The 272,063-nt window shown below is 52.3% G+C and overlaps 5 protein-coding genes and 1 long non-coding RNA gene across 42 annotated transcripts; 3 read left to right on the top strand and 3 right to left on the bottom strand.

The window, feature by feature from the left end:
* Positions 1-11,795: 11,795 nt before the first annotated feature.
* On the top strand, positions 11,796-12,258 carry H3-4 (H3.4 histone, cluster member). The gene is given in 2 exon segments (XM_060636525.3): positions 11,796-11,964; positions 11,967-12,258. Coding segments are annotated over 2 exon segments (396 nt in total). The 5' UTR covers positions 11,796-11,825; the 3' UTR covers positions 12,224-12,258.
* Positions 12,259-24,635: 12,377 nt separating this feature from the next.
* TRIM17 (tripartite motif containing 17) lies at positions 24,636-31,600 on the top strand. Of its 2 annotated transcripts, XM_060636523.3 has the most exons (7): positions 24,636-24,750; positions 26,854-27,287; positions 27,990-28,085; positions 28,468-28,698; positions 30,418-30,440; positions 30,531-30,631; positions 30,876-31,600. In XM_060636523.3, exons 2-7 carry the CDS (start codon positions 26,859-26,861, stop codon positions 31,421-31,423), a joined length of 1,428 nt encoding a protein of 475 aa, XP_060492506.2. In that variant the 5' UTR covers positions 24,636-24,750; positions 26,854-26,858; the 3' UTR covers positions 31,424-31,600. The 2 variants fall into 2 exon arrangements, with proteins under 2 accessions (XP_060492506.2, XP_060492507.2); XM_060636524.3 differs by lacking the exon at positions 27,990-28,085.
* On the bottom strand, positions 31,589-32,713 carry LOC132681753 (uncharacterized). Its single transcript, XR_009611230.3, has 3 exons — positions 32,626-32,713; positions 32,064-32,409; positions 31,589-31,923 (listed from the first exon to the last, which is right to left on the bottom strand). It is a non-coding gene; the product is annotated as an uncharacterized LOC132681753 (long non-coding RNA).
* TRIM11 (tripartite motif containing 11) lies at positions 32,443-40,748 on the top strand. The gene is made up of 6 exons (XM_060636521.3): positions 32,443-33,006; positions 35,679-35,774; positions 35,993-36,223; positions 38,597-38,619; positions 38,708-38,808; positions 39,329-40,748. Exons 1-6 carry the CDS (start codon positions 32,599-32,601, stop codon positions 39,874-39,876), a joined length of 1,407 nt encoding a protein of 468 aa, XP_060492504.1. The 5' UTR covers positions 32,443-32,598; the 3' UTR covers positions 39,877-40,748.
* A 21,076-nt stretch (positions 40,749-61,824) lies between these two features.
* OBSCN (obscurin, cytoskeletal calmodulin and titin-interacting RhoGEF) lies at positions 61,825-226,821 on the bottom strand. 36 transcript variants are annotated; one of them, XM_081790259.1, is made up of 120 exons: positions 226,649-226,820; positions 222,613-223,621; positions 221,192-221,461; positions 220,180-220,440; positions 219,120-219,428; positions 218,731-218,997; positions 217,658-217,933; positions 216,956-217,231; positions 216,054-216,329; positions 198,540-198,815; positions 195,565-195,840; positions 191,508-191,783; positions 175,149-175,424; positions 171,102-171,377; positions 168,404-168,679; positions 164,736-165,011; positions 162,611-162,886; positions 158,524-158,799; positions 154,272-154,547; positions 151,100-151,384; positions 150,638-150,904; positions 150,245-150,514; positions 149,191-149,457; positions 148,671-148,937; positions 148,391-148,503; positions 148,139-148,292; positions 147,797-147,958; positions 147,605-147,709; positions 146,644-146,910; positions 146,277-146,546; positions 145,882-146,148; positions 145,253-145,519; positions 144,883-145,149; positions 142,453-142,725; positions 141,588-141,854; positions 141,178-141,444; positions 140,024-140,296; positions 139,444-139,710; positions 138,431-138,697; positions 138,080-138,343; positions 137,497-137,760; positions 134,861-135,124; positions 134,256-134,519; positions 131,068-131,331; positions 130,270-130,533; positions 128,846-129,109; positions 128,244-128,507; positions 127,438-127,701; positions 126,836-127,099; positions 126,030-126,293; positions 125,228-125,491; positions 124,626-124,889; positions 123,824-124,087; positions 123,222-123,485; positions 122,416-122,679; positions 121,814-122,077; positions 121,220-121,498; positions 120,147-120,413; positions 119,770-120,042; positions 119,047-119,319; positions 118,602-118,798; positions 118,073-118,148; positions 115,453-115,725; positions 114,252-114,518; positions 112,128-112,400; positions 111,526-111,801; positions 110,965-111,252; positions 110,490-110,849; positions 109,039-109,412; positions 107,157-108,021; positions 105,764-106,042; positions 97,892-97,970; positions 97,553-97,677; positions 97,222-97,419; positions 96,762-96,794; positions 96,450-96,548; positions 95,888-96,106; positions 95,493-95,565; positions 95,215-95,282; positions 94,398-94,517; positions 94,126-94,265; positions 93,574-93,774; positions 93,382-93,464; positions 93,031-93,204; positions 92,267-92,423; positions 91,901-92,017; positions 91,641-91,805; positions 91,127-91,285; positions 90,839-91,016; positions 90,298-90,411; positions 85,315-85,482; positions 85,001-85,103; positions 84,710-84,839; positions 83,374-83,482; positions 75,595-75,879; positions 74,580-74,676; positions 74,218-74,339; positions 73,556-73,668; positions 73,240-73,408; positions 73,009-73,090; positions 72,070-72,270; positions 71,512-71,572; positions 71,047-71,124; positions 70,570-70,742; positions 70,398-70,424; positions 69,673-69,825; positions 69,530-69,575; positions 69,318-69,395; positions 66,907-68,932; positions 66,335-66,412; positions 65,907-66,017; positions 65,591-65,758; positions 64,550-64,672; positions 64,203-64,373; positions 63,684-63,768; positions 63,223-63,462; positions 62,772-62,995; positions 62,574-62,649; positions 62,279-62,428; positions 61,825-62,134 (listed from the first exon to the last, which is right to left on the bottom strand). In XM_081790259.1, the coding sequence occupies exons 2-120, from the start codon at positions 223,589-223,591 to the stop codon at positions 61,957-61,959; spliced, it is 27,951 nt and encodes a 9,316-aa protein (XP_081646385.1). In that variant the 5' UTR covers positions 223,592-223,621; positions 226,649-226,820; the 3' UTR covers positions 61,825-61,956. The 36 variants fall into 36 exon arrangements, with proteins under 36 accessions (XP_081646385.1, XP_081646390.1, XP_081646393.1 ...); XM_081790264.1 differs by having other exon boundaries at positions 121,232-121,498; XM_081790267.1 differs by having other exon boundaries at positions 129,038-129,109.
* Positions 226,822-258,404: 31,583 nt separating this feature from the next.
* On the bottom strand, positions 258,405-266,155 carry IBA57 (iron-sulfur cluster assembly factor IBA57). The gene is made up of 4 exons (XM_060636520.3): positions 266,102-266,155; positions 265,618-265,992; positions 259,698-260,047; positions 258,405-259,550 (listed from the first exon to the last, which is right to left on the bottom strand). Exons 2-4 carry the CDS (start codon positions 265,956-265,958, stop codon positions 259,159-259,161), a joined length of 1,083 nt encoding a protein of 360 aa, XP_060492503.1. The 5' UTR covers positions 265,959-265,992; positions 266,102-266,155; the 3' UTR covers positions 258,405-259,158.
* Positions 266,156-272,063: the final 5,908 nt, after the last annotated feature.

The following is a 272,063-nucleotide window of genomic DNA, read 5'->3' as shown; positions in this document are numbered from 1 at the left end:
ATAATAATAACAAGATCAGAAAAGATCTTGGCTTATTTACTAGTAGGAGTGAAAGACAAAAGAGAGCATTGATTCTAGGTTTTATAATCCAGGATTCTTAAGAGACACAGAAGCTATAGGATATATACAGACAGATATATTTTAAGGAATTGGCTCACATAATTGTGATAGTGGTGACTCTGAAATCCATGGGGCAGGCTGGGGACCCAGGAAAGAGTTGACAATATAGGTCTGTCTAAAGGAAATCTGAGGTCACTAAGGTGAGTCCAAATCCAGTATGCCTGGTGCCTTTGTTTTATTTGTTTTGAGAGAGAAAGAGAGCAGGAGAGGGGCAGGGAGAGGGGGAGAGAGAGAGAATCCCAAGGAGGCCCCGCACCATCATCACAGAGCCTGAAGCAGGGCTTGAACCCACAAACTGGGAGATCATGAGCTGAGCTGAAATCTAGAGTTGGATGCTTAACCGACTGAGCCACCCAGGAGCCCCATGACTGGTGCCCTTTTGAAAAGAGATTAAGACACACACACACACACACACACACACACACACACACACACGCAAGGAGGGATGACCTTGTGAGGACACAGGGAGAAACGCCAGGGAGAGAGTCCTGGGGAGGGACCAGCCCCACCCCCCCCTGGATCCCAGACTCCCTGCCTCCAGGCCTCGGAGACAATACATGTGTGTTGTTCATGCTGCCCAGGCTGGGGTATCTGTTATGTCAGCCTTAGCAAATCAATACACAGGGACTCTGGCTCAATGCTCAGCTCATGCTCATGGTTTTATAAGACTGCTTTGCTACTGCACACAGTCACGTGGTCGACACCAAATGAACAACGCTTTTTCAAAATTTTAAAGAGAAAGGAAAAGAGTTTTATTTGAGCCCAAATTGGGACAGCTGCCTAGATACACAATCTTCACAAGGAAGAGAGTGGTCCATGGAAGGGACATTTGGTACAGGGTTATATATGCTTTTTTACATGAAGAGTCATAAGTCATCATGGTGAAGAACACTCCAGAAAGTCACAGATTTTATCTTATTTTTTTAGTATGTGCAAGGCTGTGTGACTTTAACCTTTTTTAAAAAGTGTTTATTTCTTTTTGAGAGAGAGAGACAGAGAGACAGAGCATGAATGGGGAGGAGCAGAGAGAGAGAGAGAGAGAGAGAGAGGGAGACACAGAATCCAAAGTAGTTGTCAGCATAGAGCCGGCCTCAGGACTTGAACCCAGGAGCCATGAGATCATGACCTCAGCCGAGGTCAGACACTTAACCAACTAAGCCACCCAGGTGCTCCTGTATGACTTTAATTTTAAAAACCAGGGAGGTTTTTGTTTTTCTTATCTTTGTGTTTGGAATGTTCCTTTTTGTTATGTTGTGTTTTGTTTTGTTTTGTTTTTTAACAAAGCAGACATACAGAAATAGACCCCACGCTTTGAGGTTTTGCTGAATCATTATGGCTATGGTAAATGTTAAAGTATAGCTTCCCTGGGACCCCAGGATTGGGGCCCACAAACATTAAAAGTTGAAACAGTTCTTCATCCATGCTTATAAGCTCTGTGTAGGATACTGTTGAGAAGTTTTATTACTGCTTAACATCTGGAAGACAGGATCTTCCTGTCTCATCAGGATGATGAGTGTGATTAATTATATCCCTGAAATATCATACAAAATTCTTTCAGTCAACTGGGATGGCATAGGAACTCAGGAAAATATTTATTCATGAAATTATACAATATTTTGGATTTTATTTTTCAAAAGAATCTGAGCAAGAGAAGGAAAGACGTATAAAGTCAAAATTGGTCTTCAGCTGGTAATTGTTGAAATCTAGTCCACCTATTTTGTCTACCTTTGTATGTGTTTGAAATTTTCCAGTTTTATAAAGAAAAAAAACCAGTTATTTAACACATTATAGTTGACCCTTAAACAACACAGGTTTATGGGGTGCCTGGGTGGCTCAGTTGGTTAAGGCATCCGACTTTGGCTCAGGTCATGATCTCGCAGTCCGTGAGTTGGAGCCCTGCGTCAGGCTCTGTGCTGACAGCTCAGAAGCTGGAACCTGCTTCAGATTCTGTGTCTCCCTCTCTCTCTGCCCCTCTCTGCTCATGCTCTGTCTCTCTCTCAAAAATAAACAAATAATAAAAAATAAATAAATAAAAATAAATTAAAAACAACACAGGTTTAAACTGTGCAGGTCCACTGATACACAGATTTGTTTTTTAATATAAACACAATACAATACTATAAATGTTTTTTCTCTTCCTTATGATTTTATTAACAACATTTTCTCTAGCTTTATTGTACGAATACTGTATATAATACATATAACATAGAAAATGCATGTTAATTGACTGTTAATGTTTTTGGTAAGGATTCCCATCAACAGCAGGCTGTTTAGTAGTTAGGTTTTGGGGGAGTCAAAAGTTATACATCAATTTTCAACTGCTTAGGGGATCAGCACCCTAAACCCTGCCTTGTTCAAGGGCCAAGTGTATTTTTGTTTTTCTTGAGTCTGAACCACAGACTTTTTTTTTTTACATTTTTTTCCATATATGAAATTTATTGTCAAATTGGTTTCCATACAACACCTAGTGCTCATCCCAAAAGGTGTCCTCCTCAATACCCATCACCCACCCTCCCCTCCCTCCCACCCCCCATCAACCCTCAGTTTGTTCTCAGTTTTTAAGAGTCTCTTATGCTTTTGGCTCTCTCCCACTCTAACCTCTTTTTTTTTTTTTTTCCTTCCCCTCCCCCATGGGTTTCTGTTAAGTTTCTCAGGATCCACATAAGAGTGAAAACATATGGTATCTGTCTTTCTCTGTATGGCTTATTTCACTTAGCATCACACTCTCCAGTTCCATACACGTTGCTACAAAGGGCCATATTTCATTCTTTCTCATTGCCATTGAACCACAGACTTTTTAAGGTCACCTTATTTATCATGACCCTGATCATAAGGTCATAATGAAAACCATGGCCACACATGTGTTAAGCATACATCCTGGGAGGATGTAATTTTATTACTGCCCTCATTTCTTTCCAGTGAGAGTAGACATATTCTGCTGTGAATACATTTTGTACCCATGTGTAACCCTAATGTCTGTTTGCTCCAATTTCCCATGCATGCCCCCAGATTGTCCTATTCGTTCACTCAAGAAAAATATTCCCAACCTGCAAAAACTCAGACCTAACATTGCCTTCTTTTCCACGTTAGGGCTCTCTGGCACACCTGAGTTTCATCAGGCCGTTTTTCTGAAAAACAAAAGAAGTAAAAGGCGGCTTCCAGCTTTGTTATATCCCCTTTGATTGAGCCATCTGTGAAGGTCCATGTGGAGATGTGAACCCTGCTTACACGTTATGAGTCCACCAAGGGAAGAATGAACTTTATTTTTACTACATAACCTCCCTGATTTGAATAATAGACGACTAAGTAGGTCCCAAGGGAAAATCTGTTTATAGGTGTCTACAGTAGGCCGACTGCAGCCCCCACCCCCGCCCCCACCTCCACCCCCACCCTCACCCGCCCCTGCAGGACCTGTCACAGGGCTAAAGGGACTTTGCAGCTGTCATTAAGGCTACAGATTGAAGATAAGGGGATCATCCTGGATGTCCCCCATATAATCACAGGCGCCTTAAAGGCAGAGAGGAAGAAAGACGCCGCACGGAAGTTGGACAGATTGGAAACAGGAGGGGGATGTGACCCGCCCCCGCTGGGGGCACCTGGGTCGCCAGAGCAGGACTGTGGGCAGGGTGTGGGCAAAAGGAGCCCACACGCAGTCAGCTAGGAAAGGAAGCCTGGGGGCGATAATCCAGAGCCCCCAGGGAGGAAAGCAAGGTTGCGGACACCTTGATGTGAGCCCGTGAGCCTCCACAGAGGACCCGGTTGAGCCTCGACCTCCACTGGCAGAACCGCAAAAGAATAACTAGGCTTTGTTTTAAGCTGCTATTTTGGGAGGTAATTTGATAAGGCAGCAATAGGAAACCAATACGAAATATTTTTATTTTTATTTATTTTTTATAAAGTATATTTTCAAAGTAGCTGGGAAGGTTTGGGTAACAGAGAGGGTCTTGGAATTTACCGCAGAAAAAAAGCAGCCCCCTTGCAGCTAGTGAGCCTGGGGATCTGGGCGTTTCCATCCTTCTAACACCAGCCACATCTCGCCGTCACTCCCTCCCAGGAGCAGAAACGCGTTTCCAGTGCAGACAGCGCTGGTCCTACAGAAGGTGGATGGCACCCCGGTACTATTTATATGGATTATATGCAAATGAGGGATTGGGCAAACGCAACATGTGATTGGATCAAAGAACATTTTTAAATAGCCAGAGGCAGTGCGGCTGTCTGATTGGATGAAATTGCTGGGGATGTCAGCCAGTCAGAACACAGATATCCCCAGAAGCCTTCCAAATACCGCTCCGGCCAGGCATTCCCAGGATGGGTTACTGGCATGAGTTGGAGACTTTCCCACCTGGGGAAATCTGTAAACATAACCCGTGATGTTGATGGTAAATTCATGATTCCTCATTGTCCTAAAACACGTAGCTCTCAAAGCCCAGCAAGACGTATAGGTGAAATCTATCATTCCTCGAGTATCAAAGAAGTCAGGGACTATCTTTATTCTGGAATATTAGAAAATGTAGAGAAAGAGGGTTTGGGAGTGTTTTTGTGGATTTTGTTTGTTTGAGTTTTTAATGCCTGGAAATCCTAGAGCAGTACAGAGTGTGGTCCTGAACCAGCATTGGGTCATTTGAGAACTTGTTAGGAATGCAAACTGGGGTTCAGCCCAGACCCACTGAGTCACAAAGGGGATGAGGCCCAGTCATCTGCTTTGGAAACCTTTTCAGGTGTTCAGATGGATGTGAACCTTTGAGAGCCAGTGCCCCCACAGAAACAACTAAAACACAATTGAAAGGGCTCACTGGGAGATTCAGCGACACACACAAAATTATCTTTCCTGTCTCCAAATGAGTCAGTAAAAAATCGAATGGGGAAAACTTTGCTCATTGTGGTAAATAAACAAGGGTAATCTTGGAAAAAGTAGAATTTATTTTCATGAAAGTATAAACCTCATTGGGAGGTGGATAGAGGTTTAAATAAAACAGGGAGATCCCACTTCCTTGGCTACTAAATTTGAAAAAAAAATCTATTTTCCCTTAAATTGATCTATAAATTCAGGATTTTATTTGTTATTTGAAAAAAAAATTGTAAAGATCTTGTACAAGGAAATAGAAAACAAGCAGGAAAAAACCCTTAAAAGTATAAGAATTTTCTTTCTTCCTTTTAAAAATGTTTTAATATTTATTTATTGTTGAGAGACACATAGAGTGTGAGTGGGGAGGGGCATAGACAGAGGGAGACACAAAATCTAAAGCAGGCTCCAGGCTGTCAGCACAGAGCCTGATGGACGCGGGGCTAGGACTCACAAACTCCAAGATCATGACCTTAGCCAGAATCATACACTTACCCAACTGAGCCACCAGGGGCCTTCAGAAATTCTACCTTAAAATATTAGGTACAACACTAAAACAACGACAATGACAAATTTGAATTTCTTGGAGGAATCATAGAATCGTTCAGTATTGGAGAGAACGTAAGTCACCTCAGTTAGGTCTGAAGAGAAAAGAGATGCATGTAGGAGATGCTTAATGCATCTCTAAACTTTTATCATTTTTTGAAATTAATAATCTGTGAGTTAGGATCAGTGGAGGTCCAGCATCATGTTGCTGGTGAATTACTTTAGTGTGGCTGCCATTAGGGCTGGAAAAAAATCAGAGAAGACCACTGTTGCCATCAGTATTTACCTTTATCCTGGAATGTCCACTGTCACTCAGTATTTGGCAAAGAAGAAACTTTTAAAAGGTACCGGATATGCAGAAATGACAGAGTGCAGCTACACAAATACAAAACAAAACAAAAAACAAAAACACAAAAACATAAACCCTGTGCCCATTCAGTAATCGATTATAAACAAGGAACAGGGAATGTAATAAGACATCCATTCAGTAGAGCACAATAAATATATACATAAATATTAATATATTGTTGAAAAATTTTACAGCTATAAATATCCTTGATGAAGTGTTTGCACATTGGGATGAAGAAAAGTGTGCAAGTTTGTAGATGGTTAAACATGATTCTAGGAAGCAGAAAGTGGGGCACCTGGCTGGGTGGGCTGGTGGAGTGTGCAACTCTTGATCTCCGGGCTGTGGGTTCAAGTCCAACGTTGGATGTAGAAATTACATAAAAATAAAATCTTGGAGCGCCTGGGTGTCTCAGTCAGGTGAATGTCTGGCTCTTGACTTTGGCTCAGATCATTATCCCAGGGTTGTGGGATCAAGCCCCACATTGGGCTCCATGCTCAGCGTGGAGCCTGCTTCTGATTTTCTCTCTCCTTCTGCCCTTCTCCCCTGCTCTCTCTCTCTAAATTAAAGAGGTAAAAATAAAATAAAATGTTTTAAAATATTCCCAGCTTCACCAAACTGCCAGAGGGGTTCATGAGGCCAAAAAAAGAAAAACAAAATTAAATTCTTGCTATCTCTTCACAGTAAGCAGAAAAAGAAAACCTCCCGAAGAGGCCAAAGTTACAAAGCACGATTAGGAAATGTATTTAACCACATGGCAGAATTCTTTCTTACTGTGGAGTCCACAGGGAATCACTGCAGTGGAGACAACCCCACACCGAGCCTCTTATGAAATGGGCTAAACGGGGAGAAGACCCTGTCCTGAGGATCCCATTAAGGCTGGAGAAGAACCAGGTGCATTGCATGGTTTCGGAGCACTTTGGTGCCATGTGCATCCTTTGAATGCTGCGAGGTGGCTGATGGTGTGAGTGACTGGGGCGCGCCCCATGCCCCTGGCACTGCGTGGGGTTCTGGGCGACTCAAACTGAATGCTGTCTGTGCTTCAGGCCCAGAAAATGGGAAGGCAGGACCTGGACATGGTCAATGGAAGTTTCCTATAAAGGGGGCCAGAGAAATGGGGTACTAGCTGGGGTATCAGCAGGGTCCCCCCAACAACTGGGAACCCTAGCGTCCGCTGTAGCTGTCAGCTCTGGAAGGGCTTTCGCACACTGTTTACAGGACCACCTGCCCCTGCAAGAACCCCACTCTGCCTTTAGACTGAGCTCCTGAAAGTCCAGATGGTTCCCAGCTTGCTGTCACGAGAGCGAGGGAGAATAGGGAGTTTTTAACGCTGGAGAACGGCATCGTGTGCGTGTGTGTGTGTGTGTGTGTGTGTGAAAGAGAGAGAGAGAGAGAGATATGACGCACACGGTCAACCCCCTGTGACCTAAAATCCCCAAGGATCTACAACAAAGCACTACACACAACCCCATATTTCCTTAGTTGTGTGTGCAAATTCCATGAGTGATGAGAGCAAGGGAAGAACATTCCAGGTTAGGGAAGGAGCTGGGTACCTCCAGCACTGGATGGTAGTCGGTGCTTGGTTGCCAAGCTCAATGGTCAAGAATGAATTCTTGAGACGTTTTACGGTGCAAAAAGATGCTGATATCATAGCACAGGTACCAGACACATTGGGCAGAAAGAGTTGCCCTGGGATTGTGAGGAGTTACTGATAATATATATTTAAGTTTGTGGAGGGAGGCTGAGTAGAGATAATGCAAGTTTCTAAGGAATTGCTGTACGCTAAGACTGACGTTTCCCGAACCTTGGAGGTCTGGCTGTTGTCAGGATAAGGTTGGTTTTAGTCTCCACTAAAACATCAGCATGAAGGCAGCCATGAGTTACTTGAGGAAGGTCATGCTCCGCATGCCTCAGGGATTAATGAGTGGGCTGCAAGTTGTAAGGACACTTAACGTTAGCTACATCTCTCTTCCCTTTGTTCTCCCCATCAAAGTGATCAGCACCAAATGTATGCACAGACCTGATCTATAACAAAGTGTATGTGTCCTGGACAAGCCAGTATTTGGGAGGAAATGCTTGCATCTGAAGCGCTCTTCAGAGAGACCAAATCTCTCAGGAAATTTTTTTAGGGGATGTGTTTCCCTGGGCCTCAGTGCCTCTGAGGGAGTAGGAACCACATGGAAGTCAGTTGCTGAAATCATGAAAACTTGTCAACTGAACCAACTGCGAAGAGGTTTTTGTTTTGTTTTGTTTTTTTAAATTTGTTTAATGTTTATTTATTTTTAAGAGAGAGAGAGAGACAGAGCATTGAGAGGGGGAGGGACAAAGAAGGAGACACAGAATTCGAAGCAGGCTCCTGGCTCCCGGCTCCAAGCTGTCAGCACAGAGCCCCAAGTGGGGCCCAAACCCACGAACCGTGAGATCATGCCCTGAGCTGAAGTCGGACGCTTAATCGACTGAGCCACCCAGGTGCCCCTAAAAAAGAGGTTTAACATGTGATAAAGGAAACTCTCAACTTTTCTTTTTTTTTTATTTTTTAATGTTTATTTATTTTTGAGAGAGGGAGAGAGAGCACGGGCAGGCGATGGGCAGAGAGAGAGGGAGATAGAGAGAGTCCCAAGCAGGCTTTGCACTGTCAGAGGAGAGCCCGACACAGAACATGACCCCATGAACCGTGAGATCATGACCTGAGCCAAAATCAAGAGTCAGACACTTAACTGACTGAGCCACCCAGGCGCCCCAATTCTTGACTTTTCTGGTTTGTGGGCTCTGCCTTCAGGCTCCCAGGGAAGCTATACTTTAGCCTTTACCAAGGTCAGAAAGACTTGGCAAGGGGTGCCTGGGTGCCTCAGTTGGTTGTGTCCAGCCCTTGATTTCCACTCACATCATGATCTCACGGTTCATGAGTTCAAGCCCTGTGTCAGGCTCTGTGTTGACAGCATAGAGCCTGCTTGGGATTCTCTCTTCTTCTCTCTCTGCCTCTCCCTTGCTCTCTCTCTCTCTTTCAAAAATAAATAAATAAGCATTAAAAAAAACTCAGCAGAACCTCAAAGCATGGGCTGTATTTCTGTATATCTGCTCCATTAAATATATATATATATATATATACATATATATATATATATATATATATATATATATATATATATAACGAAAAAGGAACATTCCAAACATAAAGAAAAACAGAAACCTTCCCTGGTTCCCATAAGATTAAAGGCATACAGCCTTGCACATACTACAAACATAAGATAAAGTCTATAACCTTCTGGAATGTTCTTCATCGTGATGACCTGTAACTCTTTATGTAAAAAATAAAGAATAATAATGATGATGATGATACTAATGTAACCCTGCACCAAATGTTCCTTCCTTGGAACACGCTTTTCTTTGTGAAGATGGTGTATCCAGGCAGCTCATATAAAACTCTCCACTCTTCAAAATTTAAATAGGTGGGGAAAATTTTTTTTAAAGGTTTGCTCAATTTGCGTTGACACATGTAATGCAGATTATGGTTTCAAATCCCACTGCAGGTGGGGAGGGTGCACAATAGGCAGCCCCCAATTCCATGTTTTGTGTGTGTATTTGTTCAGACACATGGAACCAGGTAACATTCTGCCTCATGTCCGGGGAATGGACTCAAGTCCCCTGGGAATCTAGAAACATAAATCTAAAAACAGAACTGGGGCGACAGGGTGACTCAGTTGGTTGGGTGTCCTATTCTTGATTTTGACTCTAGTCATGATCGTGCGGTTTGTGGGTGCAAGCCCCATGTTGGCCTCTATGCTGATAGCTCAGAGCCTGGAGCCTGCTTCAGATTCTGTGTCTGCCTCTCCCCCACTCACACTCATTCTCTTTCTCAAAAATAAATAAACATTAAAAAAAAAAAGTAAAAATAAAACTAAAGTACTTGTGGTCAGAAGAGAAGGCCTTAGACATGCACCCAAACAGTCTCAAAGTGCCGCCTGGGTTTCCATCCTCAGCCACGTAGCCCGGGTTGATCCCCAAAGGGCTCCTTCCTGGGTGCTCCTGTGCAAGTCACAGCTGGTGCCAGAAATCCAGCATCCACCCACCATTGTCCCCTTTAGCCCTTGGGACACCCAGAGCTCTGGACTCTGTCTGCCCTGAAATAGGGACAGCTCTGGGAGATTAACCAACAAGTCCCTGTCAGACTGCGTCAGATCCACACCATACACACCAGGACACCTTAGGTGGGTCCCTTAGTCCCTCTTCCTGGTGCTCAGCCAACCCAACCTGACTCAGGGATGGCAGTGGGGATTCTGTGTGACAATCATTACCAAATAAAAAAACACACAGATTTAGTAAGGAGAGATTTTATCTGAAAGGGTTATTACAAGGCAGGAGAAAGGACTATTAGGACAGGAAAATTCTTTTTTCTTTTTTTTCAACTTTATTTATTTTGAGAGAGAGAGAGATGCATGGGAGGAGCAGAGAGTGAGGGAGAGAGAGAGGAAAATTCTTGCCTCTACTCATCTTAGGACTTGGCAGGGACTCTGTAACCAAAGACAGATTAAAGGAAAGCTTTTAGGTTTTATTGTGACACAGGACCCTTCAAAAGGGAATGAAGACTTACAGAAGGGGCAAAGCCTAAATGCTTTTACACTGGGTTGAACAGAGGCAACTGTGGGAAAGTAACTTAAATGCAAGGGGTGGGGGCGCCTGAGTGGTTCCAGTGGTTGAGTGTCCCACTCTTGATTTCGGCTCAGGTCTTGCTCTCAGTTTGTGGGTTCGAGCCCCGAGTGGGGCTGTGTGGTGATTGTGTGGAGCCTGCTTGGGATCCTCTCTCTCCCTCTGACCTTCCCCCTGCTCATGCTCTCCCTCTCAAACTGTAAAACAAAGAAAAAAAAAAAAAAAAAAAGACGTGGGCAGACCGAAGGAAGATCAGAATTACCTCAGCAAGGCCTGTGAGTGCGGGGTCCGGTGGGTGATGATACAAACGCTTCTTTCCTCCAGGTACAGGTCAGTCTTCACACACAGGAGAATTACCTCCTATTTTCAGGAAAGAAAACGGAGATATCCGAGCTCTCCTCTTACGTCTGCCGTTTTTCAAGTGCCTTTAGCTCAGAATAATCCTTGCAGGGAAGTTGCATTTGAGGATGGCACATCGGGGTGCCCAAGTGTCACTGGGGTGGGGCAATGAGGGATCTCCTTCCATAGGATGAAAGGAACACGACAGGGAAGCTGACGGGACAGTGGGTCAGGGAACGTTTGCCCTGGGCCGACGGGTTCCAGGAGGGGCCAGGGATCAGGACACGGAGCAGCACGGACGCTTCACCACATCCGGACAAATGGGCACCTTGTTTGGATCCGCCTATGGAGACAGGCAGTTCAGCCAACTGTCCCTGGGGGAAGGACGGGGATGTGGACAAGTTGTGTCCCATGGTGTCACGGGTCAGCAAAGGGGCACCCCTGATTCTCGTCAGAGTCAGGCAGACACGAGGGGTGGGGGAACCCCTTTAACTGCTGGCAGGGAAAACTATGTGGTCACCCCGGAAAAGCTGAACTCAGAATGCAGGCTTCTAGAAGGGTCTTCGGGCCCTGGAGCGTTCGGGAGCCAAGAGGAGTGTTGAGGGGGAAAGGAGAGAGCTGTGTGGGAGAGGCAACGCCCACAACGACGCCCTTGGCGAGATGACCTGACCTTGACCCTTACTCTGACCCTAGCCCCTGGCCTGCAAGTGCATGAACAAACACTCCGTGGAACCAGGAGATCTCCTCGCTACTAACAGTCTTGCCGCAGAGGTGCAGAGATAAAGGGGCAGGCGGCCAAGTGGAGCGTCCCGCGGGCCAATCAGAGTACAGCTTACCATCACGCCACCAGCGGTCGGCCAATGGGACGGCCGAGGCCTCTATAAAAGCTGACACTGCCTTGGTTTTTGTTTTGTTTTTGTTTTTGTTTTTTATCGATTTCCATCGGGACAAATGGCTTCGGTTTTTTCTGTAACATTGCAAGCCATGGCTCTCAGGAAGCAGACAGCGCGCAAGTCCACGGGCGGCGAGGCCCCGCGCAAGCACCTGGCCACCAAAGTGGCCCGCAAGAGCTCGCCTGCGACCGGCGGCATCAAGAAGCCGCACCGCTACCGGCCTGGCACAGTGTCCGCCACTACCAGAAGTCCACCGAGCTGCTGATCCGCAAGCTGCCGTTCCAGCGGCTGGTGTGCGAGATCGCGCAGGACTTCAAGACCGATCTGCGCTTCCAGAGTTCGGCCGTCATGGCGTTGCAGGAGGCGTGCGAGGCCTACATGGTGGGGTTCTTCGAGAACACCAACCTATGCGCCATCCACGCCAAGCGCGTTACCATCATGCCCAAAGACCTACAGTTGGCACGCCGCATTCGCGGGGAGCGCGCTTAAGCGCCACGCGCATGTGTGGGCCGCCAAGCCCTGAGTCGTCACTCCCCCTAAAGGCTCTTTTCAGAGCCACCACCAGTCCACAAAGGGTGCTGTGCCAATCTGGGGTTCTTTCTGGCTGGTTCCAGCTTCCTTAGCTTCCAGTTAGCTGGTTGTGTTCCCTAGGGTTCATGCGGGGGTTTAACCAAATGAAAACCCTAACAACCGGGGTGGTTACCCATAAGTCCAACAGTGGAGTGGAGAGGAGCCCACCAGAGTAGGGCTACCTAGAGAATGCGGTTGGAGGGCTTTTTCCCACTGGGTGCCAGCATGTTTGGTTTTATTTTAATGTTTTTTATTTAAAATTTTTTTAACATTTATTATTGAGACAGGATGAGCAGGGGAGGGGCTTCAAGTCTTTAATCTGTCAGCACAGAGCCTGATGCGGGGTTCGAACTCAAACGCAAGATCATGACCTGAGAGGAAGTCAGTTGCTTAACTGAATGGGCCACCCAGGTTCCCCTAATGTTTATTTTTGACCCAGAGTGTGAGTGGGGGAGGGGGAGGGTAGCAAAAAGGGGGGGCAGAAGATCCAAAGCGGGCTCTGCGCTGACAGCAGAGAGCTCGGTGTGGGGCTCGAACTCCCCAACCGAGAGATCATGACCTGACCTGAAGTTGGCTGCTCAACCGACTGAGCCATCCAGGCACCGCACAAGCATGTTCATAATTAAAATTTCAGGTTGATAGAACTCTAGGGGCTCCTGGGTGGGGCTCCTGGGTGGGTCAGGCAGTTAAATGTCCAACTGGGCTCAGGTCATGATCTCACAGTTGGTGAGTTCGAGCCCCGCATTGAGTTCTGTGCTGACAGCTCAGAGCCTGGAGACTGCTTCAGATTCTGTGTCTCTGTCTGCCCCGTGCCTACTCATGTACCGTCTCTTTCAAAACCAAACTTTAAAATAAATTTTGTTTTTAAAGTTGGTAAAACCCAGTCGCTGGCCAGTGCTGGTGACCTGCAGATGGCCAGCCTACACTTCCAAGGTCCTCCTAGCTGAGTGAAGGCTCAGACGGAGAAACACTTGGTGTGAACGTGTTTGCGTGACAGCCCAATGCTGTCTGTGTGCAAGGGTGCATTTTCCAACCTCAGACCCAGTTTGTTATCCGTTAGACTTAATTCAAAAGCTTCAATGAAAGTAGCACACGCAGAAGTGTGTTTTGAATGTTGAGAAGAATCCTGAAGTTTTAGGATGTACACAAGCTTACAGTGTTCAGGGAAGCCCATGTTCTGGCTTGAAAATCAGTGCTAACCTTCAATGCTAGGCTCCTTCTAAGTAAATCCAAGTCTGGCCACTGTGTCTTTACTGTGCTCACAAGTCCCTTTTCTTGGCAAGGGTTTTTCCAATGCGGGAGAGCTAACCCTCCATGCCCTTCCCCACATTACCATATGACCTGGGGCTGGGCAACTAGCTACATCTGGGGAAACCCAGATGATGGGAAACCATGCAGATGATGTGTCCTTGGCAGGATAGGCTACATATCATGATGGAAGACCATGGAGTGGGGGAACGGGGCGGGTCCACGTCATTCTGTTCTGTTCCAGAACAGACTCTGACAGAGCATGTTCTGCCCGAGGACCAGAGGTGAGGAGCAAAGAAAAACAAAGAAGTGATGATAAAGGAAGAAAGTAACTGACATCCCTCACAGTCATATAAATGGATAGTGAAGGAAGCCTTTCCCACACACTTATCTGAACCTGTGGTTGTGTCCCTGCAGCAGGGGTGGGAGGGGTGGGGGGGTGCGAGTTGGGGGGAGTGGCGGCGGTTCCTCATTGAGCAAACCCTCTGCACAAAACCACCCTCAGGAGATCTGATCTGGGCAGAGCCACTGCCAAGGGAGGCACAGCCTCCTTGCTCTCCAGAGAACGTTCTGGCACCCTCGCAGCATGGCAGGGTACGAGAGAGAGGACCATGGGAAAAGTGGGAAAGGGAGACAGCACAGGGGCAGGATGTGCCAGGAGTTGCCTCACTTGTGGTGTAGCTGGGATCCCTCAGCAAACACATATATATGCACATCGCGGGAGTGCTGTCATCTGAAGTGCACAATTGCATGAATATTTGTTTCAAATTTTTTAATGTTTATTTATTTTTGAGAGAGAGTGAGACACAGAATCCAAGCAGGCTCCAGGCTCCAAGCTGTCAGCACAGAGCCCCATGTGGGCCTCAAACTCACGAACTGTGAGATCATGACTTGGGCCAATGTCAGGCGCTTAACTGAGAGACACCCAGGTGCCTCATGAATATTTTTTTAATGTTTATTTACTTTTGAGAGACAGAGTATAAGCAGGGGAGGGGTAGAGAGAGGGAGACACAGAATCTGAAGCAGGCTCCAGGCTTTGAGCTGTCAGCACAGAGTCCGATGCAGGGCTTGAACTCAGGAACCGTGAGATCATGACCTGAGCCAAAGTCGGACGCTCAAGCGACTGAGCCACCCAGGTGCCCCACTTTTTTATAATGGTTTATACAGATTAAATATTTTATTTTTTTAATGTTTATTGAGAGAGAGAGAGAAAAAACACAATTGGGGGGGGCAGAGAGAGAGGACAGAGGATCTGAAGCAGGCTCTGTGCTGACAGCAGAGATCCTGATGCAGGGCTCAAACTCATGAACCATGAGATCGTGACCTAAGCCAAAGTCAGATGCTTAACAGACTGAGCCATCCATGCACCCCTCAGGGACAGAAGTTGTAAAACTAAATGAAGGAAGGTAGGCCTGGACAGGATCGCTGGCTGGGGGTCAGAGTGGGACTACCCAGACAGACACCTGTGAGACAAGAACACACACACGTGCTCGAATTGATGAGAAAAAGCTAGGCTCTGATAAATCGAGATGGTTCATGGTGGGGAAGGGGCAGGACGGGGCACATGGTGGTTCAGACATATCCCGTGGGCCAGCGATGTTCCTTTTCTCATTCGTCATACCTCATGCATACTGTATTCCGGTGTGTGCATTTACTGCTTAGTAAAATGAATCTTTCTCCTTATGCTCCTTACGGGCTGTGAATATATGCCCTAATATGGTGGAGGGGGGGGGGGAGCAGGAGGGATCCTCAGTGCCTGAAATATTGCCAGCACACACACACACACACAAAAAGTGCCACACTGAAAGAAGAGGATGGGCCACGTGGATTCCAGCAATCCGTGGAGGACACAAGAGTGCTGGTTCAGGACCCCCATGACAGGCCGTCATGGAAAGGAGGGCACAGCAGGTGCATTCAAGGACAGCCCTGTGGGGCTGGCACTCCAGAAGGACATGGGACATAAATAGCTGGGGTTGCACTGGGCCTGGGGCAGAGTGGGGAGCAGGCTGGGCTTCCCGACTAGGGAGTCAGGAGGAATCAGGGGCCCCCCACCCCTGACTCTTCTTAAAGGACAATGTTGGGGAATGACATCAAAAGACACAACCACCGTGGCACCTGATTAAGCATCTGACTCTTGATTTTGGCTCTGGTCATGATCTCACCGTTCGGGAGTCCGAGCCCCATATCCGGCTCTACACTGGCGTCGTGGAGCCTGCTTGGGATTCTCTGTCTCCCTTTCTCTCTCTGCCCCTCATGCACACACACTCTCTCTCTCAAAAGAAATGAACATAAAAAAAAAAAAAAAAAAAAACACATGACCACTGATTGACCCGAGAGCTGGCCCCAGGCATTCAGAGGCCCCTCACTTCCACCCCTTGTCTTAGGAATGTGGCTCCCATTTGCCTTTCCCACTCCCAGAGGCTGCTCCGAGATAGAGCCTTGAGATGCTGATGTGGTGTTGAAAACAGCTATGTGATATACGTGGCTGAGTCCAGTTAAGGCCCCTTTATAAGTGTTTCAGATCTGGTGGGCCTGTGTGGGGATCTATTTGTCTTGCTGGCCCCCAAGACAAGCCTTGGGTGTAAGTTCCCTTTGCTTACCACAGCTGCCTCCTGCCATCCTCTCTCTTGGATGTCCCCCTGCCTTCCGAGTCCAGGGACCCATTCCAGATTGCACCTGGGGAGCTCCCCAGGGGGTTACAAACCAGCAGATGGCTCCTGGTCATCTGCCAGCCCTACTGCCTGAGATCTCCAGACATCCCACTGAGCCTGTCCTGCGGTTTTTGAAGGACATAATACCTTCATTTGAGTCCCTGACTCAGGTGTGCATATCCACCCTGAGTTGGGCCACAAGCCCTGGGCATAAGAATGTCTGTTCCCAGACCAGAGGGTTCCCAGAAAATCACATCAGAAAGTCCCACTAAGGGGATGCCCAAGTGTGTCCACTCCCTGTTATGGGGCGAATTGGGTGTACCCCCAAACTCTGCAAAATTCCTGTGCTGCAGTCCAACTCCCAGGACCTCAGGATGAGACTGTGTTTGGAAATGGGGCCTTTATTCCAACGTTTTTGGGTTTTTTTTGTTTTTTTTTTTAATTTATTTTTGGGACAGAGAGAGACAGAGCATGAACGGGGGAGGGGCAGAGAGAGAGGGAGACACAGAATCGGAAACAGGCTCCAGGCTCCGAGCCATCAGCCCAGAGCCTGACGCGGGGCTCGAACTCACAGACCGCGAGATCGTGACCTGGCTGAAGTCGGACGCTTAACCGACTGTGCCACCCAGGCACCCCGGAAATGGGGCCTTTAAAGTGGTGTTAAGATAAAATGAGGTCACTATGGTAGGTCCTAACCCCTAGGACCAGTGTCCTTATAATAGGATAGGACACAGACACACACAGACGGGCGACCGTATGAGGACACGGGAAGAGGAGGGCTGTGATACTGTGATTGATAATGAGACATATTTGGTCTCCCTCTGCATGCCTGGCATAGAGCTCCCAAAACCTTTGGAATTTTCTGTAATGAGAATGATGGATGTCATGATGTCCATAACAGGCTCCTGTATCTGTGTTGTTGCAGTGACTTTGGAAAGCCCCCAGGGATGGTGGCTAGTGACTGGGGGACCCAACCATGGGACCAAAGGGTTAGAGGCTTCAGTGCCGCCTCTTGACCTCTGGGGAGGGGAGAAGGAGTCAATCACCAATGGGCAATGGGTTAATCAATCATGCCTGTACAATGAAGCCCCCATGAAAACCTAGGAGGATAAGGTTCAGAGGGCTTTTGGGTTGGGGAACAAGAATGCATCCACATACTGGGAGGGTCGTGCTCTCTCCACTCCATGGGGACAGCAGCTCCTGCAGGCGGGATCCATCCAGATCACGCTGCTGATTCATATGCTTTAATTTCTTCTGTAATAAGCCACGAATCTATCAAGTGAAACATTTCCCTTAGTCTCTGAGCCCCTCCAGAACATCAAACCCGAGGAGGGCCCGTGGGAACCTCTGATCTGTCGCCTGTGGGTCAGAGCACAGGTGACATCTGGACTTGGGATTGGCGTCTGAAGTGGGGGTGGTCTTGTGGGGCTCAGCCTGTGGGGTCTGATGCTGACTCCATGTGGACAGGGCCAGAGCAGAGTCCACATAGATAGTGTCCTAACTGAGTTGTGCTGTAGGACCCCCGCCCCCATCTGCTGTCGCAGACTTGCTGGGTGTAGGGAAAGAACCCCTCCCTCCCCCCTACATATATGTGGTGATTAGAAGTGTCAGAGGAGGGGTACCTGGGTGGCTCAGTCAGTTGAGCATCTGATTTCAGCTCAGGTCACGATCTCCTGGTTTGTGAGTTCAAGCCCCGCGTCGGGCTCTGTGCTGACAGCTCAGAGACTGGAGCCTGCTTCGGATTCTGTGTCTCCCTCTTTCTGCCCCTACCCTGCTCACACTCTGTCTTTGTCTCTATCTCTGTCTCTTTCTCTCTCAAAAATAAATAAAAACTAAAAAAAATTTTTTTTAAAGGAAGTACAAGAAACACACAGAAGTGCATTTTTTCACAGCAGGCTCATCTACACACCAGGGAGAGACACCTGGGGACAAACCAGCCCCGCCACCACCTGGGTCTCAGACTTCCTGCCTCCAGGCCTGGGAGACAATGTATGTGTGACAATACACATCCAGGCTGTGGTATTTGTTATGCAGCCCAAGCTGACTGATATGCTATCATCACAATTAAAATCAGCACTCAAATTAGTTGTTTTTCTCCCTCCCACTAGACAGAGGTTTCTAGATTTGGGGGCAAGAGAGACTTGCCTTATTCTTGTTCTGGTGGGTGAAGCTGAGACTCTGGGGCTGTTGGTCATGCCATTTAGTGTCATGTGAAGCTGGCCCAGGAAGCTGGGACCTGGATTCTAGGCTTTGTCCACTGCCCTCCTGCTTCTCCCTGTTTGATGGACCCCACCAGGAACTCCCTCTGACGGTCCCCTGACCCGTCCCCAAGAAGAAAGACAGGTGCTACCCAGGGGGCAGAGGGTGCACAGTGGACAGAAGGGCACATACAGAAGATGGTTACCCAGGAAAGGATAACATCAGACCCCAAAACAGGAAAGCCCCCGTGGTCTCAGCTGCCTGGATTGGGATATGGGAAGGAGCTGAGACATGGTCCTGGGGAGGCTGTCACCACCTGCTAAGGCAGCAGAGGCCCAAACAGACACTGCCAGCCATCACTGCAGAGCCCTGGGCCTCGGGTCCCAATGGCTCAGATTCATCGGGGGTCTCATTAAGCCAGAGGAGCAACCTTCCCGCATTTTCTAGAGTCACTGGCTTTGAGAGCTGGTGACCCCCGTCACGTGGTAGAGGCTGTGAACTGGCCTCCTGACTGAGGATGTGTTGCCGTATGACCACCGAGAGGCTGAGGGAAATGGGGCTATGCTACCCCAAAATACACCACCTCGGCATCCTGATGATTTTAGCTGAAGGCAATTGAGAAACAGCAAACACAGGAGGAGCTCTCTGCCCTCCCACCTATTCCACTTAAAAGCAAAGCAAAAATCCCCATTTGGTCAGGAAATTTCCATTGGCAAAGGTGCCCCCTCTCCTGTACCAGAAAGAGGGTGAGCTCCTATCACCAGAGATGGGACAGAGATGAGTCTGTGTAAACAACGCTTACCTATCATTGGTTCCTCCCTCAAGTTTCCCAGACACCCTCCTACAATTCACCTCCAGAAGCCCCAATCCCCTTTCCTTTGTCTAGTTACTTCTCCACAACCTGTCACCCATAAGCCAATTTGTGTTTTTGCTTCCTTTCTGTGAAGGCCCATACACATAACATTGCAAACATAAGATAAAATCTGTATGCCTTCTCTTCTATTAATCTGGCTGTTGTCACCTTAATTCACAGACCCCAGGTACAGAAGATAAGAGGGTAGGAGAAAAGATCTCCCTCCTCCCCTACAAGGTCCCTGGTGCCCATATAGTGAGTGTGAGAAACAACCCTTGTTGTGGTGAGCCTCCAGGATGCAGAACTGTGTGCCTCTGCCACAGAATCCTCACAGATACAGCTGGTTCTGTGGTAACTGCAGATAAAAACAATCATGTTAGCAAGAAATTTGGAAACCAGGGTCTGCAAGAAATGGTGACAGCAATGCAGGTAGGGGGCTACAATCTGGTAGGCAGGGGACAGGGGGAACGGGGTGGGGTAGGGTGAGCCACAAAATTGAGACCTGCAGATATTTGAGGGACTACACGAGGTAGAAGAAGACAAGGATGACTCTGTGTGGTTTCCAAAGGAAAAGCCAGAACCCCGCCTTGAAGCTACAGGGTTGCCGGCACTTGACCTAAGGCCGCTCCCCCCAGATTCCTGGTACAGGACAGAAAAGCATGTCACTCTCCAGGAGCCAGATGCCCATTGTGAGGGTTCCTGCAGGAAGGGTCCTGCTGTGTCAAGAGGGGGAGGGGAAGGGGAATGGCCCTCCAGCTTCCCCATCTACATCCCACATCACAGCTCTGAGGGCGTTCAGCTCATGCTTCAGTGCTGACCAAACCAGCCAGGCCCCCTTGAGTTATCTTCTCCACGAGTCACCTGTGGGACCTCACCCGTGGACTTCTGTGCCCATCCCAGCAGAGCCCAGCTATAGTAAGAATCCTGCTGAGTCTGCCTGGTGATAGATCTCACCCTGCCCCGACGCTTGATGTCTGAGTAAGTTCCTCACCCCCCATCTTTTTTTTTTTTAGGTTTTAAAATTTATTTTGAGAGGGAAAGAAAGCACAAGTGGGGGAGAAGCAGAGAGAGAGGAAGAGAATCCCGAGCAGGCTCTGGGCTCTCAGCACAGAGACTGATGAGGGGATCAAACCCACGAACCACGAGATCGTGACCTGAGCTGAAGTCAGATGCTTAACTGAGCCACCCAGGCACCCCCCTCACCCCCCACTTCTGACATTTTTGTATATCCTTGACCTGCCTGAGTAAGAATATTGAAAACCCAATGCCACCCACTAAAGGTTTGTGTCTCTCCAAAATTCATATGTTGAAACGTAACTGCCAGTGTTGTGGGTTTTGGAAGCAGGGTCTTTGGGAGCTGATGAGGTCCTGAGGGTGGAGCCCCCACTGGTGACATTTGTGCCTTATAAAAGAGACTCCAGACAGCAGCACCATTGCCCCATCCACCAGTGAAGACACAATGAGAACACACTTCCCACAAACCAGGAATTAGGCTTTCACCAGATACTGAATCTAGCAGCACCTTGATCTCAGATTTTCCAGCCTTCAAAATTATGCAAAATATGTTATTTATAAGCCACCCTGTCTATAGTAGCCTGTTAGGGCTGAGCCCCTCTCTCACTCACTGGTAGAAACCTCCAGCTGTCTCTGCTGCATTCAGAGTTCAGCTCAGTTGAAGTGAAAAGAACATCTTTCCATTCTTGCTGAATAAAATGCCTTTACCACCTTTACCTAGTAACCAGCTCTGTGTATCTCAGATCAAATATGTCAGGGAATCAAAATATGTCACCCCTGAACATTCCACTTTGGCATAAGGGTTATTTTGAGCACAGGATGGGCTTTCTGCTCTTTTTCTATCTGCCTAAAAGCAGGGCATAAATCCCCTTTGTGAAGGAAACGGAGAATGACCTTATTACCAGAGATGGAGGCAGCACGGAGATGAATCTGCATAAGAAAAACCTTACTATAACCCTTTTTAGTTGGTTTCCCCCACATATATTTACCTTCTCACGATTTAACATCCAAAGAAGCCCAAACTCCCTTTTGTCAGTTCTGCACAATATATCACCCTTTGTTAAAATTGCATACAGACCCCCAAGTCTGTTGCTCTGGGTTTTTCAATTCTTTTCTATGAAGCCCCATGCACATAAAAAAATAACATTAAATCAAATTCATAGGCTTTTCTTCTGTTATTCTGTCTTTGTCAGTTTAATTTGCAGACCTCGGAGTAAGAATCTAAGAGGGTAGAAAGATTTCCTTTCCCTACACCTCAGAAGCCCTAAAGACTAAACACTACAAATGCACAAAAATCATCATTTGAAACTTTATATTTCCTTTCATACTTTAATTTTGTGTTTCTGTTCCTCTGACTAAAAGTGGCAAATGTGGATAGAAACCAAACATCAAAATCTTTAGGTAAATCAGATCATGCTCTAAACCAACCTGGTTCACAACTGTGGCAGCATGTTAATGCTGGGGAAATATAATGAAATGCATTGAAATTTGCTCCCAACCCAGTGAAACAAAGAGAGAAACAAACAAAGAAAGAAAACAATTTTGTTGTCGAATGAACATTCAATCAGACCACCCACCACGTGTTCCCAGTCCCTTCTTCAGACATTGAAAGGATGCATTTCAAAAGCACCAGGAAAAGGAAGTCTCTTATTTTCAACAGAGAGAACCAAACCTCTTGTTTTTTATTGTATTTTTTCTGACAGTGAGAGGCTTTCTGACAGCTTTAAAAATAGTGGTGCAGGGGCGCCTGGGTGGCTCAGTCGGTTAAGCATCCGACTTTGGCTTAGGTCATGATCGCATGGTTCATGAGTTTGAGACCCCCGTCAAGCTCTGTGCTGACAGCTCAGAGCCTGGAGCCCACTTCGGATTCTGTGTCTCCCTCTCTCCCTGCCCCTTTCCTGCTCGTGCTCTGTCTCCCCAAAATAAATAAATGTTAAAAAAAATAGTGGTGCCAGATCCCTCCACAGAGATTCCGAGCTGCTCCTGCACAGAGTTGTGTAAAGCTCCCCGGGGGAGGGGCCCCTGGGTAGCTCAGTCGGTTAAGTATCTGATTTCAACTCAGGTCATGAACTCACAGTTCCTGAGTTCGAGCCCCATCTCAGGCTCAGTGCTGACAGCTCAGAGTCTGGAGCCCACTTCAGATCCTCTGCCTCCCTCTCTCTCTCTCTGTCTCTCCCCCACTTGTGCTCGCTCTCTCTCTCTCTCAAAAATATAAACATTAAAAAAAATTAGGGGCGCCTGGGTGGCTCAGTTGGTTAACCATCCGACTTCTGCTCAGGTCATGATCTCACGGTTCGTGAGTTAAAGCGCCGCGTCGCGCTCCGTGCTGACAGCTTGGACCCTGGAGTTTGCTTAGGATTCTGTATCTCCCTCTCTCTCTGCCCCTCCCCAACTAGTGCTCTCTCTCCCTCTCTCTCTCTCTCTCTCAAAAAAAAAAAAATAAATAAATAAATCAACATTAAAAAATTTTTTTTGAATTAAAGCTCCCTGAAGAAGACCTAGGGAGTCCCCACTGTGTAGCCCTCTTACAAAGCTCAGCTCTAAAGCAAACCTTCCTTGGCAAGGAGTTCCCAGGAATGACAGTCAATGGTGGTTATGTAAGAAACCCAGTTTTGGAGATGTGTGGGAAGTGTGGGGGCCACTCCGGACCCCAGAACTGCCACATTATTTTAAGACAAAGTCACTTAAGATTCAACAGATGCAAAAGAAAGCTGCCTTGGGGCTTCTCTTGTTTGACTAAAAGCAGCAAGTTCTGGAAACGAGGTTGCTGGAAACCTCTCCATCCCCAAGGAGACGGAAAGACCACTGGCAGCTGTGGAGACAAAGCTTATCTCCTGTTCTCCCCCAAAACCCACTTGCCTTTCCTAACGGAACCTGTTTTCCCCACAAAGGCTACCTGTCCCCCTCCCAAGGTGCGCATGAAACTCACACCCCTTCTAACCTTTTCTGGTTCCCCAAGGATACACAGTAAGGTAGTTTTTTGTCCTGTCATTCTGTCTGTCCTCCTCCAGGTATTGTCTGGAGCAGGCAAAAGATGAATCCAGTGCTGTCTGGGGTTTGCTTAAACAACACAACGTTCGGGGCGCCTGGGTGGTTCAGTCAGTTAAACGTCTGACTTGGGCTCAGGTCATGATTGCACAGCTAGTGGGTTTGAGCCCCGCATTGGGCTCTGGTGCTGACAGCTCAGAGCCTGGAGCCTGCTTCAGCTTCTGTGTCTCCCTCTCTTTCTGACCCTCCCCTGCCTGTGCTCTGTCTCCCCGCAGACAAAACAACAGGCCAGATACATCAAACGTGGTAAAAGGCTCATCTGGGCACTTTATGCACGGGATTCGTTGCTCTCCTGTGGGTCTTCCTGACACCTTTTTATTCAAGGTTTGAACATTCCATGATTCTGTTCCCTGAAGGGAAAGACACCCTCCGCCCAGAACGCCCCAGCTGATGGAAAGGGCAGCAGAGGGGTCGTGGCTCTGGGAGGGGGGATTAGAATCAGCATCAGGCTGTCCGCCTGGAGCCTCTTGCACCGCCCAGGCCCAGGCGCACATAAAAAGGGTGAGCGCCCAGCCTGTCCTGGTCCTGTGCGTCTACAGCCACATGCCTGTTTTCCCCGCCCTCCTGCCCTGGCCCAGCCTCAATTTCCTCATCTGTCGGGTCCCCCAGACCCTAGGACTTGGGGGTGCTCAGCCACCAGCGAGCTCTAGGTCCGGGTTGGGGGCAGCTACCCGCCGAAGCAACCTCCGGGCGAGGGCCGGACCCCAAGGGGTCGACCGTTCCCAGTGCCCGTCCGATATGATCCTCCTTTCCTAACCGGGGATCTGGACGACGCCCCCTCCCCTGGACCCGGCTCTGAGCACTAGCGAAGTCACCACCGGAGAGGTGGGGCTGTTGTGAGAGGGTCGCCCGCCCTGCTGCCTCCTCCAGCGACCCCACTTCATCCCCACCCGCACCCAGCGATCCCTTCACCTCCCGCACCTCCCCCCCTCCACGCCGCAGGGAGCCCAGACTTGCTCTGTCTTCTGCTCTCATCTCTTCCCCATTGTGGATCCACCCCTTGCCCCTTCCCCACCTCCCCCCTGCCTGCAACCCTCTTTTCCCACACCTCTCAGAAAGATTACCCCCCACTGGCCTTTGCCCCTGCAATCTCTATCATCCCTCTTCCCTCCCCCCGGCTGGGTTGCCAAAACCGCCGCCGTCCCACCCCTGACCCACTCTGCGCTGGCCCCCGCCTCATCCCCAGGCTCCTGACAACCCGCCCCACAAAGCCTCCCGCCCCCATCCCCTGCCCCCACCTGATAACTAGCGCCCCCCCCCACGCCGCCCCTGCCCCCGCCCCTGCTGACGCCACAAAGCCCAGCACCCCCGGGGGCCCCCACGCCCCCTGTGACCACCGCCCCATGGTCTTCACTGAGCAAACGCAGGCTTTCCAGGGCGCTATTTGCGCGCGTGGCTGAGGACGACCGCGGCCTGTGGCCCCCTTCCCGGTGGTGAGTACCGGTCCCTCCAGGGAGGGGGCAGGCAGCACGTCACCCCTTGTGCGCTGAGGCTCTGGTGGGGACTTCGTGCGCTGCCCCTGTAGCAGACACAGCTTCCAGGATGGTTACAGCCTGGGACCAGACGGGTAAACTGGTTTTGTCCCTTTACAGAAAAGCATTCTCGGATGGAGGGTGGCCTGTCCATCCTCACTGACCTGGGGTCCTTGGGCGTGTCGCCTCCATCCTGAGCCAGACCCCCAGCCCACCAGCTTGCCCCGCTGGCCCGCGTTTCTGTTGGGTGGGCAGCAATGCCCCTTAGGGTGGAGAGAGCAGAGGGACACCCTGACCTCACAGTGTCTGCAGAGACAGCTCCAGATAAATTGAACCAGGGTCTGGGACGTGGGAGGCCTGAGGCATCCAGCCCTGCTCACTGCAGATGACTGCAGAGAAAGGAGCTGGGATAGTAAAGTCCAGAAATGATGTTCCAATCCCCTAACAGGGCTCGAATAACACCCTGTGACCTGCAGAGGGGGCTTTGGACCTCCCTGGCATAGGGTCAGGGGTACAGCCACACCCAGTGTGACCATGTGTGTGCATGTGTGTATGTGTGTGGTCTCATGTGTGCATGCATGTATGCATGTACATGTGTGCGTGTGACTGTGTGTGCATGTATGTGTGTGCTTGTGAGACTATGTGTGCGAGTGTGTATGTGTGTGCTCTCATGTGTGTGCATATATATCTGTGCGTGTGCTCTCATGTGTGTGTGCATGTGTGTGCGTGTATGTGCTCTCATATGTACGTACATGTGTGCATGTGTGTGGCCGTATGTGGGTGTGCTGTTGTGTGTGCGTGCATATTTGCATGTATGTGTGCATGTATGTGTGTGCATGAGTGACCGTGTGTGTGCGCATATACGTGTGTGCGTGCATGTGTATTTGTGTGCATGTGTGCACTGTGTGTGCATATGTATGCTCTCGTGTGTGTGCACGTATGTCTTGCGTGTGTGACCATGTGTGTGCGTGTGCATGTGTGTGCGTGTGTGACCGTGTGTATGTGTGTGTTCTCATGTGTGTGCATGTGTGTATTTGTGTGTGTGCTTGTGAGACTGTATGTGTGCATGTGTGTGCATGTGTGTGTATGTCTTTGTGTGTGCATGTGTGCATCTGCGCACATGTACATGTATTTGTGTGTGTGCATGCATGTGCGCACATGTGTGCATACATGTGTATTTGTGCGCGTTTGTGTGTGCATGTGTGCTGTGTGTTCTGTGCATGCGCGCACACATGTGTGCATATATGTTCTCTGCACATGCGTGCTCTCGTGTATGTGTGCATATGTGCGCATGTGCATGTGTGCTCTCATGTATGTGCATGTGTGTGCATGTTTGCATTGCGTGTGTATGTGCATGTCTGCTTGTGCGCGCATGTGCATGTGTGTATGTGTGTGCACGTGTGTATGTTTCTGCGTTCATTTGTGCACGTATGTGTGCAAGCATGCGTGTGTATTTTTGTGCGTATGTGTATACATGTGTGCGTGTGTGTATGTTCTGTGCATGTGTATGTGTGCATATGTGCGCGTGTGCGCATGGGTGCGCTCTTGTGTGTGTGCATATGTGCACATGTGTGTGTGTTTGCTCTCGTGTGTGTGCTCTTGTGTGTGTGCATGTCTGTGCATGCACTCACGCACACCAGGTGTCTTTTCTGCACTGCACCATGTGGCAGAACACCAGAGCTGACACGTAGTCAGGACAGTAAAAACAGACTTTGTTCAAGATTACTGTAATAGGGGATGAGAGATCCCAGCAAAGAACTGGCTCAACTCAGTATAGGGTGGACCAGTGGGGATTTATGGCGGTTCAGGGGAAGTGGGCGTTAGTGATGAAAAATCTCTGAGAGGGAGATTCTTGCCAAACTGGCCAAACAGGATTCTTGCTGTAGACAGGTCAGTGGGAGGTGAGGAGCCAGATCAGACATCATGTGGGGGGTGGGGGGTTGGGGGGACGCTCTAACGCAACCTAGCAAGATTCTCCCTACAGTGGGTGGGGCCGGCCACAGACAAGGGTTTGGGGTGGAGAGGATCAAGGAGCATGTGAGGGACACTCCACTCCCTGCCCAGGAAGCATGGATGCCTTGGAACTTGCCAGAAAGCTGCAGGAGGAGGCCACGTGCTCCATCTGCCTTGACTACTTCACGGACCCGGTGATGACCTCCTGCGGCCACAACTTCTGCCGCGAGTGCATCCGGCTGACCTGGGAGAAGGCCAAAGGCAGGAAAGGGGGGAGGAAGCGTAAGGGCTCCTTCCCATGCCCCGAGTGCCGGGAGCTGTCCCCGCAAAGGAACTTGCGGCCCAACCGCCTGCTGACCAAAGTGGCTGAGATGGCGCGGCAGCACCCGGGCTTCCAGAGCAGGGACCTGTGTGCAGAGCACCAGGAGTTGCTGAAGCTCTTCTGTGAGGACGACCAGATCCCCATCTGTGTCGTCTGCAAGGAGGCCCGGGAACACAGGACCCACAGGGTGGTCCCGGTCGAGGAGGCCGTGCAAGAGTACAAGGTGGGTCACAGGGACGTCCTGGTGCACATGTAGTAGGCAGGACAAGAGCCCCCATAATGCACGGCCCAAATGTCCACAAAGCTGGTGGCCTGGAGTCCACACTGTTGGAGGCCCTGCCCCAGGTCCGTGCAGTTAGGGCTCCAGCACCATGGGCTGAGAGCCCTCATCCTGGTTCCCTGTCCTCACTGGACGGGGAGCTCTGTGGGGTCTGTTATATGATCACACTAATCCCATTCCTGGGGGCGCCACCCTCGTGACCTGATTGCCCCCCAGGAGCCCCACCTCCTCACTCCACGCTGGGGGTTCGTATTCAGCATGTGGGCTTGGAGACATGTGCCAAGCACAGCAGAAAGCAAATATAGGGAAACTCACGGAAGAGAAGGGTTGTTAGTGCACATGCATCGGGGCACCAGCTCGCCACCTTCCTGTAGGGCCATAAAACTTCCTGGGATGAGACCCCTGGCCCTCCTCTTTCTCTGGCCTTTACTCAGTTAAGGGGAGCCCCGAGAAGGTCTATTTCTGCAGTGCTGATCCTTGATTGGCTCCAGCTCATAATAACCCTCCTGCCCAAGGCGCATGTCTCGGGTGCCATGTGTTCTTCCCCAGGACCCCCTCACGTCCTTCTCTGGGGTGGGGGCACTGGGCAGATGCAAGGGCGTAAGGGCCTCTGACCCCACACTCTGCGGTCCATGTGTCTCACAGCTGAAGCTGCAGGCCGACATGGGGCACCTTCGGGAGGAGATGATGAAGACTGGGAGGCTGCAGGCCAGGGAGAGACAGACCTTGGCTGAGTGGCAGGCAGGTGCCCGGGGACCGGGTGCACACACAGGAGCCCAGTGGGTTCGGACAGGCCACACAAGAGCTGTGTGGATGCGAACACATACCCGGAGCTCAGGATTCCTGCTAGAATCAGGATCCAGAACACACGCCCAGCCCAGGCCGGCCGCCTTGGAGATGCAGGGACGCTTGGGTGCCGCTGCTTGGGGCTCAGCAGGTGACCCCACAGAGGGGCTCCCTCCCCTGCTAGGCTAGCTTCTTCTCTGTGGGTCACCAGGACCCTGGGGGGTTACAGCGTCCTAGGAGCTGCCCTCCCATCTGGCTGGCGGGGAAAGGGAGTGGACCCGGGTCCGGGGTCCTTCACACCCGCAATCCTCCCCTCCCCCACCGTCGGCTCCTGCAGGAGAAGGTGAAGGAGCAGAGGCAGCGCATCCTGGTGGAGTTTGAGAAGATGGGCCTCTTCCTCCTGGAGGAGGAACAGCGCCTGCTCCAGGCCCTGAAGACTGAGGACGAAGAGGTGGGAGCCAGGCTGCGGGAGAGCTCTGCCACCCTGGAGCGGCAGGGCCACTCCCTGGAGATGCTGCTGCTCCAGCTGGAGGACAAGAACCAGCACAGCCCACTGCAGATGTTGCAGGTGAGGGGGCGCCCTGCTCTCTGGGGGGAGGAGAGTCCTCAGTACACCTGCTCCCTAGGGGTGTGGCGAGTCCTCAGTGCACCTGCTCCCTGGGGGGTGGGGGAGAGTCCTCAGTACACCTGCTCACCTGGGGGAGGGGAGACCTCAGGACCCCTGCTCACCTGGGGAGAAGGGGAGACCTCAGCAACCCTGCTCACCTGGGGGAGTGGAGACTTCAGCACCCCTGCTCCCTGGGGGAGGGGAGTCCCCAGTACACCTGATCCTGGGGGAGGGGAGACCTCAGCACCACTGCTCATATTGGGGGGTGGGGAGACCTCAGTACAGCTGCTTATCTGGGGGGGAGGGGAGACCTAGCACCGCTGCTCACCTGGGGGAGGGGAGACCTTAGTACACCTGCTCACCTGGGGGGGGGAGGGAAGACCTCAGTACACCTGCTCACCTGGGGGGGTAGGTGAGACCTCAGCACCCCTGCTCACCTATCTGGGTGGGGGGGACTCATGCCCAGGTGGGGGGGGACTCATGCCCAGGTGTGGTCAGGTGGTGACTGCAGTAACTAGTACACACAGGGGAAGGCTCTGTCTCAGCTCAGGCTGCCTCACAAAGACCACAGGAGGTGGCTCACACAGTGGACTGTCTCCTGGTCCTGGAGGCAGGAAGTCTGGGATCCAGGCGCAGGCAGGCCTGGTTACTCCCCAGGCCTCTCTCCCCAGTGTTAGGGAATTAGGGTCCAACCCTAGTGACTTCACTTTACCGTAAATCGGCTCTTTAAAGACCCAATCACCAATATGGTCCCCCTCTGAGGTCCTGCGGGCTGGGGCTCCAGTGTGTGAATCTGAAGCCCAGTCAGCCCATAACAGGCTCTTGTCCTGCAGATGTGTGTCCCCTCCCTTCCTAGCCCAGGGAGGTGGCCTGGGGGCGGCTGTCATTAGTGAGGTGATGTGGGGCACAGACACACCAGCCTAGATAGACACCCACGACTTCACAGGCAGGAGGGAGTCATGTGATTGCACCCCAGGATGGCAGTCACGAGAGGCCACAGCTGGCCTTCCAAGGACAGACCGGCCCACCGAGGCCCTGAAAGCAGGGGGTTATGTTGGCCAACAAGTGGGTGATTCACCAACTATGTGGAGGGACGGAATCCACAGCGACAGATAAGATTGCACACACTCCTGTGTGCATGTTTCCACAAGAGAAGCAAATGCCACATGCAGGGAATCCATGCGTCCGTCCCGTTTGCCCGGCTCAGGCCCAGGTTTTTGTCTGTTGTCCTGACCTCTGTGGGTTTTGTCCCCAGGTAGGGGCCTGTTCTAGATGACAGGTTATATGGTAACTCAGGCTACGTAGCTCAGAGGAACGTTTTGTCTTCTATAAAAAGCAACCTATCTACAAACTAACATGTGGACCTTTTTGTCACTCACAGTGATGCTGAACTACAAAAGGCACATTGATGGTCACCTGCCCTGTGCCCCCAATTCCACCCATGGGTTCACTGGCACAGCTTCCATGTCCCCAGGCATTATGTGGGGAGAACAGGAGGCCTGGCTGGGCCAGCGCGTAGGATTCCTGTGTGCAGCCAAGACCGGGTTACACTCTGGAAAGTGGGCACAGGGCTGTGGGAAAACATCTTAGCCTTTCTAGCACTACAGACCAGAAACGCAGGCACAACGCCCCAGATTCCTCACGAGGCTTTGCCAATCTCCCTCCTTCTGTGTCTTGCAGGACATGAAGGAGCTCCTGAGCAGGTACGTGGCCAGCTGCAGGGGAGGCACTGATGGGCGCAGGGAGGGCTCCGCGTGGGGTCAGAGGGGACAATGACCCTGTGTCCACTGGAGGAGGAACAGCCTGAGTGTACAGTACCCAGAGGCCACCCCAACTGTGCTGAGGACAGTCTGCAGGGTCCCTGGGCAGATAGAGGTGCTGAAGAGTTTCCAAGGTAAGCAGGGGCCCAGCCGGGGGGACTGTCCTTTATGGGACATTCACACTCTGTACCCTTTCTGTTCCTATGGGGACACACGGTGAGGTGCCCAAATGGCCCCCCAGCTCCCAGCTCCTTAGCACCACCAATATGGACAGTTGGGGGAGGGACCCCAGTGGCCCAGGTGTACAGCTGGACTCAGCCCTGGGGCCTGGTCAGGGAGAGCAGGGATGATTCGCTGCCCCCTTCCCTCCATCTGCAGAGGATGTGGTGCCGGACCCCGCCACCGCCTACCCCTACCTCCTCTTGTACGAGAGCCGCCAGAGGCGCTACCTGAGCACGCCACTAGAGGGCGCGCTCCACAGCAAGGACCGGTTCCTGGCCTACCCCTGCGCCGTGGGCCGGGAGACCTTCTCCTCCGGCAGGCACTATTGGGAGGTGGGCATGAACCTCACCGGTGACGCTCTCTGGGCCCTGGGCGTGTGCAGGGACAATGTGAGCTGGAGGGACAGGGTCCCCAAGTGCCCCGAAAATGGGTTCTGGGTGGTGCAGCTGTGCAAAGGGAAGAAGTACACACCCAGCACATCTGCCCCAACCCCTGTCACGCTGGCCGAGCCCCCCAGCCACATGGGGGTCTTCCTGGACTTCGAGGCGGGGGAGGTGTCCTTCTACAACCTGAAGGACGGGTCCCACCTGCACACCTACGCCCAGCTGCAATTCTCCGGCCCCCTGAAGCCCTTCTTCTGCCTGGGGGCCCCCAAATCAGGCCAGATGGTCATCTCTACAGTGACGCTGTGGGTGAAGGGATAGGGGCACAGGCCGGGGGAAGGGGGGCGCGGGCGTCCCTGGTTTCTCCAGAAGGTGAGGTGGCTCCACTCAGCGCAGGCCACCTGCCAGACATATCTAAGGTGGTGGAGCGCTTGTGAGCCACTGGCTGGCTGCTCTCAAAGCTGAAGTGTAATCGCGATTAAAGCCTTTAAATATCAAGAGACTGTATTCACACATGCGTCATAAAGGCTTTGAAAACCGCTGGGTTTCACAGTGGGCCGATTCTAAGTGGGGACCTCCCGTGCCCGACGCAGCATGGGGTGCTGGTGTTTAGCCCCCACTTCGACACACGCCCACGCAGGGATGCTGCCTGCGCATGGGCTGCTTGTGACTCGCAGAGCAGGGCCCACCTTGTCTTCCAAAACTTCCACGTTTGCACGCACCTTTCGCGGGTGTCATGGGGAAGGGGGGACCATGGGAAGATGACACTTTTCAAACTGCATCGCTGAAACCCTCAGAGCAGTCCAGCCTTGAGGGTGCACCTGCAGGGATCACGGGTCACGGGGGGGAGGGGGGTGGTTGTGGGAGGAGAGTCCTTTCTGGCCCCGCCCCCGCAGTTTCAGGCGCATTAACCGCCCTACGCCAGGCCGGGCACCCAGAATCCCAGTCGGTGTATGTCTACCTTAAGGCCAGAGTGCCTACAGACCGAGCCCCTTCCTGCACTGATCCTGATCGTGCCCGGCGCAGGGGCGCACGGGAGACGGCTTGGGGCTCGCCGCCGCGGCCTCAGGCTCCCCTTGTTCTCGAAGTCGCTGTGCTGTGCGGGGAACCCAGCGAACGTGCGAGGCGCCCGCCGGCCCGGGTCCTGCAACGGGTCCTTCCCGGGACGCCAGGGAGAGGTGACCCACAGCCTGGAGCGCACGCGCGCGCGCGCAGACAGCGGAGGCTACGCCACGAGGTCAGCGGGCATGCAGCCTCCAATTCGGTTGGGCCCGCGGGCCGCGTGGCCGGCCTCAGCCAATCGGGAGCTAAAGCGGGTTGTTCCAAAAAAAAAAAAAAAAAAAAAAAACAGCTGCTTCCTGCTTCCGCCCTGGCGCCTCTTCCTCCGCGCGTCCCTGGAGCCCCCGCGTCTCCGAGTGCTCCCCGGAGTCTCGGTGACAGAGGCCACACCGCCCGAGCCGGCGAAGAGCGCCGCCCATCTCCGCCCGACCGGCGCCATGGCCGCCCCCGACCTGTCCACCAACCTCCAGGAGGAAGCCACCTGCGCCATCTGCCTTGACTACTTCACCGACCCCGTGATGACCGACTGTGGCCACAACTTCTGCCGCGAGTGCATCCGGCGCTGCTGGGGCCAGCCCGAAGGCCCGTACGCCTGCCCCGAGTGCCGCGAGCTGTCCCCGCAGAGGAACCTGCGGCCCAACCGCCCGCTCGCCAAGATGGCCGAGATGGCGCGGCGCCTGCACCCGCCGTCGCCCGTCCCGCAGGGCGTGTGCGCCGCGCACCGCGAGCCTCTGGCTGCCTTCTGCGGCGACGAGCTGCGCCTGCTGTGCGCCGCCTGTGAGCGCTCGGGGGAGCACTGGACGCACCGCGTGCGCCCGCTGCAGGACGCGGCCGACGACCTCAAGGTGCGCGGCGGGGCCCGGCTGGAGTCGGGGCCCGGGGGTGGGGGCTCGGCCCGGGCGGGATCCCGGGGGTGGTGTGCTCCTGGCTCGGGTGCAGGGAGTGCACGCAGCCGGCTTCACACAGCACCCTCTGGTTGTCGGGGTTACCCTGGCCCGGGTTCTAAGGAGCACGGGATGTGAGTGCAGCAAGCCCACACCAGCATCCTCCTGGCTGAGGGTGCACCCTGGCCGGGTTGTAGGGGTGCGCGTGCAACAATGGAGACTGATACCCTCTTGGGGGGGGGGGGGGGGAGTCTAAGGGTGTGTGTGCAGCCAGTCCCAGACCGGTACCATCCTGGCTGGGGTCTAGGGGAAACAGGGTCTGAGTGCAGCAAGCCTGCACCAGCATCTTTCTGGCCAGTGAGTAGGGGACACAGGGTACCTGTACAGCCGGTCTAGGCTGGCACCTTCCTGGCCGAGGTCTAAGGACGAGGCACAGGGTGTGTGTGCAGCCTGTCCCAGACCTACTGGCTAGGAAACCATTCACCAGTGGGGCACCAGCCTGAAAATCAGGAATGGAGCCCAGAGAAGGAGAAAGCAGGAAGAGAACCTTAGGTTCTCTGCGTAGACAGAAGTGGGCTCAGCCCTCAGAGGGCCATGGGCGAGGCAGGGCTGTGGGGTGGAGATGAGATTTGAGGAATCACTGGGTTGGGATGGGTGGGGACACAGCCATTTCCCTGGGAGGCAGGTGCCAGGGTCCCCGCAGCCCTCAAGCTTTCCGAGTGGGATGCTTGGAGCCACTTGTGCCACCTGACATGGCAAGATCCACCCCGCTTTGTTCTGGAAACGCATTTCCTCAAAATCCAGGCCAGCCCTCGCCCGACTGCTGAGAGCTCGGGGCAGACACCCATGTGCGGTCCTCACTGGGCCTCAGAAGTGTTTGCTCCTGGACCCCAGGTATTGACTACACGACTGACACCTTGCCAACGTTTGGATTGGTGTGCGTTGTGCTTCATGGCCCAGAGCGTCTGCTGGCTTGCTCCAAGGACGTGGTATAGCCACGTGAACCAGTACTTGGCCAGTTTGTCACTGTTCTAGAACGAACAGGACAAACTTGGATCCTGATCTGCATCTGTGGGCTCGTCCTGACGGAGACCCCTGAAGTCTTGCCTTCCACTTTGAGGCACAACACGTGGATGCCCCACCCCTTTTGTCGGTCCAGCAAATGTGCTCTCCTGTCACTGAGCAGAAAGTGACCATGCCGCTCTCCAGAGGCCCCTCTCGGTTAGCCTGATAAAGCCTCTTGGGGCAGCACTTAAACCCCTTCCTATCGTAGGGGAGGGCAAAGCTTTATGTCCAACTTGTTAGGTTCAGTGACTGAGGCTTGCAAATTAAGCTAACAAAGGCAGAATAACAAGTGAAAAAAAACATAATTTTATTAGCCTTTAAAGAAAAATTTTTTTTAGGGGCGCCTGGGTGGCTCAGTCGGTTAAGCGTCCAACTTCAGCTCAGGTCATGATCTCACAGTTCGTGAGTTCAAGCCCCATGTCGGGCTCTGTGCTGACTGCTCAGAGCCTGGAGCCTGCTTCGGATTCTGTGTCTCCCTCTTTCTCTGACTCTCCCCTGCTCATGCTCTGTCTCTCTCTGTCTCAAAAATAAAATAAACATTAAAAAAAATTTTTTTAATTTTTTTTAATGTTTTATTTATTTTTGAGAAAGAGACAGAGGGTGAGCAGGGGAGGGGCAGAGAGAGAGGGAGACACAGATTCCAAAGCAGGCTCCAGGCTCTGAGCTGTCAGCACGGAGCCCAATGCAGGGCTCAAACTCGTGAACCTTGAGATCATGACCTGAGCTGAAGTGTGACGCTTAACCGACTGAACCACCCAGGGGCCCCATGATTTTATCAGTCTTTTAAATGTTCTATGGCACAAGAGCTTCACAGAGGCAAAATGAAAAACCCTTTTAGATATGGGATTATGTTCTATTTTGACAAAGGGTGATGATAAACTGGGGAGAAGTGGCTAGGCAAAAGAAAGGGAATTAGGGCTTGTAGGGTCAGTAAGTTGTGGGAAAGGAACTAGGGAATATATGGGGGGAACAAGTGATAGGTCAGGGTTATCTGAGTCATAAAGTCCCTTCAAGCACAGTCCTGTCTGACAGACATTGTGATGACTGCCGTCCCCTTCTGGGTACAGACAGGGAGGGCACCCTTGTGGGAAATTTCTGCTCTGCCTTGAGGCAGAAAGGAGGGCAGAGGGCTCTTCCTACATCTCCAGAGAGTCCTTGTGCCAGAGTGGCTCCCTCTGGGCTGGCACCTTCTGACCTCCTTCCCTGTACTAGCAGGTAGCTACCCTTCATGCTAGGGGTGTGCAGCACACCATCTTTACCTGCCCCCAAAGGGCTGTGCCTGGCATTTGCACACCCTGGGGTGCTGGGTCCCACAAAGCACCACCTCCCCGGGCCTCAGTCCATCTAGAAGTTGGAGGGAGAGCGCAGTCAGTTGGAGAGGTGTGGGGCCTGCAGGGAGCCCAGAGCAGGCCTGGAGAAGGAAAGGGGACGAGTCAGGGGAGGGTGCTGGGGGGGAGGGGACTCGTAGGTTAATTTGAGGCTGTCCCATGTGTCATGCCTGGCCGGGTTGACTGGAGCGGGGATGGGGCCCACCCAGCCAGGGTCACACTGGCCTTACCTTCCCGTAGGGTAAGCTGGAGAAGTCCCTAGAGCATCTGCGGAAGCAAATGGAGGACGCGCTGCTGTTCCAGGCCCAGGCCGAGGAGACCTGTGCCTTGTGGCAGGCAGGTGGCGCGGTGCCCCGAGGTGCCCAAGGTCGGGGGGGGCGGGGGTGGGTGGGGGCAGCAGGCAAGCGGGCCCCTGCCTCGTGCTGTGTATGAGGAAGACTCCCTGCGTGTAACCCGCCCAGGAGGGTGAGGCTGGGGACTGGACAGGACGTGGGGGCCCCAGGTGGGGGATGGATGGGGTCCCTGGGCCCTCAGCTGCCCTGTTCACCCTGCAGAAGATGGTGGAGAGCCAGCGGCAGAACGTGCTGGCAGAGTTCGAGAGGCTGCGCCGGCTGCTGGCAGAGGAGGAGCAGCGGCTGCTGCAGAGGCTGGAGGAGGAGGAGCTGGAGGTCCTGCCCCCGCTGCGGGAGAGCGCTGCCCGCCTGGGTCAGCAGAGCGCGCAGCTGGCCGAGCTCATCGCGGAGCTGGAGGGGCGCTGCCAGCTGCCTGCACTGGGGCTGCTGCAGGTGAGGCACGCTGCGCCCCAGGTGTGTGCGTGCCGGCTCTGAGAAGGGATGGGCAGCGCTGTGCCCTGGGGGTGCCTGCGTGGGGGCTCTGGGCAGGGATGGGCTCACGGGGCAGAGGGAGGAAAGCAGAGAAAGCCACAGCCGGATGGGGCAGTCTGCACGCTCAGCTCACCCAGGTGTCACCCACCTGTGAGAGGTGGGGCGGGGGGGGGTGGGGGGGGGAGGGGGTAGCTGGGACCGGGGATCCACATGTGGCTGCGGGTCCTGCGGAGTGGGTGCAGATCTGGAACTCCTCCCGGAACTGCTCCAGTGCCTGTCCTGTAGCCCTATTGGACCGTGTGACAGGTGGCATCTGGGATCTGTGGGTCACCAGGCTAGCTCCAGAGGTTCTGGTCCCCTGGACTGCGAAGGGCCGGCGGGAGTCCTGTAGGATTCCTGCACCAGCCCTGTGGGGGCCCTGAGACTCTGCCTGGCTCTTGGCAGAGGGTGGGAGTGAGGATGCTGTGTGTGTAGCCCTGGGCGTCTCCCACGGGTGGTGGCCCTCCTGCGTCTCACTGACAAGGCAGAGGCTCCTGGCTGCCCTCCTGGGGTCTGAACTTGGTCCTTCCGCCCTGCTGAGACACCAGGCAGTTTCAAGCCTGGGAAAGAGGAAGAACCCAAGACCAAGTATCTCGCGGGGATTCAGGCAGAAGTAGGCTGTGGTCAGTGAGGCAGAGTCTGAGCCACCAGCCAAGGAGGTCAGGGGAAGTGAACCAGGCTGGAGAAGGCAGGGACACCCCAAGTTCTGGAAAGAGGAGGGGTCAGCCCCAGACGTGAGATGATAACCCCAGGTCTGTATGAAACGTGATTTGGGACAATGTGAGATGTCCCAGTGGGTTCACTGGAGGCTCCAGTGGCGCGGGCACTGGGTTCACTGGAGGCTGTGGGTGGGTGGGTGGTCTTGACTGGCCTGCTGCACTCCTGAAAGTGGCCACCTGCCCCCCAGTGCCCCCTGCCTGTTCCCCCACCTGCCCTCCACTGCCTCCCCCAACCTGCTCACATCTCCTGGCCTGGATCTTTAGCTGGCTGGCTAGCTAGAGGGAGGACCCCTGTCCCTTCTATCACCCCCCAGCCCCAGAGCCCCCCTTGCCTGTGCTAGGGGTGGGGTGGGGTCTGCCATGTGGAGGGGCAGGAGAGCAGACCCCAGCAGTACCCTGTGTACTGGTGTGAGGGAGCGAGGTCATGTGCACCTGCACCCTCGGACCTCAGTGTTAGGCGGAGGACTGCTGCATGGGTTCTGGCACCTGGGTGGGTGGGGATGTGCACCCTCATGGACAAGGAAGTGAGGGTTTGGGTGACTTCCAGGAACCCACACCTATGAGTCCCAGCTGTGTGACAGAGTCTGGGGGTCCCAGCTTCCCCCACCAGGCTCACCCTGTAGCCATCCTGGGTCCGCTCAGAGCCTTTTCCTAAAGGGATATATGTATCTCCAAGGAGCCATGTGGTCTGCATGGAGGCCAGCCCCTTTCCTGGAGCTCAGGGCCCTCCACATGACCCTCAGGGTAGGTAGGGCCTTGCTCTCGCCTCAGGCCTTGTGACAACCAGAACTGCCCCCGTCATTCCCCAGTGCCCCCTGGGTGGGCTGCCCACCCAGCAAAACTACCAAGGACAGGCTGTTTCTGCTTTGCATGCTACCCACACCAGGTTCCTTGTCTCCTCCCTGTATCCTCACATGGTTGTCCCCTGTCTGTGCCCCAGTCCCCTCTTCTGATAAAGACCCCAGTCATGTGGGATCAGGGTCCACCCTAGTGACCTCCTTTTACTCAAACCACCTCTGTAAAGTCCCCATCTCCAAATCCAGTCCCGTTCTGAGGCCCTGGGGGTTAGGCCTCCAACATTTGGATTCAAGGGACACAGTCAATCCCTCATGCTGAGTACAATGCTTGTGTGTGTCATTATGGAAGAGAGGAATGTCCAAGTGGAGAGGCCTCACCTGGAAGGTGGGTGTGAGTCTGGGACCTGTGGGAGGGCAGGCAGCAGACAGCCAGGTACCCTTGAGCCCTGGAGGCCAGGACCCCGCCCACGTGTCCCGCCACCCAGGGGTGCTGGGGGCTCTGGGTGGGCAGGCAAGTAGCCAGTGCCCTGCATCCTCTAAGCACATGGGGGGTGTGAGGCCAGGTCTGCAGGGTGGCTGAGCCCAGGGTCTTTCCAGGGTCCCCATGTCCAAGCTGCACTTGGGACAGCCCACCGCTGGTTCCTGATCACTGGTGTATGAGTGTGTGAGTGAGTGTGAGACGGGGGGCAGAGCTGGGTCTTGGGGGACACTGGTGGCCGGGGCGTGGGGGGGCCCAGGGTCAGGGGACAGGCGCTGACTGGCGTGTGTCTCTCCCACAGGACATCAGGGACACCTTGCGCAGGTAGGAGCCCCGGCCTCTCCCCGGGGAAGGTGGGCGGGGTGCAGGGCAGGGCTGCCATGGGGGGTGACACATGCTCTGCCCCCTCCAGGGTCCAGGACGTGAAGCTGCAGCCGCCTGAGGTGGTGCCCATGGAGATGAGGACGGTGTGCAGGGTCCCGGGGCTGGTGGAGGCCCTGCGGAAGTTCCGAGGTGGGTACCCTTGTGGCCCAGAGGACGCACTGGTCCTGAGCTCCTGCAGGCATGCAGGGTGGGTCTGTTCCTGTGGTGGACCAGTTCACAGAGACCTGGAGGGTTCAGGCACCAGACAGCAGCTAAGGGAGGGCCAGTCTGGCTGCTGGCCTGGGCATGTAGGAAGAGCAGAGGTCAGACCACCGCTGGGGTGGACAGGTCCACCCGCACGGACCCCAGCTGTGGGGAGTCCAGGATGCGAGTAGGCTGGACACTCCTCCCTTGCCCCAGGAACTGGAGGAGTGGCTGCAGGAAACCCTTGGGGTTTCACAGGTCCTCTGAAGGAGGGCGCATCGCGAGGGAGCCTGGACCTCCTTCTGGAACATTCCGAATTGCAATGGCAGGTGGTTAGGTGATAGCTTTCAGGGAGAGAGGCAACATGGGGCGTGGCCAGTGCACAGCCAGCTCCCACAGAGGTCCACAGGGGCACACAGGCAGGGCTGCCCACTTGCTCCCCCAGTGACCTCCACTCCATCTGCAGGGGATGTGACCCTGGATCCTGACACCGCCAACCCCGAGCTGGTCCTGTCAGAGGACAGGAGGAGCGTGCGGCGGGGGGACCTGCGGCAGGCGCTGCCCGACAGTCCTGAGCGCTTCGACCCCGGGCCCTGTGTGCTGGGCCGGGAGGCCCTCACATCGGGTCGTCATTACTGGGAGGTGGAGGTGGGGGAGCGGGCCAGCTGGGCGCTGGGCGTCTGCAGGGAGACAGCCAACCGCAAGGAGAAGGGCGAGCTGTTTGCCGGCAATGGCTTCTGGATCCTGGTGTTCCTGGGCAGCTACTACAACTCGTCTGAGCACGCCTTCGCCCCACTGCGCAACCCGCCACGGCGCGTGGGCATCTTTCTGGACTACGAGGCTGGGCACCTGTCCTTCTACAGCGCCACTGATGGCTCCCTCTTGTATGCCTTCCCTGAGACCCCCTTCTCGGGGACCCTGCGGGCCCTTTTCTCACCTCTGTCCAGCAGCCCCACGCCCATGACCATCTGCAGGCTGAAAGGTGGGCCCGGGGACGTGCTGGCTCCCCAGTGACGGGGGAGCCCCGTGGCTCCTCACCCTGGCTCCGGGGATCAGGGACTTCTGGCTACACAGGACCCTGGGTGGGTAGTGCTGTCCTCTGAGCCAGGGAGGTACACACGGTGCCGTGCACAGATGTGCGCACAGCGGAACTGAAGTGTGCTCGCTCCTGCAAGCGTGCGCTGGCATGTGCGGGGCCAGCTGCAATCTTTCCTGGGGCCACGGCACTGAGACATCTCCAGTCACCAGCTCTGGTTTCGGAGCCCTACAGAGGTCTGGGGAGAGGCACCACGGCCTGTGGGACATTCTCCGGCTGAAGCCTGAGCCCCCGACGGCCCCGGGGCTGCCGGCAGGAGGCCACTCCAAGCCTGCCACCCTGTGTCCAGGTCCCGTCCACTACAAGGCAGGGCAGAATGGGCTTCGGAACAGCCAGGTACCGGGTGGTATGCGGAGGTGGCCAGAGGAAGCTGGGAGCGCAGGTCAGGGGGCCAAGTGACCACGCCACTCCCCCAAATGCAGACCACTTGGGTCTTCTGGAAAATGCCCTTCCCTGGCTCCCGGTCAGGTGCAGCAGAGGTTAGGGCCCCTGAGGTGAGCAGGCACAGGAGCCTACAGTCTCCCCTGGGCTGAGAACCACCAGCTAGACAGTCACCCTCTCGCTGATCCCAGAACTCTGTGTACCTGGTCCCTAGGCATCCCTGCCCTGCCTGGGGAAGGCTAGGCTCAGAGAGCCCCCTCCCTTTCCTCCTAACAGTCTGGGATTTGTCTTTGCTTTGTTCAGACTCTTGGTCACCCTGCTTAAAGGTGTGCTGCAAATTCTTTGTACCCTAGATTTTATTTATTGTAAGGACCGATGTCACAGCAAATAAATTAACTGTTGTCTGTAATCTGCTGTCTGCAGTTGTGGAGGTGAGGAAATGCACCAGTGAGGGGGATGGCCCCGGGAGGGTGACACATAGGCAGGACCCCCAAGGGCGAAGTCAGGGGCACAAGTCACCCCCATGGGCACAGCAGACTCTCAACCGCGTTCTCCTGTGCGTTCATCTCATGCACCTGCCTCAGGAACATTTTTCTTGTTTTTCCAGATACCCAGAAAGTGCACAGTAGCTAAGTGCTCCATTTATTTGGTTATGCATTCTCCCATTTTTTGACTTTTTGCTATTGTTACTTTTCTATTTATGTTTATTTTGAGAGAGAGTGTGCGTGCACAAGTGCGGGAAGGGCAGAGCGAGAGAATCCCAAGGAGGCCCATGCTGTGAGCACAGAGCCTTATATGGGCTCGATCCCACAAACCACGAGATCATGACCTGAGCCACCATTAAGAGTCGTGTGCTTAGCGGCCTAAGCCCCCCCAGGTGCTCCTTGGCTATTGTTATAAATGTATACCACTTTGAACATCCTGGACAGTTCCCTCACGTTACATACCAATGGGCGAGTATTTTCTCAGTATAGCGGGGGTCTGGCAGTGTTTCCTACCTCTTCCCAAGTGACTTCCTGCTGCGTCACTCCTGCTTGAGGATCAGGGAATACTGGGTGCTCCCACATGCAGCAAGATTGGCCCTACGGTTTGGGACTTGGCACAGTGGCCATCGGGAATGCAGCCGGCAGCATGACAGCCTCATGGGCAGGAGAGTGGACAAGCACCAAGCCACACCCAGGACACCAGGACAGATGCTCTGGCCACGGCTTTAGGAGGGCACTGGGTGCTGGTGTAAGGGTGGAGACCTCATTTATCCTCTGCTCCTCTGACGGCTTCACTGAGAACCCTGTAGTAAAAGATTAACAAGAGAAAAACAGGTTTTCAACACAGAGACTGATAGGAGATATCTATGGAAAATGAGTAACTCAGACCAGCAGCTTAGGTAGTTTAGGGGCGGCTGGTGGCTCAGTCGATTAAGCGTCCCACCTCACCTCAGGTCATGGTCTCTCAATCCATGAGTCCGAGCCCCTCATCGGGTTCTGTGCTGACAGCTCAGAGCCTGGACCCTGCTTCAGATTCTGTGTCTCCCTCTCTCTCTGTCCCTCCCCTGCTCACACTCTTGAGTCTCTCTACCTCTAAAAAATAATAAACATTTAAAAAAAACACAGTTTGAAAGTATGACTTCGTGCAGACGTCACAGGACACAGGAAGCGGCATCAAGCTTCAAGGTGCCACGGGAAGGTAAACTGAAAAGGCTAGTTAGTGGGATCATGTGGATAGCCCTCCCGCCTTGCCACATTCAGGCTTAGAGCTCTCTCCTGTGACCAGTAGTCCTTCCTGGCATGGAGGACAAATGGACACCTACATTTGAGTCCCACTTTTAGGGACATGAGGGGTACAGAGCTCATCTGCCTCCATCTCAAAATAATCCTAATGCCAAAGTGTGATATTTTCAGGTGGCGTATTCTGGTACCCTTCACCAGGCGAAACAACAGCAAGCTTCAGTGATGCCCATTCACAAGCACACACCCTAAATTCACCACCTTTCCACCTGGTCTCCCTGCTTGACTCCAGTGGCCTGAGGGTGCCATCCACTGTTCTAGATGGTGGACAGACCACAGCAACATGCCAGCTCCTGCCTGTGGGGCTGATGCCCTTGTGCGGGCGGGGGGGGGGGGGGGGGGGTGGTTGATGACCAGTGCATGATGTCCTACACTGGCAGCAGCGGGTGTGAGCCCCTCCTCTGGTTTTCTCAGCCCCCTCATCCCCTCAGAGTGATGAGTGCTCTGGAGGCGGATAACAAGGCTGGGAGCAGAGAACCAGGATGCGCACCCCGTGTGCTCAGCCAATCCAGAGGCTTCCACAATAACCCAGCACAGAGCCTACCACTTCCTAAAGTTCCCAGACGCCTTGCTCCCTGGTGGCTCAGCCGTCCAACGGGGAGACAGCAGAGAAAGCAGGTAGAGAAGAGAAACAGGCATTGTGGGTTGTAATTCGTGGAATGAAGAAAATATTCAGGAAGGGAGCGCCTGGTCTAATCTCAGGGCATGGCTCCGTGGAGGTAAAAAGAACATTAAGAACTAAAACCATCCCTGCTGGTGCTGGCTGCTGGTCACTCCCTGCAAGCCCTTCCCCTCCTGCACCTCTCCTGGTCAGGAAAGCCTCCACAAGACTGTCTTAACAGACAAGCGTCTTGTTCCCTGCACCTGCGGGACACATTCCTGCATCTAGTGCAGCGGCCGGTAGTGAGGTCAGCACCATCCTCCCTCACACCCGCACAATCTCCTGGAGCGCTGCCTGCATTCCAAAAGCTTTGCTGAGGACTCATTGTACCCCAACTTCACCTGCTGCAAACGTACAACTAACTGGGTGATTTCCGTAAACTTGGGCAGAGTTGCGCAACCATCCGTGCGCACCGCGTCCCACCTCCCTGGCGCGCTGGAATCCCTCCTGGGGTGGAGCCCCCCACCCCCAGCGTCCCTGGCCTGGGCCGCACCTGCTGCGTCTACGCGCCCTGGAGTCCACACGACCCGCGGTGCGTTCGAGGGCTGCCGCGAGTCTCCGCACGTGCTGCGCGCGGGCGCGGAGACCCTGAGGGACCCGTGGAGGACAGCTCGGTCCCACCTGCGCTGCGCTCGACAGCCCCGCCCAGCACCCCCACAGACTGGGCACTTCCCGGAACCTGGCAGGCTCTACGATTTCCTCCCTCGCCCAGATCCCTGTGTCCTAACCCCGCCCCCGCGGTCCTCTGAGATCCCCGTGTGCTCTGTGGCTCCAGACCCCGCCTCGCAGCCCGCGCATCCCCCGCCCTCCATGCCTCCCACGTACCCCACAGCCTCCCTGCTCCCCGCGTCCCAGTCCCCCACGTCCCCTGAGTGAGCGCGCCCGCCTGGCCCCTCTGCTTGGACCCCTGCACTGACCCCTCCCCTCCTGATTACCCCAGGCCCGAGGCCTAATTTTCACGCCAAAGAATGCAGCTGTCCCAAGCGCACACTGGAGGGATTTTTACTAAATCCGCCCATCTTGCCTTCCTGGGTAAATCCCATTGGCTCGTGTTCCTCTTCTTGGACTCCGTGAGCTCGTACTGTGTCAGGGGGCTTGCATTCATACCTGGGGACCGGGGTCTCCGTTCCCCCGCCACTGTTTTCTGAGAACTAGCTGGCACAGGACTGTGCTGTGACCTCATCCGATTCCAGGGATTCTGGGGAGTCTCTGTTCTTTCGCTACCATCTCAGTTTCTTTGCTGTGGCAGGTCTGTTCAGATTTTACATTTCTTTCTTTCTTTTTCTTTCTTTTTTTTCTTTCTTTTTCTTTTCAATGTTTATTTTTGGAGAGAGAGAGAGAGAGAGAGACAGAGCGTGAGCAGGGGAGAGGCAGAGAGAGAGGAAGACAGAATCTGAAGCGGGCTCCACGCTCTGAGCCATCAGCACAGAGTCCGACGTGGGGCTTCAACCCACAAACCGTGAGGTCATGACATGAGCCAAAGTCGGACGCTTAACCCACTGAGCCACCCAGGCGTCCCTGCTCCTCTCTATCTGCTTCTTAAAATTGATTTCAGCGTCTGTTCTGACGCTGGCATTTGCAGCTATAAATTTCCCTTCATGCCCCACTTTAGCTGTGCCCTATAACTACTGTCTCCATTCCCATCTGGCCCAAAACGCTTTCTAATTATGTTCATGATTTCTTTCTTGACACATGGATTATTCCCAAATATATTGTCTAGTTTGCAAATGCGTGTGGCATTCCCGAGTTTCCTTGCATGGCTGACGTCTGATAGATTTTGCATGCCATTAGCTGTGAACAGTCTGGGGCAGGGCGTCCCCTGGAAAATGTTCCAGGCACACCTGTGTTGTCCTGCTCATTCTGCTGCCAGTCAGTGTTATATTGTGTGCACACAGGAGTTTAATTTATGGGGTGACCTGCTGAGCACTGGGAAGAATCCATTACTGATATGTCTCAAGAGAAAGGGGCATGCCAAGCCACCCAGGGCCACTTCAGGGAAACAGCAGTTTTGGTAGGAGGCAGAAGAAAGTAGTGAAGGGAGAGGCCCAGGTTTGTTCCCCTGGTTTCCACAGGAAAGAGAAGGCAGGATGGGGTAAACAGCTTAGCTTGGCTGGTTTAAATAATTCTAGTGGGCTGTGGGGCAGAGGGGCTAGCTGTCCCATACCTGGTCCTGCATTGACTCAGGGCAGGGAGAATATTGGCTTGGTGGCTGAGAATCCAAGTTGGCTGGTGGTGTGGGATCTGCTCTGGATACCTTGCTTACAAAAGAAGAGCATTTACTATCTCTAAGAATTTTTCAGCCTGGGAAGGGGTGGTCTTTCCCCCTCACCCCCGTCAGAGAGGACATAAACACCAGAGCATGAAAAATACAGAAAATAAGAAAATATATGGGGCACCTAGGTGGCTCAGTCTGTTAAGCATCTGGCTTTGGCTCAGGTCATGATCTCACGGTTGGTGGGTTTGAGCCCCGCATCAGGCTCTGTGCTTACAGCTCAGAGCCTGGAGCCTGCTTCAGATTCTGTGTCTCCCTCTCTCTGCCCCTCCCCTGCTTGCTCTCTCTCTCTCTCTCTCAAAATAAATAAACTTTATGTATAGATATATATTTAATACAACTGGCACTATAGACAAATAGACAAATCTAGAATCTGAGAAGACACAGCATACTTATGGATGTCAGATTTGCCAGGTTGCTTGATGGTGTTTGGTAATTCCATATTCTTGCTGTTTGTTTTCTATTTATCCTGTCCATTACTGAGAGGAAGCTATTGAAATTTCCAGCTGTTATTGTTCAAGTGTCTGTTTCTCCCTTTAATTCTGGCACTTTTTGCTTTATGATTTTTCAGACTCTTTTGTCAGGTGCATACATGTTTATAATTGTCATATCTTTGTAATATTAATTTTTTTATTATAAAACATCCTTTTTTTCTAGTAACCTTTTTTTGTTTTATAGATTATTTTCGATTATTTTATTATAACCACTTTAGCTTTTATTAACCATAAGACAGTTTGCAAGTTCAGCCTTTTTGATTTCAATCTATTTGTGTCTTAAAGTGTGTCTCTTATAAACACCATTTCTATTTGTTTGTTTATCTATTTTGCTTTTTTGATCAGGGACAATCTCTGCCTCTTAACTGGAGTATTTCATGAACTTTCACTTCAAATTATTTCAGATTGCTTTATGCAGGTCTATCAATTTGCTATTTATTCTCTATCTCATGTTTTCTGTGTTACCCTGTGCTCCTTTACCAATTTCTTTTATATTAAAGAAGTGTTTTCCAGTGGTCATTTTTATTTCTATTGGTGGTTCTTACTGATTGCTTGTGACATGGAAATATGCATCTTAATTTATCACAATTTACATCAGATCAATACTTACTTAATCCCAGTAAAAAACAGAAGATTTTATTCATTATAACTCTATTTACTCTCCCCTTCTGTGTGTGTATGTGTGTAGATAAATATAAATAGGTAGGTTGATAGATGACAGATAGATGATGTCTATATGTTTTAACCCAATGATACAATGTTTTCATTATTGCTTTATATAATGTTAGGTATTTTATTTCATTTTATTTTTTAAAGTTTATTTATTTATTTTGTTTAGAGAGAGAGCAAGGGAGGGGCAGAGAGGGAGAGAGAGGATCCCAAGCAGACCTTGCACTGTCAGCACAGAGCCCAATGAAGGGCTTGAACTCATGAACCATGAGATCATGACCTGAGTCAAGATCAAGAGTTCGATGCTTAACCAACAGAGCCCCTAATCTTAGGTATTTTAAAGAAATTAAGAGAAGTAGAGAGAAACATATTCATAGAGAGTTTTACATTAACCTACATGTTTCTCATATTTAGTACTTTTTTTTTCTTCCTCTGGGTTAGCATAACTGTTGTCAGTGCCTCTTCAGTGTAGCTCCATTCCTCACTTCATTCTGTGTGATTTTCTTGTTATATATGTTAGATCTTTATGTATTATCCTCCCAGATGTACAATTTTATAAATATTGTTGCATGCAGTTGTTTTTTTAATCAGTTAAAAACAAATTTTATTGATATTGTCTTTCATATCCTCCCATGTAACTGTCTTTACTGTGCTTTTTATTTCTTCAGGTCAATTTGAATTTTCTTTGGGGTCAATTTCTTTCTGTCTGAACAATGTTCTTTGGTATTTCTTGCAAGGGAAGTCAGCTATCAACAAATTCTCTCTGTTTTTGTATATCTGGGAATATCATTCTTTCCTTTTCCTTTGTGGAGGACAGTATCCATCTGTTTCCTGGATATGATTTCTCTGTTTTGATCATTTTCATCTATATGGATCATTGTCATCATCCTTACAATTATTTTTATTTCTGTATTGAAATGCCTACTGATTTATTTTTTTAGTTTTTATTTAAATTCCAGTTAGTTAACATATAGTGTAGTATTAGTTTCAGGTGTAGAATCTCATGATTCATCACTTCTGTACATCAGCCTGTTGCTCATCACAACAGGTGTACTCCTTAATCCCCATCACCTATTTCCCCCATCCCCCCCTACCTCCCCTCTCGGAACCATCAATGTGTTCTCTAGAGTAAAGGGTCCATTTCTTGGTCTCTCTCTCTCTTTCTCTCTCTCTCTCTCTGCTTATTTCTTTTATATCTTAAATTCCACATATGAATGAAATCATGCCTACTAATCTTTTAAAAATAAGGCTAAAAGCATCTAACAAAATTTACCATCTTCACCATTTTAAGTGCACAATACAATAGGATTAATATATTGGAATTCTATACCCAATTGTTGAACAACAATTTCCCTCTTCCCCCTGTCTCTTCTGCTGCTGGCAAGTACCACTCATGTTCTTGTGTCTAAGAGTTTGACTAGTTTAGATACCTCACAGAAGTGGATTCATGCAGGATTTTTTTGTGTGTGTGCCTGGTTTATTTCACTTAGGATAATGTCCTCAATGTTAATCCATGTTGCAGCAGATGTCAGGATTTCCTTCTTTTTAGTGGTCAAATAATATTCCATTATATGTATAGACCACATTTGCTTTGTCCATTCACATGTCCATTGCCAGTAAGGTTTTTTCCACCTCTTGGCTATTGTGAATATGTTACAGTGAACATAGTTATACAAATATCCCTCTGAGATCCTGTTTTCAAACCTTTGGGGTACATACCCAGAAGCGGAATTGCTAAATCATATGGTAATTTTATTTTTATTTTTTTAATGCTTATTTATCTTTTTTTCTTTTTTTTCTTCTGTTTTCAATATATGAAGTTTACTGTCAAATTGGTTTCCATACAACACCCAGTGCTCATCCCAAAAGGTGCCCTCCTCAATACACATCACCAACCTTCCCCTCCCTTCCACCCTCCATCAACCCTCAGTTTGTTCTCAGTTTTTAAGAGTCTCTTATGCTTTGGCTCTCTCCCACTCTAACCTCCTTTTTTTTTCCTTCCCCTCCCCCGTGGGTTTCTGTTAAGTTTCTCAGGATCCACGTAAGAGTGAAAACATATGGTATATGTCTTTCTCTGTATGGCTTATTTCACTTAGCATAACACTCTCCAGTTCCATCCATGTTGCTACAAAGGGCCATATTTTATTCTTTCTCATTGCCACGTTGGTATGGACATTTTAACAATATCAAGTCTTCCAATCCATGAACATAGGATGCTTTCCATTTTTGTTTGGATTTTCTTTAATTACTTTTGGCAACATTTTGCAGTTTTTAGTATACAAGTCTTTTGCCAATTTGGATAAGTTTATTCCTAAATATTTTGTTCTTTTTGATGCTATTTTAAATTTTCATATTTTTGACCCATAACTTGCACTCTGGGTATAAATCCAATTTAGTTATGATGTGTTTAGTTCATGTGTTGCTGAATTCAGTTTCCTCATATGTTGTTGAGGATTTCTGCATCAATATTCATGAAGGATATTGGCCTGAAGTTTTCCTTTCTTGTCATGTCTTTGCCTGGCTTTGGTAATGGGGTCTAACTGGCCTCATAAAATGAGTTTGGGGTGTTCTTTATTTTTTAAAAATATTTTTAACATTTATTTACTGCTGAGAAAGAGAGAGAGAGAGAGAGAGAGAGAGCGAGCGCATGAGCAGGGGAGGGGAAGAGAGGGAGAGAAACAACAAAATCTGAAGCAGTATCCAGGCTCTGAGCTGACAGCACAGAGCCTGACACAGGGCTCTAACCCACGAAGTGCGAGATCATGACCTGAACCGGAGTCAAACACTTAACCCACTGAGCCACCCAGTAACCCCTTGGAGTATTCTTTAAAGTTTGATGAAATTCTCCATTGAAGCCATCTGGTCGTAGGTTTTTCTTTATTAGGAAGATTTTGATTCCTGGTTAAATCTCTTTATGAGTTATAGGTCTGCTCAGGATTTTTATTTCTTTGTGATTCAGTCTTGCTACATTGTATGGTTCTAGGAATTTATCCATTTCTTCTCAATTACCCAATTTATTGGCATTCATTGTTCACAATAGGGTCTTGATCCTCCTAATTCATCTGGCATCAATTGTAATGTTTTCCTTTCATTTCTCAGTTTCGTTATTTGATTCTTCTTTTTTCTCAATTATTCTAGCTAAAAGTTTGTCAGTTTTGTTGATCTTTTCAAAAAACTAACTCTTAGTTTCAATGATTTTTCTATAGTTTTCTATTCTGTTTTATTAATTTTTCCTCTAATATTACCTCCCTTCTGTCACCTTTGGGTTTAGTTTGTTCTTTTTCTAGTTCCTTGAGTTGTAAAGTTAGGTTATTGATTTGAGACCCTTTTTTTTTAATGTAGGCATTTACCACTATAAACCTCCTCTAGCACTGCTTTTGCTGCATTCCATATGTTTTGGCATGTTATGTTTTCATTTGTCTCAATATATTTTCTAATTTTCCTTGTGATTTCTTCTCTGGCCCACTGGTTGTTCAAGACCATTTGTTTAATTTCCACCTGTATATGTCCCCCCCCCCCATTTTCGTTTTGGTATTGATCTCTAGTTTCATTCTATTGTGGTCAGAAAAGACACTTTGTTTGACTCAGGTTTTTTATTTTTATTATTTTTTTAAAAATAATTGATTGTCAAGTTAGCTAACATTCAGTGTATACAGTGTAGTCTTGGCTTCAGGAGTAGATTCCCGTGATTCATCACTTACAAACAATACCAAGTGCTCATCCCAGCAAGTGTTCTCCTCAATGCCCAACATCCATTTTCCCCACCCCCAACCCTAACCCCAGCCACACATGAGTAAAATCATATGATATCTCTCTTCTTCTGACTGACTTATTTCACTTAGCATAATATCCTCCAGTTCCATCCACATTGTTGCAAAATGACAATATTTCATTCTTTTTCATCACCAGTCACTGTCTTTTTAAGTTTGTTAAGACTTGTGTTGTGGCCTAGCATGTGATCCATCCTGGAGGATGTTCTATGTTCACTTGAGAAGAGTTCATATTCTGCTCCTTTGAGGTGGAGTGTTTTGTATATTTCTGTTGGTTCCAATTCATCAGTAGTGTTGTTCAAGTGCTCTGTTTCCTTACAGACGTTTTGTCTGTTGTTCAACCATTGCTGAAAGTGAGGCACTGAAATTTCCTACCATAGTTATATTACTGTCTATTTCTTTCCTTCAGGTCTGTCACCTCTGACCTCATGTATTTGGGTGCTCTGCTGTGGAGATGGGGAACAGAGCCACTCCAGGCTAACATGCCCCAGATGCCCCATCCCCATCCTTGCCAAGGTTCAGGATATTCTGTTAAATAAATATTTTCAATTTGGTGCATGCTTTTTGTCAATTTTCAGTTTTTATATAGTTGCTTTGACAACTTTGTCCACTTTTAATGTTACTTTTTGGGGAGAGAATTTGCTGAGTTCCTCAGTCATCCATTTTTTAAGTGGCTGGGCAGGTTCTCCACTGTTCCCTTATTCATACAGGGATGAATGAGGCACTGGGAGATGGATTTCATGGACCTTGGAAGAAATATGTGCCCTGAAGTTTAGCTGTGTCCCCCTCAAACATACACCCCTCCCAGGATCCAGTCAGGCATTGGGACAATGGGTCACAGACCAACTAACTTATCTTGGGGCCATCAGCTCCATGGCCTTGCCTCAATGGCCACTTTACTCCCTCCAGTCAGGTCCCCAGCACCCAGAGGACCCTAAGTGTACACTTCCAGACACTTGCTACCCAACTCCAAGCTTCTTGTGATGGTACAAAATTAACAAACATTGGAGACAGTTACTTCCTCATCTTTTCCTATCCCATTTGGCATAAATTGAATTTTACTCAAATTTTATTTCTAGATGGTTCTGTATGATTCTCTAAGCTAATTAAAAATATTTTGGCATAAGCATCCTAGATTAAGAATTGTCTGTATAAGAAGTAGTTATGGGGAGCCTGGGTGGCTCACTTGGTTAAACATCCAACTCTAGGTTTTGACTCAGGTCATGGTATTATACTTCATGGGATTGACCCCTGCATTGGGCTCTGTGCTAACAATTCAGAGACTGCTTGGTATTCTCTCTCCCCCACTCCTGTACCCTCTCTCTCTCTCTCTCTCTCTCTCTCTCAAAATAAATAAATAAATAAATTTTAAAGAAGAAGTAGTTATAACAAAAGTACTCTGATACTATCAGGTTTGTAAATTCTAAATTAATATTATTTGAGATTCATCCATTATGCAACTATAAAGACATACCCAATAGCTGAAGATTTACAGTAATGACACTATTTATCTCTTGTATAGATTATTTCATTTTTAAAAATGTTATCATTAGGGATGCCTTGTTGGCTCAGTTGGAGGAACATGTGACTCTTGATCTCAGGATTGTGAGTTCAAGCCCCGCATTGGGAGTAGAGATTACTTAAATAAATAAATAAATAAATAAATACTTTAATTTTTTAAAAAAAATAAATAAAATGCTATCCTATCATTAATAAGCTCGCCCAGTAAACTCCTTTAAAATCTTTGGTTTTCATTCTAAATTGTGCTTGTCCAAAGATAACATTCATTTACTCATCCAACCAGCAAATATTTATTGGGCACCTCTTTTAGTCTGCTTTCACCCCCATAACAAAATACTGTAAGCTGGAGGGGATTAAACAACAGATATTTATCTTCTCATATTTCTACTGACTGAAAAGTCCAAGATCGAGGTGCCAGCTGATTTTATTCCTGGTAAGAACCTCTTCCTGGCTTGCAGATAGCCACTTTCTTGCTGTTCCCTCACATGGTGGGAAGAGAGAGCTCTGGTCTCTTCCTTTTTTTATAAGGACACTAATCCCATGATGGCTGCTCTACCCTCATGACCTCATCTAAACCTAAGTACCTTTCAGTGGTCCCACTCCTAACACCATCACATTGGGAGTTAGGGCTTCAACATAAAAATTTTTGTAGGAACCCAGGGATGCCTGGGGGGCTCAGTCGGTTAAGCGTCCAAATTTGGATCAGGTTGTGAACTCTTGGTTCATGGGTTCGAGCCCTGTGTTGGGCTCTGTGCTTAACAGCTCAGAGCCTGGAGACTGCTTCAGATTCTGTGTCACCATTTCTCTCTGTCCCTCCCCCACTCATACTCTGTTTGTATCTCTCAAATATAAATAAACATGTTTTTAAACTAAAAAATAAAATTTTTTGTAGGAAGACAAACATTCATCCCATAATAGTTCCTGTATCTGCTGGGCATTACTTATGGTGCTGGCGACATACCAGTGAACTCAGATCCTCTGTCTTCATAGAGCTGGAATGTGCCTCCTAGAGAAATGTTTAATAAAACATTGCGTGAGGTGGGAAGGACAGGCATATTTACACCAGAGAACACATTAGAGTTTTATACTTGTAAGGTGATCATTAGGTCACATCTTCATAACAAGTGATTTAAACAGAATCTGGCATATGTTTCATAGCAAACCGAAAAGCCAACTGGGAGGGCATGGAAGAATAAATCCCATGGTAGTATAACAATAACCAGAATAACATAACTATTCTAGAATAACACAGAACAACCCAGAATGTTTGTTCCACATGTGTGTGGTTGAGTGTCTGCTGGGTTCTGAGATGCCAGAATGGACATGGCCCTAGCACAAGAGGGAGACCAGCCAGATGGACATGGAAGAGGAAGTGGAGCTATGAACAGAGAAAAGATTCCAAGAAAGTGGCATGGCTATTTGAGTGTGCCTTACAGAGAACCTACTGGAGCATGAGGAGGGGTTGGGGAGGGGACATAGGAGTTTGCAGGTGAAGATAAGTAAGGATTGACCTTATTCTATAAGCATTGGGAAGCCACTTGGGGGGACAGGATGAAATTTGTGTTTTCAAAAGTCATGGTGGTATGGACAGCAGGTTAGGAAGCTAATTGGATGCAGAGGCAGTGGATAGGATACTGTTGTCATAGAAATGAGAGATGTTGGCTTGAATTGGAGTGATGGTCATGCATGTGGGGTAGGGGAGGGAAGATCTGACAGACTCAGGACATGAGGGACAAGGTGGAGGGGATGATTGGGTATGGGAGTGCTATTTGCAGAGAAATTTTGGTACCTGTTTCCAGATTGAACATCTGAGAAATGATAGAGCCCTGGATGAGGTTTGGGTCAGGTCGGGTGTATCAGGTAGAGACTGCATTGTGAGTTTTGTTTGATGCTGAGTGTGTGGGGGTCTTTGAGGTCTCCAGGCAGAAGGGTTGAGCTGGTAGTTAGCCAGGAGTTTCGAGTTCAGGAATAATCACAGCAGATGCTGTTGGGGTGTGCACCAAGACCACCAGTGATTCACTACAAGTACTCTCAGAACTCAGCAGAGTTATGGTTTATTATGGGAAAAGGTCACAGGTGAAGAAAATCACCTCAAGAAAAGAGACACATGGGGCAGGGATACACCAAGGATACACCAAGAGCAAGCTTCCAATTGTCCTGTCTCAGTGGAGTTGTGGATAGCACTTAACTGATCCAGAAACCATATATGGCAACATGGTGGCAGAGGAGTTAATGGAGCTTTGCTGCTCACAGAGACTTGGCTTATGGTCTGCAGTGCTGACCTCAGTACTTTAGTCTCTCCAGGGGTCAAAGTGATGCTGCATAGGTCTTGATATCTTCATATGGTTTTGGGTTACTATCTAATTCCTTTCATTTCAACATCAAGGACTCCCATACTCGTGTGTGTGTGTGTGTGTGTGTGTGTGTGTGTGTAGAGCAGTGGTAATAAACTCTCTAACCTTTATACCTGAAAGTCATTAACACTGTATGTTAGTTATACTTTAAGAAAAATGTGTTTAAAAATAAACTCTCTCACCTTTTGTTTATAAGGAAAGGTCTTATTTAGAATTCCTTGTATGTGATTAGTTGTTTCTCTTGCTGCTTTTTTTTGTCTTTCTCTTTCAACAGTTTGATTATACTATGCTTCAGTTCTTAGTTTACCTTGTAGGAGTTCATTGATTTTTAGTTTTTTTTAATATTAAATATAATTTATTGTCAAATTGGTTTCCATACAACACCCAATGCTCATCCCAACAGGTGCCCTCTTCAGTGCACATTACCCACTTTCCCCTCCCCCTCCTCCTCCATCAACCCTTAGTTTGTTCTCAGTATTTTAGAGTCTCTTATGGTTTGTCTGCTTCCTTCTCTGTAACTTCCCTCCCATCCCCTATGGTCTTCTGTTAAGTTTCTCAGGATCACATATGAGTGAAAACATATTGTACCTGTCTTTCTCTGCCTGACTTATTTCACTTAACGTAATACCCTCCAGTTCCACCCATGTTGCTACAAATGGCCAGATTTCATTCTTTCTCATTGCCAAGTAGTATCCCATTGTATATATAAACCACATCTTTTTTATCCATTTGTCAGTTGATGGACATTTAGGCTTTTTCCATAATTTGGCTATTGTTGAAAGTGCTGCTATAAACATTGGGAGTACAAGTGCCCCTATGCATCAGCACACCTGTATCCCTTGGGTAAATTCCTAGCAGTGCTATTGCTGGGTCATAGGGTAGATCTATTTTTAATTTTTTGAGGAACTGCCACTCTCTTTTCCAGAGTGGCTGCACCAGTTCGCATTCCCACAGACAGTGCAAAAACGTTCCCATTTCTCCACATCTTCTCCAGCATCTATAGTCTCCTGATTTGTTCATTTTAGCCACTCTGGCGTGAGATGGTATCTCAGTGTGGTTTTGATTTGTATTTCTCTGATAATAGATTTTTTTTTTAGATTCTTGGAGTTTAGGATTTCTGTATTTCATTAATTAGAATGTTTTTAGCCATTGTTTCTTCAAATAATCTCTCTGACCTTTCTCTGTCTCTCTCTCACTTCTCCCTCTGGGATTCCCATAATGCCTGTGTTGAGACCTTTGATGTTGTGCCACAATCCCTTAGGCTCTATTCACTTTTCTTCATTTTGTTTCTTTCTGATACTCAGGCTACATAATTTCAAATGCACGGTCTCTTTATTCTGCCTGCACAAATCTGCTGTTTAACTTCTCTTTTGGGGGACAGCTGGCTGGTTCAGTCTGCGGAGCTGCAATTTTTGATCTTTGGCTGTGAGTTCGAGCCCCACGTTGGGTGTAGAGATTGCTTAAACATACAATCTAAAAATATATATAAACAATAAAATAAATTATCTTTTTCAATATATTTCCTGTATTTTCAGCTCAGAAGTTCTTATCAGTTTTTTTATGTATTTTCTATCGCTTTGTGGATATTCTCATTATGCTCATATATTTTTTTCCTGAATTCTTTTAGTTCTTTGCATTTGTTTTCCTCTAGCTCTTTGGTTATACTGAAAGCAATTGTCTTCAAGTTTTTATCTAGTAAATTCAATGCCTGTGTTTCTTCAGGGACAGTTTCTGGAAATTTACTTTGTACCACTGGATGACCCATTTTTTCCCCTCTTCTTTATATGCCTTGTGATATTTGTTTTTTTAGAAAAGCAGACATTTGACAAAAGAAGTCACTTCCTCATGTCTTTTCTTGTTGGCTCTTGGCTGGTACAGTTCTCTACTGTTTAGTTGAACATGTTCCAAGCCTAGAGATCTTCTCAAGGTGTTTTGGGGACTTTTCTGATACATATTGCCTGGAACTCACTGACTTTTTAAATTCTCATGTACACATGGCTGCTTTTGAATGTCTTAATTTCTCAAAGAGAAATCTAGCTTCTCCTTAGGAGATAGATATATATAACTCAGCCATCAAAAAGAATGGAATCTTACCATTTGCGAAGATGTGGATGGAGCTAGAATGTGTCATGCTAAGCAAAAGAAGTCAGCCAGAGAAAGACAAATATATGATTTCACTCATGTGGAGTTTAAGAAACACAATAGATGAACATTTGGAAAGAGGAGGAAGAGGAGAGATGAAAACATACAACAGGAGACTCTTAATGACAGAGAACAAACTGAGGGTTGATGGAGGGAGGTGGGTGGGGGATGGGCTAGATGGGTGATGGGTATTAAGGAGGACACTTGTTGAGATGACCACTGGGTACTGTACGTAAATGATGAATTACTGAATTCTACTCCTGAAACCAATATTGCACTGTATGTTAACTATAATTTAAATTTAAAAAATGGAGCTTCCTAATGTGTCATTTGACTAATGTCACTCTCTTACACTGATTAATTTTGAATCGTAAACCAACTTAGTATTCCTAAGGTAAGTCTTACATTATCATCATGGTTATCCTTATATATTGTGGGATTCTATTTGCTCATATTTAGTTAGGTGGTTTTTTTAAACTTTTTTTTGAAAGTTTATTTATTTTGAGCAAGAGAGAGTAAACAGGGGAGGGGCAGAAAGAAAAGGAGAGAGAGAATCCCAAACATGCTCTTTGCTATCAGCACAGACCCCAATGCAAGGCTTGAACTCATGAACCATGAGATCATGACCTTAGCTGAAACCGAGTTGGATGCTTAACTGACTGAGCCACCCAGGTGCCTAGTTAGGTGGTTTTTTTCTGTTCTTTTTAAAATGGAAGTATAATTGACATATAGTGTTATGTTAGTTTCAAGTGTACAATATAGTGATTTGACAAATCTATACATTACTCAGTGCTCATCACAATAAGTATAGTTGCCATCTGTCACCAAACAATGTTATTAAAATCTTACTGTTCTACTTTTCATCTCCACGACTTCTTTATTTTGTAACTGCAAATTTGTACTTTATCTATTTCACCCATTCCCGCCCCCCCCCACCTCCCTTCTGGCAACCACCAGTTTGTTCTCTGTATTTAAGAATCTGTTATTTTGTCTGTCTCTTTTCTCTTTGTTTTGTTCATTTGCTTTGTTTCTTAAGTTCCAGATATGAGTGAAATCTTATTTGTCTTTCTCTGACTTATTGCACTTAGCATAATACCCACTAGGCCCTTCCATGTTGTCACAAGTGAATGGGAAGCTCTCCTTGTTTTCTAAGGCTGAGTGACATCTCATTGTATGCATGGACCCCATCTTCTTTACCCGTTAATCAGTGGTTGAACACCTGGGTTAAAGAAAGTGAGATACTCCAAAATGGTAACTAAAGAACCCTCACTTCTGAAGACAATAGAGTATGTGAGCTTCTTACTATTCCCTTCACTAGATACAAATAAGAGCTCAGAAATTACATATAAAACAAACATAAGAAGACCCTTATGCTAGTCAACTCAGGCTGTATAATAAACACTAGGAGGTTTAAATAACAGACATTTACTTTTCCCCACTCCTAGAGGCTGGAAGTCTGAGATCCAGGTATGGTCACGGATAGTTCCTCCCGAGGCCCCTCTCTCATTGGTGTGTCCTCACATGGTCATCCATCTGTGCCAGTCTGTGTCCTGATCTCCTCTTCTTATAATGGCACCAGTCCTGTGGGGTTAGGGCCCACACTAGTGACCTCATTGTACCTTAATTAACCCTTTAAACACCCTATTTCCAAATATTGCCACAAATATAGTCACCTCAGAGGTCCGGGTGGTTAGGAATTGAACACATAATTTGAGGGGGTGGGGCACAAGCCTACAACAACCTTGAAAGGTAGAGACACAAGGTGGACCGTAGGGAACTTGTGATCCTAGGAGCAACACCATGGTGATTTTCCTGCATTTTCTTTTTCCCTCATGTGTCCCAGACTTGGAGAACAAGAAGCCAGCAACTCAGAAACACAAATGAGCACTGACAAAAAAATGTCCCCCAAAAGCCTATTCCTTCTAGCCATAGGACCAGGACAGGAACAGCCTAGCAGGACAGAAAACTTGAATATCCCAGACTTTGGCCCCAGCCAGGCTGTAATGAGCCTTCTCAAACCCACCCCTGCTGGGAGAGTTCCATAAAAGACCAAGTGGGGAGCTGGACTTTCAGCCTTGCTGTGCAATACCTGGGAGTCAGAGGAGACCAGAGGGTAGCTGCAATGCCTACCTCTGTTCAACAGTAACTAGAGCCCCCACCCTGCCAGCAATGTCAGTGGTACCCCTTCCCCCTCTGCCAGGCAGTAATGAGGTAACATCAAACCTTCCCCTGCTGGAGTAGTGTTGGAGACAGCCAGTCAGGGCTGCTTTCCATCACCAACAACCAATTCTCTTATTCTCTGGACATCAGCTAGGCAGCCAACAATTCAATTTGGTTTTGACACTGCATACCTAGAATTAACATCGGATTCCACAGGTTAAAGGTCCAGACCCCACAAGTCGTTCCCACTTACAATGCAACGTGCAAGTCCTAGGTCACCTGTACTTCTGACCAACCAACAATAAATTGGAGACTCCCACAAGCTCCTCCCCAGGTTTGATGATTTGCTAGAGTGGCTCACAGAATTCATGAAACACTTAGGTTTACCAGTTTACTACAAAGGATACAACTCAGGAACATCCAGGTGGAAGAGAGGCACAGGGAAAGGTACAGGAACAGGATGGTGCTTTAATACCCTCTCTGGGGCATCACCCTTTCCGGCAAGTTGACGTGTTCATCAACCGAGAAGCTCTTGGAATCTCGTTGTTCAAGTGATTTTATAGAGCTCAAACTCCAGCCCCCTCCCCTCCCCAGAGATCAGGGATAGAGATGGAAGTTCCAATCCTCTAGGCACTTGGCCCTTCTGGTCATCCCGAGGCCACCCATGGTTCCCATCGTAAGTCACTTCATTAGCATAAACTAAGGTGTGCTCTAAAGGAACTCTTCAGGAGTAACAAAAAAAACATTTGCACCACTCAGGAAATTCCAAGGAGCCTGGAATTTTAGGAACTCTGTCAGGAATGTAGGACAAAGACCACATATACTTCTTCTTATATTACAGGCAGCTAAAACAGAAGCCTTAAATAAGAACCAGAGTCTCATAACATGTTATGAAAGTGTCCACATATCAGTAAAAAGTCATAACTTGTCATAACTAAGAACCAAAAACTAAGAAGATCCCAAAATGAGTGGAAAGCAAAAAAAAAAAAAGACAAGGAATAGACGCCAATATTGACATGACAATATTGTTGGAATTATCTGATAAATGTTTTAAAGCTATTATGATAAAAATACTTCAACAAAAATTACAAACACACGTGAAACAAGTAATAAGTCAAATGTTTCAGCAAAAAAATCAAGAGTCTTAGGAAAGAAGTAGAGACATAAAGAATAACCAAATGGAAATTTTGGAACTGAACAATACAATAACCAAAATATAATATAATATATCTGGGGGCGCCTGGGTGGCACAGTCAATTAAGCGTCAGACTTTGGCTCAGGTCAAGAGCTCAGGGTTCGTGAGTTCCAGCCTCGCATCAGGCTCTGTGCTGACAGCTGGGAGCCTAAAACCTGCTTCAGATTCTGTCTCTCTCTCTCTCTTTCTCTTTTTCTGCCCCTCCCTGCTCATTCTCTCTCTCTCTCTCTCTCTCTCTCTCTCTCTCTCTCAAAAGTAAACACTAAAAAGACTGTGGTTTGCCTCTCTTCCCCCCCCCATGTCTATTTGTTTTAAAATAAATAAATAAATAAATAAATAAATCGTTCTAGGGGTGCCTGGTGGTTCAGTCGGTTAGCCATCTGACTCTTGATCTTGATCTGGTCTGGCTCTCAGGGTCATGAGTTCGGGTCCCTCACATTGGGCTCCATGCTGGGCATAAAGAGTACTAACAAAAGAAATAAAAATAAAAATTACTGTCTTAAAAAATTAAAACTTGCTCTTTGAAAGGCCTTGTTAAAAGAATGGGGAAAAAAGCTGCAAAGTGGAAGAAAATATTTGTAAGCCACATATCTCGCAAAGGATTAATATTCAGAATACACACATAATCTTCAAAATTCAGGAGCACCTGGGTGGCTCAGTCAGTTGAGCATCTGACTCTTGATTTCTGCTCAAGTCATGATCCCAGGGTCATGGTATCAAGCCTTGTGTCAGGCTTCTTGCTGAGCATGGAGCCTGTTTGATTGTCTCTCTCCCTTCTTCTGCCCCACTCTGTCCCTCTCTCAAAATAATAGACTTTAAAAAATCATTTTTTTTTCAAAAATTTTTTAACGTTTTTTTATTTATTTTTGAGACAGAGAGAGACAGAGCATGAGCAGGGGAGGAGCAGAGAGGGAGGAAGACACAGAATCGGAAGCAGGCTCCGGGCTCCGAGCCGTCAGCACAGAGCCAGACGTGGGGCTCGAACTCACGGAGTGTGAGATCATGACCTGAGCCGAAGCCAGACATTCAACAGACTGAGCCACCCAGGTGCCCCTAAAAAATCATTTTAAAAAGTTACCACATCATAAAGTACAACACAACTGTCAAAAACAAGTTGTGTTAGATTTGATCTCTAGAAACAGCTTACCAACGAAATGTCATAACAGATAAATGCAGGGACTTTGGGGCTGAGTGAGTTCATTCAACAGGGTTCAGTCTGGGAAAAGGGTCATGGATCATGCCACATGACATTAGAAAGGGCAAGTCCAAAACAAGGCTGTGAGGATGCACTAGCCACTGTGCACTAAGCACAGGGGCAGAGTAACAAGGTAGAACTCTCAAGGACACCTGGGTTTGCTGGGAAGTTAGGCCAGCCACCAGCAAGGACCAAGGGAAGCTGAGCCACTGGAGGAGACATTGCCTCTCTGCAGCCCCAGTGAGTATCTCTCAACATATGCTAGTCGGAGCTGGGCTGACCCTGCAAAATTAGATCTAAACAGGCTTAGACAAGGATATATCATCCCAGAACATCACACAGAGGAGGTTACCAAAGAAATGCAGTCTCAGAAGACAGGTTGCTCAAAGTCTCACCTGGGTCCCCATGTGCAGAACCAAGCCAGCTGGGGCTGGATGAGCATGTGATGGAGAGGAAGGCGTGGGCTCAGATGTAGGTCATGAGGACTGAGACTAGAGGTGTGTTCACTGTGTGTCTGAACAAGAGTGGTCAGGGCTACAGGACTGTGGAGGGACTCTCAGTAGAAGGCTCAGAGTCCCTGGGCACAGTGGACCTGTCCCAGAAGGGAGTGCTGGAGGGAGGCCATTCCTAACTGAAACTAGAATTAGAACTGGTAGAGATCAAACAAGGCAGCAAGTGCTTGTGGCACATCAGAACCACACATTCTTTCCAAATGAGATTTCCCCGTGAGAGTGGCCAGAACATCTAGCAGGAGCAGGAGGCAGGGGGTTGGGGGGACTCTGGTTCAGGATCCTTCTTCAGCCTCTACGGCCCTCCTGTATAAGAATCCACCTCTGCCTCCCTCTGGCGGGGAGGGACTGCTGGTCACCCACCAGGCTCCTTTCTGCCTCCGACTGAGATAGAGCTGCTGTGGCCAATTCTGGAGGCCACACCAGGCCAGGGAGGTGACAATGGGGGCCAAGCTGATGATTTTCTATCCATGCACTTTGGAGCATCCAGGAGCCCAGGAGAGGTGCCTTGGGGGCCAGCTGGTGGGGCGAGGCTGGGGACCAACTGTCCCAGTTTCCCCAGGACTGTAAGCTGGATGAGCTGGTCACCTCCATTGAGGGTGCCCTGGCTGCCCCACTCCATGAACCAGGATGCCTGACTTCCACCCACTCCACAGGGAAGGGCAGTTCTGCTGTCTGGCCCCCAACCTCCAAGTGAGGTGGCGGAACCCTCTCCTCCTTCTCCAAACAAGCAAACCCACAAAGAAAGATAACACTTCATCCGGTTCTGCTTTTTTATTGGCCTGTCTGTTCATATACAGCGAGTCCTAGAGCGGAAACTGAGGGGCGCAGCCCAGAACGGCGACCTCCCACCCCCCATCACACACACCCCCTCTCTGCCAGGCCGAGTGCTTAGTGCACCTGGGCCAAGTTGTGCTTCTTGTACAGCAGCGCCCTCTTCTTCTCTCGCTGGCGCACGAAGGCTCGAAGTCGCGCGGTGGAGAAGGAGACAGCCGCGGGCTGGGAGCCCGCAGGGCCCTCCTCGGTTAGCCATGGACACTGTAGGCAGCTGGTCGCGCACGGCCGGCCCCTGGAGAGAGGGAAACGGTACCAGCTGAGCTCTGGGAGCGGAGGCCGAGCGGAGAAGGGACGTAGGGCGTGGGCCAGGCGGGGTGGGAGGGCTGGGCGCGGGGCGGAGCGCAGGGTGATGCGACGGGCAGGACCGCCACCTTACCAAGGGTGCGCACACAACGTGCTCCGGAGAAAAGCCACCGCGCCGCCGGACAGCCCCGCGTAGCAGCAACCCAGACGGATGAGCCCCTTGCGCAAGGCTTTCTGCAGGTCGCGTGTCCCTTCACCGTTCACCGGGTACTCCGCGCTCAGCCTGCGCGCGTGGGGGATCAGGAGACTCAGGTAACCATCGGGTGTGTGTGGGGGGGGGACAGCGGGGGGTCTGGGAGAACCCTCCGTGGATGCCCAGTCTCTCCGCACCCCCCCCCCCCCCCCGCCCCTGCGCTTGGAGAACTCACATGATGAAGGCTGTCACGCCTATAGCCCAGATGTCGGTCTGTGGGACGGCACCCTGGCCCTCCAGGAGCTCGGGAGCTGGGAGTGAGTACAGGTCAGGGCACAGGTGAGAGGCTGGGGAGGGACGCAGACCTGGGGGCGGGGTTTCCTCCTGGCCCACCCTTCCCCCCAGGTCAGGTTGGCTTCCGCTCCCCGCGCACCCATGGTCTCCACGTAGTCCTTGAACCTCTCGGAGGGCAGGACCTTCTCCTGGGCGAGGCTCTGGGCGTTGCCCAGGTCGACGACCTTGAGTAAGTTGTATTCGGTGACGATCATGTTCTCGGACCTGAGGTCCAGATGCAGAATGCGCTGGGCGTGCAGGTACTGGGCGGCGCTAAGCATCTGCCATAGGTAATCCTTCACCTCCGACTCTGAGTAGGAGACCCTGGGGGCGCGTGAGAAGAGGGGCTCGGCTCTGTCCACGGCAGAAGGGGCGCGGAGACACGAGCCCTGCCCGTGGGCTTGGGAGGGGCACCCCCGCTCTGCTAAAGTTCCGGGACGTGGGCTGGTCGGTGGAGGCGGAGCCCGGAGGTTGTACGCACCGCGCGCCCCTCCGCGCTCCGACGCTCGTTACATTCCCGCCCCGGGACCAGCAGGCAGGCCACCCCTCACCTCTCCGCCAGGCAGGGGAGCAGCTCGGGTCCCGAGCAAAGTTCCAAGATGAGGACCAGGTGCCGGGGGCTGAGGTAGGCGGCCTGCAGCTGGGCCAGGTGCGGGTGGCGCAGGCTCTTGAGAGCCTCGTATTCGCGCAGTACGGCAGTCCTGTCCTCGGGGCGATAGGGAACGATCTTCGCGGCCAGCGCGCGTCCGCTGGCCTTCTCCCGGCACTGCCGCACCACGCTGAAGCGGCCCCTGGGCGAGGGGGCACCGGCCAGGCTTGTGAGGACACCCCCCACGCACCCTCCTTCCCAGTATCAGTAAAGCAAGCCCAGCGGGAGGTGACCAGAGCCTTCCGGGAAGGGGGAGGACGGCACAGAGGCTCTGAACCAAACTTGGGTGGAGGCGCCAAGTGGGGAGGGAGGCTGGGCCAGCGGGGTGGTGGGCTGTGGCGGGGAGGTCCGCCTTCCCTTTACCTTCGGATCTGTGTCTGGAAGGCGAACGTCTGCGTGCTGGGGAGGGGCTGGGCTGGCCTCGAGGCGCTGCTCTCCTCCTCAGAGGCTACGGGAGAAGGAGTCAGTGATGGAGGCACCCCTCCAGCCCCAGCTCCCCCCACCTCGTCTCCTCTCCCCCTTCCCAGGCACCCTGACAGGGGCCCTTCTGTGAATCCCCACACTTTGACCTCATTCCTTGGGCCATGGAGATGCAGGGACCTACAGGTTAAACCAAACTTTCCCAGTGGCAGTCCCCGGGGGCTCAGTCCCTTAAGCGTCTGACTCTTGATTTCTGCTTTTGTCATGATCTCATGGTTGGTGAGTTCAAATCCGCAGCTCAGAGCCTGCTTAGGATTCTCTCTCCCTTTCTCTGCCCCTCCCCTGCTCATGCTCTTTCTCTCTCAAAAATAAATAAAACAAAAATAAATTTAAAAAGCATCCCAGAGAGTACGTGTGACTGGAGTGGCAGCGCATGGCCACCGCCCCACCCAGCAGGCTCACCCAGGTGGCTGGGCCCTCCCAGGAGGACTGGCTCTGAGGGGCTGCTGTAAGGACCCATGCCCGCCTTGCTGACGCAGGCCGTTCGGAAGATGTATGTGCCACCCCTCGAAAGCTTGCTGGCACCGTAGCAGCAGTCGAAGATGTCGGAAGCCAGGGTGTTCCAGCTGCCACCTGGGCCACACAGGAGGGGCATGGGTGAGCACTAGCCCAAGGCCCCCCTCCCCAGGGCCAGGGGGTGGACAGACCCCTCCCAGAGGGAGCACGGAGTTGGCTGGGCGCTGCCTGAGGCCACCCAGCCAGGCAGGCTTCCCCGATGGGCACCCGGGGGCCACCGGGACGGCTCGCACCTTCCAAGCTGCACTGCACAATGTAGGTCACGGGGCCGTATGACTCCACGGGTTTCCAGACCAGCAGCACCCCATCGGCATATACCTCCCCGATGTCTGGGCGGGGGGAAGACGAGGGGCGCTCTGCGGGGCCACAGTCAGCAGTCAGGGTGGGGGGGCCTTTCCAGGGCTTCCGATGCAGCTCAGAGCCCCTGCCCGCCCCGCCTTGCCCTCCTACACTTGCAGCCAGGACCCTGAGCCCACCATCCCCTAGTCCCATTCGTTCGGGGTCCCCTTCCAGCACTGACCAGTAAGTAGAAGGGCCCAGGGCCTCCTGTGGTGGGGGCCTTGGTAGGTGTGTACCCTGCCAGGCTCCCTTCCCACCATGTACTCAGGAAGCCCGTAGAGTGGCCCTCAAGGACAGCCCTCTGCCAGTGCCAGGCCCCCTACAGGGAGGCCTGTCCTGGCTGCTCAGGTTCACCTGACAAACATCTGCTGGTTGGCCATTGCTGAGAATCAAGCCAGGGCCCGAGAGCTGCACCCACAGCCCCTGTTTGGCGTCCCCTGCACTGTTTTTGAGATCATAGTTTGACCATAATAGAAATACAAAATGGGAAGCAGCCTGGTCCTCCATTGGCTAGAAGAACTGGGAGGGGGGGTATCATGTGAAATGCAGGGAGAGGAGCCCCCCCCCCCCAACGCCCAGAAGGGCAGAGGAGAGGGCTGGGCCAGGTGGGCCACCCTGCCTCCTGCCTTCTGCATCCCATCCTGGGGGTTCCAGCCTGCAGAGCGGACTCCTACCCTCTGTGGCCCCTCCAGGCCTGGCAGTGTGCTGGGGTGTGCACAACTGGCTGGTGAGCGTCACATTCTGTAGGCCTCCAGCAGAGGGGCCCGGCATAAACCCACCTTCAAAGTGATAAGGGGTCTCCAGGCACCCCAGAAGAGTCTCATCCCCTCCCCCGCCTCCGTGGGCCTGGAGGAAACCTCCAGAAGGAGGCAGTGGCATGTGGGGTGGCCCCTCTCCCTGTCCCCCCCCCAGAGGGCCTGGCACGGTGCACCCACCTGCCTTCCGGAGGACGGCCGTGGTGGCCGCAGTCCCCAGTGTGTTGCGAACGCTGCACGTGTATACTCCCAGGTCATCAGCATTCACCACCAGGATGGTCAGGAGCTGGAAGTTCTTGAGCGTGGAGGAGATAAGGAGGCGGCTGCTACTCTCCAGGGGAGTCCCATCTGCATCAGGACAGAGCACACCTGGGGAGCAGCTCGAATATGCACCCTGCCTGGAGACCCATGCCCTCCTGGGGCCTCAGGTTCCCTCTGTACAGTGAGAGCAGTGCCCTCCTCCTTCCTGCACCCCAGCCCCAGGACACCTCCTTACCTTTGCTCCAGGTGGCCTGTGCAGCTGGCTGTGCTGACACTTGGCAGGCAAGAGTCACTGACTGGCCCAAGACCACCGTTTCATCTGAGAGCTCCCTTAGAAAGGATGGCGCTGGGGAGCAGGAAGGGAGGCAGGGGAGCCTTCAGAGATGATCCCCAACCTGAGAACCTGGACCCCTGAGGCAGGGATGCTGGGGAAGCCCACCCTCACTCAGCTCATCTTCAACACTAGCACCTGCCCCAGAAAGTCCCCCAGAACTGCCCTAATAATGGGACCAGAGCACCCCCCCTCACCCATCTGGGCTCCAGCCCCCGTGGATGTAAGCTTGTCCCCCGCACTGGTCTGGGCACTGAGGAGGGGCTCCCATCCCCCACAGCTGGGTCCCCTCAGCTGCAGTGTGGCTCGGCCCCCCAGGGCAGCACACCCACCTCGGTCCTTGCTTTTCAGGCCCAGCCGAAAGGAAGCCAGGCCTGCCTTCTTCCTGGGGGGGCTCTCTTTCTCCAGACCTGCAGGGAGGAGGCCTCCAGAAGTCACACCTAAGGGACCCAGCTGCCACCCACAGTGGACTCCCACACGGGGCACAAGAGCCCAGATCCCACAGACTTTTGTTGCAAATGAGCTAAATTTGCTGCAGAGACCACCCCCTTCTGACCCCTGTCAGGATCAGCCTGTCCTGGGCAAGGGCACCAGGGACAGGTAAGACTTGGGGGCCACAGGTGCCTGGGGAGGCCAGGACTGGTTTGATTCTCTTTGTACCAGTGTCTCCAAGCCTCCTCATGTCCCAACACAGGGACCTCAGATGCACACGGGGGTTGCGGGTTGAGGCCACACAGGAGACCTCAGAAACAGAGGCCCCCATGTGGGGCAGGGGAGAGGACCCTGGAGCAGAGTGGCTTCTGTGTCACCCAGCTCTTCCCAGCCGCGGAGGCGAGGTGCCCCAAAGTGCAAACAAGACACCTACTACCTGCAGGGAGGGGGTGGAGTGGGGTGGGGAAGTCACCTTCTGGCCTGCCCTTCAGGAGGCGGGAGATGTGGGCCACCGAGGCCCTCACCCTCCTGCGCAGTCCCAGCTCCAGGGGCTCCTCCAGCGTGTGTCTCCTGGGGAGGTAGAAGAGGCCACCGGAGGGGGGTGACCATTTCCGCTTCCTACTGCCAGTGGCCTCCCCGAGCAGGGTCTCCATGTCCTCTGGCTCCTCTGTGATCTGCAGGCTGGCTGGTGGACTCAGTGCGCCTGGCCAGGGCCACGCGGCCTCTGGGAACTCAGCCAGCTCCTCCTCTGCCTCGGATTCCGGGGAGGAAGGTGACTCTGGTTCCACAGGCTTGGGGACCTTCCTGAAGATCATGAACTCGAAAGGGAGGTACTTGATGTCATACAGGTCAGACAGGTTGAGGTAGGCAGGCTCCACCTCTGAGATGTCCAGGGACACGGTGTCCGCTGCTTCTGAGTCCCCAGACAGGTCTCGGATCTGCACCAGGGACACCTGGGAGCCCCTGCCGAAGTCTTCCCACGAGCTCAGCTCTGGGGAGGCCCTTGGGGGTGCCCCGCTGCCCTCGGGAAGGGGCGCTGCGCTGGCCTGGGGGGGTGGGCTCTGAGCCCCAGTGTCATCATGCTCCTCTGAGGACTGAGAGGTAGCCCAGGCCATCCTGGCCCACAGGGGACCCTGCCCCAACATGCCTCCTGCATCCCCACCAAAGGCAAAGGTGCCATAACCCGCCACTCCTGCGTAGCCACCATGTTGCCCCAGGGAGAACTTCCGCATGGTGGCCTGCTCCTGAGGGCGTTGTGGGCTGGGCTCCGGTTCTGATGCATCCTCCAGCTCCAGGGTGGCATCCTGGGAGGGACCAGGCCCCGTGCCCACCTGGGAAGCCAGCCCTGAGGAGCTAGGGGGACTCAGCCTCCCAGGGAGACAAGTGTCCTTTGGACCCTCCATAGAGCCTGGCTGGCAGCTTTCTTGGGCTGGGGAGAGGGGAGCCTGGGTCTCCCCTGAGAGGAAGGGGCTGGAGGATGCCCAGAGGGGCCCCGTGCACTGCTCTGAAGGGAAGGAGCCAGAAAGTTGTGGTGTAACAGCCTTAAGGGGGTGACAGCCTTGCAGGGGAGCGGGACCCCACTGGGGATGGAAGGAAGGGGCGGGCTGTTCCCTACAGCTGTCCTGGGATGACCCCTCTTGCTGAGCAGCCCCTGGGAGGCCCCCGATGGATGGCAATAGTCTTGGTCCCTGCTGGGATCCCTCTGGACGCTGCATCTCCTGGGCACATGTGACCCCTCCTGGCAGGCTCTCCCCTGAGGCTATCTGGAGGCCTGAGAGGCCTGGGGCAGGGCACTGCCCCCGGCCACAGGCCTCAGTGGAGGAGCTGGCGGAGTGTGGCTGGTCGAGCTCCAGGGATCGGCTGCGGCTGGGTGCCACTCGGGCGCTGGAGCCAGGCAGCCGCAGGGCGGTCTCGAAGGAGGGCGCTTTGGCCATCAGAGCGGCCTGCTCCTCCCGGGCGGCCTCTTCCTCCAGCGCGCGATGCTCCAGCAGCGGCTCCCGCAGGCCGGGCAGGGCCTTTGCGAAGTAGCCGCCCTTGAGCAGGTGCCTCCGCCGGGCGGGGTGCCGCCTGCCGCCCATGACGGGGCCTCCGCGCTCCGGGGCCTCGCCTGCCTGCTGGTAGAAGAGGCTGCGGATGACACTCTGGCGGGGAACGCAGCCCGGGGTAGCAGGCACCTCTGCACCTGGGGGCGACGCCGGCCGAGGCGCGGCGGCGGCTGACGCGCAAGCCTCGGCCTCCTCCGGCAGGCTAGCGGATGGCCGCAAGAAGCCCCGCGGGTGCAGCAGCGGGGAGTGGGTCACCGGAGAGGGCGGCAGCGATTTGGCCCGGGCGAAGGGTGCCAGCTCGTTGTCGGAGGACGAGGACGAGCTGCTGGAGGCGGCGCTGGCGCCTTCGTGCAGGTGCCGGGCCACCCCGAGGGACGGGCTGTCGGGCGGGCCCTGGAGCAGCTCGGGAATGGAGCGCATCACCAGGATGGACTTGTAGCTCATCAGGGAGCGCTGGGGGTTGCGGGGGACAGGGGCGCGTCAGCCGCGTGTCCGCCCGCTTTGCGGCTCCTAGTGGTCCCTGAAGGGGCACCCAGGAACTGGAGCGCGTTACAAGCTCCACTCTTCATCCCCTAGGGCTGTGTCATTCTGTTCCTGCCCAGGCTGGGGCATTGCGCGTGGCACGCACCTCCTCCCAGACCCGCCCCGGGGGCTCAGAGAGCGCATGCCCCAGCCTGGCTTCTCTTTCTCCCAGGCCCTGGGGGAAGCACAGCCAGTCCTGAGGGCCTGGTTTCCTTGCGGGCCTCCAGCCCCCACCTCGCAGCTCTGCCCCCTCTTCAGCATCTTTTGGGGGGTCTAACCCTAACCCTCACCCCCTCCGCGAGGCTGCACTGCTCACCTGCCAGCGGCTGCGGGCTAGCAGGAACTTGAGTTGCTTGGTGTTGATGAAGTGGGCCTCCTCCGCGGGCACGGACTTCTGAGAGGGCCCAGGTGACAGGGACGGTGAGGGCAGACCCTGGTGCACCCTGTGGTCCACGTAGACCTCCGCCTCCCCAGCCCCATGGCCTGTTTCCCTCCCTGTGCAGGCCTGCTTGGGCTCAGCCTGCTCACCTGGAACCAAGGGTGGGCCAGGCACTTGGCTGCGCTGGGTCGGGCCCTGCGAGGAGAAGAAGACCAGGGGTCAGGCCAGGTGGTCAGCTGCCCCAGGGGCAGGCCTGTGAGAACCCGGGGCGGGGAAAGGGTGGCACACTCACTCTGGGGCCCTCTGCAGGGCAGCCTTGATAAATTCCTGGGCATCCTCGCTGAGGTGGGCAGCCATGGGGCTGCTCCAAGACACCCGCCCCTCCAGCACATTCAGGAGGGTGGCTCGGTCACTCTCACCGGCAAATGGTGACGAGCAGGTCAGGCTGAAAGCAGAGACATGACTTTGCCTTCAGAAGTGACCTGGATTTCTGGATGCATAGGGGGCAGGTGGCCAGAGCAAACAGTGCTGGGTCTTTTACAAGGCCCCCAGTGGCCACAGAGCCACTCCCATCCAGCCCTGAGAGTCCCAGAAATGGCCAATATTTGCCCAGAGATCCATGCTCAGCCTGGGACAGGGATCAAGGGTCAGCCTGGAGTATGTACCCAGCCTTAGCTTGAGGTGGGATCCAGACTCAATCTACATGAGCAGCCTCCTCGAGGGCAGCTGTAACTGTAATGAGGGGGCTCTGGGCAGACCCTTTAGGGAAACAGCTCAGTGCTTTGCCTGGTGACCCGGCCAAGCTCCTCTGGGCCACAGTGTGTAAGAAAAGAGCGCAGCAGAAACTACTTATCAGAGTTGGCTGACCGCTGGTTCCCATAATAGCTGCCCTGTGGGTCTTGGGTCTTTGATCTGGGAAGCAGCCAGTAGTGCACGTGGCTTGTCATGGGTCCGATGGGGAAGGGATCGGCGCTTGGTTTCAGAGGGGGTGGTTGACAGAGGCAGGTGTCTGCTTACCTGAGATAGGAGATGACCCCCATGGCCCTGCAGGAGCAAAAGCACAGTCTTGAGTCATCCCATGCCTGGGCTTCGGGCAAAGGGTATGCTCAGAGTTGGGGGGTGTGGGAGGAGGGGCAGCGACTGTGTGTGGGGCAGGGGCTGCTGGCATCCCCAGTGGCCATTCACTTACCAGATGTCCGAGGCCTCGCTCACGGGAGTCTGCTCAATGATCTCAGGGGATACAAACTCTGGGGAGCCATACTTGCTATATTGTGGCTCTGCTGGGGTGATTTTTTGGGCAAAGCCGAAGTCGCAGATTTTAATGTCCTCCCGAGCAGGATGCACCATCAGGATATTTGGGGGCTGTGAGACACAGTCAGGGAGAGGGGAGGCCATGCCCTAAGGAGGGGGCTCCCAGGGCCGCAGGGAACACACAGGGGTCTGTGAAGGGCTGTCCCAAGGCAACGGTGATGCCGGTGGGACAGTGGGCAGTCTTGGGGTAGGTTTTAGTGCTATTTGGGGACAGCTTCCAGTTCATCCAAGCTGTACCCCACCTGATATCACTCTGCATCCCCAGAGAGTCTGGAAGTGCTAGACTTGCATCTACCCACCCCCTATGTTCAGGGTCCCTCCCTGGTCCCTGCGGGGCCCCAAGAAGGTCAAGCACCTTTATGTCCAAATGGAGAATGCTCTGGCCGTGCAGATAATGCAGCCCTTCTGCCAGCTGCTGGATGTACACCTTGACCTGGAATCGAGGCCAGGGCTCAGAGGAGGGCCATCCTTCACCTACTGCTCCACTCGCCCCCAGATCTGAGCTGGGCACGGATCCTGCGGGGCAGGTGGTGTGCAAAGCCTCCCAGAGCCCAAGGCCAGAGGATTCCTCCAGCCCGGAAAGCAGATGGGCCTGACCAAAGCCGGAAGCACCTGGTGTCTCAGGAGGGAGGGCCCCACCAGCCAGGTGGTGACTGGGAGAGGAAAGCAGTGGCCCCCCGGGGAAGGGGGGTGCATGGAAGGGCTTAGAGAGCCCTACTGAGGAACTACCACACCCCATGAGGCCCTGGGGAACCCCAGAAGGTTTCCAAGCTGGGGCGTGCTGGGTGTGGCCAGGGAAAACAGGAGACCGTGCAGTTACCTCAGCCTCAGTCACCACACTCTTCTTGAACAGTCGGTCCAGCAGCTCCTCTGAGGAACACCTGGGGCTTAGGTCAAGGAAAGCTCTGGAGTCTGGAACCCACCTGGCCCCACACACACCTCCTATCTTGGGGTGGGGGTGGGGGCCAAGCTGGGGAGGTTGGTGCTCAGACTGTGGAGGGTGGGAGGGACAGGGACCCCAAGGAGGGGGGCCAAGGTCAGCGGACAGCAGCAGAGTGGGAGGGGTGAGTAGGGCATGTGCATCCCTCCCTGGAGCTCGGGTGGGCTGCCTGAGGACCCTCAGCATTAGTGCTTAGCGTGGCCCATAAGTCTGACCTCCCTGCTGGGCAAGGCCCCGTGGAGCGTGGGATGGCCCAGTGAGGGCTTGTCTTGGACCCTGTGACACAGCTCTGCCAAAATTCCTGAGCCAGGGGACCACGAGCTACAAGGCCAGGGCTGTGTCCAGGAATAGCAGAACAGGCCCTGCTGGGGCCCTCGGACCTATGCCTGCCAAGGGTCTGCGTGCACGCCCCTTTCCTCTGGCCTGGCTGTGGGATACAGCTCCAGGACAAGGATCAGGGTCTTCCGGGTCTCAAACTGGTCAAGCAGCCCTGTGACCAGCGGGTGGCTGAGCGTGGCCAGGATGTCCCTCTCGCGGTACGCCTGGGTGCGCGTCCTGCTCCGCAGGGGGATGAACTTGGCCGCGCAGAACATCTGGTTTCCCTTGTGCTGCACCCTCTTCACGAAGCCGAACACGCCCCTGGGAGGAGGGGAGCCACGCTGGGGGCGCGCGCCGGTTCCCCAGGACAGGGTTGGAGGAGCGGTGGAGCTCCGGAGAGCAGTGCTCACGAGGGTCCTCCAGGGAAGGAGGTTTCTGGGGGACTGGGTTCTGGGTGGGGGTGCCCGTGCCATTGGGTCAGCGGGAGGGGTGGAGCTCCTGAGAGGCGGAATTTCCGGAGAACAGGGGGGCGGGAAAGGAGGGTGCTTCGTGGAAGGCGGGGTCCCGAGGCGCAGGGGTTCCAGGGGATACTGGGGGCTCCCTGGAGAAAGCTTGTGCTCCGTGGGGGCGGGGTCCCGGGAAGCTGGGGCTCCCGGGGGGCTGGGGGCGGGGACTTGAAGGAAGGGGCTCTGGGAGGTGGAGGTTGAGGGGCGGAGTTCAGGGGACGCAAGGGTCCCCGGGAACCAAGGATTCTAGGGGTGCTGGGGGCTCCCGGGGAGAAGGCAGGTGCTCCGTGGAGGGCGGGGTTCCTGGGGCGCAGGGGTTCCCGGGTCGCAGGGTTTCCAGGATCCTGGGGGTTCCGGGGGCGGAGACTGGGAGGAAAGAGCTCTGGAAGGCGGGGGCTGAGGGATGGAATTCCAGGGATTCAGGGGTCCCCGGGGGCGCAGGGGTTCCAGGAAGTGCTGGGGGCTCTCAGGGCGGAGAGTGGGGGGAAGGGGCTCTGGGACGCGGGGGTGTCGAGGAGCGGCCCTCTCCTGGGGCTGCGTTTGTGGACAATACCTTCCAATTTCCTCCTTGACCTCATAGAAAGAGTGCAGCTTCCTTCGATAGCTTTGCTTCTCAGTGTCAGACTCGCTGTCTCCTGTAGTCGAAGAGCGGGAGTCGTAGGTGTAACTATGTCCACTTACCCCCAACTGGAGCGTCTCTGTGCTGGACGGACTATGCTGGAGCCTGAGGGAGGCCGCAGACCACCCCCGTCCCATGCCCTCGAGGAGGGTTCCCCGGACTCACCCCCGTGGACCACCAGCTCCGCTTTACACAGCACCTGGCCACCAGCGTTTTGGGCCAGGCAGGTGTAGACGCCTGCGTCCTGCTGGGTCACGTCCCTTAGCACCAGGGAGTAGGTAGTCCCTTCCCGCTGCTGGCTGAGCCGGGCACCGTCCACCACCTGGGCATCATCCTGGGGGCATAGGCGGGCGGGGCAGCTGTCAGCCCAACCCGGGGTATGGACTCTATCCCTCCCCCGCCCTACTGCAAGTGCTTTGCTGGCGGGTGGGAATGCTACACACTCGCCAGTCCCGGCCCCCAGCCCGGTGCCTGTCCCTACCCGGTACCAGGTCACTGTGGGCTGCGGGTTGCCCTCGATGACCGCTTGGAACTGCGCGGTGCTGCCCCTCTGTGCCTGCACGTCTTCGATGGTGACCTGCATGGATGGGGGCCCTGGGGTGCAGGAGGGAGCCCATGGAGAGAGGTCCAGGCTGTGTCATCAGCCCACATTGAGTCTTGGAGCTGGGCCTTGCAGTCAGAGACTGCCCCCCTACAGTGGGCCAGCATTGACTACCCACCCACGCCTGTCCTGATACCCCCAAGCCTTGTGATACGCCCTGGGGCAAGAGCCCACCTGCCTCCCTAATGGGGGCGCCCCCCTCCTGACTCTGCCCAGGCCCCTGATGGTCAGGAAGTGCCTCCTTCCCACGAGCCTCTGTCTCTCCTAGCTGTCCAAGGGCAGGGCGTGCAGAGCATGTTGACGCCTGCTGGAGAAGGTGGCTCCCAGCAAACAGTTCACTACCTTCAGCCCCTCAACCCTCCCAGGTGACAGCCCTCACCTCTCCCTGGGGGGACACGGGCAGAGAGCTCCCCACCCCCGCCCCGCCCCAGCAAGGCTGGGACAGGCCAGGTGGCTCTGCAGGTTCCTCTGCATGAGTGTCCCTCCCCTGGTCCAGGGCACTGGGGGCACACACAGACATGACCCACTAAGCCCCCGCCTACTTGTGGCACCCGTGTCGCTGGCCTGGTACACGTATGTCCGATGCGTGGTCTCCATGAACACCTGGCTGTGGATGTCCCATAGGTCCACTGCTCCTGCTCCCGGCCAGGCTGTACCCTCCATCCTGTGGTCATGGAGCTGGATGAGTGTCTGCTCTTCTCCTACACCCCTGGAGTGTGGGCGGCTCTGCCTCCCCCCCACCGCACTACAGCAGACTTTTAGAGATGGGATGCACAAAGAGGGGACCCAGCCCCGGGTGAGGTGAGGGCTCCACCCCTCACCCTGAGAGCAGTCTCTCCTCTGTGCCCTGACCCTGGGATGTCCCCTCATGAACTGCCCCCACCCAGCACGCCAAGCAGGTTACCGGATGGGCACTGTGCGTCCCTGGGCCTCAGCATGGGCCCCCAAGTCCTGCTCCTGGCCCTCCTGGGGGAGAGGCTCTGGCACCTTCTGAGGCTCAGCTGGTAGGAGACAGGGGCTTAGTGAGAGGGAGCTTGGGATGGAGCTGGGACTGCCCCTCACTATGTGTCCCCATGTCATCCTGCAGGCCCAGAGGGTGGGAACACAAGGCGGAGGAGGGACTGTGGGAGCGCAGGGCCCCTGTGGGTAAGAACAGACAGAGACTACCCTCCTCCAAACCCAGGGGTCCTGACCTCCCTGCAGAGCCCAGAAGCCAATGCACCCTCCTGTCCTAGCTTCTGGCCTGGGCCATCAGCCACACGACAGGGTCCCAGCTACCCAGACAAGGGCCATTCTGACAGCCAGGTGCAGCAGCTTCTGGGGGGGAGGGGCCCCAAGGCAACATCCCTGGGGGGGGGTCTCATCAGGCCAGGGTGGTGGTGAGGGGGTCTACCTCTCCTCTCCTTCCTCCTCCCTCTCCCTCCTCCTCCTTTCTTCCTCCTTCTCCTCTCTCTCCTCCTCCCTCCCCTCCTCTCTCTTCCTCCCTCCTCCTCCCCCTTCCTCCCTCCTCCATCTCCTCCTCTCTCTTCTCTCTTCTTCCTCCTCTCTCTTCTTCTTCCCCCTCCCTCCTCCTCCTCCTCTCCATCTCCTCCCTCACCTCCTCCTCCCTCCTTTTTCTTCTCCTCCCTCCTCCCACTCCTCCTCTTCCCCCTCTCCTCCCCCCCCTCCTTCTCACCTACCCAGAAGCACAGGGCACTCAGGCTCTGTGCCCAGGGCTAACCACCAAAGCCTCTGGCTTCCAGGACAGATGTACTCAGGGTGGGAAGAACCTCCCAGCACCCACCCCCTGCCTATAGCTTCACAGTTGGGGAGCCTGAGGCTGAGCTAAAGTGGGCCTTGTCCAGGTCCCCCAGTGCATGGGGCCATTGGGATGTCAGGGTCCCCAGGGCTCTTCCCATTCACCTGAATAGGATGGATACCTGGGGTGGCCAAGGTTGAATCCAGCACAGGGGGGACCCTGAGAGCAGGTGGCACTTTGTGGTCAGCCTGAGGCCACTGGGCCTCACCAGACGCATCTGCAACCTCCGTGCCTAGGAGTTTGGGGCCAGCCTCCTGGAGTTTGGGTGGCCCCCCAGGGCCAGGGATGGGGCCAGCGTGGTCCCCTGTGGAGGGTCCTGGAGCCTCGGGGCACACCAGTGTCCTTGGAACAGACGTGATCTCCTTGTCTGCTGGCTCCAGGGCAACTGGGGGAGGGGCGGCAGCATCTGTGGGAGAGGCGGGTCAGCGTGTAGGGGTGAGGCATGGCCTAGGCCCAAGAAGAGGGCTCCAGAAACCTTGTCCCAGTCCTCAGAGGCTGCCCCAGTGAGCTGACTCCAAGCTGCCCTTCCCACCAATCTGACCCACCACACACTCAAGGCAGTGAGCCCAGGACTTTTGAAAACGGGGGCTCCTCTGGGCACAGGTGGGTCTGGACACCTGGCCTCTGTCTTGGTCCTGCCCCTCAGTCTCAGTTCATCCCATACCTTCACCCTGGGACTGGCCTCCACACCATGGTCCACTCCAGACCCCAGGGTACTGGGCCACCCAGGCCCAAGGGAACCCAGCCCCACACTCTAGGGAAGCCTGGGAACAGCCTGATGCTGTCAGGGGCCAAGGGGTCCTTCCTGCCCTCCCAGGCCAGCCATGCATGGCAGCGGCCTCCCCTCCACTTGCAGCCTAGCCCCACTGAGGCCACTGTACCCTTGTTGGCTCCCTGCCTCTAGCTCCTGGTACATTTTCCTCCCCCACCTGGGGGCCATTCTTCCTATGGTCACACCACAGCCTCACACATGCCCAGGGATGCCTACCACTCCATTCCCAGCAGGTCCCCCCGCCTGGAGCTCTCCCCTCACCCCAGACTTTTTCTCTTGTTCATCTTCTGTATCCTCAGACCCTCCAAGCTGGAGAAGCGACTGTCAGTCTGCTGTCTGTGTGCCCTCAACGGCACTGGGACACGCGTCTCATCCTTCCCCAGTCCAAGGAGGTCAACAGACCCCGAACACATCACAGCCTCTGTGCCCATCTCACCAACAACTCCCCAGGCACAGATGGTAGGGAGGGCTGCTCAGCCTCCAGAGGGCTGGGAATGACCACTAGTCTTGTCACAAGGTAGCACCTGTCACCAGCCACACAGCCTGTGTGAGCAAGCTACACCGGCAAGCTGTCACGCCTCCACCCAGGGAGCCTAGGATGGGCCTGAACCCACAGGCTGGTGTCAGGTGCCCACCAAGGGCTGCTACTGGTGGTCCCCAAGGCCAGGCATAGAAGGCCCTCCCCAACAAGTCGCCGGAGCCACCAGGCAGAGAAGCAAGAAAGCAGAGAAGACACAGTGCAGGGAACCAGTTTATTATCATCATCGGGGCCATCTGATGGGCCACTTCCCATGCACAGACCCTGGTCCACCCTGCAGAAAGGCTCAGGAGGGCCTGCAAGGCTGTGCCCCGCACAGGCCTCCCAGAGGCCAAGACAAATGTTCATGGTGAAGATGCGGCTGGGGAGCCCCCACCTGAGAGGAAGACCAGGACCCTAGCCTGGAGCAGACAGGACAAACCTGACATCCCGGCCTTGTGAACATGGCCAGACAGATACAGTGTCCCTGACTTATGTCTAGAGCCCTGAGCCCAGAGCTGCAGTCCATGAGTCTCTCCAGCCTGTACTCTTCAGAGGCTTCTGTACTTTCTGAGACTCCAGATCTGTATGCAGTGTCCTCAGCCAGACCAGGCCTTGTGAGGTAGCAAGTGCCTGGGGTAGAAGGGGCAGGCAGGCTCCAGCCCTGAGTTCTTGGAGAGTGGAGGGGAGGATCAGAGCACACATATCCATGGGGCACTGGCTTCCTCCACACAGCCACACTGGCTGCATCAGGGTGCCTGACAGCCAAGCCCCTGACACTTATGGCCTCAACCCTGGGAGGGGCTGGGGGCCTTGTCCCCATCTGGGTGGATGTGCAGAGTGACCGTCTCACCCACTGTCCCAAAGCTGACTGTCTGGGTGGAAACCTCTGTTTTGAAACTGCTCTGGCCACTGTCTGCAGACCGCTGGACCTGGGTGCAGAAGGATGGCTTCCAGGAGGTAGCACCCCCAGCCCGCAACTCCTGCACACAGAAGGAGACTCCACTGGGGCCAAGGACTTGAGGCCCTGACGGAGACACTTCCCGGTGACTGAAAAAGCTGGATGGGCCTCGTGGGCCCAGGGGACGCCCCACATTGAGCAGGACAGGCCGCCCCACAGTGGGCTCACTGATCTCTCTCTGAAGCACAGAGACCTCGCAGGGTGGGTCATCAGAAGTGCTGGGCACTGGGCCATGACAGCCGAAGGTCTCCCCCTCCCGGGGCACGTAATCCTCCAGGTCAGCCAGCGTCAGCACTCGGCCGTCGTGTGTGAGGACCTTGGGGTCACGGCTCCAAAGGCTGTTGGTGCCCTGAGGCTCCTCTATCAGGAGGGCACCTCCTTCCTCCATCTCCTCCAGGGGAGCCTCTTCTTCAGCTGCTTGGGGAGGGAAAGGTTCAGGGGTCTCCTCTGGCCCAGCGTCCATGCAGAAGGTGAGAGGCTCTCCAGCACTGACTATGGTTCTGCCCTGGGCCTGGGGCTCCTGAGCCAGTAACTTGTTGTTGGAATTGTTTGCATTGGGGTCTCCTGTGGGTGTCCCACCTGACATCGTGAAGAGGAGCCCTGTGGAGCTATCGGGTGCCTCTCTGGCAGGAGATGCACCCCTGGAGCCCGTCTTCTTCACCTGGACTTCAATAGTCTCCTCGACCTCTACCCACTTGGGTTGGGGCCTCGTGCCCTGGGGCAGGGCCGGCGTGTGGGACTCAGGCTCCGTCACGTACAGCGTGGGCACAGTGGGCCTCCAGCCTGGTTCCACCTCAGGCTTTCGAGGCTGGCTGGCCCCCAGTGAGTAGAGCACCTCGGGGGCCAACTGGCCTGGCCTGGGTGGGCTGGCAGTGCGGCGAGAAGGCGAGCGGGAAGGGGACTTGTTGGGGGACCGGCGCCGGCCACGGGGGCTCTTCACCACGGTGGTGATGGTCTCCTCTCTGCGGGGAGAGGGCCAAGAGGAAATGTGCACAGAGACCTGCAGCCTTGCTCAGTGCCCGCACCATCAGCACATGCAGGGGCCACATGAGTGATAGGGTTAGTGTCCTCACAAGCAAGTGGTGACACTGCACAAACTCCTACACATGTGCTTGAGCCCAACCTCTGGAACCTACAGAGAACCAAGGAAACAAAGCACAAAGCCCCATCTGGCTAACCTCAAACTCTAGTGTGCATATCTCAAAACAAGAGTTGAGGCATCAGGGGAGGGCCATGCCACATTACAAGGTGCCTCAAAACCCCGGACTGAGACTGGTTTACAATGTCTCTGTGTGCTAGTCTCTCCTCCATTTATGACCATCTCACTTCAGAGATCCCAGTGCTTTTTGTGCAGTTAATGGGAAGGTATGCAGGGACATAGCCATATGGCCTTCCTTGTCCATCCCACCAGTGCCTTATGCTTTATATCATGTGGGTTACCCCAGTGAGCCCTCAGAGAGCAGGAGCCATCCATAAGATGTAAATAATAGAGATGCTCCTTTCATGGATGAAATGTAGAGTTAATCTGTATAAAGCTCAGACACAGTCGCATAGCTCCAGGGATGGGGTACTTACTACTACCCCATGTATTGTGGGGCAGCAACGTGCCTTGGGGGAGGAGGGAGGAGGAGGAGGGAGGAAGTCGAGGAAGGGTTAACCCAGGATCTGACCAAATGTCTGATGATAAGATTCTCCATAACTTGGACAACTTCAGGCCCCTTGAGGAGGTCATAGGTCCATGGGGACCAACCAGCGTTTCCCAGCCATCTGGTCTTAGACCAGTTTTTCTTGCCTCCTGGCTTTTGCAAGCTTTTCCACAATCTCCACCTGCACACACCCTCTAGTGGAAGTCCTCCCCGATCATCCAGGTCAAAACCAATTCTGTCTTCTGTGGTTTCACTCAGCTCCAAACCTCTTGTGTAATTTAAGTAGCAACAACTCCAGCCTTGAAGGCACCAAAGAAAGGGATGGCGGGCGTGGCACCGGGGAAATGGTTATCCATTGGCTTCCAATCATGAGACACCCTGAGCAAGCCTCTTCCCTGAACGTGAGTTTCCCCATCTCCCTAATGCTAGGGTTGGGCTTGGAGACATGTAAGGGACCTAGAGCTGTGCTGCCCACTAGGGTTACACTATTTTAATTAAATGCAAGTTAATGAGAATAACTAAAATCTAGCATTCAGTTCTTCAGTTACACTTGACACATTTGAAATACTTGGCAGCCACATATGGCTAGTGGATGCTCTTGTAGTGTGCAACATAGAGAATACTTCCAACATCACAGAAAGCTCTGTTGGACAGAAATGTCCTAGATTCTAGGGTTTTGAGTAGAATTCTGCCTCTGGCCCACTGTGGGAAACAGCTCTCAGTCCCGGCTCCAAACTAACTGGTGTGATTCTGGGTCCAAGCTGGGTGTGCTGCTGTGAAGTATACAGAGTAAGTCTACCCAGCGGAAACAATGGAGCCATGGAGGCCCTGTAAGAGAGAGCTGTGACGTGTGAATGTAGTCAAGACCCCAGGGGAATGTGGGTCCCCTCTGGAGCTTCTGCAAAGTGCTGGCAGTCTGCGTGGTGAGCAAAAGCCATATGGTAGTCAGACAAGCAGGTGGCCGGGCCACACAGGCAAGGTCCAGGTGGGTTAGTGGGCATGCAGGGGGCACTGCAGTCAGAAGGAAAGTTAGGAACACGCCTGCACTTACATGATGATGGTTTTCTTGGGGACTTTAGTCTCCTGCTCAGTGACTACAAAGAAAACAGTCGGAATAGCCAGGGTTACAGATCAGGCAGCGCTCTGGAGCTGAGCTGTTTGAATGGCATGGCTGTGTAGTAACCTGCTCGGCTTAGGAGCACTGGATCCAAGCCCTGCCTGGCCTATCTGTCTCAGCTTGAAGCCTCAGTTGTCATCTTTGAAATGGAGATGACAGAGCCTTATTTGAGTATCTGGGGGATAAGGAAGTAGAACATCAAATGTGTCTAACATGAGGAAATGAGGGTCTTTCAGGGACCGTAGGAAGAGTAGGGGCCCCACCTAGGCAGTCCACACAGAAATTCCAGCTCTTTCTTCAGCTCATGTGCCCAGGGAGCCCTGTGAGTTTGTCAAACCTAAGGTCCCACTGCTCAGACAAAAACTGAAGGCTAGGAGTGGGGAAAGGAATGGCTCATGGGAATCAAACTGCGACTGGGATGGCTGGTGCCTGTTTTATAAAAATTCCTAAAGAACAAAGGCATCTCTCCAGGGAGGTGGCACATATGAGCTTTGTAGCGTGAGGCCATGAAAATCCCATCAGGAGCAACCAGAAATGCCTGGACAGGGTCCTGAGCTCCAAGTGAGTAAAGAAACTTAGGTCTCCTCATAGAAGCTACCTACAAATTCAACTGCCTTGATTACCCTACCTTTCTACCCCTCTGGAGCCAGCAGATGGAGGATCAGAGTCCCAGAGACAGGATAGGACTCATCTGGGACCAAGCAGCACCTATTCCAACCTGTCTCAAGGTCTCTTCCTCTGCAACTTCTGTGAAGGGCCAGGTTTGCCACAGAGATGCCCCCTCCCAACCACACCCTGCTGGACAGCAGGCAGTCAGCTGCTACCAGTACCCTTAGGTCTCAACAGTCCCTTTTGCCATTCTAGGGACAAAGCTGAGTGGGATGCTCAAAAAAGTCAAGTGGCATGGCCTGGGGCACACAGCACCCTGGCTTCGTGTGTGGGATTTCAGGCTTTGCTACAGTGCCATATAGAAAAAGGATTTTCCTTTTAGATGACCAAGAGTATTTTAAACTTGTCTCCGATTGGATGCACATGAATTAAATGTACCAGTTGTATCCGTATGGCCCTTGGGAGCCTCATTTATTTGTGTATATGTGTGCACACAAGCATGTGCATGCACACATGCATGTATGTATGTACATGTGCGTGTTTGTGCTAGCTGCCTCCTGGAGAGGGAAGCCCCCTGGGAGAGAGAATGGGATGCACCAACATGCCCTGTGTGTGAGGATTAAGTTGGGGCCAGAGAGAGCCAGCCTGTTTGCCACCTGAAGACTGGACCCTGTGTGCAGAACTCCTCTCCTCGCCCCACCCCCCATGACTGGGGTCCCCTCCTGCTGCTCTATGGGGTGGTAGTCAGGACATGTTTTGGCTGCCTGGTGCTTTTGTTCCTGAACTGGCCAGCCACCTGATGGGCCCTAAGCTCCAGTGAGTACTGGCAGCTATTGGAGAGGTGCAGCCGTGCGAAGCAAGGCTCCTGGCCCAGTGCGGTTCCACAAGCGAGGGGGCAGCACCCACCCCACAAGGCTGGCCAGGGCCGTGCTGGCCATAGAGCCACCAGGTTAAAGATGAAGCAGCAGGATAGGGTTAGGAAGCAGTAGGCACTGGGCTTCAATCCTGGGTCTGTGAGAACCCGCCTTCTTGGATGTGAGGCACCAGGAGGCTGCCCCTCTTCCAGAATCCACAGCCGTCGGACGTTGACAGAAAGTGACCCATCATGACAATGAAGTGAATGCCTCTGTAGGACATGCTTGTTGCCAGCCTGAGAGGGAGCACTGAAGTCCCTATGCAGCACCTCCCCTACATAAGATGCTACACTGCAGGAAGTGCAGGTGCCTGCAGACATCACAGGATCCTCTTGGGGGCAGGAACAAGGACCCCTGCCCTCTCTGTGATGTCTGTGGAGGGTCTCAAAGGCTGTGAGGCCAAAGTTCAGGTGCCAAGTAGGCTGACTGTAGGAGGGTCTAGATAGACAGAGGCGCCCAGGCATGGGGCCCCAGGAAGGACTGGATCCAGTAGCCCAAGGCATCACAGAAGCCAACATTCAGAAGCTGGGAGGACATGTATTCCAGCCCTTCCTACTGTGGGAGCTGAAGCCCCACCAGGTATTAGTCAAGCCTCTGCTTGTATGCCTCCAGGAACAGAAGACTTACCACCTTATAGGTGGGGATACTTGCACTGGGAGAAGCTGTCCCTGGGGCTGCACCCTGCCCCATCAGGCTGCTCTCTGGGACTGAGCAGGCCCAGAACAGATTCCAGTTGCCACCCTCCCCATCCCAGCCATTCTTGGGCTGGGCCCAGCTGGGATCTTGGACCCAGGCATGAGTGGAGGCGTGAGGTGCCCTGCCACCCACCCTTCACCTCCCACCCCAAAGCACATCTCCCCCTAGTGAGACACATCTCAGGACCCCAGGGGCCACCCCCGGCCAGGTTAGGGAGGCAGAGCCACGACATTCTGTTTTTCCCATGAACAACCCAACCCCAACACCACTCCCTCTCCTGGGAGCCAAGCTGAGACCCGGCAGCCCTGTGCTCTGCACACGGCAAAGCTGTCCTACCTAATGTTGCTGCCACCTATCACGAGGCCTGGCTGGCTACTGTCCAGCAGCCTGCCTGGCCCAGATAGGACCTTTCTACGCACTCATTACTGCCCCAGAGATGGTGAGGAAGATGCCACCCCCAGGGCAGCCCTTCAGCCTTGCTGAAGCTCTGGGCTCATGGCTCACCTCATGCTGCCCCAGTAGGGCGCTGGGACCCAGCCCTAGCTCCACGGCCTCTGCATCCCCTCCTCTCCCAGCCAGACCCCTCCTTGGCCCTCACTGTCCCTCCTCCAAGAAGCACACCTTGATTGGAAAAGCTGGTGGGAAAAGCCCAGCCCCACAGCACTCACCTTCCACAGCTGCAAGCTGCTCTCTGCGAAGTTGTTCCCGGGCTCGCACAGCTGGGCTCTGCATGCACAGCTCTGCCCCGCCCCTCGCAGAGCCCAGCCGGTTCACCAACTGCAGGGCAGATGGCAGGAGCCTGCTTAGAGCCTGTGGCTCCCTGGGGACCATGCAGGTTGTTTGTAGTGGGGGCCCTCCCTGGCTGTGTCCCAGAGGCATAGAGCCTATCACCAAAGAAAGGGTTCCCACACAGACCCAGCATTGCCCAGGGTTTCCTAGGCACTGGGGACACTGTCTACACACTTCAGTGTGGTGGCCATATGGGCCCAAGCACTTGCATGGAACTGAATCTTTACCTACAGGTAACTTATTGATTTCAATTCAAATTGCATGTGGCCAGGGGCGCCTGGGTGGCTCAGTCGGTTGGGCGGCCGACTTCAGCTCGGGTCATGATCTCGCGATCTGTGAGTTCGAGCCCCGCGTCGGGCTCTGTGCTGACAGCTCAGAGCCTGGAGCCTGTTTCGGATTCTGTGTCTCCCTCTCTCTGACCCTCCCCCGTTCATGCTCTGTCTCTCTCTGTCTCAAAAATAAATAAACGTTAAAAAAAAAATTAAAAAAAAAAAAATTGCATGTGGCCAGTAGTGACTGAATCAGACAGTATGGGTCCAGAGCTGGCTCAGGTCTGTGTGTTCCCACAGGAACCCCCATAGGGGCCAGGCCCCACCTAGGCTACCAACAGCAGCCACACAGAGGGGGCTGGTAGCCAGGAAGAGCCACAGCCTGCACACACCATCCACAGACCACCCCCGGCCCTGCAGGTGGGCAAGTGGCTTTGGGAGAAAAGAGGATGCCACCCAGGGTTCCCATCTGGGTCCCTGTCCCCTGTCATGGACACTGGATGGTGGGCCAGAGATCCCCTCCTTCACTGGGGATACTGGGTGATCGTGGGCCAGGGATCGCTCCATCATCAGGGGCACTGGGTAATGGGGGGCTAGGGTTCTGTCCTCATTATGGTTCAGGGACACTGGGTGATGGTTGGTTGGGGTCCCTCCCTCATCAGGGACACTGGGTGATGGGGGACCAGGATCCCTCCCTCATCAGGGGCACTGGGTGATGGGGGACTAGGATTCTGCCCTCATCATGGTTTAGGGACACTGGGTGATGGTGGGTCGGGGTCCCTCCCTCATCAGGGACACTGGGTGATAGGGGGTTGTGGTCCCTCCCTCATCATGGTTCAGGGACACTGGGTGATGGGGAGCCGGGGTCCCTCCCTCATCAGGGACACTGGGTGATGGGAGGCCCCAAGCTAGTCCCCTCAGCTGCCCTTATGTCTGCCCATGTCACCTCGCACTCATAGTGGCCCAGGTCCTCCTTGTTGGCCGCCAAGATCTCCAACACCAGCAGGCCACTGCGGGGCTCGTTCAGGGTTCGGTATTTGCCGCTGGGTGTCAGCAGGGCCCCATCCTTGTACCACCTATGGCCAACCCTACAATGTGAGGCAGAGCCACCCCAGCCTCCCCAACTTGACACCCTCCTCTCGCCCCCGCCCTGCAGTCTGGGCTTGCACATGGAGCCCACCCACACTTTGCCAGCGTCCAGCAGACCCTGTCCCAGCCCCCACGCTGCCTGGCCTACCTGATCTGGGGGTGTGGGGCACCTTCGATGGTACAGGTGACCTGAACGTCCTCTCCCTCCACAAAGGGCACTGCCCGGACCTTTTTCACAAACCGTGGGGGTACTGTGGGGCCACCGAGTGGTGGAAGGGGAAGAGATATAGAGAGAGACACCATGATGGAGAGGGACCCTACTCCACCAGTGAGTTCCCCAGATGTGGTCGGAATCCACATGGCCACCATCAGCCCCACCCGCAGGCCTGTGCCCCCCATTGAGTCCCCAAGGTAGAGCAGGGTCCAGATGCCCCACACCCCAGCCTCCCTCCCAAGGCTCACCTTGCACCAGTATCTTGCCTAGGGTGCTGGCATTGCCAGCAGCACTGGCCGCGAAGCACATGTACTGGCCGGAGTCCACGCCAGTCAGGTTGTCCAGAATGAGGGCACATGAGCCATCGGGGTCCTCGATGAGGATGTGGTGAGGGTCCACTTCCACTGGCTTCCCGTCTGGAAAGGAAGGCAGGGCTGTCACGGAGGGGACCCTGCTGGGGACAGGAGGCTGGCCTGCCTGGGGGGTTGCAGTCATGGGGCAGCGATGGAGGAGCACTTCTGGAGCATGGACCCCTGGTGGGGAGCCTGGCTGGCCAAGCTGATCCAGAGTGCCATTTCCTTCCCCAGACCTCCATGTCCCCTGTGCAGCCTTGCAAAGTAGGCTCTTAGCTGGAGGTAGGGGCTGGGCAGAGGGGCCTGGCCCCAACAGATGATGTCCTATTCTGGCACGCAGACCTTCACTCATCTGCCCATTGATTCCGTTACTCCCCGGGACCCCACCCAACAGACACGCTCAGACACTGCCCATGTCCCTCATCACTACCCAACTGAACGTCTCCAGCCATCATGCGATTCTCCCCTGCGTGGAGGCCAGGAGAGGTGCATCTTTCCCCGCAAGGAACTGTGTCCTCCACAAATACCTAAAACTTCACAGGGGACCTTGTATGTGCCGAATGAAGCTGTTTAAATAGTTCATAAGCAGCATCGTGACCCCTAACTCAGAGGAACCCGTGCCAACTGTTTTTAAGCCACAAGTGACCCAGTCACTTTGGGGAAGAGGACACAGGCAGGCCTGCTAGCAGCCCCATAGAAGTCCAGCGTCTCCTAGAACCTGAGGTTTCTCCCCTGAGGGGGCAACCTACTTCCTGCAGCTAACATCTGGCCCCCAAACGTGGGGACTGGTATATGTGGCTCCAGCCAGAAGGCCTTGTTTTCTATCTGTATCTGGCTGGCCTCGTGGTTTCCAAGCAGGGAAACACCCCAGACCCTTCATGCTTCAGTGACAAGAAGGGACACGGTCAGGGACGAGGTGTTCCAGAAGCGAGAGGAGGAGGGAGATAAACAGAAGGCCCCGCTGGGCCAGGTAACAGGACCCATGACAGGTCTGTGGAGTCAGTGGCAGACAGCACGAGGTCCACTGGGCAGGAAACCACCCCCTGCCCCTTCCCTGCCCCCCCCCCCCCCGCCGCCGTGGCCTGTGGAGGAAGAGCCGTGGGGCCAGAGGCTGCAGTCTGGGCACCGAGAAGCAGGGTCAAAAGCAGATCTCTGGGTGGTGCTTTGGCTGACACGCTCCCTCCTGACGCCTGACGTTGACTGGCTTCCTAACAAACACGAGAGCCCATGCTGGGTGCAGTCACCAAGTCTGGATGGGCAGAAGGCAGGAGGGCCAGCACCTGGGCTGGGAGGCCAGGCACCGGAAGTTTGTGAAGGACTCCTTCGGATGACAGCAGAGGAGCCATGTCCCCACAGGGAGCCTTTGATGCCCGTCCTGTGGGCTGGTGGAACCTGCATGGCATCCATAATGTTGTGACAGGCTGGAGGAGGCGGAGGTGAGTGGAGGGCTATAGGAGCATTCTGACAGGTGGCCCTGAGAAAGGCTGGGGGATGTGACTGCTGCTCTGGGCCAGAAGGAGCCCCATCAGCAAGGTCACCACCTTGCAGGGGGTCCCCAGCCAACCAAGGGGCACAGAGCCTCGGGCGGTGATGTGACGTGGCTGCTAAGTCAACATCCCCGAAGCCAAAACAGTATTCGCAGAGACGCTGCTCCAGACGGAGTTTTGGGTGAGCCCCAAACGCGGGACATTACTGAGCTGCGGAAGTGTGTTGTGTCTTCCTGCTCCTCCACCCTGACCTGACAGGTGAGCCTTGGTCCCCTGTGCCCAGAGACCCCAGGCAGGGAGAGGTAGGATTTTCACAGCACCTGCATCCACTCACGGGACTTGAATGTCACCTTGAGGCCAAGTCAGAGTTCTGTGGCTGCAACTTCTACCTCTGGACCCAATGTTTGCGGTATGCAGTTCCCGGGCCAGAGGGAATGTGGGGAGGGGACATTCCAGTGTGTACTCGCCAGGCGCAGAGGTGGCAGCAGCCACCAGAGGGAGCAGGTGGCTGGTCAAAGGCAACTGCTCCTATGGCTCCAGTAGGTGTAGACAGGCCGGCTGTAAGGGGATCCCCCGTGCAGAGCAATGGATCCTGCTCTTCCACCCTCAGGCACTCAGGCACCAGGACCTCTCCGCATTCTTGAGGCGAGGTCTCTGATTCGTGTCCAGGGCCCTCCATTCTGGACATGTGGCCCCTGTGGGTGGGTCAGCACTTGCCCCTCTCTGCCTGCTCCTAACATGGGAAGCGTCCACCCATGACATTCTGCCGTTCTGCTGGCTGGCAAGTCAGAAGTCTCCCCACGCTGAGTTCCTCCATTGCAATAACCAACCTTTACCTCTTCGACGCCTACAAAGGGGACCCCCACCTACAGACTCATGTACTGGGACAGAACCTCTTAGGGGACCTTCCCTCCAATTCCCCCTCCCCCGCCCCATCATCCAGCTCAGGGGAGACCCAGGCTATGCAGTGAGCGCAGCAGCGGTCCAGGCCACATGGTGGGGAGCCGGGTCCCAGTTCCATGGGCAGAGCTCAGAGCCAACTGTGTGGCTCCACTGGCGATGCTCTTCCCAGTGAAGGCTGCTATGTGCCCACCAGCCTTGAGCTGTTGCAAAAGACACAGCCTGAGAGGCTACAGACCAGTCAGTTGAAGACCCCTCCTTGGGGCGGTGAACGAGGTAAAGTTCTTGCATGGGACACCGCTCAGATGCCAGGCTGGGGGCGGACTCCCCATCCTGGCAAATCAGTGTCTCCGTCAGCTACCGGTGGGGTTTCCTGCCATGACGCTGCTTTGGGTCACAGAAGCTCTGTCCCTACCACATGACTGTGTGCGCTGCGTGTATTGTGACAGCATGTGTCAACACAGGCTGACCATCTGGCTGCCCCCACCTCCTCCATCCACCCCTTGGGGAGGCAGTCTGGTCATTGGACACAGCTATCCCCAGCCAAGTTATCCCCTCCAGAGCACTCACTGTCCACTCCTGGGTGGCACGTCCCCCTTTCCCCTTGGATGTGGGCCCCGGCCAGCACACCCTCTTGGAGGCAGCCTGGCCAAAACAGGTGGCCCCAGGGGTTCGTTCTTGCTTCCAGGAAACTGTATGAACCACTCTGTCCCTCCCAGGATGGAGGGTATGAACCCGTCCTCACAGGTCAAAGGTCTGGCCATGAGGGGACAGCGGGATGGACAGGTACCCTCCCAGGTTCTGTGCAGGGGAGGCAGCTGGGGATGAACCTCCTCAGACCCCAGGACGAGGTGGCTGTGGGGCCTCCCTCCAGAAGACGACCCTGGGGCCGCTCTCCCAAACTGCTGACGGGAACCAGTCCCTGTGTCCCCCAGCTTCAGCCTGTGGCTCTGACTGCAGGACACGGGGAAGGCCCCTCTTGTGTCCCAGCAACACCACCAGTATTCGCTCTAGCCCCATCCTCAGCCATGAAGGACAAACCAGTGCCCCTGGCTGCTCAACCCGAGGGCCTGCCCCTGGGACAGCTCCCCAAAACTGGGACTGGACTTGGTTATTCAGACTGAACTGAGGACTTGGAGACCTGCCTGCCAGCCCAAGTGACCCACAGTGAGAGTGTCTCAGTTTACCTGGGGGCCTTGGACCATGTCAGATGGCTGTACTACACTGTGGTTTAGGGCTGGGGCTTAAGGTCACATGTCATTAGCTTGACCTCTGCAGGGGCCGTGACAGGACACCTGTGCCTGCATGAGTGACCCCGAACAGAGGCCCTGGACACAAGGCCACAAGCCACAAGGCTCAGAGGGATGTCCCCAAAGGGCCAGACTGAGTGCTGCCACGCATGCATGTGGGAGCAACATGCAATCTGCATGACCACTGGGTGGGGGGACCCTGGAACCCTTCCCCATGTTGCTTTTCCCTTTCCTGCAATAAAGCACACCCTGAGCGGAATGTTCTGCTGAGTTCTGTGAGTCCTTCAGGTGATTCATTGAATCCAAAGCTGGTCGTGACCCCCCCAAAGTGAATTCGATGCCAGAAGTGGGGCTGGTCCCGGGGACCCCCAGAATACAGCCGGTGTCAGAAGTGGGGATGGTCATGGGGACCCCCAATGTGCAGCTGATGCCAGAAGTGGGGGTGGTCCCTGGGGACCCCCAGAATACAGCCAGTGTCAGAAGTGGGGGTGGTCATGGGGACCCCCAAAGTGAAGCTGATGCCAGAAGTGGGGGTGGTCCCCGGGGACCCCCAAGCTGCAGCTGATGCCAGAGTGGGGGTGGTTCCAGAGACCCCAGACTACAGCTTGTGCCAGAAGTGGGAGTGGTCATGGGACCCCCAAGCTGCATCTGGTGTCAGAAGTGGGGGTGGTCCCATGGACCCCCAGAATACAGCCAGTGTCAGAAGTGGAGGTGCTCCCAGAGACCCCCAAAGTGCAGCTGATGCCAGAAGTGGGGTTATTCCTGGGGACCCTGACCACAGAGCCAGCCTCAGTGCCCTCTCCCTGCTCCTGGCCTCCTGGTTGCCCACCCAGAGCTCCTGAATGTTCACCAGGGAGGCCTGCCAGCTGCCCCCTCTGCCTTATTTCTCTAGCTGGCCGTGTTGCCTTCATGCCACATGTTTGTCTCCTGGTTTGCCATCTGTCTCCTCCCCTAGACGACCAGCACCCCTTGGCAGGGCCTGGCGCCTGGGACAGGGTGTGAGCCCTCGGAGAGCTAAGGAGTGAGTTTGGGGTGGGTAGGATCACTGTGTCGGGATCATGGGTGCACGCCCTCTGCCTCTGTCCCACCTCGTCCACCCACGCACCCACCCAGGCTGGCGGTGATTGTGCCCAGCCCCCCAGCAGGCTGCCCCTCATTCCCCAGCCCCTGCCCGGGATGGATTCCCTCCCAGCGCCTCTTCCTGGTGCAGGATCAACATCCCTTGGGCCCCAGGGGCCTACCTTTGTACCAGCTGACGATGGGCTTGGGTGTGCCTGTCACACGGCAGGCCAGCTTGACAGTCTCACCCAGCTCGGCTGTGCAGTCTGCCAGTTCCTCTTCGAAATCTGGGGGTTCTAGGTGCACGAGTGCACACACACACACACACACACAACACACACAGGCTTTGAGCTCTTGGTGGGTGGGATAGCCCCCCCCCCAAGTCCTTGGTGCGTCCCTGGCACAGCCAGAAGCCTCAAGGTCAAAGAGTGAGATTGTTATGGACACCACCCCCTGCGACCTTCCATCCAGGACCTGGGTCTGATGGGAGGCAGGGTGAGTGAGGCAAGCTGGGTGGGTAACAAAGAACCGTGGAGAAAGGGGATCCTCTCTCCTGTCCTAGGTGGGGAAGCCCACCTGGGGTTACCAGGTCCTTCACGTCCCTAACAGTCTGGGTGCCTGTCTTGTGCTGGGGTGGGGGGCTGTGTGAACCCCGAGGCTTCCTGTACTCAGGTCAGGCTCAGGCTCCCAATCTGGCAGCACTGCCATGGCCAGGACACTCACGCCACACGGGCAGGGCCAGGCGCTGCTGGATGCCGCAGATCTCCTTCACCCAGGAATTCTTGGTGATGACCGTCCGCGCCTGCAGCAGATACTTGCGCACAGAGTCCTCTCGCTCGTGCCAAACCTCGAAGGCGCGGTCGTCACCCTCCACCTGGTCATTCAGGTCGATGCTGCTCAGCTGTGGGGGGAGGCAGGATGCAGGCTGATCGTCTGGAAGCAGGACTCCACACCCCCTGCCCAGCCGGCACCCCCCTCTGCCCCACTCGGGCTCCATGGGCACCCGCAAACCTTCATCATGTTCCGGAAGACATAGCTGAAGGTGTCGGTGCGGGAATCCCGTCTCGGCTTGCAGACCACCAGGTGGTGGCGGAACAGGAAGACATGCCGATGGTGGCCCTTCCAGGGCATCCGTGCGCCCGGTGCCCCCTCCCACACGATGAAGTGGCCCTGGGGAGCATTCAGCTCTCAGCTCGGTACGTGGCGCCCACGTGGCCCCGCCCAGGCCCTCCACCATGCCCAGCACCCAGCACCCCGCACCCACATAGCTCCGTCAGGCCCTCCACCGTGTCCTCTACCCCGCACCCATGTGGCCCCGTCAAGCCCTCCACCCTGCCCTGCACCCGGCGCCCACATGGCCCTGTCAGGCCCTCCACCATGCCCCACACCCCGCACCCGATGGCTCTGCCCAGGCCCTCCACAGCACCCCACACCCCGTACCCACATGGCCCCACACCAGGCCCTCCACCATGCCCCATTCCCCCCACCCACGTGGCCCCACCAGGCCCTCCACCGCGCCCAGCACCTGGCGGATGGGCTCGCCCAGGGCCTGCAGGGTGCCCGGGTAGTTCTCCATGAGCGACACGTGCAGTTGGTTCTCAGCGCGCTGCGGCAGGGCCGACACCACGGCATACGCCTGCTCCAACAGCGCGCAGTTCTGCCTGTTTCTCGCCTTGTTGCGGATCAGCTCCTGGGGGAGAAGGCGTCAGGCCCGAGCCCCACCGCCTGCCCGTCTGCCCGACCGCCCACCAAGGCCAGGGAGGGTGGCCACGCGGCGGCCTGTACCTTGAGCAGGGCCTGGTACTGCTGGACCCGCTCCACAGGCTGTTCTAGGAAGTGCTGCAGGGGCGGCAGTGGTGGCTGCGAGGGGTCTAAGGCTGACAGCACGTCTTCCGTGTATTTCTGTGGGAACCGCAGCACGGGGTTGGGGACACACATGTGCACCCCCGATGGCCAGTGTTACCAGGGCGGAAAGCTGAAGGGCTGGGGCGTGGGGTACATGCACATGCTCATACACATGCACTGCTCCTCCCTCCGGTGGGCCTCACACCCTCCTCCTGCCCCCTGCGGTGTCACCCTCTGAAGCTGAGCCCAGAGCTTCAGGGACCCTGCTTTTCTCAGAAAACTATGAGGCACGGGCTGGGGGGGCACCTTGTAGAACTCCTGCACTGCTGTGCTGACCACCGCAGACTCGGCTTGTACGCGGCCTACCAGGAACTCCAGGTACTTCTCAAAGGCCGCCTGGTTCTTGATGAAGCACATGGCCACATCGTCATCCGTGTCACACTGCTGCAGCTCCCTCTGGAAGCTGCAGAACAGGGGACAGTGGTCAGGGGGATGGCGAGCCCTCAGGCTGGGGGAGAAACAGGCTGCTGCCCAGGTCTGGGCTGGGGAGGCTGCAGGTGCGGTGTGTGAGGGCATCCACATCTGCACACATGACGTGTGTGTGTCGTGTACACATGCATGCCCACACGTGTCAGAGTGTGCGTCTGAATGCAGGTATGCACGCCTGTATCTGTGTACACAGAAGTGCATGTCATGGGACGTGCCTCTCATGTGTTTGGAGAAGTTTCTGGAGCGTTCTCACATATGGGTGCTGGCAGCAGGCAAGGATACTACAGGCGCTTCTGTGGGCGAGCCAGGTACACATGCCTGTGTTCCTAGGGACATCTGTGCCTGTAAACAGGGGTGTGGTGCGCCAGTGGGTAAACCCAGTCAGTGAAGTTCTCTCAGGCATGCGTGAGCATGTGTGCATGTGTGCAGGTGCATCACTGATATGCATGCATTCGTCTTTGTGCACTTGTGACTGTCACGTGTGCTTGTACCTTTGTGCATGCATGGCTGGCCCATGTGCACGTGTCTGTGTGCACACCTGGGGGCTCCGGAGCAGCCGTGGGGCCTGCCTACCCACCCACCTGCTGTGGAAATGGCTGATGTCCTGCACGTTTCGAAAGATGACAGCCTTCTGGGAGGCCACAGCCGCAGGTACATGGGGGCAGTGGTCCAGGTGCTGCATGTGGTGGCTTTGCAGGAACTGCAGCTTGCCCACAAAGGCCTGCTCAGAGCTCAGCAGCTCCTGGATGATGGAGCTGGGAGGGGATGGGGTGAGGAGAGACCCAGGAGCTCCTGAGGGGGGCAGGCAGCTTCCTCCTCCCATGCAGCCCACCGCCATCCACCTTCAGAACAAGCCCGGCAATGTGGGCAGCACCCCCAAGGCTACCTGGAGGCCACAAAGCCGCTCCTGCCCCTGCCTGCCGGACCCTCACCTTAGCCTTGTCTTGTATTCATCCTCAGACACGGCCTCCCCCGGGAACTCGGGGGCCTCGGTGGGCCCCCACTCGGGTGACAGCTGGTGAGAAAATGGGGGACGGTGGCAGGTGGTCCAGTCTCTGGCCCAGCCCTGCCCTGTGGGAGGACCCAGGGGTCCATCCCAGGACCCCACCCCAGCCATCCGGTACCTTGAGCCGCCTGTCCAGGTAGGCAGGGGACACCCAGCCCTGCCGTGAGGGGCTGGACTTGGTGGGCTTGGTGCGCACAAGCCAGCGCAGCGGGTGGGCGGAGTCCAGCACTTCCACATACTGGCCCTCCCGCAGTGAGATGGCATCCTGCTCGGCCCCCAGGGGCAGGTAGTCAGCCGTGACCACATAGATGTCGAAGATCTGGGGGGGATGATGCCGAGTCAGACCAGAGGGATGCCAGCCTGACCTACCAAGGCCCCCACAGCCCCCACAAAGACCCCAGAGCAGGGAAAACCCAGACTGGAGCCAGCCGGGCCTCCTGAGGCTGTGGAGTGCCTGGCATCACGTTGGGGGAGAAGCCATCCTGAGGTTCCAGAAGTTCCAGGACAAGCTCAACCCAACTCTGCTGATGGAAATCCCATCAGGGTGGCAGTGAGGCCACCCCAGAGGGCCCAGGGGTCCAGGCCATCCCAGGTGGCAGTATTATGCTCCCACTCCTCCCCCCACCGGTGCCCTGCCCGCTGCCTGCCCCCCACTGCCCCATCAGAGCACCTCGCCACGGGAGTCCCCATCCTCCGACTCCGAGGATGACTCCTGGACGCTGGAGGAGGGGCGGGAACGGCCATGCCAGGGGGATGCAGACGGTGTCTTAGATTCCTCATCGCTGTCACCTCCAGGCACCTGCAGCTTGGCTGGGGGCATAGGGCATGTGATGCCCAGGAAGGGCCTGGCCCATATCCCCTCCCCGTGGGTCCCCAGGGTGCATGGACAAGGGAATTCAGTCACTGCCCCTACCCTTGCCCCACAGCCAGCGGCGCCCTCACCCTGCGTGATCTTGGCCGACACTATCTCTGTGATCTGGGAGGTGAGCTTCTGCAGGAACTCCTCTGTGCCCACCTCGGCCAAGGACAAGTGGCTATGGGCCTCCACCGCCATCGGCTCTCCTGGGGACCAGAAGCTGGCTCAGCTAGCTGCAGGCCCTGCAGACCTGTGCTCTCCAGGCCTGGACCTGGGCTCAAGTGTCAGCAGTGCAGAGGAATGCACAGACTTGTGGCCATCACTGCTGGAAGCTTTGCAGGGTCGGGTCAAGAGTGAATGAGGGCTGCCTGGAGGAGTGGGGGTCAGCCGAGAAGTGATCCCAAAGGTGGGCAACCAGCACACAGAGCACATGGCCTTCCCTTCTCTACTTCTGTGCAGACTCCCTGCTTTCCATTAAAAAGTTACAAATACCCCAAGGTGCCAGAAGGCCCTGTGCAGGTGGCCAGGAAATGAACCGAAGGACCCTGCTGGGGACCGGGGAGAATCCAGGACCGATCAGGTCTGGATACTGGCATGCCCAGCACCTGCCTCCTGCACTGCCTTCACCTAGCCATCACTGCCACCTGTGTCCAGGCCAGGCATCCACACAGCCCGCTGGGCGTGAGCTGTGAGCCAAGGGTCAGATCTGCAAGGGTCAGAAATGGCCTTGACACCAACTAGCATTCAGAATCTGGCCCAGGAGAGGGCAGGAAGCCCTGGCCCAGAGAGGACAAGCAGGTATTTCTGGAGCAGCTGTGGGCCTGGAGCAGCCTCCTCCATGCCTCACCCCTGCACTGGGTGCATTGACCCCCACCCTGCTCCCTGCTCCCAATCAGCCCATACCTTTCCTCTGCCCAGCAAGATCAGTGAAACCTGCAGGTTCTGACATCTGCGTGGAGACGGCTTGGGTCCTAAAGGGGAGGGGCATCCTGAGGGAATGCTTCAGCCGAAGCCCTGGTGTTACAGTGGGGACACTGAGGCACAGAGAGGGACAGGGCCTGGCCCAAGCCACAGAGTCCTTGAGGGGCAAGGCTGGGCTGCAGTCTGGATGGGGTTCCCTCCCAAGGGCAGCAACGCCCCACTCCCAGGCCTGCTGCTGCTGACCTGCTTCCCCTACTCACCCCTGCAGGAAGGTGGAGATGAGGGCCTCCTTCACCCCAGCATGCTCCTCTGCTGCCCCTGCCTCCTTGGGCACTGTCAGGAGAACAGGGTGAGCCTCAGGATGACGCCCCATAGCCCTGAGCCAATTCTGGCGGGGACCCGACCCAGGGTGTCTACCCCCCAGCAGGAACCTTGACCCTCGCCCTTGGGAGCCCCAAGGTGGAGTGGGGCCCAGGAGAATAACACTCAGGGGGGCAGGGGGTTTCTAGGAGGGTCTCATCCAGCTATGCAGAGCCTACAAGACAGGGGTGGGAGCTGGCCCATGGGGCTCTGTGTTCAGGGGGCCAACAGGAGAGGGCTCTGGGTCGGGGGCTCAGTGAAGGTCAGCTGCCCGCAGTCACCCACGCCCACTCACGGCCAGAGATGTGCAGGCTAGCGGAGCAGAGGGCCTGGCCAGCACTGTTGCTGGCGATGCAGGTGTATGTGCCCTGGTGCTGTCTGCCCACATCCAGCAGGACCAGACTGTGCTGCTGTGCAGAGCTGGCCACCGTGTAGCCTGGCGTGTCACGGCCAATCCACAGCACGCCTCGCTCAGCCTCCTCCCGCAGCCAGTGCACAGCTGGGGCCGGGCACCCTGTGGGCAGGAGGTAACAGTGAGGGAGACTTGGGGAGATGGGAAGACTGAAGGGCCTTGGGGGGAGTCCTAGGTAGGAAGAGGGTAGGGCCCTCTCTGATCCTGGGGGAGGAGTCCCAGGTGGGAAGAGGGAGGGGCCCCGCTCAGCCTGGGGGAGGAAGGAGTCCCAGGTGGGAAGAGGGAAGGGCCCCGCTCTGAACCTGGGGGAGGAGTCCTAGGTGGGGAGAGGGCAAGCCCCGCTCTGATCCTGAGGGAAGAGTCCTAGGTAGGAAGGGGGCGGGGCCCGCTCTGATCCTGGGTTTGGCTGTCCTTGTCAAGGGGCAGGACAGTAGGAGGGCCCCACCTTCCACCTTCACTGAAAAGGTGATGCTGGAGCCTTTCTTCACTTTCTTGGAGGTGAATCTTTCCAGGAATCGGGGCGGCACCAGCTGCTGGTACACATCTGGAGAAACAGCAAGCATTGGTGATGAATGCATGTCGAACCCCTGCTCCCCATCCTCGGGGCACCAAGGTCCCCCTCCCAGGTCTCAGCCCCATCCCATCTGGAGGTTGGGTCTCCACAGCCTACAGTGCACCCTCCTCCACCTGCGACGCTGTGTCCCTCACTCACTTTGCTGAGCCACCCACCCACCTCTGCCCACCCGAGTCGGCTCACCTGATTCTGGCTTCTCTTCGGGATCTTTGGGGCCTGAAAGAGGCAAGAAATGGAAGTCAGGCCTGTAGCACCAGGGGGCCTCCCTCCTCTGGGCCTGTGCACCTGCTGGGGGTAGGAGTCTGTAGGGGTGTCCCACCCACTCTCATACACACACCCCTCCACGGCCCCAAGAGTGTGGGTGTCGATCTGGAGCCAGCACGTGGGGTGGCACCCAAGGGCGAGTGAAGCCTGGGCAGAGCTGGGTCCCTCGGCCACTCCCTCTGGCGTGACCTGGGAGCACCTTGCGATGCTCAGAACTTGGGACAAAGGAGCTCATACCCATCCTCCAAAAGTGACTCCTGACCTCCTCCTCCGCAGTCTCCTGGTGCTCCCACACTTGTGGGTCTGTTTCACTGCCTGCCTGCCCCCACCCAGGCCACTTGCACTGCCCAGGTGGGGACACCCAGTCCCCCGCACCCACCTCGGACCAGCAGCCGGGCTGATGAGTAGGCGGCACCCACGGCGTTGCTAATGTAAGCTGAGTACTGGCCGGCATCCTCCTTGGTGACAGATACAACCTCCAGGGTGTGAATCGTCTTCCTGTCAGCCATGCGGATGTGTGCAGAAGCCGTCAGGGGCTGCCCGTCTTTGAACCAGTACAGCCGTGGTGCTGGGTAGCCTGGGACCACAGGGGACTGGTCAGCACACAGCCCCCTGCCAGCACGCCCTGCCCTCAGAACCCCCTGGCCCCCATGCCCACCCAGCCTCCACTGTCCAGATGGCGCTCCGGGCCATCTGTCTCTCTTCCTCACCTTTCACTTTGAGCTGGAACTTGGCCAGGCGCGTGCCAGGGGCCACCTGGAGGTCCTTCATCTCCTCCACCACCTGGGGCAGCTGCCCCTCCTCTGAGGTAGACTCCGTGCCCTCTTGCTCCCGGCTGGTGGGAGAACAGAGAAGGGGCATGAGGTGGACCAGCAAGGGGTCAGGCCTGGATGGCTCCTGCAGACCCCTGCTTGCTGGCAGAACACTGCCAGGGCCTGGCTGAGAGCTCCAGGACTCAGGTTCCGTCTGCCTAGGCCAGCACTGCCGCCCCACCCTGGGCCTGCACCACCAGCCTGCTGGGTGCTGCCTGCGTCCACATGGACCTCTACCTGGACAGGTAGCCTTGGGCGCTGAAGTAGGAGGAGGTCTCCGTGGCATCGGCCGCAGTTTCATAGTCCGTGCTGGTCACTGGTAGAGGAACAGTGGCTGGAGTGAGCTCTGTGCCCCACCTGCCCAGGCATGGCCCCCCACCAGAGGCTAGCCACCTGGCTCTCAGTGCGAGTCCATCCCTAGGAGCCACTGACACTCCTGGGGGAGAGGCCATGGGGCACATGGTAGACGGTGTCCCTTCCACACCCCAGGCTGTCTCCATGTTTCCAGGCCTGTATCTAACTGCAAGTCCCAACAAATTGTCAATACTGGGTGACGCTGGGCCTTGTGACTGGCAGAGAGCGGCCAAGGCTATATCCTCCAGTCTTCCCCGCTAGGGAACAAGGAGTGACATATACAGCCAGCCGTGAAGGAGTAACAGGGTCTGGACTCACCCTCTGCTATAGGCAGGATGTTCGTGTCCCCTTGACCTCAAATGTGGAAACCTGCAGTGTGCTGGTGTCAAGAGCAGGTGCTCTGGGAGGTAGTCAGGGAGTCAGGAGCTCCTGACAGCGGAGCCCCCACCATGGCAATGGCATTAGTGCCCTGACAGGAAGCAACCCCATGCGAGGAAGAGCTTGACTGCAGCCACGAGCAGTACACTTCTGTTGTTTCTACCACCTGCTCTGTGGTCCCTGCTGCAGTAGCCCCAACAGCCTCCCCTTCCCCCATACAGAATATGTGGGACAATGGCTGTGATAGTGTGATTTATAAGAAATACGGACTCGGCCCTTGTCACTGTTCCTGGCTTAGAGGTCCTAAAGCCCTTGGGTTTCCCAACTGAAGACAGCAATGAAGGTGTCACGGTGTTCATAACAAGCCCAAGTTCATGTTGTTGTGGTGACTTTAGAAAGCCCCTAGGGATGGCGGCTGGTGGCCTGTGGACCCCACCATGGGACCAGAGAGTTGGAGGCTTCAGTCCTGCCCCTGACCTCTGGGAAGGGGAGATGGAATCAATCACCAATGGACAATGGGTTAATCGATCATGTCTATGCAATGAAGCCCCCATGAAAACTCAGAGGGACAGTCTCAGCGTTGGGGGGGGATTGAAGGCTGGGGAGCACGTAGAGACGTGGGGAGAATGACGTGCCTGGAGAGGCATGGAAGCTTCCCATCCCTTCCCCAGCATCTTGATCTGGGCGTCTCTTCTAACGGGCTATCCCTGAGTTATATCCTTTTGTAATAAACCACTAATCTAGCAAGTCAAACATTTCCCTGAGCTCTCTGAGTCCCTCCAGCACATTCATCAGACCCGAGGAGGGGCTGTGGGAACCTGTGATCTGTTGCCTGTGGGTCAGAGCACAGGTGATGTCTGGACTTGGGGTTGGCGTCTGAAGTGGGGGTGGTCTTGTGGGGCTGAGCCTGTGGGGTCTGATGCCATCTCCACATAGATGGGGCCAGAGCTGAGTGAATTGTAGGACCCCCAGCTGGTGTCAGAGAATTTCCTGTTGATCCCTTACAGATAGGAAATAATGGTGAGCCCTGTGATCACCCCAGCTTCCTGCCTTCAGTGCCCAGGTCTAGGAGGGGAAACTGAGGTTGGCAGAGCCAGGTAGACCCTGAGTTGAGGAGACAGAGCTGGCATCCTGGAAGATGAAGGCTGCTGGAGTCCACAGGACAGAAGCCAGAGAAGAGAGAGCTGCACACAGAGTGGGGACCCTCTCACTGGAGGGTCAGCAAAGCACTGACTGGCATGTGCACATGGGGTAAGAGACCTCTGAAGGGGCCATGGACACAGTGCGGAGGATACTGTGTTTCTAGTCAGACTGGAAACTTTCACAATCTGTGGATCAGGTGCTCAGGAAGTCTTTCCTTTCAGTAGAGGGAGGGAATAAGCCCAGGTTCCTGGGCCCCACCTCCGAGGAGGATCTCAAGAAGGTCTGCAGACACACTGATCCTAAAACTCATGTAGAAATGCAAAGGACCCAGAGGCTCAAAACAGTCTTGAATGAGAGCAAAGTTGGAGGACCCACATGTCTAGATGTCAAAACTTACAATGAAGCTACAGCCATCAAGACAGCATGCTGGTGGCATGATGGTCAGATCATGGATAAATGAGACAGAATGAAGAGCCCAGAAATAAACCCACTTGTTTCATGGAAATGAGATTTTGACAAGAGTTCCAGGACCATCTTATGGAGGAAAATAGTCTTTTCCACAAACAGTGCTGGAACATTGGATTTCCACAAGACAAGGATGAATTTGGGCCCTTAGCCTCTCACCATATACAAAAAGCAAACCTAAATGTCAGAGCTAAACCTGTAAAACTCTTAGAGGAAAGCATGGTTGTAAATGTTTATAGCAAAAACTAGGTGATGGTCTTGTAGATGTCACAACAAAAGTACAAGCAAGCAAAGGAAAAGTAGTGGACTTCATCAAATTGAAAATTTTGTGTATCAAGAAAGTGGAAAGAAAACCCTCAGAATGGGGAAAAATGTTCAAAAATCATATATTTGATAATGGCCTAGTACGCAGAATATATAAAGAACTCCTACAACTCAAAATCAAAACCCAATCTGAAAATGGGGAAAAGACCTGAGTAGACATTTCCCCCAAAAAACATACACAAATATCCAATAAAAGATACATGAAAAGATACTCAACATCATTAGTCACCAGGGAAATGCAGGTCAAAACCACACTGCTTAGGGCAGCAATTACTAAAAACCCCTGGGTGGCTCAGTCTGAGCCACTCAGTTGAGTGTCCAACTTTGCCGCAGGTCATGATCTTAAGGTTTGTGGGTTTGAGTCCCACATCAGGCTCTGTGCTGACAGTACAGGATCCTCTGTCTCCCTCCCTCTGCCCATCCCCTGCTCGCGCGCTCTCTCTCTCATAAATAAATAAACATTAAATTTTTTTAATAAATAAAAAGGTGAATAATAACAAGTACTGATGAGGATGTAGGGAATTCGAACCTGCATCCATTGCTGGTGGGAATTGACAATGGCACAGCCCCTGTAGAGCATGGCCATTCCTCCAAGAGTTAGCCACAGAATTGCCATATGACCACGTGATTCCACTCCTAGGTATGTGTCCAAGAGAACTGAACACGTATGTCACAAAACACAATTACTTGTACACAGATGTGTGCAACAGCATTACTTATAAGACCCAAGACAAGTGATTGATAAACACCACCTGATGAATGGATAAGCAGTCCACATACAAGGGAGTATTGTTCAACCTGAAAAACAGATGAGGTACTGATGTATTTTACAACACACATAGATCTCTGGGACATGTTCAGTGACAGGAACCAGACACAAAAGGCCACGTATCATATGATTCCATTTATATGAAATGTCCAGAACAGGCAAACCCACAGAGACAGAAAGTAGCTTAGTGGTCTCCAGGGGCCAGGGAAGGCAGAGTGGGGATTGACAGTGAATGGACACAGGGTTTCTTTCTGGGATGACAGAAATGCTCTGGTGTGGGAAATAAGCGTAAGAATTCCCTTAGCTTGGGGGCACCTGGGTGACTCAGTTAGGCGTCAACTTCAGCTCAGGTCATGATCTCGCAGTTCTAGAGTTTAAGCCCCACCTTGGGTTCTGTACTGACAGCTCAGAGCCTGGAGCCTGCTTCAGATTCTCTCTCCCTCTCTCTCTGTCTCTCAATCTCTCTCTGCCCCTCCCCCACTTGCACTCTGTCTCTCAAAAATAAGTAAATGTTAAAAAAATAAAAATAATAATTCCCTGAGCTTGCACTAATGAGTTAACAAGGCTTAGGATGGAAAGCCGCCTCAACAGGATGAAAGTGTCCGAGACCAGTTAGAGGCGGAAAGCCACTACAGGGTAGAAGCACCCGACGTTAGCTAGAGAAAAGGTGCTTTGTTAGCCTTGAGGCACCCTGCTCCAGCAACCTTACACTTTGGAGATAGGAGCTGCTTGGCTGTATCACCCACAGAGAAACACTGTCCATCTGGTGTATCATTGTGCTTTAATCTCAACTTTTTTTTTCAATATATGAAATTTATTGTCAAATTGGTTTCCATACAACACCCAGTGCTCATCCCAAAAGGTGCCCTCCTCAATACCCATCACCCACCCTCCCCTCCCTCCCACCCCCCATCAATCCTCAGTTTGTTCTCAGTTTTTAAGAGTCTCTTATGCTTTGGCTCTCTCTCCCACTCTAACCTCTTTTTTTTTTTTTCCTTCCCCTCCTCCATGGGTTTCTGTTAAGTTTCTCAGGATCCACATAAGAGTGAAAACATATGGTATCTGTCTTTCTCTGTATGGCTTATTTCACTTAGCATCACACTCTCCAGTTCCATCCACGTTGCTACAAAGGGCCATATTTCGTTCTTTCTCATTGCCATGTAGTACTCCATTGTGTATATAAACCACAATTTCTTTATCCATTCATCAGTTGGTGGACATTTAGGCTCTTTCCATAATTTGGCTATTGTTGAGAGTGCTGCTATAAACATTGGGGTACAAGTGCCCCTATGCATCATTACTCCTGTATCCCTTGGTTAAATTCCTAGCAGTGCTATTGCTGGGTCATAGGGTAGGTCTATTTTTAATTTTCTGAGGAACCTCCACATGAAAAGATGCTCAACGTCGCTCCTTATCAGGGAAATACAAATCAAAACCACACTCAGATTTAATCTCAACTTCTAATGCCACTTGCCCCCCGAACCCTTTGCTTGTTACACACACAACTATTGGTCCCTAGCTTATTGGTTTCTTCAGCAAGTTCACCACATATGTAAAACCTTGAGAGTTCAATCAATACAGAGACGAAACCCCTGTTTGGGGCTCTTGTCTCCTCCCGGACATTAGCCTCTCTCATATGCAATTCTGCATCTGCTCTCTTGCTGGACACGAGAGAACTTCAGATTCAAAGTCTGCAACACTCTGGCACTGGATGGTCATGCTGGTCGCACAACATTATGAATATACTACAATCCACTGAATTGCACATTTTTAAACAACAACTTCGATGGTGTGTAAATATCTAAACATTTTAAATCCCAAGAGAAAAGGCAAATTTTTGCACAGAGAAACAAAGGTAAGAATGGCATCCTATTTCTCAGGTGGAAACAATGCAAGTTAGTAAACAGTGGAACAGCACCTTTAAGGAATGAAAAAGAGAAAAAAAAAAAAACGTCCTAACAAAAATATCTTCCAGAACCAAAACAGAAATAGACGTTTCTTTCAGGCATACAAAAGCTGAGAGAACTCTAGCATACCCAGACTACAAAAAAGATGCAGAAAGATGTCCCTCAGGCAGAAAGAAAGTGAGAGCAGATGGAAATCCAGATCTACACAGCAGAATGAAATATCTCCTACTGGGTAAACACACAATCTGGTCTCATTCGAGGTAACTGACTTACTGTTGTGTGCAGTTGTGCTGATGATACTGACTCCACATTTGGCCCTACATCTTGTTAGTGTTGCTTGATGACCTCTCCTGGGCCCCTGTGTTCCCAGCCCCTTGGAAACTCATATACAGGTCTTAGAAGTGCCCGCCAAAGCTGGGATGGGGGAGGTTTGCTTTGGCCTCCCGTGAATCTGTTAGAGATAACCTAGTTTTTCTCAGACCTTATATACCCTTCAGTCTCCAGCAACCGAGGTTGCTTGTGTCATAACTACAGAAGGTGACACTGACACATCCCTTTTCCTTGCCAAGCAGTGTTCCCTACAATGGCTGTATCACCATGTAACCATCGCCCACTGAAGGACAGCTGGGTTGTGACCAGTTACCGGCTGTTGAGAATAAGGTTGCTAAGAGCCTTTGGGTACAAGTTTTATTATGAATTTGGGATTTCATTTCTCTGGGATAAACACCAAAAACAGCAACTGTTGCATTACATGTTAGCTATGCGGTTGGTTTTGTAACTGACTGCCACCCTCTTTTCCAGATGGAGTGTACCATGTTACATTCCTGCCAGCAATGCATAATCAATCCTGTTTCTCTGCCTCCTCGCCAGCACTGGGTGTTATCTCTATTTTTTATTTTAGCCATCCTGCTAAGTGTAGAGTGATGTCTCGCTGGGGTTTTGATCAGCATTTCCCTGGTGGCTAATGATGGTGAATATCTTCCATGTTATTTGCCTTCAGGATGTCCTCTGGTGTGAAACATCTGGACATGTCTTTTGCTCCTGTTCTAACTGGATTTTTAATTTCTTTTTTTTTATTGTTTACTGTTGACCATTCTTTATATACACAGTAAAACTGTGGATTGTGAACAACTTGTTCTGCGAGCATTCCACAAGATGAGCAAACATTTCTAATAAATTTTAACTTGATAAACTGAGCAATGTGTTACAATATGAGTAGTATGTGACACTGAATGTCACATGATTACAACTGAGTCAATGGTTCTTCTCTCTCTCTCTCTTTCTCTCTTTCTCTTTCACTGCAGGATTGTGGGTGATTGTCTTCTATGCTCAGATGCTCATGCTCAGTCTCAGGCCATGGCATTTCACAGAAATCAGTGGTTTTTCAAAACATTGGAAGGTGCCCACAACTGGCACTTGTGCTTTTTTTTTTTTTTTTTTTTTTTTGGTCACTTCCAATCACCTATGGATGGCCCTTTGCTTTTCCATACAAGAGTGAGCTTAGGTAGGAATGCTTAGCTTCATTCTAGGTCAGGCTGCCTGCAGATATAGATCATTTCCTCTGCCGCCTTGACAGTTACATTCAATATGTGACAAGAGTTTATTAATACTGTAGTGAGGTCAACATCCATGTGAGTGTATAAAATGGCCCCCATGCAGAAGGTTCCATGGAACCAATAGATAGCAGTGATTCCATTAGTGATAGTGAAGGTTGCCCTACACAATAATCCTCCTCTCCCTTGTCTCCCTTACACCAGCCACAAACGTTTTCAGGGTAAGTACATGTTAATTTTTCTTTATATTTTGTATTTTCTTGATTATTTTGCATTATATTACAGTATTGTAATCATTTTTATATGAGTATTTGGGGGCTGTGGAGCAAATCATCTGAGTTTCTATTATTTCTTATGGGGAAATTTGCTTTGATATACGAGCACTTTGGATTACAAACATGCTTCCGGAATGAATTATGCTCACAAACCAAAGTTTTCCTGCACATATATTTCATGCTTTCCTTATTTTTATTGGTTTCAGAGGTAGAATTTATTGTATATATTTTTAGATAAAGTCCTTTACTAGATATGTGGTTTGCAGATACCTTCTCCCATCCTGTACTCTGACAACCCTCTGCACGGGGTCTTTCTCAGAGCAAACATTCATAACTTTTACCAATTTTCCCTTTTATGGGTGTGCTTAGTATCAAATCTAAGAAGTGTTCTCCTGGATCCTAAATATTTTTCCCTATTTTTTTTTCCTGAAACCTTCATAGTTTTGTATTTAACATTTACATATATAGTCCATTTTGAGCTAATTTTTGTATAAAGCCAAGGTCTAATTCTTTGCCTATAAATGTCCCAATGACTCCAGCACTACTTGAGATTCTGTCCTTGAATCTGAAATTCTATCCTGCCTCCACTTAATTGCCCTTGCACTTCTGTCAACAATCAAATGGATGTACTTGTCCTGAGGCCCACCAGGAGTCTCGGCATTAGAATACAACATGCCTCCTGGTCCCTTATCACTCGGGAAACTTCCAGGGATTTAAGAACTGTGTGCTAGGAACCCGGAACAAGACCAAGTACATATTTCTTGTTGTGCCATAGGTAACCGCCCAAGTGTGCCAGACACCTCCAAACTGTCCCAGGCCCCTCCCCAGCCTAGGCACCTCCCAAGGAGATAAGGTCTCTGCCCCCACCCCAGCCACAAGATATGAGGCTCCACATCCTGTCCGACCCGAAACCAGTGCTCTCTGGGGGCTGCCACACTCACGGTCCACACGGAGCTCTGCCTTGGTGGACGACACACCCATGCTGTTCTCAGCCATGCAGCGGTAGACACCCATGTCTGCAGGTACCACTGCAGTGATGATGAGCTGGTGGCCGCCCTGTTGGTCCTCACTGATCATGTAGTGGTCATCCTCCTCCAGCATCCTGCCATCCTTGAACCAGCACACGGTGGGCACCGGCTGGCCTGTCACCACACAGTCGAAGCTCACGGGGTACCCGTCCTGCACCTCCTGATTCTGCAGCTCAGTCAGGAACACTGGGGCTGGGAGGGTCAGGCAGGGTATGCAGTGAGCTGGCCCCAGGGTCTCCACCAGTCAGCCCAGCTGCCAGCGGCTCAACGTGCATCCAGTTCACGGCACCCATTCACGTGGGAGTGCTTGCAGACCCCGGGGCTAAACACAATTCTGCATCTGCCAGCTTCACCCCTGTTCTCTAGGAGGATCCTCTCCTTGCCAGCCTGCATCTCAAGCCACTGAGAAGCCAGAGGGATAGTGGGCAGGAAACAGGTAGGAGGAGCAGGTAAGGAGAGACATAAGTCGTGTGGGCTGCAAGCGTGAGAATGGCCCATAATTGCACAGGGGAGGTTTCCAGACATGAGGCCATGGGGGTTATATACCTTCTTTACTCCTAGGGAAACACAAGGGAATGGTGGAGTAGCTTTAAAAGTAATTTTAGTTGCTGGAGCAGAAGATGGGGGCCGTGGAATGCCACCTTTTATACTGGTTTTACCCCAAACCCTCACGGAGCAAACACAAACTCTGGAAAGTCCATATTCCTATACCCACTTCATAGACAACACTGAGGCTCAGAGTGGCTAGCATGTAACAGACAGAGCTGGACTTAAACCGAGCTCTAACCCCAAATTCAGGGCTCCTCCAGCTCGGGGCAGCTGCATCCGCAGTGGCCCCAAGCTGGAGCCCAGCCAGCTCCCTGAGTCTTCAGCTGACCCAGGTCACACTGGCCCTGCCCCTCCCCCTCCCGGCCCTGCTCCACCCTCCCTTCCAGGCCCCTCTCCACCCTCCCTTCCAGGCCCCGCCCCACCTTCCTTTCCACGCCCCGCCCCATCCCATTCTAGGCTCCACCCTTTACCGCCCCAGCCCTCCTCATCCCAGGCCCCTCCCCCTTCCAGACCCCGCCCCCTCTTTCCCTGCCCCGCCCTCCCTTTCCAGCCCCGCTCCTCCTCTTCCAGGCCCCGCCCTCTCCCTTCCTGTCCTCCCCGTCCAAGCCCTGACCCCGCCTCTCCCCCTTGTCGCCCCTCCCCCTTCCTGGTCCCGCCCCTCCCCTTCCCGACCTTCCCCTCCAGACCCTGCCCCCACCCCTCCTCCCTTGTCGCCCCTCCCCCTTCCGGCCCAGCCACAGACAGCGCGCAGACTCACCGGCGTCTGTGGTCAGCGGCCGGGGCACCACCTCCTGAGCTGCTGCGGGGGCAGGAGCCACCTTGCTGATGCGCATCTCCACCCCCCGGGGCCCCTGCTCTGACAGGCTGATGTCCACGCCGATGCCCATGGTGCCAAACATCTCCCGGAAGCAGGTGGCCGCACGGTGGGCCTCGGCAAGCGCCTCGAAGCGAATGTAGACAAAGTGCTCTTCTTCGCGGTACGTCCGCCAGTCCCCCGGCTCCTCCGGCTCCGCCGGGCCCTCGTCTGCGCTCAGGAAGATCTCTTCGTCCGATACTTCGGCCGGGCCCTTGGTGCGGAACAGGCGGTGCAGCCGCCGGGCTGCTCGGCGGAAGGCGTCATCCAGCTCGCCCCCAGAGGAGCTCTCCGCCTCGCTCTCCGTCCCGCTGACTACCACACAGGCGCTGTGGGCCACGTGGCCGAACTTGCTGCTCACCTGGCAGGTGTAGCGGCCAGCGTCTGCACGGCCCAGGCCCGTCACCAGCAGACAGCAAGTGCCGTCCCCAAGCTGGTCGATGTGGTGGTGCCGGCCGTCAGTCAGCTCCACGCCGTCCTTCAGCCAGCGAGCACGCACATCCGCCTTGCTGGACACCACACACTCCAGACGCAGGACATCCCCCACCTGTGCCTCAGTGTCCCCAAACGTGCGGGAGAACACGGGTCCTTCCTGCTGCTTCATCTCTTTGCGAACCTTGTAGCCTTTGAAGGCAGCCTGGATCTTCACCGCTGCCTTGTCCATGGACAGGTCACCCAGGTCTTCAGCCCTCAGGTTTCCCAGGGGTGGGTGAGCTGCAGGTAGCTGTTCCTGATGCTTCGGTGTCTTCCCAACTGCAGGGATCCCAAGCTGTGTGCACAGGTAAGGCGGGGAAACTGAGGCCCATGACGGAGAAAGGACAGTGCAGGGACATACAGGAAGCTGGAAGCAAAGCTCATGTTTCACTTCACCATGCTGCTCTGCCTTCTGCCTGCCTGAAATTGCATAACTTTCACAGAGGCTGGATGCCTTATGACTCCTATTGCCACCGAGAGGCAAGCCCACCCTCCCTGAAATCATTTCTAATGGTTACCTGGACAGGGACTGACAGGTTGTGAGGAACACCACAGACAGACCAGTTTAGCTCTTAACAGCCAGGTGGATGGTGGGTGGGAGGATGCATGGGTGGTGGGAGATGGGTGGGTGGATGGTGGATGGATGGGTGGGTGGGTGGGGGATGGTGGATGGATGGGTGGGTAAGTGGTGGATGGATGGATGGATGGATGGTGAATGGTGGATGGGTGGGTGGGTGAATGGTGGATGGGTGGGTGGATGGGTGGATGGGGGATGGGTGGGTGGGGGATAGTGGATGAAGGGATGGGTGGGTGGGGCATGTTGGATGGAGGGATGGGTGGGTGGGTGAATGGTGGATGGATGGATGGATGGATGGATGGATAGTGGATGGATGGATGAGTGGGTGGGGATGGTGGATGGAGGGATGGGTGGTGGATGGGTGAATGGTGGATGGATGGATGGATGGGTGGATGGATGGTGAATGATGGATGGGTGGGTGGATGGATGGATGGGTGGGTGGGGGGATGGTGGATGGATGGATGGATGGGTAGGTGGTGGATGGGTGGGTGAATGGTGGAAGGATGGATGGATGGTGAATGGTGGATCGATGGATGCATAGATGGGTGGGTTGGTAGTGGATGGATGGATGCATGGACAGAGAATGGATGGCAGATGAGTGGTGAGTGGATAGGTGGTTGTATAAATGGATGTTAGATGGACAGATGTATGGATAATGGAGAAATGGGTGGGCATATGGCTGATGAAGATCTGAGACATCCAGGCCTCTCTTCAAAGGCCACACTGGACACTCACCTTGCTGGCCAGTGGTGAGGTGCTGGGCTTCCCAGCCTTCTTGAGGTAGGTAACCAGGGAGGGAGTGCCTGCCCGGGACTCATCGTCAGAGCTGGTATGCGAGAGGTCGGCTTCGCCAGTGCGTGCCAGCTCGTCTGCTGTGGAGTAGTCCTCAGAGAGGTCTGGGGCCGCTTCTTCTACCTCCTGCCGCGGGCGTGGTGAACGACCATCCTCCTCGGGCAGCTCACTGATGGAGTCCAGCGTGGGTTCACGGCTCATGCGACGCTTCCGGGCCAGGGCCTCCCACAGCAGGTGCAGGTCACCCTCCTGGGCTGCCTCGGGGGGCAGGCTGGGCTGTGCAGGGGTCTCGTCGTCAGATCCCGTGGTCAGCACCACTAAGAAGGACAGGAGACTGGTCAGCAGAGTCGGGACAGACCCTCGACCCCAGGCTGGCCATGGCGGCTGTGTGGTTCCCCTCAGTAGGCCTCTGGCACCTCCCTGGGCCACCAGGGTTTTCTGGAGGTCCAGTCTTTATGAAGTTTCAGAGGCTCTGAACTGCCCTCTCAGCCTCAGCTTCCCCTGCTGAAGCCAGACTTCACCCTACCTTGGGCACCTGCACAGGAGGAGTGAGCCCAGGGGAGCACGGGGCCAGGATCAGTGCGGATGCAGTGGGACAAATAGTGTGAGGGGGTTCAGAGCACAGGGGAAGGTGGTCAGAGTGGGGAGGCTCATAGCGGGGGGTTCAGAGCACAGGGGAGAGGTGGTCAGAGTGGGGAGGCTCATAGTGGGGGGTTCAGAGCACAGGGGAAGGTGGTCAGAGTGGGGAGGCTCATAGTGGGGGCTTCAGAGCACAGGGGAGAGGTGGTCAGAGTGGGGAGGCTTATAGTGGGGGTTTCAGAGCACAGGGGAGAGGTGGTCAGAGTGGGGAGGCTTATAGTGGGGGTTTCAGAGCACAGGGGAGAGGTGGTCAGAGTGGGGAGGCTCATAGTGGGGGGCTCAGAGCATAGGGGAGAGGCCATCAGAGTAGGGAGGCTCATAGTGGGGGTTCAGAGCACCAGGTGAAGGTGGTCAGAGTGGGGAGGCTCATAGTGGGGGGGGTCAGAGCACAGGGGAATGTGGTCAGAGTGGGGACGCTCGTAGTGGGAGGTCTCAGAGCACAAGAGGTCCCTGTGCATGAGGAGGAGGCTCAGAAGGCAGGGTCCGAGAGCTTAGGGGACCAGCAGTGGGTACCAAGGGATGTGTTGGCCAGGACGTGCTCAGGGAGCAGTGTGGCTTGAGGTACCAGCTCTATGATTTGTGACAAGAGACTCAGCCACACGGGTCTGTGCATCTCCCCACCAGACCTCAGTCTTCTTTGGTGTGAGAGGGGCTCCCCAAGAGGATCAAGGAGCTAATGAAGAGGAGGGGCTGGCTTACCCCCACCCGCCCCACCCTACCCCCACCCCCACCTTAGCTGGGTCCCAAGGACACACCCTGGAAGGAGGCAGCTGCAGAGGAGGCCGGGTCTCTGGTGAGGCCACAGTGGTACTCCCCCTGGTCCTCCGCTGAGAAGCCCCGGATCACCAGCATCCGCCGCTGACCCTGGCAGAGAACCTGGAAGCGCCCGCTGGGTTGGATGACCTCCGCCCCCTTCAGCCACACCACCTCGCCTGCCTCAGCCACCTCGCACTCCAGACACACGTCCTCGCCGGCAGCCACCTGCCGGCTCTCGGGAGGGGGAGGTGTGGGAGCTGGGTGCGCAGGAACCGGGGCCACAGGCACGGGGACTGAAGACACGGGGGTGGGGACCGCAGGCACGGGGGCGCTGGCCGCAGGCACCGGCTCCAGGGGCTCTGCCGGAAACAAAGCCACTTCAGAAAGGACGCGCTGGGGCTCTCCATCTTGGGGAGGTCTGGAGCGCTCCAGGCGGGACTACCACCACCCACCTTAGGAAGGCCAGCCACTCACCGAGCTTCACTGTCTGCGGCAGGTGCACGGGCTCCCCAGCCCCCGCTGGGCCCACTGCTGCCACGCGGAAGCGGTAGGTCTCCCCGGGGGCCAGGCCGTCCACCACGCACTCAGGCCCAGGCACCAGCTCATGGCACAGCCGCCACTCGCCTGTGGCCGCCGCCTTCATCTCCACCCTATAGCCGCAGAGACCGCCGCCACCGTCGCTTGCAGGCGCCACCCAGGACAGCGTTACTGAACGGCCGCTGCGCGCCACCACCTCTGCGTCCTCTGGAGGGTCTGGGAGGCCTGCGGGGACGGAGCTGGTCAGTGGAGGCGCCCCGTCCGCGCCCGCGGGTGCCCAGCCCTGCCTGCCTGGTTTCTGATCCTGGGGTGAGAAGTGGGCACTGGCCCACGAGCCCCTGTACTTGGTGGCCCCGACCATCTGAGAGCACAAAGGTCGTGCGCTTCAGAGCCAGGAAGACAGTGTACCCTGAGCCTACCTGGATGGAAGCCTCTGGGGCTGGAACAGCAGAACCCTGGTCGCAACCTGCCTGCCCGCAGGCGGCCCAAACCACCCACCTAGTACGGTGAGCCGCGCGGAGGCCACAGCGTCGCGGGCGGCGAAGGTGACCTCGCCAGCGTGCTGTGGCTGGGCACTGCGCAGCTGCAGGGTGTGGTGGCTGCCGTCGGCGGTGACCGTCCAGTTGCAGTCGTCCGGCTGCACGGCGGCCCCGTTGATGTACCACGTCGCCTCGCCCACCGGCACCGCCTCACTGAGCGTGCAGCTGAAGCGGACCTGCCCACCGGCTCGCACGGCCGCGTCCTGCGGGGACTCCAGTACCTCCAGGCGCCAGCCTGCGGGGTCCGGGGTATGCGGTGAGCGCGCCGGCCTGGAGGCAGGGCTGGGAAACCTCCCGGCCACCAGGTCCCGCCAGCGCCGCCCCCCTGCTCCTGGCAGAGAAGGAAGTCCAGCATCTGGCAGGAGGGGTCTCAAAAGACCGACGCCCCCTCCTCCACCGCCAACGTCCTCAGCCCCCAGTCCTGTACCTCCACAGCGAGGATGCGGTGGGAGGGGTCTCAAGAGACCCCACACACCCGCTGAGCGGCAGCCGGTGGGAGGGGTCTCCAGATACACGCCCCCCCCCCCCCGCGAGGCCTCAGCCCCGCCCCGCACCCCTAACCTCTGACTGTGAGGAACGCGGACGTCACCACGTCCCCTGCCAGGAAGGTCACCCGGCAGCTGTCCTGCGGCCGCAGGTTTTTGAGCAGCAGCAAGTGCCGCAGGCCGTTCTCGAAGTAGACCACCTCCGCGTTCTCGGAGGTTCGCACAGGCTCGTCGTCCAGCAACCAGGTGTGGGCGGCCACCTCGGGGCGGGACAGCTGGCACTCGAACAGCGCCTCGCCGCCTTCGAGTGCGTCCACGTTCTCCAGGCCGCGCACCACTGTGTTCTTGGCTGCGGGGAAGGCGGCGGCTCAGGGTGCGCTGGGGCCCTCTGCCCCAGGGCCCCCTGCAGAGTTACGTGGAAGAGCCCACCCCCATTAGAAGGGCTTAAGGGCTGACCAGCATGTGGCCCAGTGGAGGGCAGTGCACGGTGTCCACATGGGGCCACCACGGGGGCCTCTTGAGGCCCTGCCCACTCCCATACCATCACCACGCTGGTAGCCTGCCTTGGCTGGTGGTCAGGGAGGGGATGCTTCTCCATACCAGACAGGTGAGAAGCCTCACAGGTATTCCCAAAGCTGCCCAGCCCACAGCCAGGCTCAAACCCTGCCCCCAGCAAGAGTTATATGCCCCTGCCCAGGTTGCAGTGTGGGACTCTGAAAATGGCCCCCTTTCTTCCCAATCCTCAGCCAGCACTATCAGACATGCTGGGCTGCTCCCCTCACTCACAGGGACCAGAGAGACCCCTGCCCTACTTCCCCACCCTCTCCAGCTCTCTCGTTCGCACAGTACACCAGACTTAATAGGTGGATGTGTGTTTGATGTGTTAAGCCATGAGCTCAGGACTGGGCTTGCCTGGCCCCAACAGCAGCCCAGGCTTACCACCTGCCACGGCCCATTCCCATGACACACCGCCTGTACAGTGATGCCAGTGGGAAGTCTGAGCAACTTCCTGGAGGAGGAAGAATCTCAGGCTGGGCATGACTGAGCTGGGCAGGGCACATGTGAGGCAGGAAAGGAGAACCAGGTGACCCAGGGCTGGTCTGGATGCTGGGAAGGGTGTGACCTTGACCCACATGACTTCAGGAAGCCGCTATAGAGCCTGACCTGGGCAATGGGGGATGGGGCAACCACAGCCCCAACTGCTCTCTGGGATACATACCCAACTAGAACCTATTCACAGCCCTAGTGCTCAATCCCAGCTTATCCACAGAGTACACATGCCCTGCAGGTAGGGGCATCTGCTCTGGACACGAAGCCCCAGGGAGTGAATGGGGTAGGGCATCTCAGAGCAGACACCCCCACAGGACCCACCCATGTCCCTCTTCTGGCCACCGTCCCACTCCCGGGCTCCTCATACCACAGACCAGACTTCCCCACATCCCAGCTCCTTTCCTGCCCACATCAGAATCAACAGCACCAATGGGGGTTAGACATCCCAGATGTCAAAGCAGCAGTGAGCCCCTGCCCTTTCTGCCTCTCTGGGCTCCACTGTACCCTACCCATCCCAGATGGTCTCATGCCTCAGCTGCACCCCCCGCCTCCCTCAGGTCTGGGCTCAAAGGGCAGCCCCTCCCCATAGCTGCTGTCACGTCTAACTTCAGCTCCCAGAGGGACAGCTCCCTGGAGGGAGGGATTGCTGTCTATTCCGAGCTGTGCCTCCCGGGACCAGAAAAAGGTGTTTTAAAAACATCACTGTTTACAGAACCAGGACCTGCTTGTCCTGGCTTGGATGGCCCTCTCACTACCGCCTCCAGGTCACTCCTCACTGGGCAGTGTTCCGATCTTCCCAACCAGGAACTGGCAGCGGCCAAATGATGTCCCTCCCCTGGGGGCTGCAGTCAACTGCCCCCCCCACCCCTGGTCCCCCACAGGGGGACCTTGCTGTGTCCCCCTGGGACACAAGGGTATCCTTGCTGTGTGCAGACAGGGACACAGGGCTCCAGTGCCCCACCTAAGATCAGGGACTCAGGGCATGCAGCCCAGTACCTCCCTCCTGTCCCATCAGGCAGCTCCAGGAAGAGCAGAGGCCTGCCTGTTGGGGCCCTGTCTTTCCAGCACGGCCACATAATGCTGACTGTCACACCCGCCTCTGCACCAGGAAGGATGGCCCCAACCACGCTGGAGCCGTGCAAGGCCTCACCTTGCACCTGCAGCAGGGCCACCACACGGGTGCCCGCAGCCTCACAAGAATAGATGCCACTGTCGCAGGGCAAGGCCGGCCTGAACGACAGCCTGGCCACGGTCCAGTCCTGCTCTATGATGACACGGCGCCCGTCAGCGCACACCTCCTGCTCGTCCATCTTCCACGTGGCCTGCACAGGCCTCGAGTACTGGCAGAGGAGCTCGGCTGGGCCACCCTCCTCCACGGCCAGGTCCTGCATGGCACTGACCACCTCCACCGTGGGATCTGTCGGCCGACACCCCAGTCATGTGTCAGCTGGTGCAGCGTGGCTGCACCCCACCCGCCCTCTGCTCTCAGCAGCTCAGCAGCAAGCAAGCGGTGGGGGTGGGGGGCTGCGGCAGGAGGAGAACCCATCGCGGCAACCCAGGGCCCTCCTCATGGGGGAAGCTGTGCCCTCCCTGGGGTAGATGGCACTGGAGGCTTGGCCTCTGTCAGGGCTGGGCCCTTCCTGAACCCTCTGCCTCCCTCCCCAGCCCTGGCCCAGGGCATGCTTTGCCTCAGCAGGGGCACAACACCCCTGCTCAGGGTCTATGAACTCTGCTGGGCCCATGGCACCCCCAGGGGCCTCGCCAACCTCGGGGTCCCTGTCCCGTCTCAGCCTGCTGAAATCCTACTCAACAACTGATCTGCCCCTTGGACATGGGCGAATGTCTGCACTTATTCCACAGAAGCACTGAGTGAAGCCTTGTTGGCCAGCCATCCTGGAGGACCGGACACCCCACGGTCATCCTCCCCAAAGATGGATCTTTGGGATGGTCACAGGACCCCAACTGAGCCCACAGCAAGGGAAGCATTGGTGAGCAGGGACAGAGCAGGCCAGGACCAGGACCAGGAAGGGGGCTCTCACTCCCCAGCTGCCCTCTGGGAGAGCACCTGAGGGATAGACAGCCACAGAATGGTGACCAGGCAGGAAGCCAGGCCTGGTGCCCCACAGGGAGATGGGCATGGGGTTGGCTTCACCTCTCCCCAGCCTGGCCTCCTCCTCCACAAATCGGTACAGCAGACCTCCCACCATGCCTGCCCATGGCACACGCAGAGCGATGCCCAGCTCGAGTCCTGGGGCCAGCCCTGGACCCGGCACCCTGGAAGCCCGCAGCAAGCGTTCAGGGTCAGCAGATACAGAAGCGTCAGCTCAGGGCAGGGTCCCATTGGCCAATACCTTTGACCAACAACTTGGCCGTGGAAACCAGGGGCCCTGCACGGTAGGTGATGGTGCCTGAGTCAGCAACCCCCAGGCCCGAGAGTGTGAGGGAGTGGAAGGTCCCGTCACGCACGGAGATAGCACTCTGGGGACCATCCTGCAGCAGGGTGCCATCCAGCCACCAGCGGGCCTCCGGCCCCCCCGCACAGGACACCTCACAGGAGAATGTGGCCGCCTCCCCCGCAAAGACGTCCACGTTCTGCAAGCCACGTACCAGGCGTGGTACTGCCTCTGTGCAAGAGGGCAAAAGGAGGGGGTCTGGGCACCCTGGGTCTGTGGAGCCAACCTGGGGTCTGCAGAGGCTGCCTTGGGGCTGAGACAAGAGGTCCACCCAGGCCAGCTGACCCACCTTGCTTGCAGAATGAGACACAGAAACCACCCACAGCAAGCCCATGGGAGGGCAGCTTAGCCCCCCTGTACCCAACACCCCCATTGGGACATGTCCTATTTCACCACAGGAGACTGGTCACCTGCATCCACGCCCTTTTCAGGAGGCAGAGCAGACAAGCCCTAAGGCTTCAATCCTTGGGGGGTGGGTGTGGGGTGGGAAGAAGTCATGGGGCCCCCTGCTCTCATAAAGTGCGGGATCTCCCTTGGGAAGTAAGACCGCCATCCCTGGGCGTTTGGAAGTAGATGTTTCTCCTGTCCCCAGAGGTCCATTTACCCAGACGTGCCCCGAGGTCCTTCCAGCCCTCAGATTCTCGGGCCCTAATGTTGCATGGCAACTGCCCCTTGCCCTGTCACACAGTGGGGCTTGAACCCAGGGGCTTCCCAGATGCAGACGATGCCTGCTGTGTACCCCTGTACCCACCATGGCTGGGCCCTCCTGCAGAAGACCCCCCATACCCTTCCCGGGGTACACCATTGATATTCCAGCCCCCACCTTCCCTCCTATCCTTTCCCAAAAGTGCACACCTGACCATGTCCCCACCCTACTGCATCATCTCCCCATTCTCGTCTCCAACAGAGCTCCCAAGCTTGTCCATTTACCACCTACCAGGACACCCATTTGTACCCCACCCCCATGCTCATGGCCCTCCCATAAGACCATGGCCAGGTATCTTTACATCAGTCAGCACACTTCAACTGGGGACACCAGGCCAAGAGGGGCCAAGGCACAGCCCTCAGTGGGACCTGTAAGGCTCAATCCACTCCCACGCTGCCCCCTCACAGACACCCACTCTTAAGAACACACAGGCCCTTCCTGGACCCACCTGGATCACAACACCCAGGATACTTCCCCTCTCCCATCACTCAGCTGGAGGGCACTGCACTCTGGTGCCTTTCTCAGCCCCCCAGTTCACAGAGCTGACTGCGTCTGTCCACTCTCTCAAGATCTGGGCTGGTGGGGCACCTGAGACTCAGGACACACTCCATCTCTATGTCTAACTCTACCAGCAGACTGGGGACTCCCTGATGGCACAGCTTCAGGCCCTCTCCAGGTAGAGGCATGTGGGGTAGATTGATGCCAGGTGGATGGATGGATGTCCATGGATGGATGGTGGGTAAACAGATGGATGGTAAGTGAACAGATGGATGATAGGTGGTAGATGGATGAGTGGATGGATAATGGATGAACAGATGGACAGTAAATGAACAGACGTATGGTGGACAGATAGATGAGCAGTACATAGATGGATGAATGAAGGATGGTTGGATGAATGGTGGATGCATAAATGTTGGGTGGGTAGATGAGCAGATAAACGGATGATAAATGGACAAAAAGACAGGTGGTGAATGTGTAATGGATGAATGTGTAGATGAATGATAGATGGTGGATGGATGGATCATGGATGAATAGATGGTAGATGGATAGATGAGCAAATATATAAGTGGGTGGTGATTGGACAGATGGATGGGTGGTGGATGGAAGAGTAGATGGACAACAGATGGATAGATGGATGGTAAATGGAAGGATGGATGGATGGATGGATGGATGGATAGTAGGTGGGTGAATGGTAGATGAATGGATAAGCATATAGGTAAACAGATGATACATGGACAAAAACATGGGTGGTGAACGTGTAGTGGATGGACATGTAGATGAATGATGGATGATGGATGCATGGGGCCAGCTTGACAACCAGGAGTAAGACAGCACAGGAGAAGCTCTCAGGGTCAGGCACTCAGAGATGACCAGCTCTGGGGACAAGGTATAACCCAAGTTGAAGGTCTTTAGGTCCTCCCTACATGCCTGGGACCTTGTATGCTGTTGTATAAAACCACATGTGTCACTTGGAAACCTGTGGATGTGCAGGCATGTATCAATGTAGACATGATTATCTACATGGCACACACAGGCGTGTGCCACAAGAGTAGACATTCACAGGGGAGAAATCCCAAAGGCCCAGGCCCACATCTCCCTCCTGTGGACAGCACTAATCCAATACTGGGATCCCACACACATTATCCTTCTGGTGTGTGACTTTAGCCATCAAGGGGTGGATGGTCACCATCCCAAGGTAAGATCACCTCTGGAAGGCATGGGCTTCTGGCCACACCACTGCCAACAGCTCCCCAACTAAGGAAATACAGACATCCGCAAGCAAGGGGCTGGTTAGGAGAGGGGGCTGCCCACCTGTGACCTTCAGCTGGGCTTCTGAGCTACATGAGCCCATTTGGAAGCTGATGGTTCCCGCATCTTCCAGGGTCACCTGAAGGAGAGAGGGGGTCTGTTCCATCTCTGCAGGCCTCCAGCCAGGTCCGAATGGAGTGGGAACCTCCCCTCCACTCCCCAGGGAGCACCATGGCTGGCCCCCAAACAGGTCCGAATGGAGTGGGAGCCTTCCCCCCCACTCCCCAGAAAGCACCATGGCTGGCCCCCAACCAGGTTTGAATGGATGGGAACCTCCCCCTGGCCATTACCCAGAGAGCACCCCAGCTGGCTCCCAGCCAGGTCTTAATGGAGTGGGAGCCTTCCTCCCCACTCCCCAGGGAGCACTGTGGCTGGCTCCCAGCCAGGTCTTAATGGAGTAGGAGCCTCCCCCACCCAGTCCCCAGGGAGCACCCCGGCTGGCCCCCAGCCATGTCTGAATGGAGTGGTAATCTATCCCCCCCCCCCACTCCCCAGGGAGCACCATGAATGGGGCAGGACCCAGAGAAGCCACCTTGTGCAGGGTGAGCAGATGCAGTGTGCCATGCTCCACGGTGATGTCATTCATCTCATTGGCCTGCAGGGGCACCCCTCCCAGGGCCCAGCGGGCCTCCTGGCTGCAGGCCCTGGATAGCTGGCACCGGAAGTGGGCGTCCTGGCCCTCACTGAGCTGTACATCCTGCAGGGGCTCCAGGATGCTCACATCAGGGACTGCACAGCGGACACACAGTGTGGGCCTCAGCATCCGGGATGCCACTGCCGACTGTCAGGGGTGCCTCCCAGCACCCCATCCCACTTCCTGAACATAAGCATGTGGGGCACCCCTCCATCACACCTCCACTGTCCCCAAGTCACCCTTCACAGGGCCGCTTCCCCACCCATCCCTCAGACCCGGGGGCAGGGACCCTGGCATTTGTCTCTGGCATACAGAGGGCTTGAGCTTGTGTGGCACCCGTTACCTCGGACAGTGAGCTGGGCAGAGGATGTGTGGGCGCCCACGTGGAAGGAGACGGTGCCCGCATCCTCAGGGGTCACACCCTTCAGCCGCAGCGTGTGGGTGCGGCCACCCCGCACAGCCAGCTCTGTCACCTCGTTGTTCTGCAGTGGCAGGCCCTGGAGGTGCCACTCCACAGCCGTGGCCCCAGCCCGTGACACCTCACAACTGAACTCCACCTCCCCGTCGACCTGCACCTCGGCATCCTCCAGCCCCCGCACAATGGTCACCTCAGGCTCTGGGGGGTGTAGGCGATGGGGTCCCTTTACCAGCCACACCAGTGCACCAGGCCCACCTCCCACTCCCCTCCTCCAGCAAGTCTTCTTGAACATCCTCCCACTCTCCCCCTGCCACAGCCTTTATTTGCCATGCACCACCTTTGTCTCCATGACACTTAAGTCTGGGCACTCAGAAGAAGCAGAGGGGTTGTGGGGTGGGGGGCTGCCTCTGTCCACCCCCACCCTGTGGCCAACCCCAGCAGGGAGGCAAGCCCTTCAGGAAGTCCCAGGACATGCTGTCCCTCTGCATGCTGGGGCCACCCACACCAGAGTGAGCAGAAAGGAGAAGAGCCTGTAACTGCAAAGGCCTCAGAGCCACGTCCAGAGGGGTGCTTGGCCCTAGTGGGTGCCAGGCCAGGTGTTCCCCCAGGGCAGCTACTGGGGCAGTGGGTGTGGCATGGATGGCTCACCTTTGACCATGACAGAAGCCATGGTTTTCTGACCACCGGCCATGCAGACGTACTCGCCCGTGTCCTTGGCCTCCAGCCCATGGATCAGCAGCTCGCACATGGTCCCCACACGCCGTATCTCATACTTGGGACTCACATGCAGCTCCACACCCTCCTTGAGCCACTGCACTGGGACTCTAGGCTCTGCCTCACTCAGCTGGCAGCGTAGCCGGGCCACACTGCCGGCCTCCTGCTCCATGCTCTGCAGCTCCATCTGGAATGTGGGCCTAGGGGCTGGGGGGCCAGGGAGGGGTGCTTAGGGCTGATGAGCACAGTGCCCACTGCTCCCAGGGTGGGGGTGAGACCCCAGGGAGGGCAGGAGCCGCTGGGCAGCTCACCTCGGACAGAGAGGCTGGCTGTGCTCTGTGCGTGGCCCGTGTCACAGGTGTAGTGGCCAGCATCCTCCTGCTCAGTGCGGTGCACCCACAGCTCGGCAGCCCTTCCCTCCTGCACCATCTGGTACTTGGCACAAGGGAAGAGCTGCAGGGAGTCCTTGCGCCACTCCACGCTAGCACCCTCTTGGCTCAGCTCACAGTGCAGGTGGGCAGTGGCACCTTCATCCACCTCCTGGGCCTGCAGCTCCCGGAGAAAGCGCACCGGTGCAGCTACAGGGAAGCAGGGCAGCGTGAGGGCAGGTGCAGTGAGGACAGGTGCAGGCGCAGCTATGGGAGTGCAGGGAGACCACAGGGGTGCAGCTATGGGAGTGCAGGGAGACCACAGGAGTGCAGCAATGGGAGTGCAGGGAGACACCACAGGGGTGCAGCTATGGAAGTGCAGGGAGACACCACAGGGGTGCAGTTATGGGAGTGCAGGGAGAGACCATGGGAGTGCAGTTATGGGAGTGCAGGGAGAGACACGGGGTGCAGTTATGGGAGGGCAGAGAGACCACGGGTACACCTATGAGGTGCAGGGGGACCAAGGGTGCAGCTATAGGAGTGCAGGGGGACCAAGGGTGCAGCTATGCGGTGCAGGGAGACCACGGGTACAGCTATGGGGTGCAGGGGGATCATGAGGGTGCAGCTATGGGAGTGCAGGGAGACCACAGAAACAACTATGGGGTGCAGGGGGACCATGAGGGTGCAGCTATGGGAGTGCAGGTAGAGACCACGGGGGTGCAGCTATGGGAGTGCAGGGAGACAACAGGGGCACAGCTGTGGGGATTAGGGAGAAAGTGAGGGCAAGACCCAGGGTTCCCACAAGGGTGCATGGGGGAATCACAGGGGTGTGGCTGCAGGGGGTAGGGGTAACCTCAGGGGCTCAGCTACCAAGGTAGGAATCATGGGGGCTAAGGCTCCCACCAGGCCTGATATGTCTACAGAAGCTCCTATCCCCCAAGGGACTCCCAGGGAGGCGCTGCATCCCAGAGGCCCAACCCAAAGCACAAGGGACTTGCCCCTGGGACAGGTGTTGCCTTGGGGCCCACCTGTAACGGTGAGGGCAGCACTGGTGGCTTGGGGTCCACAGGCACAAGTGTACTCGCCCGCGTCCTCTCTGCGCAGGTCCCACAGCACGAGCTCCGCAGTGTAGCCCCGCTGCCGAGGCTCCCAGCGCCCATCAGCCTGCAGCTCCAGGCCACCCTTGCTCCAGACCACAGCAGCATTGGGCTGGGAAAGCTCACACCTCAGTGTGGCCGAGGCACCCTCCTCAGCCTGCACGCTCCTGAGTGGCTCTCTGAATACCACCTGTGGGGCTGCAGGGAAGCGGTGCAGAGGGGAGACACAGTCAGCCCAAAGGGGAGCACCCACACCCAGCTAGGCCCAATGAGGGCAGGAAAGCTGGACAGGTTGGGGTAAGGTGGGAGGGGGACACCAGGTGGAGATTCTACCCCACCAGCAGGATGACCACGTGAGGCCACGAGGATGGGGGTCAGTGAGCAGACTAAAACGACTGGCCAAGTGAGTGGATACGGCACAGAGCAGGTAAGAGCCCATGACACAGTGGTGATGCACAGACATATACAAGGACAGGCATGCGTGCAGTCCACCTGGCCACACACAGTCTTTACCCCTGACGGTCACCGTGGCTGACGTTCTCTCCTGCCCGCACACACACGAGTACTCCCCGGCATCTGCCACAGCCAGGTCACGGATCTCCAGCTCACACACTGTCCCATCCTGTCTCAGGCTCACTCTGTCTCCGGCTCTGAGGGTCTCAGACCCCTTCTTCCACTCCACGGGGACCGCCTTGCTAAGCTCACAGCGCAGTGTGGCAGTAGCCCCTTCTGTGGCCTCTTCCTTCCTCAGGCTCTTTGTGAACTTGGCGGGCAGGGCTGGGGAGAGCCAAGGATCAGGAGGACTCCAGGCTGTCTCAAGGACTCTATGTCCAAGACGAGACACCCACAAGCACCACACAAACTGCCCAGGGCTACAGCAAGAATGAGTGAATGGAGCACAGAGTGGGTGAGGAAACAGTCCAGGAAAGGCAAACACAAGCCTGGACACAGACACCAGAACAAATACTTGACAAGGAGATGGAGGCTGGGAGTTCCCAGGTGGACACAGCTGGAGAGACACAGATGCTCAAAGGGTCTGACAGGGAGAAGGTGGTGATAATGGACAACATGCAGACACCAAGACATTGGCCCACGTGGCCACACATGATCTTTACCCTTGACAGTCAGCATGGCCGATGTCCTCTCCTTCCCGCACACACACGAGTACTCCCCGGCATCCTCCATGGCCACACCACAGATCTCCAGCTCACACATGTGTCCGTCCTGCCTCAGGCTGATTCTGTCCCCAGCTCTGAGGGTCTTGGACCCCTTTCTCCACTCCACAGGGGATGCCTTGCTTAACTCACAGTGTAGCTTTGCCGTGGCCCCTTCCGTGGCCTCTTCCTTTCTCAGGCTCTTTGTGAACTTGGCGGGCATGGCTGGGGATGGTCAGAAAGACACAGACACAATCACAGTCTCTGAACACATGGATAAGACAAGACACTAACAGCACAGAAAAGACAGAAACCAAACTAGACATGCGCCATGTGCTTGCTGGGTGTGCCAAGCACACACTGTGGGTTGTGGCTTCCCTCAGACCGGCTTATGTACAGCGTGGCCGTGGCCTCTTTGATGGTTCATCAAGCCTCATACTTTGTGTGACTCTGGCTAGCATGGCTGGAGAGTCGGACACAGAATGGAGAATTGTTGAGGGCAGGACACAGTAGCACAGAGGACAAGACAGACTCCCACAGGACAACAGAACTACCAGGGACTGAGAGGTCAAAAGTGGCTTGGATGCTGGCTTCTCTTGGTTCATACAACCACCCAGGGAAGGGGAGACATTTCACGAAGTACCAGTGGAGGGTGACATCAGAGAATGTGAGAGAGAAAGAACGTGAACATGGAATGAGTGCACACGGACATCACGAGTCACTTGGACACTAGATCACAGCTCTGCTTGGCCACACACAGTCTTTACCCCTGACGGTCACCGTGGCTGACGTTCTCTCCTGCCCGCACACACACGAGTACTCCCCGGCATCTGCCACGGCCAGGTCGCGGATCTCCAGCTCACACACCGTCCCATCCTGTCTCAGGCTCACTCTGTCCCCGGCTCTGAGGGTCTCAGACCCCTTCTTCCACTCCACGGGGACCGCCCTGCTCAGCTCACAGCGCAGCGTGGCCGTCGCCCCTTCCATGGCCTCTTCCTTCCTCAGGCTCTTTGTGAACTTGGCGGGCAGGGCTGGGGAGAGCCAAGGATCAGGAGGACTCCAGGCTGTCTCGAGGACTCTATGTCCAGGACGAGACACCCACAAGCACCACACAAACTGCCCAGGGCTACAGCAAGAATGAGTGAATGGAGCACAGAGTGGGTGAGGAAACAGTCCAGGAAAGGCAAACACAAGCCTGGACACAGACACCAGAACAAATACTTGACAAGGAGATGGAGGCTGGGAGTTCCCAGGTGGACACAGCTGGAGACACACATATGTCCACGGAGTCTGACAGGGAGATGGTGATGACATAGCAACAATATGCAACACCAAGACATTGGCCCACGTGGCCACACATGATCTTTACCCTTGACAGTCAGCGTGGCTGATGTCATCTCCTGCCCGCACACACATGAGTACTCCCCGGCATCCACCACAGCCAGGCCACGGATCTCCAGCTCACACACGTTTCCTTCCTGCCTCAGGCTGATTCTGTCCCCAGCTCTGAGGGTGTCAGAGCCCTTCCTCCACTCCACAGGGGATGCCTTGCTTAACTCACAGTGTAGCTTTGCCGTGGCCCCTTCCGTGGCCTCTTCCTTTCTCAGGCTCTTTGTGAACTTGGCAGGCACAGCTGGGGATGGTCAGAAAGACACAGACACAATCACAGTCTCTGAACACATGGATGAGAAAAGACACTAACAGCACAGAAAAGACACAAACCAAACTGGACATGGGCCATGTGCTGGATGTGCAGAGCACACACTGTGGGTTGTGGCTTCCCTCAGACCGGCTTATATACAGCGTGGCTGTGGCCTCTTTGATGGTTCATCAAGCCTCATACTTTGTATGACTCTGGCTAGCATGGCTGGAGAGTCGGACACAGAATGGAGAATTGTTGAGGGCAGGACACAGTAGCACAGAGGACAAGACAGACTCCCACAGGACAACAGAACTACCAGGGACTGAGAGGTCAAAAGTGGCTTGGATGCTGGCTTCTCTTGGTTCATACAATCACCCAGGGAAGGGGAGACATTTCACGAAGTACCAGTGGAGGGTGACATCAGAGAATGTGGGAGACAAAGAACGTGAACATGGAATGAGTGCACATGGACATCACGAGTCACTTGGACACTAGATCACAGCTCTGCTTGGCCACACACAGTCTTTACCCCTGACGGTCACCGTGGCTGACGTTCTCTCCTGCCCGCACACACATGAGTACTCCCCGGCATCTGCCACGGCCAGGTCGCGGATCTCCAGCTCACACACCATCCCATCCTGTCTCAGGCTCACTCTGTCCCCGGCTCTGAGGGTCTCAGACCCCTTCTTCCACTCCACGGGGACCGCCTTGCTCAGCTCACAGCGCAGCGTGGCCGTGGCCCCTTCCATGGCCTCTTCCTTCCTCAGGCTCTTTGTGAACTTGGCGGGCAGGGCTGGGGAGAGCCAAGGATCAGGAGGACTCCAGGCTGTCTCGAGGACTCTATGTCCAGGACGAGACACCCACAAGCACCACACAAACTGCCCAGAGCCACAGCAAGAATGAGTGAATGGAGCACAGAGTGGGCGAGGAAACAGTCCAGGAAAGGCAAACACAAGCCTGGACACAGACACCAGAACAAATACTTGACAAGGAGATGGAGGCTGGGAGTTCCCAGGTGGACACAGCTGGAGAGACACAGATGCTCAAAGAGTCTGACAGGGAGAAGGTGGTGATAATGGACAACATGCAGACACCAAGACATTGGCCACGTGGGCCACACATGATCTTTACCCTTGACAGTCAGCATGGCCGATGTCCTCTCCTTCCCGCACACACACGAGTACTCCCCGGAATCCTCCGTGGCCAGACCACTGATCTCCAGCTCACACACAGTCCTATCCTGCCTCAGGCTGATTCTGTCCCCAGCTCTGAGGGTCTTGGACCCCTTTCTCCACTCCACAGGGGCCACCTTGCTCAGCTTGCAGCACAGCTTGGCTGTGGCCCCTTCTGTGGCCTCTTCCTTTCTCAGGCTCTTTGTGAACTTGGCAGGCATGGCTGGGGATGGTCAGAAAGACACAGACACAATCACAGTCTCTGACCACTTAGACGAGACAGGACATGAACAGCACAGAGAACATACAAACAAAACTCGATGTGGGCCACATGCTGGGTGTGCTTGTGGGTTGTAGCTTGTGGGTTGTGGCTTCCCTCAGACTGGCTTATGTAAAGTGTTGCCATGGCCTCTTTGGTGGCTCCTCTAGCCTCATACTTTGTATGATTCTGTCTAGCCCAGCTGGGGAGTCAGACACAAAATGGAGCATTGTTGAGGGCAGGACACGATACCACAGAGGACAACACAGACTCCCACAGGACAACAGGATGAGATGTGACCAAGGGGTATATGTGGCTGGGATTCTGGCTTCTCATGGTTCACACAACAACCCAGGAAGGGGAGATACACCACGGAGTAATGAGTATAGGGTGACCCCAGAAATTGTGAAAAAGAATGTGAACAGGGAATGAGAGCACATGGACATCGCAAAGTAAGCTGGACACTGGATCACAGTTCCGCTTGGCCACACACGGTCTTTACCCTGGATGGTCAAAGTGGCTGATGTCCTTTCCTGCCCACACACACACGAGTACTCCCCGGCATCCTCCACAGCCAGGTCATAGATCTCCAGCTCACATGCTGTCCCATCCTGCCTCAGGCTGACTCTGGCCCCAGCTCTGAGGGTCTCAGAGCCCTTCATCCACTCCACGGGGACCGCCTTGCTCAGCTCACAACGCAGCATGGCTGTGGCCCCTTCTGTGGCCTCTTCATTCCTCAGGCTCTTTGTGAACTTGGCAGGCATGGCTGGGGATGGTCAGAAAGACACAGACACAATCACAGTCTCTGAACACATGGATAAGACAAGACACTAACAGCACAGAAAAGACAGAAACCAAACTAGACATGCGCCATGTGCTTGCTGGGTGTGCCAAGCACACACTGTGGGTTGTGGCTTCCCTCAGACTGGCTTATGTACAGCGTGGCCGTGGCCTCTTTGATGGTTCATCAAGCCTCATACTTTGTGTGACTCTGGCTAGCATGGCTGGAGAGTCGGACACAGAATGGAGAATTGTTGAGGGCAGGACACAGTAGCACAGAGGACAAGACAGACTCCCACAGGACAACAGAACTACCAGGGACTGAGAGGTCAAAAGTGGCTTGGATGCTGGCTTCTCTTGGTTCATACAATCACCCAGGGAAGGGGAGACATTTCACGAAGTACCAGTGGAGGGTGACATCAGAGAATGTGGGAGACAAAGAACGTGAACATGGAATGAGTGCACACGGACATCACGAGTCACTTGGACACTAGATCACAGCTCTGCTTGGCCACACACAGTCTTTACCCCTGACGGTCACCGTGGCTGACGTTCTCTCCTGCCCGCACACACACGAGTACTCCCCGGCATCTGCCACGGCCAGGTCACGGATCTCCAGCTCACACACCGTCCCATCCTGTCTCAGGCTCACTCTGTCCCCGGCTCTGAGGGTCTCAGACCCCTTCTTCCACTCCACGGGGACCGCCCTGCTCAGCTCACAGCGCAGCGTGGCCGTCGCCCCTTCTGTGGCCTCTTCCTTCCTCAGGCTCTTTGTGAACTTGGCGGGCAGGGCTGGGGAGAGCCAAGGATCAGGAGGACTCCAGGCTGTCTCAAGGACTCTATGTCCAAGACGAGACACCCACAAGCACCACACAAACTGCCCAGGGCTACAGCAAGAATGAGTGAATGGAGCACAGAGTGGGTGAGGAAACAGTCCAGGAAAGGCAAACACAAGCCTGGACACAGACACCAGAACAAATACTTGACAAGGAGATGGAGGCTGGGAGTTCCCAGGTGGACACAGCTGGAGAGACACAGATGCTCAAAGGGTCTGACAGGGAGAAGGTGGTGATAATGGACAACATGCAGACACCAAGACATTGGCCCACGTGGCCACACATGATCTTTACCCTTGACAGTCAGCATGGCCGATGTCCTCTCCTTCCCGCACACACACGAGTACTCCCCGGCATCCTCCATGGCCACACCACAGATCTCCAGCTCACACATGTGTCCGTCCTGCCTCAGGCTGATTCTGTCCCCAGCTCTGAGGGTCTTGGACCCCTTTCTCCACTCCACAGGGGATGCCTTGCTTAACTCACAGTGTAGCTTTGCCGTGGCCCCTTCCGTGGCCTCTTCCTTTCTCAGGCTCTTTGTGAACTTGGCGGGCATGGCTGGGGATGGTCAGAAAGACACAGACACAATCACAGTCTCTGAACACATGGATAAGACAAGACACTAACAGCACAGAAAAGACAGAAACCAAACTAGACATGCGCCATGTGCTTGCTGGGTGTGCCAAGCACACACTGTGGGTTGTGGCTTCCCTCAGACCGGCTTATGTACAGCGTGGCCGTGGCCTCTTTGATGGTTCATCAAGCCTCATACTTTGTGTGACTCTGGCTAGCATGGCTGGAGAGTCGGACACAGAATGGAGAATTGTTGAGGGCAGGACACAGTAGCACAGAGGACAAGACAGACTCCCACAGGACAACAGAACTACCAGGGACTGAGAGGTCAAAAGTGGCTTGGATGCTGGCTTCTCTTGGTTCATACAACCACCCAGGGAAGGGGAGACATTTCACGAAGTACCAGTGGAGGGTGACATCAGAGAATGTGGGAGACAAAGAACGTGAACATGGAATGAGTGCACACGGACATCACGAGTCACTTGGACACTAGATCACAGCTCTGCTTGGCCACACACAGTCTTTACCCCTGACGGTCACCGTGGCTGACGTTCTCTCCTGCCCGCACACACACGAGTACTCCCCGGCATCTGCCACGGCCAGGTCGCGGATCTCCAGCTCACACACCGTCCCATCCTGTCTCAGGCTCACTCTGTCCCCGGCTCTGAGGGTCTCAGACCCCTTCTTCCACTCCACGGGGACCGCCCTGCTCAGCTCACAGCGCAGCGTGGCCGTCGCCCCTTCCATGGCCTCTTCCTTCCTCAGGCTCTTTGTGAACTTGGCGGGCAGGGCTGGGGAGAGCCAAGGATCAGGAGGACTCCAGGCTGTCTCGAGGACTCTATGTCCAGGACGAGACACCCACAAGCACCACACAAACTGCCCAGGGCTACAGCAAGAATGAGTGAATGGAGCACAGAGTGGGTGAGGAAACAGTCCAGGAAAGGCAAACACAAGCCTGGACACAGACACCAGAACAAATACTTGACAAGGAGATGGAGGCTGGGAGTTCCCAGGTGGACACAGCTGGAGACACACATATGTCCACGGAGTCTGACAGGGAGATGGTGATGACATAGCAACAATATGCAACACCAAGACATTGGCCCACGTGGCCACACATGATCTTTACCCTTGACAGTCAGCGTGGCTGATGTCATCTCCTGCCCGCACACACATGAGTACTCCCCGGCATCCACCACAGCCAGGCCACGGATCTCCAGCTCACACACGTTTCCTTCCTGCCTCAGGCTGACTCTGTCCCCAGCTCTGAGGGTCTCAGACCCCTTCCTCCACTCCACGGGGGCCACCTTGCTTAACTCACAGCACAGCTTTGCTGTGGCCCCTTCCGTGGCCTCTTCCTTCTTCAGGCTCTTTGTGAACTTGACAGGCAGGCCTGGGGATGGTCAGAAAGACACAGACATGATCACTGTCTGAGCACTTAGACAAGACACGACATGAACAGAGAAGGTAACACACAAATCCAACTGGGCATGGGCTAAATGCTAGGTGTACTAAATGTGCTGTGTGTTGTGGTTTCCCTCAGCCCAGCCTGTGCACAATGTGGCTGTGGCCTCTTCTGTGGCTCCTCAGGCCTCATATTTTTTATGACTCTGGCCAGCATGGTTGGGAAACAGCCAAGAAGCAGGGAGCTCAGTAGGCTCTCTGGGCACTTGTGTCCAAGATGGTACCCACACAAGGATCCCACAACTGCAGAGGGCCATGGGGCTTATGAGATACACATGCACCAACAGGAGGGGGCAAATGGCCTTGCAGAAACAAGGGGCACAAGGACTGACACCAACAGCAGGACATGTGCTGGATAACAATAAGGATCCAGGAGACCCTGAAACCACAGTTGAATAGAGACAAATGCCCACGAGTCCTACACAGAAGATGGTGATATGGTGACAATGTGCCCACATCGAGCCACTGGTCCACATGGTCACAAATGGTTTTTACCCCTGACAGTCAGAGTGGCTGAAATTCTTTCCTGTCCGCACACACACAAGTACTCCCCGGTGTCTGCTAAGGCCAGGTCACAGATCTCCAGCTCACACACCATCCCATCCTGTCTCAGGCTCACTCTGTCCCTCGCTCTGAGGGTCTTGGGCCCCTTCCTCCACTCCACGGGGACCGCCTTACTCAGCTCACAGTGCATAATGGCTGTAGCCCCTTAGGTGGCCTCTTCCTTCCTCAGGGTCTTTGTGAACTTGGCGGGCAGGGCTGGGGAGAGCCAAGGAGGACTCCAGGCTCTCTTGGGGACTCTATGTCCAGGACAAGACACCCACAAGCACCACACAAACTGCCCAGGGACACAACACGAATGAGTGAATGGAGCACAGAGTGGGTGAGGAAACAGTCCAGGAGAGGCAAACACAAGCCTGGACACAGATACCAGAACAAATACTTGACAAGGAGATGGAGGCTTGGAGTTCCCAGGGGGACACAGCTGGAGACACACAGATGCCCACAGTCTGACAGGGAGAAGGTGGTGATAATGGACAACATGCAGACACCAAGACACTGGCCCACGTGGCCACACATGATCTTTACCCCTGACAGTCAGCATGGCCGATGTCCTCTCCTGCCCGCACACACATGAGTACTCCCCAGCATCCTCCATGGCCAGACCACGGATCTCCAGCTCACACATGTTTCCGTCCTGCCTCAGGCTGACTCTGTCCCCAGCTCTGAGGGTCGCGGACCCCTTCCTCCACTCCACAGCGGATGCCTTGCTTAATTCACAGTGTAGCTTTGCTGTGGCCCCTTCTGTGACCTCTTCCTTTCTCAGGCTCTTTGTGAACTTGGCGGGCACAGCTGGGGATGGTCAGAAAGACACAGACACAGTCACGATCTCTGAGCACATGGACGAGACAGGACACAAGCAACACAGAAAAGACAAAGAAATGGACACAGGCCATGTGCTAAGTGTGTTGAGCACACACTGTGGGTTGTGGTTTCCCTCAGGCTGTCCTGTGCACAGTATGGCCATGGCCTCTTTGGTTGCTCCTCAAGCTTCATAATGTGTATGATTCTGGCTAGCACAGCTGGCGAGTCAGACACAGGACAGAGGATTGGTGAGGGCCGGACACAATAGCACAGAGGACAAGACAGAGTCCCATGGGACAACAGGACCAGCAGTGACCAAGGAGTGGGTAAGTGACTGGGATGCTGTCTTCCGGTGGTTCACACAAAAGCCCAGGAAGGGGAGAGATTCGATGGAGTAACAAGGGAGGTGACACCAGAGAATGTGAGAGAGAAAGAACGTGAAAACAGAATGAGTGCAGATGGATGTCATGAAGTCAACTGGACACCAGATCACAGCTCTGCTTGGCTGCATGTGGTCTTTACCCCTGATGGTCAGCATGGCCGACGTCCTCTCCTGCCCACACATGCATGAGTACTCTCCAGCATCTGCCATGGCCAGGCCACAGATCTTCAGCTCACACATGGTCCCATCCTGCCTCAGGCTCACTCTGTCTCCAGCTCTGAGGGTCTTGGACCCCTTCCTCCACTGCACAGGGGCTGCCTTGCTCAGCTCACAGTTCAGTGTGGCTGTGTCCCCTTCCATGGCTTCCTGGGTCTTCAGATTTTGGATGAACTGAGCAGGCAGTGCTGTGGAGGGTCAGATGGATAGAAGTCATCAATCCCTCTGGAGGATTTGGGGCATGACGTGAACATTCAGGATCAACAAAGCAGAAGTATGGAGGAGGACAGGCAGATCAGCTCATGTTCGACTGCAATGGCCTCTGGCATCTTGCCCTGAGGGGCATTTTACCCAGGGACTGCCTCTTTCCAGGTGTCATATCTTCTCAATATCCTCATACCCCGACCTTTCGTACTAGCCCAGCTCTGGCCTCACCTGCACTGAGCTTGAAGCCAGGCTCCTCCCACTCACACATGACATTATGGCTCTTTCATGGAAGAATGCCCATGAGGCACCTCGTGGCCATGACATTCACTGCTCCACTGCTGCTTCTCACCCCATGTTTCCCAGCCAAAGCAGGGCATCCATCTCTTGCTGCCCACACCTGGGCTCATTGCACACTATCCCCACCCACACTAGGCCCTCTCTGCTCCACCTCACATGTTCTTGTCCAGACTCCACCAGACACTCACTCTCCTGCTCAGATTTCCAAGACTATGATGGATGCAGCCATGGCCTTTTAACCACCCCCCTGGGCCCTTGTCACCTGAATTCCAACTGTAGGCACAATTAGGTCCAAAAGTTACAGGTGACCAGTGTCCACCCTAGTCACACCATGTTGTGGGGTGACCTCCATACCCCAAATTCATGTCAAGGCCCCAGGGGGCCTCAGAACAGGGCTGGAGATGGAGTCTTTAAAGAGGTGGTTAAGGTAAAAGGGGGTCACTAGGGTGGGCCCTGATCTTATATGACTGGATCCCTATCAGAAGAGGACATTGGGACACACACACACACACACACACACACACAGAGGGACAGCTACGTGAAGACACAGGACATGAGAAGGCAGTCATCTGCAAGCCAATGAGAGGACTCTGGAGGAACCAGCCCTGTCCTGACTGGATCCCAGACTCCAGCCTCCAGGACTGGGAGACTACACGTTTTCAATGTCAAGGCCACTTCTCTATATCTCAGTCATGCCTGTTTTGATAGCAGGAGCAGTTCCTGCCATAACAAAGACCTCAAGTTCTAGAACCAGCTTTGGAACTGATGTTGAGTGAAGGCTGGGTTTTGACAGACAGCTGAATAGATCTAGATTGCCTGGAGTAGATCATGGGAGCAGGGGTCAGTATAGGCATTACGGCACTTCTGGTGAGGCCCAAATCAGCAATGAGAAACAGCTGACTGGACACTTGCAGGAAAAGTAGTATCTGTAGGAAGTAGCAAGGAACCTGGATGAATTCTGCCCAGTCTCTGGGTGGATGAATTCTGCCCAGAATCTGTGGAAGGTGGGCCTTGTGAGCAGTGAACTTGCACTGGTTAGCTGAGAGATCTCCAAGAAGAGAGTTGAGGGAGCAGCCTGATTTCTTCTCACTCCTTGTGGTGAAACACAGGTAAGAGCAGGGCAGAAGCCGGGAACAGAGATGGGGTTGCCCAGGCAGGGTGTGCGGAAGGCTGGTCTGATGAGCCACACTCCTGAGAGCTGCATGGGAGACCAACAAAGTTTTGGAGAGCATGCAGAAATGCTACAGCCACGCCTGAATCAGAGAGGCGAAGGCTGAAATGGAGGAAACCATCAGACTTCCAGGGGTCCTATGGGATGCACCCATGGAGCTGCCCAGCTGTGGACACGTATCACTCGTCAAGAAGAGCAAAGGAGGAAAGCAAGTGAAATTCAGAGGCTGCAGGGCTGCCACAGCATGGAATCCACAGGCCAGGCCACATCTACCCATGGCCCACGGCACCACTTGTGGGCCCAGAGGACAGAGCATTGAGCCAGAGGCTCCTTGTCCAGCCTTAAAATCCAGGAGTCTTTCCTGCCCAGTGTCGTGCCTCCAGGGACCAGGGACCTCTTCCCTCATTTCCGTTTCTCCCCTTCAGAACAGGAATGCGTATCTGGTACATGTTCTGCGGCTGCGTTTGGGAGGTGTGCAGTCTGACCTCGCAGGTTCACAGCTGAGAGGAAGCCACCTTGAGTGTCACCCAAACCTGGTGCACATGCTTCCATCACACTCTGGATTCTGTGGTGACACTGGACTCAGGTAAGGCTTTGGAGCCTTGGGGACAGGGTGTGCATATGCTGCACGTGGGAAGGACATGCATTTCCAGGGATGTAAGAGGGCAGAGTGTCACGCACAGACTTGTCCCACCAGCAAATTGTATCCTGGAGTTGTGCCCCTGAGACCTCAGAATATGAGCACATATGGAAATATGATTACCTTTCAGAGGGGTAATTAGGGTAAAGAAAGTCACTGGGCGGGTCATTATCTAATCATGCTGGCATCCTAACAAGAGGGGATCAGGACACAAATAAAGGGACAGCCACGTGAGGACATGGGAGGAGACAATGTGTACACTCTAAGGACGGATGCTGCTGGGTCCCAACACCTGGATTCAGACTTCCAGCCACTACGAGTGTGGGACCCGTGACAGTGTTTGTCCTGCAGCCCAAGCCAAGTGGGACAGAGCCCTTCAGAGGGCAATCAAACCCTGTCACCAGACAAAGGAGGGCCTGGCCTGTCTGGCCACCTTATCCCTGAACACCCCAATGCTGCCCTCAGTCCTCCTTCACACATCCGTCATGTGTGTGACATGCTCCCAGCCCCACAGCTGGGCCCAGGATGCGTGCCCATCCACAGCCCAATCACAGGCCAGGAGCCCCGGGCCATTCTGCTGGACTGTGATGCCCATCTGTACATGTTTGCCTGGGGGTCCCTGTACCATCCACCCCGGGGCCTGGACAGGACTGACCAGTGTGTTCTTAGTGTGAGACTGTGGGATGCTCCACATGGCTATTGTGTGGTCCTGGAGAGACAGCAACATTGAGAGACACAGGGGAGCAAAGACCAAGAGGCAGGGGGAAGTCACTCAGATGGCCACACACAGTCTTTACCTCTGACGGTCAGTGTGGCTGATGTCCTCTCCTGCTCACACACACATGAGTACTCCCCAGCATCATCCATGGTCAGGCCACGGATCTCCAGCTCACACATGGTCCCGTCCTGCCTCAAGCTGATTCTGTCCCCAGCTCTGAGGGTCTTGGGCCCCTTCCTCCACTCCACAGGGGCCTCCTTGCTCAGCTCACAGTGCAGAGTGGCCGTGGCCCCTTCTGTGGCCTCTTCCTTCCTCAGGCTCTTTGTGAACTTGGCGGGCAGGGCTGGGGAGAGCCAAGGATCAGGAGGACTCCAGACTGTCTCAGGGACTCTATGTCCAGGACAAGACACCCACAAGCACCACACAAACTGCCCAGGACCACAGCATGAATGAGTGAACGGAGCACAGGGTGGATAGGAGGCAAATGACCCAGGAAAGACAGACACAAGCCCAGACACAAACATCAGGACAAATACTGGATGGGGAGATGAAGGCTAGAGTCCCCAGGAGGACACAGCTGGAGAGGCACAGATGCCCACGGAGTCTGACAGGGAGAAGATGGTGACATAGTCACAGTGTGCAGACACCAAGCCACAGGGCCACATGACTACATGCAATCTTTACCTCTGACAGTCAGTGTGGCCAATGTCCTCTCCTGCCCACACACACACGAGTACTCCCCAGCATCCTCCATGGTCAGGCCACGGATCTCCAGCTCACACACGGTCTTGTCCTGCCTCAGGCTGACTCTGTCCCCAGCTCTGAGGGTCTCAGACCCCTTCTTCCACTCCACGGGGGCCACCTTGCTTAACTCACAGCGCAGCTTTGCTGTGGCCCCTTCTGTGGCCTCTTCCTTCCTCAGGCTCTTTGTGAACTTGGCGGGCAGGGCTGGGGAGGAACAAGGTGACACAGAGAGCATCAGACCAAGTAACTTAAGAAGTCAGGATGTGGACACTCAACAATGAAATGCACCCTGGATCAAATAGGAAATCAAAGAATGGACACATGGACACATGGGTGGATCACAGTGTGTGGGGGCTGGGCAGCAGGGAGACAGAGGAGCTGGCATCCACAGTGGACCTCAGGACATGGACACATGCATGGGAATGGTCATAGTGCCCACAGAACAGATAGACATAGTGGCCAACGGGGACATCTGCCAGCATCTTCCATGGTCAATCCTGTCTCAGACTGTACCTGATGCTAGATTCAAGGTCCCAGGTCCCTCATCCACCTCGCATACCCCAGGCTGCCCTGCTTGGACCACATCATGGCCGCAGCCTCTGACAGCTGCTCCCAGACTAGAGGGCACCCATGCTCCATGAGGTCACCCAGTGCTCCTATGGCAAAGATGCTATGTTCGTCCACACAGTTCAAGCACCATAGGGGCCCGGGTGCTCCTAGGATACCCTCGGGATGTGGGGAGTGGCCTCATCCTACCTTGTCTCATCTGTTTCCCTGCAGGAAGTGACCAGGCCCCCATAAGGGCCCCTGAGAACCCTGGTCCCATCAGGGAGCCACCAGCCACACCATGGCAGGGCCTGTACTGAGCCCCTATTCCCAAGGGTCTCGGGCCCCTCGCACCACTGCACAAGTTCCTCCCAGAGCCTGCTCAGGCCCCAGGACCTTGGTGTAGGGGTTTTCAGGCCTGAGAGGAGCAGACAGACGCACAGAGAGCAAATGAGAAATGGCCACAGATATCAACCTGGCAACACAGCTGCCTTTTGGAGGCAGGGCCTCAGGGACAGCAGGCAGGATGACCCATGGCAGGCAGCTCCACTGCATAGGGACTCCCACCTGCCCCTCACAGGGCCTGTCATCCCTAACCCCTGGACCAGCCCTCCTGTCCTGCCCTGCATCCTGAATCCCACCATGTCTGAGATGCCCCACTCCCAAAAGACCTCCTGCCAATGCTGTGAGCATACCTACCCACCTGTCAGCATCAGACCTGGACCCCACCTCCACATGGATGTCCCCCTGCCTCCCTGGGCATGGCACACATGACCTTCCCCTCTATCACCCACCACATTCCATCCATACCCACTGTCACCTCCACACCTGCCTCACCTCACCTCCATACCTGCCTCACCTGTCCACACCCACCTCACCTTCCTGACCACCTAACTTCACATCACCTTACCTCATCCATGTCACCTCATCTCCACACCCACCTTACCTCACCTCCATATCCACTTCACCTCTCCACACCCACCTCACCTTCCTCACCCACCTCATCTCACTTTCCACACTCACCCACCTCACCCCCATATCCACCTCACCTGACCTCATCCACCTCAATTCACCTTCCTCACCCACCTCACCCCCACACCTGCCTCACCTCATGTCCACACCTACCTCACCTTCTTGATCTACCTTACCTCACATCACCTCACCTCATCCATCTCACCCCACCTCCACACCACCTCACTTCTACAATCACCTCACCTCACCTCATTTTTCTCATTCACCTCACCTCAACACCCTTCACCTTCACACCCATCCATCCACCTTACCTCAACACCCATCTAATCTCACTTCCACACCTATCACCTCACTTCACTTTATCTCTGTATCTACACCCAGACTTCATGTCACCTCAACTCAACTCACCCCCACACACACAGACCTCCCCTCAACTCACGCTACACACCCAATCTAGCCTCACTTCACTTCACACACTTTCTACATAAACTCACCTCACTCACCCTCCACACCCACCTCACATGATTCACCTCATAGTCTACATCTACCTCACCACATCTTACCTCCAAACCCAACTCATCTCACCTCACCCCACCTCACTCTGCACACCTTGACCTTGCCTCCATCCACCCTCCACATCCACACTTCACCCCCCCCACACAGCTCTTCCATGTCCCTGCATGTGTTTCCTGGCTCCCTCCTCAGTCAGCCTCTCAGTATCGCTGCGTTGAGTGCCAAGCTTCGATCTAGTTCCTAGCTCCTCCGTGGCACGTTCCCTCCAGAGAGCTCATGAAGTCTGTAATCCTCAGTTGTAGTGTAGGATGCCCCCCATTTCTCCCTGAGATGTAACCCCCTGAGGGCAGAAAGAACCTTATTCTCTGCAGTTTATTTAGGATGAGCCTCACACAAGCAGATGCTAGAGACTCATGCTGCAGGATGCAGGAGACAGAGGCAGAGAGGCAGAAGGACCCTATGGCAACCAGGGCAGAACAAAAGGACATGACACAGCTTTTTGAGACATGGAGACACTGCTCCACATGACCACACAAAGTCCTCACCCCTGACAGTCAGTGTGGCCGACGTCCTCTCCTGCCCGCACACACATGAGTATTCCCCAGCGTCCACCACAGCCAGGTCACAGATCTCCAGCTCACACATGGTCCCATCCTGTCTCAGGCTGACTCTGCCCCCAGCTCTAAGGGTCTCAGACCCTTTCCTCCACTCCACAGGGGCCTCCTTGCTCAGCTCACAGTGCAGAGAGGCTGTGGCCCCTTCCGTGGCATCCTTGCTTCTCAGTCTCCCTATGAACTCAGCAGGCAGGGCTGGGAAGAGTCAGACATAGAAGATCAGACTCTCTGGAGATTTTGGGGGGTGGTGGTACATGACGGGACAGATGACAAGACAGACTTCTACAGAACAACAGGACCAGCAGTGAGCAAGGAGTGGTAAGTAGCTGGGATATTGGCTTCTCACAGTTCATACAACAGCCCAGGAAGGGGAGAGATTCCACAGAGTAATGGGTGGAGGGTGACACCAGAGAATGTGGGAGAGAAAGAACATGAACATGGAATGAGAGCAGATGGACATCACAAAGTCAACTGGACACCAAATCACGACTGCTTGGCCACACGTGGTCTTTACCCCTGACAGTCATCATGGCTGAAGTCCTCTCCTGCCCACACACACACGAGTACTCCCCAGCATCTGCCACGGCCAGGCCACGGATCTCCAGCTCACACATGGTCCCGTCCTGCCTCAGGCTGACTCTGTCCCCGGCTCTCAGGGTCTCAGACCCCTTCCTCCACTCCACGGGAGCCTCCTTGCTCAGCTCACAGCGCAGCGTGGCTGTGGCCCCTTCTGAAGCCTCCTTGCTTCTCAGTCTCCCTATGAACTCAGCAGGCAGGGCTACAACAGGGCCCAACAGGGAATGTCACCTTTGACCTCCCACAGGGATGAAAGGAGCATGTGGGCAAGGCAGGCACGGATGCTTACCCTTCACTGTGAGCATGGCCAAGGTCATCTGGTCCCCGAAGTGGCAGGAGTACTGCCCGGTGTCCTGGGGCCGCAGGTCCCGGACCACCAGCTCCAGTACTGCGCCCTCCTGACGCAGGCTGTACTTGCCTCCGGGCCGCAGAACCTCATCTCCACGGCGCCACTCCACAGGCGCAGCCATGGATGACAGCACACAGCGCAGTGTGGCAGCTCCACCCTCCGGCACCTCCAGGTCCTTCAGCCCCTCACGGAACCGCACCGGCCGTGCTGCAAGCAGGCACAGGCTTGGCTCGACCCCTCCATCCTGCACCCCAGCTGAGGGCCCCTGGGGTTGGGGACAGCTGAGGACACAGCAGCCAGAGGGCTCAGGCAGGCCCACCTCACCCTTTCTACACTGGGGGTTACAGGCAGCGAACTCCAAAACTCTGTCCTCCGGCGGGGGGGGGGGGGGAGGCGGGGGCAAACAGTTGGGAAGAGAACTGTGTCCCCCACCCCGATTCATATGCTGGAGCCCCAACCCCCAGAACCTCAGGATGTGACTGTGTTTGGAGATGGAGTCTTTACAGAGGTGATTTCGGTAACCTGAGGTCATTGGGATGGGCCGAATCCCACGTATCTGAGCTATCACATAGGAGCTGAGGACACAGACAGAGAACAAAGCCAGGACATAGGCAGGGGGCGGTGTGTGCAAGCCAAGGAGAGAGGCCTCAGTGGGGAAACAGCCCCGCCCACACCTGCATCTCAGACTTTCCCCTCCAGGACTGGGACACAGTAAATGCCCATGGTTTAGCTGGTCTGTGGATCCATGGTATTTGTCATGTGGCCTATGCTGAGACACTTGGAGATGAACCAAGCCAGGAGGAGGGGACACAGAGATGTCAGAAAACAAGACATAGGAATGAAGCAAGTCAGACACTGCTGGTCAGGAGACACAGGTGGAAGATGGTCAACTCTACCAAAGCAGCAGACACCTGGACATGCACAGAGAGTAGGACATGAGCCCAGGAACTCACCGTGGACCCTGACAATGGAGCTGCTCCAGGAGCCCCCGGCCTCACACTTGTAGCGCCCACCGTCCTGCACAGTGGTGCCCTTGATGACCAGCTGGGCCCGGTGGCCCTCCTGGCTCAGCTGGCACCGGGCTGATGGCCGCAGGGTCTTTCCATCCTTGGTCCAGCACACGGGGCTGTCTGGGGCGGTAGTCTCACAGACTAAGGTCAGATCCTCCCCCTCTGTGACCGTGGCATCCGTGAGCTCCCGGGAGAAGACACTTGGCTTTTCTGGAGGTGCAGAGGAAAACTCAGGACGTGTGGGCCCCTGCCCCATGAGGCTGGGGTCACAAACGGGCTGCCGGGGATACAGAGCAGGCCTGGCATGGCCCAGCCCACACTTTGGAGACTGAGGGATCAGCTCTGCATACCACATGCCGCAATCACCTTCAAAGAGCCCCACCTCCCCAGGATCTGTGGGCCGGGCACCTTGTCTGTGAGCCCCAGGACCATGCTCTGCACACAGCCAAGATCTGCCTTCTACAAGGCTGCACCCTCAGCCTTATGGACCAGGCCCCATGCCGGCACTGGGCACACAGCCCACCTGTGACCCGAAGGGTGGCTGAGGTCCGCTGGTCCCCTGCCTCAAAGTGGATGGTGCCTGAGTCCTTGAGCGCCAGCTGCCGCAGGGTCAGCACGTGGTAGCCACCTGGCTGAACCTCAATCTCATTGAGCTCATTCGGGTGCAGGGGCGTCTTGTCCAGGAACCAGTGGACAGGCTCGTAGTCGGCAGGGGAGATGCGACAAGAGAAGGTGGCCGAGGAGCCCTCACGCACCTCCATGTCCTCCAGATCCTCCGTGATGAGCACTTTCCGGCCTGCAGGGCACAGACCAGCAAGTCACGGTCCCTTGCAGCCAGCTGCCAAGGGAAAGGGGCACTCCCCAAGACTGGGGGTGGGCTCACAGCTGGACTGAGTAAGGCTCAGAATGATGAAACCCAGAGCACAGCAAATGTATCAGAGCTCAACTGTTCACACGTGCGAGTTTTGGCTCCACTGATGAACCCCAAGCCCACTTCTGGGGTCCTTCTCAGAGCACATGGGGTGGGTCAGAGCGAGCCCCCCTCTCCCCAAACTCTTCTCCACACCTACCTACGTCCATCCCCAAGGTCACAGAATGCAATTAAATCATGGATTAAAAGAAGAAATAGGAGGGCCCCTGGGTGACTCAGTCAGTTAAGCATCCAACCTTGGCTCAGGACATGATCTCACAGCTCCTGGGTTCAAACCCCATGTCTGTGCTGACAGCTCAGAGCCTGTAGCCTGTTTCGGATTCTGTGTCTCCCTCTCTCTCTGCCCCTACCCCATTCATGCTCGCTCGCTCTCTCTCAAAAATGAATAAACATTAAAAAATATTTTTAAAAAAACAAGAAGTAGGACTGTGAAAACAGTTGTGGCTGTTGCCACACTTTTACTCCTCACACCTGGAGGCATCCCCAGGCCATACTCCCTGCAGAGCCCCGATGTGGGGGCCAGGCACATTCCAGCACACAGGTTCCGAGCAAACAACTGCGTGAATTCATGAGGACACGTGCTCATTCACACTGTGTCCCTTTAGTAGGACCTCAGAGACAATACCACCCAGGGCCAAGCTCCCAGGGATGGGGAAACTGAGGCTGGTCCCTGACAGCCTCCAAGCCCACTTTGAACAAAGCTTACTCCCAACCACACCCCCGGCCAGCATGGCACCGGGCCCCACCTAGCACCAGGAGCCGGGCCTGGGAACAGGCCTGGCTGATGTCACAGGTGTAGGTGTCGCTGTCCGCCTTCTCCAAGGCGCTGATGGTGAGCCTCAGGGTCAGGCCCTCCTGGCTGGGTGCGTGCTTCCCAGAGGCATGCAGCTCTGTGAGGCCCTTGCGCCAGATCACCACAGCTGCGGGACGCTCTGTCTTGCACGTGAACACGGCTGTGCCCTTCTCTTCCACGTGCAGGTCGGTCAGCTCCTCCGTAAACCAGTTGGCCTTTTCTGGGAGGCAGTGGGAAGAAGTGGAGGTTGAGGGCTGTGCAGACCCCATGCCAGCCCCTCTGGACAGGGAACAGCCCCCACCATGGGCAGGGAGGGAGGGACAGAGGCCAGGGGACCCATCCCAGGGTCTCCTGTGGGGTCACCTTCCACACGGAGACTTGCTGTGCTCTTGGAAGCTTCTGTCTCACACGTGTATTCTCCTGAATCCTTGAGCGACACCGCACGGACCACCAGAGTGGCCCAAGTGCCTTCCGTGACCAGGTCATACTTCTGACTCTTGCGAATGGCCTTCCTGTCCTTTAGCCAGCGCACCGGGGTCCCGGCCCGAGACAGCTCACAGCTCATCACCACATCCTCACCTGGAGCAGCCTGCTGGTCTTCTAGAGGCTTCGTGATACCTGCCGGCCTCTCTGAAGAGAGCAGAGAGCAGAACAGCCCCCGTGAGGCATGGCCACACCCCAGCCGTGCTTAGGGTGAGGGCAGGGCAAGCACTACAGAGGTGGAGACCACAGGACCTTCTGGGTCCTCAGGGTCTGGAGTGCAAGAGGCCCCACAGTCACAAGGCAGGGGCCTGGGAGGGGAGATATGAGACCACAGACCCTCACACCTTGGTATCACTCAGAGCCCCAAGACTCAAAGCGTGGCCACCACCATTGCCAGCTGTGAATTGAATATCACCCACCTGCACCAGTATTTATACCAGGTACACAAGCTTAGGAATGCCAATGGCGATTTCACTAGCTCAGTGAGCAGTGAGCCCTAGGGGCCACCATGCTGTCAGACCCCCAACCCTGCTCCTGCCCACAGACTGGAGGCTCTCACCCCACAGAGTGAGCTCTCTGAGATGACCAGACACCCCTTGCACCCCAGCAGGTGCTTCTGGGCCTCCAACAGGGGAGCTCCCTGGGGACTGGGGGACTGTCCCCAGAAGCACCATTTCTGGCCCAAGGCCCCACTCCACCCTCAACCCAGTGGAGACAGGCCCCCATCCCTGCACACGGTGCCCACCTCTGATGATGAGGGAGGCCTTGGAGGTGAGGTCCCGCACGGAGAACACCACCTCCCCAGCGTCTCCAGGAACCACATCTTGAACAACCAGGGTGTATTTGCGGCCCTGGCGTGTGGCCCGGAAGCGGCCAGAGCCACCCACTGTCTTCCCGCCAACTGTCCATATGGCCACATCGCTGGGGTTCTCATGGGACAGGACACACTCGAAGGTGCAGCTCTGGCCCTCCGGCACCTCCACCGACTTCAGCCTCTTGGTGATGCCCACGTGCAGGTCTGTGGGCCACGGAAGATGGTGGTCATGCCGGCCAGGCCCTCGGACACCAGCCTCTTAACACTGGCACTGTCAAGCCCGTTGCTGCCTCAGGTCAGACCCCACAAGGGGCAAGACCTCACTCCCTCCCTCCCCAGTCCCACTCCCCGCTAAGCAAATGTCTCCAGCTGGCCGAACCCTGTTGTATGGATCACAGAGAGCTGTGAGTGTAAACCAGCGTGGCCACCCTCCTATCTGCTACAGAACACTCACTGTGCGGAGAACATTCACTGTCCATGGTGGTGGCCAGCTCAAAGCTCCAGGAGGTGAAGGACAGGCCCGAATGAAGGAGTCATCCAGCTCCAGAACAAACTCACCATGCTTCCCTGCCCCATTCCCTGTCTCACCTCAAACCCTGGCCAGACCACCAGGGACACATCCCAGGGTGACTGCGGAGCGAGCCTGCCATGCACATGCAGGAGAGAGAATCGGACCAGAGAAGCTGGGCCAGGACAGCAGTGCACACAGGAGGCCAGGCCTAGGCTGACAGTGACTTCTGAAGGGACCGTGTGTTCCAAGCCAGGGGGAAGGGGGGGCAATGCTGCCCTGCTGGCTGTGTAACCCATGGTGCAGCTCAACCTTTCTGAGGCAACTTGATAAACCAGAAACGTGGCCTGCCAACAACCACCTTCACCAGGCTATTCGTGTGGCCTGGAAGTCCTTCCAGAGCATCCTATGCCTGACATCTGGGCCTCTGCCATTAGCCACCCCCAAAATGCGACCTTGACTGTGCTCCCTCTGTGGTTCCCACACCTGCCCACACACATCCCCTGATGCAGATTGAATGTCACTAGCCTGCACTGAATCCCTGGCATCTTGGGACTCTATCACTCATGGCCAGCCCAGTGTCCCCGAGAGCTCTTCTTCTCAACGTCCCTGCCCCACTGTCTGCAACCTAGGCCTCTTAGGGACCATCAAGCCTGGTCTTCTAGGAGCCTGCCCCTGACCTCCTGGGCTCTAGAAAGCAGCTCCTGGCACGGTTGAGCGGGTGGGCACCACAGTGGCAGGCCCCGCCTGCCCCCTGGACCCGGACCCGCCTCCTGGACCCAGACCCACCCCTGGGCCCGGCCCCGCCCCTGGACGCGACCCCGCCTACCCCCTGGACCCAGACCCACCAGTGGACAGGGCTCTGCCCCTGGACCCAGACCCGCTCCTGGACCCGGACCCGCCCCTAGAAACAGTTCCGCCCCTGGACTCAGATACACCCCTAGACCTAGCCCTGTCTGCCCCCTGGACCCAGACACGCCCCTGGACGCAGACCCGCCCTCTGGACCCGGCTCCGCCCCTGGACCCGGCCCTGTTCCTGCAACCAGCCTGCCCCTGAGATGGCCCCACCCCTAGAGACGGCCTCGCCCATGGACCCAGCTTTCCTGGAGCCTACTCCATGCCTTGGACCCGGCCTCACCTCATGGACTCTGGCCCTACCTTGGACCCGGACCCGCCCCTAGAGACGGCCTCGCCCCTGGCGACAACTCCGCCCCATGAACCCGTACGCGTCCCTGGACCCGGCTCCATTCCTTGAACCCAGACTGTCCCCTGGACCCGGCCCCGCCCCATGGACCCGGCCCTGATCCTGGTGCCTACTCCATCCCTTGGACCCGCCTCCGCCCCATGGACCCGGACTCGCCCTGCACCCGCCCTCACCCCATGGACCGGCCCTGCCTCCTGGAGCCCGCTCCATCCCTTGGACCTGGCTCCGCCCCAAGGACCTGGCCCCGCCCCTTAGACCCAGCCCCGCCCCTGCACCCGCCCCCGCCCCATAGCCCGGACCTGTCTCCTGGACCCGGACCCGCCCCCTGGACCCGGACCCGCCCCATGGACCCGGACCCGCCCCATGGACCCGGACCCGCCCCTAAACCCGCTCCCGCCCCGTGGACCCCGCCCTGCCTCCTGGTGCCCCCTCCATCCCTTGGACCGCCTCCCCACCAAGGACCCGGACCCGCCCCCTGGACCCAGCCTCACCCCTGCACCCGCCCCGCCCCATGACCCGGCCCTGCCTCCTGGACCCGGACCGCCCCATGGACCCGGACCCGCCCCTTGGACTCGGACCCGCCCCTGCATCCGCCCCGGCCTCCAGGACCGGGACCCTCCCCTTGGACCCAGCCCGCATAGCCACGCACCGTGCACGCTGACTCTGGAGCTGGTCTCCTCCGAGCCCACACTGCAAGTGTAGAGGCCGGTGTCTTCCCAGCTCAGGTCGTGCACCACGAGCCCGCGCGTGCCCGCGGTGTGCAGGAAGTCGTACTTGTCACTAGGGACCAGCTCCACCCCGTCCTTGCGCCACACCACGCGGGCCTGGGGGTCTGAGATCTCGCACTGCAGGGCCAGCGTGCCCCGCTCCTCCGCGGACACATCGTCCAGCGCTTTCAGGAACACCACCGGCTTTGCTGCGGGGAGGTCGTGGGCAGGTGAGCGAGCGCCACCTTCGGCCTGCAAGGACCCCGGCGCCCCGCGCTGGGAGGACCCCAAGGACCCACAGCGACGCCTCACCTTTGACCTCCAGGCGGGCAGTGACCGACACCTTGGGGGAGCAGGCGCGCACAAGGCCGGCGTCGGCCCGCCGAACCCGCTTCAGCACCAGCGTGTGGCGACGGCCTTCGTGGGAGATCTCGTGGAAGCTGTCGTTGTACAGAGGTGTGCCGTTGAGCGACCACTCGACCTCCTCGTCCTCATGGGACAGCTCACACGAGAAGCAGGCGCGGCCCTCCTCCGTGGCTTCTGCGTCCTGCATCGGCTGCGTCACTGTAACCTCGCGCGCTGCCAGAGCACAGAGCCACTCAGCACCGCCGCAGGAGACCCTTCCCCCGGGGGAGAGGGGTTCCTCGCCTCCTCTCCCAGACCCTCCCCCCTAGGGACGCTCCTCCCCTTCCCCGGCGAGGACCCTCCCCCCCCCAACCCTACCCCCTGAGGATGCTCCCCCCCCACCCTCCCCCTCCGGAGCCCCCGCCCCACGGCAAGGACCCTCCCCACATCCCTGACCCTCCTCCTTGGGGACCCTCCCCCCCAGACCCTCCCCTCCGGGGACCCTCTCCCCGCCCCTCCCCCCTCTACCCCGGGAACACATCCCCCAGGCGGAGACCCTCGCCCTGGCACGGGGCGACCCCGTGCGCCCTGGCTACCTTCCACCGTGACCTCAGCGCTGCTCTGGGCGCTGCCGGCCTGGCACCGGTAGACGCCGGCGTCCGCCGGCGTGAGCCGGAGGACGCGCAGCTCCGCCATGTGGCCCTCCAGCCTCATCTTGAACTTGTCGGAGGGCGCCAGGGGCGTGTCCTCCTTGTACCACTGCACGGCCTTGGGGGCCGGCTTGAAGTCGCAGGACAGGACCACCGACTGCAGCTCGCGCCCCGCCTTGGGCTCCAGGGGCCGTGTGAGCACCATGGGGATGTCTGCCGCGGGAGGGGAGAGGGCAGCGCTGCGTCAGCGGAGGGACTGCGGGGTCCCAGAACCCACCCTGTGCCAGGTCTGCCACCAGACCTGCCAGGTCTGTGCCCCTTCGCCCCAGCGGCGCGCTCACCAGAGACCACCAGGCGTGCGGTGGAGCGCGACTTGCCAATGGTGAAGTGCACCGGCCCAGTCATGGTGGAGCAGGTTCGTCGCAGCGTCAGCCGGTGCACCGTTCCCTCCTGCTCCATGCCAACGGTGGGCCCGGCCTGGAGCACTGTCTTTCCCAGGAACCACTTGGGCGGCCGCACCGAGGGGATGGAGGTCTCGCATTCGAACCAGGCAGGTGCGGGCTCCATCACAGTCACGTCCTGCAGGCCTCGAACGATGGTGATGGATTGCTCTGTGGGTGAGGGACTGGTCACTGGGGCGGTCCCACAGGGAGGACCGCCAGCAGCCACAGGCACAGTGGGGAGGTGCCAGGGCGGCCCCGCCCGCACCTTCCACAAAGAACTGGGCACTGGTCTTCACGTTGCCAGCGTCGCACGTGTAGGTGTCCTCATCCTCCGGCTGCACGTCGTTGATGATCAGCTTGCGGTAGAGGCCGTCGCTGACCATCTCGTACTTGGGTCCTGACTGCAGCTCCACGCTGCCCTTGAACCACTGCACCTGGGCGCTGGCCCTGGACATCTGGCACTCCAGCACACCGCGGTGCCTCTCCATGGCTATCTTGTCCCGAAGTGGGCGCAGGATGGTCACCGGCAGCTCTGAGGTGTGACCAGCGGTGAGGGGACAGGATAAGGGATGCTCAGTGCCCCAAAAACCCCACCTGAATCCCCACCCATCCACCCATCCGGGTCTGGGTGCTCTGCCTGTGCAGCCTCCAGAGGGCTGGAGCCCCTCTGCCAGGGCCAGCAGGTGGCGAGGCCAGGTGTCACCCTCGGCTTCTCTGGGACCCACTGCACAGAGCTGACCAGGGGAAGGGTGGGCGCACCACTCCCCCCCCACACACACCACTGCACCGTGCGCCCTTGACAAGCTCATCCAGAGCACCCTGGCCTCACCCCTGCCCTGCCTCTTCACATCCACACCCCTCACCCTGCACAATCCTGCATCAAGCAATTCCAAATCTCATATACCTTCCCCCCAACTTGTGGCAGACCCTCCCTCCTCTATGCCCTGACTGTGGCTAGGGCCACCTGTTAAGGCCTCATGCTCACCACATGCCGGGACCCCACAGCGCTTTCTCTCCATTGCTAAGTCCCAGGAGGAAGGATTTACTGTGACCTCCTGAGCTGCCTCTCCAAGACCCCTGTCTTCCTGGTGAGGAGGCAATACCTCCTTTTCCTCCTTCTGGGTCATTGGTGTCCTGGGACTGCTGCCCTGTCAGTCCCTGTAAGGCTGCAAAACTGTGCATTCACAAACACTGTCCAGCAAAAACCCTCCCCTGGGCTCCCTCACCTTTGACTCGGAGCTCAGCTCGAGATTCTGCATTTTCGGCTACAAATTTGATCTCTCCTGCATCTTCTGCCAGGACCCTCCGGTAGATGAGGGTGTATGTCCTCCCTGGAAACACAGGCCACTCAGTACTGGGAATAGGCCCTGGGGGCAGGATGGAGGACAAGCCCTCCTGACACCTGCCCAACAGCTCACCTTCCTGGCGGATGCGCACATTGTCACTGGGCCGAAGCTTACTGCCCTCCCAGAACCACTGGGCTGGCACCTCATCGTGAGAGATCTTGCAAGAGAAGGTGGCGCCCTCCTTTTCCATCACCTCCACATCCTCCAGGGGCCTCACGATCTGGATGTTACGACCTGGGGCGGCAAGAAGGCCGTGCCACTTGTGGATGCCCAGAGCTCCCCCTTACCCCTCCCACCCAGATTGCTGAGGGGTGCAGGGCAGGGGCAGAGCCAGAGGGCTAAGCACTTTGCTGGGGGGATGCAGGGTGGCCAGGAGGCTCTTGCCCAGCAGACCCTGACCTTTAATCTGCCTACCTTGCACCTTCAGGGAGGCTGAGCTCTGAGCATCACGAGCATCGCACACGTACACGCCCTGGTCACCAAGCTCACAGCGGAAAATGATGAGACTCCGACAGGCGCCCTGGGCCACCATGCCCACTGTCTTGCCCACCCTAAGCTCCACGCCATCCTGAGGAGGAACGAGGTCGGGTCAGGCACTGGAGGTGGCCAACAGAGCAGTCCCACCCCTGCCAGCCCACAGTGACAGGCGGGAGCAGCCCAAGCCACCTTCAGCCAGCGCACGTCCACGTTGGGGCGAGACAGCTCACACTCCAAGGTCACCCTGTCCTTCTCTGTGGCCACCACATCCTGCAGAGGGCGGCTGAACCTCACAGGCAGCTCTGGGTTGGCAGGAAGGGGGAGGTGAGAAGCGACGCCTGAGATGTGTGGTCTCACACAGCCAGTTCTGGGAATGACACTCCCCACCCTGCCCTTGCCTGGCTCCCCGGACCTCATTGGGGACAGAGGCAGGTGCACTCAGGAGTGGGCCCCCCCTGTGCCCACGCACCAGTGACCGTGAGCCGTGCAGATGTGTGCACCCCCTCGGCTTTGAAGGCGATGAGGCCACTATCCTGCGGCCGCAGCCCCGACAGGATGAGGGTGTGGATGGGGCCTTGCACGGCCAGCTGGCACGTGGACCCTGGCTGCAGCCGCACACTGTCTCGCGTCCAGCTGCCCTCCACGTTGTCGTGTGACAGCTCCACATCCATGGTGGCTGTGCCCTGCTCCCACACCTCCACCGCCTGCAGGCCCCGCACAAGCCGGACCTGGCGCACTGCGGGACAAACACGGGGGTGCATGAGGCACCGCCGTGAGACCCAGGCCCTTCAGCCAGCCCCACTCACCTCCCCAGGAGCCTCAGAGCCAGCCAGGCATCCTGGAGGGAAAGGTCCAGCCCTTCCCTTCCTTCTCTCCCATCCTCCCTGCCTCCCGCCACCCCCCAGGGCCTGTCCCTCCAGGGGGACACCCCCTTCCGTCCTCCTTCCTTGACGCCCGACCCCCACGCCCAGCCTGCTGCTGCCACTCACTTTCCACGGTGAGCTTGGCCTGCGTCTTGTCGTCTGGAGTCTCACAGCCATAAAAGCCGCGGTCGGCAAAACCCACGCAGTGAAGAACCAAGCGGTGCCTGGTGCTCTCAGCGTGAATCTCCACGTTCTTGCCTGGCACCAGGGCCACTGCATTCCGTGTCCACTTGACCTCGGGCCATGGCCGTGTCAGCTCTACCTCCATGGCCACTGAGCTCTGCTCCTCCACCGTCTGTGGCTCCAGCTTCTTTCTGAACAGCACTGGAGCCTCTGGGGTCATGAGAAAGGGAGGTCACCGCAGCCACTGCCACTACCAGGAAAGCCAGGGCACAGAGGGGCCTGACCTCCACAGTCAGCACAGCTGCCCCCACCGTGACCTCATGTTCTCACTCCACACTAGGCCCAGCTGCACACCTGTACAGATACAACTGTAGAGAAGGGAACAGAGGCCCCAGGAGCTGCTTCTTCCTCAGCCTGTCTCTCACTTCCCACCCTCCTACTCACGACAAGCCCACCACGACCAGCAGCAATGGGGCATGGTTGGGGGGGGGCAGGTAACACAGACGCTGAGCCCCCAGCCAGTCTGCCCCAAGGAGACCCTGGACACTCTACGTGAAGGAGTGAAAGGAGCTAGTCAGGTGCACCTCCCAGTCCCAGGCTCTGGATGACCTTTCCAGGTGTCCATGTTACTAACTCACTCAGAACCAGCAGCAGGTCCCCAGGTGAGGTCCCAGCAACCCCCCCACCCCCAACCCTGCTTGCACTGGCTAACTCCACTCCCTCCCACCTTGCCGACCATGGGGCTCAGCTTGGGATGCCTCCTCCAGGCAGTCTCCCTTGACGGCCTAAACCTCTGCCCACCCACAACCAGATGCACCTTACAGGGGTTTACTTTGTCCCCTTCAGAGTAGGTATCTGGCCCCTGGGTCCCACCTGAGTCTCCTTTCCTTAGCCAACAAAGCCCAGTGTCCCTCGAGGTCACCCGAACCAGCTGGACACAGGTTGGCATCAGAAAGCGGCCTTCGAACCAGTCTCCCTGGGAGGCCCTCCCACGTACCTCGCACCCGGAGGGCAGCAGCGGAGGAGACCCCCTCGGCCTCTGCGGTGATCTGGCCTGGGTCGTCCAGGGTCAGGCCCAAGATGGTCAGGCTGTGGCTCGCGCCACTCTGTGAGATGAGGAACTTCTCACTGGGCTGCAGCAACGCGCCGTCCCGGAACCACCTGACTGCTGCATCACTGGGGGAAACCACGCACTGGAAGGTGGCCTCCTGGCCCTCTTCTGCCACCACGGTGCTTAACCCAGACATGAACTTGACCATGCGGGGGGCTGCAGACAGGGGTTTTGCTTGAGAGGTGAGTAGGAGAGGCAGAGACCCCCCTGCCCCATGCAGACGCAGAGAGTACACACCTCCTCCAGGAAGGCCCCCAGATGCGTCTTGCCCCTGCCTACCGCTGACGGAGAGCTGCGCGCTGGTGCAGTCATCCCGGGTCTCACATGCATACTGCCCTGCATCCTCCAGCCGCAGGCCGGACACGGTGAGCGAGCGCCGGGGCCCTGTGGCTTCCATCTGGAAGCGCTTGCCAGCCCGGAGCTGTGTGCTCCCGCAGCGCCACACCACCTCGGCCTGCGGCAGGCTCAGCTCGCAGGCCAGCGTCACCGTGCCACCTAGCTCCCCGCTCACAGGCTCCAGGGGCCGGCAGAACTTAGCGGCCACCTCTGCGGGATGGAAGGGGGGTGTCAGCCACGGGGCTTGGGCCAGGGGACAAACTCTGTGCCAACCAGTCATGCGCCCAGAGTGCCACTCCGGCTCCACGCCGGGATGCTGCCTACGCAACCTCATGGGAGACCCTCCAGCCCCACGGGCGCCCCAGTGCACACGGGGCTCCCAGAGGACACCCCAGCCCCTCTGACCTTCCACCTGCACTGGGAAGTCCTGCCCATCTGCGCCCACGCGGCAGCTGTACACTGCGGTGTCCAGGGTTTGCGCGCCGCGGATCGTCAGGGTGTGGGTGTCCCCCAGGCTGGCCGTTTCGTGCCGCTTGCTGCGGCGGATCTCCACACCGTCCTTGAGCCACGTCACTGCGGCCACGGAGGGCGTAGCCAGCATGGCGGTCAGGACAATGTCCTCGTGCTCCCTGACCACCAGAGGCTCTCTGCGGCCAGGTCTCTCCACCATGGGGGTCGCAGGCTCCAGCTCTGTGGGGAGATCAACGAGCATGAGAACAGGGCCCTTTCATTCCTGGCCTCGCCCATCCCACCTAGGGGCTGAACCGGGGGACGAGATCTGAAATGGGACACACACACCCCACCCAAACTTCCACTGCTGTGCCGCTGCCTGGCCCGTCCAGTCCTCTGCTGAGACTCTGCTGAACAAGTCTGACAGTTAATCCAGCAAGGCTCCATGCCACCTAACGGTCACTATCCAGGCTCCCAGGGGTGCGACAGGGTGGCCAGGAAGAGACACCTGGGGTCACGGGCCCGGGAGCCAAGAGCTGAGAGCCCAGCATCCCTGCCCAGCAGGGAAGAGGGGGCCTCATGAGCAGACACTGTAGACCGTGGGCAGCAGGCAGGTCAGAGAGACCACAGCCTGGGGCCTGGGCCCACATTACTGAAAGACATTGGAGCAGGGCCAGGAGAGGAGGCAGCAGAAGACAGCTTGGCCCAGACCAAGATGGGCATCAGAGCAGGGCAAGCCCGCAGGGCTGACTGAACATCAGCTGGACACTCGGGATCCCAAGGCAAGAGACAGGGAGCCAAGCCCTGCTGAGGGCAAACCCCTCAAGTAAGTCTCCCAGAACAGGGCTGAGCTCCAAAACTGTGCATAGTGCGTTTGCAATGGGAAACGTGTCTGCTTACCAACCCTAGACAGAATGGCTACGGCCACAGACCACAGGCCTTGGTGGTCAGGTTGTGTGGGGGTAAGGTGGGGATGTGGCAGAGAGGGGCAGAAACTGGGGGACGCAAATGTCGGGAATGTCCCAGAACAGGGGCTACAGGGAGTGTCTCCAATCCAAGGACCTGGGCAGTGGACAGAGCCCTGGGCCGGGCCCGTCAGCAGAGACCCCAACACAGGTACAACACACAGCCCTGTCTGAGAAGGGCTCATTTCCTGATTTGTCAGGAGTTTATACCCTCTTCCCAATGCTGGCCCCCACCTGTAATGTTTAGGCGGAAGGACACCTTCTCTCCCCCAGCCTCACAGCTGTACTCCCCAGTGTCCGCCTTCCCCGCCTGCTGCACCACCAGCCTCCTGCTGCAGCCTGTGGCCTCCATGCACACTTTGGAGCTTGCATTCAGCTTCTTCCCATCCTTGTACCACGTCACCTCTGTCTTGTCCTGAGCCACCTCGCAGCTCAGCGTGATGCTGGCCCCCGCCTCAGCCTGCACCTCACTGCATGCCAGCTGCTCCTTGGCAAACATGGCCAAGGGCTCTGGGGACAGAGAGGGACACACAGGAACAAACACACCATCTAAGTTAGGAAGGCAGCACTGGGAAAGAAGAGGTAAACGGGATGGCTGGAATAGTCTCCAGGCTCTGCACGTGCATGGCTTGCAGGGTCTTTCCCATGTGGGCACGGAGTCCCCGCAGCTCCCTGCTGCAACCTACTCCGTGTCAGCATCTACTGGCAATGCAGGGAGAGTGGAACTGTACCTCCTATCAGTGCATGATTCTGTTGATACACTGCTGATTTCAGTTCACTGATATTCTGTCTAAATATAGGCCTGGAAAGCCATGACACACTGGCCTGCGCTCTTTCTCCTGTCCCATCGTGTTGTACTACAGAAGCTACGCTACCATGTAAGATGGGATAAGAGTGTATCTCCTTTTCTCTACAAGAATGTCTGTGAACAGGATATAATTTCCAGAATGCCTGGAAGGATTTACCAGGCAAGTCACCAGGCTTCCATTCTGTTCCATGAAGACACTTTGGTTCCTGCTTCTGTTGTTCCAATGACGCTGTGGGCATTGTCCACTTCTTACGTCCGTTGAGATTTGCTTTTCTACAACCACTAGGACCATACATCACCACTGTTCTGATGTTCTGGCATTAAAGAGTGCCAGATTCTCTCAAGTGACTTGTCAGAAAGACACACAACAGGTTTTGTGGTGTCCATACACACCCACAAACCATGATGTACTGATACAACTGCAAACTGCTATGGGGGCCCCCAGGAGTCAGGCGGGGCTGCTCTGAAGTTCAATTTGCCCACAAGAAGGAAAATAAAGATAGGTCACAGACTTGTCTGGAACCAGTCAGGAGGCATCAGTGTCCCTGAGCACCATCTGGAAACACAGTGGGATGGATACTGCCTTATCAGTCAGGGGCTGCTACCACTGAGTGTGCTCATGTCCCACAAGCCACTTACTCCTCTCCCTCCCTCAACCTTTACCTCATCCAGGGGGAATTCTGACATAGGATATCCTAACTGAAGACAAAAAGAAACAAGATTTGCTTTGAAAACAGCTCCAAACCACACACGTGCTCATCACAGGTGTTCAGCTACTACCACTTCGCCGCTTGTTATTTATTTTGCCGAGATGCTACAATAAACATCTATCTGTGTTTTGCACTCAGGGAGCTTCCACACCCGTGAGCATGGCCCAGAATACCTACAACCTCAATAATGCAAGTTCAACCTCGAGATGATTCCAGCTATGATCAGGAGGCTGAAGCGTCCTCTTATCCTGGCTTACTGAAACCCAAACATCTCTTGATAGTGAGAACCTTTAAATGAGGCTATGGAAGCCACTAGAGCATCTGCAGGTGAGGATGTCTGGTCAATCTCAGCCCAGTGCAGCACATAGAGCCTGAATCCCGGACGCCAAAGGAGCCACAGTACGTTCTGAAGGGGTGCTGGGGACAGTGGCTGAGCATGGCCATGTGGACACACCATGGGGTACCCAAGAGGAGCTCTCTCTTGTCTGGACACTCTTCCCTTCCCACATCCGTGGGTTCAGCCACCAGAGTGAAATGGGAGGCAGAAGGCTGGGATCTGGGAGGAGCATCAGGGTCTGTCTGGGCTGCGCACTAGTGCCATCATCGCTGGCAATCAAGGATAAAGTATTAGCCCCAGAACTGACCTGTGACGTCCAGGTGGAAGGACACCTTTTCTCCCCCGGCCTCACAGCTGTACTCCCCGGCGTCTGCCTTCCCTGCCTGCTGCATCACCAGCTTCCTGCTGCAGCCCTTGGCTTCCACACGCATTCTGGAGCTGGCACTCAGCTTCTTCCCGTCCTTGTACCACGTCACCTCCGTCTGGGCCTGGGCCACCTCGCAGCTCAGTGTGGCACTGGCCCCCGCCTTGGCCTGCACCTCACTGAGTGCTGGCTGCTCCTTGGCAAACATGACCGAGGGCTCTGGGGACAGGGAGGGACACACAGCATCAAACACACCATATCCATTAGGGTCGCAGCACTGGGAGAGCAGGCCTGGATGAGGGTGCAGGGCCACGGAAACTCCTCCAGGCTCTGTGCTGGCTGCACAAGTACCCAAAGTTCACTATAGGCTCTACCACTGTTCCACGTGGGGATGCTGGAAAAGACTTCGCTGTGCACACATACCTCTGGGAGAGGTGCAGGGGTGTTGCAATGCACACGCACCCCAGCCTTCCCAGGTGATGCAGTCTTTCCTCACAGTTGTGTAGGGAGCTGCTGCCGCTCCTTGCTCTCACCTACACTGTGATGTCCACTGCTGGCACCTGCGGGGAGGGACATGTCCCTCCTGTGGTCTTTCCATGTAAGTCCCTGATGACTCACACAGTGGAGCACCGTTCAGGTTTCTCTGACTCTTCTCTTCTGCAGTGTGGTATCATTGCAATGCCCTGTCTGGTTATCAGTTATTGCTAATTATGGCCTGTCCTTTACATATTCGTTTTTAGGAGCTCTTGCACTTGCATTAGAGCTTTGATAATCATGGTTTTGTGAATAATTTATCCATCATCGTCACTTGCCTTTTCATCCCTTTGTGTCCTCTGATGATGTAAAGTTCTCAGTTGTGATTTAGGCAGGTATGTCAATGTGTCCTTTGTGGTTGGTGTGTTCATATTCTGTTTCAGAAATCTTTCATTACCCTGAGGCCATTAAATGTTGTGTGTTCTCTGCTAAGAGCGTGTTTTGTCTTTCACACTGGAATCCTAGCTTGGCTGGAGTTGGTGCCTATGCGTGATGTGGGGGAGCCCCCCATTTTTATTATAGATAAATAGATCATTTGAGAGAGACATAGAAGATAGAGAGATAGATAGATAGATAGATAGATAATACAGGTAGATGATGGATAGATATAGATAGATGATACATATATATGTAGATACACACATAGGTAGGTAGGTAGATAGGTAGGTAGGTAGGTAGGTAGATAGATGATCCAGATAGATGATGGAAAGATGGAGTAATGGATGATACAGATAGATGAAAGATAGATAGATAGATAGATAGATAGATAGATAGATAGATAGATACAGATAGATGATATAGTAGATGATAGATAGATAGATAGATAGATAGATAGATAGATAGATTGATAGATGATCCAGATAGATGACAGAAAGATGGAGAGAGAGAGAGAGAGAGAGAGAGAGAGAGAGAGAGAGAGAGAGAAAGAGAGAGATCCACATAGATGATGGAAAGATGGAGAGATGTAAGACACAGATAGATGATATACAGATAGATAGATTATATAGATAGATAGATAGATAGATAGATAGATAGATAGATAGATATACAAAGTTACATAGTCTGAGCACCATTTATGAAAAGACAATCTATCTCTATACCATGTGCCAGAATTACAGAATAAAAATAATTGAAAAGGGGGGGTGCCTGGGTGGTTTAGTCAGTTAAGTGTCCAACTCTTGGTTTCAGCTCAGGTCATGATGTCACAGCTTATGGGTGTGAGCCCCATACTGGGCTCTGCAGTAGCAGCACAGAGACCATGCATTCTGTCACTGCTCCACCTGGGCTCTCTCTCTGCCCCTCCCCTGCTCTAGCTCCCTCTCTATCTCTCTCTGAAAATAAATAAATAAACATTAAAAAATCTCCTTTTAAAAACTGGAAAAGGATGGGGTGGGTGAAGCTGGTCACAGCATGGTCTATTTGAACCTTACCACTTGTCCCTTTGTGTTATGCACCTATCCCCAAGTTGCAACCTGATGTCTTCCTACTACAGCTTTATTAGTTATATTACTTCATTTTATATTTCTCCTGATTCACTGTACAGTGTTGCACACAGTTGTACCAGTGGAGCCATGTACGAGCTCCAGTTAGAAGGAGACACCCTGTGAATGTGATGTGCTGTAGTTTTCTGTATCCTGCGTCAAATTAAGGAACAATCCTCTTATAGTTAATCAAGGACTTGACTACCTTGAATGTATGCTACATTTTATGAAATTCTTCTTCTGCATATAATGTAAAAATTTTATCAAGCAGTCATGTGAGAATAAAACAAAACAAAAAATGTGTTTTCCCTTTTAAGTTCTAAATATGACAGATTATACTGATATTCTAATGTTCTGGTGTTGGCCAATCCTGTGTTCTTAGGAGATGAGCTCAGACAGTGTGTCTGCACTTTGAGTATTGCACTGTTACTTGGACAATATTTTGTGTAAAATTTGGTATTGACATGCATCCGAGACTGGCCTCCAATTGCAATTCTTCACACTTGTCCAATTTGGGTATCAATGCGGCGTAAAATGGGTTAAGAGTGTACATCCCTTTTCTGTCCTCTTAAAGAATCCTCCATGATCATGGGACAATTTCTTTCCAGAATTTGTAATTTGTAATCTATAATTCATAAATTGTAACTTACCAGCAGAACCACTGAATTTAATCTTGTCTAATGAGAAGGCTTTTTGGGATGGTTCCATTTTTTAAAAAAGTTATAAGATTGTTTACATTGTTTATATCTTCTTGTGGATGTTTTGATACAGTTTTCGAGGAATTGGACAATTTGCCAAAACTTTTCAATTCTACTTGAGTAAAAGAATATCACGTCCTACTGAAATGACAGGGTCAAAAGTGTTCCTAGTAAGTTTCTTACTATCTATACACATCTACAAATCATGTAATGATACACTACTGAAGAGTCACACATTGCTATTAGGAGTCAATGTGGGGTCACAGACCACCTATTTGAGCTTAACCTCTCTTAACTTAAAGTAAGTTTGCAGATATCTCTGTGCACCAGCCAGGGATGGGCATACGCGTGCACGCCCCCCCCCCCCCCCACACACACACCACTAGCAAATGCTATGAAATAAATACATAAATACTGCTTCACCAGTCAGTGGCTGCTACTATAGTAACTTATCTGTCCCAAAGTGTGCTGATTTCAGAGAAGCTACTCATTCTTCCCACCTTCAAAATCTATGAATCAAACTCCAACCACAATACTGACACAGAACATTCTCACAGAGACAAAAGGAAACTGAAATTTTCTTTCAAAAGAATGTTCCAGGGGCTCCTGGGTGACTCAGTTGGTTAAGCATCTCAGTCTTAAGTTCAGCTCAGGTCATGATCTCACAGTTCCTGAGATTAAGCCCTGCTTCAGGTAATGTCAACACAGAGCCTGATTGGGATTCTCTCTCTCCCTCTCTCTGTGCCCCTCCCTTGCTCATGCGTTCTCTCTCTCTCTCTCTCTCTTCCTCTCTCTCTCTCTCTCTCTCTGAAAATAAATAAACATTTAAAAATTATCAATAAGTAAGTAAATAATGTCCCACATGCCAGGTACACATCCAAGTCGCATATCTCCCAGCCCTCTGCTCCTGGTTTACTATGTGCGGACATTGCGACAGAACAGGGATCGAGATTTGGGTACACATAGGTGCACAGGTAACTTCCATGTCCACATGTGAGGCAGGAGGAGTGTCCCAAAATGACTGAAATTTTGGTAATGCCAAGTTCAGTCTCAAGACAACTCTAAGACGACTGGGTTGGGTATCTGAAATGCGCCTGTATCAGGTTCAAAGATTTTCAGCCCTCATGTGGTGCTGGGTGAGGTCATCTGGGAGCTTCTAGAAGTAATTTGCATGCCCTGGGGTGAGAGACATTGGCTTTACTTTAGGCAGTGAAGCCAGATGGAGCGAGAGTACTGGACACAGGAACTCCAGGAGCATTACTCCATGGAAACATCATGCAGGGTGCACAACAGGGGTGGTGTGCTGTACACAGATCTTCCCATCCACTCTCCCAGGGCTTGGCCACAGGCATGAAGATGAGATATGGGAGATGTGAGGACAGGAGATCTACTGGAGAGACCACAGGTTCTTCATAGCTGTCAGTCAACACATCATGCTGAAACAGGGCTAACGTGGCACGCCACCACCACCCAAGTACTGACCTGTGACATCCAGGCAGAAGGACACCTTCTGGCCCCCGGCCTCACAGCTGTACTCCCCGGCGTCTGCCTTCCCCGCCTGCTGCACCACCAGCCTCCTGCTGCAGCCCTTGGTCTCCATGCGCACTCTGGAGCTCGCACTCAGTTTCTTCCCATCCTTGTACCATGTCACCTCCGTCTGGGCCTGGGCCACCTCACAGCTCAGCGTGGCGCTGGCCCCTGCCTTGGCCTGCACCTCACTGCGTGCCGGCTGCTCCTTGGCAAACACAGCTGCAGGCTCTGGAGAGAGGGAGGGATGCATGAGGTCAAAGATACAATCCATGTGAAGAATGCAGGTCTGGGAAAGAAGGTCTAAACAGGGAGGCAGGGGGACTGGAACTCTCTCCAATCCCTGCATCAGATGTGGGCCAAGAAGCCTCAGCACCTTTTCAGCAACAACTAACACAACTTATTTACACACTCTACCACTTTCCTGGTTGTTCCAGTTGGGGACCATATATTCTATCCCTGCTCCACCCTGTCTGTCCTAAGTGGGGACCATACATTCTATCCCTGCTCTCCTGGGCTGTTCCAGGTGGGGAGCATACATACATTCTATCCTTGCTCTCCTGGACTGCTCCAGGTAGGACCATACATTCTATCCCTGCTCCTCCTGGGCTGTTCCAGGTGGGACCATACATTCTATCACTGTTCCATGTGGGCTTTTCCAAGTGGGACCATACATTCTATCACTGTTCCACCTCGTCTGTTCCAGGTGGGGACCATACATTCTACCCCTGCTCCACCTGGGATATTCCAGGTGGGACCATACATTTTATCCCTGCTCCTCCTGGGCTGTTCCAGGTGGGACCATACATTCTATCCCTGCTCCTCCTGGGCTGTTCCAGGTGGGACCATACAGTCTATCACTGCCCCACCTAGGATGTTCTAGGTCTGGACCATATGTTCTATCACCACTCTACTTGGGCTGCTCTAGGCTGGGACTCTTGAGAGACCTCTGTGCACATGCAACCTGTGGAGTCATGATGACTTCCCACCTTAACCTTACGAGATGATGCGGAGTCTTTCCACACATTCATGCTGGGAGCATCTCACCTTTAGTGCAGGGAGTTCCTGCAGGTTCAGGGCTTCATGCTCTGGCCTACTCTGCACTGACTAGTGCTGGCAATCTGGGGGGAGTGTAGATTGCCCTCTGTGGCTGTGTTTTGCATGGTCCTGAGGACTCAAACAGTGGAGCATTCTTTCCGGTCATTACTGTTTGTGTTTCTGAATCGTCACTGTCATGTTTTCTGTCCAATGGTCAAGACCACTCTCTGTCTCTTTCACATTCATTTTAGGAACTCTATTTAACATGACAGAGATTCTCTCTTCCATATGTGTGGGGTTTGCCTTTTCACTCTTGGGGTGTGTTCTAATGAATCAAAGATTGCAGGTTTAATGTGGTCAAACATGTCATTCTTGTCCCACGGTGGCTAGTGCATTTGTGTTATATCAGAAACCCCCGCTTACCCTTCAATCCATATCATCATCTAAGAGTGTCATGGTGCCACCTGTCACCCTGGTGTCTCCAACCCACATGGAGTTGGATGGGTATGCAGTGTGAATTACCAGACTTTTTTTTGCATATGGTTAAATGACAAAAAAAAAATTTCTATGAAATTAGTGTATATTGAATTTCTATGAAATTAGTGTATATAGTGTATATCTAGTGTATATATACAGAAGTGTTTTCTTTATGTCAACATTTGTACGTGGTTATCTTTCTAATACTCACAAAGCCTAACAATTTTTATTTGTAATTTCAGACGTGGTGATCATGATCATGTCTTCTGTGAATTCTACTTTGTTTACCAAGGTTTATGCATTTTATTTCATTTTCCTCCCTTCCATGCTGTGCAATGTTGGATAGAAGTGCTAACAGTGCACCCCTTCCCTTGTTCTCTATCTCATAGGTAAAACCTTCAAGGTTTCCCATGAAGTATGATGTTACCTCGTGTTTCCTGTAGTACTATTTATCAATTTATCAAGGTAAGGAAGAATTGGTTTATTGATAGTTGGTCAAGAATTTTATGGCATGAATTGAGGATAAATTTTATCAAATATTTGCTCAGGGTTTATGTTAAACTTTATCAAATTTTTCTTCTGCATTTATTGAGATAACCATATCCTTTTTCTCCTTCACGCAGTTAGTTCACATTATGCAGTTGATGCTAGTTCAAACAACATGGGTTTGAACTGCAGGGGTCCATTTAAACATTGATTTTTAAAATGAATACAGTACAGTACTATAAATGTATTTTCTCTTTCTTGTTCTTTTCTTAATATCATTTCTTTCCTCTATCTTACATTATTGTAAGAATACAGAGTATAATACATATAACATGCAAAATCAACTATTTAAGTTATCGGCAAGACTCTCAGTCAACAGTGCGCTATTAACAGTTAAGTTCTGGGGGAGTCAAAAGTTATAAGTGGATTTTTTACTGCATTGGGCACTACCACCCCTAATCCCTACATCACTGAGATCAACTGTGGTGATTTTCTACTGTTTTGAATATTAAACCAACTTTGCATTCCTGGACTATGACTTCATCAAAGCATATTTTTTGACATCTTGCTTAGATGACTTTGCCAATGTTTTGTTGAAGATATTGGATATTGATATCCATAAGAGATTGGCCTATAATTTTAATCCTTCCTTCTTTCCTTGTCAGATTTTGGTGTTGATGTTATGTTAGCTCCATGAATCAAAAAAGAATGTACATCTTTATTTTATTCTCTAGGATAATCTCCATGAATACTTTCCATAATATTTGGTATAATTTTTCAGCAGAGCTACTAGGCTTAGATCATTCTCTATGAAAAAAAGTTTTATTACTGTTTCCATTTATTTAAATTTATGGGACTACCTGAGTTATATATTTCTTCTTGTGTCACTTTTTCAGATGGTTTTCTAAGAATTTGGTCAATTTATCAAAACTTTCAAATTGATACCATAAAATAATATGCCATATGCTCTCAAAAAAACACTTTGGAAAAATGTAGGATTTCTGGTATCTGTACACACCCAAAAATATTATATACTGATATACCATCACAACTATTATGGGCTGGCAGCTAGGATTAATGTGGTGCTATGGCCCACCCTCCTCTGATGTTAAGACAAATTTAACAAAAGCAAAATAAATTTAGTCCTTAGACTTCCCCATGAAGCAGCCAGGAGGCACAAACACACAATACCCACTAGGAAATCCTATGACACACTGCTATACCAGCCAGTGATTGCCACCACAAGGATTCATCTATAGCAGAGCATGGTGATACTTACTTCTTCCCATTTCTAAATCTATAAATCAGACTCCAAGAGGAATTATGACACAGAATGGCCTTACTGAAGACACAAGGAAACAAGATGTGCTTTAGAAAAAGAACTCCAGAACTTACATGTACATGTCTCAGGTACAAATCTATCAACCCTCTAGTTCTGTTTACTTTGCACAGGCACTACAAGAAAACAGCAGTCTAGATTTTGCTACATACAGGTGCACAGATAACATATATTCATGTGCAAAATAACACATTAAAACAAACAAAACATTAATAATCCAAAGTTTAGTTAAGATCATTCCAAGTATGATTATATCATCAAAATTTCCCCTACTCTGGTTTAAAGGAACTGAAATGTCTCTCACTAGTAAGAACTCCTTACAGCACTGAAGGGGGCATCTAGGGAGCCCAGGAAAGCACAGTCACATAACCAAGGTGTGAGATGCCTAGTCTACTTCAGAACCCAAACATGAAGAACAGCCATAGTCCTGGGCACTGAGGAACTCCAGGAGGGCCCTGTGCAGGTGCTCAGATGCATGACTGAGAGAACTGCTCAAAGACACAAAAATGGCCCCTCTCACTCCCTGAGCACCCTTCTCATTAAACTTCTGTCAGTCTAACCTTGGCTATGAAAATAGGAGGCAACAGGATGGCAGAGGGGAAAAGATGAAGAGTAAGGGAAGGAACATCAGAGCCTGTGGGATCTGTAATGCAATTCCTCCATTATGTCCAATCAAGACTGTTAGTATCAAAAGGAACTGACCTGTGACATCCAGGTGGAAGGACACCTTCTGGCCCCCGGCCTCACAGCTGTACTCCCCAGCATCCACCTTTCCCGCCTGTTGCACCACCAGCCTCCTGCTACAGCCCTTGGCCTCCATGTGCACTTTGGAGCTCGCACTCAGCTTCTTCCCGTCCTTGTACCATGTCACCTCTGTCTTGTCCTGGGCCACCTCGCAGCTCAGTGTGGCGCTGGCCCCTGCCTTGGCCTGTACCTCACTGCGTGCAGGCTGCTCCTTGGCAAACACCACTGTAGGTTCTGAGGACAGGGAGGGATACACAGGGTTAAAGATACTGTGCAAATCAGGAAGGCAGCACTGAGAAAAGACTGAATGGAGAGGCAGGAGAATTGAAAGTCTCTAGGCTCCACATAATAGTGAAACCATATGGTATCTGTCTTTCTCTGTATGGCTTATTTCACTTAGCATAACACTCTCCAGTTCCATCCATGTTGCTACAAAGGGCCATATTTCATTCTTTCTCATTGCCATGTAGTACTCCATTGTGTATATAAACCACAATTTTTAGCTCTGCACCAACTGTGTGACTTGGAGAAGCCCCACTGCCTTCCTAAGGACAAGTAACACTATTTATCTGTACATTCTACCCCACTTCTCCATGTGGGCTGTTCCAGGTGGGGACTACATTCTACCACCACTCTGCTTGAGGTATTGTGGTGGGGGGCGGGAATTCTGTAAGAGACTCTTGTGCACGTGGGATCTGTGGGGTCATTATGCCTGCACACCTCAACATTTATAGATGATGCAAAGTCTTTACCACATGACTGCCTAAGAACATTCTCCCTGCAGTGCAGGAATGTTCCTACAGCCAGAATACTTGGTACAATTTGATAGTAGAGCCACTAGGGTTATCCAGTATTGTGTGACAAGATTGTTTATTATGGTTCCAATAATTTATAAGGTTATAGGACTACTCAAATTGTCTATGTGTTCTTCCATGAGTTTTGATATAGCTCTCTTGATCAATTGGTCAAAACTTTCCAAATTTACTTGCATAATGTTATATCATATTCTCAGATAATCACATCACAAATATACACATAGGGTTTTAAACATTTGTAAACACTCACAAACCATTAAACCCCAATGTAATACCAACATGTTATGTGCTGGCATCCAGGAGCCACATGTAACTGTACATATGAATTATATGAAAGGAAAATAAAGTCAGTTCTCAGACATCTCTATTGATTAGCCAGGGAAGCACAGATGCACACTAATCATTAGGAAATGCTGTGAAATAAATGCTAAATTACTTTCAGTGGCTGCTCCTGTGACCTCATTCTTAGCGGGGCATGCTGGTAGACAATATGCTACTCAGCATTCCATTGGCAAATGTATAGGTCTAACTACAAACAGAATTCAGAGGCAAAACACCAACTTATGACAAAGTGAAAATAAGATATGCTTTGATAGGAAATTGCAAGCATCACAGGTGTTTGTTGGGGCACATACACACCAGTCCTCTTCTCTCTGTGTAATCAACACAGACATGGCAACAAAATATGGATCTAGATTTGGCTACGTATGGGTGCAGAGAGAACTCCTACACCTCTGTGAAAGGAGGGAAGTATCCCAGAACACCTAAGACTTTGAAAACCCAAGGCACAGTCTCAAGATAATTCCAAGTATGACTGTGTGGCCTACATTTCCCCGTCCCCTGACTCAGTGAAGCCAATATGTCTTGCTAGCAGGAACCCTTAGGTGTGTTTGGTGAAGATACAATGACCTCTCAGAATGACTCCAGGGGAGAGACATCTGGTTTACTTCAGCCCCAAGCATCAGGGAGATCCAGAGTCCTGGACTCCAACGTCCACCAATGGGTTCTGAGCAGGTACTGGGAACATGTGACCAGCACTATTACGTGGAAACACAACCTCTGGTGTATGAGAATGACCTGTCTCCCTCCTGTGCACTCCTTCCAGCCATGTTCCCATGGCCCCACCTGGGATATGGAAATGGAGGTGGTGAATGGGTGATGTCAAGGGGAAAAGTCTAACTGAAAGAGCACGAGAGTCTGTCTTGGGGATAAATCTGTTCCACCTTCACCTCACGAAAAGGCTAATTTTGCATTCTCTAAGAACTGACCTGTGACATCCAGGCAGAAGGACACCTTCTGGCCCCCGGCCTCACAGCTGTACTCCCCAGCATCCACCTTCCCCGCCTGCTGCACCACCAGCTTCCTGCTGCAGCCCTTGGCCTCCATGTGCACTTTGGACCTCGCACTCAGCTTCTTCCCGTCCTTGTACCATGTCACCTCTGTCTTGTCTTGGGCCACCTCGCAGCTCAGTGTGGCGCTGGCCCCTGCCTTGGCCTGCACCTCACTGCGTGCAGGCTGCTCCTTGGCAAACACCACTGTAGGTTCTGAAGACAGGGAGGGATGCTTGGAGTCAAAGATACCATCCATGTGAAGAATGCAGGTCTGGAAAAGAAGGTCTAAACAGGGAGGCAGGGGGACTGGAACTCTCTCCAATCCCTGGATCAGGTGTGTGGCCAAGAAGCCCCACCACCTTCTCAGCAACAACTAACAAAATTTATTTACACACTCTACCGCTTTCCTAGTTGTTCCAATTGGGGACAATACATTCTATCACTGATCTGCCTGGGCTGTCCCCAGTGGAAACCAAAAATTCTATCACTGCTCATCAGCGATGTTCTGGGTGAGGACCATACATTCTATCACTGTTCCCTGTGAGCTCTTCCAGGTAGAGACCATACATTCTATCACTGTTCCACCTGTGCCTTCCTGTGGCTGTCTCGTTCATTGACTTGATGACTCACAAAGCACAGTAAATTTTCTGAAGTTTTTGGACCTTAATATTTGCTCTTCTGTGGTGCCATTGCTCAAGTGTTTTGCCCTATTTTCAACAGCACTGTCTCTTACTCATATATTCACTTGGGAGCTCTTTATTTAAGTAAATGTCAGAGTGTTTGTGGTTATGTGTGTTTATATACCCTCCCCATCTTGTGATTTGCCTTTCCATACCTTCATGTTTCTAGTGACAAAATGTTAAGAGCTTTCTTATGGACAGATATATTATTTTGTCCTTTTTATTTTGTGCACTTTGTTCTTTTTAGGGACAACTTCATGCTGAAGTCATTAATGACCCACATTGTTTGATAAGAGCTTGAACCACATTTCTCACTGAGGTCTCTAACCCACATTGAGCTGAGATTTTGCATAGGAAGAAATGGACATCCATCTTCAATTCCGTTTTCCATATGGTTAATAGTCTTAGTACCATTTGTGAAAGACTGACCCTCCACTACAGTTACACTTAGCACCACGGTGAAAACCAAACTAAAAAACAAAAAGCAGAAGGGACTCAAGTTTTATACAGACCTGTTTCTGGATTCACTTTTCTGTTCTCTTGGGCTGTTTCTCAGTCCCTACATAAAGACCCAATTGTCTGAATTGCTGTAGTTTTATCAAAAGTCTTGATATCAAGTAAATTAAATATCATTATTTTGGAGGATTTTTTTGTTTTTTGTTTTGTTTTGTTTTGTATTTTTCAAAGTGGCCTTCCTCTCTCTGGCTTTGCAATATACTTGTCAATACTCTTACTCACAGAAGAACTATTATTTGGGTGTTGAAGAGGATTGAACACTTCGGGTGTTCCATCAATTTCCATCCATGATTTAGATCTTATTCTGTCTCTCAATAAAGTTGAATAGTTTTTGCCCACAAAGCACCTCAAGGTCCTTTCTTAGACTTGGAATTGGTAACAGGATTTTTCTGATGCTATGTTAACCCCTTTAAAATGTCACTTTCCAGCTTCTGGTGTCTGGTGTATAGATACAGAGTGTTTCCTGTAGTGATTTTTGTATGTCCTAATCTTACTCTCTTTCCCATCCAAAATGTAACTGTTTGGGATTTTCCACATTGATAACCATATCTTCTGTTAGTTTCAGTTTTCACTTTTCCAGCTTTCATGTCTTTAATTTTATTTTCCTCCATGGTGTGCTGTGAATATTGCATAAAAGTAAGGACACTCAGTTTCCCTGTCTTGGTCCCATCTCAAAGGCAAAGTTTTCAAGTTTTCATGTGAAATTTGATGTCAGGTATTCAATACCACCAATTATTACATTAAAGACAAAATGTTCTAGTTAAAGTTTGTGAAGAATTTTTTGGTAGTAATTGATGCCACATATTATGGAATATTCTCTCTGGATTTCTGATGTTATATTTTATCTAGTGCTTTTATTTATCATTTATTGGGGAAATAACATTGCTTTTACTTTTATTTTGTTAATATCAAGCCATTGTTGATTTTTCTGTTAGTTTTTTTATTAATTATTTTTTTAAATTTACATCCAAGTTAGTTAACATATAGTGCAATAATGATTTCAGGAATGGAATCCAGTGATTCATCCCCTATATATAACCCTCAGTGCTTATCCAAACAAGTGTCCTCCTTAAAGCCCTTGCCTTTAGCTCATTCCCCCACCTAACACCCTTCTAGCAACCCTCAGTTTGTTCTCTGTATTTAAGAGTCTCTTATGGTTTGCCTCCCTCCTTGTTTTTACATTGTTTTTGTTTCCCTTCCCTTATGTTCATCAGTTTTGTATCTTAAATTCCACATATGAGTGAGTCACGATATTTGTCTTTCTCTAATTTCGCTTAGCATAATACTCTCTAGTTCCATCCACATTGTTGCAAATGGCAAGATTTCATTCTTAATGATTGCTACTTGTTGATTTTCTAATGTTTCTGGTGTTGAACCAGACTTGCATTCCTGGAATATGACTGTTGTCCTAGTGTGTTCTCTTGATAAATTGCAGAATTCAGTTGGATAATATTTCCTGGAAGGTACTGCCTTGACATCAACAAGAGGTGGCCTGTGAAAATTCTTCATATTTATCTTGTCACATTTTGATATTGATATGCTATATATGTAAAATAAATTGATGTGTGTGTCTCTTTTCAAAACTCTATAAGAATCCTATAAACATAAACATGAGATAATTTCTTTCCAGAAAATTTTATAGAATTTAAGAGGCACTGGTCTTAGACATTATTCTCTAAGATTACTTATGATCCTCCATTTATCTTAAGTCTTAGGACTGTGCAACTTGTCCAATTTTTCTTGTGTAAGTTTCAATATAATTCCCTAGGAAATGATTGATTTGTAAGTGTCTGCTCTCTTTGTAAACTGCACAGACATTGCAATACAATACAGATCTAGATTTGGCTACATATAGGTGCAGAGAAAACTTCTACATCCCTGTGAAAACAGGGAAGTGTGTCCCAAAACGCCAAAAACTGTGACTCAAAGCACAGTCCTGGGAAAACTCCAAATATGACGGTGGCCCCAATTTTCCCTTCCCCTGGTTCAATGAAATCAAACATTTCCACCATCAAGAACACTCATGTGATTTGGAGGAAGATATTTGTGACCTTCAGAACGACTCTCCTGGAAAGACATCTGGTCTACATCAGCTCCATGCATCAGGGAGATCCAGATTCCTGAACTCCAATGTCCACCAGTAGGTTCTGAGCAGGTGCTGGGAACATGTGACCAGCACTATTACGTGGAAGCACAACCCATGGTGTATGAGAATGACCTGTCTCCTTCCTGTGCATTCCCTCCAGCCATCCTCCCATGGTCCCACCTGGGATGTGGAAATGGAGGTGGTGAATGGGTGATGTCAATGGAAAAGTCTAACTGAAAGAGCACGAGAGTCTGTCTTGGGAATAAATCTGTTCCAAGCTCACCTCATAAAAGAGGCTAATTTTGTACTCTGAAAGAACTGACCTGTGACGTCCAGATGGAAGGACACCTTCTGGCCCCCGGCCTCACAGCTGTACTCCCCGGCGTCGGCCTTCCCTGCCTGCTGCACCACCAGCCGCCTGCTGCAGCCCTTGGCCTCCACGTGCACTTTGGAGCTCGCACTCAGCTTTTTCCCGTCCTTGTACCATGTCACCTCCGTCTGGGCCTGGGCCACCTCACAGCTCAGTGTGGCACTGGCCCCCGCCTTGGCCTGCACCTCACTGCATGCTGGCTGCTCCTTGACAAATACAGCTGAAGGCTCTGGGGACAGGGAGAGATGCATGGAGTCGAAGATACCATCCGTGTGAAGAATGCAAGTCTTGGAAAAAAGGTATAAACAAGGAGGCAGGGGGACTGCAACTCTCTCCAATCTCTGTGCCAAGTGGGTGGACAAGAAGCCCCACAACCTTCTCGGTAACAACTAACACAATTTATTTACAGACTGCCATTTTCCTGGCTGTTCTGGGGTGGGGGGGACCATACATTCTATCACTGATCTGCCTGCCTTCCTGTGGCTGTGTCCTCACAAAGTACAACACCCTTTCTGAAGTTTTTGGTAGTTATAATTTTCTCTACTGTGGTGTCATTGCTCAAGAGATGTGCCCCACTTACAAGAGCACTTTCTCTTACTCGTATTTATTTAAGAGCTCTTTATATAAGTAAATGTCAGACTGTTGTGGTTATGTGTGTTTATATACCCTCCCCATCTAGTGACTGGCATTTCTACCCCTTCATTGGGGGCCCTACATAGACACCCAATTTTTTGCATTGCTGTACTTTTATCAGAAGTCTTGATATCAGGTAAAGTTAATGCCATTGCATTGGGGATTTCTTTTGGTTTTTGTTCAGTTTCGTTTTGCTTTGTTTTTGTCAAAAGTAGATTTCCTCTCTCTGGCTTTACAACTCACTTGTCAATACTCTCACTCACATAAGAGCTATTATTTGGGATTTAATGAGGACTGACTACCTCTGGATCTTTCATCAATTTCCATCCATGATTTAGATCTCTTTCTGTCTCTCAATAAAGTTGAATACTTTTTTCCCACAAAGCATCTGAAGATCCTTTCTTATACCTGGAATTGGTAATAGGATTTTTCTCATGCTGTTATAACCCCTTCAAAATGTCACTTTCCAGCTTCTGCTGTCTGATGTCTAGATACAGAATGCTTCCTATATATTGATTTTTGTATGTCCTATTCTCTCCTCACTCTCTTTGCCATCCAAAAAGTAACTTTGGGATTTTCCACATTGATAATCATATCTTTTGTTAGTTTCAGTTTTCATTTTTCCAACTTTCACCTTCACTTTTATTTTCCTCCAGGATGTGCTGTGAACGTTGCATAAAAGTGAGGACATTCAGCTTCCCTGTCTTGGTCCCATCTCAAAGGCAAAGCTTTCAAAGTTTCACGTGAAGTGTGATGTCAGCTAGCCTTTTCAATACCACCAGTTATTACATTAAGGACAAAACCTTCTATTTAAAGCTTATGAGGAATTTTGTGGCAGGAATTGATGCCAAATATTATGGAATATTCTGCCTATGTTTCTGATGCTTTATTTTATCCAGAACTTTTACTCTTCATTTATTGGGGAAATTACATCATTGTTTCTTTGATTTTGTTAATATCAAGCTTTGTGTTGATTTTCTAATGTTTCTGGTGTTGAACCAGCCTTGCATTCCCAGAATATGACTATTGTCCTAGTGTATTGTCCCCTTGATAAAATGCAGAATTCAGTTGGATAATATTTTATGGAAGATATTACTTTCACATCAATGAGGGGTGGCCTGTGAAAATTCTTCATATTTACCTTGTCACATTTTGGTATTGATATGCTACCTATGTAAAAGGAATTGATGACTGCATCTCTTTCAACACTCTATAAGAATCCAATGAACATGGAGTAATTTCTCTTCAGAATATTTGGTAGAATTTGACAGTAGAGTCACTGGGCTTAGACATTATTCTGTGAGAAAATTATTTATGATCATCATTTATCTTAAGTGCTAGGATTGTACAAGTTGTACAATTTTTCTTGTATGAGTTTCAATATAATTCCCTAAGAATTGATTGATTTTTAATTGTCTGCTGTCTTTGTAAACTGCACAGACATTGCAGTACAATACAGATCTAGATTTGGCTACATATGGGTGCAGAGAAAACTTCTATATCCCTGTGAAAACAGGAAAGTTTGCCCCAAAATGCCAAAAACTGTGACTCAAAGCACAGTCCTGAGAACTCTCCAAGTATGACTCTGTGGCCCCAATTTCCCTTTCCCCTATACAGTGAAATGAAACATCTCCACCACCAGGAACCCTCATATGGGTTGGGAGGAAGAAATTTGCGACCTCCCAGAATAACCCCAGGGGAGAGACATCTGGTCTACATCAGTCCCAGGCATCAGGGAGATCCAGAGTCCTGGACTCCAATGTCCACCAATGGGTTCTGAGCAGGTGCTGGGAACAATGTGGGAACACAACCTCTGGTGTATGAGAATGACCTATCTCCCTCCTGTGCACTTCTTCCAGCCATGCTCCCATGGTCCCACCTGGGATATGGAAATGGAGGTGGTGAATGGGTGATGTCAAGGGAAAAAGTCTAACTGAAAGACCACGAGAGTCTGTCTTGGGGATAAACCTGTTCCACCTTCACCTCACGAAAAGACTAATTTTGCACTAAGAACTGACCTGTGACATCTAGGCGGAAGGACACCTTCTGGCCCCCGGCCTCACAGCTGTACTCCCCAGAATCCGCCTTCCCTGCCTGCTGCACCACCAGCCGCCTGCTGCAGCCCTTGGCCTCCACACGCATTCTGGAGCTCGCACTCAGCTTCTTCCCGTCCTTGTACCACGTCACCTCTGTCTGGGCCTGGGCCACCTCGCAGCTCAGTGTGGCACTGGCCCCTGCCTTGGCCTGCACCTCACTGTGTGCTGGCTGCTCCTTGGCAAACATGACTGCAGGCTCTGGGGACAGGGAGGAATGCATGGTGTCAAAGATACCATCCATGTGAAGAATGCAGGTCTGGAAAAGAAGGTCTAAACAGGGATGCATGGGGAATGGAACTCACTCTGATCTCTGCATCAGGTGTGTGGCCAAGAAGCCCCACCACCCTCTCAGCAAAAACTAACACAAATATTTACTCTACCACTTTTCTGGCTGTTCAGGTGGGAGTATACTTTCTATCACTGCTCCATCTGTGTCTTCCTGTGGCCGTCTTTTGCATCGACTTGATGACTCGCAAAGTACAGCACCCTTTCTGAAGTTTTTGGTAGTTATAATTTGATCTTCTGTGGTGTCATTGCTCAAGTGTTTTGCCCCATTTACAGCACTGTCTCTTACTCATATTCATTGGGAGCTCTTTGTTTAAGTAAATGTCAGTGTTTGTGGTTATGTGTATTTATATACCCTCCCCATCTTGTGACTGGCATTTCCACCCCTTCATACTGTTTTGTGAAAAGAAAAAATGTTAGCAAGAGTTTTGTTATAGGCAGATATATTACTTTCTCCTTTGTGTTTTGTGCATTTCGTTCTGTCTCAGGAAGCTTTATGCTTCCTGACCTTATGCTGAGGTCATGAATGACTGACATTGTTGGTAAGAGCTTGAACCACATTTCTCACCGAGGTCTCTAACTCACATGCAGCTGAGTTTCTTGCATGGCAAGAAATAGACATCCAACTTCATTTCAGTTTTCCATATGTTTAATGGTCTTAGCACCATTTGTGAAAGACCAACCCTTTACTACAGTCACACTGAGAGCTCTAGAGTGATTTAAAAAAGAGAGAGAGAGAAGAGACTTGGGTTTTATACAAAGCTGTTTCTGGACTCACTTCCTGTTTCCCTGAGAAGTTTCTCAGTCTCTATTTAAAGCCCCAATTGTTTGAATTGCTGTCATTTTATCAAAAGCCAAGTAAAGTCAACATCATTGCTTTGGGGATTTCTTTTGGTTTTGGTTTTGCTGGTTTTTGTCAAAAGTGGATTTCCTCTCTCTGGTTTTACAACTCACTTGTCAATACTCTCACTCACATAAGAGCTATTATTTGGGTTTTGATGAGGACTGACTGCCTCTGGGTCTTTCATCAATTTCCATCCATGATTTAGATCTTTTTCTGTCTCTCAATAAAGTTGAATACTTTTTTCCCACAAAGCATCTGAAAATCCTTTCTTAGACCTGAAATTGATAACAGGATTTTTCTGATGCTGTTGTAACCCCTTTAAAATGTCACCTTCCAGCTTTTGGTGTCTGGTGTATAGATAGATAAATGTTTCCTATATATTGATTTTTGTATGTCCTAATCTCTCTTCATGCTCTTTGGTGTCCAAAAAGTAATGGTTTTTAAGACTCTTGAAAACTGAGAATAGGGGCGCCTGGGTGGCTCAGTCGGTTAAGCGTCTGACTTCAGCTCAGGTCATGATCTCGCGGTCTGTGAGTTCAAGCCCCGCGTCGGGCTCTGTGCTGACCGCTCAGAGCCTGGAGCCTGTTTCGGATTCTGTGTCTCCCTCTCTCTCTGACCCTTCCCCATTCATGCTCTGTCTCTCTCTGTCTCAAAAATAAATAAACGTTAAAAAAATTTAAAAAAAACTGAGAATAAACAGGGTTGATGGGGGGTGGGAAGGAGGGGAAAGTGGGTGGGTGATGGGCATTGAGGAGGGCACCTTTTGGGGTGAGCACTGGGTGTTGTATGGAAACCAATTTGACAATAAATATCATATTTTAAAAAAAGTAAAACACTACATATGAAATTTCCAGAATAGGCAAAAAAAATAAAAATAAAAAATAAATAAAATAAAATTTATTACAAATGCAATTAGTTAAAATCTCATAGAAAGTGCAAATTACAATTAAAATTTTAATGTGACTAAAACTTTTGAACAATATAAATACCTTGAAAAGTAGACACAATAACTATAATTACAATGTTTACTAAATTTTTTACTTTATTATTATTATTATTGTGGAGAGAGAGAGAGGGCATGAGTGGGTGAAGGGCAAAGAGAGAGGGGGACAGAGAATCTGAAGCAGGCTCTATGCTGATAGCAGCAAGCCCGATGTGGTACTCAAACTCCCAAACCATGAGATCATGGCCTAAGCTGAAGTTGGACACTCAACAGACTGAGTCACCCAGGTGCCCCTAAATTTGTTACTTTATACCCAAACTACTCAAACTTAGTGATGCTCTGATTTCTTTTTTATTTTGATATATATTCTTAAATACCCTTGTAGGGTTACAATAATACTTGTTTTAATTTAACTTAAAAAATAGTAACTGTTTGGGATTTTCCACATTGATAATCATATCTTCTGTTAGTTTCAGTTTTCATTTTTCCAACTTTCATATCTTTACTTTTATTTTCCTCCATGGTGTGCTGTGAACGTTGCATAAAAGTGAGGACATTCAGCTTCCCTGTCTTGGTCCCATCTCAAAGGCAAAGCTTTCAAAGTTTCACGTGAAGTGTGATGTCAGCTAGACTTTTCAATACCACCAGTTACTACATTAAGGACAAAACCTTCTATTTAAAGCTTATGAGGAATTTTGTGGCAGGAATTGATGCCAAATATTATGGAATATTCTGCCTGTATTTCTGATGCTTTATTTTATCCAGAACTTTTACTCTTCATTTATTGGGGAAATCACATCATTGTTTCTTTGATTTTGTTAATATCAAGCTTTGTGTTGATTTTCTAATGTTTCTGGTGTTGAACCAGCCTTGCATTCCCAGAATATGACTATTGTCCTAGTGTATTGTCCCCTTGATAAAATGCAGAATTCAGTTGGATAATATTTTGTGGAAGATATTACTTTCACATCAACAAGAGGTGGCCTGTGAAAATTCTTCATATTTACCTTGTCACATTTTGGTATTGATATGCTACCTATGTAAAAGGAGTTGATGACTACATCTCTTTTCAACACTCTAAGAATCCTATGAATATGGAGTAATTTCTCTCCAGAATATTTGGTAGAATTTGACAGTAGAGCCACTGGTCTTAGACATTATTCTGTGAGAAAATTATATGATCGTCCATTTATTTTAAGTGCTAGGATTGTACAAGTTGTCCATTTTTTCTTGTGCCAGTTTCAATATAATTCCTTAGGAACTGATTGATTTGTAATTGCTCTCTTTGAAAGGTTCACGGCCATTGCAATAAAATACAGATACAGATTTGGCTACATATGGGTGCAGAGAGAACTCATAGATCCCTGTGAAAACAGGGAAGTCTCCCAAAACACCTATAGCTGTGGACACTCAAAGCACAGTCCTGGGAAAACTCCAAGGATGATTGTGTGCCCCAAATTTACCATTACCCTGGTTCAGTGAAATCAAACATCTGCACCACCAGAAACTCTCATGTGTGTTGGAGGACGACATTTGTGATGTTCAGAACAACTCCAGTGGAGATATATCTGGTCTACCTCAACCCCATGCATCAGGGAGATTCAGATTTCTGGATACCAAGGTCCACCAGTGGGTTCTGAGCAGGTGCTGAGAACATGTGACCAACACTATTACGTGGAAACACAACCATGGTGTATGAGAATGACCTGTCTCCTTCCTGTGCACTCCCTCCAGCCATTCTCCCATGGTCCCACCTGAGATGTGGAAATGGAGGTGGTGAATGGGTGATGTCAATGGAAAAGTCTAACTGAAAGAGCACAAGAGTCTGTCTTGGGTATAAATCTGTTCCAAGCTCACCTCATAAAAGAGGCTAATTTTGTACTCTGAAAGAACTGACCTGTGACGTCCAGATGGAAGGACACCTTCTGGCCCCCGGCCTCACAGCTGTACTCCCCGGCGTCGGCCTTCCCTGCCTGCTGCACCACCAGCCGCCTGCTGCAGCCCTTGGCCTCCACACGCATTCTGGAGCTCGCACTCAGCTTCTTCCCGTCCTTGTACCATGTCACCTCTGTCTGGGCCTGGGCCACCTCGCAGCTTAGCATGGCGCTGGCCCCTGCCTTGGCCTGCACCTCACTGTGTGCCGGCTGCTCCTTGGCAAACACAGCTGCAGGCTCTGGAGAGAGGGAAGGATGCATGGGGTCAAAGATACAATCCATGTGAAGAATGCAGGTCTGGGAAAGAAGGTCTAAACAGAGAGGCAGGGGGACTGGAACTCTCTCCAATCCCTGCATCAGGTGTGGGCCAAGAAGCCTCAGCACCTTTTCAGCAACAACTAACACAATTTATTTACATACTCTATCACTTTCCTGGTTGTCCCAGTTGGGGACCATATATTCTATCCCTGCTCCACCCTGTCTGTCCTAAGTGGGGACCATACATTCTATCCCTGCTCTACTGGGCTGTTCCAGGTGGGGAGCATACATTCTATCCTTGCTCTCCTGGACTACTCCAGGTAGGACCATACATTCTATCACTGCTCCAACTGGGTAGTTCCAGGTGGGAACCATACATTCTATCCCTGCTCCTCCTGGGCTGTTCCAGGTGGGACCATACATTTTATCCCTGCTCCTCCTGGGCTGTCCCAGGTGGGACCATACATTCTATCCCTGTTCCACCTCGTCTGTTCCAGGTGGGACCATACATTCTCTCTGTGCCCCTCCTGGGCTGCTCAAGGTGGGACTGTACATTCTATCCCTGCTTCTCCTGGGCTGTTCCAGGTGGTAACCATACATTCTATCCCTGCTCCTCCTGGGCTGTTCCAGGTGGGACCATAAAGTCTATCCATGCCCCTCCTGGGATGCTCCAGGTGGGACCATACATTCTATCATACATCCTGTCACTTCTCCACATGGCCTTCCCAGGTGAGGACTGTGGGAAATCTACCCATGCACATGGACTCTGTGGGGCCATAATAGATGTGTCCCTCAACCTTCCTAGAAGACATCAGCTTTTTCCTTATGGTTTGAAGGGAATGCTTTCACCTGTCATCTTCAAAGTTGCTGAGACTCAGTGCTCCTTCCTTAGTATTGTTGACTACTGGCTCTCTGGTGGGAGTCCTTGTACTTCCTCATGATTGTCTTTGCCATTGTCTGAAGACCAGTGAGGCTGAGTACCTTCCCCAAGATTACTGGTCTGACCATTACTATTTGCTCCTGTGTGGTGACTCTGTTCAAGTCATTGCTCATATACCAACAGTATATTCTTCTATCGTTGTAAAGCACTCCTTACATATTTAAATGTTAGAGAATGACAACTATGTATTTTATAGGTGTTTTCCGAATGCTGTGACTACTTTTCACTCTCTCATGGAGTCTTCTGATGAGTGAAATTTTTAGTTTTAATGTAGCCAAATATGTCTATTTTGTCCCATTGCATTTGGGGCATCTGTGTTCTGTTGAAGAAACTTTCCTTACCTAAATCTTTAAACAAGGGTGTTGTCCTCTATGGGTTTTATGGTTTTAGCTTTTATACTGAGGTCTCTAACCCACCAGTAGTTGACTTTTGTGTGTTGTGTAAATTCCCAGAATTTAATTTTTTCCATGCATTAAATGATTCAAATGCCGCTTATGAAAACAACAAACTTCTCTACTTCTTTTTATTTCTTTTTTTCTTTTCATTTTTTTCTCTTTTTTTTTTTTTTTTTTTTTTCAACGTTTATTTTTTTATTTTTGGGACAGAGAGAGACAGAGCATGAACGGGGGAGGGACAGAGAGAGAGGGAGACACAGAATCGGAAACAGGCTCCAGGCTCCGAGCCATCAGCCCAGAGCCCGACGCGGGGCTCGAACTCACGGACCGTGAGATCGTGACCTGGCTGAAGTCGGACGCTTAACCGACTGCGCCACCCAGGCGCCCCTTTTTCTCTTTTTTTAATATGAAATTTATTGTCAAATTGGTTTCCATACAACACCCAGTGCCCATCCCAACAGGTGCCCTCCTCAATACCCATCACCCACCCTCTCCTCCCTCCCACCCCACATCAACCCTCAGTTTATTCTCAGTTTTTAAGAGTCTTTTATGGTTTGGCTCCCTCCCTCTCTAACTTTTTTTTTCCTTCCCCTCCCCCACGGTTCTGTTAAGTTTCTCAGGATCCACATAAGAGTGAAAACATATGGTATCTGTCTTTCTCTGTATGACTTATTTCACTTAGCGTAACACTCTCCAGTTTGATCCACGTTGCTACAAAAGGCCATATTTCATTCTTTCTCATTGCCACGTAGTATTCCATTGTGTATATAAACCACAATTTCTTTATCCATTCATCAGTTGATGGACATTTAGGCTCTTTCCATAATTTGGCTATTGTTGAAAGTGCTGCTATAAACATTGGGGTACAAGTGCCCCTATGCATCAGCACTCCTGTATCCTTTGGGTAAATTCCTAGCAGTGCTATTTCTGGGTCATAGGGTAGCTATACATCGCAGTAGAACCAAAACTGGGGTGACACGAGTCCATTTATGCAAGAATATGTTTGTGTTTTATTATTTTGTTCCTTGATCTGGTAACTATTCCTGCACTGAGATCCCGTTGTCTTATATACTATCGCTTTATGATAATTCTCGACATCTGGTATAGCAAATGCTCACACTTGGATTCTCTTCAAGAGAAAAGTGTATCAGCTATACTTTGCCTTTGGAATCCACTTATTATTTTTCAACCCTCCCCTCAATTTTTGTTTAGATTTTGATTAATGAAAATATTTGATTTTTCCCGGATTTCTACCCATCTATTTATATCTCTTGGCTGTCTCAAAAATGTTTAATAATTTCCCCTCACAGAGCCTCCTAGAACCTTTTATCAGAGTTGGAATTAGAAACACAACATTTTTGATGCTATTATAACTGTAAGGTTTCAATTTCAAAGTGTTTCTTGCTAGCACATATAGAAATGTTTTTTTACATGGTAATCTGCATAATGTTTTTTTACATGGTAATCTTCCTCAAGAATCTTATTTGGCCTAGTAATTTATATTTAGGATTTTTTGAATTGGAAATCACATCATCAGTGTACATTCTATCACTGTATCTTCCATCTTTATGGAATCTATTTTATTTTCCTCCTTACACTGCTCAGTGATTACAGTGGCCTGCTTGTATGGTCCCCAAATCAAAGCTTTCAGTGTCTCCTATAAACTCCTCATGTGTTCTGTAACTTCACTTTCTGAAGCAAGAAAGAGAACTGTCATACAGCGTGTTAAGAATTTTATGGCATGACTGATGCTGAGTTTTATCAAACACATTTTCTGAATTTATGACATAAAAATTTAACCAAACACTTTTATTCTGTGTTGAGATAATCACACCGTTTTTCACTTAGTTTCTTAATGTCAGGCTTTACATTGATCTAACGTTCAACCAAATTTGCAATCCTGGACAATGACTTCCATCACCGTGTGGTACTCTCTTGCTATATTGTTGAATTAATTTTGCTAATATTTCATTTATGATTTTGGTTTTTGATATCCCCAATAGGTTGGTCTGTAATTTAATTCTTCCTACTTTTCTTGTAAGATTTTGGTACCACTGTTACATTTGCTATTGTGAGAAGTAAGGGAGATGATTCGTTTTCATCATGATGATTCAAATAAAAGCTGTGCTGTCCATTTGACAGTAGGTTTACAATCTAGAGAAAATATGTTCGACCCCCTCCCAACAATGGAGTCCCAAACTTTACTTCCTGGTTCTTCTTCCTGTCTCTGTTTCAGGGACTTATTTTCATGGGATTTGCAATGAGCTTGCACCAAAGGACAAAGAGAGAAGGTGAACAAATGTGAGAGGTCCCAGGATTCACCTCAACCTGCAGGGTCCAAGTCCTCCTGTGGGTGAGGACTAAACTGGCTCATCCCAGTTAGGGTGGCCTTTCCATGGGAGGGCTCCTGGCCTCTGTGGTATCTGTGGAGCTAAAGACTTTTTATCTTTGGAGAAAGAAGTGATGCTGGGGAAAGGGTAAAAGGCAGCACCGCGGTGACCCATAACTCTGTACATGTGATGAGGGAGTATAAAGCAGGCTAATGGCAAAGTATAAGCTAGCACCCACCCACCCCCAGGTGGAATGTGTGGTATTGCTCGGACACTCTTGGCTGCCCAAGAACAAAGGAAAGGGGTTTAAGTGCTGGCCCCCATGATGTGGGGAAACTACAGCAAATGAAAAATGAAATTCCCTTCCTGCCTAAAGCCTGTTGACAAGTCCTTGACACAGGCAAAGTGACCTCCCTCTAGGAGCTCAGCTGCCTCAATGATGACACTTTGTTGGGGGCAAAAGAGAATCTTGGCTGAACATTATCCCCAACCTCAAGGATCCTGTAAGTCTATTTCCTTTATCTCAAATGCCCCAAGATACATGCTGGCAATCATGCTCCAAGCTTATGGCCCCCAATGGACATCTGAAGGGTCTCATGCTGAGGTTTTACTAAATGGTAATAAATGGCATTTTCCTAACAACAGCTACCCTTTCAAGGTCCTGGAAACCTTGCCTCCAAAATTCCTTAGAGACTTACTCTATCCCTGACACCTTCCCAGCCTGAGGGTATAGAATGAGTTACCCCATCATGACCCCGGTGCAGTTCTTCCTGCCCATGGGTCCTGTCCCCGTACTGTAATAAAATCAACTTTTTGCACCAAAGACGTATTCAAGAATTCTTTCTTGGTCTTCAGCTCCTGACCCCATGAACCCTTACCATCATCCCAAAACCTCATCACCCAGACCAAGGTAGGAAAATTTGACTACAAGTACTGCCTTGGGACAGGAAATCCTTAGAAGCTGAGTGTGTATGACTGAGACGTACCCTAGATATGAAGACAATGCAGAGTCTAGATCTGCAGTCCCATTCTCCTATGAAGGAAATGGCTGGAGACAGACAAAGTGGGTTCTGGAGAGTGCAGGAAACCTCCATTAATGGGGGGATCAAGCACCCCAGGGAAGCTCAGGAGCAGGAACCAGCCTTTTCAAGGATGGGGAACAAAAATTCTAGGCCTAGGGGTAAGGAAAGAGACCCAGAAATAGGTGGGGTCTCTTCAGCTTCCCCCAGATAGTCACTGGGGCGAATGTTATAGTACTGGGAGGGTGCTCCTTATACAGGGAACAAGGACAAACATAAAATGATCAAATTCTGCTGCTTTGTTTGGACAAGAGACACAGTTAAAGGGCCCTCTGTTTTTTGGCCTCAGTTTGTCTCAGAGAAAGACTGGGTCTGCCAGGCTCTAGTCCTTTATGTGAATGACAAAGTTCCAGTACACTGTAGGTGAGGGAATATGCTCTCTGCTGTCTACCAAGAACTCTTCTATGTTTCCTCTTAACACAAAAAAGGAAAGTACTAGGAATCTCTAAAGGAGAAGCCTTGGGACGCCCTCTCTTGTACTCCTCCTCCTTATAATCCCCAGGTCAACCCACGGGAGCGGGTAAGAGGGAACAAAACAGAGAATTTGGGTGGACAGGAGGAACCTTATGCCTTACTGGTTTGTATCGAAACCTCAGGAGGGAACCGAAAAAATGTAAAAAGCACATAGAGAACTTCCTTCTTCCCTCTGGGAGCTCTTCATTCCCCCAAAAAAGACTTCCTTAAAACAACTGGGTGAAATAGTTTGCAGGAAGCAGTTTCCTATTCCAATAGAAGGGAAAAAAAAGTCTCCAGCCAGTGATCGCAGATCTTATCAAGGATAGATTGCTGGAGCCCTAAGTTATTTCCATTAAGGAAGGTCCTTTTAAAGGGGACAAGGAGAGATTGGTTTTGTCAATGCCCACCACCACCAGTACTGAGGTGAGGAATTTCAAGAAGGAAATGAAACCACTGTTGGAAGATCCACTAGGTTTGGCAGATCAGGTTGATTAGTTTTGCAGACCTAATATTTATTCCTGGGCTAGGCTGATGTCTATCATGAATATCCTATTTACCGGAGAGCAAAGAGAAATGATCAGGAGAGGTCGATCAGTTTGGGGGACGTAATATTTATTCCTGGGCTGAGCTGATGTCTATCATGAATATCCTATTTACCAGAGAGCAAAGAGGAATGATCAGAAGAGCTGCAATGTCTGTTTGGTGGAGAGAGCACCCACCTGGCCAGGAGTTCAGCCAGCGGAACAGAAGTTTCCTAACCTAGATCCTGGTTGGGACAATGATGATCTTGGGCACAGAGTTAGGAGGAAGCAGAAATTAAGAAAACCAATCATCAGAGGGATCAGGGGATCAGCTCCAAGATCTCAGAGTATCATCAAGGAATTTTAAATATATATATATATATGTTTTATTTATTTTTGAGAGAAAGAAAGACAGAGTGCAAGCTGGGAGGGTCAGAGAGAGAGGGAGACACAGAATCCGAAGCAGGCTCCAGGCTCTGAGCTGTCAGCACAGAGCCCAATGCAGAGCTCAAACCCAGAAACCATGAGATTGTGACCTGAGCTGAAGTCAGACGCTTAACCAACTGAGCCACACAGGTGCCCCTTAAGGCTTTTGAGATACAGAAAGAGAAGGAGGAAACCCCAACTGCTTGCTTACAGAGGCTTAAGGATCAAATGAGGAAATATTGATCCTGGGTCCTCCTTGATCTGGAGGACCCAGTGGGGCAGGGTCTCCTGAAGGTTAATTTTGTCTCCAGAAGTTGGCCTGATATTGCCAGAAAGTTATAGAAGGTGGATAGAGGAATTGCGCAGGGAGGCACAAAAGGTATTTGTAAAGAGGGATGAAAAGAAGCAACAACAGAAAGCAAAAATTATGGTGAGTACTGTGGAGAAGATGATTGAAAGGGAAGGAGGAAATAGAGATTCCCCCAGGGGGGAAATGAGGGATCATAGGGAACAAAGTAAAACGAGAGGAATGCGAGAAGGAGAAGAAAGGAAATGTTATAAATGCAGACCGCCTGGCCACTTTAAAAGGGAGTGTCCTCTATGGAAGAAGGAAGAGGAACTGACCCCCTTATGGCTCTGGAAGAAGAAGATAAAGGGGGTCAGGGGTTCCCCTTTGCTAGACTCCAGCAGCAGTCCTTGATACATTCAAAGGTGGGACCCAAGGGAGAAGATACAACCTTCTTGTTTGACACCGAAGCTGCCCATTCCTCCCTAACATTTAAGCCACAGGGGACAAAATTCTCACCAGAAAAACTTTTGGTTTCAGGAATAAAAGGAGAAAAATTTCAGGTTTGTATATATGAAACCATGACTGTAAGAACTGAGACTGAGGAAACAGAGGTGTCTTTCCTGTCCATTCCTGAAGCAGGAGTCGACCCCCTAGGCAGAGACCTCACTATAGAGCTGGGTTTGGATATAGGGATAGAGAGGAGCCAAATTAAAGTTCTCATAGCTTACCTCATAGAGGAAGAAGAAAGTAAGATACATCCAGAGATATGGGTCAAAGAGAGAAACAGAAGAGGGCTTCAAATTCTCCCAGTGAAGATTTGCTTAAAACAACCAGGTGAAACAGTGTGCAGGAAGCAGTCTCTTATTCCAATAGAAGGAACAAAAAGACTCCAGCCAGTGACCACGGGTCTTATCAAGGATGGGTTGCTAGAACCCTGTATTTACCCATACAATACTCTGGAACTCCCAGTATGAAATCCAGATGGGTCCTACCAGTTGGTGCAAGACCTGGGAGCAGTAAACCAGATAGTTTGAACCCAATACCCTACAGTCCCTAATCCCTATACCCCCCTCAGTAAAATTCCTTATGGGCATAAATGGTTTAGCGTAGTAGATTTGAAGGATGACTTTTGGGCATGTCCACTAGACCCAGAGAGCAGAGATCTCTTTGCCTTTGAATGGGAGAATCCTGTAAGCAGGAGAAAGCAACAATACCACTGGACAGTATTGCCACAGGGCTTTACTGAGGCCTCCAATTTGTTTAGTCAAATGTGGAATCTATAATAAAAATGTCCCCCCACCTCCGCCAGACACTCAACTCTTTCAATATGTAGATGAATTCCTGATTTCAAGGGAAAGTGAGCTGAAGTTTCCAAGGCCACAATAGGTTTGCTTAACTTCCTAGCAGGGTTGTCTGCCTATGAGCTTCCTGATAGGCTACTTTATTTAGGGAGGGCATTGGACTTGGACTTACCCACCCTGGAAACTAAAGGTCAGTTCCTCAGAGATATGTACTGGCCACATCCTCTGTTCTATCTTCCCTTAGGGTAAAAGGGCTCTCACACAGACCCTGACACTTGAATTCATGGCCCATCACTTTCAACTGGGGGATCAGGCATTAATCAAATGTTGGAAAGAGGAAAATACTCCAACCTAGCTGGCAAGGCCCCTATGAAGTTCTTGTAACCACTGAAACTGTTGTATTGACTGCGGAAAGGGGATGGACTCATTACACTCAGGTCAAGGGGCCAGTAACGCGGACTCTAGACAGTAAGGTGAAGGGACGATGGGAGGTATATAAGACAACCAAGGACCCCTTAAAATTACCCTTAAGAAAGGAAGTTCAGAGTGTACAATAAAGGTTAGAATCTGGCCTTGCAACTGGGGAATACTATGGCTTGGGTAGGCAACCACCAGAGGATGAGAAAATTCCAAAAAGGAAGTGCCTCAAGCCTATCCCATTAGCTTAGTAATTAATGTAACTAGAACTGAATCCCCTCAAACTTTGAAATTTGATGCCTGCCTCAACCTATCATGTGGGAATTTAGAAAAACAGAGGTGGCTATCACAGGCAGATAAATATCTTTGTATTGATACCTTTGATCTTTACAGTCATCTGGACCTCAAACCTTGTTTGGGAGTTGGGACTTGGCATCGTAGACTACTCAGATTCAGGAATGGACGGCCAAACCCATGGACACTTTAACAGTTAAAATACATCCATCTAAGGGTGTCCCACTGAAAAATTGCCAGAACTTAAAGTGTGACCCCATGCTTCTAACCATTAACAGCCCCCTCACTGCAGATCAGGACCCAAGGGCAGCACCTGGAACATATGGATTAGGAGTAGATGTTACAAGAATTTAAGAACTTAAGGGACTACTGTCCCTTAAGCCAGTTGATAACCTCATCTGTAGTATGCCTCAACCAACCACAGATCCAAGGGGGTATTTAATTTCTCCCACTAATGATCCAAAGAAGATAAGCAAAGTTGAAATCAAAGACCTGACACAAACCCTTAAGATCTAGACCGGATACGGAGATGTTAATGCGTGGGTGTAATGTGTTTACTTCTCTGTGCAGATGTTTAACAAAAGCAATTGTTATGTTTGTGGTGCAGAAAGGCCACAGGGGCAAATTGTTCCATTTCCCTCTGGATGGGATACAGACCCTGCAGGAATGAGTTGCATGATGGCTCTCCATCAGTCACGGATGTTTGGGGAAATGAGACCTGCAAGATCCTGTCATTGCTCTTTCATGCACTACAAATGTCAGACCCAAGGGCCATCCCCTCTTCCTTCATAGGGACAAGGAATCACTCCTCCTGTCTCTCAAGAGTAGGGAAACAATTCAACAAACCTGTGGGATATTGGCTGACCCATGTGCACATCCTAAATGCCACTGGTGAACAGAGCCACAACTATTCTAACTTGAACATCCCATGAGCAGATGTTTGGTGGTACTTTGGGAAGAGGAGCCTACTTAACCGGTTTCTGCCCAATTGGAGTGGAACTTGTGCATTAGTCCAAATGGCCATTTCATTCACTTTGGCATTCCATCAAACCGATAAAGACAGTGACATTCACCACAGAAACCAGAGGGCTTTACAGTGATATTTTTATTCCAATGTGTACATTGGTGCAATAGGAGTCCTATAGGGGTGTCTCCAATGAACTTAAGGACAGGAATCAGATAGCTGCTGGATTTCAGTCCTCACTTTTCTGGTGGTTTACCATTGATAAGAATGTGGACTGGATTAATCACATCTGCTAAAATCAGCAAAGGTCTATCAATTTCACTAGGGCTGCACTCCAAGGAGTAGCCAGTAAGTTAGATGCTACCACTCGAATGGCATGGGAGAATAGGATAGCCTTAGACATGATGCTAGCAGAGAAAGAGGGAGTCTTTCTTTTGTGTTATGTTAGGAGACCAGTGCTGTACCTTTCTCCCCAACATTGCTGCAGACGGCACCATCACCAAAGCTTTGCAGGGACTACCAACTCTAGCCAATGAACTAGCATAAAACTCAGGGAGTAGTGACTTGTTTAGTGACTGGTTAGAAGTATGCTTTAGTAAATGGAAAGGAATGGTTGCTTTGATTCTAAACTCTTTGGACAATGAGTCCAAAGACTCATTGTTATTAATGAACAAATGTTTGTGCTTATGCCCAAAATGACCTATTATTATTGAAAGATAAACCTTACTACGAGGAGGAGAGCCAACACCTACTAAACATGTTTGAGTGAGAGCTCAAAAATGAAGGAAATATAAATGAAAATGGAATCAACTTAGAAAAGAAGAGGTGGGATTGTGAGAAGTAAGGGAGATGATTCATTTTTGAATACCAAATAAAAGCCATTGTGTCTAGTTAACAATAGATTTACAACTTATTGGAAATATGTATGTACCCCACACACACAGTGGAGTCCCAAACCCTTAGACTCTTCACTTCCTGGCTCTTCTTCCCCTCTCCGTTTGGTAGACTTTGCAATGAACACGCGCCAAAGAACAAAGGGAGGAGGGGCTGAAAGTCTCTGCGTCACCTTAGGGAATGTACAGTTGTTCCAATGAGACTACTTTTTGCCTTCCATGGGCACAAGCAATGTCTGGGTAAGACTATAATCTCCGCAGTGCTCAGCCAATGAGGAACCACGGGAGGGACTTGCGTGCTAAGAGGTAAATTGCTGTAACTGCCCTGAGTGTGCCTATCCATCAGACACTGCTCTTGCAAGAACATCGCTCAAAGCCTTGTTTCACTGTGCTCCAAGTCTCTGTGTCCCTCCTTTGATTGAGTTGGTGGGCTTATTTCTCACACTACCTAAAATGAGTTATGAAATATATCTTGTTTTTATATTCCCCAGAACAATTATTTCCTCAAGCATAGAATAACCATTTTAAAGAATATTGAACATAGTTTACCAGAGAACTACTTGACTTCAAAGATTTTGTATTATTGGTTCCACTTATTTAAAAGTCATGAAACTATTTGAGATTTCTGTATCTTTTTGTGTCCATTCTCACAATTTATTAGGAATTAGCCAAATTGTCACAACTTTTCAAATTTATTACCATAAAATATTTTGTCATATTGTCTTAAAATAAGATTTCACAGACACCTAAATGGGATTTGGGGTGCCTACCCCCACCCATGGATCATTATATGCTGATAAAATTCCAAACTGTTATGTTCTGGCAACTAGGAGTCAGAGTAGGATGGGAGCCCACCCCTATTTGGTATCAAGATTCTCTCTTTTTTTAATGTTTATTTATTTTTGAGAGAGAGACAGAGACAGAGAGAGACAGAGTATGAACAGGGGAGGGGCAGATTGAGAGGGAGACACAGAATCTGGGCCAGCCTCAGGCTCCGAGCTATCAGCGCAGAGCCCGACAATGGGCTGGAACTCAGGAACTGCGAGATCATGACCTGAGCCAAAGTTGGACGCTTAACCCACTGAGCCATCCAAGCGCCCCAAGGTTCTCTTAACAAAGGAAAAAAATTTTGATTTTTTCCACTTTATGTACCAGTCCAGCAGATGCAGATACACACAAAACATTAGGAAAATGTTACAAAATAAATGCTGCTTTCCTGGTCAGGCTGCTACTGTGGGAACACCTCAGTGACAAAGCACACTGAGTGCCAGGAGTTACCTGCTCCTTCCCATTTCTAAGTTTACAAATGCAACCAGAAGGGTAAATCTGACACTGAGAGTGTATCTCCAACCTGGAGAGAAGGGCAAAGTGAGGTTTTCTTGAAAACAATAATCCTAAATGTCACAGGTGAGTATCTACAAATCATCCATTCTTCCTTCCCTTTGCACAGCAGACATTGTCACAAAACATGCACCTACATTTTGTCACACACAGGTAACAGCGAGCTTCTCTATCAGTGAAAAAGAAAGAAGAGTGTCCCAGACACTTCAAGTGTGATAATCTAAGGTTCACTCTTGATATCTCAATTCCAAGTATGATTGTGTGGCCAGAATCTCCCCTAATCTAGGCCCAAGTGAATTGAAACACCTCTCATTGACAAAAACTGGTCAGAGCTACTGATGGGTGGCATGGGTAGTTGTCAAAACATATAATGGAGAAAATGTGCCATATCCAAGGGTGAGAGATACCTGGTTGACCTCAAGCCCAAGCACAAGATGGAACTAGAATCCTGGACACCAAGGAACACCAGAAAGAGCAGGGCAGGTGCTAGGAATGTGACTGAGCATTGTTGCACCAAATTGCCATTCCAGATTACAGAAACAGCCCCTTTCCTTTCCATGCATACCCTTCCCATGAGGCCTCCCTTGACCCAAAACTGATGTGAAAAAAGGAGATGAAAACAGCATATGGACAAATGGTAGACATGAAGAGATTAGGTCTAAAGGAAAACGACACAAAAGTCCATCCGGGTGTAATCCTGGATGGTCCCATCATCACCTTCCATCAAGGCTAGAGTATTACCCCCAAGTACTGACCTGTAACGTCCAGGCAGAAGGACACCTTCTCTCCCCTGGCCTCGCAGCTGTACTCCCCAGCATCTGCTCTCCCTGCTTGCTGCACCACCAGCTTCCTGCTGCAACCCTTGGCCTCCACACGCACTCTGGAGCTTGCACTCAGCTTCTTCCCATCCTTGTACCACATCACCTCCGTCTTGTCCTGGGCCACCTCGCAGCTCAATGTGGCACTGGCCCCTGCCTTGGCCTGAACCTCACTGCATGCCGGCTGCTCCTTGGCAAACACAGCTGCAAGCTCTGGGGACAGAGTCACCTTGTAAGTCAGGAAGGCAGCTCTGGTAAGAGGAGCCCGAATGGTGAGCTAGGGGGTCAGAAACTTTTCCAGGTTCTGCACCAGCTGTAAGGCCTGGAGAAGCCCCCTGCCTTTCCTAGAAATGGGTAACCACTATCTATACATTCTATCACTGTTTCATGTTGCTGCTGCAGGTGTGGACACTGGAGACATCCCTCTGCACAAGCTCCTCTAGGAGAGGATCTGTGGGGTCGTGATACATGCACACCCCAGCCTTCTCAGATGATGCAGAGTCTTTCCACAGGACTGTCAGGAAGGGAGTTCCCACTCTTGCCTCCCCTGTGTTGTCAACTGTTGGCAACTTGGTGGGACTGAAGTTGTCCTCCCTGTGGTCCCATTACTGATAAAGCGATGCACATTTTCTGATGTTTTTGGCCATTAGCGTTTCCTCTTTATGATGTCACTGTTCAAGATTTGCCCCATTTTCAATACCACTGTATGTTTCTCTTATATTCATTTTCAGGAGCTCTTTGTTAATTAAAATTTTTTAATATGTATTTATTTTTGAGAGAAAGAGACGGAGTGTGAGCAGGGGAGGAGCAGAGAGGGAGACACAGAATCCGAAGCAGGCTCTAGGCCCCGAGTTGTCAGCACAGAGCTTGATGTGGGGCTCGAACTCATAGAACCGTGAGATCATGACCTGAGCCAAAGTCAGACTGTCAACTGACTGAGCCACCCAGGCACCCCAAGCTCTTTGTTACTTTAAATGCTAAAGGGTTTGGTCATTAAATGTCTTATTAAAATTCTCTCCATCTGTGTGTCTTGCATTTTCCCTTCTTCATGGTGTCTTCTGATCAAAGTTCTTAATACAGACAAACATATCAACTTGTCCTTTGTGATTAACCCATTTATTAAGTCTTTTGTTACATTTATGTCACTAAATAGTCTGCATTACCTGCTAAGAGCTAATTGTTTTACCTTTTACACTCAGGTCTCTACCCACCTGGAGTTGATGTGTGTGTGTGTGTGTGTGTGTGTGTGTGTGTGTGTGTGGTCTGTTCTGTATATTGCTTTTTTTTTAAGTTTTAATTTTTCCAAGTCTCTTATTAAAGTCTAATCATTAATCTTTTGGATTTTCTGAAATTGATATTATCTGTAAATTCCACGTTTGTCCCCATATTTTATACCTTTGTCTTATTTTCCTCCTTATTGTACTGCCCATTGTTGGACAGAAAGCCTCCTTACCTTGTTTCCAATCACAAAGTCAGGTCTCTTTCATTTTAAGGGTGATTCTAGCTGGTATTTCCTGTAGTACTGTTTTCCAAATTAAGGAAGAAACCCTTTATCTATAGTCAGTAAATAATTTTATATTACGAGATTATGTTAAATTTTATCAAACATTTTTATTCAGCATTTATCGAGATAACCACAACATTTTTCTCTTTCAATCTGTTAATATCATGCACTGTTTTGCTTTTTTAATGTTTCTAATGTTAAAGCAACCAGACATTCTTGGACTACGACTTCAATCATAGCGTATTGCCTGCTTCATGTGTCGGATTACTTGGTTGACTAATATCTTGTTTAAGATTTTAGCTTCGATATTCATAAGATACTGACCTGTAATTTTTTAATGTTTATTTATTTTGAGAGAGAGAGACAGAGTATGCACAGGGGAGGGGCAGAGAGAGGGAGACACAGAATCTGAAGCAGGCTCCAGGCTCTGAGCTGTCAGCACAGAGCACAATGCTGGGCTCAAACCCACAAACCGTAAGATCATGACCTGAGCTGAAGTCGGACATTTAACCGACTGAGCCACCCAGGTCTCCCTTTAATTTTTTAAATGTTTATTTATTTTTGAGAGAGAGAGAGAGAGAGAGAGAGAGAGAGAGAGAGAGAAGATGGGCAGACAGGGAGACACAGAATCCCAAGCATTGGCCTGTAATTTCAACTCTACATGTTTTCCTTGTAAGATTTCAACATCAATATTATGTATCTACATCTACATAAGATGAGTTGGAGAGTGTATACCCTTTTTCTGTTGTCTAGAAGAATCTCCATGAAAATGTAATAATGTCTTTCCAGAAATATTTGGTATAACTAATCAGTAGATCCACTGAACATAGACTCTTTCTATGAAATATTTTTTTTTTATATTTCTGGATCCATTTCTTTAAAAGTTATAGGACTGTTTCAGTTTTCTATTTCTCCTCATGTCATTTTTGATATAGTTTTCTATCAAATTTTAAAACTTTTAAAATGTTTAGTATGAAGTAAGTTTTCAAGTCCTCTTCAAATAACGTTTCACAAAGATAACTAGCATGTTTCTCTGTATCTATATACACACACAAACCACTGAATACAAATACAATACCACACTGTTTTGTGGTGGCACCTAGAAGTCAAATGTCAGACCTTTACTGAACATTAAGACTCTCCTAACAAAAACAAAACAAAAGACCCTCTTAACAAAATAAAATGAATACATTTCTCAACCTTCTCTACGAACCAGCCAAGAAAGCACAAATACACACTAATCACTACATAATGCAACAAAATAAATACTGGTCCACCAGTCAGTCTGCCATTACAGTAACTTGTCTTTAACAAGATGTGCTGATACAGCTTAAGCTATTTATTCCTATTTCCAAATTTATACATCAGACTCCAAGAGGAATTCTGACAAAGAATGTTTTAACTGAACACAAAAGATATGCTTTAAAAGGAATATCCTGTACATCAGAGGTACATATCACAAGCACATATCTACCGATCTCTGCTTTTGTATACTTTGCACAGACATTGCAACATAGAATGGATCTAGATGCTACAGCACACAGGTGCAGAAAGAGCTTTTCTACACATGTGCAAGGAAGGAAGAGATTCACAGAACGTCTAAACTTTGATAATCCACAGTCAGTCGGAGGTATTTACAAGTATGGATGGGTAGTTGAAATATCCTCCTATCCTTGGTCAGTGAGATCCAAACATCTGGCTTGTGATAACCTGCCTGTGATTCTGAGTGAACAAACCTGATAGCTGGCAGAACATCCAATAGGAGGAAATTTACAAGAGGCACTTGGTCTAATTCAGACCCAAATGCTAAGTAGATTCAGAGCTCCAGGACACAAAGAAATTGGGTAGGTTCTAGGAATATATAACTAAGCATCGGTGTTCTAAACACCACTGAAGATGGACACAAGTGGTCCCCTTCATTCTTACACACCTGTCCAACCCAGCCACCCTTGACCCTACCATGGGAGGAAAAACAGGAAGGTAGGAGGATGTGAGATGGAAGAGCACTGATGGTGAGAACTCTAGGGATGATCTGCGCTCAAAGTCAGTCCCATTCTCTCAAACAAGGCTAATTCACTACCCTAAAGATTACTGACCTGTGACATCCAGGTGGAAGGACACCTTCTGGCCCCCGGCCTCACAGCTGTACTCCCCGGCATCCGCCTTCCCTGCCTGCTGCACCACCAGCCGCCTGCTGCAGCCCTTGGCCTCCATGCACACTTTGGAGCTGGCACTCAGCTTCTTCCCGTCCTTGTACCACGTCACCTCTGTCTTGTCCTGGGCCACCTCGCAGCTCAGTGTGGCACTGGTCCCCGCCTTGGCCTGCACCTCACTGCATGCTGGCTGCTCCTTGGCAAACACAGCTGAGGGCTCTGGGGACAGGGAAGGACACACAAAGTCAAAAAGTAATTCAAGATGTAGCACGGGGGAAAGAAGAACTAAATGGGGAGGTGGTAGAATCTTATCCAGGCTCTGCACCAGCTGTGTGGCCTGGAGAAGCCTCACCACCTTCTCAGCAACAACTAACACAATTTATTTATACATTCCACCACTGCTCCACGTGGGCTGTTCCAGGTGGGGACCATACATTCCATCACTGCTCCTCCTGGGCTGTTCCAGGTGGGGACCATATATTCTATCCCTGTTCCATGCGAGGACTCTGAGAGACTTTCCTATGCACACACTTTTCTGGGTGAGGAGATGTTGGGTCATGATGTGTGCACACTTCAACTTTCCCAGATGATACAGAGTCTTGCACATGAATGTGCAAAGAGCATGTCACCCACAGTGCAAGACAGTCCCTGAACCTCCACACTGTCACCTACTCTGTGTTGTCAACTCTTGGCAACTGTGGGCAGTGGAGCTCTACCTCCCAGGGCTGTCTCTTACCTGGTCCTGATGATTCACAAAGTGAATTACCTTTTCCAGTGTTTTTGCTTATTAGTGTTTGCTCTTTTGCTAAAGGCTTTTGCCCAATTTTCAATAGCATTGTCTGTCCTCTCTATGCTTGCTTTTAGGATCTTTTTATATATATGAAGGCATATCTTTGGTGATTATGTGTGCTGTAAATATCCTCCACATCTGTGTGGCTTGTCTTTGCTGTCTTCTGATGATTCGACATTTTTAGGTTAATGTCCTCATATATTTCATATTTGTTTCATTGTGGTTAGTGCACTTGTGTTCTGTTCTAAGCAATCATTCCTAAGCTTGAAGCAATTAAAAACATCTACATTACCACCTGAGAGTATATGGTTTCACTTCTGCTCTGAGGAGAACACCAGGGGTTGACTGTGAGTGGTATGAGTTACTAGTCCAATCCTTTTTCCATATGGTTAAATGGTCCTAGCACCATTTGTTTAAAACAATGCTGTCTCTACTTCGTACACAGTTCCACATTAAACACACACACACAGAGGGGGAGGGGATGGAGTCATCAGTTCCTGCATGGGTCTGTCTCAGAGATCACTATTCTGGTTCTTTGGTCAGTGTATCTTTCCTGGCATCAAGACACCATTCTCAATCACTCCATCTGTAATATTTCTGATACCTGGTCCAGCAAATGCTCACCCTTTGCTCTACTTCAAGAGGTATATTGTCTGTGTGTGGCCTTGATGATCTGTTTGTCAATTTTCAAAGTCCCCACCACTACCACCACCAAAAATGACCATTTGGTTGGATGTTTATTAGTATCAGGTATGCCTGTTTCTTCCATGGTTTTCTATCCATTTATTTCCATCTCTTGACTGTCTCTCAATAACATGTAATAATTTACCCTCACAGAGCCACCCAGCATCTCTTTATCAAACTAGGAATTAGAAACATGATAGTCTTGATGCTCTTATAACTCTTAAATTTTCGTTTTCAAAGTGTCTCTTGGCAGCACAGATACAAGAGTTTTCTCAATATTGACTTTTTACACAGTAATCTTTGTCAACTTTCTAGGTCAAATAATTTATCTTTTGGATATATCATATTATCCATAAATTCTATTTTTGTTTTTTTCAAACTTCCTTTGACTTTATTTGCCCCCTATGCTGCATAGCATTGGATAAAAGTGATAGCGGTTAGCTTCCTTGGGTAGTTCCCTGTCTCACAGATCACTCTGTGTGATTAGCTGGTTTTTCTGCAGCATCATTTATAAGCTGAAAAAAGAACCATTCTATTTATAATTGGCTAAGAATTCTATGTCATGAATTGATGTGAACTTTATCAAACACTTCTTCTGGATTTATGATGTTAAATTTTATCAACTACTATATTCTGCATTTATGGAGTAATCACTTCATTCTTTTTCATTCAGTCTGTTAATGCCATGCATTATACTGATCTGCTAATATTTCCAGTTTAAAAAGCCTTGAACTCCTAGACTATGACCTTCATCATGGTGTATTATCTTTTAAATACTTTGCTAATTTATTTTCCTAATGCTTTGTTTAAGATTTTGACCTTGAAAATCCATAACAGACTGACCTGTAATTTGAATTTTTCATCCTTTGCTTTTCAGAGTTTGGTTATCAACATTATACTGTCTCTGTGAAGTAAATCATAAATAGCTTCCTCTTCTCTTTTCTAGAAAAATCTCCAGGAATAGGCACTAACTTCTTTCCAGAACATTTCACATAATCTACCAGTGAGAAAGTGCACATGGTGTGAGATTATTTACTACATCTCTATTTGTTTAAAACATTCTAGGACTATTTGAGGTGTTGAAATCTTCTTGTGTCACTTTTATCTGGTTTTCTAAGAATTTGGTCAATTTGTCAAACCTTTTCATATGTATTACCCTAAAATAATTTGTAATATCATCTGAAAATAACACTAAAAAAAGACACATGGTAGATTTTTTTGTATCTGCATACACCAACAAATAATTTTCTGCAGATACAATACCAAACAGTCAGGTGGTGGCACCTAGAAGCCAACGTAGGACTGCAGCCCATTTTTATTTGCCATTAAGACTCATAAGGAGTGGTGCCTGGGTGGCTCAGTTGGTTAAGCATCTGACTTTGGCTCAGGTCATGATCCCATGGTTCATGAGTTTGAGCCCCGTGTTGGGCTCTGTGCTGACAGCTCAGAGCTGGAGCCTGCTTCAGATTCTGTGTCTCCCTCTCTCTCTCTCTGCCCCTTCCCTGCTCTCTCTCTCTCTCTCTCTCTCTCTCTCAAAAAAAAAAAAAATAAAAACATTTTTAAAAATTTTTAAAAGACTCATAAGGAAAGGAAAATACATTTAGTTCTGACCCTTTTCTGTGAACCAGCCAGAAATGGACAGACACACAAGTCTCTAGAAAATGGTATGCAATGCTGCTTTACCAGACAGCAGCTGTTAAAGACCTCGTCTTTAACAAAGTGTTCTTGTGTAAGATAAGCCACTTATTTTTTTCCATTTCTAAATTGATGAATCATACCCCAAGGGGAATTCTGACACAGAATGTTCTAAGAGAGGGGAAGCAAGATTTGCTTCAAAAAGAGAATCCAGACTTCACATGTGTCTATCACATATCTGTCAGCCCTCTGCTCTCAGTTTGCTTTGTGCAGACATTGCACAGAACAGGGATCTAGACTTTGCTAGATCCGTGTCCATGTGCAAGGTAACTTCCGTGTCCATGTGCAAGGAGGAAAGGGTGTCCCAGAATGCCTATAACTTTGATAGTCCATAGTTCTGTCTGAGATACATCCAATTATGATTGGCTGGAATAAATTACTCCTTATCCTGGTTTAATGAAATTCAAACATCTCTCCCTAGGGTGAAACAACATGTTGCTAGATGAGGGCACCTGGGAGCTGCCAGGACATTAAGCAGAGGGAAATGCATATATCATGGGTGAGAAATGCCTGGTCTACTTCAGACTCCAAGTGCAGGGAACAGCCAGATGTCCAGGTACCAAAGAACACCCAGGAATTTCTGAGCAGATACAGGGAACTTACAACTGCCATTACTGTGTGGAAACAGCACTTGGGTTTCTGGGAGCACAATCTCCCTTCTGTTCATACCCTTCCCACCCAACCTCCCTTGGCCCAACCATGGGTAAGGGCATTGGGAGAATGGGCCATGTGAACACATGAGGTCTGGTGGGAAGAGCACCATGGTTGGCTGGGGATGTAAGCCAATCCCATCACCTCCACACAGGCTATGACAGTCCCATAAGAACTGACCTGTGACATCCAGGTGGAAAGACACCTTCTGGCCCCCGGCCTCACAGCTGTACTCCCCAGCATCCACCTTCCCTGCCTGCTGCACCACCAGCTTCCTGCTGCAGCCCTTGGCCTCCATGTGCACTCTGGAGCTGGCACTCAGTTTCTTCCCATCCTTGTACCATGTCACCTCCGTCTTGTCCTGAGCCACCTCACAGCTCAGCGTGGCACTGGCCCCTGCCTTGGCCTGCACCTCACTGCATGCTGGCTGCCCCTTAGCAAACATGGCCGAGCGCTCTGGGGAAAAAGAGGCATGCACAGGTTCAGAGACACAGAGCTGTCACCAGCCTAGGTCACAGGAATGAAAGCCTCAGGGTTCAGTAAATTTTCTACTTGGAGCAAATGCCATCACATGCCCAGAAGAGTGCTGGAGTGTGTTTGTAAACATATGCCTCCTGTCCTAGAGCCCAAGTGTACATTTGGATGTGTCCTGACTCAAGAGCAATTTCTAAGGCTGGTGCAAGGTGGCAGAGGCTGTTCCATCACCTGTCTCTGCTAGTTCATGGTCCTTCCCATGTGACAGCCAGCCCTTGTGGGCAGGTGGGGTTGTTCACTCCTGTATCCCCAGCACATGGTGTGTCCACCACAGACTACCTTACCACAGTGTAACTCCCATGTTAATGCACTAATTCGTTTGCACAACCCAGTGGAGTTTGGTGTGACTGTCCCCACAGAACCAAAACAAAAACAAACAGAAAACATCTATCTCCCCACTCACTACTGACCATGCCCAAAAGTAACCATTATCTTGACCTCCGCCACCATCAATTACTTTTGCCTGGACTTTGATTTCACATGAATGCATGATCCATTGGGTGTTCTTTGGGTCTGTCTTCCTCCCCTTGACAGAATGTGAGATCTACCCATGCTGCTGCATGCATGGATAGTTTTCTATTGTATGAACACCTCATCTTGTGTTTGCTTTACCTCTTGTGATTCATCTGGGCTATTTCCCATTTGGGGATATGATGAGTAAAGCTGCCTTGAACAGTCTTGTATGTCTCTTTGGGGACAAATATAACTGCTAGTACATACATATGGCTAAATTTGGCTTTAATAGATACTTCCAAAGAGTGTTCAATAATGATTGTGACAACTTACTCTACCACTGACAGTGTGTGATAATTCAGATTCTCCACATCCTTACCAACACTTGAGATCATCGTTTTTTAAAAAATTGTGTATATCCCATTAAACTCAAGTATGTACATGCAGGAAGGATCTTAGGGATTCCATGCTCTGAGCCCACCAGAGACAGACTACCCTGAACAAAACTACAAGGTGGTCCCAAGTCAACATGGTCCTGGAATGAGCCAAAGTTTGATTGTCCTCTCCCTGCCTATCACAGGAAAGAGCAACCCTCTTTCTGGAATAAGATAGCATCATCCATATAACAAGTTTTCTCATGCAATATCTGACAGTCAATCGAAGCATTGCTGATGTGCCACAGACAGGAGTAAATAGAAAACTAAACAAGAAAAAAGTACAATATCAGACGATTGATTATTATGTTTTTTCAGACTGGGATACAGCCATGATTAATACAGTTTTAAAATGAAATTTAAAAAAAAATAGGTCAAACATGAAAAATTTACTACAGAGTCTGGAATCTATAAGAAATCAAAAAATGGAAGTTATATCACTTGAAAATAGTAAACACACTATAAGTGAGTTGGACAGCACATTAGATATAGCAGAATACAATATTAGAAAATTGGAAGGCAGGTAAACAACATACCCAGAATAAAGCAGAGAGAGAAAAATAATTCGGAGGCAGAGAGAAAGATGCAACAAGATATGTGGGGAAACATAAAAACGTCAAATAAAATATAACAAGAGTTCTGACAAAGGAGAGAGATAGGACAGAACAGAGAAAGGCCAAGGATAGCCTATGGTTGATGAGGACATAAACCCAAACACTCAAGGTGATCTACAGCCCCAACCGGTATGAATACAAAGAAAACCACATCCAGGTTCATCAAAGTAAAACTTCTGAAGGCCAAAAACAATATCTTAAAAGCAACAGGAGAAAAGAAAAGAAAACCCTTGAGAGAATATAACAGATCTGACAGTTGATGTTCTAAGAGAAAATATGGAACCCAGAAGACAATGGAATGATATCTTTAAAATGTGAAAATATATAAAATTGACTCTTAACAACACAAGGGTTAAGGGTGCCAACCCACCATGCAGTAAAAAAAAAATCATGTATAACTTTTACTTCCCTAAAATGTAACTACTAGTAGCCTACTGTTGACTGGAAGCCTCACAGATGATATAGTCAATTAACACACACTTTGTATGATATGTGTATTATAGACTATACTCTAACAATGAAATAAGCTACAGAGAAAAAAATGTTATTAAGAAGAGAAAACACATTTACATACTGTACTGTATTTATAGAAAAAATCCGCATATAAGTGGACCTGTGGAGTGTAAACCCATGCTGATCAAGAGTCCACTGTATTTACATATGTAACTTGATACCCAGAGAAAATAGGCCTCAGAATTGAAGACAAAATAAATACTTTTTCAAATAAGCAAAAAAAGAAATTAAAGTACCAGAATACCTACCAAAATAAATATGCATGATGAAGTTTTTCAGGCAGAAAAAGTAAATAAATAATCTCAGAATATTGGGCCCAAACCCTGGCTCTTAGGTTTTCTGGCTGTGTGAATATCAGCAAGTTATAGAATTTTCTTAGCTCATATTACAATGAGAATATTCAGAATTCCTCCTCTGAGGTTGTTGTAATGTTTGCACAAGTGAAAAGACAAGAAGCATTCGTAAAATGCTGCCATGGGTATATAATTAATAACTGCTAGCTATATGAAAGCATGATGACAAAATAGACCATTAGATGTCACCTGTGCACACCCCCAATCCTTAACAACTAGCTTAAGGAGCATAAGACAGACGTCAAGGAACTCACCAATGACATCCAGGCGGAAGGAGACCTTCTCCCCCGCAGCCTCACAGCTGTACTCCCCCGCGTCCGCCTTTGCCGTCTGCTGCACCACCAGCCTCCTGCTGCAGCCCTTGGCCTCCACACGCACTCTGGAGCTTGCACTCAGCTTCTTCCCGTCCTTGTACCACGTCACCTCCGTCTTGTCCTGGGCCACCTCACAGCTCAGTGTGGCACTGGCCCCCGCCTTGGTCTGTACCTCACTGTGTGTTGTCTGTCCCTTGGCAAACACCAATACAGGTTCTGGGGATAGGAATGGACAATTAAATGTCTAGAACTGAATAAGGGCCCACCTTCTGGGTCTCAAAACCAGGATTCCTTGGGCACAAGCCTGCCTTGCTCCTGGATCCCTCCACACAGAGAATTCCATACTCAGGAGATGCATAAAGCAAAGAACAGGTTGTTTCTCAGAATCTGAAGGCTCCAGGTCAAATAATTTCCAGGTCAGTATGTGTCATGTTACAGGATTAGGCATTTACCATTTGTGATACCATAATTATCCTAACAAATGGAGGCATATCTTGTCACTTGTACATCAAAGCACAGGTATTTTCAGGGAGAATTTCTTGTGCACTGTCACCAAGAGTGGGTGATGCCCAAGGCACAAGAACACACACACAATGACTTCTAATGCAATCTGTAACTTCTAGCAAGCCAATCACCATTCCTGTAATCAAACCCCTGTCCTTGGGACTGGATGTGGTTTTTATTAACTTACTTCTTTTGCTTCACATCACATTACTTCTAGGACCCACTTATTCACTCTAGACTAAATTTTCTTCCTTTTGACGTATATCCATCAGCATTTTTTTTCCAGCAAGGTTTTGTGATGGTAAATTCTCTCCATTTGCTTCCTGAAAACATTTCTATTTCATTCTGAATTTTGAATGATAGTTTGGCTGGATACAGAATTCCAGTTGACAGTATCTTCCCCAGTACATCGAAGGTGATGCCTTCTTTGTGCTCTTCATTGCTGTTGACAAATCTGCAGGAAGGATAACTGCCCTCCCATTAATCTTTATTTTTCTGTGGTTCACTGTGATGTGTCTATCTGTGGACTTATGTTCCCTACATTCCTCATGATCACTTGTAAATCCTGAAGCTTAGGATTCACATCTTCAACCAGTGCTAAAAATTACCTACGTGATTTCTTTCATTATTTCTTCTTCCTCATTCTCTCCAGTCTCTCCTAGAAGTCCTTTTAGACACATGTGTGGCCTTCTACTTCTCTTCCCCACATCTGTCATTATCTCATTTTTTTAAATCTCTGCTTCATTCTGAGTAACTTCCCCAGATCTATCTTCCAATTCAGTGATTTTTCTTCAGCTATGTCTAATTTGCTACTTATCGCTCCACTAAATTGTTTATCATAAATGTGTTTCCCATTCAAGAAGCTTCCCAAATGTGCTTCTCATTCATTTGGTTCTTTTTTGAATCTGCCTATTCTTTTTCTTACTATTTTACTTTTTTCTTACATTTTCAAGTCTCCCATATAACTCATTTTAAGTATGCTTATTTCAAATACTCTTTCAGATAGTTGTTCTATTATCTGAGGTCCCCAGGTGGTCTAATCCTGATATTTACTGTGACTTCCAACTCTCTTCTATGTAGGATTATTCCTCCGGTGCTTAGATGAATTTTATTGTGAGTGCATCTAGCATGGTTTCCTTAGCCAGTGGTATTAAGTGTGGCCTGGGTGGTGAGGTAACCCACCCACCTGGGCCAAGGCAGAAAGACAAGTGCCCTATAATCTCCCTGAGCTCAAGGCATATTGCTTTATTGGGCCATCTTTTCTTTAATGATGTGGTTTTACAACGTTTCCATCCTTGTATGCTGGTCTCTGTTCCACTTCCTTTTTGCTCCCACAGTCTATTTGCAAGCTGGTGGTGTAAGTCAGATGCAGATCCCTGGGACCCAAAGTCCCCCAATTGTGCACCAACTCATCACCCATTGCTTTAGTTTCTTACTGCCTCTTCCTTTCTAGCACCTGGAAATGTCCCTTTTTCGTCTTGCCAGTCCAGATATTAACTTAACTTGACTTTATTACATTCTGTCCCACATTTTAAGATGTCTATGATGGGAGAGTTTTCACATTACAGAAGTCCACAGTACTGCTGGAACCCCAAATCCAGATGGGGTGTTTATAAGCCTACCTTTCCACATGAGATTATTCAATTTCATGCACTAGGGACTTTCTGCTTCAGGAATGCCTCTCTATTTTCTCAACAGAAGTCAGTGGAACTCTTGGTTTTTGGCCTGCACATCAAAGCATTGGTATTTTCAGGGAGAATTCTTTACATGCTATCACCAAGAATGGGCACTATCCTTGAGTTACAAGATTTTTAATTGGATTTCTAATATTTTTTAAAATTCAAATAGCCAAAGTAAAAATGGTCCTATTTTTATGCCTTAAATATATTTTTCATGGAGAAAAAGATAAGGCATCCAGGTGGCTGAATTTCACCTACCTGTCCTCAGTGACCTGATACCACCTAGGACAGGTGTCTGGATGGAAGGCAGTGATGATGATCCAAAAATCTATGCAGTGACTGGCAGGGGCTGTGGTCAGCCTCAATGTTCTTTGGTTCTCCTCCCACCCAAGCCCCTCCCTACATGGTCTCATGTCCCCCAGTGTCCCAGGGGGAGGTCCCATCATCATCCACTCCTTCCACGCCACTTCTTCCCCCAGTCCCTCCTACCACAAACATGCCAACAAATCCTGAATCTCCAACCCCAGACCAGTGTCAACTGAGTACCATGCCCAGATAGCTGACCACCCCTGGACATCCCAGGCTAGCATGTCACCTGCTTCTTCCAGCAAATATGCTCCTGTCTACCTGCCATGTCTCATATGGTGACCCCTAGATCTATGTATTCACACATGGGTTTAAGATTCATCTATGTCTCCTGCTTCTCAGCCCACACCCACATGAGCACGAATTCACGCACTCATCATCCCTCTCTGTCCCCTCAACCACAGCCTCTGTTTGACTTGGACATCTCCAGAAGCAAAACGTCTGCAGTAAGATGTCCTTGGGGACCAGATGGGTTAAGTGGAGTCTGCATGCTTCTTGTGGATGCCATGCCTACCTGAGCTTCTGCCACATCTGCCCTCCCAGCCAACAGCTTTGTTTTTGGAATCATGGTCTCTCTATCATTTCTCCACCCGTGAGGCTATCACCAGATGAGTCCTCACAAACACTACCATGTGAAAGCAGAGAACACCTAACCACACAGCCAACTGTCACCTTTATCCATAACCAGCTGAACACACAACTTTCATACTGTACAGTGAGGCACCTCCTATTCATTTTGTGGCCCCAGACTCAGCTGCATCCCCAAGGTGGAGTTGCACCAGGTCTCCGTTATTTCTGACATTCACTTCATAGGAGTCCTCACAGACTAATCTTAAAGAAAACTGTATCTCTTTGATATGCATGTCATGAAATCATTCCTGATCACACTGTGTGTGTGTGTGTGTCTATGTGTATATATGTGGGGGTATGCAGGTACGGTTGTATGTGCACATATATGTGTGTGCATGTCTTTGTACATGTGTTTAAACGTGTGTATGTTGTTGTATGTGTTTAAATGTGCATGTATGAAGACGCCTGGGTGGCTCAGTTGGTTAAGCATCTGACCTCAGCTCAGGTCATGATCTCATGGTTTGTGGGTTCAAGTCCCACATCAGGCTCTGTGCTGACAGCTCAGAGCCTGGGGCCTGCTTTTGGACTCTGTGTCTCCCTCTCTCTCTGCACTTTCCCCACTTTGTCTCTCTCTCAAAAATAAACAAACTTTAAAAATATGCATGTATGTATGTGTATATGTGTCATGTATGTATGTTTGTGTGTATATATGTTTGTGAGTGTGTATGTGCATTGAAATGTATGTGAATACATATATGTCTATTCATGTGTGTATGTGTGTTGTGAGCATGTATATGTGTTTATGTACATGGGTATATGTATGTCTATGCATGTGTGTATGGATGAGCATGTATGTGTTTAAATGTGCATGCATGTGTATGTGTGTGTGTTTGAGATGGCCTGCCACTATCTGTGCCCAGGAAGAAGCACATGTGGGAGCCCTCCATGATTACTCTGACCCCACCACACCATGAGGCCCCCAGCTACAGTGTTTTGCCTTCAAAATTCACCTGAATGAGTTATAAATATCCCTGAAAGGGTGCTTAGGATTTGTCCCACACTAGAAATGCCAAAGTTTGGGTCCATCTACATAGTTACAGAAAATTAAAACCCATATTTTTACAAAAACACCTGCACTTGGTTCCAGTTCTGGGCATAAACACTCCACCGTGTTTCAGTCACCAAATGCAGCCACAGGGCCATGGAGCAGCCATCTGAAGATTCTCAAAGTAAGCAGCAGCAGGCAGATTGGGGAGAAAAACCAGAATTCAAAGTCCACCAAACCAGAAGTGAGTCTACCTTTCCCCCCTTGCCTGCACTCAAGGCAGCTCAACATCCAGAAGCAGGTCCCCATCCTTCTCCCAAAACTTAGGGAAGAGAACCCCGAGTGCTGAGAGAGAATGGAAGATACCCCATTTTTTCTCCATGCTCTCATGCCCCAGCCCATGAAGATTAGAGACCCCTAGAACACTGAGGGTATAGAATATAGTATTCCTATGCAAATGAAGGAGGACACTGATCTTTCTCTTTTCTATCATTCTGCCACTGGACACCGGTGCAGATGGGACCATTAAAAGCAAGTATCACAATAACATGCCTAGAGCTCCAGCTTCCCAACTAAAGAACTGAAAAAGAAGACAGAAGATCTGGAACAGGTGGTTGTCCAGAAATGCCAGGGATCACCACTGAGTCACATTTGAGTGAATATGACCCCAAAAACCAAACCAAAAATTTTGAACTCTGAACTGGGCAGAGGCCACTGTCCAGAGCCACACCTACCACTAAGTGGGCACATTCAGGACAGATTCAAATGGCACTGCAAAGTCTCTGTAAAGAAAACAATCTACGGGGAGTTGGCAGGAACCGATAGCCTGAACTCAACAAGGCCTATTTCCAGCTTTACTAAGATCAACATACCTCATTAAATGTAATACTCAGGGTTTCAAAACATACCATTCAGTATATACGGGATGCCATCCAAAACAGCCCCCTGAAAAACCAGGAAGCTCTCAGTTCACATGCATAGGAGAGGACTATTAACAGATACCAATGTCAAAATGACACAGATGCTGGAAATATCTGACAAAGATTTTCAAGCAACTATTACAAAAATGGTCCAACAAATGAAAGCAAATACTCTTGAAAGAAATGGAAAGACAGAAACTCTCAACAAAGAAAAACAAGATATAAAAACCCAAATGGACCTTTTACAAGTGGGGAAATAAAATAATTGAAATAACTCACTGAATGGGCTCAGTAGCAGAATGCAGACAACAGAAGACTTACTGAACTTGAAGATAAATCAATGGAAATTATTCCATCTAAACAAGAGCAAGAAAGGGAGTTTTTAGATAGAGCTTCAGGGACCTATGGGATGAAACCAAAAGGACTGAAATTCATCTCATCAGTCCTGGAAAGAGAGGAGTAAAGGTCAGAAAAATATTTTCAAGAAACAGTAGTTCAAACCTTTTCAAATTTGGTAAAAGACATTAACCAGATTATGAGAGCCCAGTAAATCTCAAACAGAATAAATCCAAAGAAATCCACACCTAGACACACCATTTCAGAGCCACTGAAAATTAAAAGACAAACACTCTTGAAAGCAGGCAGAGAATACAAACCCATGATTTGTAGGGGAACAGCTTGAGTGACCATGAATTTTTCTCATCGAAAATTAGTGCTGAAAGAAAGAACCATCAGCCCAGAATTCTGTATCTAGCAAAAATATCCTTCAGGAATGAGGATAAAATAAAGACATTCTGTATGAAAGGAAGTTAAGAAAACTCACTGTCAGCCAATCGCCTCTACAAGAATTACTAAGGGAAATGACATTGTAGGAAGATTCAGAGCATCAGGAATTAAGGAAGACCAACACACATGGTAAATATTTGGGTGTTATGGACTATGAACTGTCTTCCCTCCCATGATCCATTTGTTGAAGTCCTAACCCCCAATTTTGGCATTAGGACACTTAAGGAGTTAATTATGGTTAAAAGAGTTCATAAGGGTGAGACCCTAATCCAATAGGACTGGCACCTTTATAAGAGAGAGATACCAGAGATCTCTCTTGCTCTCCATAAACCCACAGAAACCAGGCCAGAAAAGGAGGCCTCACCAGTACATGGCCAAGCTGGCACCTTGATCTTGGGCTTCTAGCTTCCAGAACTATGAGAAAATAAATTTATGTTGTATACACCACACAATCTGTGGTGTGTGTGTGCATGTGTGTGTGCATGTGTGTGTGTGTGTGTGTGTGTGTGTGTGTGTGTGTGTGTTTTTAAGTAGGCTTCAAGCCCAGCACAGAGCCCAATGCAGGACTTGAACTCATGACCCTGATATCAAGAACCAGACCCTTAAGCGACTGAACCACCCAGGCTTTCCCTGTGGCCTTTTGTTATGGAAGCCTGAATTGACTAATACACTGGTGAAACAAAATAGACTATTCTTCTTCCATTGAAATCTTTGGAATATATTTGATCATTGAAATCAAGAATTACCACATTGTCTGATGAGGTTTTTAATGGTAGACATAGTGCATAAAACAACTAATAACATAATGGTGGGAGAGTAAAAGGACCTACAAATTGATAAAAGTTCTACATCCCAATTGAAGTAGTAAAATAATGATTCTAAGGAGTTGAATATGTTTAACACAATCCCTAGGGTGACCACACAAAAATATACATAGAACCACAACAGACAAATTAAAATGGAATACTAAAAACATGCCAAATGACCCAAAAATGCAGGAAATGTGAAAAAAAGGGAAAAGACAAAAAATAGAAGCAAATAATAAAATAGTAGACCTAAACATACCAATTATTTCATTAAATGGATATAGTGTAAACACACTGATTATAAGATAGAAATTGTCAGAATTGATTTTTTAAAATGTACCAACTTTATGTTAGCTACAAAAAACCCACTTCAAATATGTGTAGGTAAAAATAAAAGAATTTTAAAAATATACACAGTGCAAGCAGTAATCAAAACAAAACTGGAATATTTATATTAATATCATATTAAAATTAATTTATATTAATATTATTATATTAAAATTAAAATAAAGTAAACCTTTGAGCCAAGAAAATTACCAGAGATATTATAAAGATAAAAGAGTTACATTTACAAAGAATGCATAACAATACTAAATGAGTAAGCCCCTGACAACAGAGCTTCAACACATGCAAAGTAAAAACTGACAGAACTGAAAGTAAAATAGAAAGTCCACATGTATAGCTGAAGTTTTCAACACTCTTCACACAACAATTGATTGAACTAGTAGACAGAAGATCATCAGGGGTATAGAAGAATCAAACCATCAACCAGCATGACCTAACTCATATTTGTAAGGCATTCCACCCAACAGCAACAGAATATACCTTCCCTTCAACTATACGTGGAACATTTACCAACATAGGCCATAGTAGTTCAGAAAAGAAATTTCTAAAACATTTTTTAAATTGAAGTAATACAAAGTATGTATGTATGTATGTATGTATGTATGTATGACCAAAATGGAATTAGACTGGAAGTCAATAACAGAAAGATAAGAGGATGCTTCTGAAAAATATAGAAGTCAAAGAAGTCTCAAAGGAAATTAGTAAATATTTTAAAGTGAACAACAATGAAAATCAACATATCAAAATTTTTAGGATAAATTTAAAGCAATGCTTAGTGAAACTTTAACACTATTAAATATTTTTAATAGAAAAGAAAAAATTCAATCATTAATCTATACTTCCACCTTAAGAAATTAGAAGCAAATAAACCAAGAGCAAGCAGAAAGAAAAGTAATAAAGATAAGAACAGAAATCAGTTAGATTGAAAAAATAGAGAAATCAATGAAAACCATATCTGGTTCTTTGAAAAGATCAGTAAAATTGATAAATCTCTAACAAGACTAGTAAAGAAAAAAGAGAAAAGACCTAAACTAACAATGTCAGGAATGGAACAGAACATCTCCCAGACCCTGCTGGCATTAAAAGTATAATAAGAAAACATTATGAGCAATTCTATGCACATAAATTAAACAAATTTGATGAGACAAAACAATTCCTCAAAAACCACAAACTACTAAAACTTGCCCAAGAGGAAATAGGTAACTTGAACAGTTTCATCACTATAAATAAAATGTTTTCAAAGTTTAAATCTTCTAAAGAAACAAATTTCTAGGTTAGGAAGACTTCACTGACTTTATCAGGGAAATAACTAAAACAAAAATAAAGAAGGAAGAGAAGGGGCACCTGGGTGGCTCAGTTGGTTAAGCATCTGACTTCGGCTCAGGTCATGATCTCGCGGTTCGTGGGTTCAAGCCCCGTGTCAGGCTCTGTGCTGACAGTTCGGAGCCTGCTTCGTATTCTGTGTCTCCCTCTCTCTCTGTCCCTCCCCCACTTGCCCTTTCTCTCTCTCTCTCTTTCTCTCTCTTTCTCTCTCAAAATAAAAAAAAATAAAAATTAAAAAAAAGAAGGAAGAGAAATCACATTGATTCTACACAATCTCTCACAGAAAACAGATGAGAAGAGAACTCTTTCCAACCTATTTTGTGAGGCCAGCATTACTCTGGTGACAAAACCAGACAAAGACAGTATAAGAATACTACAAGCCAGAATTCCTTAAGAAAATAAATATAAGAATACTCAACCAAACAGCATCACATTGAATCAGAAACAGGTAAAAAGAATAACAAACCACAATCAAGTAGTCTTAATCCCAGGATTACAATGCTGGTTAAATATTTTAAAATCACTCAAAGAGATGTCAGCAAAAATGGCAAAATAACTTTTTAAAAATTGCATAAACCTTGCAAAATTGTTGCAGTCAACTTTTTTAGTGTTCTGGAAATTAACGGAAGGCTTGCAGCAATCTAGGAGGCATGTACTCAAGGAAAACAGCTGAATCTCAGTAAGAACATCAAGATTTGTGGTGTTTTAACATACCCAATCCTCATACTCTCCTCCCTAACTCTGAGGTAGCCTGGAAAACCAACAGTCCACAATCACAGGGAACACTGGCACTTGGAACCCACATGAGGGAGTAGAATGAGACAAGAGCTCTTTCACAGCCCATTCCCAGGGAATTATCATTATTTGACCTATTGGTGGTTCACTGGCAAACTCCACTCACAAGCCTGTCTGTCTGTCTGTCTGTCTGTCTGTCTATCTGTCTGTCTTCATTCCTTCTTTCCTTATTATTCAAACCTAAACAGAAGGCCATCCCATGCAAACAGCCTTTTCCCCATTGGCATTTGTTAAAAACAATCACATGCACTACTGATCGTGGCTGCTTGAAGTGGGGTCACAGTCAGGCAGAGAAGAGGCTAACTAATCAGCTTACAAGGAAAAGCTGAAGAATGAGATGTCTATAGAGGGCTTTGGAAAGCTCTGGCACATCCCTGGGCATCTAGAAGTCCACATATATATGTATACTCAGGAAACACTTGAATAGGCCCTAAAGTCACACATCAGGCTAACCTTGAGGCTGTAAAGCATAAAGTAAGGACAAGTGTAAATTCAGAAACTGCCTTGCTGAGTGGCATATGCATGTAACAACACAATGGCCCTTGGCAAGAACTGGGAGACCTCTTGGTTACTAGCATCTAAGGAAATCACTACAAAACCATTAGCTGACCAATAAACTAACCAATCAGAGACTTCAGTGGTTCACACAGCACAAAAATGCATACTTCACAGAAGTCGTTCAGAAAAGTCACTGGACACACAAACAACAGCAACAATAACAAAAAGCAACAACAACAACCTGGGGGAGGGGTTGGAGAATCTGAACTCAAGTTCCCATGTTAAATTATTTAACATTCCACTTATCAACAAAGAATGACATGGCATGCAAAGAAGCATGGCCTGTTACAGGAAAGGAAACAGTCAACAGGAACTGTCCCTGAGAACACCCAGATACTATCTCACCAGTCAAAGTCATTATGTCATCCAGTTAAAATATGTTCAGAGAACCGAAGGAAATCATTTCTCATAGAATAAAGTAATGTTTGAGGAAAATGTCTCACCAAGTAGAGAATATCAATAACAAGATAGATCTCTAAAACTAAATAGAAATTCTATATTTGAAAAGTATAACTGAAATGGAAAGTCACTAGAGGGGTTCAGCATCTGCTTTGAGCACACAGAAGGAAGAATTAGCACATTTGAACATAGGTCTCTTGAAATTATCCAGTCTGAGGAGCAGAAAGAAATAAGAATGAAGAAAAATGAACAGAGCCTTAGATGCCCATTGGGCAATATATGCACATGGGGGATATTTATAGGGAGAGGGCAAGAGGAAGAGGCACTGAGAATGTTTAAGAAAAAAATGATCAAAAATCTCTAAAATTAACATCCAAGAAGTTCAACAAACTCCAAGCAAGACAAACTAATGGAGAGCCACACAGAGAGAGATTATATCAAAATTGTCAAAAGCCAAAAACAAAAAGAATCTTGAAAGCAGAAAGAGAAAAGCCAGTTGTCACAAGTACTCCTACTAAGAGTGACAGCGTATTTCCCTTCAGAAACCATAGAGGTCAGAAGGTAATGGGTGATGTGTTTAAACTTCTCAGTGAAAAAAAAAAAAAAACAAACTATCAACCAAGAACTTAATATCTGACAAAACTATCCCTAAGAGTGAAGGAGAAATTAATACATTCCCAGTCAAACAAACACAGGATTTTGTTGCATTATAACTACCCTCAAGAAATGGTAAATAGGCATTTCAGGTTTAGATGAAAAAACACTGACAGTAACTTAAAATCATATGTAAAAATAAAGGACAAGAGTAAATATATTTACCAGTAAAGGACACTGGTAAATATAAAAGCCAGTATTTTTAGTTTTTAACTATTCTTTTTTCCCAGATGACTTAAAATGCAAATGCATGAGCAATAATTATAAAACCATAAAGTTAACTGACTAAATTTGGTATATGAAGACATAATTTATGATGATAACAACATAAAGCTGTCCTTTGTGTGTGCACACAGAGCTGTAAAGAAGCAATTTCTTATTTAAACTAAGATGGTATAATTTTAAACTTGATTATTATAAAGTTAAGATGTTAACTGTCAAAACCACTAAGAGTAGACAGTAGACACTAAGAAAAAACTAGACAGGTAGGTAGGTAGGTACGAAGGTATATAGACAGACAAAAGAGTAAATATTGTACATAAACATATATAATATATATAAAGTCATGTTAAATTAAATATAATAAATATATATACTTAGTTCTGAGTACAGAAAAAGAAGTGAGAAGGAAATGAAAATAGAAAAAAATAAGTTAAATGTAAAAAACAGTAATAGAGAAAATGAGGAACAAAAAAGATATGACATATTAAAAGAGAAAAATACAGGGTGCTTGGGTGGCTCAGTCGGTTGAGCGTCCAGCTTTGGCTCAGGTCATGATCTCATGGCACATGAGTTAAAGCCCTGCATCAAGCTCTGTGCTGACAGCTCAGAGCCTGGAGTCTGCTTCAAATTCTGTGTCCCCCTCTCTCTCTGCCCCTCCCCTGTTCACACTCTGTCTCTCCCTCTCTCTCAAAAATAAAGAAACATTTTTTAAAAAATTTAAAGAGAGAAAAATAGTAGAAGTCCTTCTTTGTAAATATTAATTTAACTGTTAATAGTAATTCTCCAACTAAAAGGTGGAGATTGGCAAAACAGATTAAAAAAAATATATGCTGTCTACAAGAGACTCACTTTAGATCCAAAGACATAAATAGGGTTTTTTGAAACAAATAATTTTAAAGTGAAGATATGCTCCTTACAAAGAGCAACCAGACAAGATGGTTTTTATGTTGTCAGGTTGAACAGACTTTAAGGCAAACCATTACAAAACACTATATATTGATTGAATAATGTATTGATTAAGGACATCATAAGTTGATAAAAGGGTCAACTCATCAAGAAGATCTGATAACTATGAACATAAGCACAACTCACAGGAGAGACCAAACCACACGAAGTGAAAACCAACTGATTAAAGAGAGAAACAGACAGTCGTACAATAATAGTTGGATAATTCAATGCCCCACTTTCAGTAATGGACATACAGCCAGACAGGAGCTCACTAAATAAACAGCAGTGCACACCAGCAGACCCAGCTGAGTCTACAGAACTCTTCAGCCAACCACAACAGGAAACACACTTCACTAAAGCACAGAGCATGGGAGAGGCCAGGAAACAAGTCTCAATAAATGTAAAAAGATTGAAATAATACAAACAGTCTTTTCCAACCACAGTGGAGTGAAGCTAGAAATCAATAATAGAAGGAAAACTGGAAAATTCACAAGCCTGTCAAAATGAAACAATGCACTCTTAAAAAATTATAAGGAAAATTAGAAAACATTTTGAGATAGATGGAAATGAAAACACAACACCTCAGGACTACTAAGGTGCACTGAAAGCGCTGATAGTTGTATATTATAGGTCTATGTCAAAACAGACGAGCACAAATCAATAACTTAACTTCGCACTTTAAGAAACTATGGAGCACCTGAGTGGATCAGTTGGTTGAGTGTCTGACTCTTGATTTCGGCTTCAGTCATGATCCCAGGAACATGGGATTGAGCCCCACGTCCAGCTCCACACTGAGTGTGGAACCTGCTTAAGATTCTCTTTCTTTCCCTCTGCCCATCCCCCCTCACATGCACACACATTCTCTCTCTAAAAAACCATAAAACTATAAACAAAACTATAAACTATAAAACTATAAAGCTTAAAACTATAAAACTATAACAAACCTATAAAGAGTAAGCAAAACCCCAAGTTAGAAGAAGGAGGGAAATAAAGACTGGAGTGGAGCCAAATGAAATAGAGAATAAAAAAGCAATAGAAAGAACAAAGGACATTTTTAAAAATCCACAAAATTGACAAACCTTTAGCTAGACTGACCCAGAAAGTTTGAAGTCTCAAATTATTAAAACAGAAATAAATGTGGGGACATCAGTACAGATCTTAGAGAAATTAAAAGCATGGTAAGAGAATACCATGAACAATTGTATGCCAACAAATTGGACAACCCAGACAAAATGGACAAACTCACAGAAATACACAAATTATCAAAACTGACCCCAGAAGAAATAGAAAATCTGAACAGACCTACAAAAAGTAAAGAGGTTCAATTAATAATCAACAACAAAATGAAAGGCATCTAGACTTTAAATAAAGAAGTAAAACTATCTGTACATGCAGGTGACACCTTTTTGTATCTAAAAAAATATCCTTAGGGGCGCCTGGGTAGCGCAGTCAGTTGAGCGTCTGACTCCGGTTCAGGTCATGATCTCATGGTCCATGAGTTCAAGCCCTGTGTCGGGCTCTGTGCTGACAGCTCAGAGCCTGGAGCCTGCTTCATATTCTGTGTCTCCTTCTCTCTCTTCCCCTTCCCTGCTCATGCTCTGTCTCTCTCTGTCTCTCAAAAATGAATAAACATTAAAAAATGTTTTTAAATATCCTTAGGAATCCATGAAAGAATTAATAGGTGAGTAAACCAGTTCAGCAAGGTTGTAGGACTCAAGGCCAATATTCAAAAGTTAGTTCTGTTTCTGTGTATTAGCAACAAACCATCTGAAAGTGAAATTAAGAAAACAATTCCATTTAAAGAAGCATCAAGAAAAATGAATGCATGGCAACAAACTCCACAAGTCTTTTACACTGAAGACTGTAAAATTTTGGGAAAAAAATTAAAAAGCTTGATAAATAGACAGGTAGCCTGTATTTACGGATCAGAAGATTAATGTTGTTAAAACAGCAATACTCAAATTGATCTACACATTCAGTACTATAATAATCAAAATACCAGCTGCCATTTTTGCAAAATTTGAAAGCTGATCTTAAAATTCAAGTGGAAATGCAGGGACCTCAAATACTCAAAAAAATCTTAAAAAGAAAAATGAACAAAGTTTGAGGACTCACACTTGCCAATTTCAAAACCCACCACAAAGCTACAGTGATCTAAACTGTGGTACTGACATAGAACAGACAGTTCTATGTATCAATAGAACAGAATTGAGAATCCAGAAGTAAATCCCAACATTGACGGTCAGATGATTTTTTTAGTGTTTATTTTTGTGATAAAGAGGGAAAGAGAGAGCACGCATGCACACGTAGTGGAGGAAAGGCAGAGAGAGGGAGACAGAGGATCTAAAGTGGGCTCCACACTGTCAGCACAGAGCCTGATGCGGGGCTCAAACGCATGAGCTGTGAGATCATGACCTGAGCCTAAGTCCAATGCTCAACCAACTGAGCCACCCAGATGCCCCAATATCAACTTATATTTGACAAATGTACCAAGAAAACTCACTGGGGGAAACGTCTGCTCAACATACAGTGCTGGAATAACTGAATCCCCACATGCAGAGAATGAACCTGGATCCCTATATCACACCATATAGAAAAACTAACTCAAAGTGAATCAAAGACCTAAATGTAAGAGCAAAAACTAGACAACTCTTAGAAGAAAACAGGTGTCAACTGGTGTGACCTTGGATCAGGCACTGGTTTCTTAGGACACCAAACATACAAGCAACAAAAGAGGGTGCATTGTATTTCATCACAATTAAAAAACTTTTGTGCATCAAAGGACACTCTCAGCAAAGTGAATGGCAGAAAATATTTGAAAATCTTTTATCTGATAAGGATCTAGTATCCAGAATATGTAAGGAACTCTTACAATGCAACAATAAAAAGATAACAGAATTTAAAAATAAGGCAGAAGACCTGAATAGACATTTCTCCAAAGAAGACATGCACATGACCAACATGTACATGAAAAGATGCTCAACATCATGCATCATCTGGAAAATTCAAAACAAGACCACAATGAGATACCTCCTCATGCCCACTAGTGTGGCTAGAAGCAAAAAACAAATAGATAAAAATAATGAGCACTGGCAAGGATGTGGAGAAAGACCTTTGCACACTGTTGGTGGGAATGTAAAAGGGGGCAGCCACTGTGGAGAATGGTCCTCCAGGGAGTTAAGCATAAAATTACTTATGACCAAGCAACCCCAAGAGAACTGAAAATATATGTTCACCCATGTAAGAATGTTCTAGCAGCACTGTTGGTAACAGCCAAACACTAGGATCAACCATGATATGCGTTAGCTGATAAAAAGACGAAATGTGGGACACAATCCACATGGTGGAAATGTTACTGGCCATAAGAGAATTAAGCACTGATGGTACAGCATGGATGGACCTTGGAAACATGGTGCTCGATGGAAAGAGCCGGACTTAAGAGTCTACATGCTGTATGACTCCATTTAAATAAAGTGTCCACAACAGGCAAACCCACAGAGGCAGAAAGTGGATTCATGAGTCCATGGGGGAGGGTAAACACAGGGTGATGGTGGGTTTAGCATGTCACAGCGTTATGACAATGTTCTAGAACTAGGTGGTGGTGCGGTCGATCACACAGCCTTGTGAATGTACTAAAACCACAGAATTGTATGCTGTACAAGGGTAGACTTTATGGCATTTTACTCAATTACCTGGCACCAGTTCCTGTTCAGCCTCCTATCCCAAGCCTCAACACACCACCAGCTGCCTTCCAGAACTTTTCGGGCACCCTGACGTACACTCACTCCCTGAGCACCACCCGCCTGATACACTTGGGCTCATCCTCCAGGACCTGATGCCAGGACCCTCCTGCCTGGACCTCAGCCCCAGCCCCACCAAGCAAGCTGTTGTCCCCTCTCTTCCCTACCTCACCCCCAGAACCTTGGTTCAGAGGCCAGATTTCACAGTGTCTGGACGGGAGGCCTGTGCTTCTCACAGAGCACCAGGGATGGTCTTATGGACAGAGTCTCTCAGCAAAGTCTTAGAAGCTCTGTTACTACTTCGCAGAAAACGAAACTGAGTCACAGGTGGCAGGATCAAATGACCACAAATGGGGGGGCCTAGGACAGCAGGCTTTGTTCTTTCCCAGGTCTGGAGGCCAGGAGACAGGTGAAGGTGCCATAGGGCCGCGCTCCCTTGGAAGGTTCCAGGAGGGTCCCTCCTGCCTCTCCCAGCTGCCAGGGCCCCAGGCATTCTGGGCTCATGGCTGTGCCCAGATCCCCAATCTCTGCCTCTGTCTCCATGTGGCCATCTCAAATCCCCCTCCCTCATCTCATAAGGACCCACCCTGATCCAGGATGCTCTCACCTCAAGATCCACCTCAACCTTGATCACCTCTGCAAAGACCCCATGTCCACATTAGGCCACGTTCTGAGGTCTGGGGGCACAGGTGAGTTTCAGGGACACACAACACTGACAAGTTGCCCCAGTCACCCAACAGAGGTTAGATCTGACCCTATCTACACTCTGATCCCTGCACTGCTTGCCTTGAACAGGGTGTCCAATCTCAGCGTGCAGCCACCCCGTGGGACAGGGCAGTCCCAGCACACACACAGGCCAGCCATGTAACCACTGGCCCACCTCCTCCACTCTCGACGTCCCACTGCTGAGGCAGTAGGGCCAGGGGCACATTTTTCCAGGCTATCTGCAGGGGGGTGTGGCCATCAGAGTGTTTGAAACCACTGATTTTGTGATAATTTATTGCACAGCAGACAAAAAAGGAATAAAAAAACACCCCTTGCATGTTTTCCCACCTTGAATGTGATGGCCAGAGCTGTGGAAGCCATCTTGTGACCATGAGGCAACAAGCATTAGAAAGATCCTTATCTTGTGTTCAGGAAGGCAGAGAATTAGAGACAGACAGAAACTGTGTCCCCGGGATGTCCCTGTGATAGACTGTTAGAAGTGGTCCCTGATAAGCCAAGCCTCCCTGCGTCCACATCCCTCAACGGTGGGGTCTACTTCTCCCCCACCTTGAAACCAGACTGGCCTTATGCCTGTCTTTCCACCATACAAGATGACGGAGGTCACACTCTGAGCACAGACATTAACGAGCCCTGTAGCTCTGCTATGCCCTGAGGGGAAGGAGCCGGCTCTCCACAGGAAGAAATGGGCCCTGGGGTGAGGCATCATGAGGAAAGAAAGGGATCCCAGACAGAGGAGTGAGCCTCGCCAGCATCACAAGGAGAGAGAGGCTTGCTGTCCCAGATAGATGCATCCACTGAAACCACCCCTACTAGGACCTCAGATGCATGGATGAAGCCAGGCTGGATCTTCCTGTCCCAGCAGAAATGAACAGTCTCACTGAGCCCTGCCCAAGTTCCTAACCACAGAACCAACCGTCTCCAAAGTTTGGGGGTACTTCTTACATGGCACCAGATAACTGACTGATACAGGCCCTGACCAAGCTGCAGATCACTGCCCCAGCCCCCACCTATATACTTCCTCCAGGCCTGTTCCTGGGATACGGTCATACATCTGCCTCATCAACTGACCTGTCATGTCCAGGCAGAAGGAGACCTTCTCTCCCCTGGCCTCGCAGCTGTACTCCCCGGCGTCCACCTTCCCCGCCTGCTGCACCACCAGCCTCCTGCTGCAGCCCGTGGCCTCCATGCGCACTTTGGAGCTGGCACTCAGCTTCTTCCCGCCCTTGTACCACGTCACCTCCGTCTTGTCCTGGGCCACCTCGCAGCTCAGCATGGCGCTGGTCCCCACCTTGGCCTGCACCTCACTGCGTGCCGGCTGCCCCTTGGCAAACACGGCTGAGGGCTCTAAGGACAGGGAGGGACAGGTGGTCAGAGGTCTTAGTTAGGTGAGGTTCCCCAAGACCTGGAGCCAAGGCACAGACATGCTGTAGACTCCAGGCCACCTTGGGAATCCTTCATGTCAGGTGCTGCCAGTGGGACCCTCCTCAGGCACAGGGTGGGGCTTGTGCCCTGACCCCTCTGAGCATGATGGGTACCCCGGCTGGTGCCTGGGGACAGATGGAGGGAGGCATGGGGGGCAGTGGCCAAGACCCTACTAAGGCAAAGCCAGATCCTGAGAATCCACCAAGATGCACCAATAGGTTCTAGAAAGAGCCAGAGCCTCGTCCATCAAGATCCCAATTTAACCTGCCGAGGTGGCTTCCGGCACCTTTTGGGTCTTGCCAGCCTCACTTTTTCATCCTCGAAAAGAGAAAAAGGGCTGCAAATTTCTTATCTTTTATTCTTCATACCCACACTCCTCTCTCATCTAAACGTTAGTTCTGTGGGCACCTTCTTTCCCCAATTCCGGAAGCAACTGCACCCCCACAAGCATTCTTGGAAAAAAGGAAGGGCCGGGCAGCTTGGCCTCACAAGTGCTTGATGCAGCCGGACCTGCTTCCTACCACCAAGTCCTGGAGGCTGCAGCTCACCACTGACACGCAGCTGGAAGTCCACGGAGTCCTCGCCCACACGGCATGAGTAGGTGCCCTCATCCTGCTTGGTGACCGAGGCTGCCACCAGCCGGTGCCACGTTCCCACGTCCTCCTGCAGGAAGCGCTGGCTGGAGCGGCTGAGCTCCGTGCCATCCTTGTACCAGCGCACACAAACCTGGGCCTCAGAAGTCTCACATTCAAAGTGGGCTGGGCCCCCGGCCATGGCATCCACCAAGCCCCCAGCTGTGTCCTTGTGCAGAAAGGGAGTGAGCCCTGCAAGGGCACATGGGCAGGTCAGGGAGCTGGCAGAGCCCTGGCCACACGTCCACCCACTCAGACAGCAGATGGAGATGCCCAGAGCTCCAGGGCCTCACTGACCAGGGTCCCATTCAGAGGCAGGACTGGCCTGGGATGCTGACCTCCAACCACTCACGCACCACCTGCTCTTAGGAAGACCCTCCCCACCCTCTCACAGGCTGTCCACCTCTCACACCATAGTGTCACTGGAGCCAGTTCCCCAGACTCCCGCTCCCCAAGATCAGCTAAGTCCCCCACCCTCCCACAAGGACAGAGGACAGGGGCTCCCACTGCCCAGACCCCCTAGAGCCTGCCCAGAGCTGGGAACATAACGTGTGGCCGTGACCATGGTGATGGTGGGCAGGCGAGGACGTGGACACACACACATACAGAGGACATCACCTTGCACCAACAGCTGGTAGGCGATGCGGCCCCCACGGCTGACACACTCGTACAGGCCAGCATCGTCTCGCACCACATCCCGCACCAGCAGTGCCCACTGTCCGGCACTCGCCTGGACCTCGTATTTGGGGCCCAGGGGCAGCACGTGGCCGTCCTTCAGCCATGTCACCGCCGCAGCCTGGTCTGAGAGCTCTGCCAAGAGCTGCGCCTCCTCATGCAGCCGGGCCAGCACTTCCCTCACAGCTGCCACTGGACGCTTGGCGGCCAGCCCTGGGGCTGTGTGGGGCCACACAGGTGGACACAGGGGACATAGATAGAGGGGTGGATGGGGGGGGGGCAAAGGGGGAGGGGGCAGAAGGGGAGGGAGCAGAGGGAGAGGGGGCAGAGGGAGAGGGGTGGACAGATGGGGAGGGGACATTGGGGATGGACAAAGGGAGGGGACATTGGGGAGGGGACAGAGGAGGTGGACAGAGGGAGAGGGGGCAGAGGGGAGGGGGCAGAGGGAGGGGGTGGACAGAGGAGGCAGACAGAGGGGACGGACGGGGACAGGGAGGGGGAGGGGACAGTGGAGAGTGGACAGAGGAGATGGACATGGAGGGGGAGGGGACAGAGGAGGTGGACAGAGGAGATGGACAGGGATGGGGAGGGGGCAGAGGAGAGTGGACAGAGGAAGCGGACAGAGAGGATGTATGGGCAAGAGAATGAGATAGTAAAGAGTGGACACAGTGGGGGGTGGGGTATGGGAGAACAGACAGAAAAAAAGAGGAAGAGACAAGATTGCAGAGAGAGAGAGGGGAGCAGACAGATGCAGAAGTGAGGTCCTGCAGCTCCTCCTCCACTCACACTGAGGCTGAGGCCGCCCCCAGCCCTGGGCAAGCTGCCTCACACCCCCCTCCTCTGTCCTGCCCACCGCATCCAGGAGACCACCCAGAGCCCACCTGGCCCTAGGGAAGATGCCTGGGGGGGTCACAGCCACACGCCCCTCCCCTGCCTGCCACATCCAGGAGACCACTTGGGAGCCCACCCTGCCCCTAGGGAAGAGGCCTGGGGGGTCACAGCTGGGGTCCCCCTACCTCGGACCTCCATACGGATGCTGTTCTCAATTCCGTTGGCCACGAACTTGAGCTCAGCGCCATGCAGGCTGGCGGACACGGAGCGGATGGTGAGGGCATGCTGCGTGCCGTCGTGACGGATCACATACACACTGCTGGCCTTTAGGGCCTGGCCATCCAGGAACCACTCTCCAGCAGAGGCCAGAGTGAGGTCCACCGAGAAGGTCACCTCGCCACCCTCCACTGCCTCCACCGCCTTCAGAGGAGTCTTCACAGCCAGCTGGGGGGCTGCAGAGTGAGGGCCTTAGGAAGGGGCCGGCCTCTGCCCTCCTCTGCTCCCCCTCCAGAGCCCAAGTTCCCCCTCCCCCAGGAAGCCCTCAGGGCAGGCTCCAGGAGCCTTCCTCACTTACCCAGGTGGACAGTCCCTGGAAACTCCAGGTAGGGGCTCTGGCCAAAGCTGTTCACAGCTGATACCCGGAACTGGAAGTCCCCCTCCTCAGCCACGCTGGCCACAGTCAGCTCACGTTCAGCCACCAACTCCGCCTCGTGGCACCGGCTCCAGGTATAGGCACCAAGCCGCTTCTTTTCCACCAGATAACCGTCGATGGGGACAGGGCGGTCCCCATGGGGTGGTGGGGACCAGGCAAGGGTGACGGAGCACTCTGTCCTTCCCTTTACCACAGGGGCCTCAGGGGCATGCAGGGGCGGCCTCCTAGGGGCTGGAGAGAGCACAGTCAATATCACTGACTGGCAGTTCCCTCCCAAGGCCCTGGGTCCAAGCTCAGCCCTTCAAGGTGTCACAGAACCCCACCCTGCTGGGGGAGCTACTTTCATGATCTGGGAATGGCCAAGGCACAAGGGGACACTGGGCCCAGGGAGGGCGTGGGCCCGCCACCCCTGTCCCAGCCCTGTGGCCATTTCTTTGGTTGCAGTGGGAAGAGTGCTCCGGCTTCAGGCCACTCAAACTGTGCACGTGGCCTGGGGACCAGGCTTATCCGTTTCTGCAGGTCTTAGGCTAACCAGTGACCAAAGCAGGTGCAGTGACCACTCTGAGGGTGCTCAGACCTGTGTGCAGGGACACATTCCTACCCCAACCAAGGGCTGACCAATGAGTGTGGGTGGGGGGAGTGACCTACCACCCAATCTACAAATGGGATACCAAAGGTCACAGAAAGAGGACATGCCCACACCTGACTTCCCACACCCACCCCATGCCACCCACAACAATCCCTACCTTCTAATTTGGTTCATAGAGTGGGGAGGCCAACAGGACTGCTACCTCACAGTCACCTGGGGTGATCACAGTGAAGAAGGGCGCAAACAAACCAGGGGCCCCAGGAAACTGAAGCTATGACCCATTGGTTCAGTCCCCAAAGCCCTCCGTGCAGCGGGCTGGAGAGCACAGCAGGGCCCCATGGACGAAGGAGGCAAAGGGCACTGTCCATCCAAGGGCACTCCCCAGGCCCTTACCAGACACGAAGAACTGGGTGGACGTCCGGCAGTCACCAGCAGTGAAGGTCACCTCGCCCATGTCCTCCAGGCTGCACTGGGAGATGGTCAGCGTGTGGCACATGCCTTCTGTGGTGATGGCCACGCGGCCCCCGGCCACCATCTCCTCCTGGTTCCTCAGCCAGTGGACAGGGCCCTCGGGCCTGGCCAGCTCCACACAAAACATGGCCGTGTCACCCACGCGGACTGCAGTCTTCCTCGGGAGCTTCCGAATGAGGTTTCCTGTGGTGGTCAGGGTGAGGGGCTGGTCAGACAGGACCCCTGCCCCAGCCTCCCTCCAGCACACCTTCCAGGCCCCTGTCCATCCCCGCAAGACACCCTCCCCGCAAGACACCCTCCCCCCACCCCCCACATGGCCCCACACCCCCTGCATGATGCCCCCAGTGCCCCCGCAAGACACCTGCCCCCCCAGGACCCCTGTCCCCATCCCTCAGGACCCCTGCCCTGCCCCTTCCCATCCCTGCCCACTCCTTGCAAGGCCCCACCCTCCACATGACCCCTCCACCTGCATGGCCCCACCAGCCGCAGGACCCTTGCCCTCCCCCCACGCGACCCCTGACCTTCTGTAGGACCCCTGCCCTCACCCTCACATGACCCCTGCTCCCCCCGTAGGACCCTACCCCCACCACCGCAGGACCCCTGCCCCATCCCGCATGACCCCTGCCCCGCCAGGACCCCTTCCCTGTCCCTTCCGGCCCCTGCACCCCCCCCCCACGGGACCCCTGTCGGCATCCCGCAGGACCCCTGCCCAGCCCCTTCCGATCTCTGCCCACCTCCTGCAAGGAAGGCCTCACCACCCGCATGGCGCTGCCACCCGCAGGACCCCTACCCCCCAACCCCTGCTGCCACCCACAGGACCGCTGCCCTCCCCCGACACGACCCCTGACCCCCCATAGGACCCCTGCCCTCACCCCCACATGACCCCTGCCCCCCCCCGTAGGACCCTACCCCTTTCCCGCCCGACCCCTCCCACCTTGCACCGCGAGCTCTGCCACGGTGCGGCTACCCTCCGTGGTCTCGCAGATGTAGACGGCGTCGTCGTCGGCCGAGACGTTGCGCACCGTGAGCCTGCGCTCAGTGCCCGCCTCCTCGATGCCGTACTTGGCGCTGGCCCACAGACGCGTGTCCTCCTTGTACCACGCAGCCTCCGTGGACGGCAGCTGCACCTCGCACTGGAACGTGGCCGACTCCTTCTCCCGCACCTCCAGGTCCTGAAGTCGCCTCTTGAAGGGCACGGCGGGCTCTGAGGGGAGGAGGCGCGTGAGAGGTGCTGGGGCGGCGGGATGCTTGCAGCGGCGAGGCAGGGAAGAGAGCTCCGAGGAGACAGAGGAGGGGGGAGGGGGCAGAGCGTGGGGATGGGGCAGCGGTGAGCTGCGGGGGAGGGCAGGAAGGGGGGCAGGTTAAGGGGCTCGGAGTGGGAAGCTGGAGCGTGGGGGCGGGGGACCAGGGCAGGGTTGAGGGGGCTACGGGGCAGGGGGGAGTGGAGAGGCAGGCGAGCAGCAGGGAAGCGTGTAGGGAGGTAGGGGGATGGAGGCGGGACAGGGGCGGGCGAGGGCACAGAACCTGAAGAGCCCCCTTCCCTTAAACAGAAGGAGATGTCCTGAAGACAAAAAGGAGAACCGAGGCCCCAGCCAGCAGCCCAGCGCAAAGCTCGGGGGACTCACGCCCACGCAGCAGCCAGGCGGCAGGGCCAGCGCCAGATCACTGCAGTCCCTGAGCACCGGCTGTAGGCCAGGCCCCGCTGCCCTGCGCATTTCCCCCTGTGCAGCCCCCCTCCCCCAAGGAACCGGGCTGTTTCCTCCGCGTGGGCCATGGCCTGGGGCGCGCACTGAAGGTCGGAGCGCCCTGAGATCCTACAGCGGGTCAGAAGTGGAGGTCAGTCTCTGCTCTTAGGAGCCTCGCCAACTTGCCCGCAGGACCTGATCACGTCGCCTGCCAGGGCTTCCCTCCAGAACCCAGAGGGAGCCCCAGACCCCTCCAGGGATCCTCAACGGGAACCTGTGAACTGGCTCAACCCGGCTCGGCCCCAGCCCGAGCCCCAGCCCTTGCCTTTCTCTCGGACTCTGCCTGGGAGACCCCTTTGGCAACCTGTCACTGGGGTGGAGGGCCTGGCTCACCCCGACAGTGTCTCAGGAGGAGGGGGTGCTTAGGACAAAGCGCTTTGTTCACTCATGTGACTCTCACAAAGACAATGGGACAGGCCGAGGGTCATCCGTGTCGCCCTCATTTCCTGGGCCCGAAGAGGCGAGAGCCGCCAACAGCTCTGCCTCAGGATTCCACCACGGATTCCATTCCAGGTGGGGGCGGGACTGGGGAGGCGCCTGCTCCTGCGCTCTGCGGGCAGCGACCTGGGCGGGGACCGTGCACTCCCCGCCCCTCGGGCGAGGCCCTCACCTCGTACGACGACCAGCACGGAGCTGTAGGTTTGGCCCACCAGGTTGGACGCCGTGCAGGTGTAGAGGCCCCGGTCCGACTGCTTGCAGAAGAGGATCTTGAGCACGAAGTTCTCCTGAGCGTCCTCGTACACCAGGTGTCGCCGGCCCTCCACCACCAGCTGGCCATCCTTCTTCCACACCGTCTCTGGCTTAGGCTCGCCCGTCACGTAGCAACTGAGGCGCGCGTGCTTGCCTTCAGTCACCGTACAGGTGCGCGTGCCAGAGCCAGGTGGCGAGGCAGGGATGCCCTCGGCGCGCATCGCCTCCCGACGCCGCTGCAGGTGCGCCAGAAGCCCGGCAGTGGAGGCTCCCGGCGGGGCGGCGTCTGGGTCCGCGTCTACCGTGAGCGCGGCGTCGGCACTGGCGACGCCTAGCGGGTTCTCGGCGCGCACCGTGTATGTGCCCCCGTCGCGCGGCCGCGCGGACTGGATGCGCAGCGCGCTGGCCTCGCCGCTGGCCTCCACGCGCACCCGGGGGGCGTCGGGCGCGCCCAGGCGCCGGCCGTCCTTGGCCCAGCTCACGGCCATGGGCGGCGAGCCGCGCACGCGGCAGCGGAAGGTAGCCTCGGCGCCCTCGCGCACGCGGATGGACGTGGGCCGCAGCAGGAAGTGGGGCGCCTGCTCGGCGTAAGTGGCCTCGGCGTCCACCTGCAGGCCCACGGCCGCGAAGGCCTCGCCGATGGCATTGCGCGCGCGGCACACGTACTGCCCGCTGTCGCCCAGGGCCAGGTCCAGGATGGTGAGGCGGTACAGGTCGCCGTCCTGGGCCAGCCGGAAGCGAGAGCCCGCCTCCACCGGCTGCTGGTCCTTCTCCCAGCTCACCTGCGGCGTAGGGTTGCCCACGATCTGGCAGCTCAGCGTGGCGTCCTTCCCCACCGACACCACGAAGGCCTTGGGCCGGGTCAGGAATCGGGGCGCCCCGCTGAATGAGTGATCCATGGTGGGGGGGGCGGGGGCGGCGGGACGGACCTGAGAGCAGGTTGGGGGAAGGTCATAGTGGGGATGAGCCGCAGGTGCTGTCCGAGTCCTCCGCGGCTTCCCAATCAGTGTCCCTGAAGAACCCAGTCTAACCCAGGGTGGACACCTCCCGGCCTTATCTCCACCCCCGACCTCCACGCGCAGGTAGAACTACCAGAAGGCACAGTGGTGCATAAAATCAGATTTACCCCTTTCTGGGCACCTGGAGTCTAGTGTACCCCTCGACGGGCTTTTCTAACGGGTGAGCATATCTCCTTCCTGTCCCCCCAGCTCTAGCCCTACGCCCCAACTCAGGTCCAGTTGAGAACCTGTCCCAAAACAGCACACCAGCAGCCAGGCTGGCCCTCCTCTCTGTGCACCAGGGTCCTCCCTACCCTGGGGACCATGCTGTAACTCTCCACACAGACCTGCCTGTTCCCCCCTGCCCACTCCAGCTGCTTCCTGGTGACCAGTTCCCGTCCCCCACACACCTCTGCTTCCTGGAGTCTGAAACTCCAGTCTGCTTACATCTCTGCCACTCAACTCTCCACACCTGGACGGGGCCTGGCCCCTGGCGGGAGTGCACCCAAGGTGACCCATCTCCCAGCAGGCTCTCCTCTGAGCCCTTGGCCCTGCGTGTCCCCTTTTGTCCCCCCACTTCCTCCTCCGGGTGACTCATCTTCCAAAGCTGTTGGGCCACACATCCTGCCGGGTGCAGCTCAGCCCTCCTCGCCCCGGGAAGTGCCCACAACAGAGGCCTGTCCCACCTGTAGCTGCCTGCACCTGTCCTGCGATGCCTCCTCCCCTCCCCTGCCAAAAAACCCTGATGAGCAGGAAAGGATTAGAGACCCTGTTGCCAGGTGACTTCCTCCTAACTGGCTGAGCTGCCCACACCCCCTCACTGTGAACAGCCACAGGAGGATCTGGAGGGCACACAGTCAGCAGTGAGCCCAGGGAGGACAGGCAGAGAGTCCCCTGGGAAGGGCCTGGCCAGGTTGACTGTCAGGAGCCCTGTCACTCTACAGACTTTGTGGCTCCACTGGCCAGGCACCCTGTGGGGATGGGGTGGGCACCACCCGAAAGCCTCAGGGGACAGGCCTCTGCCTAAGCCTCCCCTCCCCCTCAGGCCCCAGCTGGCCTTCAGCACAGGTGGGTATGGTGAGCCTGGGCCTTACCCCGCCCCCCCCCCCCCCCCGGCTTCTTTATGTAAGAACAGCAGCCCACTGGCCTCAGGGCTGGCCTCAAGCACCTTTACTCCTTCCCCAATCCACAGCTGGGCTTTTAGCATGGGCTGCCCACTGGGGGACAAGCGGGGTGATGTCCTGTGATTCAGGGCCTAATCCCCCTTAATCCCCCTCTAGGAGGTGAGACCGCTCCAGCCTGCTGACTCACTGTGTGGTCAGCACCTCTGGCGCCTGCCCCCCATGGCCTGGCCATGTTCTGGAGCTGGGAGGACCTGGGCGGGTGGCCACCCGAGCCCCGCCCCTGGGGACGCCCTCTTGGGCCCTGATGTCCCTCTGGGGAAGGCTTACTCAGATCTCCCCTGAGATCTAAGCTCCCAGGGCCCCCCTCCTGAATCACAGTCGGTGGGTCCCCCAAAGCAGGACACTGAATCCTCCCCCCAACACACCAGGTGCAGCTATGGGAGATAGGTCCTCTGAGCTCATGAGTGGGCATGGGCAGGGGCCACCCCACAGCTAGTGGCCTCTGGGGGGCAGGGACAGTGACAGGGACAGGAGAGGGAGCTCCCATCACCACACGTGCTTAGGGGGAGCCAGCCCAGGACCTTGGCAGGTGCACTGGCTGACCCCTGGCCTGGCAGGGGTGGGCAGAGACCTCCAAGATCCTCTGAGGCCCCCAGGGACAGTGCTGATGCCTGTCTCCTCATTTAACAGCCTGTATTTCCCACCTCAATGCAGCAGACACCATGAAGCCAGGGTTGGGGGCTCCCACAGATACAGCTGCCTCCGAGTCTACCCTGCCAGGCAGGCATCCCCACTGGTCAGTAGAACCCTAGCTCCAGAAATGCTTGCCCGAAGACTCCAGAGCCACCCACCGTCCTTCAGGCCAAGTCGGGAACACCCTCTGGGGGCCCCCAGAACTCCCACTGGGCACATACATGCAGCAGTGTGCTCAGAGACAGGAGACTCAGAAGGGGACACAGCCCCAGCCTCCCAGGAAAAGCCCCTTCCTTCCTCAGATGCCCACCTGGGAAGGCAGCTCCTTGTAGACCCCACTCAGACTCCTGACGCCTTGGAGGACCTAGCTTGGCACTGGCAGGAGCCTCCCTCCACATGGAGACCATGACTCCCCCACCCCCACCTGGGGTCATTTCTCTAGAGCCCAGGAGTCCCTGGGGCTGACCTGAGCCCTGCCCACACCCTCCATCCTGGCTCTTCTAGAACTTGGCCAATCTCAGGTCCTCTTCCAGGGGCCCCTGGGCCATTTCTCAGATGCACCAAGGGTGGGAAGTGACTTGCAGCCTGACTGCAGAGTCTGGTCCCTTCCTGAGAATCCCTGCTGCCCCCGCCCCCACCCTTCCAGAAAAGACTTCCAAGGGCAGCTCCTGGAGTCTGTGCCTCCCCCTAGACCCCTGGGCTGGCGGCTTCCCGAAATCCTGGGGAAATTCTTTCCTGGAGTCAGGTGTCAGTGCCCCTTTGGCTGTCCCCTCTGCTGAGCCAACAGGCCTAAAATAGCCCCAGCTGTCAGCGGACATCCATCTCAGCAGAGCTGGGGGCAGGGCCGGCCAGACCTCCAGGCCTGCTTCACAGCAGGGAGCCCCCAGCGAAGGAGGAGGTGGATGCACCCCATGGCCCCCTGACCTCACACCCCAGCTGCTCCTTCCCCAAATGAGGGCTCAGGTCACTGCAGGGACTGGATTCCAGGGCTCCAACCCTCAGAGGAGTGGCACAGCCTGGCTAGACCAGCCCCCTCCCAGGGCCAACTGTACCCCACAGCCCTGACCTTCAACAGAGCAGTCCTGGAGGAGAGGGGCTAGGCCCAGGATGGCCCCCACCCCTGTCTATCCTGCCTCCTCACCTGTCTCTACGGGAGGCTGGGAGCAGCACCCAGGCGGGGGGCTCAGACGGCAGGGCAGGGGCTGCTGGGCCTCACCTCCCTCCACGGGCCCAGGACCGACACGGCTCCCACCCAGCAGCCCACTCTCTGGCCGGTCCTCAGACTGGACAGGGACGAAAGGACAGGCGGACGCTGTCAGCTGGAGAAGCCTGGGCCCGCCCCCACCACCAGCCAGCCCAACCCAGCCCAACTCCAAAATAGCCCGGGTGTCACTGCCCCGGATTTGGTTTCACCCCCAGCCCCACGGAAGCAAAGGGCACAGACTCTGCATGGCCAGGTGTTTGGTGGGGGACAGCAGGGATGTGGGTAGGGCAGGGACCCCATCTTGTGGGGAACCCTGTTCAGACTAATATCCCGGAGTGCAGGGAAGGAGGGAGCCTGGGGACCCAGAACCACCCAGAGGAGAGAGGGGGACATGAGACCCCCCAGAGGATATCCAAGATCACCTTGAAGGGACCTGGGACCCCTCCCCCAGAAAGGGATCCAGAACCAGTCAGAGGGGACCCAGAGCCAGCCAGAGGGGATCCAAGACTGCCCAGAGGGGACTAGAACCAGCCAGAGGGGAGGGAGGGACCAGAAACCACACAGAGGGCACCCAGGACTGCCCAGAGGGGACAGGGGTCCCAGGACCATGCCAAGTGCACTGGCCGTCTGAAGGTCCTGCAGACTCTGGGTATAGGTGGGCAGCCAGAAGCTACACACAGGCCTAGGGCAGGTGCTTCTGGCAGCACCTGGCCTAGCTGTTGTGTCCATGGCGCCTTTAAATGGGAACCCCTGAGAACCCAGCTAGGGGCCTTTGCTGGCCATGGACAAGGGAGGGCCCCAGGCCCCAGGGTGGGCCGGCAGGACAATGTGTGTGCTGCAAATGACCCAGGAAGACTGTTCCCAACTCCATGGCTATCGCCTTGATGCAGAGACAAGTAGGGACAAAAGGCCAGCCCTGCCTGGGTGAAAGGTGGCCTTTGTCTGGTGGGGCTTAACCAGGACCCAGAGGGGCCACCTGCTGGGAAGTGGTTGATCCCCGCCTCCAGCAGCCCAGGTCTGAGAAACCCCCTTCAGGAACCCCAGATGAGGGTAGGGACCAGGGGAAGACACGCAGGCATGCCCCTTGCACCTGCTTGATCTGAGGACTTTTCCTGCAGGTGTGTCCACCAGTCGACCCTCACCACGGCCAGCTGTAAGGGCCAGGGGTCCAGAGCACCCAGGGAGGTGGGAAGGAGGGTAGGGAGGAAGCAGACCCACCATAGCCAGCAAGATGGGAGTTCTATGCACACTCAGCTTCACCCCTGCCCTCAGCCAGCACCCCTGTGTCTGCTGGGGAAACCGAGGATCTGAGCACAGACCAGATGCACCCAGAGTGCCCAAAATCTGAGCTCAGTCACCATGATAAAACCACAGAATAGAAGGCTTCAACAGACATTCATTTCTCAGGGTTTGGGAAGCTACATTCTGAGAAGAAGGTGCCTGAAGATCCTGGACACCGAGGTGGTACAGACACAGATAGCTAGTCACGCTGTAGCCAACAGAGGGCAAGCCCTCCAGGGTCCTTCTTCCTCTTCTGTGAACACTGATGCCACACGGGGACCGGGAATGATCTCAACTTTGATGATCCCCTGACACCAGCATATTAGCGGTTACCCCCCCCCGACTTCTGACTTCCTGTAGTCCTGTGATCCTCCTCTTCCAGTCCTCCTCCCTGACCTGTGACCCTCCATAGAGGGGTCTGGAGACCCTCCTCCATCCTCCTCCCTGACCTGTGACCCTCCATAGTTTACCCTCCTCCTCTGTCCTCCTCATGACCTGTGATCCTCCATAGCTCACCCCCATGCTCATCCTCCTCTCTGACCTGTAACCCCCCATAGCTCACACTCATAAGTCTCTCTGAGTCCCTTGTCCCTATGCCCTGTCAAAGACAGGCAAGTTTGGCTCTAGGAAGTGGCACCTGCAGGTCAGGATCCCCCCGGCCATGCACCCCTGGCACCAGCCCATCTGCTGCCTGTGGACAGACCCCAGGCCACCAGCTGCAGCCCCTGCCCATATATCACCAGGCTCTTATGGGACATTTGGCCTCCTGGGTGCTCCCTGCATCTACACTCTGCTCATGTGGTGTGCCAGACCATCCACATGCTGGCTGCATGCCATGGGACTGTCCCGTCCTCCTCATGGCTCTGACAGGAGCAATGGGCCTGGCTGAGCTGTGAGTGGTCCCGTCTGAGGGGAGAGGCCCATCTGGGAGGCACCAAGGGGAGGGGGCCATGCTTGCACTGCTGTGTGGCCCCAGGCACACCCCTGCAGGGCCCGTCTCCTTCTGGAGCTGCCCGCTTGGCTGTGTGGCCCTGGGCACACCCTTGCGGGGACTTTTCCTTCTTTTTTTTTTTTTAATTTTTTTTATCTTGTTTTATTTTGTATTTTTCTAAAATTTACATCCAAATTAGTTTAGCATATAGTGCAACAATGATTTCAGGAGTAGATTCCATACTGCCCCTTACCCATTTAGCCCATCCCCCTCCCACAACCCCTCCAGTAACCCTCTGTTTGTTCTCCATATTTATGAGTCTCTTCTGTTTTGTCCCCCTCCCTGTTTTTTTTTTATTTAACTTTATTTTTTATTTTTTAAAATTTACATCTAAATTAGTTAGTATATAGTGAAGCAATGATTTCAGTAGATTCCTTAATGCCCCTTACCCATTTAGCCCATCCCCCTTCCCACAACCCCTCCAGCAACCCTCAGTTTGTTCTCCATATTTATGAGTCTCTTTTGTTTTGTCCCCCTCCCTGTTTTTATATTATTTTTGTTTCCCTTCCCTTATGTTCATCTGTTTTGTCTCTTAAAGTCCTCATATGAGTGAAGTCATATGATTTTTGCCTTTCTCTGACTAATTTCACTTAGCATAATACCCTCCAGTTCCATCCACGTAGTTGCAAATGGCAAGATTTCATTGCCATTTTTTCATTGCCAAGTAATACTCCATTATATATATATATATATATATATATATATATATATATATATATATATATCTATATATATATCTCACATCTTCTTTATCCATTTCTCCATTGATAGACATTTGGGCTCTTTCCATACTTTGGCTATTGGTGATAGTGCTGCTATAAACATGGGGGTGCATGTGTCCCTTTGAAACAACATACCTGTATCCCTTGGATAAATGTCTAGTAGTGCAATTGCTAGGTCCTACAGTAGTTCTATTTTTAGTTTTTTGAGGAACCTCCATACTGTTTTCCAGAGTGGCTGCATCAGCTTGCATTGCCACCAACAATGCAAAAGAGATCCTCTTTCTCCGCATCCTCGCTAACTTCTGTTGTTGCCTGAGTTGTTAATGTTAGCCATTCTGACAGGTGTAAGGTGTTATCTTATTGTGGCTTTGATATGTATTTCCCTGATGATGAGTGATGTGGAGCATTTTTTTCATGTGTCGGTTGGCCATCTGGATGTCTTCTTTGGAGAAGTGTCTAGTCATGTCTTTTCCCCATTTCTTCACTGGATTATTTGTTTTTTGGGTGTTGAGTTTGATAACTTCTTTATAGATTTTGGATACTAACCCTTCATCTGATATGTCATTTGCAAATATCTTCTCCCATTCTGCCCGTTGCCTTTTAGTTTTGCTGATTGTTTCCTTTGCTGTGCAGAAGCTTTTTATTTTGATGAGGTCCCAGTAGTTCACTTTTGCTTTTGTTGCCCTTGCCTCCAGAGATGTGTTGAGTGAGAAGTTGCTGCAGCCAAGATCAAAGAGGTTTTTGCCTGCTTTCTCCTCAAGGATTTTGATGGCTTCCTGTCTTACATTGAGGTCTTTCATCCATTTTGAGTTTATTTTTGTGTATGGTGTAAGAAAGTGATCCAGGTTCATTCTTCTGCATGTCGCTGTCCAGTTTTCCCAGCACCACTTGCTGAAGAGACTGTCTTTATTCCATTGGATATTCTTTCCTGCTTGGTCAAAGATTAGCTACCCATATGTTTGTGGGTCCATTTCTGGGTTCTCTGTTTTGTTCCATTGATCTGAGTGTCTGTTCTTGTGTCAGTACCATACTGTCTTCATGATTACAGCTTTGTAGTATAGCTTGAAGTCTGGGATTGTGATGCCTCCTGCTTTGGTTTTCTTTTTCAAGATTGCTTTGGCTATTCGGAGTCTTTTCTGGTTCCACACAAATTTTAGGATTATTTGTTCTAGCTCTGTGAAGAATGCTGGTGTTACTTTGATAGAGATTGCATTGAATATGTAGATTTTTTGGGTAGTATCGACATTTTAACAACATTTGTTCTTCCTATCCAGAAGCATGGAACCTTTTTCCATTTTTTTTGTGCCTTGTCAATTTCTTTCATAAGCTTTCTATAGTTTTCAGTGTACAGACTTTTCCCTTCTTTGGTTAGATTTATTCCTAGGTATTTTATGGTTTTTTGTGCAACTGTAAATGGGATCAATTCCTTGATTTCTCTTTCTGTCACTTCATTGTTGGTGTATGGGAAGGCAACCAATTTCTGTGCATTGACTTTATATCCTGCAACTTTGCTGAATTGATGAATCAATTCTAGCAGTTTTTTGGTTGAATCTTTTGGATTTTCCATATAGAGTATCATGTCATCTGCGAAGAGTGAAAGTTTGACCTCCTCCTGGCCGATTTGGATGCCTTTTATTTCTTTGTGTTGTCTGATTGCAGAGGCTAAGACTTCCAGTACGATGTTGAATAACAGTGGCGAGAGTGAACATCCCTGTCTCATTCCTGGCCTTATGGGGAAAGCTCTGTTTTTCCCTATTGAGGATGATATTAGCCTTGGGACATTCATATATGGCTTTTATGATCTCGAGGTATGCTCATTCTATCCCTACTTTCTTAAGGGTTTTTATCAAGAAAGGATGCTGTATTTTGTCAAATGCTTTCTCTGCATCTATTGAAAGGATCATATGGTTCTTGTCCTTTCTTTTATTAATGTGATGAATCACATTAATTGTTTTGCAGATATTGAACCAGCCCTGCATCCCAGGTGTAAATCCCACTTGGTTGTGGTGAATAACTTTTTTAATGTATTGTTGGATCTGGTTGGCTAATACCTTGTTGAGGATTTTTGCATCCATGTTCATCAGGGAAATTGGTCTATAGTTCTCCTTTTTAGTGGGGTCTTTGTCTAGTTTTGCAATCAAGGTAACTCTTCATAGAATGAGTCTGGAAGTTTTCCTTCCATTTCTATTTTTTGGAACAGTTTCAAGAGAATAGGTGTTAACTCTTCCTTAAATGTCTGGTAGAATTCCCCTGGAAAGCCATCGGGTCCATCTCCTGCACTTGCCAGCACTGCTGTGTGACCCTGGGCACACCCCTGTTGGGGGCCCGTATCCTTCTGCACCTGCACACACTGCTATGTGGCCCCACCCATGCCCACAGCCACACCTGGAGCGTGTTTCAGGACATGCACGGCTGACCTCCAGGCCTGGGCCCTGCCACCAAGGGCAGGGGAGCTGCCGCAGTGGAGCTCAGGGCAGCTGCAAGCCTGAGAGGCCACAAGGGCTACAAAACTAAGTTGTCACACAATTACACTGTGTGCAAGAAATGGGGGGCCAGACTCGGCCCCAGGGGAGGCCTCCAGCTGGTCTGATTCCTGATGAAGCGTGTGATTTCCTCAGCTGCAGAAGGCTGTGTCCCAACCCTCCCAGGCCTAGGAGGAATGGCCTCGGAAGGAATGGCCTCGAGAGTCATGGGGGCACACCATTGGGGCAAGAAGGGAGCCCAACAGCCCACACTGTCTCCAACCCTCCACCAGAAGCCGCAGGACTGGGAAAAAGGCCAGAAGGCCAGGAAGCCGAAAGCCGTCAGTAGGCCATGGTGGCCAGCACCAGTACCCTTGTGCTGTAACCCAACATGCCCACGTGTTACCCTGACTCCAGACCCCGAGCATGTATTTCTTTGCAAGGAAAGAAGTGAGAGACAAAAATTCATTCTTGGAAAAACAGGTGATGATGCGAGCCACCTGGGTATGGGGGGGTCCTCCCCTCCTGTCCTGCTGGCAGCCCGTGGGGGCAAGGAATGCAGTTCTCCACAAGGCTTCTGTGAACGACAGTGGGCCACGCTGCTGGCTTCCAGGGACCCCCCCCCCCCCCGCCACTCATTCCAGTCAGGTTCAAGTGTACTTTCCCCAGGAGTATTTCAGGAACAAGGTAAGATCTACTGGAGCAAATGAGCTGGACCCCAACCGCCGGGTGCTGAGGCTGTAACCCAACCCAGGGCGCTGAGGCTGTACCCCCACCCAGGGCGCTTAGGCTGCACGGGGGAAGCGGGGGAGGGGGGGGACACCAGCCCATGCAAACAACCCGACTCAGGTGGGGAGAGCAGAGCCCCCCCCCCCCACCCCCGACCCATCCGCTCCTACTCCCCCCCACCGTGCATTGTCAGCGTGCCTCTGGGTAGCCCCTGATGGATGCCGTTGAACCCGTTCCTTCTCCCGCCCGTGTGCCTCTCTGGCTCCGCGCATCGTCCAACAGGAGAAACCCTGACTGTGGAGGAGACCGGCTCCCATCACCCTCCTTTCCTCCCAAAGATACTTCATTTTAGTTTCCATCGCAAGAGCAAGGGTGCAGGCCCCCAAATCTTCTAAGTTACTGCCCTTGCTGCCTGCAGCGAGGCCCCGAGAGAAGGGAGCACAGCGGCACGACGGAAATGACCCGAGCTTCTGCAGGTGCGTGCAGGGCTCACTCAAGCCCCTGGGCTCCTCCAGCCGCACCCCCAAACAGCACAGCCTCGTGTCTGCGGAGCTGAGTCCGTGTGCAGGGGTCTGCAAAGCTTATCCGCGACATGCGCTGGGGCAGACCCTTCCTAAGGAAGTAGGTTTGGCCTCTGCGAAGACTTGCTCCCCTGGGCAATACATACGCATTTCTAAGTAGTGCCGGCTACGTGGGGTCCTAGCTGAGGACGAGGGCCCTTTGAATCCACCTGCTAGCTTTTGAGTGTGGCCTCATATGGTTATGTCCAGCGAGTAACAAGTGTGCAGCAAACGTTATCATCTGGAAAACGCTCACTGAGCCGAACACAGAGGCAGGCCAAGCCTCCGCTTCCCTGCTGACCTTCCTGGGGGAGGGCGGGGCTGGGGGTCGGCCGTGCCCTCTCCCATCCAGACAGAGCGTGAGTAAATCTACATTTGGGGCAAGCCACCCTTTCTTCAGGGACAACTCAAGTGTGGGCGGAACCTAGAGACCCTTTATTCCAGAAGGAACCTGAGCCTTCCCGGCCGCAGCACAGACCGAAGGGACTGGCACGTGGGCTTAAGACTAAGCAGCCAGTTAGCAGACACCCAGCACCACCCTGGGACCTGAGCCGGCTTCCACAGCCTGGATACCTCGGTCCCCCCACCCCGAATTCATACTGCCAGGGCCTCAGTCTTGGAGGCAGGGCCTTTGGTGGGTGATGAGGTGCTGAGGGTGGAGTTCCAATGATGGGATCAGTGCCCTTAAGAAGGGGTCACCCCTGCCCCTTCCACCACAGGACACCGCCAGGAGATGCCGTCCGTGAACCAGGAATCGGCCTCACCAGACACCATGTCTCAGACCTCCAGCCTCCAGAGCCCTGAGAAAGAAGTGTGTTTACAACCCTTGGTCTGTGGTGTCCGGGCACAGCACCCTGGCTGACCTGGCATTGGAAAGGCCACACCCGCATGCTTGAAACCATGACTATCACATCCTCACAGTGAAGCATTCAGTGAAAGGGTTCTAAAGGGTTAGACAACCCCTGCTGGGTTTACTCCGAGGCAATCACTGAGTCCTCCGGAAAAGCAGGTGTGCACACGGTCATGTGCTCGGCACGTGGGCTGCTGCCCAGCTCAGGACCTGTGGCATAAGGAGGGTGGTGCATCTGGTCTCCATCCTGGTCCTGACACCAAGCTCCTTCCCACCTTGGGATTCCCGGTGACAGAGCGTCTCTTGATCTAACCAGGCGACTCCTGGCTGGTTCCTTCCTGGGTGGGGGCAGGTCCCCAGAAAGATGGAGACCTGACTGGAAGCCTGGAACGTTCAGTCCCACCCCTGTCCCCTAGGGAGCTATCACAATCCCTCGTGCCTATGTGGCAAAGACCCCAAAGATCCCAGTAGTGGGGGGTTCAGGGAGCTTCTGGGTTGGGGCACGCCTCCACTGGGCTCAGGACCCTCCCGGACCTCACCCGTGTGCCTCTTCATCTGGCTGTTCATCTGTGCCCTTTATCACATCCTTTCCTATGTAAGAAACCACTAAGTTTTCCATATGCGTTTCCCTAGGATCTGTGAGTCCTTCCAGCACATTCATCAAACCCGAGGAGGGGCCGTGGGAACCTCTCATCTGTCGCCCATGCGTCAGAGCACAGGTGATGTCTGGACTTGGGGTTGGCGTCTGAAGTGGGGGTGGTCTTGTGGGATGGATCCCCGAGCCTGTGGGTCCCACAGAGATGGGGCCAGAGCTGAATTAAACTGCTGGACCCCCAGCTGGCATCTGTGGAGAATCAGAGAATTGGTTGATGTTGTCGGAAAACACCAACACACCCATCTGTTGTAAAACCTCAAGGGGCACTGCAATTGTAACAGAAAATTTCCCTGAGGACACGTGTGACTCTTGTGGAAAATAAAACCGTGAAGATAAGCTAACGGATCTTGTCACCTGCACACCCATGGGCACTCCTTACAGCCACTGAAAAACACCAAATTTCACATCTTCACCCTGTTGGCATCCTGAGAAACCACTACTGTAGCATGGATGTTGTCAGTGCCAAACATTCTTTTAAGCAGGCTCCACACCCAACGTGGGGCTTGAACTCAAGACTCTGAGACCAAGAGCTGTATGTGCTACTGACCAAGCCAGCCAGGCACCCCTGTAAATGCTGAGCACTTTAATGAATCAGCTTTTTTACTTTCCAAAGCATCAGCCACTTGCAGAAATTACCTGGTGCTAAGAGACTGCCTCATGTCACTGGCAAAACTCCTGTGGCCTTTGAAAATACTTTATAACCAAGATTAAGGGGAGGTCACACATATTGTAAAGAATGTTGAAAGGTGCATTGTGTCCTCAGTTAGGCTGAATGTGGTCAATCGGCGCTGGGATGAGGCTGGTGTGTCCAGAGACCAATGGAGAAGCTCCCCCATCAGTTGCCATCTCCGACCCCGTGTGGTTCACACAGTGCTGAACACCCTGGGTGCAGTCAGCCCTGGGCACACATTACGGTCCCTAGAGAAGGCCACAGCCCGGGACAACCAGATCCCACATACCCCGTGTGGCTCATGTAGTGCTGAACACCCTGGGTGTAGTCAGCCCTGGGTGCACATTATGGTCCCTACAGCAGGCCACAGCCCGGGACAACCAGATCGCAACACCTGGGGTGCAGAGTCCAGGCAGCAGAGGTCCTAGGCCTTGTCCCAGAACCATGGGCATATACCTTAGTGCAAACAGCAGGTGCAGAGGCCCACTTCCGGGGACAGCACTGCAGCAAACCAGGTGTAAGTGATGAGAGCCAATTAGAGAAAACGTTTCTAATCTCTGGAGTTGTCCTCAGTGCATACAGCCAACGCTTCAGGAACATCTGCTAAAACCTGGTAGGAACCATGAGCTTCTGCCCCCAGCTCAAGCGGGACACAGTGCCACTCGTGGTCGGTGTGACCAATACGGGGCTCCTGATCAGGTGTGGTATCAGAGCAACATTCCTCAGCTCCCCATCCAAGTCAAGGGGGCTAAACCCTGCAGCACTGTGGCCCAGAGTCTTCCATTTGGAGGCTGTACCCCATGCACGGAGGTGTGGCAGGTTGAGCTTATCTGGGACCTGGCTGCCCCCAGTCCAGCGCACTAGCGGAGCACAGGATTCGCCCCAGGAGAGCAGACAGGGAAGGTTAGGACCGCTGCCCAGGGCCTGCTGAGACCCCGCCTCAGGGAGGAGAGGCCAGTCAAGGGGCTCTCCAAAGGAACTGACCTCCATTGACACAGAGCGCAGGAAAATTCAGGCTGTAGGCTACCCTTGAAAACATTAGCTTGTCTTAATTAAGAGCAACAAGCTGAACCTCAGAAAGACTTGGCTCAAGAGAACCTCCTGGGGTTGGGCAGAACCTACCCACTGGCCTTGAGAAGCGCTGCTTGCCCGAGGCTGAGCATTGCTGAAAACAGAGATCAGTCAGCCAGCAATCAAGGGGGCCCGAGGCTGACTGAGACATCAGCTGAGACAGGCCTCCGAACGGAGGGACTGGAAAAGCGATGGGCAGAGAGGCCCCGGAAATCCCTGCACCCAGTGGCGGTGCTCACACTCAAGCTGCACGCTGACTCAGCACCGACACCAGCAGCTTCACCCTGCAGGGCACAGAGACCCCATTGATACAGTCCAAGCACACACGCCCACCCGCAACCACGAAAACAAAACAAGCCCACGCAAGCAGGACTGGAGTGTGTCCAGACTTGTTGTACAACGTACCACCTGAAGTATACAGTTTTCAACCACAAACAGGAGACATGCCAAGAACAGGAAAGCCTGGCCCCAACACAGGAGGGGAAGGCAGACCACAGAAACAATCGCTGCTATTTCTACTGCTCTGAGAGCACCAGGAGACTGCGGCCGTGATGCTGTGCATCATCAAATAGGGAACAGCAACAAAGACAGAGGAGTTATAAAAGTCAGCATTCGCTAGAGCGGCTCAGTGGCAGAAGACAGCACCTGTGAGCTTGAAGATAGATTGCAACAGGTGGTGCAGTACAAACGACAGAGAGAATAAAGGATAAGGGGAAACGGAGAGTCCTGGGGAAATGTGGGATGGTACCCAACAAGCACACCAATACACACATGGTAAAAACAATGCCCAGTGGACAAGGGCAGAAGACCACCCACAAGGTCAGAGACAGGCACTGGCCAGGTACACGGCAAAGGGCACAGCTCCTGGGAAAACCACTCATTCTCTCCCCCAAACAGTGGAACACGAAACAGCAGCTCAGCCAAATGGTATCCTAAAAAGTGTAGAGTCAGAACACGAAAATAAATGCAATGTGCTTTCAATTGTTATTATTATTCAGGGTAGTAACTGTTCTCAACACAGGCTTCCTATGGGGGGGGGCTGCTTTACATGCTTTAGCCCACCTGTGGGGTGGTGGTGGGAGGGGGGTAGCCCACCTGAAGGGGGGGCGGCAGGAGAGGGGGTAGCCCACCTGCGGGTGGGGGTGGGAGGGGGTAGCCTACCAGTGGGGGGGACAAGGGACAGATAGCCCACCTATGGGGGGGCGGGAAGCAGATAGCCCACCCGGTGGAGGGGGATAGCCCATCTGTGTGTGTGGGGGAGGGGATAGCCCACCTGTGGGGGGGGGGCGGAGAGAGGATAGCCCACCTGTGAGGGGGTGGGAAGAGGATAGCCCACGGGGGTGGGGAGAGGATAGCCCACCTGTGGAGGGGGCGGGGGTAGAGGATAGCCCACCTGTGAGGGGGTGGGAAGAGGATAGCCCGCCAGGGGGGGAAGAGGATAGCCCACTTGTGTGGGGGAGTGAGAGAGGCTAGTCCACCTGTGGGGTTGGGGGGGAGAGGATAGCCCACCTGTGGGGGGGGGGCAGGGAGGTAGCCCACCTGCAGGTGGGGGGTGCTGGAGGGGGGTAGCCTGCCTACGGGTGGTAGGGGGAGGTAGGCCACCTGCAGAGGATGGCAGGAGACGGGTAGCCCACCTGCAGGAGGAGGGGGGCTGCAGTGCTGCTGGGTACAGTGTAGACATTCTCATCAACCCTGAAAGTTTCAGAGCAGAGAGATGCTCTGAACAGCATTCAGGAGGAATTCACCTGCAGCGACTAACTTGGGTGAAAACCCAAAAGTGAGTCCATAATCTGACAGAGAGTTTCAGGAGCAAACACCAGGCAAGACTTTTAACAAAGTAAATGCAAGGATTCTGAGGATCTAAACTGTGTCTGCTAAAACAAATGCCAGAGAATGTATGTGGAAATTTTTCTGGCCCAGAGTATTTGCCAAACCTTTGAAAAGGCTCTTGGAAAACCTTGTTGATGTGCCCAAAGAAAACGAGCCCCCGGGCACCCCAGTACTGGTGTCAGCAGCACAGTTGTATGCCCCCCCCCCCCCCGCCACCATTGTCATGGTTTAATATTAGAGCCCACAGGGTCTGGGAGTTGCCACGGAGCATGGAGCCACCCGCCCTTCCAACAGCTGCCTTCCCTCCCTGGAAGGGCTAAGATTAGGGCTGCACAAATTCCTAGAGTAGAAATTAAGGGCCACATTTAACCGGGTGACTTAATTTGGCAATCCTGCCCCTTCTGTCATAATCAGAAAGTGGCTCTTCTCACGGCCAGAGCTTTGCTACTAACTGACTCCATCATTTCCGATCAGTCACTGCCTTGTTGGCCTTCCCAAAGAACTTCAAGACCCCCATTCATTATCCCCTGAGCATCACAATCTGAGAGTCAGCGCGTTCAAAAGCCTACTCTTGTCTTTTACGCAAGGGCTGTACCGAGAGATGCTCTCAACAAAGTTGTTACTGTCCAAGCAAGAAACACACCCTACTTTCTAAACACGGACTCTCAGATGTGCTAACACCTTATCAGAAAGCTCAGTAATGAAGATAGTGGCTCAGGGGTGGGCAGATGAATGGAATGGAATGGAATGGAATGGAATGGAATGGAATGGAGTAATAAAGTAGAATAGAATAGAACAGAATAGAATAGAAAAATAAAGTAGAATACAATATAATGGAATAATAAAGTAGAATAGAACAGAATATAATAGAATAATAAAGTAGAATAGAATAGAATAGAACAGAACAGAATAGAATAATAAAGTAGAATAGAATGGAATGGAAAATAGAATGAACAGAGAGCCTGGGAACCAGAACCATCAGTTCTCCTTGGAAGACACAAACATCAGGTCACTACTTTGCACCTGAATGGAATGAATGGTGACTCCAGAAAAAGATATGTCAAAGTCCTTACCACCAGAATATGTATGGGACCTTATACAGAGGTAGGGTCTTTGCAAATGCAATCAAGTTAGGATGTGGTCATCAGGATTGGACCCAACCCAAGAAATGGCATCCAGGGAAACTTAGGTGCACAGAGAGGGAAGGTGACCCAGATACACACAGCAGAAAATGGTCATGTAAAGACAGAGGGAGAGACCATCTGGGGCACCAGGATCTGGAAGAAGCAGGAAAGCCCCCTGACCCTACCCAGAACCTCTGGAGGGAGTGTGGCCCTGCCCCCACCTTGGTGCTGGGACAATACATTTCTGCTGATTAGAGCCACACAACTTGTGCCAGTTTATTACAGAAGCCCTAGGGAATGAATACAATGCCACATACAAAATTCAAGATGACTTTTATCCCAGGAATTACCACATGACCCATCAATCCTGGATGTGTACCTGTCCACACAAAAACTTGTACGCAAATGCTCACAGCAGCACTATTCACAGACGTCCCCCTCAGCTGATTAATGGATAAACAGTGTGGTCTCTCCTTACAAAAGGAGAGAAGCACACTCACCTGGTGCAACATGGCTGGACCTTGAACACAAGATGCTTGGTGAGAGAAGCCAGACATAAAAGGCCACATGTGAATGTCCAAGAACAGACAGATCCAGGGACAGAAGGTGGGTTCTTGGTTACCAAGGTCGGGGGAGGGGGTGGGGTGGGGATGAGGGAGCAGGATATGACTGCCTGATTCTGGGGAGATAAAAAATGTTTTGAATCTACATACAGGTAATGGTTTCACAATAGTGAATGTAATAAAGCCACAAAGTTGTACACTTTAAAATGGCTAATTTTCCAGTCACTGTGTGCACCTGATATCATTATAATATCATATGTCACTTATATCTCAATGAAAAAATTAAAAATAAAAATAAAATGGCTAACTTTATGTTATATGAATCTTACTTCAAAAAAATAATCAAGCTGAGCTGAATTTTAAAACCTAACTTACAAAATCAAGGGGCGCCTGGGTGGCTCAGTCAGTTAAGCATCTGACATTGGCTCAAGTCATGATCTCATGGTTGGCAAATTCGAGCCCTACGTCAGACTCTGTGCTGACAGCTCAGAGCCTGGATCCCGCTTCAGATTCTGTGTCTGCCTCTCTCTCTGACCTTCCCCCATTCACACTCTCTCTCTGTCTCTCAAAAATGAATAAACATTAAAAAAAATTTTTTTAATCAAAACAAGGGGCGCCTGGGTGGCTCAGCCAATTGAACATCCTACTCTTGATTTCAGCTCAGATCATGATCCCAGGGTCATGGGATCCATGCTGAGCATGGAGCTTGGTTAAGATTCTCTCTCTCTCTCTCTCTCTCTCTCTCTCTCTCTCTCTCTCTCTCTCTCTCTCCCCTCCCTCGTGTTCTCTAATATCAAAACAAAAAACTTTTAGAAGAAAATCAAGAACATGTGTATGCAGAGATTTTTTATTTTTTAATGTTTTATATGCAAACATTTCTTATGCAAGACACAAAACAGCAGCCATCCTAAAAGAGAAAAAACTAATTTGAATGGCTGCCTGACAAAAGACACCAAAAACAGACTGGAAATGACACCTGCCACGCTCAAGGCTTTTGGGATTTCTAACACGTGTGCACTACAATACAGAGATGTTCAAGGTGGCACACGATGGGAAAACATTGTCAACAAGCTCAACCACCAAGGAAGAATCCAATAAATCAGGGCACCACCACAGCGGCAATGTCTCAACCACCTGAGGAGAATCCAATAAATCAGGGCACCACCACAGAGGCAATGTGGCAGGTTCTCACCCACTCACATGGGAAGACACTGGTGTTAAGGTTCTCTACAGAGATGGAACCAATGGGGTGCCCATACATATACATACATCTGGATCAGCAAGCTGGAGACCCAGGAGAGCCAATGTTCCAGTCCAAGTCCAAGGACAGAAGGCCTTGGGGGAGGGCCATGATGAGGGTCATGGTGAGGACCAAGATGAAGGCCACGAAGAGGGCCATGATGAGACCAGGGTAAGAGCCAAGGTGAGAACCAAATTTAAGATCAAAGTGAGGATCAACATGAGGACCATGGTGAGGGCCAAGGGAAGGATCAATATGAGGGCCATGATGACAGCCACGGTGAGAGCTATGGTGAGGGCCAAGGGGAGGGTCATGGTAAGAGTCATGGTAAGGGCCATGGGAAGACCATGGTGAGGGCCATGGTTAGGGTCATGGTGAAGGCCAAGGGAAGGATCAAGGTGAGGGCCATGGTGAGGGCCATGGTGAGAACTAAGAGAAGCATCAACATGAGGGCCATGGTGCCAGGGGAGGGTCATGGTGAGGACTAAGGGAAGGATGAAGATGAGGACCAAGGTGAGGACCATGGTGAGGGCCATGGTTAGGGTCATGGTGAAGGCCAAGGTGAGGGCCATGGTGAGGACCAAGGGAAGGATCAAGATGAGGACCAAGGTGAGGACCATGGCAAGAGCTATGGGAGGACCATGGTGAGGGCCATGGTTAGGGTCATGGTGAAAGCCAAGGGGAGGGTCATGGTGAGAGTCATGGTGAGGGCCATGGTGAGGACCAAGGGAAGGATCAAGATGAGGACCAAGGTAAGGAACATGGTGAGGGCCATGGGAAGACCATGGTGAGGGCCATGGTGAGGACCAAGGGGAGGATCAAAATGAGGTCCGTGGTGAGGGCCAAGGGGAGGGTCATGGTGAGGATCATGGTGAGAGCCACGGTGAGGGTCATGGTGAGGACTAAGGGAAGGATCAAGATGAGGACCAAGGTGAGGACCAGGGTGAGGGCCATGGTTAGAGTCATGGTGAGGGCCATGGAGAGAGCCATGGGGAGACCCAGGGGGAGGACCATGGTGAGGGTAATGGTGAGGGCCAAGGGGAGACCCATGGGGAAGACCATGGTGAGGACCAAGTGAGGGCAAAAGGGAAGACCTCAGTAAAGGCCACGAGGCAGGCCCAGCTGGGCTAGGGCAGGAGTGGCCTCACTGCAGCTGTGAGGCCCAGCCTGGGGTCAGGTATCCCCTTCACTAAGCACTTTCCAACCTGCCTTCAGAGCATTTCTTTCAATGAAATCTTAATCAGAGCTCAACATAAGAAGCTAGTAGTGGCTCTCACTGTGGGGTCCCCATACCTCATGGGTCTCTGAGGCCCTGCAAGAGACCTGGCAGTCAGGACAGTCCCCATGTAAAATGTCATCTGCATTTTACACATGCTCCCACATTTGTGGCATCATCCGTGGCTGTGGGGCTCTGGAGCAGAGAACCCAGCATTGTGTGTGAAGCTGGCTGTTAGAGAGATCTGCACGCTGTGACAAATGCCACTTTTGCGTTGTTGTTGTTGGAAAACATGATTATTTTCTCATTAAAAATATGTCTCTTACATTAACATCTCCTGGGCTTACTTATTATTAGATTAGTTAATAAACATTCACAGTTTTTCTGTTTTGATATCAGTAGACTTATCCTACAGGGACTAAAGCTCTTTCTTTGGCATCTGTGAAAGTGTTAAGAAGTGACATAATTCTGAGGCCACAAGGCTCCAAGGGACCCCTGACTTGCACAGGACATTAGCCTAAGGCAACAGCATTAAACAAGAGCAACTGATTTCAAGGAGTAGCTGCTGGTGCCAGAGGCAGGAATATACCCAGAGTCACATACACATGTGTGGTTTTACATGCACACACATAGACATGTATTTCAGCTAAACAAGAAAAGATCTGGGGCATGCATAACAAAAAGAAAACTTGAAATGATGTTATCATTTTTTTTTAATTGGAGAACCATTGGAAATATAAGCATATAAAAAAGTTCAAAGACAAAGAAAAGGAAAATAAAGAAAAGGCAATATCAACCAAGAGAAAGCTGATGCAACTGTATTACCAGCAAACTAAACTGGCTTTGTAGGAAAATAATAACTAAAGTTTAGAAGTCATTTGAAAAGATTTTATTCACCAGTCTTAGCGATGATCTTTTAGACATAACACCCAAGCACCACCAACAAAAGCAAAAATTAACAGGGAGGGAGGGTTACATGGAAAAAAAAAGCTTCTGTACAGCAATGAAACCATCTATAAGTGGGGAAAGACAGACCAAAGAACGGGGGAAACATTTGTAAACCACGTCGCTGGCAAGGGGGTAGCATCCAAAATGAACTCATACAGCCCCGCTGGGGAAGAAACAAAGGTCAAATTCACAGTAACAGAGAGTAAAATTGTGGCTTCCAGGGGCTGGGGGACGAGGAGAGGGGCGCGGTCAGCCGAGGACACAAACTGTCCCTTCTGAGATGGAAAGTCCCAAGGATCTAATGTGCAGCATGGTTAAAGAAACAGAAGACAGTAAGACACTGGCCAAAACTCACTGGATTGTATGCTTTAAATGGATGCAGTTTACTGCACACCAGCTACACCCCAATATAGCTTATGTTCTTAATGATACTGCGAACAATGTTTTTCACAACAAATCTGAAAATGTGATGATACAGACAAGTTTTCAGAAAGGACAAGCATCATTTATTTCAAGGTGTGCCCACAAAAATCAATAAACTCCAACAACCATTCATGACTTTAAAGGAAAAAAAAACCTTAACACACTAAGACTTCCAGTTATGGAAACTTTCTCAGCCTGAAAAAAGGATATCCACCAAAAAAATAGCAATAGCATCTCACTGAGGAACAAGAATGGCGGGTGGGAGGGCACCTCATTCATCCCTGTTTAACTCAACACACCGCAGGAAGGCAGGGAGGCGGTAAATGCATGAAGGTTGCCAGAAACAAAACGGTCGCTCATCTCAGATTATAGGACTGTCTACAGTAAAAGCCCTGGACCACGTACAGAAAAAAAAAGAATCATGAAGAATCAGTTACAGTTTTGCAAATCTATTTCGACACAGTCATGAACAAAAACATAAATGCAGTTTCACAAACCTGCCATTTGTGGCAGTAATACAGTCATTTTTTAAAAATTTTTAATGTTTATTTTTGAGAGAGTGTGGGAGATGCAGGAGAGAAGCATCAAAGGAAAAGACTTCAAAAGGGAAGGGCTGGAGAAGGTGCAAGGCCTTAGGACATGTTTACATAGCTGAGCGTGGCTGTGGCTCATAAGGAACGTCTAGAGCCATTAACATTGTCCAGGGCCAGATCCTCCTCCACACCTGACCCTTCCTAGTGTTATAGAAACCAGCTAACTCGGAATTCAACCTTGAAAAGCTAAACCATTAGATTGATCAACACACTTGCTTAGCTAACTTTATGCATGTAGTCTTTAGTAATTATCCTAATAAAAAGAAGCGTTATTCTGGAGTCGGAGCATCATTCCCAGATGACTAGACAAGACTCGAGACTCAAGTATGAGGACCTTCACTTAACTGCACTTTGTTTGCAGACTCATCTTTTGTGACTCCAGCCATACTCCCTGCAATGAGAGAGAGAGAGACAGAGCATGAGCAGGGGAGACACACACACAATCCGAAGCAGGCTCCAGGCTCTGAGCTGTCAGCACAGAGCTGGACACGGGGTTCGAAATCACAAACCGTGAGATCGTGACCTGAGCCGAAGTCGGACACTTAACCAACTGAGCCACCCAGATGCCCCAGTACTGCAGTCATTTTTAAGAGTACGTGGATAAATAAAACAAATATGTAAGAACTTTAGGAAAATGATACAACTGTTGTGGAAGACATTAAAGTTGACTTAAATACATGAAGACATACATGATGTCCATGGGCTTGAAAATTCAGTAGCACTAGGATAACAGTTCTCAACTTGACAAATTTAATGCAATGCTGGTCAAATGCTATCGTGTGTGTGTAAGAGTATGTGTGAGAACAGACAGCAGTCAGTCTGACTCAAATTCATATGGAGCAGCAAAGCACCAAGAGCCAAGATATTCGTGAAGTCACAGGACACAAAACCAATACACAGAAATCTGTTCATTTCTATACACTAATTACAAACTATCATAAAGGGAAAGTAATAAGACAATCTAATTTCAATTGAATCAAAAAAGAATAAAATACCCAGGAATAAATTTAACCAAGGAGGGTGAAAGATGTGTACACTGAAAACTGTAAGTCATTGATTAAAAAAGAAAAACTGAGGGGCGCCTGGGTGGCTCAGTGGGTTGAGCATCTGACTTCAGGTTCGAGCCCCGCATCGGGCTCTGTGCTGACAGCTCGGAGCCTGGAGACTGCTTTGGATTCTGTGTCTCCTCTTTCTCTGTTCCTCCCCTGCTTGTGCTCTCTCTCTCTCTCTCTCTCTCTCTCTCTCAAAAATAAATAAAGACTAAGAAAATTTAAAAAAAAGAAAAGAAAAGAAAAATTGAAGTCACAAATAAATGGAAACGGATACCATGCTCATGGATTGGAAGAATTAATATCATTAAAATCTGCATACTACCAAAAGCAATCTACAGATTCTATGCAATCCCTATTAAAAATCCAAAGGCATTTTTCACAGAAAAAGAGCAATCCTAAAATTTGTATGGAAGCATGAAAGACCATAAATAGTCAAAGCAATTTTGAGAAAAAGAACAAAGCTGGAGTCATTGGACTTCCTGATTTCAAACTGTATTAAAAAGCTACAGTAGTCAAAACAGTATGGTACTGGCATGAAAGTAGACACATATCAAGGGAATAGACTACATCAAACTAAAAGGCTTCTGCACAGCAAAGGAAACCATCAACAAAATGAAAAGGGAGCCTATGATAGGGAAGAAGCTATTTGCAACTCATATATCTGATAACGAGTTAATAACCAAAATACATAAAACAATGAATATAACTTGGGACACCTGGGTGGCTCAGTTGGTTGAGCATCCAACTCTTGATGTCAGCTCAGGTCATGATCTCATGGTTCTCATGGGACTGAGTCCCATGTCGGGCTCTATGCTGACAGCGTGGAGCCTGCCTGGGATTCTCTCTCTCTCTCCCTCCCTCTCTGCCCCTCCCCTGCCCTCACGTATGTGCACACTCTCTCTCAAAAATAAACATTTAAAAAAATAAAAAATAAATATAACTCAATAGCAAACAAACAAAAAGACAGTATGATTAAAAAGTGAGCAGAGGATCTGAATAGACACTTTTCCAAAGAAGACATCCAGATGGCTAACAGCACATGAAAAGATGCCCAACACCATGAATCATCAGGGAAATACAAATCAAAACCACAATGAGATATCACCTCACACCTGTTAGAGTGGCTATTACCAAAAAGATGAGAAATGCCAAGCATTGGTGAGGATGTGGAGAAAAAGGAATCCTTCCACACCAGTGGTAAGAATGCAAACTGGTGCAGCCACTGTGGAAAGCAGCATGGAGTGTCCTCAATTAAAACTAGAAATGCCATATGATCTAGTATCCATTTCTGGGTATTTATGTAAAGAAAATTAAAGCACTACATTGAGAAGATATCTGCACCCCAATGTTTGTATCACGTTATTGACAACAACCAAGACAGGGAAACAGCCCAGGTGTCCACAGACTGATGAATGGATAAAGAAGATGTGGTGTATATATACAAGGGAATAGTACTCATTTATAAAAAGAATGGAAACTTTTCACCTCCAACAACATGAATGAACCTCAAGGGCATTATGCTAAGTGATATAAGTCTAACACAGACATTTAGTTCTCAATTACAGGACTTTACTTATAGGTGGAATCTTAAAAAAAAAAAAAAAACCTTAAGCAAAGAAAAAGAAACGCATAGATACAGAGAACAGATAACAGACGGGTAGTTGACAAAAGTTGGGGAGGGGAATGAAATGGGTGAAGGTGGACAAAAGGCACAAACTTCCAGTCATGAAATGAACCAGTCCTGAGGACATAACGTATAGCATGGTGACCCTAGGGAGGAACACTGTAGTGCACATTTGAACACTGCTAAGAGAGTAGTTCTTCAAAGTTCTACTCACAAGGAAAAAAGCCCTATAAGTAACTGTGGTGATGATGTCACCTAGACGTCCCGTGGCGATCACTTCACAGTACCTACAAATATCAAACCATCATGTTGTACACCTGGAACTCATGTCATCTTGTATGTCAGTTATACTTTGATTCCAGAAAAGAATGGCCTGGGTGCTCTCTCAACATCTTGGCTTGCTCTAGGGCCACACCAGTTCCCAAGAACAATCCCCAAGATGCAGAAATTAAGATGACATGGTACCAGCCCAGGTTCGGACAGACACAGGGACAAGGGAAAGAAGGATGGTTCGGTGGGCAGCACTGGGACAAGTGGCCATCCACAAGGGACAATGTGGAAGTCTGTGTTAAAGCTGACCCCTACCTCACACCACTCATCCACATCTGTCTGAGGAAGATTAAAGCCTCAAAGCCTCAGTGTGGGGGGCACCCAGGTGGCTCAGTTGGCTGAGCATCCGACTTCTGCCAATTCGTGGTCTGAGCCCTGCATCTGGCTCTGTGCTGACAGTTCAGAGCCTGCTTGGGATTCTATGTCTCCCTTTCTGTCCCTTCCATGCTCTCTCCCTCTCAAAATAAATAAATACACTTAAAAAAAAATCCTGGGGCACCTGGGTGGCTTAGTTGGCTTAGGTCATGATCTCCTAGTTCGTGGGTTCAAGCCCCACATCAGGCTCTGTGCTGACAGCTCGGAGCATGGAGCCTACTTCAGATTCTGTGTCTCCCTCTCTCTCTTCCCCTCCCTCACCCTCTCTCTCTCTCAAAAATAAACATTAAAAAAATTTAAAAACAAAAACAAAAAAACCCCAAAACCACAATGTCAGTATGGCAAGAACAACTGCAGAAGTATCAGAAACCAATGTAAAAAGAATGAAATCTGGCCATTTGCAGCAACGTGGATGGAACTGGAGGGTCTTATGCTAAGTGAAATAAGTCAGGCAGAGAAAGACAAATACACTATGTTTTCACTCATATGTGGATCTTGAGAAACTTAACAGAAGACCATGGGAGAGGGCAAGGGGGAAAAAGCAAAGTTATAGAGAGGGAAGGAGGCAAACCATAAGAGACTCTTAAGGACTGAGAACATACTAAGGGCAGATGGGAGTGGGGGAGAGGGGAAAGTGGCTGATGGGCAGGGAGGAGGGCACCTGTTGGGATGAGCACTGAGTGTTGTATGGAAACAAATTTGACAATAAATTATATTTAGTATAAAAATAAATAAAAAATAAAATCTTCTATATCTTTTAAAAGAAAGAAAGAAAGAAAGAAAGAAAGAAAGAAAGAAAGAAAGAAAAAAGAAAAAAGAAACCAATGTGGTAGGGTCACAGCATCATGACCTTTAGGGTGGTGCAGATTTTTTAAGCATGGTAAATGCACACACCTTAAAGATGCTGATAAAAGTTAACTGTGCCCCAGTAAAACATGCATGTCCCAAGACGGCACCATGGAGAAAGGATCTGTGTGCTGGATCCATGTGGCCTGGGAAACAGGTCAGGCGCACTGTTTGCAGGCCAGCTGCTGTGTGGACCATCTGTCCGCTGTGGAGCTTGAAGATGAGGCCCCCACTGGTGTTTACTGTGTGTCCCGCCCTGGGAACCTTCTAGTGCTTGTTCTGTGCTCCAGTGCTGGGTGCATACACACTCAACAGTGTCATGGCCCCCTGACAGGACACGCGGTGGCCTTCTGGGTCTCCTGAGTCTGCTTTGTCCCAGGCTCCCTTTCGGTTCCCATTCCCACAGAGTATCTTTTCCTTGCCTTTCCTTGTCTGTGTGTCCTGGGGCCACAGCCATCACCTAGCTTCACAGAACAGGGCAACACTCTCCAAACCAGTCAGTCAATGCAGTGGAAGAAAGATCAGCCATGGTCTTAAAGTGGGTAGAGCTAACTGACGACTGTAGAAGTCCCAGATCACACAACCCCTGCAGATCCGCAGGCTTCTTAACCCATCGCAGCCTGACACTGATGCTCTGGAGTCCGAATTCCTACACATCTTAGCCCTGCCTCTGTGCCCCTGCTCATAACACACAGGTGCACGCACTCTCCAGGATGCTATTGCCAGGTGCCTGTCCACCTCTCTGTCCCCACACCCCTCCTACCAGCTGCTTGATCTACCACCCTGCCCCCACCTCCTGCCACCTGTGTGATCCACCTCCCCTCCTCCCTCCCCCTCTCCTGCCACCTGCTTGATCCAGCTCCCCGCCCCTACCCCTCTCCTGCCATCTGCTTGATCCACCTTCCCTCCCTCCTCCTCTCTCCTGACCTCTGCTTGATCTACCCCCCTCCCCCTCCCCCTCTCTCACCCTACATGGCACTGTATGTCATTTACAGAATTCAGCTTTGGCATCTGACTCCATTCTCCCAAGGAGGGTGAAGTTTCAGTGGATGGCTCTAGGTCTGAATTTTTGTTGCTGGTTCTCTGCCTCTGAGAGCCTGGCAGAGCTTCAAGGTTTGCTGCAGCCCATCATCCATACTGTCTGTCCCCTTCCCTTTAGGACAAAACCTGCCTGTGAGGACCCAACTTACAGTCCAAGTCACCATCTCCCTTGTGTCCCCTCCCCCCCATCCGGGACTCCTTTCTATGGACTGTCCACCACCTGTCTTACCTCTAGCCATAATGTAAATTTCTGGAGAAGGAATCACAATTTTCCTCTGAGTTACATTTACAATAAATATGGTAGGGGTGCCTGGGAGTCTCAGTTGGTCAAGCATCGGACTCAATCTCAGCTCAGGTCTTGATCTCAGGGTCATGAGTTCAAGCCTGCATTGGGCTCTACGTTGGGTGGGAAGCCTACTTAATAACATAACATAACATAACTACATGAATACTATAGATAGGTTCCTTAGCAGAAAAGTCTAAGCTGAAAAACTTAGTTCACAGTCTTCCCCATTATATACTGGAAAATACTGTTTACAATTATGCCTTGTGGGTCAGAGATTTTCCTAAATCATCACTCGAGTCTTTCAGACCTTCAGACACTCTGTCTTGTGCTTGACATCTTCAGTGCTTCAGGTGATAACATCAGATCCTGCATGGAGGTGATGCATTCCAACACAAATTTTTTTAATGTTTATTTATTTATTTTAGAGAGAGACACAGAGAGTGAGAGGGGAGGGGCAGAGAGAGGGAGAGACTCCCCAGCAGGCTCTGCACTGTCAGCACAGAGCCCAACTCGGGGCTCAAACTCATGAACCATGAGATCATGACCTGAGCCAACATCAAGAATGAGACGCTTAACCAGCTGAACCCCCCAGGTGCCCCAACACAAATTTTTACTGATACCGGACAAGCCTCTTAATTTCCAATATTCAACTACTACAAAATAAGGTAGCGCCAAACTGATCAGCTGTTCAGAGAGTCTACCAGTACAAAGAGTCCATTCACAAGAAGTGGCATGGGCTGAAAACACCGTGTGTGCCAACTGTCCACCGCTAGATTTCCAGCACCCAGCACGAGGCCTGCACTCAGAAGTTCCTCCACGTGTTTGCAAAGGTACTTAGATGAGCTAGTGTGCATACCTGAATTCTACACCAAAGTAAAACTGCCTTGAAGAGAATTTATTTGTTAGTGTAGGTAGAGAAATTCATAGTCCTCTTTTACACAGTAATCACCATGCTTCAAGACAAAAATAAGGAAGGGAGGGAGGGAGGGAGAGAAAAAGGGGAAGGGAGGGGAGGGAGGGAGGAGGAAGGAGGAAGGAAGGGAAGGGGAGGGAAGGGAAGGGGAGGGAAGAGGAAGGAGGGAGGGAGGAAGGAGGAGGGAAGGGTAGGGAAGGGAGGGAGGGAGAAGAAAGGAGGAGGGAGGAAGGAGAAAGGAAGGGAGGGAAGAAAGGAGGCAGGAGGAAGGAGGGAAGGGTAGGGAAGGGAACAGCAGGGAGGGAGGGAGGAGGGAAGGAAAGGAGAGGAGAGGAGAGGGGGAGGGGAGGGGAGGGGTAGGGGAGGGAAGGGAAGGGAAGGGAAGGGAAGGGAAGGGAAGGGAAGGAGGGAAGGAGAAGGAGAGGATAGGGAAGAGAATGGAAGGGAAGGGAAGGAGAGGGAAGGAGAGGGAAGGGAAAGAGGGAAGGGGAAGGAAAGGAGAGGAGAGGGAAGGGGAGGGGAGAAGAGGGGATAGGAGGGGAGGAGAGGGAAGGGAAGGGAAGGGAAGGGAAGGGAAGGGAAGGGAAGGGAAGGGAGAGGAGAGGAAAGGGGAGGGGAGGGAAGGGAAGGGAAGGGAAGAGAAAGGAAGGGGAGAAGGGAAACCACCACAAGGCTTCTTGCAGGTACACACTTAATCCAAAATTCATATGGAAAGGCGCAGGCCCTAGAAGGCCTAAACATCTTGAAAAAGAAGGTAGAAGAACCGTTGTGCCTGACGTCCAGCACACGTGCAGCCACAGGAATCAAGAGGCGTGGTGTGGCAGAGAGCCACACAGATGAGCGGGATGGGGCCCACACGGGGGCCCACACGGGGATCCACGCAGACATGCCCTCCTGGCCCCTGTCAGTGGTGCAAACACAACCCAAGGGAGCAGCCTTTTCAACAGATGGTGCTGGGCACCTTTCCACAAATCCCACACCTCATGTTCGCCAAACTGGTTCAAACCACGGACCTAAACACACAACAGAAACTGTAAAGATCTCGGAGAAAACCTTCAGAATCTAGGGCCTCGGCAAAGAGCTCCTGCACCTGACCCCAGAAGTGTGATATGTAAAAGGTAGAGTGGACATCGATACACCACGATGGGGCGTTTACCCACAGAGGGTGAAACACTGATCAGAAAAGACAAATGCACCCCTGTGTCTCGTGCAGTAGTGTTTATGACAGACAAGATGTGGAGGCAGCCCAAGGGTCTATCCACAGAGGGATGGATACATAAGACAGTGCAATAGTATGCAGCCACAAAAAAGGATGAGATCTCGCCATTTGCAAGGACACGGATGGAGCCAGAGTGTAATATGTTAAGTGAAATAAGTCAGACAAAGACAGACAAATACCATATGACTTCATGCCTACACAGAATTTGAGAAACAAATAAAAAGCAGAAACAGAACCACAAATACAGAGAACACACAGACAGCTGCCAGAGGGGAGGGGAAAATGGGTGAAGGGAAGTGGGAGATCCAGGCTTCCTATATGGCACGAGTAAGTCACAGGGATGAAAGGCACAGCACAGAGAACAGTCAGTGGCTCTGTGGTAGTGTGGGTGGGGTGGGGAACACAGTGTAAGGGGCAGAGGAGCTGGATCAGTGTGGCACACAGCTGAGGCCAATGTAACGCTAAGTGCCAACTACACTTTGGTGAAAAATAAATATGCTAAACAAATGAATCAACAAATACATGAGAGGCGAGGGAGAGAAGGGGCATTACTACGGGCCCCACGGACGTTAGAGGATAACAGGAATATGGTGCACAACCCTGTGCCCCAAAGCTGATAACCCAGGTGTAACAGGCCAATTGCCTGACATGCCACCTGCCAACACCCTCTGAAGGACAAATAGCACAAATGGGCCTCTATCTACTGGTAGCTAATAACCTTCCACGACAGAAAGCACCAGGCCCAGTGGGGTTCATGGGTGAATTCCACCACACATCTCGGGGAGAAACAACACCACCTCCGCAGCCTGTCAGGAGGCAGAGCACGAGGACACCTCCTACCTCATCTGTGACACCAGCATTGACCTAAGGCCAAAAGCAACGGAAACTATAAACCAGGAGCGCCTGGGTGGCTCGGTCGCTTAAGTGTCCAACTGTGGCTCAGGTCATGATCTCACAGTTCATGGGTTCCGGCCCCACGTCGGGCTCTGTGCTGACAGCATGGCATTCTCTCTCTCCGGCCCTCCCCCGCTCGTGCATGTGCGCACTCTTTCTCTCTCTCAAAGTAAATTTAAAAAATAAAATGAAACTATAAACCACTATTGTCTCCACAACAGAGATGCCAAAAAATAAGGAAACAAAAAAGGAAGCACTGATAATTGCACCAGGTCAAAACCTAAAGCTTCTGTTGTGTGCAAGGATGGCAGGTCTAGCTACCCAGGGAGAAAGTATCTGCAAACCACAGCCGACCCTCATTCCTCTGGCCTCTGTAGGTGCAAGTTGGCCCGCTGGTCCAGTGTGTCTGTGACCCCTTATCAGTTGTCCTTGCGTATAGGCTCAGAGCGGTGAGACCGAGCTGGGGCGGGTGCTTTGTTCCACACTGAAACCAGTGTCTTCTTCCCCGTCTAAGGTGGTTGGCTCAGGGCCATGCCGCCTGCATTTCTGGACCTTTGCTGGTGGTTTCCCTACTCACACTGCCTGGGAGCGCGGAGGATGCAGAGCCGTCTGGTGGTCCTGAGTGCAAGAAGGCCACCCTGGGCCTCACCCGCTGACTGCGGGTCGGGTCGTGTTGTGCCCAACATCAGGCGTCTGTGAACCAAGCGCACAGCATGCCAAGTTGCCTACTGATGGGCCATGGTCCCCCAGGAGCAAGGTGGCAGTATCTGCGGCACCTGCCGCAGGTCGTGAGTACCCTTGGCCTCGGACAAGGGAGGAGGGCCTGTACCCCACTGCCGAGGAGGCGTTCCACCAGTGAATGCACCCAGGAGCCGCAGGGAAGTTCAGACCAAAATCAGCACCACACACCTATGGGAGCAGCTAGAACACTCTCCGCCCCCGGATGCTTGGCAGGAGGCAGGAAACGGGGTGCCCCCCCCCCCCCCCCCGGAGCGCACTGCGGTGCAGCAGTGCTGGGAAAACGTGCAACTCCTGGGACAATAAGCTTGCCGCCACCACCACGTGAGGCAGCCTGGCCTCTCCCGGACCCGCATCCCAGGGACACGGAAACCGTGCGCACACAGCCCGGGGTGAACATGCACCACCCAAACGTCCCCGCCCTCGCGGGGCTGGAACAGAGCGTGACAGACTACTACACCGAGCTGCGCGAGGAGATAAGGACACAAAGCAACCTCACGAGACACAGCAGCGCCCCCTGGTGATAAGACTAACAACTCACGGGCACGCGGACCGCGAGTGCAAGAGGGGCTGCATGAGGCCAGCGGGTCCTGTGTGATACCGCGGGGGTTCTGCAACAGTCCCCACCGCGAGGCTTGGGGGGTGGGGGACCATGCAAACAGTCCCCACGGCGGGGGGAAGGCTGGGGGTGTACCCTGCGAACAGTCCCCAACGCTGGTCTGGGTGCAAACAGTCCCCACCGGGGGGGGGGGGGGGGGGGGGGGGGGGGGCGGAAGGGGGGGGCTGGGGAGGGAGCCTGCAAACAGTTCCCACGGCGGGGCTGGGGGAGTACCCTGCAAACAGTCCCCGCGGGGTGGGGGGAGGCTGGGGGACCTGCAAACAGTCCCCACCGCGGGGCTGGGGACCCTGCACAAACAGATCCCATGGGGGGGGGGGGACTAGAGGGGCTGGGGGGACCCTGCAAACAGTCCCCACTGCGGGGCTGGGGGAGTACCCTGTAAATAGTCCCCACAGGGCGGGGGGGAGGCTGGGGGACCTGCAAACAGTCCCACGGGGGGGGGGGTGCTGGGGGACCTGCAAACGTCCCCCCAGGGTGGGGGAGGGGTGGGGGGAATCCTGCAAACAGTCCCCACGGGGGGCATGGGGGTGCTGGGGGGGACCCTGCAAACAGTACCCAGGGGGTGGGGGGAGGCTGGGGGACCTGCAAACAGTCCCACGGAGGAGGGGTGCTGGGGGACCTGCAAACGTCCCCACGGAAGGGGAGTGGCTGGGGGACCTGCAAACAGTCCCCATGGGGGGTACTGGGGGGGGGGATCCTGCAAACAGTCCCCACGCCAGGGGCTGGGGGCGGGTCTGGGGTACTTGCAGAAAGTCTCCATGGGAGGGGGTGGCTGGGGGATGTGCAAACAGTCCCCGTGGGAGGGATGCTGGGGAACAGGGAAGTGGGACCTCGTGGTGGCAATGACCTCGTTAACAGTTCCCATTAAGCCAGAGGTCCACACAAGGTGTGGGGGGACCTGAGGCAGGTCCAGAGAGGACCTGTGAGTCCCATGGCCCCCACTGGTCTTCATCCTGCCACACCTCCTGTGCTCAGAACTTCCAGGCCATCTGACACCCCACTGCCCTCCACCGAAGGGGCAGCCCTAGGCAGCGTCCCCCATTCCTCCAAACCCCATGCTTTAGATAAGGTCTAAGCCCCTGACTCCTCACCAGGGAACCCTGTCCCCATGCCCCCACCCGCCACAAACCCTCCCACAGCTCCTGCCCTGCATGGCAACAGCCACTCTCCCACACTGCCCCTAAACTCTGCCCTACTCTACCTCTGCCCCTTGAGGCCTCAGGATCCTGCCCTTTGCCCACACCCCTTCCCAAGAGCCCTGCCCCTAGCCACACTGGCCTCAGCTGTTTGAAGGGGATGCGAGGTGCGGTATTGGTCAGGATCTTTCCCCCACGGTGGGCCCTCTGTCTGTACACAGCCACCACAAATGCTTGACCCCATGCTGAATGCACCCAGCCACCCAGTGCCACCGACCCTGCACACAGTCCAAGCTCCCAAGGTGTCCCAATGCTCATGAGCCCAGCCCCCCAATGTGCCCCAACCCTGCACACAGCCTATCTTCCCAATGTACCCCACTGCGCATGAGCCCAGGGCCCCAGTGCTCCCCGACTCTGCACACAGCCTATCCTCCCAATGCACCCAGTCTCCCAATGTGCTCTGACCCCACACACACCCATCCCCCTAATGCACCCCACCTCCACACACAGCCTGCCCTGTTCCCAGCTTAATCACAGAAAAGCTAACACAACCCAGCATACTTTGTGCTTTAGTTCATGGCTGGTGGGCACTCAGTAAGCCTCTGAGTGAACAGATGAGAGAGTGAAAGGTAGCCCAGGACTCAGCAGTCTCCAGAACATTCTGTTAATCAACAGGGTCCCTGCTGGCTGGCTGCTGACCTTCCCTGACCATCTCCTCCCTTTGAGGGCTGACACAAAACAAAATCTTTGGAAATCACTCATTTTTCCCGCAAACACGAATGTGACCACATTAGATCAACATCCTCTGGGAAGAAAGTGGAGCCAGGGACCCTGAACTGTCCGGGTGCCCAGACCATAGAGAGTGGATGGGGCTCCCCACCGACCCTGAGACACAGGCAGGCATCCACCCACGATGACTGAAATCTAAACACCAAGTCTCCACGTGGAAATTACGAAGGCTGACCACACCACATGGTGGCAAGGCCATGCTGCTGGCTGGAGCAGGAAACGGAACAGTCGCCAGGTCACCCAGAGAACACAGACAGCTCCTTACTGGGGACCTCCCCCTACCCGCAGCTCTGTGATCCCACCCCAGATGAGGCATGTGTCCACAAAGGGCTCGCTCCCACAGGAGGACTCGGAGATGCTCACCATGGTCCAGCCACCCGCCAGGCAGCACCCCACCTGAAGCCCCAGGCTCTGCACATCTGTGGCAGCTGGGGCACAGGGACTGGCCGGGACAGGCCGGTGAGTGCTGCCCAGGGATGGAATGTTCCAGACCTTCCTCCAGTCTTGGGTGCACAGCCATATGCACTCCGCACAATCCAGGAAATAGCAAGATTGGTACATTTCATGGTAGCCAAATTTTACCTCCCAGGGAACGAAAGACGTTGATGATGAGGAAGGCATTAGGAGTGAGGGTGTGAGGTCTGCCAGTTTGTTGGAAATGCAGCAAAACACAACCAAGGCTGGGGGGGGGGGGGCCAGGTGATGGGGTCTGGCAAGTGGGGGGTCATCGGGCACGTGCACCGGTGCTCACAGCAAACTCTCACATTCCGTGCGGGGTGCTCATGATGAAACGTTGGGGGAAGCATGTCTTAACCAGCTTCACAGTGGGGGCAGGGGGCTCCCCCAGGAGGGCCAGGTCTCCAGAACCCAGCGCCCTCTGCCATCTGCCCACTGGCCACACTCTCAGGGCATTGGGGCAGAGCATAAGACCGCTTGCTTCCTGGAACTCCGTACTTCTTACAAACAAACTGAGGTGGACCCAAGAACCAGCAAGGGGCTTCCTGAGTGCCTGCACTGTCCTCCTGGAGCTCGACATTGACGAACACGGAGAGAAGCAGACGTAAGCATCAAACCTCGACGGGACCCCTTGGTCCCCTGGCATGTACACTGGGCAGCGCACCTTACAGCCTCTGAAAGCCGCAGACTCTTGGAAGCCCTGGTGATTCTGTGAGGAGTGACAAGGTCTGTCCAGCAAAGGAACACTTGTTTTGGACAGCAGCTTTCGGCTATGATCCCTGAGGTAGAACTCAAGACTGAACAGAGCTGTCTCAGGTCCCAATGACCTGGATGCCTGAGGACAGTAGGGGACACATGATCTGGAAGGCAGCATCTCGCTGGGCAGCTGCTGGAGCTTTCCGCCACAGTGGCCAGCCTCCCTCCCGGTTACTCTCTCGGCTCCCGGCATGGGACTCCAGGTACCCACTCGGCGGGTGGGTCCACGGACTGTGAGGAGCCCAAGCACGTCCAGCACAGCACAGGTGCTGGGCACAGGCACACACCCACTGTGCAAGGCTGGCTCCCAGGCCCCAGGTCACATGCAGAGGGGCGCTGCACAGTCTGCAGCTGGACAGGAGACAAAGTCCTGATGTGAGGTCTGGGTGTTGGCCTGGAGACCCGCCAGTGGGAGCTGAGGGAGGGCAGTGCATACTTGCCAGTGAATCGCCCCGTGAGGGCCCAGATGCTGGCACTAACTCGGTTTCCTGTTAGCCTCTCCCCTCCGTGGATACGAAGGCAAGCCACGCCATCCACCGCAGACTTGGTGCTCCCTTGCTGTCCCAGAACAAGGCCTCTTCCTGGGACTCTGCTGGCGTACTTCACCTGGAGTGCTCTCGGTGTATCTGCTCTACCCAAAACGGAGTCCCAGCACCTTCAACCCAAAATGAAACCAGAGCTCCACACATGCTGCTTGTGCGTCACACTTTAATAGCCACTCCGGGGCACCACGCGGGACACCCCTAACCATGAAATTCACATTGCATGGGACAGTGCAAGTCAGTGGTTTCAAGAAGAGAAGAAAGTCAACCTCTTACTGTGAAAACATAGCCACGCCTCAGAAAAGCAGCAAGTAAACCAAGCAGAAGCTCCTCCATGTCAGAGCCCTGCTGTCCCACCCCAGGGCAGCTCCTGGGGTGGAGGGGGAGGGGTGCAGCAGAAACCTTGGTGCACAAGTGGGGCCCCCATGTGAAATTCACAGGGTGTCCCACAGCCAGCACATGGCACACCAGTTCCCAGGGCCCACCTACCCTTTCAGCCAACCCCAGATGGAGAGGAATGCAGGCAGCCTGGGGACAAGGCTCTGGACCGTCCTGTCCTCAGCCAATAGATGAACCACCTCCAAACCCACACAGCTGGGACCCTGTCCTTCCCCATCGGAGGGAAACTGCAGCTCACCTTGGCACAGGGGCACGTGAAGGGCTGGCTCCTCCTCCTGGGTCCCCAGGAGGACTCCTGCAGCTCACAGCCACAGAGCAGCAAGGGATGACAGCCACAGCTGCCCGTGGGACCCTCTTTGGGAAGCATGGTGGGCGAGAAACACAAGCCAGCCACACCTGCAGCCCTGGGAGCTAGGAGGCCAGCCTGCAGAGTGCAGCAGATGGACAGAATCCTCCAGGGCACCCTGGCAGCCCCAGGGCTGCAGGAGCAGAGGGACGTCCTGGCTACTTGGCGACTGTGGGCCACCAGTCCGGCACAGACACAGTTAGGGCCACCAGGCTGCTGTTGGAGGTCCTGATGTGGAGAGGGCCCTTAATCTTCTCTGCCCGCAGCAAGGCGAGGCCCACGTCCCCCTGGCCAGCCCTGTACTTGCCAGCGGCCTGACCCGACTCGGTGAGCACTGGGGCGCCCAGAGCGATGCCATCCTCAGGGACAGGCCCCAACAGCTGCACTGGGAACAGGCGTTTGCGGATGACGCCCATGTGGTGGGTGCGGGCGGTCAGCTCCTGACCGATGTAGCAGCCCTTAGTGAAGCTGACACCATTCATGAAAGCCAGGTTGGACTCCAGGGGCAGGGCCACTCCTGGGGGCAGGTCCCGGACCCCCTCAGGAACGCCTGTGGGGTGGGAGGGGAGAAGCTCCCTGAGGACTAAGGCCTCCTCGGGGGCTGGGGGATAGTGGGCTCGCGGAGAAGGGCCAACACTGGACACAGCCCCTGAGCCCTCCCCCCGCCCCCACCAGCACAGCCCCACCCCGTCCCTACCTTGCTGGTACCGGTGCCTGTGATAATCCCGGGGGTCTCCGAGCCGGCCTCTGGGCACCGGCACCAGGCCCTCATCCCGGACAAGAAGCCGCCAGCCCATGCGGGCGGTCCGGGGGTCAGGGGTGAGGACGCTGGTTCTGTCGGTCCACTCCCGCAACGGCGCGACCCCACAGACCTCCTCGGGGCGGTCAGGCAGCAGAGCCCACACGCGCAGCTCGGGGCACAGCTCCACCACAACCTTCCGCCGGATCCTGTACAGTGCCAGGTGTGTCTGCAGGGCGCCCAGCACCGCGCTGTCGCACTCCAGGAGGAAAACGGGCACCTGTTCAGCGAGCTCATGCTCCGGGAGCCTGCAGGTAGGGGCAGGGGCTCCTGAGGGTTGACCTGGGGCCACCGCTCTCCACCCACCATGCTCCAGACCCCAGGTCTGCTGCAGGACCCTCCCCACCCGGGGTGCGAACCACAGGGAGCGGTCCACTTGGTGGAAGACAGGCCGTGGCTGGGCAGGTGGGACCCAGGTCCGGGGACCACAGTGCTGTTGGTCTGGTCCTCCACGTGAGGGGGAGAGCTGCAGGCAGCCTCACAGGACCAGGACCTGCCTCCTCCAGCCCACAGAAGCCAAGGGTCTGAGGTGGGTGCCCTCAGCACTCACGATGGGGGGCAGGCTGGGGGGTAGGTGGGACAGCAGGCAGCGGACAGAGCCGAGGGGATGTGCTGTGAGGCCACACACAGTCTGCCCAGAGCCACCTCCCACTTCCCAAGGAGAGCCCTGGAACCCTGTCAGGGCCCCACAACCACCCTAACTGCACTCTGGACCCCCACTGCCACAGCAGCAACCCTGGAACCAGGTGTGCTAACCACATGGGACACGCAGCACAGAGAAGAGACTGGTACAGGGACCTCAGGGGAGATGTTCAGGACCCACAAGAGTATATAACCAAGATCCTGGTCGTAGATGTGGACTGGACTAGGATCCCCAGCCCAGTGGAAACAGAAAGGGAACGGATAACACCTTCCATGAGCGTGCCTGAGAAACTACCAACTAGTGCCCCCGACCCCTCCCCCAGGGCCCATCATCTGGTGTCCCAGACCCCTCCTCAGGGCCCAACATCTGGTGTCCCAGACCCCTCCACAGGGCCCACCAATTGGTGCCCCCAACCCCTCCCCCAGAGCCTATTATCTGATGTCCCAGGCCCCTCCCCCAGAGCCCACCAGCTGGTGCTTTTGACCTCTACCCTTGACCCCATTAGCTGATGCCCCAACCCCTCCCCCAGAGTCAACAACTGGTGCTCCCCCACCTCTCCCCTCAGCACCCACCAGTTGGTGCCCCGACCCCTTCCCCAGAGCCCACCTACTGTGACCCCAATCCCACCCCATCACTTGGTATCCCTTACATGTACCCTTGACCCCATTAGCTGGTGCCCCAGAACCTTCCTCTCAAATCCATCAGCTGGTGCCCCTGACCACGCCCCCACAGCCCACCAGCTGACGTCACCCACTTCTCAGAGCCCACCAGCTGGTGCCCTGACCCCTCCCCTAGCAGCCATCAGCTGGTACCCCTGACCAGTCCCATAGAATCACCACCTAGTATCCCTAATCTCTACCGTTGACCCCATTGCCTGGTGACCCCGGAAACTTCCACTCACACCCACCAGCTGGGGTCCTGGACTGCTCCCCCAGAGCCCACTAGCTGCTTCCTGACCCCTTGCCCAGAGCCCACCAGCTGATGTCATTGATCCCTTACCCTGAGTCCACCAGCTGGTGCCCCTGAACCCTTCCCCACAGCCACCAGTTGGTACCCCAGACCCCTCCCCCAGATTCAACAACTGGTGCCCCCCTACCTCTCCTCTCAGAGGGCACCAGCTAGTACCCCCAACCCCTTGCCCAGAGCCCACGAGCTGGTGCCACTGACCCCTCCCCCAAAGCCCATCAGCAGGCGACCCTGACCTCTACCCTTTACCTCATTAGCTGGTGCCCCTGACCCCTCCCCCAGAGCCCACCAGCTGGTGCCACCCACCCCTCCCTGCAGAGCCCACCAGCTGGTGCTCCCCACCCCTCCCACAGAGCCCACTAGCTGATGTCCATGGCCCCTCTCTCAGAGCCCATCAGCTGGTGCCCCCAGACAGTACAGGATTAAGTGCTGCCCTGGAGAAACCAGTTACCCCACAGGAAAGAAAAGCAAGGACTTGCTTGGGGTCCCACCTCTGGGGGCTCACCCTAGAGTGCACACTCTATTGTGTCCACATTCCCCACCCCCACTCCCACCACAAACAGCAGCCATGGGTCACACTGATACAGGTGGGCAGAACCACAGGGTATCAAGGTGTGTGAGTCCAATCCCAAGCAGTTACACTTGTCAGACTTCGAGGTGACCTACTGGTCAGACAAATGGTAAAAAGCCAGGAGAGGAGCTGGGGTGAGAAGGGCAGGTGTGCTGCACAGGGAACAGGGGACCCAGTGGTGGTGATGGAACAGCTGTCCTCATCGAGGTCACAGGGGCCACATGTGTGACCAAGGCACAGACACCAGCAAGTGCGTTCACACATGCTGGCGCATCGAGTCTGGGGGGGACCCTGCATGAGCTCTGTTAGTGGCCCATGTCCCACCCCTGATAGTGACCCCAGACTCCAGGAGGCAAGACACCACCCTGTGGGACTGGGGCAAGAGTGCACAGGCCTCCCTGCTCCTTCCCGTGCTCCCTGTGAATCCACCATTATTTCAAAAGAGTCATAAAGGAAAAGAAGCTGTCTCAGAGGACGGGGCTCCAGATGTCTATGCAGGTTGGGAGAAAGCAGCAAAGGGGTATCTCCCACCGTAAACCGCCCCGCACCGTTAGGGTTCTCTGCCACATGCACCTGTGTTTTCATTTTAAGTCTCGTGTAAAAACCACCCACAGAGACAACATGAAAGATGGCAGAGGAGGAATCAGGCAGGGCTGGGCACAATGTGAGGTCATGGGCACCATGTGAGCACCAGCCTCTGAGGGTCCTGGCCAGGGAGCCAGGTTCCCAGGGGCGCTAAGGCAGGCCAAGGCGGGCAGGTCCCCATTCTGGGTTCAGGCACTTCCCTGGCCACCTGTGCCCATGACTGTGCGCCAGGCAGACCCTGGGGACCAACAAAGCTAGAGTGCACCCCGGCCCCCCTGTGCCCCCAAATCAGACTGTCTGCTGCACTTGCTACAGCTGAGGAACAGGGGGTGGTGGGGAGGAGGTGCACCTGTGCCCAGGGTTGCTTGCCAGGCCTGACCCATTCGATGTCAGGAGCACCAACACCCCCAGCCCTGAGTCACAAGCACAAATGTCCCCAGATGCCCGGTGGCACTGCCTCTGGGCCAGTGTTGCCAGGTAAATTTATCAGATAAACAGTGAACGATGTCTTTAGCAAAAAGCACCTTCCAAACACTGCAGAGGACGTCCTTACTCTAAAAGTCACCCGCTGTCTGTCGTGCCCTGCACTCTTGTTGCTAAGCATGGCTGCCCCTCCTTGGGTCACAAGTGCAGCTGCAGGAAGAGGGAGGCTGGGGGACAGCTGCGGCCTCACCAGCTGGCCTGGCTGTCAGGGCACAGGCTGTGTGAACACCAGAAAGGGAGGCCTGGGCCCGCCTAACCCCATGCCCAGAGCACAAGGAAACCTCTCTCCCAAGAGTCTGATGTCCTCTCTGCACAGCACCCACCACCCTGTCATCTGCGACCCCCATAAACACAGGGGGTCTACCCTATGATCACACAAATACAGTCCCTCGAGGACGTGGCAGGTGTCAGGGTGTGAGGTGTGGGCAGGTATGGGACACAAGGAGGCCAGCAGGAACAGGATTGTACCTGGAGAATTGAGTCAGGCTGACTGGTGTGCTCCAAGGCACTTGGGGGAGTGGCCTACCGGGTGCCCATCGGGGACTGAGGACATAGTGCCCTCCAAAGTCCCCAAGAGGTGCCCCAAGGAGTGAGACCATGGCAGGGGGACTGAGTGGAGGCCACATGGGAGCCACATGGGAGGTTCCTGGAAGTAGGTGTCCCTGGCCCCACATTCCACTGAGCACACACAGGCCAGACTGCACCACCCAGGAACTGCTAAGATCCACACGAAGGGAAAGAGGTGGGAAGGCGAGGTGCATGTCCTGCTGGAAACAAGGGAGCAGGGGACCGACCCGATCCACAGAGCAGCAGACACAGACTGGGGAGCTTCCCACAAGAGCCAGCAATACCGTCCGTAGTGGAACCCAGAGCACCTTGTATGCAGCCAGTGCCTGAGGAAGGCTCCCCAGACAGCACACGTGTGGCTGGGACAGGAACACACACAGCCTCACCACAGGGAACGAGGACAGCAGGGGGAGGAGACCTGAAACATCACATGTGACCAGGGGCCATCACTCAGAACACACAAGAACACTGAAAAGTTCAAGGGTCAAGAAACAGACAACCCGATTAGAAGTGGGCCAGAGACCTTAACAGGCACCTCCCCACAAAAAATATGCATGTTGCAAACAAGCCATTGCTTGCTGGTGGGGACCCGAAACCGCACAGCCACCATGGAAGGATTTGGTGGTTTCTTACAAAACCAAACATTGTTGCATGGTGCGACCCAGCAGTCGAGCTTCTGGGTCCTTACACAAAATCCTGGACGTGGATGTTTACGGCAGCTTACCCACAACCACCCAAACTTGGAAGAACCAAGACATCCTCCACGAGGTGACAGGTGAAGAGACTGAGGTCCATCCATGCCAAGCGACATCACTCAGCGCTAAAGAGAAATGGCTTAACCACATGTCACTAAGTGGAAGCAGCCAATCCAAGATGGCTGCGCACTGTGGGACTCCAAGTGCCCAGCACTCTGGAAAAGGAAAACCACGAAGACAGGAAAAGGATCCCCCCCCCCACCAGTGGCTTCGGGGATTAGGGAAGGGAGGGATGACTCGGGACACAGGGGGGCTGGGCTGTCAGGGTGGTAACAGCCATCACGTGATGGGTCCATGTCATCCCATACTTGTCCTCCCCACGAAAGGATGGGCCCTGGGTGCTGCAGCATCAATGAGGGTCCCCCAGGTGGGGACGCTGCCCTGAGGTAGTCTGTGCCTTCCCCGCGGTCATGCTGTGAACTTAAATGGGCTGCAAAAACTAAAGTCCACTTTCAAAGCAAAAATCCCAAGCTACCCCTAGAACAAGGTGTTACACCTGGGAAACCAGAACAGGGGGCCACGAGGCAGGAAGTAGATGAACCAAAAGGAGAAACTCCAGAGAGCACCAGGCAGGGACAGAAAGCGGGACAGAAAGCTGGACAGCGCTGGGCTCCCAGGAGGGTAGCCCTCTCCCCAGAGCAGCCCAGTCAGCCTCAGGTCAGGTGTCCTCCCCTCGATGCCCAAGCCCCCCGTGTCCTTCCCCAAGTGACCCGCCCTGAAGATCCTTTCGCAGTCTCTGAGAGTTCACGCCAGGTGCCCGGGCTCCGGGTGACCCCTAGCAATCCGCACCCTACGCGTGAGGCGGCCTGCCCCTTCGCGGCTCCCGTCCCTCCTCCCTCCCCCTGGGTGCCCCTGCCCCTCGACCTTCCCCCTGGCTGCGGCCGCCTCTCCTCCCTACACCTAGGTAGCCCAGCCCCTTCTCTCTCCACCTAAGTGACTCGGCCCCGCCCGAGCTCCCGCCCCTCCTCCCTCCCCCGGGTGCGGCCGCCTCTCCTCCCTCCCCCAGAGGCCTGCCCCTCTTCCCTCCGCCTGGTGCGGCCGACTCTCCTCCCTCCCCGGCGGCCTGCCCCTCCTCCTTCCCCCTGGGTGTCCCCGCCCCTCCTCCCTCCTCCTTGTGGCCCTGCCCGCCCCGGCTGCCACCCCGGCTGCCGCCCCGGCTCCCGCCCCGGCTCCCGCCCCGGCTCCCGCCCCGGCTCCCGCCCCTCCGCCTTCCCCCTCCCTTTAGGTACTGCAGACGCCCGCTCTCACCGGTAGACAATGACGTCGTATAGCGTGCGGCCCTGAATGTTGAGAAAGTGGGCGTAGCCCGCCCGCGTCGGGGGTGGGGTAGCGCCGTCCGCAGGACCCGGAAGCGGCAGCTCATTGGTCAGCAGCCCCAGGAGGAACGGCGCGGAGTCTGGCCCGCGCACGCGCAGCAGGGTGCGCTCGCCCAGCGGGAAGCAGGCCCAGGCCGCTCCGTCTGCGGGGTCGCCGCCGTGACGGCTCGAGCCGTGGGCGAGGCGGCGCTTCGGGGTCGCACACAGCCGCCAGCGCCAGGCCCGGCTGCCGTGCCCCTGAGCCGCGCCCCGGAGCAGCGCCGCGGCCGCCATCTTAGGGAGGAGTAAGGCGGCTCGAAGGGGCGGGCTGGGCGGCGGCGCTGGCAACCGGGTGGACGCCACAGCGGCCTCTGCCGGCGGGCGGGGCTACACGTGGGGGCGGGGCGTGCGCGGGGACGAGACGTGCGGGGCGGGACTTGTGCGGAGAAGGGCGGGCCTGCGCGCGAGACGGAGCTTCGAGAGGGGCGGGAACGAAGTGTGCTGGGCGGGACTTGTGCCGACGAGGGGCGGGGACGGAGCTATGAGGTGGGGCTTGTACCTGAGGGGCGGGGCCAGGCGCTATCCGTCAGCCTCCCGCCCCGCCCCCTGACTGTCCTGGCTGGGCACCTCCATAGGACGCACCTGCCCTGCTCCTGGTCTCCAAGAGGTTTCCTCTTGCTTTACTATGGTGATGTGCATGTAAGATGAGGGTCTCCATCGCTGAAATCTCAAGCGCATAGTTCAGCCCCAGCCAGCGCGCGCTTATCGTGTACAGCCGTCCCCCACTTCTATCCAGAACTTGCCATCTTCTGCCGACCACTAATCCCCTTCACCCGGCCCCCAGCCCCTGGGGCCCCCAGTCCCCTCTGTCTCCGGGAATCTGACTCTCATGAGTAGGATCGCACAGTGTGTGTCGTGCTGTGACTGGCTGATGCCATATAACGTCCTCCAGGTTCGTCTGTTCGGTAGCAGGTGTCCGAGCTTCCTCTTGAAGGATGGGTGAGATTTTGTTGTATGGATGTCCCACAGGTTGCGGACGTCTGTGTTACTTCCACCCCTTCGGTGTTGTAGATGTTGCTGCCATATGTATGCACATCTCTCGGAGACCCTGCTCTCAGTTCCTTTGGGTGTTGTGTGCACAACCATGCTCCTGTGTGTCCTCTGCTCACACTCTGCCCTTCTCTCTGACACTTAGGATCACCCCCTGTGCTTGAGGGGAAGTCTGCCACACCAGCTGGAAGTCTGCCACACCAGACTGCCACACCAGTCTGACCCTGTCCACATGGAGTCAGCGTCAGACCCCACAGGCTCAGCCCCACAAGACCACCCCCACTTCAGGCGCCAACCCCAAGTCCAGATGACACCTATGCTCTGAGCCACAGGCAACAGATCAGAGGTTCCCACGGCCCTTCCTCAGGTTTGATGAATGTTCTGGAGGGGCTCAGAGAACTCAGGGAAATGTTTCACTTTCTAGATTAGTGGTTTATTACAAAAGGATATGACTCAGGGACAGCCTGATGGAAGAGACGCCCAGGGTGAGGCACTGGGGAAGGGGTGGGAAGCTTCCATGACTCTCCAGGCATGTCACTCTCCCCACATCTCCACGTGCTCCCCAGCCTGGAAGCCCCCCCCCCCCCCCCCGCCAACCCCAAGACCGTCCCTCTCAGTTTTCTTTGGGGCTTCATTGTATAGACGTGATTGATTAATCCATTGCCCATTGGTGATTGATTCCATCTCCCCTCCCCAGAGGTCAGGGGCAGGACTGAAGCCTCCAACTCTCTGGTCCCATGGTGGGGTCCATAGGCCACCAGCCGCCATCCCTAGGGGCTTTCTTTTTTTTTTTTTTTTTTTTTAATTTTTTTTTTAACGTTTATTTATTTTTGAGACAGAGAGAGACAGAGCATGAACGGGGGAGGGGCAGAGAGAGAGGGACACACAGAATCAGAAGGAGGCTCCAGGCTCCAGGCTCTGAGCCATCAGCCCAGAGCCCGACGCAGGGCTCGAACTCACAGACCGCGAGATCGTGACCTGAGGTGAAGTCGGACGCCCAACCGACAGAGCCACCCAGGTGCCCCCCCTAGGGGCTTTCCAAAGTCACTGCAACAACATGAACTAGGGCTTGTTATGAACACCAAGACACCTTCATTGCTGTCTTCAGTTGGGAAACCCAAGGGCTTTAGGAGCTCTGAGCCAGGAAAGAGTGACAAGGGCCAAGTCCGTATTTCTTACTATAAATCACACTATCACAGGCATGTACCCTGAGGGCAATTGCCAGTTCATACAGTAATTCTGTGTCTAATTTTTCAAGGAACCTCCATACTGTTTTCCTAGGTGTGTGAATCAGTTGTGCAACAGATGCCACACACTGGGTGGCTTATACAACACACACCTGTTTCTCAAAGCTCTGAAGGCTGGAGGTCCAGGAACAGGGCCGGTGTCTGCTGAGGCCTCTCTCCCTGGCGTGCACATGATGCCTTGTCACCTTTGGTGTCTCTTCTGAGAAGACACCAGGCCTGCAGGGCCAGGGCTCGGGGATCCCTAATTACCTCTGGAGGGCCTATCTCCAGACACAGTCACACAGGGGACCAGAGCTTCGCATGTGGGTATTTGGGGGGCATAGCTTTTGAGCCCTGTTTCCCCCATCAGCTGTTGTCCTGTTTTTGCTCCCCTTTGGGGGAAACTGAGAGACTGTGTGCTGCATAAGAACTGCCTCTTAATCCCCCTGCACTCCTCAGAGCCCCAGCCGAGGTGGGAGATGGAAGCTGGCTTCCTGCCCCCACCCTGGATCTGTGTGGTCTGGGCTCCACTGCCCACTGCCCCTCCTGTCCTGATTGAGCTTTCTGAGCTCTAGTCCCAACACTGTGTGCAAACGGGGCTGGAGACGAGGCCGAGCCAGCCCCCGGTGTGGGGCTCCAGGGCCATCCTTGGGCCCAGCTCCGTGCGTCCCCACCACGTCACCAATTCCCCCAACCACACTCCAAGTCTGTGTCCGCACACAGGGCATTTCCCCAAAAGTCCAGACCCACAGCCTGCCGGGCACTCCCCCTTGAGTGTCCTGTTCCTGAAACACAAGCATGTTTGCACAAACCTGACCTGCACACCGCTTCCGGGGCCCTAGAGCTCCATATCTGACACCTCCCCTCCACACACCTGCATCCAAGAAGTGGGGTGGCTGTGTGACACCTCACTCCCACAGCACATCCCTCTGGGATTGATCAGGTGGTCTTCTCAGGACTGGATGCTGAGAGGACCACGTGAGAACAACTGTGAATGCTAAAGCGCACCCCACTATAAAGGGGTTACGGCTCCATGGTTAGTGACCCCATGGCCTTCCACCCCAGGTCTTAGCACTGGCCCCTCACCCTGGCCTCCTCCTAAGGCCCTGGACACTCTGCTGATTCACCTGGTCTGAGTGCCTATGTGGCTCCCTGCTGCATCCCGAGGGCACGGGTAACATGGGCCATCTCAGCGTGAACGGCCCATCAGCACACAGTCGGAGCGCCAATGCTGGGTGCCCGCCCATCCCTGAGCCTCAGGCTGCTCAGCCCCCCTACTTGCCCAACTCCCCCTTGTCCTGTCCAGCCCTACCCAAGACCATGCTGCCCAAACCTGTGAGGTACTGGGTCTCTCCCAGCCGGGCCTGGCAAGCCTGGCTGACAGCATGGTGAGGGATGCGGATGGCCCCCCGAGCCCCCTAGGGTCTCCCAGGCCCTCGGTCCCCCTCCTGGCTGGCATCCTGGCTGTGACCTGCCATTCCTGGTATGTGGCTCCCCTGGCCGCTGGCCACTGGCTGCTTGCCCTTCATGGAGAAGGTCTTCCTCTGCCTGGCCTGGCATTCCACAGGTGACCCGGCACGTCGCTGCCAGCTTGGGGAGGATGGAGAGGAAGCGGCCCGGACAACACGGGGTGGGGGGGAAGGGGCGCGTTCCTCCAGCCTCACGTCAGCCGGCCCCTTGGCCAGCAGAGGAGTCTGCTTCCCACCAGCACTGCCGCCCGGCGCCACCGGGAACCGTCCCGACCTTCCTGGCGCAGTCCACTCGGCGCTGTCCAGCACAGCAACTACCCACACTAGGGCTGGTCAAGTGCACAGCAACTCAGACCAAGTTAAATGAAACTTTCAGCTTCTCGCAAGAGCCACACTGAAGTGCCCAGAACCACACGTGGCCAGTGGCTGCCTGCACCTGCCAGCTAGCACTTCTCCAAGCCCTCTACTCCGGGAAGCCCTCCCAGATCTCTGGGCCAGCCTGGCAATGGGGATCCTTGCGCATGGGCTGCCCCTTCTCAGGTGCCCCCTGCCTTGCGCCTTCAGCTCTGCATTTGTTGGGGACGGTGGCTGGGGTCTGCCTGGCTGCGGGGGAGGGGGAGAATGCCTGGCCACAGAGCCTCCCAGGGAACTGCACTGGTGGACCTGGGTTGTGTGCCATTGCCTCTTCTGAGGCTATGAGCCCTGGAGGGGTGGAGAGCTGGGAACCCAGCAGGCATGGGGGTCCTGGACCCTACTTCCCAGCTGCCACTGGGCCAGGGGTGGCTTCCTGTTATTCTCCCCTCACGGTCTCCTCCCTTCCCAAAGGCAGAGAGGAAGCTGCCTCCATTCTGGGAGCGCACAAGCAGCCCCCCCCCCCCCCCCCCCACGGCCCTCCGCTCTCCCTGAACAGCCGGCCATTTGGCTCCGGCCGTGGAAACGGATGACAGTGAGACAAGAAGGCCATCCAGTCTGCTCCTGTTCTGGCCACCCCCCAGCCCAGCTCAGGGACCACCCCCCACCACCACCACCATGCAGTGAGGTGAGGCGGGGAGGCCTGGGCTCTGTGCCTTGGGTTCAGCCCTTCATCCTCATGCCTTGCCAGGTGCATGGGGAAACCAAGGCACGCACTGAGAGGGGTCTGTCCAAGTAGCACGGTGAGCATAAAGCACTGCCTCTGGGAGTTCCCAGCCCCAAGCAGCTTATATGCCGCGTCCTTCAGAGGATTGGTTCAGGCGTGGCATTGGGGCTGTGTCTGCAATGACAGGGTGTCAGAGGCAGGACCCTGGGTGATGCACAGGTCTGCTGAGGCTGGGGACAGCCAGTGACATCAGTGGAGAGAGCGTGACATCAGTGAGGCATGGCATCAGTGGGAACCTAAACCATGGCCATGGAAAATTCACAAAACTGAAGGCCCCCAGTGGTATCCACAGGCCCCAAGCCTTGAAACAGGATGCCCTGTTAACACACTCTGGCCGATAGGATGTGTATTAGCTGGGGTTCTCCAGGGAAACAGAAGCAATAGGAGATATATAGATATCTATATATATATTTAGAGAGAGAGAGAGAGAGAGACTTATTTTAAGGAACCAGCTCATGTCATTATGGGGCCGGCAAGTCTGAAATCTGCAGGGTAGGCTGGAGGCCTGAGAGCTGGGTTGTCGGCCCAGCCTGAGTGAGTCTGCAGGTTGGAGACCAATGTCCCAGCCCACTCAGGCAAAATGAGTTCCCTTTCACTACTCAGGCCTTCACCTGATTGGGTCAGGCCCAGCCACACTAGGGACTTCACTCAATCTAAAGATTCAGTGTGAATATCATGCAGAATCACCTCAAAGACACCCCCAGAATTATGCTCACTCTGGGAATCCTAGGGCCCAATCAGGATGACACAAATATTACCAACAGCAGCACTTTGGACATAAAATGGCTTCTTCTTCAGGAACCTCAGTCTTTGCTCTTATGGCCGTCACCTGATTGGATGAGGCCCACCCACGCTGGGGATGGTGATCTGCCTTACCAAAGAATGCTCATTGCCAGTGTTAATCTCATCTAAAAACACACCTTCACCGTGACATCTAGACTGGTGTTGGCAGGAACCACTGGGCACAGATACTCAGCCTGACCCACAGCAAACCAGTTTCCCCAGCAGCCCTGGGGGAGAGTCCTCCTCCTGATGACCCAAACTGCCTCACGTTGTATCTAGACCAATTGAGAGTGGGTGGGGGGAGGGGGGCTGAGATATAGAAATCGTACAGGCTATACCCTTGAGGGGATTTATAGGAGGATGGTAGTGTTGTGGTTTAAGAAGAGTCAGTGGCCGCAAATTCCCAAGAGCAGTCCCCGGCGTGGGGTCAGGGGGCTTCATCTATGGCGGGGGGGGGGGGGGGGCACAGCTGACTAAGCCTTGCAGGGTCCATGTAGCTGATGGCATTCTCCATGAGGCCACAGAGATCCTATCCCACATGTACCTCTTAAAATGTAACCCTGGTGGTCCCAGAAGGATCCTGGTTGCTCTTGGATCCCACAGGCCTGTGGCTGCAGTGGAAATGGTGTCACTTGGGGGCTGCTGATAAGAGTCATTGGCCTTTGCCAGGTACTCTTGAGTCACCGTGCTGTGAGGAGGCCTGAGCCACACACAGAGACCCTGACTCCCCCAG

This window comes from Panthera onca, chromosome A1 (assembly GCF_046562875.1).
Source record: "Panthera onca isolate mPanOnc1 chromosome A1, mPanOnc1 haplotype 2, whole genome shotgun sequence".
NCBI classification, from domain to species: domain Eukaryota; kingdom Metazoa; phylum Chordata; class Mammalia; order Carnivora; family Felidae; genus Panthera; species Panthera onca.
Note: the sequence above shows the minus strand (reverse complement) of the source record. Positions and strands in the feature narration are given on the sequence as shown.

Bases quoted from the DNA above. Each gene is read 5' to 3' on its own strand.
- TRIM17 (XM_060636523.3), top strand. From the start codon at position 26,859: ATGGATGCCTTGGAACTTGCCAGAAAGCTGCAGGAGGAGGCCACGTGC. The intron at 28,086-28,467 runs GCAGGTGCCCGG...CGGCTCCTGCAG, and splicing joins AGACCTTGGCTGAGTGGCAG to GAGAAGGTGAAGGAGCAGAG. The intron at 30,632-30,875 runs GTAAGCAGGGGC...CTCCATCTGCAG, and splicing joins GGTGCTGAAGAGTTTCCAAG to AGGATGTGGTGCCGGACCCC.
- TRIM11 (XM_060636521.3), top strand. From the start codon at position 32,599: ATGGCCGCCCCCGACCTGTCCACCAACCTCCAGGAGGAAGCCACCTGC. The intron at 36,224-38,596 runs GTGAGGCACGCT...TCTCTCCCACAG, and splicing joins CTGCACTGGGGCTGCTGCAG to GACATCAGGGACACCTTGCG. The intron at 38,809-39,328 runs GTGGGTACCCTT...CTCCATCTGCAG, and splicing joins GGCCCTGCGGAAGTTCCGAG to GGGATGTGACCCTGGATCCT.
- OBSCN (XM_081790259.1), bottom strand. From the start codon at position 223,591: ATGGATCACTCATTCAGCGGGGCGCCCCGATTCCTGACCCGGCCCAAG. The intron at 97,678-97,891 runs GTAGAGGTCCAT...TTCTCCCACCAG, and splicing joins GCCCAAGGCTACCTGTCCAG to CCGGGAGCAAGAGGGCACGG. The intron at 90,412-90,838 runs GTGAGTGTCCTG...TCGTGCACCTAG, and splicing joins CCTGGCCCTGCCCGTGTGGC to AACCCCCAGATTTCGAAGAG.
- IBA57 (XM_060636520.3), bottom strand. From the start codon at position 265,958: ATGGCGGCCGCGGCGCTGCTCCGGGGCGCGGCTCAGGGGCACGGCAGC. The intron at 260,048-265,617 runs GTGAGAGCGGGC...CCCTACCTGCAG, and splicing joins TACGACGTCATTGTCTACCG to GCTCCCGGAGCATGAGCTCG. The intron at 259,551-259,697 runs GTAGGGACGGGG...CCCACCCCACAG, and splicing joins CAGGCACCGGTACCAGCAAG to GCGTTCCTGAGGGGGTCCGG.